This window comes from Acinonyx jubatus, chromosome C2 (genome assembly GCF_027475565.1).
Source record: "Acinonyx jubatus isolate Ajub_Pintada_27869175 chromosome C2, VMU_Ajub_asm_v1.0, whole genome shotgun sequence".
Lineage (NCBI taxonomy): Eukaryota > Metazoa > Chordata > Mammalia > Carnivora > Felidae > Acinonyx > Acinonyx jubatus.
The window spans coordinates 18642829-18883177 of NC_069384.1; the positions used below are offsets into that span (position 1 = coordinate 18642829).

Here is a 240349-nt window from a genome sequence, read left to right on the forward strand (position 1 = left end):
ATTATGTATGAGGTTAGCTGCAGGTTTTTCAGAGATATTGTGTCAGGTTAAGGAAGTTCTCTTAATTCTAGTTTGTTCAGTTTTTATCAGGAGCAGATGTGAAATTTTACTGGATACTTTTCCTGCCTCTATTGAGATGATCAGGTTTGTCCCCCTGTATTGTGTAATGTGGTGAGTTACATGGAATTATTAAATTCTTCTTGTGATTCATTTTTCAAAAAAACATTTATATTGTGGTAAAATAGACAATTTACCGTCTTGCCCACATGTATGTGTACAGTTTGGTAATGTTAAGTATATTCATTCTTGTGTAACCAATATCCAGAAATTTTTCATCTTGCGAAGCTAAAAATTTATACCCTTTAAACAATTTCCCATGTCCTCCACCCCTCTACTCATGCATCTGAGAGTTTTATGTAAGAGTTTCAGTCTCTGACACACTGGAAATAAAAGTGGTCCTTCACCAGAGGTTTTAAAATCAGTCTAAGTATTTTAAATCAGTTTGCTAGTAGTAAAAAAACCTTTTAAACAAGCGGTTGGCTTGCAAATTAAGCTTTCGAGTCGTACACACACACACAAAAAGCCAGTGTTTTGAGAGAACAAATGCACCTAATTTTCCGATTATTTTCATGACTTCAAACTTAGTAAGATTAGATTGTGTTTTTAAAGCAGTTCATTTCACCAAGCCGTAATTTTTTAAGCATGTCAGAGTTTGGCTTGACCATAAATAACATACAGCACGTTTTTCCCTGAATCCTTTGATTCCGTATACTCTGGTCCTGGCTGAAGCGTCTTGTTACACAGGCAACATAAACAGGTAATTCTTTTTAGTTTAAAAAAAAAAATGGCTTACCAAGAATCTCTACCTGAACAATCATTGGCTTGCCTTTTGACAATTACTAACACTCAGTGTCACCATTTCTTCTGTTGCTGTTCTAAACCAGTTTGGCTCTGTGGATGCGATTTCATCTATTTTTTCATAAAGACTGAACTCTAGGGGCATCTGAGTGGCTCCGTCGGTTGAGCAGCCGACTCAGGCTCAGGTCACGATCTCCGGGTTTGTGAGTTTGAGCCCGGCATCTGGCTGTGCACTGACAGCTGATGGTGTGGAGCCTGCTTGGGATTCTCTCTGCCCCTCCCCCCTCCCCCACTCCTGCTCTTTCTCTCTCTCAAAATAACTAAATAAATAAACTTAAAAAATAAAGACTAAACTGTAACATCTAACTTTAGTTGTGGAGTCAGTTCTTCCCAAATCGATAGTTAAGTACATGGGACTCATGCACAATACAGCAGATGTGGACGGTCATATTTTCCTCCAACCCAATATTCCAGGAATTTGACAACCATTTTTTTTATGCAGGGAAAAAAACTTCCAAAAACACAGAAATATACTGTATAATAGTTTTATTTTTCTCATATTACTATTTTTACATTTTATGCACAAATATTTTATCTGAGTAAAAATAGAAAATAACTGTTTTATGTAAAATTACAAAAAAAATAAAACCCACAAAGAAATACATAATTGTTATTATGACCGTATAAGTGTCTTTATTTAAAGAGTAAAAATGTAGGCAAAAATCCTCCTTCCTTTTACAAAAGACTGAGAATGTTTTTTTTTTTCTGGCGGCAAGTGAAATATCACTGAAATATCAATATTTTTACACCTTCTAGATGTGAAGACATTAAGTTAGTCACAGGTTGTTTGGTAATTATGAATCTTAAAACATTTTTGTGCTATTTCAAAGATACACTAGTTCTTTTTAAAAGGCGGTAGCATAAAACGATGAGTATGGAAAACAGCTGACCTCACCCAAAGTGATGGGAGGTACAGCCCTTGAAAGGAGTATCATACTCGAGTGTCCCCATTAATCGGGACAGAAAAACAAGTACTTAACGGACACGGATGCGCACACGAGAACGTGTCGAGCCAGTCGTTCCACGTGAAGGTCAACCACACGGCATTTCTGTTTAGTGTGTCTGACTTTCCAGTATCAACACGCATTTTCCAACTTAGGGCTACGTACATATGAAAGTTGGCTCAGGGAGAACCTCATGCGGAAAACAAGTTTTAAAACAAAAACGGGCATTTCCTTATTTTTGTACTTAGAGGGTACAAAAGATGGCCAATGATTCTTTCTTCCTTTAAGTATACTGTAAATTCTCCTATTGAAAATTTATTCATAAGAACAGCAAAGAGTGAATAACATGAATTCTATTTTCTCTTACGACACAAGTTATATCTTTCAATAAAAGAAGAGACTACCTGGCTTTCTGATGATTTGTAACCTCAACACGGACGATGGGAACAATTTAATATGTAAGTTGAGAAAAAGTCACTCGAGTTTCTTGATTCCACTGGGGAAATGAGTCTCATGACTTCACCTATGTTACAGTATACGAAGTGATGATGACAGATGAAGAAGAAAGAAATAGCACCTGATCCTGTAGGAGAATGATCCTTGTTCAAGTTATAATGGGGAATAAAAACTGCCAAAGGAAGAAAAATGGGTAGGATGTATTTAAAAAAAAAAAAAAGGAACCTGAGGACTTAGAGAAAAGAAGCAATAGTTTGCCTTTAGGATCTAAAAGAACGTGGGTGTTCCTTGCCTTAAAATACACATATACGTGTAATTGCAACATAGAGGAAGTCTGTCATCTTCGCTAAAACTTTAAAATAATGTCTCTGCAAAAGCATTTTAAATGTTAAAGTCAAAACTTTTAAGTTGCTGATAATATACCAGAGGAGTATACTTTTTTATGGTTTTACAACTATAAGCAACGTGTCAACGCTCCAGACCAGAAGATGGGGCAAAACCTTTTTAGTGATCTATTTCTTACGTGAACCTGGAGCTTCTATACAGGACTTCATGCTGTCATTCTACTCAGATACTCTTCAGTCGCCGTGCCCAAATTAAACTAATAGTTTGTCAGTCTCTTCTGTATGTGTTTATAAAAAGGTAAAAATAGAAGCTACAAGTTTTATTTTTTTCCGGCATCTACTGGGGGCCTTAAATGACCTGATAATATAAAGGGACTGACATTACGCAGTCCTCCAGCCACAGCACTTCAAGTCACGATCTGAGGTGACCACAAAAGAAGATCCTTCCTCTCCTGCTTGTTCCTCACTTCGCCTCCTGCTACGGCTCAACACAAACGACCATCTGGTTCTGGTGGCAGCGACTGCAAGCGATGCCTCCTTGACTCACTACCACCGCCTTTCCTCCGGGTTAGACAAAAGCATCAGCTGAGCTTTTATAAAGCTGTTCAGGGAGATGCTATAAAGGAAATGATGAGGGAGAAGGTGCATGAAGAAATATCTGAGAATCAATCTCCTGCTCTAAGAGGATTAAAAAGCTCTCTGCCAGTATCTCCTTTCGATTCATGTATCGCAGCCTTAAAACAAAAAACAAAAAGAAAAAAAGAAAGGAAACCAAGCAAAAAAAGAAAGACATTTCTAGTGATTTCTGTTTAGTGTTGGATTGTGATGACGTTTTCATAGATATGGGGATCATGTAATTAAAATTTTTTTTTAAATGAGGTATTGTCTTTTAAAACACATTTCCTTTTGAATATCATCATGTATTCATATATGTGTACAGTTATACATACAACAAAATGGTCAACTGGACATGTATACAGATATACGGGTACTCACACATACATAATATTCAAAAGGAAAAAGTTAAATAGATGGGAAATTTGGTTTTGAGAGAAGACTTGCCTATACTGGAGGTCAGAATTTCCTTTTAAATGTGCTGGCAACTAATTTGTTGTTGTCTGGAAAGGTAAGGTTAACTGCAGACTGATTTCAAGGCTTCCTTTGATCAGAAACACAATGACTCTATAAGCTGCTTTTGCATAATACACCTGCAGGCAGAATAGGCAATGAAAACAAAGAAAGAAACAAAGCAATCCATACCAAACCAAACTAAACCAAACTTTTATTTTCTGGCTGAGGTATACCTTTCCGTTTTTTTCAATCTCTGACAGGAAAAACAGAGATCATTTCAGGATTTTTGTAATAGTTGGTTTATTAGAATTAAATGCCTCTCTTAAAATAATTTAAATCCTGGCCTGACATTATGAATAATCTATACAGAAAATCCTTAAAATTAGCTGGAGTTAAGCCAGATTTCAACCTGGATCTCCTTCTTCGGCAGTGCTCTTCTGCCAGTCGACTTCTTATTGTCCTTTGCTTGCAAATATATAAACTATTTTAATAACTTGATACTCTCAGTTTAGTAACTTATTAATATTATAGTTTTATTTGATATGAATATTTTAGCTCTGCTTGATTAGATGAAACAGGCACACATGCTGTAGCTGTGAAAAATTCCACTTTCTGGTTCTATGTAAAGCAACATCTAAAGCAGCAGAGAGGGGAAACAGTTATATTTTCAAAAATAGTTAAGCCAGACTGTTTCCTGGAGATACTTCATTCATTCTTCATCCTCAGATGCTACTGGCTATTTTTGGTAGGGCTAGACATTAATACTGACCAGTTTAGCTTTCCTGACTGTTACCAAACTATCCCACAATGAGCCTGACTTCACGCTGAAGACATTGTGGTGATCCTTAACATACACGTATTCTAAAATATATGCTTCAAAGTAAAAAGATCCAAATTCACAAGAGTATGAAACATTTATAAAAAAATCATGCATCAGATTGTACAGTCTAGAAATAAAAGAAGATTCAAATTCAGTAATAAAGGTAAGAGCAACACTTGCTCTAACGTTTAAGAAAGACCTTGGGCTCCCAGAAGGTCGGGGCTCAATTATCCTTTTCCGTTTGCAGAGAAGCAGTGGCCAGGGCGACCGCCGTGACCGGCTGGGCAATCCCATGAAGCTGCATCTTCGCCAGTTTCTTCTGTTCACACTCCGTGACCAAGCGGTTCAACTCTGCCGCACTGTATCCGATAAGAGTCTTCAAGTCACAGACAAACTTGTACACAAATCTCTTGCCTTGGACTTTACAAATCATGTCCCCATCATAATAATACCTTTAAAAAGAGAAGGACACATTGGGACCATGTAAAAAATACAGAATTTGGACTTCTTACTTACGATATTTCACAGATTCTTCCATAAACAGGAGCCTGGTAGAGTATTGCATCTACCCCAACAGCAATTAACATTGAAGTTACGGTCCAAGCAAACTTCAAAACATGACTTACTAAAATTTCAATGCTCAACACATTTCCACAATTATGATAAAATACTACTTTAAAAATAAACAATGTTAAACAAAACAAAAAACCGTGGGAGTGGTCACAGAACCTAAGAACAAGGGCCTGGGGTCAGAATGTCAAGATTCAAAACCCAGCGTCTCTACTTAACTACCTTTGTGATTTTGTGACCACAGGAAAGCCAAATTTTCTCTAAGTTGTTTTTGTTTTTTAAAGTAGGCTCTGCACCCAATGGGGGCTTGAACTCATGACCCTGAGATCCTAGAGTCGGATGTTGTACTGACTGAGCCAGCCAGGTGCCCCGCAAAGTTTTTATTCCCCATCTATACAATGAGGTTAAAAATAGTACTTACCCTCACAGAATTGTTGAGAATTAAAAGGATTATCTTTGCAGAGTGCTTACTTAGCACACAATGACTGGCACATAGCCCTCTATAAAGTATAAGCTATGTCAATAATTAAGAACCCATATAATAAGAAGAAAATTTTAATATACATATTCAATGGGTTGTGGGAATGTCCCCTTCTTTTCTGCATTGTACAAAACCCTTTGTGATGCAGCCACACCTTCACCATCACCATTTTAATATGTAAAGGCTCAACTTGGAGAGAAGTTCTCCAAATCTAACAGGGAGCCTCAAAAGTAGAAGTAAAAGGCCAGAAGAAAGACAGGATACAGAAAACCAGGAAAGAAGACATCATAAAGAAACAAGAGTTGCCTCTGTGGGAAACCCTCTAGGAGTCTAGCTTACTGCTGGTTTGTATGGAGATGGAAATAGAGCTAGATTTATACTCCGAAAAACAGACCTGATTTACTGTCATGCGCTGCCAATTCCAGTAACAGGGAAAAGGTAAGTCAAGACTTATCTGGGCAGGTGGAATGTGAAGGCTTTGTTTTAAAACTGCACTGCCCATCTTACCAATCTGACAATGAGCAGCTATGAAAGGAATGACTATTTGCCCAAATACCAGTGGTGTAAACTACCACAGTTGGCAGGATTTCATTACAAAAGTCATTCAATTTAATCAGGAGCCCATTAGTGAAAAGGCGGATCTACATGCAGGAAATTAGGTCACTTTTCTTTAATTCCAGAAGAGCAAAAGTGTCACAGTCGGTCACGTTGACTCTCTCAGTAAGAAAGACCACACACTGGGTGGGCACAGTTCTTGTGTTTCCTTTTGTGCCAATCACGTAAATACAGAATTTAGATCTCAGCCCAAAAACCACCAACTTCCTGTCATCCAGTTTAAAACGAGATTCGTATTTCGGCTTCTCAAGAAAATTTCTACATAATACTTAAGGCTGTAACAGACACTTGAGAAAAACGTAAAAGAAGAAAGTGGCTTTACATGTCAAGGAGAAAAACGGAGTTGGTATAATCTTCTTTCTCTTGGTAAGAACGGATAAAGAATACAAACACTAAATTTAATTTTACTTAACGTGTCTTTCAATCTACTAGACGCATCATACAACCACACCTAATAGCAAGCATCACATCTGTACCCTCTCTACAATGAAGTAGAAAGGTACACAATACCTGTATTTTCCTGGATAGGATTTTTCTTAAACTTGTCTTTTTTTAACCTTTTAAATTGTGACCTATATTACATAAACAGCACACCCAAGTGAACAGCTCAGTGATTTATTTCAGTGAACTGTTAACTACGACCTAGGTCAGGAGACAGAACACTGCCAGCCCCCAGAATCCCTCCAAGGCCCTTCCCAGAAATCACCACCCCTCCTTTACTCTAAAAGGTAAACACAATCCGATCCTGTTCCATGATGATAATTCATGGCTTGTATTTACACTCTCATCACCCAAAAGTGCATCCCTAAACTCTGCAATTTAGTTTTCGTTTCTTGAACTTTACACCATAAATGTAATCATATACAGTCTTTTGGGTCTGATTCTTTGACTGAACATTACATTACACTGCATTTGTATCAGCGCTTGTAGCTTTGTTCATTTTCTTGGATACACAGTCCACTCTCGTTTACCATAATTCATTTATTTACTCTCCTGCAGACGGATACTTGGTTTCTGGATATTATAAATAATGCTGCTATGAGCATGTGTGCGGACATATGCAGACGCTTCCTATGGGTAAATATTTAGGAGAGAAACCGCTGGGTTCCAGGATCCGTCCCTACCAAAAGTGCAGAAGCACCCCCGTGCTCACAACACCTGGTACCAGCGATCTTTTTCATTTTAGCCATTCGAAGATATGTGTTGTGCCATTTTATGGTGGTTTCCAACCAAGTTTCCCTGATTACGAATGAGGTTGTGCACCACGGCATATGGTCACTGGCCATTTGTATCATCTAAATTCTGAAGTGTCTATTTAAGTCTCTTGCATATTTTTTCTAGTTTTCCTATCGATTTGCTACATGGAACCGATTTCTAGTATAGTATAAGGAAGGGCTCAAGTTTCACTTTGTCCATATGGCGGGTCAACTGTCCTGGCTCTGCTGATTGAAAAGCAAGTCTTTCCCCCACTGCCATCTTTAAATCAAATCCTCTTATATACCTGGCTCTATGTGGGCTCTCCATTGTAGTAACCTGCGGTCTGTTCGTCTCTCCTAAGCAAGCCATGCACTGCCTTACTGTCGAAGCTTTCCAGCACTTCCCGCACTGCCCTCCTTCCTCACATGCCCTGCTTACTGCGCACTTCATGTTCCCATATATGTTTTACAATCAGCAAGTCAAGTTCTACAAAGACACTTATCCAGATGGTCTCTGCATTGAAACTTAATATCAATCTGGGGAGAACTGACATCTTAATGATTAATTCTAATAATTTATGTGTAATTTTGAAGGGACTTGTATTTATACATTCATAGCAACCATCAAAAATGAAAGTTTTAATTCTAAGTATATGGAAAGGATCTTTAGATAGCTGGCAAAGTGTGTGAGACTTAGTAAGTGATAAGCACATTGAAAAGAAAGCATTTTAGTTACTTAGGAATGCTATTTTGGAAAAGTAAATAATCCTGTAACAGTACTCACATGACCATGATCCTATAACTGTGAATACTGATCTAACCACAATTTCCATGTAATTATGTAATGACAAGAGAGTGGAGAAAGTGTGTGTGTGTGTGTGTGTGTGTGTGTGTGTGTGTGTAGTGATGGGAGGTAAATCATAATCTCTCAGTGTGAAATTCACAATGTTCAAGTGAATCATGAAGTAGCAGTAAAAGCATATTATTTAGAAATACAGAGGTAAATTGCAAAGCTATTTTACACTATATTCACTCTTCCAAAAAAACAGTAATTCCATGATATTTCTATATATCCCACTTCTCAGTTACTTAAATGAACATACTGAATTTCCCACTGTAGTAAGCATAATTTCTGAGAGTAATTCTGTCAAAAAAATTCATACAAGTTATGGGATATTATAAATAATTTTATTCTATTCCAATTCAGTGGGAAGGTTGGATATTCAGAGTTAGGCAGGCTGAAGGGGAAGAAAAAATAGAGGAATGGGTCGATCTTTTGCACCTAATTGTAAAAAAGGGAAAATATCTGCATCTTTGCTAAACTTTACACTCAATTCACCTCTGCAAATGACAGCATCTTTATCTGTTAGGTAAATGACAGAAAACTCAGAGATTAAACAGTTAAACACATATATTCTTTTCAACCAGATAAAAACAAGTAAGCTTGGAATCATCTTTTAAGGAAACTGTTCCTCAAAATTATCACTAAAGATCTTTGTAAAAAGTCATTTTTAACATAAATGTAAAACCTTTAGCTTTCTGGGGTCATTTTTTAGAAAGGTTTAATGTTAAAAAGAAAAAAAAAATCATCGCCTACCTTAATGCACGACTTAGTTTCTCATAGTTCATTGTAGGCTTATTTTTACGTTGTCCCCATTTTTGTGCAACCAGTTCAGGCTGATTTAGCTTAAACTCGCCTTCGTCACCAACCCAAGAAATGCAGTCTCGAGCATCCTTGTCAGTAAGAAGTTCTAGCAAAAACTGCCATAGTTGAATTTGGCCATTGTTTCCTACATGGACAAGAAGGACAAGTGCTGACCACAGTGCTATGAATTAACAGCAGGCCAAAGACAACAAACAGAGACTCTCTTGGTCATTCATTCCCAGCCATGCTAAAAATACATTTGTTTACAAATGCTGTTTAAATACTGCCAGGGAAATAGCATATTCACATTTTCATACAATGAAATGAAATACACATTAATTTGACAAATTTTAAAATACCATTAGATAATGCAAAAATACCTGTTCTGTTCCCAGGAGAACTTCTATCTTCTCCTGAAATCCTTGGAGCTCTCTGTACTTTAGCTGCCTTTGCACTACTATTTATGACTTTAATGGTCGTTGGTGTAGCAGACTGCACGGATGCTGGGATAATTTGCACAGCTGCAAAGAAAAACAAGGAGAGATTTTCTTCTCTTCCACAACAAGCAGTGAAAAAAATTACTGAAAGACACAGAATGCAGTTAGTTTTACTAATGCCCCTCTAATTAGCTCAACAAAAGGCCTCGTTTCAAAAAAGCCTTAATCCACAACAGTTTTGAACAAAATTGCCAAAAAAGTTCAGGGGATAAGGTATGATGTTTGCTGTATGGTTTGCGAATCTTAACTTGAGGAGTAAGTGTTGATCTTATTTGGAATTAACTTAGTGGTGTGTATATGTTAGGCAAAGAATTATGAAAACGTTTGTTTTCAAAATGTTTCTTCATTAACAACAGTGTGTCAAATGTTGGAGAAAATATGGACAAACGAGAACTTCCATGCACTGCTGGCGAGAGCAAACCCCTGCCCCCACTTGGAGAAAAGCTACGGTAATCCCTCATCAGGTGGGGAGCATAGAACTCCTGGGATAGAGAATCTCACTCATTCTTACAAATACTCATTCAGTGCCAGTCACAGAGTTTTAAAAACAATATTTAACAGCAGTGAAAATGAATGAAATTACACCACCAAGTATCAATATGGGTCTCATAACTGTCAAACAAAAAAGCAAGTTACAGAAGGATATGTACAGTTTATGATCAGTTGACCGAAAAAGTTTAAATATGTGTAAAACAATACTATAAAGTGTGGTTACCTACTTGATAAAAATATAAAATATGCACAGAATAATAAACACCAAATTCAGGACAGTCATTTAACGCGATATATAAAAGTTCTAATTCTTACGGTGCACATAAATGGTTATACTTCATTTCTTGGTATGTCTGAAATATTTCATAAAAAGTTTAAAAATTAATTTTTCTTTTTATTACCTTGCAGTGAATTAAAAAAAAAAATTTCTTACTGACAAATGGGCCACATGTTATGTGCATGAATACTCACGCTGATCAATTGTAACTATCTCATTCATCTGTTGTTCTTGGCTTGCCAACACATCTGAAGAACATACATAAAAATTTCTGTTTATATTTAAATCCAGAAAATCAAACTCAAGTTAGTAAAACCCACCCGAACCAACCAACCAAACAAAAAAGCAAAGCATTCAACAAAACTCATTGGCACAATAACCTAAGAAATACTTGATAGTCACTTTGCAAGGAAAAGATATTTTTAAGACAAGCAGCAGATGGAAAGCTCTAATTCTTTGAATGGTAAGAAAAGTTATTCAGAGAATCACAGTTTTCTAAACATAAATATCTGTATCTATATCTCCTTCTGTATAAAACCATGTAAAACAGGGGACTCTTCAAGATCAGATCAAAGATGAGACTATATACACCACACTGAAATGGCTTAGATCTACATTCTTTAGATGTACGTTCTCAGTCAAGATGACAGATCTTCATAATTTATTAATCTAACAGACTGGATAAAAGTTTTGAATAAGATTGCTTTAACTTTATAAAGGCTCCTTCTTAAAGAGCTAAATTTTCAATAAAATTGTAGTGGTCCTAAAAGTCACAAGTGAATCAAATAATGTAATAATGGTTACAAATATAGCTCTCATATGAGAGTTACATTGTAAAAAAGTCCTAATATAACCCTTTAGAGAACCATTCATCACTCATCTTTTGCTACCCTTTCTTTCTTTTTTTTAAAGATTTATTTATTTTTGAGAGAAAGAGAGCATACAAGCGGGGAAGTGGAAGAGAAAGCGGGGGACAGAGGATCTGAGGGGGGCTCTGCTCTGACAGCAGTGAGCCCAATGTGGGGCTTGAGCTCACGAACGGCGAAATCATGAACTGAAATCGGACGCTCAACTGCCTGAACCACCCAGGTGCCCCCTATTCTTTATTTCTTAAACAAGAGTTCCTATTTCCCAGTCTCTAACACTTCAACCTATTTAGTGTCCATCATGGATTGGATTCTTTTCTCTTGAAATTGTTCCTACCAGCAATCACCTGTGTACTGAGTGAGTCCTAGAGCCTGGGCACCCAACACAGCGCTACTTAGGGCGCCATGCCAGGGCCCGGTTCCAGGCACACAGAACTGGGAAGCGCTGAGAAACTGAAAAGAAGTCTAAACCCTACCTGTCAGAAGGGAGCTTTCTTTGGGGGTCCTGAGTTTGGGGGATTATACAATTATATGGGACTGGCCTGGATAGATCTTCGTTCTGATCTTAGCCCTCACTTACTGGCTGTGTGACTTTGGTAAATTATTCAACCAACTTAAACATTAATTTCCTCATGTTTAAATGAGATATCCCCACCCATCACCTCACAAGGTTGTTATGAGGATTAAAGAAAAATGCTTTCAAATAGCACAATGCCGAGGGTGCCTGGATGGCCCAGTTGGTTAAGTGTCTGACTTCGGCTCAGGTCATGATCTCGCAGTTTGTGGGTTCAAGCCCTGTGTCAGGCTCCGTATAGACAATGCAGAGCCTGCCTGGGACTTTCTCTTCCTCTCAGAGCTCCTCTCTGACTTGTGCTTTCTCTCTCTCAAAATAAATTAATAAACTTAAACAAACAAAAAAGCATAATGCATGAAACAAAGCTTAACTTTCCAGAAACTGAAGATGTTACTATTTCATCCAGATTCCTAGTTCTGAGCATTCTCCTCAAGAACTGTTGTCTCTCTTGAAGAAAAATCCATGCCCACATTTGTAGATTTCCCCCCAAATTTTATAAAGGCACCTTGAAGAAGCAAAGTGCTACTGAAACAGAAATTGTTCCATTTGTGGCTTAAATGAACACAGATGCCCTAGCCTAAAAAGAGGCAAAAGAAGGGCACCCGGGTGGCTCAGTCAGTTGAGCGCCTGACTCTTGATTTCAGCTCAGGTCATGATCTCACAAGTTCATGAAACTGAGCCCCGCACTGGGCTCTGTGCTGACAGTGTGGAGCCACCTTGGGATTCCCCACCCGCCTCCTACTCCCATGCTCTCTCTCTCTCTCTCTCTCTCTCAAAGATAAATAAATAAATATTTAAAAAATATATTAAAAAAAAAAAGAGGCAACACAGGGAGTCACCATCGCAAAACCCATGTGTTACCAACTTGTAAGATCAGCTTCTAAGCTCTGAGTCTCAGAATGGAGTTTGGTCTGTCTCCTGGGAACTCTCAAGATTAAGGCACAACACAGAGGAGGTTTTGAAAACTGGGTTCAAGACCACACAGACTACTATCATATTCCTCTACTGTAGCCCTCAAATCCTGGCCACGTACAAAAGAATCATCCTAAGAGGCAGCGCTCTGGGTGAAATGAATCCATTTTATGAAGAAACTTTAGACACTAAAGATACAAGGCAATTCTTTTTCCTAAAGGAGGTCCTCTGCAAACTGAGAGCTTTGGCTTTGGTGACAGCATTTCAAGAGGCTCTTCAAAAAGCTGTCAGTAATGGAATATTCCTAATTATCCTCACCAGTACAGCAGGACTCGGATGAAGTTTCCAGATGAACTGCAGGAAGGTGGGGGTGACCCAGGTGGAGAATCTAACATAAATGAAGAAGAAGCTCTGTCTGTGCAGCACTGCTTCTTCTTGAAAGATCATGGAGGACGACTAGATGATAGATGCCGGGTTCGTAAGACATATGCTATAGACTTCACGCTACAAGACGGGCCAGGGTACCTGACTGTGCTCAGAAAAGCCTGTTCTGGGAAATGAGGCTTGTGAATTACAGAAAATCTGCCAGAAATAGCCTTTACACATCAACCTACCAATCCCCCAATTCAGAACTGGGCATTAGGATCCCAAACCAGATGGGACCTTCCTTGCCAGGACAAAGCAAAGAACCATGGCCAGATAAGCAAGGAATTTGCAAGATACTTATCTAAGCTGTGGGGCTTTGTTATTTTGAAAATAACATTCCAGGGCAGAGTTTTTCCGAGGAAGACCCACTCCACTTCAAGGAAATGAATGAACAGATAGACGAGATTCCTCTACTCCCCATACCAGGAAAAGTCGCTGAATGAGCTTTAAAGATTTTGGGAGGCACTAGGAGAACCAGACAGCCACAACAAAGTGCTGCCCTCCGGGAGAGAGAAAACCCGCCAATCTGAGAAAAATCAAAACTGCAGTCTAAGCACCGTCATTGTCCTGTCCTAATCTTTAGAGTTCGTATATGAAAACATTTCAGTAAACATGACTCATATGCTAAAAATCTGAAACAATTCAAGAGTTTTCGTTATTTATCTGAAAGGCACGAAGGAGGAAAAAAACCGTGAAATCAAGGACAAAACTTCAGCTAGAACATTTAATTTCTTTACCTATTAAGAAAAACTGGAAATAAACCCTGTAAATGTAACGAATGTAGTGAGTCAGTGTCATAGATATGTTTTCCAATATTTAAGAGATTCCATAAAAGAGACAAACTATAATCAGTGAAGGAAAAACCCTGTCTCCAGAGCTCATTTCTTACTCAGCAGTAGAGAATGCACCCCAGGCGGTCAATTACTATGTAAAATCCCTCCAACCTGAGCTGTTCTTTTACTGGGCACATAACAGAATAAACCCTACCAGGTACCTTTATACACCATTACAAAAACAAAGTCAGAGTTTGTCCTGTTCACCCATTCTGAAAAGTATGTGTGTCTGGTTAGCATTTCTGGCCTCTAAACTGGGTGTTAGGGAACAGGTTACTGCTAAAATATTTTAACAGATAGTCACTGTTGGATTAAAGTGGATTAAGAGGGATTAAAATTCAAACAAAATAATTTGCATTTACTTGAGCTTTTTGTTGGTCAGCCAAGTAGTTTCTAATTTCTCTATATAGTCACTTAATCATAATAATAATGTCTGTGGAGCCAACATGGAAACACTTATAACCAGCTGCTTTCGATTAGAGATGGAGGGATGCACACTTACACTTCTTTCTCTTAAGATCCCATTCAATTAAAAGAAATTGTAGAAGATTTAATTCCACTAATGATAAAAAGAAACAGAGACATCTGTGGACAATCTTAAATTTCTAGAAGATAAACAGTAAATGAAAGAACTGATGGATGAAATAAAAGTCAATGACTAAAATTTATGAAGAGAGCGAAGTATGCGGCACACCATCTTAAGAACTGAGATTCTAGTGTTCACCAGCCTGGTTTTGGATCCTGGCCCTGCCACTCCCTAGCCTTTTACCCTGTGGAGCTAAGCCTCACTTTCCTATGTAAAAAATAGGGAAAGTAAGGATCTGTGGCATTAGAAGGATTAAATGAGATAATGCATAGAAAGCTCCCAGCACAGCCTTATACAATTAAGTGTTAATTATTATTGCTATTATCAATGACCACAATGCACAATGAAGACAAAATTATAACGAAATAAAATTAAACTGAAGTTACAACTCAAATAGGTAATAACTTAAATTTTATACATTTTCGAAGAAGCTCCAGATGACTCCACAGAATTTCTCCCCGAGGGACTCGCTGAAAAAAATCTTCTTGGTTGAGACTGCATAATTCTCTTCCGGAAATGTTGAGTGTAGTAAGGTCTATATCAGTCATGCTGAATTCCTTCATTACCCAAACCACCCAGTGCAGGACTTGGTCTGTGGACCACTGTATAGGATCTAAAGAGAAAAATATTACCATTAGCCTAGCTCTATCTCGACACTACATGAATTCACGGTTAATTTGTCAATACGTATAAATACACACATATATATGGAGATAAAATCCAGACAGGTTTTTTTCCCCAAGTATATAAACTCAAATAAAATTAAAAAAACATTTGTTTAAAGTTTATTTACTTTGAGAGAGAGAGGGGTGGGGGCACCGAGAAGGGGCAGAGGGAGGAGAGAGAGAACCCCAAGCAGGCTCCGTGTTGTCAGTGCAGGGCCCGATGCGGGGTTCAATCTCATGAACTGTGAGATCGTGACCTGCCCAAGCTGTGATCCAGAGTCGGATGCTTAACCGACTGAGCCACCTTAGGTGCCCCTAAATAAATTTTAATGATGTATTTTCTCCTCAGCTCCTTTTGAATTTTTCAACCTAAATTTGTAATGACTTCATCTGGTTTTACATCTGTTAGTCTGGAGTTTTACTAAGAAAAACAGTATAAAATTGCTCTCCAATGGGTCAACTGGAAGAATAAAATATGTGATTACTTTAGAGAGAATGGGGTTAAGTTATTCAAGTTTCAAACATTATTTTGTAGCTGTGTACAATTTGGTGCACTGAAAAAAACCCAAAAAAATCCCTAAGGGGCTTTTGAGGAGCTAGACTTACTCTCCAAAATGTGCACAACATAATCTTTCCTCCCTTTTGCTTCTTGTAAAAAGCTAGTGCTCCTGTATCTCTACCCTTTGGTGGCACTTACAACATGCAAATTGCATGTTTACTCAGCTGTCTTTCCCTGTAACACGTTAAGGTCTTGAATATAAGGGCTGTGTCTTGTAAACCACTGTATCTTCAGCGTTTACCACAATGCCTTATGCATAATTTGTTAAATCTATAAAAAGTAAATACAAATAAATTCATTTTCCTCATCATTTGTTACTATCTAATTGAATTCACAAATGAAAAGGAAGGCCAACATGCACGAGTATTTAATTGTATCCCCGGCATCTAACAGAGTATTTTACCCATATAAATTTAATAAATACTGACTGAATTAATTTTGATACAGGTACTTCTGCATGGAGAAGATGACCTATCCAAATAGCGTTGGTTACGTGCCCTAAGCTGCAGGCTATTCAATAGGAGTAAGTGGGGAAAAAACATTTAGGTACTTATCAAGAGCCAGTTTATAGTAAAAAATGAGTCAAACATAATAGAGGATTGATAGTCACAGAACTGATTTTTTATTTGATCTTTTCACAAAGAGGTGAAGGGAGGAGGATGGCAGTGAAGTTTTTTAATGTCTCTAAATGCACATGTTAAAAAAATACCACTAAAAGCAACTAGAGAGCAAAACCAAAAATCCAGGTATATTTACAATAAAACGAGGTGACAAGATATCCCCAGGAAAGCCCAAATACACACAGGTGAAGACAAAGCTGTAACAGTCACAGACCCTCATGGTGTCAGTTATCTGCGCAGGAGACAGCAAAGCGGGGAGGAAGCAAAGGGACATGTGACCCATTCTTCATTCTGAGCACGGGAGACCGCGAACACAGCCAGGGAGTTCTTACTGAAAGCACGACAGGCCAAGCCAAAGCGGCAGCTCAACCTGTCCTGCCCAGTCCAGTAACAGGTGAGCCCAAAGGTCTGAGGTAAAGGTGAAGGGGCTGGAGGCAGTGTAGCATCTGTGAGCTCTAAAACCTGAGCCTGCGGATCACATCCAGGAGCGTGGACCACAATGAGGAGAAACCGGAGGGAATGGGATCGAAATTGAGTAGCATAGGAGCACCAAGGAAAAAGAGAGAGGAGGTCCAGATAAAAGTGGAGTAAGGGAACAGGCAGGAACTGAGCAAGCAAGTGGCTCTTTTTTAAAGTTTTATTTATTTAAGTAATCTCTACAAGCAACGTGGGGGCTTGAACACACGACCCCAAGATCAAGAGTCACATGCTCTTCTGTGTGAGCCAGCCAGGGGCCCCTACCGGCTCTATTTTTTAATATTAATTGAAAATAACAGATGAAGGAGTTCTGGGAAGTTAGAGAAGCTATCCTGAAACACAACTCCCTTTAAAAGTTCAAGTAACCTCATTTTACAAAAACATGAAGAAAGTGTCAAGATAAAAAAGTTGGGGGAAAATAGAAGTAGTCTGATTTGTTTTCTTAAATAACATTAGGACTTCTGTCCTACATTAGGACTTCTCTCCTACGTTAGGACTTCTTAACATAACTAATTGTCCATGCATATTCGCCTGCTTATTTTCTCTAAGACCCTAGTAAAATTATAGTTAAGGATTTTTTTAAAAGAAGTAAACTCATAGGACCATGAGTGGAAATGACAAATGGATGGGAGATTTTCAACTTATTTTTGAAGACCATAAGCAGAGTGAAAATCCAGTGAAGCAGGAGAAGCTATGACCTAATATATCTTTCAAGGAGAATACAGCAAGAAGAGTTTCTTGCCTGCAGAACCCCCTTATTGGCTCGGGTCATGGTGGCACCAGGCAGCAGAAGAGGTGTACATGGTAAATGAGGGGACTGATTTCTTTCTTTCTTTCTTTTTAATATGAAATTTATTGTCAAACTCGTTTCCATACAACACCCAGTGCTCATCCCAACAGGTGCCCTCCTCAATGCCCATCACCCACCCTCCCCACCCTCCTGCCCTCCATCAACCCTCAGTTTATTCTCGGTTTTAAGAGTCTCTTGTGGTTTGGCTCCCACCCTCTCTAACTTTTTATTTTTCCTTTTCCTCCCCCATGGTCTTCTATTAAGTTTCTCAGGATCCACATGAGAGTGAAAACATATGGTGTCTGTCTTTGTCCGTATGACTTATTTCACTTAGCATAACGCTCTCCAGTTCCATCCACATTGCTATAAAAGGCCATATTTCATTCTTTCTCATTGCCAAGCAGTATTCCATTGTGTACATAAACCACAATTTCTTTATCCATTCATCAGTTGATGGCCATTTGGGCTCTTTCCCTAATTTGGCTATTGGTGAAAGTGCTGCTATAAACAATGGGGTACAAGTGCCCCTATGCATCAGCATTCCTGTATCCCTTGGGTAAATTCCAAGCAGTGCTATTGCTGGGGAATTAAAAGCAAAAATGAACTATTGGGACCTCATGAAGATAAAAATCTTCTGCACTGCAAAGGACACAATCATCAAAACTAAAAGGCAACTGACGGAATGGGAAAAGATATTTGCAAATGCCATATTGAACAAAGGGCTAGTATCCAAAATCTATAAAGAACTCACCAAACTCCACACCCGAAAAACAAATAATCCAGTGAAGAAATGGGCAGAAGACATGAATAGACACTTCTCTAAAGAAGACATCCAGGGGCGCCTGGGTGGCTCAGTCAGTTAAGCATCTGATTTTGGCTCAGGTCATGATCTCACGGTTCGTGAGTTCGAGCCCCACATTGGGCTCTGTGCTGACAGCTCAGAGCCTGGGTCCTGCTTCAGACTCAGTGTCTCCCTCTCCTTCTGCCCTTCGCCCACTCATGCTCTGCCCCTCTCTGTCTCTCAAAAATAAACATTAAAAAAAACATTTTTTTAATAAAAAAAAAAAATAATAAAGAAGACATCCAGATGGCCAACAGGCACATGAAAAGATGCTCAACATCGCTCCTCATCAGGGAAATACAAATCAGGGGACTGATTTTAAGTGTATGGTGGTGTCAGAACCTTCAGGGCCTCTCCTTCATTCTCAGGAGCCAACTGAACAGAAGCATCCCTCCACACACATGTCCATAACCCTTCCCCCACTCCCAGGAACACTTTAAGATCAGTGACAGACATTAAACAGATCTTGGGAGAACAGATCCCAGTAATAAAAGTCTACAAACTGAAGAGTGAGACCCTCTGCCCTTCCTTTTCCACTTCCACAATGCAGCATTCACATACAAGTCAACCATAAATCCTCACTGCAATGTTCTACCCCTGTTAGGTATTTGGCCAATTCTCCAAGAAAAGTTAAAGAAACCCAGGAAAAAGAGCTATACATACTGGCACTTTCAAATCTTTTAATGAAATGACCAATACCCCATTTTACCTGTGTATGGTCAAGAAACCCCTTCCAGAGCTTCAAACTAATTAGCTTTAAAGTTATTCACTCTGGGGCGCCTGGGTGGCTCAGTCGGTTGAGCATCTGACTTCAGCTCAGGTCATGATCTCAGAGTTCATGAGTTCAAGCCCCACATCTGGCTCACTGTTGTCCGTGCAGAGCATGCTTTGGATACTCTGTCTCCCATTCTCTCTGCCCCTCCCCCGCTGACGCTATCTCAAAAATAAGTAAACATTAAAAAAAAGTTAGGGGTGCCTGGGTGGCTCAGTTGGTTGAGCATCCAACTTCTGCTCAGGTCATGATCTTGTGGTTCATGGGTTCAAGCCCCGCATCGGGCTCTGTGCTGACAGCTCAGAGCCTGGAGTCTGCTTCGGATTCTGTCTCCCTCTCTCTTTGCCCCTCTCCCATTCACCTCTGTCTCTCTCTCTCTCTCTCTCTCTCTCAAAATTAAACATTAAAAAAAAAGTTATTCACTCAATGAACAGATGAGCAGGAATAATCAGATATTTGAGTCTAAAAACAAACAAAAATAAACAGAAAAATAGAACCCAGAAAAGACAGAAATAATGCCATAACAAAATGGAAAACAAATTTTTACAAACCCCAACACAACGATGAAAATATTCAGAGAGGTAAGAGAAAACATGATATCCATAATACTGAGCTCAGAATACTAAAATCAACAAACAAATATCAAGAGTCCTTGTAAAGTGAAAGTAACTCTCAGGACAGGTTGTTATATAAAGACAAGAAATTTGGCAAAGTTGTACAGACAGATACAGAAATGACAAGTGGAAGAGTAAAGACACAGAGGATCAGCCCATGAGATTGAACGGGAATTTCAGAAAAAAGAAAAGAAAAACACAGAAAGTAATTATCAAAAGGCTAATACAGGAAAATTTCCCAGAACTGAAGGCTACAATTGTCTAGATCAGCAGCTGTCCAAACGAAATATAATGCAGGGTACTATGTAATTTAAAAATTTTCTAACAGCTACATTAAAAAATAAAGAAATTAGGTGAAATTTATTTTAACAATAATTTCATTCAATGAATCCAAATGTTATTTCAGCATGTAATCAACATAAACAATTTTATATTCTTCTCTTTTTGTACCAGGTATTTTACACTTGTAGTACTAAAAAAATTTTTTTTTAATGTTTATTTTTGAGGGAGAGAGAAAGAGAGAGACATGAGCAGGGGGACAGAGAGAGGAAGACACAGAATCTGAAGCAGGCTCCAAGCTGTCAGCACAGAGCCTGACATGGGGCTCGAACCTATGAACCATGAGATCATGACCTGAGCTGAAGTCGGATGCTCGACTGACTGAGCCACCCAGGTGCCCCAACACTTGTGATATTTTAAAATGTTAATATTTGACAATTTGGGGAGCCAAAAACGTGACTATCTTTCTTAATTATTCAAACAACTGAAAGAAAAAATAAAAATAAATATAGTCATCTTTTTAATATTCTTATTAAAAAAGGACAAGAATAAATACTTTTAGTCAGTTTGAACATCCCATTTGACCAGACTTCTAACTACTATAAATTCATTGAGTTTCATCTACAGCTTTTAAATGTGAAATAGTAAACAAAACAAAAACAAAACAGCAGGAAAATAGTTAGAGTCCTGGAAAAATCTAAAAGTGAAGGGATTGTACATATATGAACAGGTGGTTCTAAGCTTCTGTCAAGATATAAAACTGATACGTATAAAATGAACTTTAAGGAACTGTCCAATGTGGACCAATATTTCAAAGAGATTTAAAGTAGCTACGACCAGTCAGCCATATTTCAATTTTGCACAGAATTAACAAGCAATTGCAAAATGACTACCCTTACGTGCAGAAAGAAACCTGAAACGATAGTTTCCTAAGAAAACAGTAATTACATTCCTAAAACTTTCCAGTTGCTAATGATTTTAGGAACAAAAAAAAAACAATGATTTAAAAAAAATCTTCCTATACCTAAATAAATGTCAAGTGTTTGAAAAGAGCTTTATTCTAAGTAAATAATACCCTTGGTAGGAACTTTGAGTCAAAGTTTATAATCTTGCTCTCTACAATTCATTTTTAAATATTACTCTCCATAAAAGATTCCACTCCTCGGGGGAGAAGGCAAAATGGGTGATGGGCATTGAGGAGAGAACTTCTTGGGATGAGCACAGGGTGTTGTATGTAAGCAATGAATCACGGAATCTACCCCCAAAACCAAAAGCACACTGTATACACTGTGTGTTAGCTACCTTGACAATAAATTATATAAAAAAAAAAAAAAAAAAAAAAAAAAGGATTCTACTCCCCAAAAGGTTCTTGTTGCAAGTCTAGCAAACCATAAAATATTATTTCAAATGTTTTTATGCTCCTTCTTTCCTTCTCAGCATTTCCCCTCTCAGGGGTGACTCAGTAACAAGAAGGTCAAGTACAACATCTATGCTGGCTTCCACACGTCAAAAATAGGTAAGAATACTGTCAACTACACCGTCTCTGAGGAACAGCTTGATCTCCTCCAAACTGGACTTACCTTCTTATGTTGCCAATTAAAAGTCCCTCTCCTGGCTTTCTTCATCTACCCTTTTCCAGCTAGTGCCATATCATTTTATCTACAAATACTCAGCTTATCAACAACTCTTGAGCCTTCAAAATTATTTACTTATTCTCTCAACACTTTTCCCATTTGCCCTCCCCATCAAAGGTTAATATTCAGTTTTTTCCATTTCCATGTCTATTTATTTCCTGTAACTCATCTTTAACTCTACAGTTACTTTTTTCTAAATCTACCAATAAACCTCTGATCACCAAATTTAACAGATACTACTCAGTTGGCATTTTTTTACTTTGCTGGCAGTGTGGAGATTCTTGCCCATCTAAAACTCTTTCTCAATTTCACAGTCACTATATACATTTCTTGTTTTCCTTCTATGTCTTCAGCCATTCCGTGTCTCCCTTCTTTTCTCCTCAAGCTGAAATTCTGACAAGCTCCAGGAACCAGTCTTGCACACTGTGTTCCTTTCCATTTTCTCTCTCTCCATCAGAGACTGCACATACTCTATGGCTTCAATATAAATTCAACACAGTGGAGTCCCAGAAAACATCTTTATCTCCAGTCCAAATCTTGTATACCTGAAAATACTTTCTGGTTACCTTTAGTTAAGTAGGTATTTTCAAAAGTAGAACCACTTTCCCTTGAAAAAAATCTTCCCAATACCAGACTTCCCCAACTCTCCCACTTAAGCTCCGGAGGGCATGGACTATCTTTCTTATGCACCATCAAGAGCCCAGCATTTAACATGATGCCTGGCATATACAGTTCACTAAACATGTAATGAAGATGTCACCAATTCTCATCAGTATCAGGATTACCCTATACGCACCCAAGCCTGAGAAGCTGCATCAGTACTTGAATCTCTCCTCTCTACCCTCACACAATCCATGAGTCAGCTGCTCAGCCCCATCACTATTTTCATTCATTTCTTTCCCCAGAAATTATCAAGTTTAAGCTGACCTAGACATGATCACCTAGCCACAACTCAACTATAACATGCCTCTGTTTTCCCTTCATTCGGTCTCTATGTGCACCAACATATGCCATGCACTCCCACCACGTGGTCACGTCCATCAATCAAAACAGCTCTATACTGTTGAGAGTTAACTCCACCAAGCCTCACTACTCCTGACTACTCACTCCCATGTCTAACTTTTGCACATGTGTTTCCTGTCTGGTCTGCCCTTCTCTGTCCATCAGTTTCTTTGTCTGTAATAAACCTTTCCCAGTTTCCACACAGGCCACTGTGATCCCTTGAGACTGTGACAGCATATTCCCTTTATATATGTAAGTTACAGCTTAAAACCATGCTACCTTTTATGGCAACTATTTCCTTTCACTTAGCTTCTCTGTCTTCAACTACATTATGAACACCTTGAAGGCAGATTTTTTAAATTTCTTTGTATTCCCAACATCTGCAAAAATATTTGTCCAAAGGGGATAAAAAAAATACGGAAAACGATATTCTTCCTAAATATTCTACATTTAATAGATTATAACTTACTCACCCTAGTATCTTCTATGTCAAGCTTAATTCCTATTATACTACTAGCACATAATTAAGTATTTTATTACCATAAGGTATCCCGAGGCGTTCTTGCTCTTTCCTGTAACCTTCCAGTGCAGCAGCCCATCTTGTCACTTGTTCTGAGGTTTCATCTGAAATAGTTGTGATGTGTTTTGTGCCATCAAGAGTTATTACTTGAGCTTCTTCAACAAGATGTGCTTCTGCTTCAGCATGGTGGGCATCTGGATCAATAACTACTTCAACTGTTTCCGCAGGTTTAACAATTTCAAGGATGTTTAGCTTAGGCTCAATTCCTTAAGAATGAATAAAAAAAAAAGTAAATTCAAATGGATACATAAAAGTCACTAAAAAGTCATTAGCTTAGTTTATGCGCCCTCAAATGGTAGAGCAAATACTCTCTTGTAGACATAAATACAATTATTCAATGGAACTTTAGTAGATAACAGTATTGTGTCAAGATTAATTTCCTGATTTTGATAATTGTAATGTCATACAAAAGAACTCCTTGTTTTCAGAAAACACATACACCGATGTATTTAGGGACAGAAAAAGATCATGTATGCAACACGTATTCTTTTTTTTATGTTTGTTTATTTATTTATTTTTAAATGTTTATTTATTTTTGAGAGAGGGAAACAGAGCGTGAGCAAGGGAGGGACAGAGAGAGAGGGAGACACAGAATCCGAGGCATGCTCCAGTCTCTGAGCTGTCAGCACAGAGCCTGACGTGGGGCTCGAACTGATGAACAGTGAGATCATGACCTGAGCTGAAGTCAGACACCAAATGACTGAGCCACCCAGGCACCCCACGTTTATATATTTTTGAGACAGAGACAGAGCGTGAGCAGGCGAGGGGCACAGAGAGAGGGCAACACAGAATGTGAAGCAGCCTCCACGCTCTGAGATGTCAGCACAGAGCCTGACATGGGACTTAAACCCATGAGCTGTGAGATCAGACTTAAGCTGAAGTTGGATGCTTAACTGACTGAGCCACCCAGGTACCGCCTGCAACTTATTCTTAAACAGGGCAAAAAAGATAACAAGGGGACAGGTGGACGGAGAACAAAGCAAATGAAATAAAAGTTAACATTTGGGGAATCTAGGTAAAGGACATCCAGGAATTCTTTTACTCCTCTTGTAACATTTTTGTTTTTTATTTTTTTTAATGTTTATTTTCAAGAGAGAAAGAGAGAGAGAGAGGGGGGCAGGGAGGGAGGAGCGGGGGAGGGGCAAGAGAGAGGGACACACAGAATCCGAAAGCAGGCTCCAGGCTCTGAGCTGACAGCACAGAGCTCTACGTGGGGCTCGATCTCAGGAACCACAAGATCATGTTCTGAGCTGAAATCTAACGCTTACCTGACTGAGCCACCCAGGCACCCCTGCAACTTTTCTACTAAGTCTAAGATAATTTAACACCATCACCACCACCACTACTACCACCACACGCACAGCTACTTATAAACATTTATTAGAAAGAAAAAGTACCCATATGGATTAGAAAATAAAAACTAGACTACAGAGAATATAAAGGAGTAGCTACTCACCTGCGGAATTTGTAGAAGTCCTTCTAAGCAAATTAAGATTATTTACTGACTGATTTTCTTTTCTTTTAAATTTTTTTATGTTTATTTTTGAGAGAGAGAGACAGAGCACAAGCATGGGAGGAGCAGAGAGGGAGACACAGAATCCGAAGCAGGCTCCAGACTCTGAGCCGTCAGCAAAGAGCCCGACGCGGGGCTCGAACTCACAAACCATGAGATCATGACCTGAGCTGAAGTCAGACACTTAACTGACTGAGCCACCCAGGCGCCCCTGACTGCTCTTCAAGGGTCAAAGTACATGTCTTAAAAATGAATTGGCACTGAGTTTGCTAAATACACATTATTAACTTCTGATTTCCATTTTCAATTGAATGAAAAAAAATACCCCAAATTCTTAAGATATTCAAAACAGAATAAACTAAGCCTTTATAAAATCATCTCAGATACTTCTGTTACGATGACAGCTCTAAGAAACTATCATGTTACTTAACAGCTACTGTTTGGTCATTGCGTCTGTTACAATCTATATCAAATTTAATCAAAGTATATTTGAAAGAAAAAACAAAAGTCAACTTTAAAGTTGAAAACCTTGAAACCTCTTTGAAAACCAACTCTATAATAAACTGTATTGCTTATCATTCATTTTCTGATACAAAGATAAGTCAGTTTTCAAATATACATGAGAAAAAGAACTAGAATTTTTGAAAAAAAATTTCCTAAAATTAATCTCTAATCCTCCATTCAAATTTCATCAAGTCAACTCTCCCTACACTTGCAAGAAGTCACTAGGCTTTTAAAGAAAACAAAGAATTTTTGGGAATGCAAGCTGGTGCAGCCACTCTGGAAAACAGTATGGAGGTTCTTCAGAAAAATAAAAATAGAACTACCCTACGACCCAGCAATTGCACTACTAGGCATTGATCCAAGGGATACAGGTGTGCTGTTTCGAAGGGACACATGCACCCCCTTGTTTATAGCGGCACTATCAACAATAGCCAAAGTATGGAAAGAGCCCAAATGTCCATCGATGGATGAATGGATAAAGAAGATGTGATACACACACACACACACACACACACACACACACACACACACACAATGGAGTATTACTTGGCAATCAAAAAGAATGAATTCTTACCATTTGCAACTACATGGATGGAACCGGAGGGTATTATGCTAAGTGAAATTAGTCAGTCAGAGAAAGACAAAAATCATATGACTTCACTCATATGAAGACTTTAAGAAACAAAACAGATGAACATAAGGGAAGGGAAACAAAAATCATATAAAAACAGGGAGGGGGACAAAACAGAAGACTCATAAATATGGAGAACAAACTGAGCATTGCTGGAGGGGTTGTGGGAGGGGGGATGGGTTAAATGGGTAGGGGGCATTAAGGAATTTACTCTTGAAATCATTGCTTCACTATATGCTAACTAATTTGGATGTAAATTTTAAAAAATAAAAAATAAAACAAGTTAAAAATTAAAAAAAAGAAGAAAACAAAGAATTTCTTATTGCCAACGATGGTCATTCTGGGGGAAATTGTAGATCAGGAGATAGCTACTATTTTCATAGTTTGAGAATACTTTGATTTGTGAAATGCGATTATAAGCAATACATTATGTTCAAACATTTAAATTAGTCTAAAGCTGTGGTCAGAACTCCCAACAAGCCACATTTTTAAAAACCAAAATTCAACCTACCCAAAATGGTTTCCTAATTTTCTAACTTTTGTACTTAAACAAGATTAGTAAAATACTGTGATGGATATAGGTGACTGAGTCACTCTGTATCTTTTGCAAATTTCCTCTCTGTGCTAAACTGTAGAGACTAGATTTCCTTGGAGCTAGGGTTCCAGTTGGGATTCAGGTTGTAGAATCACTGGCATAAGCCTGCTATTAGGAAGTGAGTAAAGAAGGGACAAGCAGGCATATGACATCCACGTTTTTGGCTAATGTGGATCACTGTGGGGGCAGCATGGTTCTAAGTTGACAGCTATAGTGGTGGCTTTTAGATCTGGCATTTTCCAGATCATGGCAGGGCAACAGCTTCCTTGGCAATCCAGTTCTGCAGTGTGGCTAAACTGTTCTGAGAAAGTCAACCAGAACGTGTATTTCCACCTTACTCTATTTTATAATATATTCTTCTCCAAGTAAAGTAGTAGAATATGTTATACTATCTACCTCACCCTGACAGATATAATAATTAAACCAAAGACAGGAATATGTGACTACAACATCACATAAAGTAATTCAGACAACCACTTAAAACACCTAAAACTTGTAAAACTGAGTTCTCTCATATTTAAAAAAAACACAAACTAGACTTTAAAGTAACAACATTAAAAGCAGCTTACCTTGGTAAGAAATTACCTGTACACTAAGTTGTACAGTTCCATCTGTCTTTACTCCTTGGTCAAACAAACTTCGTTCTGGATCCAGCTAAACATGGGAAAATGATAAAGGCAAATTTTAGTTCAGTCATCTGGTTTAATATAAATGGATGTACCAAACAGGACTTAATTACTGAGGCATACTAATGGAATTATAAGAACACATCTAATTATCCAAGTTGTCATATCACTTAATTCTTTGTCGAAATTAAAAATATTTTAACCACCATGGTAGTAATTAAAGACAACATAAATTAACCAAATTTATTTGAGGTGGTACTTTTCTCTAGCTCTGGAGTTTAGGATTTTAAATAATGTCAAAAGGCATTATTACTGTTTATTCTGCATATATATTTAAAGTAGAAGATAATGCAATTTTCCTGTCATAAATAAAAAAGGGTGTTTAATTAGTGGGGAGATTTATATAAATCTATTAACATAATTTTTGCCAAGTCCCCCAAATTACCAATGCCACACATTTAAGATCAAGGTTAACTCTAAATCTCTGGCAATACAGTTAATAAAGTTAAAGGACTTATGAGCTCACACCTGACCTAGCTTTGATATCTTCTGCAATAAGTCTATATCCTTTCAGTATTAGTGCTTTTATCCTTCACCTCGCCAACAGTCCATGCATTTCACACAATGGGAAATTGATGACAAAATGTAAGGTTCTGCCTTCCAGACATTCTGTCACCATTTTAAAAGCACACTAGCACTATAATTATCTTGAATAATGTATACATCTCTGTGTCTGCATTCCACGCAGCTGGAGGCACAAAGCTCCTCCCATTCCCCTTCCCAAGAATTCAGTCAATGCTGTAGTCACGGTACAAACACATTTTCTAATATTAAAAAAGCAGTCATACAAATAAAACCTAAAATCTTAAATGACTTTAGGTCTAAATGCGAACACAGACAAAACACTCTGTATAACCCTGCAGAAAGACAGGGCAAACATGGTAGTTTCACTCCTTAAAAGAAGTCTCTCTGCTTAACGCTCTGTTAAAAACTCTCCCGATACCCAGATTCCTCCTCTCTGCGGTAGGCACGGGTATGATCCAGCAGAAGCTACAGCATGTGGAACTCTGACAGTGAACTCTCACACAGTACTGTATATCCTAGCTAGTTCACATACTCCTCAAAGGAGCACAACTCTGCCACTCCCCATCAGCGTTCAAGTCGACATTCGTCTGAAAATACAAAAGCATCACCACAAGCAGCAAGCATTCTGACTCCAGATGCATGTGGTTAATTGTTATGAAGATGAGAAGGTGCTATCCTCACATTCTTTTTAAGAGAGAAAGGGAGACAGGGAGGACTGCAAAAGGCTTTAGATACTACGGTAGCTCTGAATTCTGTGACACTACGAATGATGCATATTTCCAATATTATTCAACTAATATTTACTGAGAACTTATGATACTTTCGGTACTTTGCAGGTAATACTTTCATTTTGGTTAGGTCAGGTATGATAAAAAAAAAAAACAATAAATGTTAGAGCTGAAAGACAAGAGATCAAGTCCAGATTCCCTTTTATTTTAGAGGTAAAGCCAGTGACACTAAGTTAATACAAACTTTTTTAAAAGTCTGCCTTAGGGGCGCCTGGGTGGCTCAGTCGGCTAAGCATCCGACTTCAGCTCAGGTCACAATCTCAAGGACGGTGAGTTCGAGCCCCGCGTCGGGCTCTGGGCTGACGGCTCAGAGTCTGGAGCCTGCTTCCGGTTCTGTGTCTCCCTCTCTCTCTGCCCCTCCCCCGTTCATGCTCTGTCTCTGTCTCAAAAATAAATAAACATTAAAAAAAAAAAAGTCTGCCTTAAACAAGTAAAGAGTTTGGAGTCACACAGGCCTGTGTTCAAATTCCAATGTACCTCTTTGTAGCTATGCATTGGGCAAATTTTTAACTTCTTTAAATTTCAGTTTCTACATCTGTAGAATGTAATTAAGAATATGCTGATTTGGGGGCTACTAGATGGCTAGTTGGTTGAACATCCGATGCTTGATTTCGACTCAGGTCATGATCCTAGGGTCATGGGATCAACACCTGTGATGGGTTCTGTGTTGAGTATGGAGTTTGCTTAAGGTTCTCTCTCTCCCCAACTCTGTCCCTCTCCTTACCCCTGCTCTCTCTAAAATTAAAAAAAAAAAAAAAAATGCTGATTTCAAAAACTGATGTGAATGTTAAATGATATAATGTAGCAGTGTCCTGCAATTATTATTTTTTAAAGTTTATTTATTTTGAGAGAGACATTTTTGACATTTAAGTCTTCTCTTGGAGAGAGAATAAATTAGCACAGTCTTTTTGGAAGGTAATCTGGTATTTACTGTCTACTAATATTGAATGTGAAATACCTAGTAGCTCACCTCAACAAATTGTTATAAATTGACACAGAGACACCAAGAATAGGGGAGAGGCAGAGAGAGAAGAAGAAAAAGAGAATCCCAAGCAGGCTCCATGCTGTCAGCACAGAGCCCAAAGTGAGGTTCAATCCCATGATCTTCCACAACTGCGAGATCATGACCTGAACCAAAATCAAGAGTTGGGTGACTAACCGACTGAGCCACCCACACACCCCTGCAATTATGTTTTCATTCAAGGTAAACTGCCCATACAGTTCCATTTCACCAATTTTTAACAGCTGTCTTAAATGCCAATCTACAGAAGTTATTTATCTAAGTCCGTTTTTGGAACATTTATTTTCAGTTTCTGCACAACAATGCAATGAATATCTCAGATGTATAACTGTTCACCTAGGTGAGGATTTCTGAAAGAACAATTTATTGAGGTGAGCTACTAGGTATTTCACATTCAATATTAATAGACACTGAATGCCAGACTACCTTCCAAAAAGACTGTGCTAATTTATTCTCTCCAAGAGAAGAAAAGACTTAAATGTCAAAATTCTAATATTATTAGACCCACATACATTCTCTAATTCTAGAAGAGCAAGATCCTTGTCCCTTTCAACATTCACTAGATTTACTGAAAGGAAAAGATAAAAGTATGGTTGAGTGGCAAGTGAAATGCACAAATTTCATCTAAACATTTCAACTTATTCTACATCAAAATATTATTTAAAAATAATAGGGGCGCCTGGGTGGCTCAGATGGTGGAGCATCAGATTCTTGGTTTCGGTTCAGGTCATGATCCTACAGTTCATGAGTTTGAGCCCCACATCGGGCTCTGCACTGACAATGCAGAGCCTGTTTGGCATTCTCTCTCTCTCTTCCCCTCCCGCGCACTCTCTCTCAAAATAATAAACTTAAAAAAAAAAAAAAAATAGACATACGATGGTTTGAATTTCTAAAAAACTAAGGTAAAAGTCCTACAACACATGGAGTACCTACGTCATAAGGCAAACAAAGGGGAGAAGAGATTAAACAAACCAAATAATCCCAAAAAGGACACCATTTGTATTCATATAAATTAGCATACAAAAACAGTATAAAACTCTAATACTTACTCTTATATTCAAGGAAGGTCTGGAGAAACTATTTGAGCAATTCTATCTAAGCCACTACCTTTTATACATGAAAATACTATCTTTCTTGAAAGAATACCATAAAATACGACTATGAATATGCTGAAAACATAATATACTGTTAAAATACTACCACAGGTAAAATCCTATTGCAATAAACTAAGAAATATATACACTGGTACTTAAGTTCTTATCCGAAATGCATTGCTGGAGCAAATAAATATGGAAAGGAACATAAAAATCATTTAGGCAATTTTTTTCTTTTTGAAGATAAGGAAACTAATGCACAAAGAAGCTAAAAGTTAGTTAGAAACAGGATGTGAGGAGGGCACACTGCAGGTTCCAACGTCAATGTGCTTCTCACTACTTTATGTTTAGGCTTTGATTCACATGTATTTGAACTTATTTTATATTTATAAAGTAAAAAGCAAATGTTTCGTTTAGTACTCAATCTTTTAAATGCAATTTTGAATGGAGAGAATTTTGCTGGAATAACTTTTACTCCTAAATGCTTAAATTTTGTAAAACAGGTCAAATTTAGTTATAATGACTATAGCTGTACAGATAAAAGGCTAACAAGAAAACATTTCTGGGACGCCTGGCTGGCTCAGGTTGGGAGATCATCCAACTATTGATCTGGGGGTTCTAAGTTTGAGCCCCACCTTGGGTGTAACAATTACTTAAAAAAAAAAAAAAAATTCTAATGCAGACTTAAATGCTGAAACACAAATCTAAAAAAAAAAAACCAAAAAAAAAACACCAAAACTTTTTTTTTACCTGGATATCTTGCAGGCAAATTTCATGAGCATCCAAAGAACACTGTAGTCTTGGTTCTAGTAGTTTCTTTAAATTGCCTATTGGCTCATTGATGTCTATAGCCTGGCTTACACATTCAGCCGGAGTGTAGGTTTGTTCTACAATGCTAAATGTTAAAGGATATAATTGTTAACATTTTTACCCTGGATATTAAAGTAACAATACGCTCAAACCAAAACTCAGTATCAAAACACATTTCTGGTCTTTGAAACTCATTTCTGCATAGACACTATTCATAGTGGTAGGCTTGTCACGAACTAGTGTTGCCAAATTGAATACTGAATTGCAGAGAAATGTGAGCTTGAAATGTGAAGATACAGTCTTGCAGACATATCTCTCTAGGTATATAAATGTCCATATGTGTGTATACATATAGAAATACTACATATACAATATTTACAGGGAAATGTTTGCATTATGTTACATTTTCAAGTCATTTTGAAAAATTTTAGGCCCAGAATGGAAGGTAAAAGTCTCCCTAAAATTTGTATGCCATCTCTACTAGTCAATTTCCTTTCCCAACATAAATGTAAATAATAAGGCACGAAAATCTAAGTTACATAAAATACTTCTGATTTAACTTAATCTGAGAACTACTGGTTATAATCAGCATAATTCCACATTAAAAAAATTATATTCCTGCTTTAAAGCTTTCTGAGGCTCTTCCGTATTGTTGTTTCATACTTTGAATTTTATGAAATCGTAAGTTCCATGAGAGTAAAATCTTGGCAAACAATTCTACATACTTTTTCAAATCCTTATATGGTGTCGAATAGAAGACACACATCAAATAATATCTGCTAAATTAGTGAATCTGGAGTTCAACTAAGTTTCACAGCATGTTTAATATGATTTGAATCTTATTTGCATCATGTATTTAAAAATTTGTCAAGTTCCATTTTCACATAAATTCCAAGTATAATGTGATATATGCATGATATTCCTAAATATCACTTACTAGTGTACATAACCCGAATTTCTTCTAAAACTTTAACAAAAGTTCATAATAGAACACTCATGATTAAAAACAAAGATTATTTTTAAATACTAGTAAACTATTACTATTAGTTTTATTAAGGTAAAACAATTGGGTCTTTTGGCCACGTATTTCTAACAAATTCCTTAGCTATAGCACAATACGCTATCTTTTCCTTTTTCTGTAACAATCATCCTTTAAAAGAAGTGTCACTTTAAGACAGATTTTAAAGACCCACTTTATGTGAGCTCAACATTTGAAAATTTTTTAAATATTCTGTTGATACTACTTAAACTTTGGAAAATTTCATGCAAAACTGAGTTTCTCTTGAAAAATTGAGAATGTTCTCATATCCCTGGACCTAAATTCCTGCACAACAACAATGTACAGACGACAGCTTCATAGCAATAACTGCTCCTTTACAGCTACTCCCCTCGTCAATGTAGTAACTATCAATTTCTTACAAGAGACATCTGCAGAGATTTTCTATAAAGGGCCAAACAGTAAACACTTTAGGTTATGTGGGCCATTTGTGTGTGTTACATAAACATAAATACACGCAAGTCAAGCTCCAAGAGACCAAATGATCCTCACCTCCTAATAATCTACCTTTTAGTAGTTACCTTCCACACTGTTTGGAGGTTGGACTGTGTGACCAAAAGACTAAGACATAAGTGATATATCACCTCTTAGGTAATTTAGAAAGAGACTACAATGTGTATCTTGGAAAGCACTATGTCAGACCATTTGTGTTTTTTTTTAATTTACATCCAAGTAGTTAGCATATAGTGCAACAATGATTTCAGGAGTAGATTCCTTAATGCCCCTTACTCACTTAGCCCATCCCCCCTCCCACAACCCTCCAGTAACCCTCTGTTTGCTCTCTGTATTTAAGAGTCTCTTATGGTTTTGGCAGACCATTTATTTTAGGGGGAGCCAGCTTCCATGTCATGAGTAGCCACAGAGAAAGCCCACGTAGGTCAGGAAGTGAGTGGTACTGCCACATGCCACACGAGTGATCTTGGAAGCAAATATGCTCGCCCCAGTCAACTTTTCAGATGACAGTGGTCCAGAGTGACAGACAGCTTAACTATAAGGTCATGAAATATCCTGAGCCAGAACCATCCAGCTAAATTGCTTCCAGGTTCTTGACTCTGAGAAACTGCAATAATAAATGCTGCACGTTTCAAGTAGCTAAGTTTTGGGGTAATTTGTGACATAAACAAATGTACATACACACACACACGTATCTGATAATTAAAGGAAGAGAAAATAGCGTAATCAAACATGCTGGAAAGCTCTATTAAAAACTTCAGTTTTAAATTTCAGCACTACTCTCAATGCTCAGCATCCTTGTCAACCTTAGTAATTCTGTCCATTCAACACAGAATTGTTCTAAACCTTTTTGTTCCACAGAAGTCCTCTACTCTTCAGTTCCTTTTACTTTCAATGTATTATGTCATCTGCTTTACAGAGAAAAGTAGGGACCCATTATCAGCTATATTTATTACTAACTTTAGTTTAAAACTGTCTCTCCCTCCCAGCTACAAAGCCATTCAGTCAAAGGTAAAAAAGCAATACATTGTCTCCCCAAAATGCTGAGGTCATTTGGAAAAAAAAAGCCTCTCCCCACCAAAAACTATGGCTTGATTTTTAAGTAGGTATGCTGAGAATTATAAAAAGTAGTAAATTCAGAAAATACCAACCTTTCTTCTGTGCACTCTGGTTTCTCTGTCCCATCAATCTCAATTTCTATCAGCTCCTCTGCTTCTCTTTTAGTCATGGTTAGAGTATTTCAATAGGTCAGTCCTGCAAGAGTTAAGGCAGAAATGCTACACAAAAAGCAGAAATCCAATTTAAATAAAAGCAGAGGGTAAGCAGAAGAGGAGGAAGTAATCTTCGCACATAAAAGAAAATCCACAACGATTATTTATATTAACCTGACATGACTTCATCATTCCACTGTATTTATTGGGATGTTTTCTGGCCCAAACTCTCGGTCAATAAACTCATCCAAGTTACTTCAAAATCAAGTGAAAGGTATGTCAATTCTATTATAGCAACTCAGTCTTAATAACAGATTCAAACCTGTACCCTAAAAATTAACATGGAGATGAACCATAGTTGTTCAGCTAAAAGCTATACATTAGTAGCAGAACTTACAGCAAAGCATTATAATGACAGAGTGATGTAGATTAAAGTTCATTACAGCTAGCATTTGTGTTACAAATTACAGGTCTTATAAAGGTCAGTACAGCATTCTAAAATAGCAAAATAAAATAGCAAATCATTACAGATAGGCACATTATTGTCCTGATTATATGTTATAATCTTGAGATTTTTTTTAGATGTGCTTTTATGTATTTTAAACAAAGCACTAATTTCAATTTTTATTTCTCTCATGTAAAATTATTACCTGCTGCTTTAAACTATCATTGATACAAAACCATTATAATTTACAAAATGCTAAGTAATGCATAAGAGTGCTATATATATTGATACTTCTTCGTGGCCATTTCTTAGGTATTAATGCTGTTAAGTTCCAGATTCTGTTACCATCTCACCGGAGATCAATGAATTTGTCTTTGGACTCCATATACAGTCCAGAGTAGAGTTTTCTAAGTTTACTATCATATCTAAAAGGCACTTCTAAGTGTCTTTGACTTACAAGGAAATGGTCTTCTAAATTTGGTATTCTAATATCTGCAAAAGAGTCTCCCACTTAGAAGACTTGACAAAATGAAGAATTTAAATATTCATTCCAAATAATAACCACGATTTATGGAGCACAGGGCACAAGCATTCAAATGCTTTAGAATCTTCACAACAGGACAATGTTATTTTGAGTATATATGAGTACACACACACACACACACACACACACACACACGTCCTCACATGACAACTATCCAGAGGTCAGTGATGCTTAGCTGCTTGTGGCTCCACGAGACACTTTAGGTGTAACAACCTAAGTCCACATTCTTCCAGGTGGGACTGAACCATAGTTTGTTCAAAGACAGGCTCTGTATCGCAAATACACACGAGTATGAGAACCACCACCATCTCTAAGCTGGAATACTGCCACAACCCCTGCTAACACATTTCCCCCTTTCTGTGCCCTTGCTCTCACTACCATCCATTCTCAGTCAGTACGACAGCCAGTGTGATCCTCTTTAAACTGTACCACTCCTGGGGCGCCTGGGTGGCTCAGTCGGTTGAGCGTCCGACTTCGGCTCAGGTCATGAGCTCGTGTTTCAGGAGCTCGAGCCCCACGTCGGGCTCTGTGCTGACAGCTCAGAGCCTAGAGCCTGCTTTGGATTCTGTGTCTCCCTCTCTCTGGTCACGCTCTCTCTCTCTCAAAAATAAATAAACATTAAAGAAAAAGTTTTTTAAACTGTAGCACTCCTTTGATCAATACCAGTCACAGTAGAACCTAAACACTTCACAGTGGCCAGCAAGGCCCTACGAGATCTACCCCCAGCCCCACCCCATTACTGCTCCAATTCTTGCTGCTACAGTCTTTGCTCCTGCTGTTCTGTCTGTCTGGCACCTATTTCCCCCACATGTCGTCCGGGCTAAATCCCTCACCTCTTTATGCCTCTGCTCAAATCTCCTTTTCCCAATGAGGTATACCCTGACTACCCCCATTTAATTCTGTAATCGGCCTTCTCTATACCCCTTTCTTCTTTCTTGTTGTCTGCGGCACCTAACATACTTTATTATGAATTTCTGTATTCACTTTCTTCCTCCATTCTATTATCATCAAAGCACAAAGACCATATTGTCCAAGTGACTCCAGCAACGTAAATTGGTCTGTCTAGACCAGGGACTTTGTCTAGCTTCTTGAGGTGGGAAGAGTTTTGCCAGGTTTCAACTTCTCAAGGGACCAAAGTCTCTGTGAGAGGCACAATAACCCCAAACCTGTGACTATATGAAGTTACATGGCAAAGGGGAATTAGGGTTACTAATCAGCTGATCTTAAAAGAGAGATTATCCTGGCTTATCTAGTTGGGCCCAACAAAACCTCAAGAGTCCTTAAAAATGGAAGAGGGAATCTGAAGAGATCCAGAATGATTCAAAGGGAGAAAGACTCAGGGGTCAGTTACGACTGACTGGCTTTGATGATGGAGGCAAGGCGCCACAAGCCAAGAACACAGGCAGCCTCTAGAAGATGAAAAAAGAAACACACTGTCTCCTGAAATCTCTAGAAGAAACACAGTTCTGCCCACATCTGATTTTAGGCCAGAAACACTCGTTTCAGACTTGATTTCCAGAACAGCATATAAGTAATTGATGGTATATTTAAGCCACTACCTGTGCAGTAATTTGTCACACAGTAGAAGGAAACGGTCTTTTTTCCCAGTTGAGAAGGAGCATAACTCTCCTTCAGTCCCACCATCTCTAACAGCTGGGGCTGGTTTTCTGACAAGTTAGTCTCTAGCTAGTACCTAAATCTAGACTGACTGGTGTAAGATAATCTGATTTCCCCACATTATCAAGGTTGCTCTCACATCTGCCCTATAAGGAAGAATAAGAGGATGAGTTCTCCACTTGAATAGATACACAACATGTACACCCAGCAGACTGACTTGGCCCCAGGTGACTTTTGTTTGGGATGGTTTAAAGATTAAGGCCTTTTCTTGTTGACTTCGGACTAATTAAGTTTTCCATTCTCCCAGGAGGACACCACAAAGCCTGCCCCTTAACTGATGCTATGTATAAAATTGTGGAATTCAAACTGAGCACTATAGCAAAATAGGTGATGAGCCAGTAGGCACCCACCTGATAGGATAACTGAAGCTCCCAGGGCAAGAGTATTTGTTTACACACGTATACAAAGTACAGTACTGGGAACGGTGCCTCACCCTTAGCAGGCATTCCATTAATATGTGTTGAAAAAGCAAATGCTATAAGGACTATTACACATCATATAAAATTGACTCCAGATGTCTAAAAGGCTTAAACACGAAAGGTAAAACTATAAAGCTAATAGAAGAAAATGGTGGGGAATGTTTTGCAGTCTAAGGATAGAAAAGGATTTCTTAAATAAAATCCCAAACACATTAACCATAGGGTGAAAAACTGATGGATTTGATTGCATAAAAATTAAGATTTATGTTCAACAGTCAGGCTACAGAGTAGGAAAATATACTTCCAGTGTTCAAAAGTGGCAAGGGACTGGAGCGCCTGGATAGCTCCGTCGGTTGGACGTCCAACTTCGGCTCAGGCATGATCTCAGTTTGTGAGTTTGAGCCCCGCATCGGGCTCTGTGCTGACAGCTTGGAGTCTGGAGCCTGCTGCGGATTCTGTGATTCCCTCTCTCTCTGCCCCTCCCCCACTCACACTCTGTCTCTCTCAAAAATAAATAAAAACGTTAAAAAAATTTTTTTTTTAAAAAGTGACAAGGGACTAATAATTGGAATATTAGAAAATGAATTCCTCGAATTGATAACAAAGAAATCAGGAAAAATCAGAAGACCAAAGCATGTTAAGAAAAGGAAATTCACATGAAAAGAAAACAAACTGGTGAAGGATATGAAGAAATGCTCAAATTCAAATCATCCAAAATGCAATTTAAAATAAAGAATTATCACTTTATACCATGTGCTGGTGTATGTATGGCAAAACTTAGAATATTGACTACAGAAAATAGTAGGGACATGAGGACATGAAAATCCTCTACTTCTGTATGGACAGGTGTAGCCGTTCTGGAGAAAAATCTAGCAGCACTTGCTCAGCTGAAGTATGCTTATATTTACCACCCAGTAATATTGCCCTTAGATAAGCACTACAGATATTCTCACACGGATTGATAATAGGATGTCCAGGGCAGCTTTGTTGCTGATAGCCAGAAGCTGAAGCCAACAGGAGTATCCATTGTAAAAAAGCAGCACATGCTGGGAAACTTTATTAGCACAGAGAAACAACAAAATAATGTTTACACACACAATCACAAAGCTGTTCCATATAGGAAAAAGCAAGAATACGGTTTATAGCAGAAAGATCACTTAAAAAGATCACTTACGTTTTGTTTTCAGGGCTTACATTTATTGCTCACTTTCACCTCCATTACTTACTTATTTATTATTAGTTTTTTAATCAGGAGGCTCCACACCTAACGTGGGGGTTGAACTCAGGACCTGGAGATCAAGAGTCTCATGCTCTACCAACTGAGCCAGCCATGAGCCTCTCCATTAGCCAACTTAGCAAAAGAATTAGAAAACAAGTGAAATTTCTGGGAACTATGGAAAAATAGAAATGAAGAAGTAACCAGAGGTTGAGAAATGGCCCTACAGGCTTCACAGCAGGGATACCTGTCGTTGGACTTAAAACAAGCACTAAAACAGGGAGGTGTTTAAAAGTAATTTATCCTGTGAGCTTCCAAAAAAGTTATAGATCAGTGCCTACAAGGTGCCAAATAAAGCAAAAAATGAGCACACTTTATGTGCTTTCGGAAAAAATCACATTACTCATGAATTGATCTCAGAATTGATCTCTTTCTCTCTCACTCCAGGCTAGAGAAACAGTGGCGAGGTTTGGGAAATGATCCAAATCTTTGATATCACTGCTTGAGTTTGCCTCTTTTTCTGGAACCAATTCTCCACAATTTTATGTCAATACTTAAGAAATTGAGGAAGAGAGCATTACTTGGTGCCTCTCCCCATGAGGGCTTCCCCCCAAAACCATGGTTTCTCCTAGATTAAATCTAACCTGGAGTTCAGAACACTTCACAAAATGGATACAAACTAACTTTAAAAATTCCTAGAAAGACTAGTTTTCTTTAAAATACAGTTATGAATGGGACACCTAGGTGGCTCAATCGGTTAAGGGTCCGACTTCAGCTAGGGTCACGGTCTCTCAGTTTGTGGATTCCGGCCATTCGTCGGGCTCTGTGCTGACAGCTAGGAGCCTGGAGCCTGCTTCAGATTCTGTGTCTTCCTCTCTCTGCCCCTGCCCCGCTCGTGCTCAGTATCTCTCTCTCTCAAAAATAAACATTAAAAAAAAAAATTTTTTTAAAATACAGTTATGTTTAATATTCTCTTTTGGGGGTCACAGATAAATTTGAGGATTGTATTTCTTCATTGGAATGCATTGCTGCTTTACAGAATTTAAGAAAATTTTGCCCAATAAAGGAAAATAAATAAAGGATAAAATAAATAGAAGTATAGTGTGGCAGGACCTGCAAGGATGACAGCACATTTCCCCAAGCTAACACTTTTAAGTATCAGAGGAAATTAAAAGACATTTTGAAAAATAAAGTCAATGGTTAAGAAAAAACAAAACACATACATCTGTGTGTGTAGAGAGTAAGAAAGCCAAGTATGGAGAAAGGCTAACACTTGGTGACCACCCACCCCCACCCCTGCCTGGGGAGGTTTTCACTGCATAATTTCCAGGAATGCAGATTTGAAGTTTTACAAACAGAAGTTGGAGAGGGAGTAAACTCAACAGTTTTAATTTAGTAGTCAGCCTCCCCATAACTCAGCTCTCATAACTGATCTCAATTTAACATCTAGCTCCTTATTTTGTTACTTCGAGACTACGTATCTCTCATGACATACATACAATTCAGGTAAAATTGCCTTAAGTCCACCTAGTGCCAGACTATGTCTAAAAAAACAAACAGAAACAAAAAAAAACTTCGAAAGCCTGGGTCAAATCCTGATACACACAAGTTGTTCCCCTAAAGTTGCTGTTTACGAGTTGATCAGTTTCTCCTTAAGCTTAAAATCACACAGGACCTAGGAATGTTATCACTGCTCAGCTCTTTGCTCCCGGGAACCTTTCTAAATCTCCCCCCACGAGTCAGACCTGGAATTCCTGCTAGTGAAATTCACTAGTGGAAACTATTAAGTGGGCAGTATTTCTAAATCACTACTCATCATCTTGCAAGGCAGTATCAGGCACTGTTTGGCTGTTAACCAAAGCAAGTCAGGATTCCCTAATACACTGCAAACACAGGCGCGGCTTATCTTCTAGTACACGAAATACTAAAAATGTTGGCAAACTACATTAACCCATTGTTTTCCCCTTTTCTCACTTCCCCATTGCTAAAATAGATCCCTACGGACATCATATACAGTAATAAATGGCTTTGATGCTATTGTAGGGCAGTTCTAGAAAGATAACTGGAGTTGAAGTGTTGGCGCAACGCTGGGTCGGCGAGGAGACTGGTTGAGAACATTCCTCTGAAATCCCGGGGGCCGTCAGGGTCTCGTCCCGACCTCGGCGACTGCGGACCGCCAAGGACGGCGGACTGGCGAGGACGGGACAGCAGGGGAAGAGAGCAGCGAAAGGTGACACGGGTAGCCCGGGGCCCGGGGGCGCGCGGCTTCCCTGGGCCCCGCGCCGCGCGCCCCTCCCCTCCGCTCCCCGCACTGCCTCACCCGCCCCTCCCCACCCGGCTCCCTCAAGTCTCCACGAACGGAAATGGGAGTCACAGCGCCGGGGACCAGCGGAAACAAAACACAGAGGCGGCCGCGGGGGGGCCGCTGTGGGTGAGAAGGCCCCGGAACGAGGCCGGCCCGCGCAGGCCCGCGCTCCCTTCCTCCCCCGCGGCCGCACTCACCCGCTCTGGAATCGGCCCCGTCGCCCCCACCCGCGCTCCAGAGCCGGCAGAGAACAGGAGGGGCGCGGGCTCCACGTGCAGCGCTTCTCCCAGTAAGACCCGCCGCTCCTGCGATTCGAAGTGTAAGGCCCCTAGGCCTTTCCCGCGGAATCGGCGCTGAGAAACTCCAACCCCCCTCCCGCCTCCCAGGCACCCCCGGGTCCAGGACTACAACTCCCAGCAGGTTGCGCGAAACAAACGCCCGAGGCAACGGGGGCTCACGAGGCACAAGAATGCCCAACGCCCCAATCCGCTTTGTTTTACATTCTCACTTTCCGGGCAAAATCATACACCTCAACAACCACAAAGAACAGGATGCTGACTTGGGTCCGGGAGGACTGAACTAGGGGACAGGCCAACCAAAGTGCGCATGCGTACACTACAAGGATTCCAGGAGGGAAAAAGACAGCAGGTCAAGTTAGGCGAAGGAAAGATGGCGGAGGCTTCGCCAAGGGACCCGGAAGCACTTACCCTCCACTTCCTCCTCCTGTTTGGCTTCTGTCTCACCTAGAGCTGTCCGGTCGCAGACCGCCTCCGAGACGTTTCCTGTCCGGTGAGTGTCGACCGACTGAAACGGCGGCCCATAATGCATTGCGATGGCGGGTAGGCGGGTGGGGGTGGAGCCAGGGCCGGAAGTAGAACGGTGGCGGCAGCGGAGGCCCCGGCAGCTCGGGACTGAGTGCAAGGTGACTGGGAGGGTTGCTAGACTAGCTTGGCCTCTTGGGACTCAGATTCTGGGTTTCTTCTTGGGGCCTGGGCTGCCTATTACCTCTGTCCTTCAGGAGTATAGAGCAGCCTGGTGTCACAGGCACCTTTACCGTCTGGCCCAGGGTCACTGCTGACCTCGGCGCCCTTAGGCTTTGAAGTTTGCGGTAGATTCCGGCGTGGTCATCCCTGCTCTGAGGGTAAACCGGGGTGGTACGCGAGGCAAGGAGGCCAGGGGTTCCCGGACCCGCGGCTCAGCTGGGGCAGCTCAAGGTCATTCCCACGGGACAGGTCTGCGGCCAGGCCTGCCCTATAGGGCGCGCAGGAGGTCGTGCCCAACTATTGAAAGCAGAATGTGCACCATAGGAGGGAAAGGGGTGACGGTAATCTTAAAAGTTTGCATCCCACCTGAAAATATTGATAGTGCTGAAACGTGGCTAGGCAGCTTTGTTTTACACTCTCATTTTCCTGCACAATCCTACACTCACCCCCAAGAAACAATACGCTGACTGGGGTAGAAGGGGGTTCTTGATTTAGGGGTGAGGCCAAAGTTCGCAGGCGAACAAAACAAGGTTTCCGGGAGGGCGAAAGAGAACGTGTCAGGTTAGGCGGGTTGTGGATTGACTTTAGGAATATGCACGGAATGGGCCGCGAAAGTACTAACCTAGGCTGGTCAGTCATCTCTGTAAAGTGGAGAACCCTGCACCCTCTCACCACAAGGCCTCTTCTCATGTGTACCCTTTCTTGCTGTTGCCTTCCGCAGTCTTTCTACGTCAAATCCCAGTCACAGGTTCTGGGGGGGCGGGGGGGGGCGCGATCGTACTTGAATAGAGAACTTATCACACTTGGTATTTTACACCTATTTGTGTAATAACATGTGTCTTCTGCGGGACGGTGGACTGACAGTGGACACTCATATATTACTCAGTGAAAAAATAAAAGAGAGTAAAAGAGAACAAGTTTTGATAGTGAGATGGTGTGTTCATTTTTTAGACAGGTTGAATTTGATGGTCCCGTAGGACTTAGGAAAGGAAAAGAGCTGTTGAATGGGTAGGTTTAGGGTTCAGAAAAAACGACTAAAATTAGAGGTGTGATTTGGGAATCGTTAATACTTAGATGATAGAGGGGTCCCTGGCTGGCTCAGTTGGTGCAGCATGCAACTCTTCATCTCCAGGTCTGAGTTCAAGCCCCACATTGGGCATAGAGCTTACTTAAATAAAATACTTAGATGATAGAAATTGAAAAAATGAAAACAGACTTTACCTAATAGGAATAACACGATTTTTGCCATCGGAGTTAGAGCAAATTGACGGTGGAGATATGGGCAGTGTAATAACTTTTCTTTGACATAGTTTTATTTTCTGTAAAGGAGGGGTAAGAACACTTTCCCCTAATTGTTAATAATGTTTTCCTAAGGGTTGAAGAGGAGAATATATACGGAAATACTTTGCAAAGTATTTTGGGATGAACCAATGTTAGGTGACCTTATTGCTGAGTATTAAGCATGTCCTTAAATTGCTATAAGGGAAAATAGCACCTTGAATTGCATGATTTTCTAAAAAAAAAAAAAAAAAAAAAGTTTATTTATTTTTTGAGAGAACACAGGCTCCCTGAACCGGGGAGGGGCAGGGAGAGGGAGAGGGAGAGAGAGAAAGAGAGAGGGAGAGAGAGAATGAATCCCAAGTAGTCTCAGTGCTGATACTACGAACTGGGAGATCATGACCTGAGCTGAAGTCAAGAGTCAGACGTTCAACCGACTGAGCCACCCAGGCACCCTGAGTTGCACAATTTTTAAAATAGATCGTGTCCACTTAGATTCTACCGTGTAACCTTGGGCCAGGCACTTAATCTCTAAGCCTCAGTTTATGTGTATGTAAAATGGGAATGGTAATATGTAGCATTTTAAGGTTATTTGTTGTTTGCTTTGAGTCTTCTTCAGTATTTTTCTCTGATGGGGTATAAGGGGTGATGTATGGTGAATTTCTCCAAATAGTTTGCTTTCGGGGCAGGTGAAGGATATTTTGTTGATTATGGGAGTTCTTTTGGTAGTTTTTATGTGCGATTCCAGGGCTTCTCAGCCTTTGCATTATTGACATTTTGGACCAGATAGTTCTTTGTTGTGGGATGGCTGTTATTTTGTTTTGGTTTTTATAGGATGTTTAGCAACATCCCTGGCCTTTACCCACTGGAGGCCAGTAATACCCCGGTCAGGACAACCAAAAATGTCTTCAGACATTGCCAGTAATCCCTTTGAGGTATACTGCTGTCCCAACTCAAGAACTACTGTGTTACTCTACGGTCTTGTAGCTGAGTGCTTCTCAAACTGTCAGTAGTAGAGGACCATTTTTCCCCTAACCCTGTGGCTACCTTTGAAAACTACAATAAAAGTTACTGTAAAAGTTAGATGAAAGAACATACAGTGAAGACACCCAAAATACAAACTGATTTTTTATTATTCAACAGATATATGTGACTCTGTCAAATTGTTGTAAAAGTTTCTAAATCGTTATTAACGATTTTTGTTACGATAGACCAGTAACACAATTTGTATACTATTGCTGGCCCACAGACCACACTTTGAGCACTTTAATAGAAGTTCAGCATCAAGATGACAGTGATTATGGTTATTAATAGGTAATTTTGGAGGCTCATGGGACTCAGGTTAGCATGGCAGGTTTCATTTTATCTGTAAGATTCAGAAATTTTAACCAGGCTGTATTGAGGTGTGAATCTTGGATCCCCATTCCAATGTAGGGTTTAGTAAACTCTGTTTAATAGACATCTTCTTTCTCAATCTGAGAGAAATGTCTTCTAATTATTTATGGCTTTCTTATCTATTCTTTTTCTTTTGGAATTCTTGTTTGCATTTATTTGTTGTAATTTGGGAATTTTTTTGGCATTTGATCTTTCAAGGTACTAAATTAGGTCTCAACTGAAATCATCTTCTGTTTTACCTGCTGAAATGCTTAAAAAAAATTTTTTTAATGTTTATTTTTGAGAGAGAGTCGAGTTGAGCGGGGGAGGGGCAGAGAGACAGAGACACAGAATCTGAAGCAGGCTCCAAGCTCTGAGCTGTCAACACAGCACGATGTGGGGCTCAAACCCACGAACCCGCAAGATCATGACCTGAGGCGAAGTCGGACACTTAAGCGACAGAGCCACCCAGATGCCCTTATTTGCTGAAATGTTTTAGTTAGAAAATCATATATTTTAGTTTCAGGAGCTCTAAAGACTTGGAAATCTTTAAGTCCTTATTTTTCTTTCTTTTTATTTTTTAAAAAATGCTTATTTATTTATTTTTGAGAGCCTGATGTGGGGCTCAAACCCGCGAACTGGAAGATCATGACCTGAGCCAAAATCAAGAGCCAGACTCTCAAACGACTGAGCCACCCAGGCACCCCTTTCATTCTGTTTTATTGATTAGGTTGTACTGTTTGATTTTCTCTTTCTTACTGGTGGGCTCCCTTGGGCTGGTTCTTTTGAACTTAGATTTGGCTGTTACAGTATTCTTGAATGCCTGGAATCCTACAGTTGGAATAGGCAGAACACTTTCCCCTGCTATGGGGCCCGTGTCTCCGTGCTCAGCTCCCTTTTGGTCTTCTGAGGGGGCTCAGGGTAACCTGGCACATTAATCTGGGGGCCAGTGTTCTTTTCTGCCTGAGATGGGCGGTTATCTAACATGCTACCTTGACTATGCTTATTCTTGACCTGTGGTCCAAGACCAAGTTTATGGAGAAGAAATACCTCATCCTAGATTTTGTGCTTTCTTTCTGCATCTAACCCAGCACACAGGCCTGAGTTGTTTCTAACTGCCCCTAGGTCCCAGGGCCTTTTGGTTAAGAAGCAAAAAAACTTGCAGTGGGGAGTGGAGAGGGGGAAGGGAGCTCTGGTCAGGTGACTGTTCTTAGCATTCAGCAAGTTCTGGTGTGATTTATGATTGACTTCTGTAACAATTAGTAGAATTAGATTCCTACTATATGATATACTTAGAGGTATTTTACAATTATGTACATTTTAAAGTATGTTAATACTCTCGTGCTTGTTTTCAGTAATAGAATCACCATGATTCTCCAGAGGCTCTTCAGGCTCTCCTCTCTCATGCGGTCCATGGTCTCAGTGCATCTGAGGAGGAACATCGGTGTTACAGCAGTGGCATTTAATAAGGAACTTGATCCTGTACAGAAACTCTTCGTGGATAAGATTAGAGAATACAAAACTAAGCGACAGTAAGTGAGTAGATAACCACCTGTGGAGTAAATAAATATTCAAGATATATGTAAGTTGTGAGATGGGGAAAAGAAATTACTAGGTCTTTGAAACTGTTAAGACCTTCACTGAGCTGATTGCTGACATAGAGGTTCATTAGGTGTTCCAAAAGAAGATAAAGATCTTGATTCTTTTTTTTAAAGTCCCAAATTTTATCTTATATGAGTTCCAAGGGAGAATTCCATTATATCTATTGTCATTTTAATGTTTATTTTTGAGAGAGAGAGAGAGAGAGACAGAGCATGAGCGGTAGAGGGGCAGAGAGAGAGAGAGGGAGGGAGGGAGGGAGAGAGACACACAGACATAGAATTAGAAGCTGGCTCCAGGCTCCGAGCTGTCAGCACAGAGCCCGACGCGGGGCCCAAACTCACAAACTGCAAGATCATGACCTGAGCTGAAGTCAGACACCCAACCGACTGAGCCACCCAGGCACCCCTCTATTGTCATTTTAGATGTATTGTCATTATAATGTCATTTATTATAAACTAGAGCCAATTCTTAGAAGTCTATAGGATCTTGGAAATCATTTAGGAACTATATTTGAAAAAATTGAGTCCCTTAGACATTAATTAGCCTAAGGTCATAAAACTAATTGTAGGAAAAACATATTATCAAAATATTCTAATTATCAATTTAGTGCCCTTTCTTTGACATCATGATTTGGGGGGGAAATGTATGAACCCAGCATTTTTTTCTTTAATGCTATTTCCATAGTTCTGTATTTCTGGGAATGTCAAAGGTCAAGAGGGAAGTGGCATAAAGCAAAGTCCAGGATAAACACAGTTACGGAACCACACAGCTTTGGAGGTGAATGATGACCTTAGCCATCATCAGATTCAACCCCCAATCTTATGAAAAGCGATACAGAGCAGTTTGGTGTTCCTTTTATTTATTTAGTTGTCTACCATGTGCAAAGCACTGGGCTATTAACTGTGGTAGGCCGCAGAAGGAAGCCATACTGCACTTCCATAATATTCTTGAAATCTGATGGGGTGGAAAGCTTGTAGGAATGTATAAGGTAATCTATGAGGAAAAATGGGTTAGATACTAACATAGTGACACATTCAGTGTTTGGGGACTTCATAGAAAGGAATGTTCCTTTCTTGCTGGAGGCAGTATTTGAGATCCTTAAAAAGAAGTTTTTTTTTTAACATTGTTCATTTTTTGAGAGACAGAGACAGTACAAGTGGGGGAAGGACAGAGAGAGAGAGAGAGAGACACAGAATCGGAAGCAGGGTTCAGGCTCTGAGCTATCAGCACAGAGCCCGACGCGGGGCTCGAACCCACATACTGTGAGATCATGCCCTGAGCCGAACAACCGACTGAACCACCCAGGTGCCCCTGAGATCTTTTATCCCTTTTAAGAATATGGACAGCTATGGATCAGCCCTTCAGTTTAAAACTGTGAAGAACTTACTCACATGGTTTTGTTTATAGCTTCAAAGCGTTCTCAAAACCAAGAAAGGCTATCAGTACATATCTCTACCTCTGGTTATGAACAATTGGTGTGAAGGTTGCACAGATAAATGGGAGGGGGAGAAGGATATATTTTAGGAAGAAAGAGTGGTGTGAGCTAAAGCATGAAAACTGAAACGACCAGGTTGGTTTGAGAAATTGTGTAATGCTGCTCCCCAGGACTGTAGAGTGTATGAGGAGAGTGGGGAGCAGTAAGGATGAGAATGGGGTCGGAATGAGGGGATTATGAGAGGCCTCGATTATAGATGGGCAGGTAAAGTATTAGATGATAGGCATTTATGAGGAATTAAAGGTTTTTGAGCAGGATGGTAGGATGGAACAAGGTTACTCTGTATTAGGAAGATAATTTTAATCAGAGTATTAGGAAGATTGGAATGAGTAGAGAAGACAGACAGACATGGTAGGAAACTTGTAACAATCCAAGCATTGGATTGACAAGGTTGATGAGAACCTTGTCTTTACAGCAGTGGGAATATAAAAGTGACAGTCGAGACATTGAAGGACTGAGAACTGGGTCTTGGTTTTCTGGTGGAGAGAGAGGAGAAGGAACAGTCAAAGAGCCCTGAGACTTTGAGACTGGGCAACTAACAAAAGAGGTTTTGTTCTTACCACAGCTAAGGATGGAGAGAGCTAAAGGATTAAAATGAAGACATTGTTAAGAAATTCTCACAACAGTCTTATAGATCTTATCCCCTTATTACATGTGAGAAAAGCAAGGCTAAAAGAGAAGAATTTGTCTAAAATCACACTATTCAGTAAGCAGGTGTGCAGGATCTGTTGGGGAATTTGAGTGTCTCCTGTCCAGAGGTAGTGTGGCATCTTAGTATTGATGCTGTTTGCACTCCAATTGTCCTTAAAAAGCCTGTCCAATAAGAAGTCAATCCTTGGGGAGCCTGGGTGGCGCAGTCGGTTAAGCGTCCGACTTCAGCCAGGTCACGATCTCGTGGTCCGTGAGTTCAAGCCCCGCGTCGGGCTCTGGGCTGATGGCTCAGAGCCTGGAGCCTGTTTCCGATTCTGTGTCTCCCTCTCTCTCTGCCCCTCCCCCGTTCATGCTCTGTCTCTCTCTGTCCCAAAAAATAAATAAACGTTGAAAAAAAAAATTTAAAAAAAAAAAAAGAAGTCAATCCTGAGGTGTACTCTTTTTTTTTTTTTTTTTTTTTTTTTTTTTTAAGTAAGCTCTGCGCCCAAAGGAGGCTTGAATTCAGGACCCTCAAGAGTTACATGCTCCACCGTCTGAGCCAGCTAGGTGCCCCCGGGATGTACTCTGAATCTAAGGGGACTCTAGTTCATTCATTTATGCAAATTGTGTGGGAAAATGTTCTGCACACGGACTCTGACCTGGAATGCAGCTCTGAAACTTATTAGCACTTGGGCCTTGGGCAGGTTATTCAACTGCTATACCTTATCTGTACATAACATGGGGGTGATAATAACAGCACGTATTTCAGAGGATGTTATAAAAATGAAGTGATTCAGTAAGTTAGCATGCCTAGTATTTTTTACATGAAATAAACAAGTATCCTTTGAGTGTCTGCTTTGTCCAGGTCGCCATGCTAGATCCTGGGGATATAATAATAAGATGGGCTGGGAGACATACTCAGTTGAGGAGGTAGATGAGATCTGGCCTCTTTCTATCATAGGAATCCACATGAAAGTTCTCTAGCAGGCATCATCTGTCAGTAACCAGAATATTGGTGAGACTGGCTGGATGTACTCAAAGCACTGTCTGAAACTTGTAGCTCCCAGAGTTAGAAGACAGTTGTTAAAGTGTCGGGTTGAAGGCTCCACTGTCTATTTCATTAGCCATTGTCCACATGTGCCTATTGAAATCTAATTAATTGCAGTTAAGTATAAATACAAATTCAGGTCCTTAGTTACATTTCTAGTGCTCACTAGCCACATATGGCTAGTGGCCACCTTAATTAGCGCAGATACAATTCATTACGGAAGGTTCTATTGCATGTGCTGATGTAGAAGAAAACTGAGTCCATGAGAACAAGCATCATTAACAAGTTCTTAAATTAGAGCTGTCTCTGGAAAAACACAAAACAAAAAAACCAGAGTTGTCTCTATATTTTTGTGGAAATTCTGTAACATAAGGCCCTCTACTTTGATCATAGGCATATGTAAAAATATTATTACCCTTAATGGAGTTCTCACTTATGAAGTTTTTGTTTATTATGTTCATGATAGGCGGGCAGTAACATGACAAACACAGAATTTTTGCAAAGAATTAATTACATCTAATTGGCCCCACTGCTGGTCTTGATGCTATATTTATCTTCCCAAAGCACAACTCTAATTTTGTCATTTTATTGCTTAACACATAAAATACACACCCCCCGCCTTAACATTCCAGGCCTCTCGTGACCTGAGTCCTGCTGGCTTTTCCATCTAGATGGCTGATTCTCTACATACAGCCAGTTTTTTATTACCTCCACTCTTTGCTTTCTCAGTCTTAGAATGTCTGAAATTAAAATCTGACCCAAACGCGTCATTTGTCACAAATGCCACCTTTGTAAAATGAAACTTTTTTCCAATTAGCTCCGCAAAAATGCTCTCTCCTCAACTTGAGTAGCTGTTTGATAAGCCATGTCTTTGAAGCTTATCAATAACTCTCTTATAGCACGGATGTTTCTAAACATTTTTTTCCCCTAAATGGCAAAATCTCTGAGGGTAAGAAATATTTGCAGCTTTGTTAGGCCCATATTATAGAGACTTAAAGTTACTAAGACCTTTTAAAAGACGTTTAGTGGTGGCTGAATTAAATCGGATAATAATAATAATAGCACTTATTGGCCACTATGTCACCTCACTGTGGGCCAGGCACTGTGTTAAGTGGTACATGTACATTATCTCTGTAATTCTCGTCACACCATCATTAAGTAAGGCCTTCAGTTTTAGATGCGGAAACTAAAGTTTAGAGTGTTTCATGCCTTGCTTCAGTTTATGTAGTTTCAATAAACTGTAGAGCTGACATTGAAACAAGTAGTCATTGACTCAGGGAACCCATGGATTTAGCCATTATATCTTATCACAACTTAGACCTCAAGAGATTATGACTTGATAAACATCCTTGATACTCAAGCCTTGAATGCTAGAAGTTTGTTTGAAGTTGCCTCATTTATGTGATGCCTCATCATTATAGAAGTTTGAATTGAAATTCAAGCGGAAATGCTTTTTTTCAGAAGCTACGTTTTTCCCTATATGATGACTTTTAAAAGGTCTATTGAAACTTGATGGTAAAAAGTAATTTTGGTTTTGTAAACTAGTGCATAAGAAGAGTTTTTACTTGTTCATTTGCCCACAACAGGGCATCCGGAGGACCTGTTGATACTGGCCCAGAGTATCAGCAAGAGCTGGAGAGAGAGCTTTTTAAGCTTAAGCAGATGTATGGTAAAGCAGACATGAATACTTTCCCTAACTTCAATTTTGAAGGTAAGTGTCTTCAATCATGGATTCATTCTTGGGGGAGATTTGTTTTAAGTCGAGACTATTTATGCCTTATACTTGGGTTGTTTAGAGGATTAAATGACAATCACACGTAAATTTATTAGGACAGTGACATTTGCATGAGAAGCTCTCGTACAAATGCTTGCCATCCGTATAGGAGATTATGTAACAGGTCAAATGGTGGGGATTTGAAATCAAACTCCCTAATCTTGAATCGTGACACTATCACCTATGAAGTGTGTGATCTTGGATAGTTAACTGGTGACTGTTTCCCATCTGACATTCAGGGAGAATTCTAATACCTCTCTCGTGGTTGTTGTAATTAAATGACAAAATATGTGAAGTCAGTTAATAGCCTGGTTTATAGTAAGTGCTTAATAAATCATTATCAATTGTAATAGTTCTATGTAGGTGTTAAAAAACCATAGATACTAAAAAAAAATCAAAAAATTGATCAGTTAAATATTGAAGCCTTCTAGATAATGCATTTTATTGCAATATAGCTAAGCGTGGACCTTTTTGTTCCTTTTCTTAGATCCCAAATTTGAAGTCATCGACAAACCCCAGTCCTGAAGAAATAGTGTAAAATGTATTTGGTAATTTGTCCTAGATTAGTTGTACAACTGGTCGGAAGTATCGGGACAAACATATGTTTCTCAACTGTCAAATGTGTTCTTTTAATTCTGATTCCAAATAAATTATTTGGTGATGTTGAGTGTACATTTGAGTGTATTGAATTCTGTGTTTCAGCATTGTTTTTAAATCTGCCCAGTTGGCTCTAATGAAACAGGTGGAGATCTTGGGTCAGTTGGCCACAACTTGCCCACAACCTGCCAGGCTCCTCTCGGTGTGCAGGGCTCGCCTTTTACTAGTGGAGACTTCCCGCCTCAGGGGGCCGCCCTGACCTAAGGAATGTTTGCCACAGAGGGATGTTACATCCGTTCCCAGAATATAAAGAAAAGGCTTGTAAACCTTTTATCATAACTTTTCCAGGAAATTCAAGTTAAGCTTGAATACACACGGGAACATTCATTGTGCTTTAACTACCATCTCTTCAAACGTTAAATGCTTTTATCCCAACAGCCAGGTCCCTCCTCTTCCCTTGCAGTTTATGATCATAGATGTATTACTGTGCTACACAGATGGAGGAAGGAAAGCTGGGAGCAGGCGGGGGTTCTACAAAGGAGCCTCCTTGGAAAGAGTAAGCTGTATGGTGTTGTTTTGCCCAAGTGATGGGAGACCCAGCAAGTAGGCGGCATAACAGGCACATCAAGATTTCAGTTAGCGTAGCTGGCTCTTGAGGAAATGATTTTTTTTTTTCAAAAGGAAATCAGCTGTGCCTTTTTATATCTGACAATCTGACTTGTGTCAGTAAATATGGATCTTAATAAACCTTTAAAGGCTTTTTTTGTTTTTTGGTACCGATTTTAAATATAATTTTATTTAAGACATTGTATTTTCCACTTAAAAAATACAGTGCTTACAAAGTGCAATGTTTATTTCCTTTCCCTGGGCACATAGTCCATATTCAAGTATCAAGAATGACCGGTTTATTTACTATGGCAACTCGACTTTATAATAGCCATGGAATTTGCTACAAATTTGGGTCCTTCAAATGTTGTGTGTGGAACATGCCTTGTCTGGGCCCAGAGGAGGCAGCACCAGATGGGGGAGCTGCACCACCAGGGAAGCCTCCAGGCATTCCTCCCACGTGCCCCTTGCGCTTTGGTACAGCTTCGGAACCATGGGGTTGCAGACTTTCTCCAGCTCTTTCTGCTGATAAAGGTTTTTGTTTCTGTTTTTTTAAATATGAAGTCAAAAGTCAGCCTTCTTCATGAGGTTAGCTCACTCAAAAAGAGGAATAGATTTTTACTGTGGGTGCCATTCTAGCTGGAGTCAAACCTGCTCAGGACTACCTTTTCCAAAAGACCTGCAAACATTTCCTAGTGATACAGGTGTGATTAAACTACTAAGATGTGTGGAATCGGAATTGGGGAGGGTAAAGTATTAGGAAGAAGAGCCCCAGTTTCTTCAAATGCTGCTAAGCAGTGACAGTTCAGTTGACCTCCTTTTATTTAAATAACTGCAGACACTGAAACAATTCAATGTTTTTTTTATGGTGCTATTTAAAGGTAACTGAGGAAGCCAAGTTGCTCAGGTTCTTTCTCTAACCTCCCCTGAAGCACCTCCACCCACCTGCGGCAGGCAAGCTGCCTGACTCTGAGGTGCAAAGGCCCGTCTAGAAGGGCCTGATCCTTTTCAGCACCTCCTTCGTCTCCCTTTCCTCACTCTGCCACTCAGGTTAGTTGTATTTTACCTTTTATAATTTCACACCTACTTTCTCATACACGTTTGAGAGAGCAGAGCATGAGCAGGGAAGGGGCAGAGAGAATCCCAAGCTGGCTCTGCACTGTCAGCACAGAGCCCGATGTGGGGTTCGATCTCACAAACTGGGCGATGATCATGACCTGAGCCTAAATCAGGAGTTGTTTGCTCAACCAACTGAGCCACCCAGATAGATACCCCTCATATTTTTAAAAATCTGCCCTGCAACTATTTGGAGTTTGCTTCAACATCCCAATCTCTTCATTCATTATGTAAACATAAGGATTCAGGGCTGTAAGAATACTGCATTAAGTACCCTACTCCCGGGCCGTACATCATAGGGCGTTTATTGCTAACATTTGAACAGGGAAGTACGCTCTTTTTCCCGGCTGAATGCTACAGTGGTGCTTTGAGTCAGATGTTAAAGGCTTCATCTTCCTCAGAGCCCCTTCCTCTTTCTGGTGACGCTGCCCCAACCCTGCAAACTCCAGCCTTTATCTGTCACTTCAGTCTGCCAGTACACTCCTTATCCTGTACTTACTACCTGAGATGTTTATCACAAATGACCTCAGCCTTCTAGGTTTTCGTGTTGAAAGTAACTTTTCTTCTCCCATGCCTGGTGTCACAGGTTGAAGTGTGTTCCCCTAAGATTCATTTATGGAAGTCCTAACCCCCAGCACCTCCGGATGTGATTGTATTTGGAGATAGGACTTTTAGATGGGATTAAGTTAAAGTTAGGCCCTTTGGGTGGGCCTGAATCCACTCCTACCATCCTTATCAAAAGAGGGAATTTGAGTTGAAGAAAGGTACAAAGAACTGGAAAGGGACACATGTCTTATCTAGTGTTACCTTTTTTTTTTTTTTTTTAAAGCTTATTTATTTTGAGAGAGAATGTGAGCAGGGGAGGGGCAGTGACTGGGAGAGGGAATCCCAAGCAGGCCCCATGCTCTCAGCATGGAGCCTGATCCAGAGCTCGAACCCATGAACTGTGAGATCATGACTTGGGCCGAAACCAAGAGTCAGATGCTTAAACAACTGAGCCACCCAGGTGCCCCTCTAGTGTTACCTTTTTTTTGATTTTTTTTTTATTTAAAAAAAATTTTTTTTTTTTAACGTTTATTTATTTTTGAGACAGAGAGAGACAGAGCATGAACAGGGGAGGGGCAGAGAGAGAGGGAGACACAGAATCTGAGACAGGCTCCAGGCTCTGAGCTGTCAGCACAGAGCCCGACGCGGGGCTCGAACTCACGGACCGTGAGATCATGACCTGAGCCGAAGTCGGAAGCTTAACCGACCGAGCCACCCAGGCGCCCCCCCTCTAGTGTTACCTTTAATGATAACCAAAGAAGACTTCTGTTCTAGGCAATTTTTGCTTATTTAAATCCATTTAGTGTGGGATTTTTTTTGTCTTTGTTACTAGTTCTCTGCTGCTGCCCTTGCTTTATAAATGCTGGCTCTCTCTGGTTAGGGGCTGCATGTATAAATTCTTGGGGGGCTCTTTGGGCTAGGAGGTCTTCCTGTTGTACAGATTACCTAAGTGGGAGGTCTGTTTCAACTCCACCTCTTCCAAACTCCCCTCTGTTCCCCATCCCAGTGGGACAGTCTTATTTCAGATGTTTGACCTCAGTAAGACACTGGCAAGAAGGCACAAGGCCAATTACTTTAGATGATGCCTCTGCTTGAGTACGGGAAACTTACCATCCTTGTCCTAAGAACCTGGGGAAACAGGTCCTTCACCATCTCCTGCTGTCTCCTTTGATACCTTTTGCCAACTCTCACCCTGCTCAAAAAAGCTATTTCCTTTTTGGCAGGCACTTACAATTTGCAATTTGCAAAATTTGGGGATAGGCAAGACAGAAAAAGGTTGTGAGCTGTGAGACTGGGGAGGGGTGAACTAGCCAGAGATTACTAAGGGTGAAGAGAGGGTGTGGCATGAGAGAAGTAAGTAAGAATCTAAAAGAAAGTATGTTGGGGGCAAGAGAAAAAACATCTTGTATGAAACATCCTGAATCAGATGGACCTGTGTTTCTTAGACCATGAGCCCTTACTTCCCTTTGTGAACTTGGCAGACTGACTCTTGAGTTTGTTTCCTGGTCTGCAAATGACCACATGATCCGCTTTATAATACCGTTGAGATGAATGAGATTGTATACACCTGCACCTCCATCCACCCCCACTTCACATGTATAAAATGTTTAATAGTTCTGACTTTTTGTTTGCAAGGTATTTTCTTTTTCCCCCAGCATTTGGGAAGTTGGCAGGCACCCAGAAGAAAGATGAGATTCTAATCTTAAGCAGCTGAAGAGCTAACCTTGTAGCTATAGATGGTAAGAGGGCATAGTTTCCCCAGGTTTTATTGAACGATAGGTCGATGACTTTTCCCCTGCACCGGTTAAATGGGCCTAAAAAGTTGAACAAGTTCAGCTATTTTTATTAACATAGACTTTAATCAAACAAAACCACTCATGAGATGAAGGAAATTCTTCGCAAAGTTATACTAAAAAACAATCGTTCCAGATTTAGTTAGGTTAAACCCCTAACTAAAAATAAATTAAATCTAGTTACAATAGCAACAACGATAATTAAAACCAAGCAAAACTTGCTATTAGAGATTTTAGAGCCCTCATCCTTATAGAACACAATTTCACTGCAGGAAAAGAAAATCAAAACTCTCTATGAATTATAATATTCAATATTATAATATATTATAATTTGCCTCAATATTATAATATATAATATATTATAATATATATTATAATATAACAATATTATAATATTGTTAATATTCAAGTTCCTCAAAAGCAAATGGAAACACAAGTCCAGATATAGGTGGATATACTTTTAATAAATGGAAAACGAGTGCTCAACATTATGTCCTTTGTGTGGGAGCAAGCATCCTGTACACAATGACTTACTTAGCTACGTACAATATATTAAGATAATGTATAATACATATTTGACTCGGAGAGTGTTATATGTTAATACTTTATAAGATGAGTCTTCTAGCCAAATGGCTCAGCAGCTTTCATCTGTTAGGAAGGCACTGCATGTTTTCCCCCACCATCTGTGTCATTTAAATTGAAGAAGTTGATCTTGTGTGCTGGTAGGTATGCCCGAAGAGCCATCTTTGAGACTCACATACACTCTTGGGCCCTTGGCCGTGCAACAAGAAAGCATTCCTCATACCAAACCAAATCAAAGCATGGGCAACATTTAGCTTAATTTATATTTTATTTATTTTTTTTTTTGGCAAAAGCTTATAGATAGGTGTTTTTCTCATGCTTCAGCACCAGGCGTTGGGAAAGTATGCGTGTGGGTCCAGTCCTGTCTATGCCTGCTGTTTCTGTAAATTAAGTTTTGTTGGAACACAAACGTGCCGTTTATTATTGTCTACGGCTGCTTTTGTGCTACCAAGGTGGAGTCGAGTAGTTGTAACAGGCACCATAAAACCAGTATGGCTTAAAATATCTACTATCTGGCCCTTTTTAGGAAATATTGCAAGGGGTCTGGTGAGAAGCATCCAATGCCACAGAAGAGTGGGGGGCAAGGCACAGTCTGACAACAGACATCTTCCCAGTGACCTGGTGTGGTATCCAGGTACCATTTGTTGGCCCAGTGAATCCTGGGATTTGCTTTGTCTATTGAGGGAAAAATGGATTCCTTTAAAAGTAGCTTAACCATGTTCAAAGTTGTCAAAGTTTGTAAGCTTTTCATCCAGATTTGCCCAGAACTGGAAATGCCCTACCCATATTTTATTTTCAAGATAAACTGAATAATCACAATAAGTTATAGAAGATTATGCTTTTTAACACAGCCTAGTTACTCTTACATGGATCATTGGAATTTTCACTTTGTAACACTAGCTTGGACACCGTGGAGAAACCAGATGATTGGACTGATTTTTCATTTCATTTGTTAGACAACTCTTTCTCCTCTGTATCTCTGGCTCTTCAATAAGCAGGACTGGATTTGATTATTAATTCTGGACTTGACCCAGCCCAGAATTTCACTGCATGATTATCAGAGACAAATATGAAGTCCCCATCATGCAGAGAAGGGTGCCTGCCTGCAAGGTTATGTGTGTGGGGTCCAGTGGCGAGGTCTGATGTCAAGTTCACTGATGATCTTCAAAGCGGTCTTAGGAGAAGGAAACAGCAACAAGCAACTCAAGGGAAAGAAGACATTGGGTTTGGGTTCGACTCTCAAAGTTACATTTAATGAAGAAATCAATGACATCAGGTGAGTGAGCTCTGGTCATTAGGTATTTCTTCGTGTTGTTTTTGGTTCTCAGAAATAAAAATAAACACCAAGTGCAAATCCTTGGGAATAAGACCCACTCCTGCTACCTCCCTTCTGTGAATAGATTAGTGATAAATGAGCAGTGGAATACAGATTGTATTAGGGGAGAAAAGAGGATTCTGGTAGAAATAAGATCAGAGGTTCCCTTTGCATCTGTCAAAGTGTTTTAGAGTGCATCTGTCTTAGAGTGTTTTCTGAACCCTCTAAATCAGACTCTTGTACAGAAAGTGGATACAGTTTATATTTTCATGCTCTGTGGGTTCATTTCACAATCGAACTTCCTCCAGAAGTTAGGGCATTTAACATCTCATAAACCCCAGAATACTATAAAGTATTGTGATTCTTTTAACTTTGTCCAGACACAAGAAGCCAGACCGTATTTTATTTAGGTGCTGACAGAACTATTTGTTTAAAATAACAATTTCAAGTAATTTAGTGATCATAAAAATTAGAATGAAATACCAATTTAATCTCCTCATGTACCTCCTTGCAAATGTAAGACAAAACAGAGATTTAAATCTTTTAATAGCTTGTGTAACAACTGTGGTTTTGGTGTATCTCAAAGGTGGCATTATTTTAAATTATAAAAGATTTTGTATGCTTGAAATCCTAGGAAAAGGAAAAAAAACAAGTTTAAGTATAATGTATTCATTCATATTTAAAGAAATAAGTACATTTTATGAGTATAAAGCTACATGCACTATGAGAATCTTACAGGTACAACCCAGCATATATTTAACTCTATTTTGCGGGGAATTAAATAAATACTAGGAGACAAGATCTTTGAAACTTTGCCTAAAGAGTAAGGAAGTAAATGTGGGAGTTAGAGCAGGAGAAATCTTATTTGCTAGGGGTATACTATTGGTATCGACAGGGTGGAGGTTGGGTGCTGCTAAGCATTCTATAATGCACAGTACAGCCCCCCCAGCCAAGAATTCTACAAAATTGTAAGATTTCATTATAGAAGAATTCATAGAAGAAATTACAAATATAATGGGGCGCGTGGGTGGCTCAGTCAGCTAAGTGTCCAACTCTTGATTTTGGCTCAGGTCATGATCCCACAGTTCATGAATTCGAGCCCTGTATTGGGCTCTATGGTGACAGTGCGGAGCCTGCTTGGGATTCTCTCTCTCTCTCGATCTCTCAAAATAAATAAATAAAGCTTAAAAAAAAAAATCACAACATAAGAATTATAAGAAATTGTCAGTAATGCCAAGACCAAGAAATTCTGCTCTGGGGCAAATTGGAGGCGCGACTTCTCAGTGGATGAGGGCAACTGAGAGGAAGACAGTGAAAAAAAATAAAAGGTTTTTGCTCTTCTGACTCCACCACAAAGTATCTTTAAAAAAAAACTTTTTTTAATGTTTATTTTATTTTTGAGAGAGACAGAGCATGAGCGGGGGAGAGGCGGAGAGAGAGGGAGACACAGAATCCGAAGCAGGCTCCAGGCTCCCAGCTGTCAGCACAGAGCCTGACGTGGGCTCGAATCCATGAACCGTGATATCATGACCTGAGCCAAAATCGGACGCCCAATTGACTGAGCCACCCAGGTGCCCCACAAAGTGTCTCTTACTGTTTGGTAGGATGCGATTATTTTATTCCACATTTAAGGAGTATTTTCTAGAAATTATAGGAGTTACATATTGCTTTCTATAAATATGGAGTTTACTGCTTACCTACTAATGAAAATATGATTTTGGCGTAGTAAACCACAAATAAAGTGACTTCTATGATGGAGTTTGGAGTAGACAATTTTAGAAAATCAAATTTTGGCAGAAAACAAGAATCCATGCAGCAGTACGTGGGTCATAAAGTTCATATCCATGAGGATCACTTATCTGTTTAAAATACGTGTCCACTGCCTACCCCAAGCTCTACAAATAGGATACCTAAGAGGATCCCTGCCAGAGTGCCAAGGAATTCAGAAAACCCATGCCCTGTTTCTCAAGAAAGGGCTTAGACCTCTAAAAACATTGAAAACCTTCCTTCCTTCCTTCCCACATTCCTGAAAAATAATCCAGAAGGTTGAATATCCATGCAGAGAGCTACAAAGTCTGAGCAATGATGGTATTTACTGCTTCACTCTAGTATTGATGAATGCAAAAGGGTCCAATTTATGTTGCCTAAACCATCTGAGTTAGATAATTATTGCATCTCCTCAGGGATTTCTAGAATGTGCCTTTCAGTATTAGCAGAGGATCTTCCATATCCGTAAATTTTCCAACTTCTCTGTATAACCAAAGGAGAGTCCTGGAATCACAGATCTGTTGGAAGCCATCTGCTGAGGCAAGCTGACAAGAGTCAAGGTCCCTGAATCCAGCGCTACCACTGTAATCCTATGAGAACTTGTGTCTTAATGTTCTTATCTATGAAATGGAGCTGATAATACCAGACTTAATGATGCTAAGAAGGCTGAATAATAATAGCAAACATCATGAAAGAAAATTATGGTATGGCAAAGCCCCGACTGGTCTACAAATGCTGGGCAACTTTATCATACCGTCCCAGATGGAGGATGGAAACTAACATTTACTCAGCTCCCTCTAAAGACCAGTAATAATAAAAAAATAATAATAATAAATAAATAAATAAATACCAGTAATAGACACTAGCACAAAGTATATTAAAAGTCAAAATTCATCCTTTCTGTACAATCACTTCATTTCCCTGCCCCATTTCCCAAACACATCTGATCTATAAATATGCTTTAAACATACTCACATTTTCACTCATTGTGGTGGCTTTAGATGCAGAATTACTTCTCCTGTTTATAGAATATAAAAGACAGTATTAAAAAAAAAAAAAAAAAAGGCCAGCAATCCCAACTGAATATCTTCTGTTTGTAGACAAAATTCACAGAGAAAGCCGTGCAGCAAGGGATTGGCCCGGGAAACCCTAGGTATCTCATTGTAGCCCTAGGACTAAAGATTTCTGTGGATTATGTGAACAGAAACTTACTTTTAGCTTACCAATTTTTTAACATTTCGCATTTTGAAAGCTTGATCAATTATCATCAAAGTTCACTTTTTCCCATGGGAAGAAAGCTTTACACAGTAACTAGGGTTCTAGTCATCTGTTGTAGGCTGAACTGTATTCCCCTCAAAAATTCATGCTAAAGTCCCAGCTACCAGTACCTCAAAATGTGACTGTATTTGGAGATAGAGACTTTAAAATGGTAATTAAATTCAAATAAGGTCATTAGGGTGGGCCCTAATCCAATATGGCTGGCGGCCTTACGGGAAGAGTAAATTTAGACACAAACACAGGCAGACAGAAGACAATGTGAAGACAGAGAGAAGACTATAAGCCAAGGAGAGAGGTCTGAAAGAGATCGTCCTTGTCGTCCTTGTCGTCCTCAGAAGGAACCAACCTTGCTGTCACCTTGATCTGGATCCCTAGCCTCCAGAAGTGTAAGAAAACAAATTTCTGTTTAAGCCACTCAGTCTGTGGCACTTTGTTACGGCAGCCCTAGCAAATTGCTATAACATCCAATTCATTATCCCCAAAATTTTGAGGGTGATGGATTTGACAAACGGCAAAAACGTATCTAGGAGTAAAGATATTGTCTCCCAGATTCCTACCTGCGTTAACAAAGACATCGTGATTGAAGAAAAGAATTACCTTCTCGCCATACCAATGCCAGCCTTTCCCCTTGTATAAGGTGATGCTGTCCAAAACCTCCCATTACTTTCTACCTTATTCAATAAAAGTCCCTACAATTGCCTAGGGTGGAATGCAGAGCAGCTATATCATCAGGCAACCTGTTTTCTGAACTTTTCCCCTTTGCTACTGCTATCCCTGATAACTTGGAGGTCATCTTGGTCTTGTAGTGGGATATTTATTAGACAGAGAGACCAGGGTTGAGTAGGAAGTCTGGGAACAGGAAATCAAAGGCAGCTAAGTCTTCAAAATGACTTAGAAGATGAGCAAGTATCTGAGGCCACGCAGCTGAGAGTAGAGGGGAATGACCATAGATCTGGGTTGGGTCTGCCATTTCCACGTACACAGAACGGACCGTCACAAATCAAGTGCACGTAAACTTGGTGATCTCTGATTCCTAGATTTCTGATCCTAGTTAACATATTTCCCCCAAACTCCAGGTTTATACATTCTGTTACTTACTAATATCTCTTTTTGGAAGCTTAGTAGGCATCTCAAATATTAAAATTCCGAAACATTCAGACCTTCCCATCTAAGCCCCCCAAACCTGCTCCCCCTGAAGTCTTGCACATTTCAGTAAATGGTAACTCTATTCTTCTCAGATCCTTGGAGCTATCTTTGATTTTTCTTTTTCTCCCATATCCACATCCAACAAATCAGTAAATTGTTTAAAATATATCCAGAATCCTATCATTTCTCAACATCTCCAACACCATCGCTTTGGAACCAGCCACCATTTTCTCTCGGCTAGATTACTGGGTAGTTTCCTAACTGGTCTCCCTGCTTTCTCCACTCTATGTCACCTTATAGTTTATTCCTCACAGAACAGCTAATGTGAGCTTCTAAGAATTAAGTAACAGGATACTACTCCCTCATTCAAAACCTTCCAGCGACTTCCCATCTTACTCAGAATCAAAGTCAAACTCCTCACAACTGCCCGGAAGGGGCTCCACGTAATCTGGCCTCCATTACTTTTGTGCATCCCCTCTCTCCATTGTCCTCAATCTGTTTCAGCCACACCAATCCCCTCGATATGCCTCAGATACTCCAGGCAAGCCGGGCCTCAAGACCTTTCCATCCGTTCTTTCTCCTCTGCTTGAATGCTCTTCTCATGGGTATCAGACAGATTTCTGCTCCTTCGGGTCTTTCTCAAATATCACTTCATCAGTGAGGCCCTTCCTAACCACCCTAAAGGACAGTCTCCACTCCCACCCTGTGCATTCTCTTACCCGCTTTAGTTTTCGCCATAATACTATGACAATCTGACAAACTGCAGAGTTTACATTTGTGTGTATTGTCCATCTTTTTCAATGTAAGCTCCGTGAGGCAGAGAGTTATTTGGTCTGTTTTGTTCACTGCCGTATTGCCATTCCCTAGGACAGGGTTGGGCACAAAATAAGTATTCAATTAAATGTGAAAAGCTGTTAAGTAAAAATTTATTTGAAATTTTTCAATTTAGCAAAATACAGCAAATATATTTTCCAAAGTAGTATTACGGAAATGCCTACAGGGGCAAATTAGTGACTACATTTCTTCTCTAGGTAATTGAGCAACATTGACAGATAGGCATGAGGCATGAGGTGGGATGTATTTCTTGATAAGTATGAGTCACTTCCATAGGATACTTCACAACCAACTTTTCATGTTTGACTTGAAACAGATGATTAACAGAAAATTAGTTGAGGTGGGGGAAAGGCATGCATTTAAGAAAGTATACTTACTGGAACGAGGTCTCTTCTACAAAAGAATAAGTGTATATCATTAATGCAAGAGTTAATATGGTATGATGCAGATTAATATATTAATATATTAACATAATATATGTTAATATATTAATATAAAAGTGAGTTTAGGCTTAATTTCTTTTTCTCAATCTTGATTCTCTCTTGTTATATCTGTACTTTCTAATCAAGGTTGGCAAACATTTTCTGTAAAGGGCCATGAGGCAAATATTTAAGCTTTGTAGGCCAATAGGTAAAACTGAAGATATTATGTAGGTACTTGTATAATAAGAGAGAGCAAGTTTCCAAAAATTTTTATTAATACAACTCAACATATAAAAATAATCAAAGTCTTAAGTATAGGTCTATTAATTGGAAGACTAGAATTCTTCTTTGGGGAGGGAATAACATTTCTCTTAATTAAGATTCAAAGTTAGTGTTCCTTGTTATCAAACAGATTGCAAATGTTCATTTGTAAAAACCATTTGTAGCTTGTGGGCCACAGAAAAACAGGTGGCAGGCCGGATATGGTCCACAGGTCACAGTTTGCCAATTCTTATCGGAAATGCAAGCAAGTTTAAGAAAATGATCCTCTCGGATAGGTTGTGGAGTAATATTCTTCACTAATGAATTCGTAATACCCAAGGAGAATCTTTAATTATTTTAAGAAAAATGTGTTCACCAAGCCTCCAATAAAAACATTCAGACAGATACTTTTTACAAGGGGAGATAAAGATGGCAAGAATTCTGGAGTAATCTTATCTGTCTGTACTTTCACTGGTGGCCAGCAGGGGGACTCAGCTGGATTCCACGCAGAAAGTTACATTCACACTAGTCTAAGATTGGAGCACTAAGGAAAAGAACTATTAATTCACAGAGCAGTTATTCTTAATTATAGGGAACATTCTTGAAACAGTGCTCATGGAAACATTTTATGACATAGTATCTATTTGTAGGTTAAGTTTTGTGTTGCATAAAATGTTTTTTAAACCTAAATTCTAAAATCAATGTTCACTGTGAAACAACGGGTCTAAAACTTGCTTATGCTATAAATGTACTATTCTGTTAAAAAAAAACTCTGCTTTCTACACTATTGCCAATGGACGCGATGAAGTTCTACAGCTTTTGAGCTCTCAGATAATTTTAAAGACCGGGAGTAGAGAAATATGTTAAGAGAATAAAACATTATTTTTTTAATAATTCATATTATAATCATTCATATCAAACATATTTTATCATCAAATGGGGGTTTGGAGTTATAAAAAGTCTAAACCTGAAGAAGTAAAAACTATGTGGGTCACTTAGGTGGCTCAGTAAGTGGTTAAACGCCCAACTCTTGATTTTCACTCCGGTCATGACTTCATGGTTCCTGAGATCAATCCTGGCATCAGGCTCTGCACTGACACTGGGGAGCCTGCTAGAGAGTCTCTCTCTTTGCCCCTCCCCCACTTGTTTTTATTGACTAATTCTCTTGTATATACAGTGGTGCTAAATTTGATATTCCACATTCCACTGTTCGACGCTGATAGAATATTTCACTGAAACTTCTTATGATAAAAGTGGAAATCAATTTACATCTTGAGATATGTAATTCCTAACGTAAAGAGATCTTAAATACATGTAAATATACTGGAAATATCCATGGATGTTGACTATCCCAGTAAGTGCTGCGGCATCACGCCACTCCAGGGCGCCTCTCACATATTCTGTGGTGTTTCCTGAATGTTCCGATCAGGCAGCTCTGCCTTTCATCCCTATGTTTGCCAAAGTGCTTCATAACTCACCTACGTGTCATGTTGAACACTTTCTTCTGCAGAAAAACCAATGAAAAATAGTATCTAGGGTTTGTTAGAACTAATTGGGAGAAACAATGTCCCATAAGAAAACTATATCCACTGGAAGTTGTCTAGCAAAGAAGGGTGAAATCCACTTACTTGAAAAGTAGCCTTTCCTCTGAGCATAGCACACACCAAGGCCACAAACAGAAATCACAAAGGCCACACCTACTACAGCTGCTATGATGCCACGTATGTTGAGATCGTCTGGAATGCAAAATAAACCATGCATGAATTTGGGTCAAACAGACAGACAGATGTAGTTATTGAATTGAAAAAAAAATCACAAAAGCTCCCCTTGGCTTCTATACCATAAACATGGATAGTTTCATGCTGTTAAAGCCTGTTCAATTGACTCACTTCCAGGACAAGGTTCAAAATTGCTTGAAAATATTAACAGAATTAAGTTTTGAGGGGCACCTGGGTGACTCAGTCGGTTAAGCAGCTAACTCTTGGTTTCAGCTTAGGTCATGATCTCACTGTTCGCGGGATTGAGCCCCACCTCAGGGTCTGTGAAGGGCCCGCTTGGGATTCTCTCTCTCCCTCTCTCTCTCTGCCCCTCCCTCCCTTGCGCACACAATCTCTCTCTCAAAATAAATACACTTAAAAAAAAAAAAGAATTGGGGTGCCTGGGTGACTCAGTCGGTTGGGCATCCGACTTCAGCTCAGGTCATGATCTCACAGTTTGTGAGTTCAAGCCCTGCATTGGGCTCTGTGCTGGCAGCTTGGAGCCTGGAGCCTGCTTCAGATTCTGTCTTTCTCTCTCTCTCTCTCTCTCTCTCTGCCCCTCCTCCGCTCACACCCTGTCTCTCTCTCTCCCTCTCTCTCAAAAATAAACATTAAACAAGTTTTTTAAATAAAAAAAATTAAGTTTTGCAAGAATCTTACATTTAAAGAAATTCTAGATTCAGAAATAATACGTATGGTATATTCTCTAGCAGTCATTTGTAGAGGTAAAACTTCAAAAGATTAAATATCACACTGGAAGTGACCTTCAAAGTTCAGTGAATTCAAGTATTATACCACCACATACCCCCCAAATTCTACTTAAAATTCTTCTACATCATCATCTGTGTCAATTTCACCAATGCTGGAAAACTCAATCAAAGAAACTCCAAAGAAAGCTGTGCCACTGTTGTTCTATAAAACTAAGAATCAGTTGGGGCGCCTGGGTGGCTCAGTTCGTTAAGTGTCCGACTTCGGCTCAGGTCACGATCTCGTGGTCCGTGAGTTCAAGCCCCGCGTCGGGCTCTGTGCTGACAGCTCAGAGCCTGGAGCCTGTTTCAGGTTCTGTGTCTCCCTCTCTCTCTGACCCTCCCCCGTTCATGCTCTGTCTCTCTCTGTCTCAAAAATAAATAAACGTTAAAAAAAAAACCAAAAACTAAGAATCAGTAACATCTTTCTTGAATTTAATCAGGCTTGTGTGTGTGTCCATATACACATATATATACACACCCACCTACATATATGCCATTAAGCTGTCATCCCATTAGGTTTAAAATGAACTAAACTCCCCAAGACTTTTTCCTGTTGTTACTAAGTCATCTTCCCTCTAACCTAATACAACTGGATTTTTTGGAACTCACTTTGAAATCACTACCATTGTTACCAACCTGCGAGGCTTTTTCAGATTCTGTTGTCCAAGAATTAGATTATTAACCTTTCGAGATTAATATTTATGTAATTGGGAACTGCCTCAAAAATACCCTCATTCAAGTAATTAATAAAATGATGATTATGATTTTGTTAGGGAAATAACTATGGAAGAGGCTATTATACACCCCCCCTTCATATAATAGGATCTATTACACCCTCTGGGTATGGGATCCAACTATGTGTGAATCCGTCTAAATATTTAATTTGGATCACATTTCTCCAGCTCGTCCATAAGGATTTCATGAGCCTCACTCCTCTGTCATTTGGGTACTGCCTGTGTATTGATTAATATGTAGATTACGTATACATTTTAAAGGAACAATTCCTCAAAGGGTTCTTGTTTTTAAAAGCAAGTATTAATTAGCATGTGATTAAATAACTTGGAGAAAATTTTAGGTAGCATTTTCTCAACAGTAATTTTAGATATTTAAAAGCACCACACATTTGGGGAAAGATTTTTTTTAAAAGAAACATTATTTAAGTGAGTATGCTTATCATAAAACTCTCTGGTCTCAAGTTTTTTTTTAAATTTTTATTTATTTTTGAGAGAGAGAGAGAGAGAGAAAACGTAAGCAGGGGAGGGACAAAGAGAGAGGGAGACACAGAATCTGAAGCAGGCTCCAATCTCTGAGCTGTCCACACAGAGCCTGATGCGGGGCTCAAACTCACTAACTGTGAGATTGTGACCTGAGCCAAAGTCGGACACTTAACCAACTGAGCCACCCAGGCACCCCACAAAATTTTTTTCTAATGCCAAGTGTTATTAATTTTCTCATATGTCTCTGAAATGTTAACTGATTTTTTTTAAGAAAGAAAACTGGATACACCTTTTGAAAGGCTGAGTAATTTGACCAGAGTAGAAAACATTAATTATTGCTTGGTATAAACTCAATTCATTTTTAGGGTCAGCTGGCTGGCTCAATTGGTAGAGCATGTGACTCTTGATCTCAGGGTTGTAAGTTCGAGCCCCATGTTGGGTGTAGAGATTACTTAAAAGTAAAATCTTAAACCAACAAACAAAACAACAACTCAGGAGCACCTTGGTGGCTCAGTTGGTTAAGCATCTGACTTTGGCTTAGGTCATGATCTCACGGTTCATGAGTTCAAGCCCCACTTTGGGCTCTGTGCTGGCAGCTCAGAGCCTGGAGCCTGCTTTGGATTCTGTGTTTCCCTCCCTTTCTCTGCCCTCCCCCTCTAAAAAAATTTTAAAAAATAAACTCAGTTCAATTTTGCTTAAGTATTCAGAGGTCAATGAGATCCAGCTATTTATTAACTTAAAACAATAGAGGAGGGGTGCCTGGGTGGCTCAGTCAGTTAAGCATCCGACTCTTGATATTGGCTCAGGTCATGATCTCATGGTTCGTGGGTTCGAGCCCAAAGTCAGGCTTTGTGCTAACAGCAAGGAGCCTGGTTGGGATTTTCTCTCTCCTCTCTCGCTGCCCCTTCCTTTCAAAAATAAATAAATAAACTTTAAAAATAAAATAATCTTTATAAAAATAGCAGAGAGGGAATATCCACAGTATTCATAGTCTTTTTTTCTTTTTCTTTAAGTTTATTTATTTAGAGAGAAATAAATTTATTTAGTGAGACAGAGGGAGAGAGAGAGAATCCCAAGCAGAGCTTGACGTGGGCCTCAAACTCACAAACTGTGAGATCATGACCTGAGCTGAAGTCAGACGCTTAACTGACTGCATCACTCAGGCACCCTACAATATTCATAATCTAAGGCAAAATGAAATTAATAGGGGAAAAAATCCACAATAATCATAATCTAAGGCAAATTGGTAACTAAATGAAACTCCTTAGAACCAAACTGTATCTACTATTTTCTTTGCAGTAGTCAAAGAATGTGGTATCTGTGGAGTTTTCAACCTCAAGGTTATTATCTGACAAAAATCCATCTTACAGTTTGACAGTGAATTTGACATCTAACAACGACAAAAAAAAAATGTCTTCTCCTGTAAGACACAGTATAAATTTTATTTTATTTTTTTTTAGTGAAATGGAAGGAGTCTTGTAAGTTAGAGGTAACATGTTCTCATGCCATTTGCCATTTACTGCGAGACTGAGAGCAAGTTCTAAAGCCGCCTTATGCCTTACTAACGAGAAAATGTAACACACACAAACCTATTGTGTTCTTTCTTTGAGAAAAAAAAAAAAGTCCAGTATGAAAGGAAGGTATCATTATTCTCACTGAAAGGAAAGGAGCCAAACTGTTAAAATACTAAGTGGGAGTTAAAATACTAAGTGGGGTCTTGTGGAGTTTTACAGGGGCAGCTTGGGAATGATCACCAGACCCATGATTTACCTTCTTTCTGAACTTCAAAAAGAGCTTCTTTAAAGCAGTTAACAGATTCTGTTTGGGGTTACAAGTTACTACTGATGGTTTACCAAAAAAACCTTTGATATGTGATTTCATGAATTCTTACAGATTTCAAAAGATATACATTCCAAACCAAGGGCATGAAACACCTAGGATCAATGGATGAGCATTAAACAAACTAATTGTAACTTGTAAGCTAACTTATACCAGAAAGAGGAGATAATGGGAAAATCCTAGTCAAATTATAGTGGTGATACTAGCAAAACACCAACTACTGAATTTCATCTAGTATGTATTTATTTACTCCAGGCCAGGGAAAAACATTCACTAGTCCATTAAAACCATGCCTTCACAGATATGATTTCTTAAGGTGAGACTACATTAGGCACTGAAATTAAATGGGACCATGTAAAGAAAAAAAACTAAAACAGTAATACTGCAGGGGGAATAAGGCTACCATAAAAAACATGAGGATAGTAGGTGAATGAAGGAAGTTAGGGAAACACTGTACTAATGCATTAATTTTAAACATGTTCTGATAAATTTTTCTAATGATAACTCCAAAGCAGCACTAAGAGGGATACTTTCTTTTTTTTTCTTTTTTTTAATGTTTATTTTTATTTTTAAGAGAGAGAGAGAGAGAGAGAGAGAGACAGAGCATGAGCAGGGCAAGGGCAGAGAGAGAGAGACAGACAGAATCCAAAGCAGGCTCCAGGCTCTGAGCTGTCAGCACAGAGCCCTACTCAGGACTTGAACTCCCAAACCGCGAGACTATGACCTGGGCTGAAGTGGGACGCTTAACCGACTAAGCCACCCAGGCGCCCCAAGAGGGATGCTTTCTGATATTTTAAGCAAACACTTATGTTTGACTGTTACCATCAACACTTGGAGTGAATTTGGTGGATAACATGCATCTCTGAATTTCAAAAAGACACTTGTGGAAATTAGAATACCCTATTGAGTTTCTTATACGTTAGGGTATCCTGACCTCTAACAAGATCATATTTTCTTTAAAAGACAATGCCAAGAATTTAACCGCACATAAACAACACAAATTAGTGTGCATGTATCTGCATATCTCCGAGCACACTGAAAAAACAAATTTCTGACCTCACAAAGATGAAGACAAGCTCCTGACCCCAGGGGAGCCATGGGTATTCAGCTTCAGGGTGCAGCCCTCCTGAGTGACCTTTCACCCCGCAGGTGCAATCTCCAGCTCCCCTCCATTACACAACCATTTGCAAAACACAGGACTTTCACAAAGGAAGAACTGAACCAAATTATTAAAAATAAAATGAAAGTAAGTATCTGCTCTGGAACTAATATAATCTGAAAAGATTCCCGAGTACTAATTTTTTGAATTCTAAGAAGCTTACGTTGTGAAATACGGCAGGTATGTTTTATAGCAAATAGGGATTCATAACTACATTTAACATGTCTCATTTTTTTTTTAATTTAAATCAAAGTTAGTTAAGATACAGTATAATAATGGTTTCGGGAGTAGAATGTAGTGATTCATCACGTACATATAACACCTGTGTACATCCCGAAAGTGCCCTCCTTAATGCCCATCGCCCATACAGCCCATCCCCCACCCCCACTCCAGCAACTCTCAGTTTGTGCTTTGTAAGATCTCTTATGGTTTGCCTTGAGAGCCTACTCTGATAAGTAAAGCAATGTATTTTAGGAGATTGAAAAAAATTACCAATAATAATCTGATAACAACAACTAAAATAGCCAACAATCTGCCAGTGCTATTTCAATAACCCTTTGAGTTTTTTTTGTTTAAAAAAAATTTTTTTTAACGTTTATTTTATTTATTTTTGAGCATGAATGGGGGAGGGGCAGAGAGAGAGGGAGACACGGTATCCGAAGCAGGCTCCAGGCTGTGAGCCATCAGCCCAGAGCCCAACGCGGGGCTCGAACTCACGGACCGTGAGATCTTGACCTGAGCGGAAGTTGGACGCTTAACCGACTGAGCCACCCAGGTGCCCCTGTTTTGTTTTTGTTTTTTTTAAAGTAAGCTCTACTCCCAACATGGGACTTGAACTCACGACCCCAAGATCAAGAGTCTCATGCTGTACTGACTGAGCCAGCCAGGCACCCCCTCAAATACTGATTATTTGAATCTTCATAATAACCCTATGAAGGCAGAGTATTACTACTTCCATCTTGGGGAGGCTGAGGCTAAATAATTTGCCCAAGAATATGTAGCTAGGAAGTGATGGAGCTAGAAATCCAACACCATACCGAATCCTTGACCCTGCGCAATTTATAACAGTCACAGTGTTTGTTTGAAAAAGGCCGCCTGGACAAGCATATTTTTAAAACAATTATCTGAAAAATTAAGAAACTTCAACAGTATAATGCTAAACATTCTTGGCTTGTTTGGGAGACGAACTAAGAACAGAATGCGTGCTTTTTGCAACACATCATGTCCAAGCGAATTTTAAACACTCCGTCTGGCTTATCTTTCCAATCACTCAGCCCGATCCTACCCCTTGCTCCTTCTCCCCAAGCACTCGTGCGTTCTGGCTGCAAACCACTGCTCCTCCCACTATCTCATGCTTACCTACTTGCATTCGCTTCGCGTGACACCTGCGACGTCCCACGGAATTATGGGCTTCACAGAAATATTCTCCACTGTCTAGTTTTGAAACAGCGTTAAATTGCTATTTGCGGAAGGAAAACAAACATATATGTTAAGCAATAAATCTCTAAGTAGACTCCTAAAGTAACCGCATCCCTTAGAATTTTAGCCATCAGTAGGCCTTTCCTTTTTCACCACCTAGGCCTTTATACCTTTACCGCGAATTCAAAAATCTGCCATAACTTCCAGGCGTAATTAGCTAGGCTTCCTGTTTATTTTGACAGAGAAGGACTTAAATATATACGGGGAAGTGTCTTTGTTTTGTGATACTGAGGAGGCGGTATGGTTAAGAAGGCAGTGGGCACTTTTCAAAGTTTACAGCACGTGGTGGTATGACGTTTTGTCAGTATTTCTAAGTCCTGGGACGTACCACTCGGAAAGGCAGGCCTCCTTGGTCTGAAGGGGCTAAGGCAGTTTTCTCAGCCACGAGTGAGCTCGCTGCGGCAGCAAACAATCAACACTTCCTCTAAAGGGCCAGAACTCCTACCAGGAAGTAGCTTAGGGCCTAGGAAAATCGTAATGGGTGTAGCTTACAGGGTTACCAATCCTCTCCGTTGTAGGATTCTTGAAAATTCTGAAAGAATAAAGGGCTAACCTTTGCTCCTTCTCCTCTCTGCCACAATAACTGAAAGGTAAGACTTTGGTATTATAGGCTTCGTGGTTTTTATTAGTGGATTTATTCCCTTTGTGAATTTCTGGAAGGAAGGAAGGAAGGAAGGAAGGCAGGCAGGCAGGCAGGCAGGCAGGCAAGGAGGGAGAGAGGGAAGGGAGGGAGGGAGGGAGGGAATGCAGTGGGTCCTGAACACCTTAAAGGATGCTGCCAGTGCAGAGGGCGAGAGGGGCACTGAGAATCATTCTTTTGGTGCCCTCTTGTCACACCCTCAGTACTGCAGTGGTCACTGTGGACTGCATCCATGACAGCCATGAATCTCTAAGGAGCACCTCCTCATTGTCTTAGATCCTCATGCAATGCATGTTCCTAAAAACCAGGCTTTTGATCCATGACCTCCCTTTTCTCTCTCCCTTTCCATCACCCACCACCTACACATCGCCCTTTTGTTCTATATACTTCAACATGATAGGACAGAAAGCTTCTTCTCGTGTATTTCACGTTATGAAATCATCTATCACTGTCCCCAAAGCCGGACTATGAAAATATTCACCAGGAATGTAAGGCCAAGGGTAAGTATTAACAACAAGTTAGACTAAAACCATAAATGATTTACTGGTGCATAAGTAATAATTGAAAGGAAGTCATTATCATCCATCCACTGGAGTCTTTGTTGCTTATTTCTCAGGAAATCACCCATCCTTGTCCTGCCCTGGTGCCTCCCTTTGACATCATAAGATATTTCAAGGGTTGAGGCTAAGTGGGGAAGGTGAATCTATACCATTTCAAACTCACCTTGAGGCTTTTATCACCTGCTCTGAGAAAAAATAAATTGGAAAAGTAAATATAGCGAAGTGTGACGGCAGGTCTTCTGCCCAAGTTCTCAGTGTAAAATTCATCGGACCTGCTGACTGAGCCCGCTGACGCTGCAAGGGCTGGAGTGTGGCCCTCGTCAAGGAGCCACAGCCAACAATATGCTTTATTATTTCCCAGAGGATCTGGTATTTAAATGTTACGGTGCGCGTGTAGATTGAAGGAACGAACCTTTTGACAGTTGTTAAAATTATTATTATTAGTTCTTTGTATGGCCTTCCCTTCTCCTTTTCCATCACTTCCGTGGGCATGTGCCATCTTTCCGGCACCCCCCTCCCTCTCTCCACTTAAGCAATGGTTATCAGCCCTCTATTCTCCATCATTTTAGTTCTAATAATTTTTCTTCTCCAAATACAAGACTGCTATTAGGCCAATGCTTATCATGACCTTACCAGAGTCCCAGATTTTGTATTCATTGTATATGAGCTGTTGCTGCTTTGGGGGCCACGTCTTGGATTCTCTAACAAATTGACGCCATCTTTAAACCACGTGTACTCAGGAGCTGGATTCCCTTCTTTGTCGTGACATCGCAGCTCTACCACAGTTCCACTCAGAGCAGAGCTGGGGACGTTACACGACGGAACTGCTGGAGCCACTGAAGGATGGAAGTCAAACGGCACTGGTTATTTATAAGCTAAACAAAAATTTTAACAGCCAGGTAAAGATGGGTTTATTGGACCCCTGGGATAGAGACTGGCTACTTGTTCAAGAGATCCCTTTCCTTTCTTCATGGGGACACAGCTAGACCACGTTTGCCAGGCCCCTTGCAGCCAGATGGAGTCACATGCATGAGTTCTGGCCAATGGCGCGTGGGAAAAGTGATATATGCCATTTCTAGACCTGATTCTAGACCATAAACACTAATCTAGGTACTACTTCGAAGAGATTTTGGAGCTGTAACTAAGGTCCCAAATCCACTGTCTTTTAAAATAGGGAGATAACATAGATGGGTCTGACCTAATTGCATGACCCCTTGAAAAGTCATTTTCTCTGGTCGGTCACAGAAGGGAAAGTCAGAGATTCAAAGCACAGGAAGGATTCAACATGCTTTTGTCGGACTCTAGGTGGAGAGGGCCACGTGGCAAGAGATGTGGCGCCTCCAGGAGCCGAGTGTGGCCCTCAGCTCACAGCCAGCATGGAATGGAGACTTCAGTAGTGCAGCCACAGGAACTGAAACCTGCCAACAGTAGTGAGCTTGGCAGTGGGCATCTCTGCGGAGCCTCCAGGCAAGAACTCAGCCCAGCTGACTCCCTGATTTCATCCTTCTGATACCCTAGGCAGAGAGCACAGCCTCACCTCCTGGACTTCTCTGAGCTACAGAACTGTGAGCTCGTAAGTGGCTGGTGTTTTAAGCTGCTAGGCTTGTGATCATTTGTTCTGTAGCAACGGAAGACTGATGTACCAGCTGAATCTCCTGCAAGGTTTTCTGAATTAAATTTCTACTATACTGGTACATCGCTAGCATTTTAGGAAGACCCTGGGTTGTATAGAAAAAGGAAGAGGAGTTATTTGACTCTCTATGATCAACAGTTTATATTAATATCTATGGAGAAGAAAAGACCATGTTCCTCCACTAACTGTCAGCATGAGCTATTAGGATCTATCGATGAGTCTCAGAGTAACTAAATATATTGGCTTTGGAGTTAACTCCACCAGGGTCCGAATCCTGGTCCAGACACTTATTGGCTGTGTAGACTTGGGAAATCATTTAGCTTCTATTTTCTCATCTATAAAAATGAAGTTGTCAGTGAAGATTAAGTAAAATTACATATGTGAAAAAGCTTAACACATACTAGTTGCACGGTAAATGCTAATTTCCCCTCTTTACCAAATAACCTCTAACTCTTTCTCTGGCCTACTTTTTCGTTTTATTGCTTTTCCATCATCTCATGTGATAGGATTTTATGTGGTAAGAGATATACCACATATACTGAAAGGTACTGAAAAATAAACTCTTAGGGGAACTGCTCCTATGTACAGGATAGGGCCATTAAGATACCATAATCTTAAATGATAAGAGATTTTGTCAGAAAAAATTAGTGAGAGTAAAATTTCAGCAGCAAATGAGGTGAAGAGGAGATATAGCCAAGATTTTGCAGGAAAGGTGCTGATTTCTAGAACTTTCCTGACTGGGGCCCCAGGTTGCCTCATTGCCCCAGGGCTGGGGGATGAGGGAGGGAGGGTGGACAACAGTAATCCCACAGATACAAGCGCATCATACCTAGTACTTCCAGAGTAACCGTGTCTTCTTCCAGGTTTTGGCCTTTCTTAGATGGGGCACTAATTTCACAACGATATTTCCCAGCATCATTTCTTGTAACATTTTTGATCCGTATACTGAAATCTATCATCTCGGCTCGATATTTAAAATCACCTTTTAGAAAAAGAAGACAATGACGTTAATAAGAATGCAACTAACTTTCCCTATACTACCTTCCTCAAGTCACCTCGCTTTTATTCTATTTGTGCCTCTAAGCACTGAATTATTTTGAGGCAAATTATTTTATTTTATTTTATTTTATTTTTTGAGGCAAATTATTTTAGCATGTCATCTATTATTATCAATGCTTTAAAAGCTCATTACATATTCAACAGGAAAAACAGGAAGTGGAAAGAAGTGTATAAAAAATTAAAAATTAAAAATAAAGCCCCACTAGGGGCGCCTGGGTGGCTCAGTCAGTTAAGCGTCTAGCTTCAGCTCAAGTCATGATCTCACGGTTTGTGGGTTTGAGCCCCGCGTCAGGCTCTGTGCTGACAGCTCAGAGCCTGGAGCATGCTTCGGATTCTGTGTCTCCCTCTCTCTTTCTCTGCCCCTCTACCGCTCACACACTGTCTCTCTGTCTCTCAAAAATAAATAAACACTAAAAAACAAATAAAAAAATAAAGTGCCAGTTAAAGGTAGTTGTATTTACCCTCTACCCGCTCCCCTCCCCATAAGCCTAAGTCTTAACTCCTTAGGCTTGTTAGTGATGGCCTAGCTTTCTAGACGGTGATATGGACATAGGGTAACATGACTACAACTGAGCAATGACCCTCCACCACACTTCCACACCATCCCTTCTTCCTTTCTCTCAAGAGTCTAATCTACTGAGCCAGCAAGAACAATTGCATTTTACATCCTTTACAAATGAGCTGAGACATGAAGGGTCCAGGGTCTCCACGGACTTCGCCTTCTTCTGTTCTCTGTCCTGTTTGGGGGGTGTTGTGTTCTAGGTCTCAGTCATTGTTGGTTTCATCTCATACTTACAAAACATATGCTCTTTCACCATACACAAAAATAAACTCAAAATGGATTAAACCTAAATGTGAGACCTGAAACCATAAGAATCCTCGAAGAGAGCATAGGCAGGAATCTTTCTGACAGCAGTCATAACAACATTTTTCTAGACAGATCTCCTGAGGCAAGAGAAATAACAGCAAAAATAAACTATTGGGACTACATCAAAATAAAAAGTTTCTTCAATGAAGGAAACAATTAACAAAATTAAAAGGCAGTCTATGGAAAGGAAGAAGATATTTGCAAATTATATATTTGCTAAAGGGTTAGGATCCAAAATATATAAAGCACTGATATGACTCAATACCCCAAAACAAATAATCCAATTAAAAAATGGGCGGAAGACATGAACAGACATTTCTCCCAAGAAGACATACAGATGGCCAAAAGACACATGGAAAGATGCTCAACATCACGCCTCATCAAGGCAAATCAAACCTACAATGAGATATCACTTCATACCGGTCAAATGGCTAACATCAAAAACACAACAAACAACAGATGTTGGTGAAGTTATAGAGAAAAAGGAACCCTTGTACACTGCTGGTGGGGATGCAAACTGGTGCAACTATTGTGGAAGAGTGTATGGAAGTTCCTCAAAAATTAAAAATAGAACTACCGTATGGACCAGGAATCGTACCCCTGGGTATTTACACAAAAGATACAAAAATTCTAATTCAAAGCGGTAACACACACCCCTATGTTTATTGCAGTGCAATTTACAATAGTCAAATTATGGAAGCAGCCTAAATGTCCATCAATAGATGTACGGATAAAGAAGATGAGGTATATATACAAAATGGAATATTACTCCGCCATAAAAAGAATGAAATCTTGCCATTTGCAATAACATGGATAGAGCTGGAGGCTATTACCCTAAAAGAAATAAATCAGTCAGAGGAAGACAAACGCCGTATGATTTTCACTCATATGTGGAAATTTAAGAAACAAATGAGCAAAGGAAAAAAAAAAAACAGAGAGAGAGAGACAAACCAAGAAAAAGACTCTTAATTATAGAGAACAAACTTATAGTTACCAGAGAGGAGATGGGTAGGGGAATGGGGGAAATATGGGATAGGGATTAAAGAGTATCGTCATCATGATGAAAATAAAATAAAATAAAATAAAATAAAATAAAATAAAATGATAAAAAAACCCCACATTATCCATAATTAGCGCTGTCCTGTTTTTATTTGTAAATTAAAGAATCTGGGCTGCACTTGGTATTCTCTTGCTCTCACCTCCTCAAGTCTACAGCATCTTACCTTGAAGAGACTGTTGGTAGTAGACAAAGGAGACACTCCGGCCCAGTTTCTTCCACTCTAACCTGGAGGACATGGTCTTCTTTGCATATTTGCAGGCTAATATAACCTCTAGGAACAACAACAAAAATACTTGTTTTCTAATTGTTCCTATGAATTTATATTTTACTTAAGTAAATTGCTAAACAGCCTTCAGCTATTCCCATTCATTCATTCACTCATAAATCACTTCAACAGACTCCATGATGAACCTGAGAGCATTACAGCTCTTCTCCATAATAATTGCACGACACTATGTTACTCACCCTACTTCTTGAGCCTCGGTTACCATCTGTAAAATGAGACAGTATTTCCTAGAGTCGAAGTGAGTCCTCAAATACAATAATATATGCAAAACACACATGCCTGGACATAGTAAGTAATGTGAAAATGGCAGTCATGGTCAATGATTTATCTCACTATTCCCAGTCTCAGTCATCAAGGTTACAGTTTGGTAGAAGAGGCAAACAAGATCATGTAATTTTGATCCATTGTGATAAGTGCCATGAGTGCCATGGAGGTTAACAGAGAGGGTGCTTCACACCTAGTGCCTAAGAAAGGCTCCCAGTCCAGCCTGTGGAATCCACAAACATTCCATCAACAAGCTACAATCTCATTCGGGTTCCTTTTTTGATAACCCTCTCTATGGATGTATTAATACAAACCCAGTATGAACTTCTACTAAATCATGGATTCCTATTCTTTCTCCAGATAAATTATGAAAAGATTCAGTCCTGGCATCAAGTTTAACTGCCTCCCTGTAGTTCATTTCAGTTACTTTATTACAGGAAATTTACTGCAGTCACATCTTTAAAGAATTCCTGGAACCTTGAAGGAACCCCCACTTAACTGTCCAAACAAGATCACCAAGGTGGGGAGAAATCCTGTGTCTGCTTTGAGTTACCAAAGGAAACTCTGCTTGTAAATATTTTTAAGGCACATTTCAATCAGGCAATCTAGAGTGTCACCTTCATATTTCTGAGATTTTTTTCCCCCACGATGCATCTAGTTTGACCCCAAAACACCAATCTTTGACTAGAAGAGACATTATGTTAAAATCCTTTCCATATCTCTGATTTTGATGTAGGAGATTGAATGCCATTTTAAAAAAGAATTCAGGATATTACATGATATGGTAGATTAGAAAGCAATTCTTGTACTATCCCAGGTTTATTAATATACACACAAATATGGACAAAAAGCCTGTAGGAATATGTATGAAAATATTAACCCAGCGGTGATTTTTGTGAGATAGGATTATGACTTTTCTTTTTGTTATATGGAGCTTCTAATTTTTCTTTTAGTTTTACACATGTTGTTAGGATAAAAGGTAATGGAAAAAAGAAAACAGAACAGAGAAAAGGAAGGCAAGGGGGGGAAAAAAGTCCACAAAATTTGCTATCAAGAATGCCTGAAGTTTTTAGAACAGGTTTACATTACGAAGAGACATCGTTTTACAGGCATGTTTACAATTATGCCACAAAGACAAATGTGTGCTGAGGGACTTGTCTGAGGAAACACGGTTCTGTTCTGTTGATTAAGGAGAATGGGTGGTGACTTTCCGGAGTCTTGAGTTTTAGATAGGTTTCCTTCCCGTATTTTGTTGAGTTTCCAACAATTAAACACACACCCACACTCATTTTTAGCCCACACGCCTACATCTTAGGAATAAATTTGTATTCAGTCACACTGCTCATATATTTCATATACTTTTAACTAGACACACACACACATACAAACACACAGCTCTTTTTACCAAGAAGATTTGACTTCTCTCCTCGCTGCTCCATGGAAAACCTCTGCAGAAATTATATTCAAAAATGAAACCAATGGATTGTCTAAATACAGTGACACCACTCCAGCTTCACTCCAATGGCCATGTAAGATGTGGAGGAATGTTCTCTCCAATTGGTCCAACTATTGAGTACTTACTGTGTGTCCACCTTTGTTCCTGAGCTATATCAGTGAGCAAAACAAAGATCCCTGTTCTTTTGGGTCTTGCAATTTGCAGGGGGAGTCAGGTACGTAAGAAATATCATAAAGTGAATTAAATACCACATTAGGAGGCAATGAGCGCTATGGAAATAAAGTAGAGTAAATCAGAATAGAGACTGAGTGCTATGGAAATAAAATTGAGTAGATCAGGAATGTTGGGGTGCAGTAAAAAGAAAAAGAGAAATGGAGTAGTCAGAGTTCAACTCAATTAGAGAGTGACATTTGACCAAAGACTTAAAAAAAGAAATTAGAATTCTTTAGAATTTAAACACAAATTTCCTAGAATTCGAAACTGGAATTCATCACGTGTTTCTTTGGGAGTATTCCAAGCAAGGCAATGGCCAGTACCTAGATCTGAAGGGTCCAACACCATGACCTCCAGAACTGTGAGAAACAGTAAGTCAAATGGAACCATGGCATCAACATCTGAGGATAAAGAACCAAATGAATGGAGAAGCTAACTACCACAGACTCTCCTCTCTCTTTGCAGCTAAAATACAGCACTTATGATCAGAATAATTCTGTAGGTAGCCCTCAGGGTTACTAAACCCTAATGTAGTAGTTTAAGGCACGGACTTTGGAGTTGGAGCTCTCCCATATACAATGTGTGCGATGTTGGGCAAATTACTTAACTCTTTTTGAACGTTATATTCGCATTTGTATAAAGGAAAAAAAATGATGGTATTCATCTTACGAAGTTATTGTGAAGATTACATGAGGTAATATACTTATACACTTGGGTATGTACTTATATATATATTTATATGCTTGAGGTAATATACTTATATAGTTGGTACACAGCAGGTGCCCCATCAATGGTTATAACTGCTTTCACTCACGAAAAACTTCTTGTCATTGTAGTTGAAGTACACCTTGGCGTGATAGAAACCCACGCTTTCTACAACCCAAATTTGCCTAAAAAAATCACTCGAATTTGAACTAAAATGTTATCTCAGTTGTAGACAGCAAAAAATAGGATACAGACATAAATCATATTGTCCCAAAGCAAGGCATACTGAAGCATACAAATGTACCATGTTTTTCAAATAAGATGATTATTTCATTTCCAAAAACATGTCTCTCTTGATTCGAGGAAAGAGATTTCTTTGTTTAGAAGAACTATTAGCAATAACTATTTTCATGTAGCAAAACAGCCACTTTTAGGAATCACCTCGATAGAAAGCACTGTGGGTTTTAGTTTTTCTAGGATTCTGTACTGCCACTTATCTTTTGATTTTATTCTCTGTGCTCAAGTTAAAAAATCATCAGAATCTGATGTAACGCAAAAACAGAATCGATGCTACCAAAGCAGTTCTGAAGACTTATGAAGAAATTACTTCTGTGAGAAAAAGGCGTTCTATTAAACTGATTTATAGCTCTCAGGATTGGACACTCTGCATAAAGGCTGCTTATATAATTTATAAGCCTAGCAAAGCTGCCCTCGCTTCAGTCTTGCTCTGTTCTTGGCACCGCTATGGGAAGTGACACAAAACAGCAGTACCGAAAAGAAGGAATTAATTCATGATTTGTTGACATCGGAGAGACAAGAAACAATAAATGAATGAGGTGGAAAGTACCTACACAGAGACATAAATTACAAAATATTTTAGACTTGAACTGAAATTAAGTTACTGCGTAAGATATCCTGCAACTAAAATGTGGATGAAGATAGAAATTTATTTTTTGCCTTTAAGGAGAGCTAGGTTGGAATGACTGGAGCACATGTGAAATCGAATCAAAGTACAATTCTTAAGTAAAAGGAGCAAAGGGGAAACAAAACAATAGAAAATACTTACTTGGGAGTAAGACTAACATTTGATTGCAATACATCATAGAAGGATTTTTTATATTGAAAATAAAACACGCATTAAAAAGTAATGTAAATAGTACAAGATTTTATTTGGAGCGATGGAAATTTTTGCAACTAGACAGAAGTGGTTGTTACACAACATTGTGCATGTACTAAATGCTACTGAATCACTCATTCGAATGTGAATTTCACCTCAATACATTTTAAGTTTATTTATTTTGAAAGAGAGAGAGAGAGAGAGAGAAAGAGAGAGAGAGGAAGGGAGCAGGCAAGGGGCAGAGAGAAAGGGAGAGAGAGAATCCCAAGCAGGCTCCACACTGTCAGTGCAGAGCCCAACACAGGGCTTGAACTCACGAACTGTGAGATCATGACCTGAGCCGAGATCAAAAGTTGGATGCCTAACTGATTGAGCCACCCAGGCGCCCCTCATCTCAATACGTTTGTTGAAAAGCAATGTAAGACTGAAGAATATAATTTTGGCGACCTCACTGAGATATCATGCCATAGGGCCTGGGCAGAAGCGGGGGCAGGGACATATATTCATGGTACCCAGCTGGTTCCAACAGTAAGAACCTCCAGGAAAGCACAAAGTAGGACGGTTCACTTCCTTTGTCCCTCACAGAATCCTGGCCCATCTTCTCTTCTCACTGTGTGATCCCTCTTTTGGCCTTTCTTGTCAACTTTTTGACATCTTGTCCAGCCCGGTTTATCCTCCAAAGCCCTAAATTACCCCCAATCATTAATTTGCTCTTCCCACTTCTTTCCACTTAAAACTAATTCATGATAAAGAAGAAGTGTTTTGTTAGCTTAATCATATAAGATATTAGAACTTTTGAAAGAACTCAGTTGACTGAAATAGGTATTTAAGTGGTTTGTTATCAACTGATGTGTTACTTTTGAATGGCAGGCTGGTGGTTACGATAGCACATTTTTACTGCACAAGCTTAGGTAACACTATGTGCCAGGCACTGAGCAAGTACTAGTTAAATACTAATCTACTTAGTTCCTCCCCACCCAGTTCTCTTCTTCAATCTTTGTCTCTTTCCTTCAAACCTATCTCTCTACACTCCAGGAACCTAAGACGTGCCTGAAGAAGAGGGATCAGACACATTTGAAACTTGTTTCTTAAATGTTTACAATCTCGGGCCTAAACAAGCAGCACACTTAGGAAATAGTAATTCTTCTGTCTGCCTAGTATTATTGTGTTCTAGGTAAAAGAGCCTTCAGAAAAGTAGCAGGTAGTCAATATTTGAAGTAAACTTATAAAGCCCTTAAAAAGTTTTTCTTGGTTAATAGAGCTTTGAAATTTTTTTTTAATTGTGGTTAAATACACATAACCTCTGCCATCTTAATAACTTTTAACTTTTTGCCAGCTTAATGATTTTTAATTTTTCAGTAGTGTTAAGTACATTCACATTGTTAAGCAACCAATCTCTAGAACTTTTTATCTTGCAAAAGTGAAACTTTATACCCATTAAACACCAACTCCCTGTGATAAAAATACTTGACAGGACAAAATCATAACAAAAAATAGGCTATATTAATGTCATCTTAAATACGTTAAGTAGAGTGGGGTTTGCAGTGTTAATTTCCATTTGCCATATCCAGCTAGCTGGAAACTTTGCAAGACCTCCATCTACCAGTTTCACAAATTAGATTTGCTTTGTTGCAGATAATTTACGCAATAAGAGGCCTTCTTTGTACATCAGGTCTTTCATCAAATGTCCAAAATTTCCATTGAGGAGGTGGGGAAAGAATTCTCAAGTGGAAATAGCACAGAGTGGCATGTTGGAAGGAAGGATCAGTATGAGGCAAGGCAAAGGGTCCCAACAAATAGAAAGATAACATCATACGCATCATACTTTTGAGGTAAACAACCCAGCCCGTGAAAATCAGTAAGTTACTCTACCTTGATACTCTATTGCTGTGACTACTTGATGGCCTTTTGGGGCAGACGATCCATAGGCCTTATGATCTGAAAGATTAAAACAGATAAGACAATTAAAACAGCACCAAAGGCCACTTGCAACTATCTGAATGGAATGGAACAATAAGGAAAAATAGCCTAAAGTTTGATGACTGCTTCACACATTCGTAACACATAGGTGTTAAAGTATCAAAATAAGAAAAACGAAGCCAAACCGTGTATGTCTCTTCCATTTTTTTGTACTGTGGTTTTCTGCTTTTCTTTCACAAAGCCAAACCCATGAATCTATTAGGGCTCCATGACAGACAACACAATCTCTTAACAAAGCCTGATTGTTAAACAGGTGTTTTTGCCCTTAATTTAGCTTAATATGCAATATACTGCCTAAGATAGTGTCCCTTTAAGATAAAAGCTAACTGTTTAAGGGTTTAAGTTGCTTTACAAACTTATCCCTTGATTATACCTATATTATATAGAAATAGGTCATTTAACGTATTTTGTACTATGAAACATATATATAATATATACTGCATATAAATTTTATATACACAGTTTTGATGAAAAATGCAAGCAGAATATCTTTATTTTTTCCCCAAACATTTCAATGTTTTTCCACGATTGGTCTATAGGATTGAAATGACTGACCAGTTATGGTGGCTAATGTGCTCTAATAATAATAATAATAATAATAATAATAATATGATGATGATGATGATGATGATGGTGGTGTATCATCACTTTCATAAGCCTACACAGAAATTTTCATTTTAAAAAGAGCTTTTGCTTTTTTTTTTTATTTGATACAATTCAACATTCAAAACGACTTGGTGTGGTAGGCATGATTAAGGCTTCAACAAAGGAGTAGAACCAGGAATTAAAACTTTTTTTTAATGTTTATTTATTTTTGAGAGAGAGAGAGAGAGAGAGAGAGAGAGCGCGCACGCGCACACAGGTGGGGGAAGGGCAGAGAGCGAGAGAGACAGAATCTGAAGCAGGCTCCAGGCTCCGAGCTGTCAGCACAGAGCCCGATGCGGGGCTGGAACCCACAAACCGTGAGATCATGAGCTGAAGTTGGACGCTTAACCGACTGAGACATCCAGGCGCCCCTAGAATTTCTTAACTATGAAATAATTTATTACATTTCTGGGAAGGAAGAAAAAATGTTTCCTAAAACATGCCATCTTTGATTTATCCATATGTACATTAGCATGTAAATTAATCTTCCCTGTGTTGGGTTTCGTCACTCCTAAGGAATACATGCTATTTTGGATAACTTTCTTTCTTTTTCTCTCTCTTAGAAGCCTGGACAGCAAATATAACTGTGAAATTAAAACTCTCAGAAACCGGGGCGCCTGGGTGGCACAGTCGGTTAAGCGTCCGACTTCAGCCAGGTCACGATCTCGCGGTCCGGGAGTTCGAGCCCCGCGTCGGGCTCTGGGCTGATGGCTCAGAGCCTGGAGCCTGTTTCCAATTCTCTGTCTCTCTCTCTCTCTGCCCCTCCCCCGTTCATGCTCTGTCTCTCTCTGTCCCAAAAATAAATAAACGTTGAAAAAAAAAAAAAAAAAACTCTCAGAAACCTACAGGCCTCAAATGTCTAGCTCTCCTGTCTAACACTGTATAACTATTCAGGTTCTATACCTCTAAATTGCAAACATCTTTGTTAGGCAAGTCAGCAAAGGTGGTGTCTATGAGAAGAATGTAGAATTGAGCTGGTCCTTTTTATTGGCATTTGTAAATATATATATATATATATATATATATATATATATATATATATATACACACACACACACACACACACACATATACACAAATATATATATGTATACATATATATATATATTTTAAAAGATTTTTATATTTAAGTAAACTCGACACCCAACATAGGGCTTGAACTCACAACCCCAAGATCAAAAGTCACACACTCCATCGACTAAGCCAGCCAGGTGCCCCCTCAGTTGTAAATATATTTATATACAGCAGACTTATGTGGCTCAGTCTTAGAGAGGCATCAGGTCACCAAAGAATGATCTCATGATATCACTTTTGCTTGTATAGTAATAAAAAAAAAAATGAAGGGGTCCAAGCAATCTTTTTAAGTATCTCCCTTTTCCCTTTTCCATATATGTCTGTCACATACCAGAATATGTGCCATAGTCCTCTGAACCCCACTGTCACCCCTATTTGCCTTCCTTTTCCAGTTTCTCCTCTCCTTCCCCAACTTTGTTTTGTAGATCCCAAAGGGAGGATCCAGATCTCCAGAGATCATCGGGAGGGAAGACCCTAAGCTGGCCAAGCTCAAAGAGTCAGGATCTCATACGTTCCTGCTGCATGATCGCGGACTGTTTTTCCAGTGATTCTGATTCCAAACCATTTTTCTGTGACACTTTCAAAGCTCACTTTGAAAAAGCCTCTATTCTCCGTTAGCAATGGGTAAATTAGTGCCCTCAGAGAAGTTCTGATTGTGGCAGGCATTTCTTGTGATTTTTGAACTATTTTAGTACCTTTTTTAGACAAAACAATGAAGATTTCTATTCCCTAGAAGCCAGTTGAGGGAGAAATCTGGGCAAAAGAGAAAAAGAAAATCTTTGTTCCCTCCACATCATCACATCTTTGAACTTTTCAAACACTGCACTGCCTACTGAGAAAGTTTATTTTCTTCAGCAGGCTTAGGTCTGCTTTCATTTGAGGCGAATGTTAGTCTCATCTGAGATCGGAAGATTTAGCCCTGGGCTCAATTGTTTTCCCCTCTTCTCAATCCCAGTTTCCTATTTGCTAAAACATCCTTTGAGAAAGATTTCTTAAATTTGCAAAAATCGCTTGAAAAGTCCTATGGAAAAGTAGCAGCGGTGAACTTCAGAAACGTGATCAATTTCTTCAGAACTTGTATATGTATACATATGAATAGAAAAAAAAAAGTGTCCCAGATAGTAACAGAGGATTGACTGAATGGGAAAAGCTATGAAGGCCAAACAAATTATAAAGGGGATTAGTTTTAGTAAATTAATAAATAGATGCTACTTCTTGATACCTGAATATTTATTTCTGCGATTTTAAGTGATGTCTTCTAGCTACCTTGCTTCCTCTGGTTCTATTTACTTCTAGGCTTGTTTTTATTTAAGTAAAAATATCAAAAATGTGTGGTCATCTATGATGAACTTATTTAAACAGAAAGCTGTGAATCTTAAAAGAAATCATTTATTATAAGATTTCTGTCTTGTTTCAAGCCTTTTTGGTCTTGGAATTCAGTTGTGTTTTGTTTGTTGGTGGTGGTGGTGGTGGTGTTTAACTTGAACCCGGTAACTTTATGAAAACAAATGTTGGGTTTTATATCAACATTTTACTAACAGATTTTAGGAAGAGTCTCTGTTGGCTGTTTTCTTGAACTGATTTTTATTTTTTCTTCACTTTTCCAGAATGAGTTTAAAAAGAAAACAAACAAAAAATTGTCCTGTAGGTCTGCTGGCTGAGGTCAACAATTGTTTTAAAGTTAGCTACAAAACATCTCTAATAGTTTTTGGATGTGTTCCAAAATCACTGGCAGAAGTTCATAAAATGAGGTTAAGAGAGAATTATTTCCATAATTGTTAACAACTCCAAGTCAAGTAATCCCTAACCAAATGAAACCTTTTATGTTTCTTTTCTCCCAACTCTAAAAATAAAATTTCTTACACTATCGCTCATCTAAAATACTCTTGTGTGACTAAGAATAATCTAGTATGATTAAGAATAAATATTTATATTTATGCCACAATTTAAAAATTTACTATAGAAGTATTTTTAAAGTAACACTTTGGGGCGCCTGTGAGGCTCAGTTGTTTTAAGCATCCAACTCTCCTCCATGGCTCAGGTCATGGTCTCACAGTTCATGAGTTTGAACTTCAGGTGGGCTCCAAGCACGGAGCGTGCTTGGGATTCTCTCTCCCCCTCCCCTCATTCCCATTCTCTCTCTCTCTCTCTCTCTCTCTCACGCACACATAAATAAACTTAAGAAAAAAGAAAGTAACACTTTTAATTGGACATGGTTACGAAAAATTGATGTGTCACAGAGGTTTTTTTTGCTTTAAGAGTACACTACAGAGAGTACCAAGCAAGTTCTAAAAACTGTGGATATTGGTTATTTCATAAGTTTTCAAAAATGAAAATAAAATGTGGCTTTAACAGTCACTAATATACAATCATTGTGCTAATGAATATTGAAAAGATGCATGGGGCTAGTGGTAATAGATAAAATAATACCATCCAGTATTTATTATGGATTAGTGTATTTATAAGGTAGAAATAACCCAATGAAGTAGGAATTAGGAGTTAGATAATATACTTATCTATCTCACTATCATGCAAGGGGGGAGAGGATGAGAGGATCAGGGAGAGGGGGAGAGGGAAGGGGAGGGAGAGAGAGACACACACAAACAGACGTGTCCTAGTCTCTCAAACTGGACGTTCTGGCCCTTCCTTTTAACGAGACCTTGATATCCTATATGCAGAGAAAGGGAAATCATGCCAAAGTATAAGGAAAAATAAAAGATGTGACTTTGGACCTACCCGTGGCTGATGTCCTGATGAGTTAATGATGATCTAAAGAATTAAAGGGTGATTTTGACTATGAATAAATTTTCCCCTTAAGAACCTAGCATCTAAATAAGATGCGACTCCACTGTGTTAATATCCTCATTTGACAGATGTGACGATTGAGAGAGGTCCTTGCTCAAGGTCACAATGTTAGAAAGCAGAGAAGCAAAGATGTGCAGTTTCTTCTAGTTAGTGTGGCTGCACAGACCCTTCCCCCTCCTCATTCTCAAATCAGCACAAGGCATTGTGAGAAAGTCATATAAAACTGGATTCTGTGAGAAGCTCTGCAGATGGCTTCACATCCATTTTCTTCCCTTTTTTTTTTTTAAAGTTTATTTATTTTGAGAGAGAGTGTGAGCAGGGGAGGGGCAGAGAGAGGGAGGGAGAGAGAATCTCAAGCAGGCTCCATGTTGTCAGCACAGAGCCCGACACAGTGTTCCATCTCACAAACCGTGAGATCATGATCTGAGCCGAAATTAAGAGTCAGACGCTTAACTGACGGAGCCAGCCAGCACCCCCACATTCATTTTCAATCTTTAGGGTTGTAAAGATATTGTTCTGAAATATAACAAATTGTCATTTTAACAGAGCAAGTGTTAACGGGCAAATATTTATGATGAATGAATAATTTGAATAAACCTTGTATATTTATTATATACTGCACTAAACTTTTATGCCCTCTCCTCGTTTCTGTTTTTTTAATCACTTGAGTATAAAAAGAATGATTGGTGCTTCAGAATTGAGTATATAGTTGTTTTCATATAAATTATATGCTTTAGTATATTTAGGGAAACTTTCAGGGGATTCTGTTACCAAAACCACTGAATGATTAAAATGGGGGGGGGGGTTATATTAGATAGAGATGAAGTAAATTAACTTCTTACAGTAAAATAAATTCTCAAAAAATGTTTAAAATGTTCTTAAAGCCCATCTTGCAATGTTTAATGGTGGCCTGTGATATTGGAAAGCCATCAACTGGCTGAATTTCTCACTAGGTACTCCCCATTAGGACATGAAAGAAACCATTTTAGGATTCTGAGATCTTTCTTTAATATTCCCCAAGTGACAATCCCAGTCAAACACAGTATGTTCACCAATGGCATTAACCATAGATTTAAAAATTTTTTTAATGTTTTTTTGAGAGGGAGAGAGACAGAGGAGAGGAGGGGTGGGGGCAGAGAGAGAAGGAGACACAGAATCGAAGGAGGCTCCAGGCTCTGAGCTGTCAGCACAGAGCTCAACACAGGACTTGAACTCATAGACGGCGAGATCATGACCTGGGCTGAAGTCAGGTGCTCAACCGACTGAGCCACCCAGGCGCCCCTAACCATAGACTTTAGATAGACGACAACAGTCAACTGAACTCCAGTAGGCTCTCAAGGTAAGATGAAGAAATGCCAGGGTGCCTGGGTGGCTCAGTCAGTGAAGTGTCCGACTCCTGATTTCAGCTCAGGTCACGATCTCATGGTTTGTGGGATGGAGCCCCGCATGGGGCTCTACACTGACATCACAGCCTGCTTGGGATTCCCTCTCTCTGCATCTCTCCCTCTCTCAAAATAAATAAATAAATAAACATTAAAAAAAAAGATGGAGATGTTAATACGAATCACATACTCAATGGAAGGTATGGGTGTCGACCATTCTATGTTCTGACCGGTTCTCCCTAAGATTAAGGTGCCAGGAAGCCTAAATCTTTGTAAGAGTAAGATAAATTGTTACTAAAGATGCCAGATATGAAAATAGACACATGGTGTAAAGGCAAAGAACATTAAAATGGGAGAGGTAAAGAATAATAAACCTGAGTGTCTCTCCTCACTAATTGACTCATGTGGTCTGGATTGTGTCTCAAGCACATCCTTTTATTAGAGATGGTGCATCAAGCTTTGAGAGCTTGATGACATTTTAACTTAACATTATTCATTGACCTTTGATCTGAAATTGTAGTCACTAACTCCTAACTTGCAATATGGTTTTTCACGATTCAAAGTACAGAACCACCACCAATATCTGATCGTTATATTCCTAAGCAGAAATGGACATACTAGTGTAATTGTCAAATAAATAATTTTTGAGAGCAGGTATTGTAAATCATTTCTCCAGAGTTCGGATCAGCTCTGGGCAAAGAGAGCTAAAACCACGTTTCTGAATCTGGGTTCTGAACTCTGGTTCTGAATCACCGAAGTGTGTGAGTCTGGGAATCCCTGCCCCAAATGTCCTAACAGCTGATACACACAGATCACTCAGTGGCTGACTGGGTCAGGGGATAGTGAAATGGTTATTCTGCAGTCATTTGATATGTATAAAGCCACTTAAGCAACATATGCGAGCAGAACTCTACCATCTACTAAGCTCTTTCCACCCTGACCCTACATAGATGCTTGTTTTAAACTCGTTGGACCTCCAGAGTCTTACTTCTCTGCTTTGCTGAATGAATTTGTGGAATCACTTTGATGCATCCAATGTTTTCATGTTTTGAAAGCACAATCATGCAGTAGTGAGTACAAATTAAGTTTTACACGGATTAGCCCAGAATGTCGAAAATATTCTCTAATATTTCTAATCTGTCAAGTTTATAGCCTGCAAATAAAGTTATCTTTGCATTTCTTTTTTAATTTTTATTTAATTTTATTTTTTATTTTTTAAAATTTACATCCAAATTAGTTAGCATCTAGTGCAACAATGATTTCAGGAGTAGATTCCTTAGTGCCCTTTACCCATTTAGCCCATCCCCCCTCCTACAACCCCCTCCAGAACCCTCAGTTTGTTCTCCATATTTATGAGTCTCTTCTGTTTTGTCCCCCTCCCTGTTTTTATATTATGTTTCTTTCCCTTCCTTTATGTTCATCTGTTTTGTCTCTTAAAGTCCTCATAAGAGTGAAGTCATATGATTTTTGTCTTTCTCTAATTTCACTTAGCAGAATACCTTCAAGTTCCATCCACGTAGTTGCAAATGGCAAGATTTCATTCTTTTTGATTGCCGAGTAATAATCCATTGTATATATAAACCACATCTTCTTTATCCATTCATCCATCGACGGACATTTGGGCTCTCTCCATACTTTGGCTATTGTTGATAGTGCTGCTATAAACATGGGGTGCGTGTGTCCCTTCAAAATAGGACACCTGTATCCCGTGGATAAATGCCTAGTAGTGCAATTGCTGGGTCGTAGGGTAGTCCTATTTTTAGTTTTTTGAGCAACCTCCACACTGTTTTCCAGAGTGGCTGCACCAGCTTGCATTCCCATACATTTCTTAAATGAAGACAGAGCACTGCTAATGTTTAAATCTTTCTCTGAGTTAGGAGATTTACAAATAATGAATAAATGCATCAAGGGAGGCCAGACGTGAATTGAACAAGGCTTAAGCTTTGGGGCCCTCCATCGCAATAGCACCTCCGAGGCCCTGGGTGGAAAGGCCTAGCAATGGGTGTACATTCTGTAAAACTTGCAAGGACAAGATTTTTTTTTTTCTTGGTACAATTTTTCTTCTTCTTTTTTTTTTTTTTCCACGTTTTTATTTTTATTTTTGGGACAGAGAGAGGCAGAGCATGAACGGGGGAGGGGCAGAGAGAGAGGGAGACACAGAATAGGAAACAGGCTCCAGGCTCTGAGCCATCAGCCCAGAGCCTGACGCGGGGCTCGAACTCACGGACCGCGAGATCGTGACCTGGCTGAAGTCGGACGCTTAACCGACTGCGCCACCCAGGCGCCCCGAATTTTTCTTAGCGAGGGCTCTAATAATCCATCTTTGCACAGAATTATGGGCTTCTCCATATTGAGTTTACTTAGCTTTCTAGACTTGACTACCTATAATAAAGAAAGCGATCTCCAGAAACCATTGTCTGATAGTTCAACCTTTAAAGCACTAAGGATTTTATACGGTCAACAACTTAGTGCACCCCTGCCCTCTCCCCCTGTCTCAACTTTCATTTCTTAAAATATGGGGGTTGCATGAATCTTATTTTTCATCTCTCCTGCTGGATGATGATTCATAAAAGCTTTAGCCCTTACAGGGCATACATATGTCATTAATTAAATTCTATTACCATAAACACTTGCAGAAGAGATTTGAAAACTAAGGGAAACCCTCCCAATTTTTATTGTTGCTTCATGTTTCCTTTCATTAGTCTTCAGGAAGCCAGAGGAACCAGAACCATTTATTCTGAAATGCAGAACATGGAAACAATGGTTTGGCATTGCTTAACTGTCATATTTTACCACTGTTAGGTAAGACTCCTCAGAATTAAGTACCCTGATTTCTCAGGTGCTTTACATCCAGGGACTATAATCCCCCCCCCCTTTTTTTTTTGTTTTTTTTTTAGGTAAAGACAGTTCTCTCACTCATTATTTTAATTCTGAAACTGGTTCTACACATCCGACAGTGAGCTAACACCAAAACATACCTTTTAAGGTCAGTCAACTAGACCAGTCAACTAGGAAATGGTTTAATGAAAGTTTGTGTCATGGATTGAATGTTTGTGCCCGTCCCCCCTCACTCCCAAAATTCGTGCGTTGAAATCCTAACACCCAATATGGTGGGATCAGGAAGCAGGGCTTTGGGGATGAGTAGGTCATGAGGACGAAGACTTCACAACTGGGAATAGTGCCCTTATGAGAGAGACCCCAGAGATGCCCATCTCAGCCATGTGAGGACCCAACAGGAAGGTGGCAGTGTCTAACCAGGAAGCAGGCTCTCACCAGACACCGGATCTGCCACCACCTTGGTCATGGAATTTCTAGCCTCCAGAACCACGAGAAACAGAGGTTTGTTTCTGAGCTACCCGGTCTACGGTGTCTTCACTCTTGCAGCCTGAACTAAGACAATCTGTCGACATTCAAATCAGAGCTGCGTCCTGAGCTGCTCAGGACATGAGCAGGTACCATTCAAGATCCTATTTTTGAAACTTATTCAGATGAAGCAGTTAAAAATGGACAAAGGTATCTGTGCACAAATAGGGTGTAGAAGTCTAATTGCCACAACAATATTCAGGTGAAATGGTTGTTTGATATCTTGTGTAGCGTGGGGATGACTGGATTTGTGACAGAATCAACCAGATAGTTTCAATGTAGAGGCAATCTTAGCACTTCATTTTTTGATGAGGTACTATCAGAACTGACTTCTCATCCAATGGGATAAAGAGCGAAATACACCAGTGCCATTTTCAACAGCTTGGCTTTTTGACTAAACTGTTGATTATCTGAAATCAAACAAAGAGCAACATTCAAGCCCAGATGGCTGAGGAAAGCGTTGTCTGTTTAAAGGTGGCAGCCCAAGGCTTGATTACAGATGAGGACAGAATAAATCCTTGTCTTCAGGAAATCACAACTAATAGAGATAAAATGAGACCTAACTGGCTTTGAAACCCAGTGCTGTGAATTACTGGTCACACCGCCTTGGGCAAGCTACAGCCTTAACCTTGTAAACCTGTTTCCATTTTCGTAAAATGAAGCTAGTGGTGCCTTTCCTCATTGGTTATAAGATTAAATTAAATAAAGTATGTAATTGCTTAGCCCACCTCCTGGCACACAGTGGATGCTCTACACACGTTTGCTTCTTAGCTCGCCCCTCTCACTTGACTGCTTTGTATCCAATGTGATGATGCGAGTTCAGTGCATTACAAATGATTCCACGGATTGCATGGATGGATTGCAAAAACAGTGAATGAATTGGTAGGGTTATATTTTTTCTTCCTTTTTAAACGATTAGCATGATGTCCTCATTGCAGTGGCTCCTCAGAGTGGTGGGAAGTCCTGTGTTTAAATTCTACCTCCTCTTTATGCTTGCTGTGACCTATTTGGAGCAGCTATAGCCTCTTTGGGCTGCAAAACATGATGCATGACTTATGATGATGAAGCCTTCCCTAACTACTTTCACTGACACAAGTCACCACACCCTTCACCTTGGTAACACCTTCTACTCTTAGCATCCAGGACAACATGCTTCCCTGCTTTTCCTTCTCACAAGTCTTATTCTTGGTCCTCTCCTCTTCTCTACGCTTCTTCATTAATACTGTGATCCAGACTCATGGCATCAAAACACCCCCAGATCCTAACAATTCCCAAGTATATGTGTCCAGTCTGGATCTCTGCTGAACTCTGGACTCGGATTCAAATGCCTATTTCTCTTTGCCACTGGAAGGCTTCACAGACATTTCAGACACTATGTCCAAACCTCATCTTTCTCTCTAAACCCACCTCACTTACCTCACCTCAGATGATGGCAACTCTATTATTCCAATTGCTCTGGCCAAAAAGTTTGCACTTGTCCTTAATGAGTCCCGTTGCTATAGCCCATGTCCAATTCACCAGCAAATCCTATTAGCTCTACCTTCAACATGCATCCAGAACTATTTCTTACTACCTCCACTCCTACCACCTGCTCTGAGCACCATACTCTCGGCCTGGACCACTGCAATAGACTCCTGACTGGTCTTCTACTCTATCCTGGCCCTCTCAGATCTAATGTCAGCACATCCACTAGAGTGATCTGTTAAAATGCTAAGTCTTGCTCCAAACCTTGGACCAGTTCTCCATTTTCCCCAGACTAAAGTTAGAAGCCCTTACACCGGCCTGGAAACCCTACACAGTCTGGTCTCACTTCCTTTCAACCTCCTCTCCTCAATTCTTCCCTCCCTCTGGCCTCCCGGTTCATCCTCAAAACAGGCCAGGTTTAGGCTGCTCCCTCTGCCCCACAGGCTCTTCCTTCAGATGTCGACTGTGTTCAAAGGACACCTCCTTAATGAAGGCTACCCTGGGCATCCTATTCAATATTGCAACCCCACCTTTATCTGGCTTTTTCCTTCTGAACTTCCTGATTTCCTTTATCCTGCTTTGATGTTTCTTTTTCCCATCGTACCTATCACCTTCTAACATACTATATAATGTACTGAGGCACTGAAGGCAGGGACCTTTATTTTCCTACCTGTATCCCAAGGGTCAAGCAGTGTTTGATATGTAGTAAACACTAAGTAAATATTTGCCAAATGAATGGAAACAAAGTTAATTTATGGGGGGAATGAAAATGGAATTTAAAGAGCTATGCTTAATTTTTCTTAATTAAGAGATGTGCTGCACAAGATTGATCTGTGAAAGATTTTGGTTTTTTTTGTTTGTTTTTGTTTTTGTTAAATTTTTTTTTCAACGTTTATTTATTTTTGGGACAGAGAGAGGCAGAGCATGAACGGGGGAGGGGCAGAGAGAGAGAGGGAGACACAGAATCGGAAACAGGCTCCAGGCTCTGAGCCATCAGCCCAGAGCCTGACGCGGGGCTCGAACTCACGGACCGCAAGATCGTGACCTGGCTGAAGTCAGACGTTTAACTGACTGCACCACCCAGGTGCCCCTGATCTGTGAAAGATTTTGAAGCAGCTAATTGTGAAATTAAAAACACTTTATCACAATGGAATAATTTTCACATTATGCTGCAGCAAAAAATAATGCTGTAATGGTAGTAGTATATAGTAGGTAGTATGTAGGAATAGTTACCTAAAATGTGATTTTAAAAGGCACAAATCACCATTCTTGTTTTTAGAAATATGTCTTAAAAATGTATAATTTAGTAAAAAAAAATTCTAATTTTAATAACAAGATGAGAAGTTTTAGTTTTTTAATTTTTTTTAAAAATTTTTTTTCAACGTTTTTTATTTATTTTTGGGACAGAGAGAGACAGAGCATGAATGGGGGAGGGGCAGAGAGAGAGGGAGACACAGAATCGGAAACAGGCTCCAGGCTCCGAGCCATCGGCCCAGAGCCTGACGCGGGGCTGGAACTCACGGACCGCGAGATCGTGACCTGGCTGAAGTCGGACGCTTAACCGACTGCGCCACCCAGGCGCCCCAGTTTTTTAATTTTTTAAAAAATGTTTATTTATTTTTGGGAGAGCAAGAGACCACATGAGCAGGGGAGGGGCAGAGAGAGAGACACACACACACACACAGAGAATCCACTGGTTCCAGGCTCTGATATGGCAGCACAGAGCCTGACGTGGGGCTCAAACTCATGAACTACAAGATCATGACCTGAGCTGAAGTCGGACACTTAACAGACCTGGGTGCCCTGAGAAGTTTTATTTTTTAAAGTAAAATTATTTGCTTTAAAACTTTTGATATATAATTTAAAATAACATTGTGATGGTTAATTTTGTGTTAATTTGGGTGGGCCAGAATGTCCAGACATGTGGTCAGATTATTCTAGATGTTTCTGTGAAGGATGAAATTAACACTTCAATGGACAGTCTTCGAGTAAAGCAGCTTGCACTTCATAATGTGGGTGGGCTTCATCCAATGAGTTGGACTGACCTCCCCTGAGCAAGAGGACAGCCGGCAGACAGCCCCTGGACTTGGCTCTTCCAAGTGGCTCTTCCAGCGTTGGCTCTTCCTAAGTCTCCAGCCTGCTGGCCACTCTGCAGATTTTAGACTTGTTGGCCTCCTTTATCGCACAAGTCAAGTCCTCAAAATAAATCTTTTTATTTATATACACATCCTCTTGGTTCTGTTTCTCTGAAGAACTCTAATACCAGAATCATAATGAATTCCAGTAATATATTAATTTGGGGGTGTCTACTTTAATACAAGTGTGCTTTGTATCTTAGCAGTTCTTTTCGGAGGTTCAGCAATGTACCGTAATATTTTAAAATGTTCCATAGTCATTTATGTTCCAAGAAGAGTGACCTAGAACAAACACCCTGCTCTGAGCCATGTCTATATCCTCAAGGACAATGAGTAGTCTTCCTTATCTTTTCACACAGCCTTCACTTGGAGAGGAGGTGGGCACAGGAGTGGAAGCTCAGCCTCCTCTCCATTAAAATTCTCTCCAATCTTCAAGGCCTCTCCTAAGTCTCACCACCTCTAGCAAGTTCTCCTGTCAGAGCTGTAGGTAACATCTTGACTACCCATGGAACTTTCCTTCCCCATCCACTTAGAGAAAGTTAAATAGCATTTATAATTTGTCATAGTGGATGGCTTTTGTGACACCATTCTCTCTTGGTTCTCTTCTCTGACGCCCCTTTCCTGTCTCCTCTCCCTCACACTGGCCACTGACTTTTAACATTTTAGAGAAGGATGAAGTTTCCATGGTCATGAAAGTTTGAGAAAATTCCATTAATGAGTTAAACAGGGGGGTACTTGGCTGGCTCAGTCAGTAAAACATGCGATTCTTGATCTCGATCTTGATCTTGATGTTGATCTTGGTGGGTTCGAGCCCCATGTTGGGTGTAGAGATTACTTAAAAATAAAATCTTTTATTAGATTTTTTTTAAGTAGGTTCCACACTTGGTGGAGCCCCAACATGGGGCTTGAAATCACAATCCTGAGATCAAGACCTGAGCTAAGATCAAGAGTTGGATATTCAACCCACCGAGCCACCCAGGCACCCCAAAAATAAAATCTTAAAAAAATTAAAATTCTTCATTGTGGGAGATATTAGAGTCTTTATGCTAAGCAGCATTGTGACTCTCCAAGAGGAAGCGTAATTTAGAGCATGAACACTGGAGTAGAATAAGAGAGAAAAAAGCCCAAGAAAAACTCCTATAAAAGAGAAGAGAATCATAGAAACAAGAAAAACTAGGGCAGAATGATGTCATGGAAGTCAGGGATGGGCAGACTTTCAAGGAGGGAGAGTCAACAATGTTGGATGTTCCAGAGGGTCACGTAAGGTTTTGACTGAAAATAAGCTGTGAATTTAGAGACTAGTAAATCGTTGGCAATACAGTGATTGCAAGTTCAATGGCATGAGAAAGGAAGTCTGCAGTGGGCTGAATAGTCAGTAAAAAAACAGAGACCAATAGAGATCACTGATTCCAGAACTTTATTACAGAATCATGGTGAGTATTTTTCCCCACTGAAATTGTAGAGACTTGAACATGTGTGTAACCCATGATGAGAGAGCTGGCAATGAAAATAAGGTGAAGGTATATGAGGGAGGATGGAACAAAGGACCCAAGGAGACTCTCATGAGCAAAAGAAACTAGCTTTCAACAGGAGGGAGGGCTCTTTGGTTCAGGAGGGAAATTACTAAGGATGAGTAATGAATGTGCACAAGTTTGTAATTCATCTGCCTCCCTCCTGCATGAGGTAGTTTCTTCTTTTTTTTGTTACAAAGAATTTTGTTTATTTATTGTTTACAAAGAATATGGGGGAGGGGCAGAGAGAGAGAGGGAGACACAGAATCCAAAGCAGGCTCCAGGCTCTGAGCTGTCAGCACAGAGCCCAATACAGGGCTCGAACTCATGAACCTCAGGAACCGTGAGATCATGGCCTGAACCGAAGTGAGATGCTTAACCAACTGAGCCACCCAGGCGCCCCATGAGGTAGCTTCTTAAAATACAATCTGATCCTATGTAGCTTCCTTCAGTGGCTTCCCCTTGACTTCAGGATCAATGCCAAATTCCCTTAAATAGCCTTTCAGAACTGGCTTGTCTTTCCAGCCTCCCCCTCAATCGCTGACCCCCCCCCCCAACAAACCCCATGTTCAAGTCCCCCCATCTCCCATAGGGCTCCCACGCTCCTTGAACACCACGTTTGCAATGTCCATCCTCTCTTCCTGGAGTCCCCTCCCTCCAATGCTCCTCTGACAAATGGTGAACTTCTGTGGATAACTCAATGTCCCACTCAAATGTCATGAAAGGTAAAGCCTTCCCCAGCCCCTTCGATCCTTCAGTGCATAGTCAGCCCTCTCTCTAACTGACACAGCACTTTTTATAAGCCTTTATTACTTTTTTATTACAAACTCTCTTTTACATATCAGTTTCTTCCATTGAATAGTGTTAGGAACATGATGATGTTAGGAACTGTTGACATGTTTGTACCTACATCATACATACTTTGTATCTACATCATACAATAAGAGATAAATTAAATGTCTGTTGTAAACAAAACTGAACGTGTCTTGTCTTCAAATGAGATGTACACACTTTTTTTTACTGTATTTTATATATAGTATAACTATATTTATAAATAGCATAAAATATATTTTAAATATAGTATAGGGGCACCTGGCTGGCTCAGTTGGTGGAGCGTGTGACTCTTGATCTTGGGGTTTGGGGTTTGAGCCCCACCCTGGGTGTGTAGATTACTTAAAAATAAAATCTTAAAAAAAAATATGTGTATATATATATATGTATATATATATATATATATACATATATATATATACACACACACAGTATAAACAACATATCTTTGTAATTTAGCATACCACCTGGAATACTAGACCCACAAATATTAGTTGATTTAAAATATAGTATTAGGCTTTAGTTATATTTTAACAATTCTTTGATAATATTAAAGGTTTATAGCCTCTTTGCACAAAAATCTACAAGCAATTTTCACACTGCAGAAATCTAAACTACCCTCACCATGACTACATATAAAAGGAAAAAATGACAAACATTTTAGTGAACTGTGTGTGCTTGTACACATAGGTATTCTTCAGTGCATTCTGCAGAGTCATTTTAACATTTTTCTCCCATTTAATTTTTTTTCTCACATCAGCTAAGAATGAAACTTAGAAAGGGAAAAGCTAAAAATAGAATATATAATAAATTTCCTGTCTTCAACTGCCACAAACTGAAGAATTTACTGTAGTAATGAAATACATGTAATTTGCATCCATTTATTTTAATTGGTTGGTTTTCAGCACTACCAGAAGCTCTTTTTCTAATAAATTTTTGATGCCCTTCACTATCCTGAAACAATTTATGGGTAACATAACATTTTATATGTTCATATATATATATTATGTGTGTGTATATATATAGTTATATATATATAACTATATATATAGTTATATAGTTATATAGTTATATATATGTATATATATGTATATAACTATAAATATAGTTATATATATATAACTATATATATATAGTTATATATATATATAGTTATATACACACACACACATATATGCATACATCAAATTTGGAAAACTAAATATAATGTTCTTTTAATGTCAAAGAGAAATAAAAAGAAAATTCATAGTAAAATAATACATATTTCAACTGATAAATGTTTGTACACGAATACACTAGAACGACACAATGATGAAGAATTCAGATATCAGCCTGTACTTATAATGTTACATTGGATTTAGGAGAAAAAAAAACAGAAGCCATTCCAAATGGTACAGAAAAATGAAGAAAAGGCTTACTGTGGACACTGGAATAGAAGCATGTATATTTAGTTATGTAAGAAGGTTGTGCAAAAAACAATTTTGTTTACAGCTAAATTAGTGTTAGTTATAGGCTCAGATGGTCATAAAGTCCTCACTTATAGAGACATTCAGTGAGACTTGGGAGAGAGTCCCTGCAGGGGGAGGCACACAAGGAAATTCTTTATTTTACCACATTGTCTGGCACACAGAGATTTATCAGCTCTGGTCCCTGCCCAGCAGATGTATAGCACCCAGCCACTCTTGTGACAAATAGGTCCCCCGGAACCCCCACAACACTCCCTGGGGCAGTGAGGCCCCTCCTGTTGGTAGCTCCCCCGTTGAATTCCTTGGACACACTTTCAGCTAACAGAAACTTGGAAGCTTTGCATTACAAACTGAGTATTCTCCACTGAGCTGAGGGAACGTGGCTTATAAAGTTAATTTTTTAAGGGCCTGCGATTTCCCATGTTCCACTGGTGGTACTTGTTCGCACAGGAAAACTACGAAGGAGGTTTTGGAGAGGACACGGGATTTACTGAGGCCTTTTGGGTACAGTTTGGTGGCTTTTTAATGCTGTTATTTTCTATCCCACCTCTTGAGTTTTAATCACTCACTGCCAAATCTAAGCCCAATATAATTCTTCCTACTCACAATATGCTGGTTTCAAAGGATAGCATTTTTAGCTAAGAAACATTTAACCAATTTTGATGATTTAACTGAGATAATTGATGTCTCTTAAGTCTTCTTATCTGTCAAGAATAGTAAGCCTAAAGATATTTCTTTCCTTTTTTTTTTAGGCATGCACTCCCACGCCCTTAAATGATTTTTAGAGCTCTCTGCCCCAAATCTTTAATAAAAATCTTTGAAAAGCAAACACATCGTGCGATCATAACCCACTTTTCTTTACCTTCGAAGATGTAACACAGAGACTCATGTTAATTAAGCTGCAAGTGCCTGAAGCCTAATTAGGAATCCTGGACTCAACATTCTGAAAGAGTCCCACATATTTTCTGACTGATCCTGCTCCCATGGAAACTAAAGTTGGGAAGTAGTAAAAGCCAGAAGAAATTACAAAATGGTACCACAGAAATTAGCTAAAGGAGTTATTCTTCATTTCAAAATAAAGGGAAAAAAAAAATCCTTGTTTCCTATCATCAGGTAGCACATGGTAATTTAAAAGGTAATACATATAAGAAATTTAGGAAGGGCGTGATATATGAAAATATTTATTTTTGCTTATGACAACATTAATGTTTTTCTTTTAATATCAACTTTTAGAAAGCAAGCCAGAAAATTATGGGGACTTTTTCTATTTCCCTTGTAAATGATCTGTGTTGCCGTAGTGTGACTAAATTTGATAATAAATCCCTCAACGATATTGAATGATCCCATGTTTGAGTATTTTTTCCCATTTAGGTAAACAATATTTTTCAGATCATGAAATATGTATTACAGGCTTATGGCTTACCCTTCAGGTGAATATCGCTTTGAATTCAATTTGAGTTGAGAATGCAGAAGGCATTTGTATATGTTAAGAGACAACTAGGCTACAAATATACTAAATGTGAGAAAGCATTTTAATAACATATTATGATATTGAAGCCATTAACCATGGCCTAAATGGAGGACTCAAATTCTTTTTTTTCTTTTCTTTTTAAAAATTTTTTTTAATGTTTTTCTTTATTTTTGAGAGAGACAGAAACAGAATGCGAGTGGGTTAGGGGCAGAGAGAGAGGGAGACACAGAATCCGAAGCAGGCTCCAGGCTCTGAGCTGTCAGCACAGAGCCCCACGCGGGGCTCGAACTCAAGATCTGTGAGATCCTGACCTGAGCAGAAGTCAGATGCTCAACTGACTGAGCCACCTAGGCGCCCTTCGAATTATTTTCTTATTATGACAAAAAACATCAGCCATTTTTGCAGTGCCCCTGCAGGATACTGTATGCTGAGTCTAAATCTGTACATGGGAGAGGGCCCCCCTCTTTTGTCCTTGGGACTTTATAGTGCCAAAGTGAACACCAGAAAAGAGCGCCTTCAATGGCGCCTTCAAAGAGCGCCTTCAAAATCTCCTCAATCCTTTACCTTTCCTTAGACTTTCCAGTATCCTCATCCCCCACATGGAAAAACAAGGGATCTGGAGTCAGCAGTTCCAATTTCTTCAAGTTCTGCCTCTGTGTGTCCGTAAAAATATTCTGAGCCTCTGCTTCTCTTTTATGAAGACTTGATAAAAAATAGTTCTAGGATAGCCCGCAGGAACATTAACAGGAAAATCAAGTAATGTAATTCCTGTGAAGTGTTTTGTCAATCGTAATTCCATTCAAATGCTAATTTTTCTTTTTTAATCCTTCAGGTTAGCCAAGACTTCACTCTGATCTCCCTTCGTTCTTTCTGGCCTTCTGATAATAACCGACTTGGCAAAATTCCTCCCCGCTTCCATGACTTCCACGATGCTGGTGCTGTTGGCTGTCTATTATTATTTCCCAGGGGCACTTTTTCTTCATTGTCTCTGCTCTTTTATATTCTTTAACGGAGCGTGTTCTCAGGAGTTCAGTCCTTTGGCCCTACTCATCAGCCTCCATGTATTCTCCCAGAGAATGTCTTCTCCCTGAGTGAATTGAACTTTCTGTCTTTGTTTGCCACTTAAGTACAGGGGATAGGTACAGATGATTTACACTTTCATCCTCTTTCCAATGCTCTATAGAGGCATTTTTAGTTGCATATTTTGTTGCCTCCTGATATATACAAAATAATCATTCCTTCTTGGTTTAAATACTATGGTTTTGCTGGTTCTTCAAATTTACAAATTGAAATTACTGTTTTGATTCCTTTGATGTCTCCCTCTATTTAATCAGCCTCTAAATCTTACCAACTTCTAATTTCCAAGCCTTCTGGATTTAACTCTTCCTAAACAGCGTTGACAGTTGCTACCTTAATCCTGTACCCCATCACCTCATGCTTGGGCTATGGTCACCTCTTTCCTTCTAAGTCTATCCTATATATAAGGCTCAAAATTATTGTTTACCTTAAATGCCATTTTTTTTTTTGTATATTGCTTTAACCTTCAAAACTTCCAGCAACTTCCTAATAACTACTGCATCAAACAGAGACTTTAGGCATAATATATAATCGACTTCACATATACAAAGCTATTTCTTGCTTCTTTTCAGAACAAGCTCTGTGTTCTAACCAATATGAACTGTGAAAAAGGCAGTTTAGACGAAAACATATTCTCAATGCCATACAAAATAATTTTATCATCTAAGTATGGTCCATTTTTTTTGCATTTGAAAACAAAATACTAAATTATAAAGAACTCTAATCATCATTAAATCAAACCTCCTCATTTCACAAATAAGGAAAACAAGATGCAAATAAAATAGTTTTCTAAAGCCTTATCATAACCAAGACCAGAACTGACACCACCTTAGTTCTTTGCACCCCCAAGCTCCATTTTATTTAGACCATACTTTTTGCTTCCTTGTAAACATGTGACATTTCTGGTTTAAAGTATAAGGAGGTCCTTTGACCCTCCAGTAGAGTCTTTTCACCTGGACATTTAACTGATGAATCCAACAAGGTACCAAAGTCAAACATACTCAGAATTCTAATTTATAAAACTGAACAATTTAAAAAGTGAAGGTGATTCTGCCCACCATCCCAGTCAGGGAAAATGTGACTCATATTCTTTCAGGTAAAAGATGAGAATCCGTTGTCCTCTGAGAAAACAATGTATGTTCAACACACTCACTGGTGAGATAACTCGGCTGTCTAAAAGCAGTGTTTCTGTATCCCATTCCCAAAATTATTTGCCCTTTTATTTTCTAATAATAAGAAATAAATTTTCTCAAACATTCTAGCCCATGAAATGAAAAAGTCTTACTTTTTTTTTTTTAATGTTTGAGAGAGAGAAAGAGAGAGCGCATGCACGCGGAGGAGGGGCAGAGAGAGGAGAGCGAGAATCCCAAGCAGGCTCTGCACCGTCAGCACAGAGCCTGATGTGGGGCTCAAACTCACCAATTGTGAGATCATGACATGAGCTAAAATAAAGAGTCTGATGCGTAACCGACGGAGACACTCCCAGTAAAGGCTTGTCTTAACTGATCTCATCATTACTCGGCAGATTTCGGTATCTCACCACCTAAGACAGCAGTTGAATGTATGGGAAGGCACGAGCAAGGGAGACATGACCTGTTTGTTCACATAAGGAGGACTCTAAATAAATATAAATTCTATTAGAGGACTGGAACGCGGGCTTCCTTCCACTCTAAACCTAAGAGGTTTGGAGGGGATGGGAGGTGAAGTGAAAGTCCCGCCTCTATTTTCTCTTGCTCATGAATTCGTGGTGTATCTGGAGTAAGTGTTATCCTGCATAGAAACCGCTTCTGACATAAAGGGCTACAATGAGAGTGTGCGTACGCTGCCGACACAGGCTCTGGGCTGCCCATAATGCCTCTCCTTCTTTCATTCTTCCCCCATAACCAGAGTCTTCTCTAGAGAAATCGTTAGAGCTTTGGAGTCCTCAAGGTTACAGGAACCATGGGAAATTAAGTCCTACCAGGAACTCATTTGGAACTTGATATTAAGTTATTAATGCCACGGATTTGAACATGAAATGAATATTTTAGAAAGCGTGAGCAATTCTGAAATGCGCTTGAGTTGGTACATTAAATGCTGGATATGCCCTTACCCCATAAAAAAGACTGTTGTTCAGAAGAGCCAGAGGGTTCACAAAGGAGGCTTGATTGGACCGCCCTCCATTAAATAAATGCAAGGGAAAAATTTTACGTTTTTAGGAATTTAATCAACTCTTTTTTACATTCACCTTTCTTGCCATCAGTCTATAACTGTGACATGAATTCATCTATTGGGTACTTTTACATTTTAGGGAATAAAATATTAAAGTCCCTTTCAAAGGAAATGCACTAAAAGGTTCATGCTACATTATGAAGAAAAATGTAGCTGTTATGCAGATTTACTAATGGATTTTGCCATATAACCCAGGATCTTGGAGTTCAGTTAATGACAGGGTGTTTTGTTTGTGTTAAGGCATTTCATTTTTCTGTTTGTGTGAAATAGACTAACTAAAGAGGGGGCTATTCAGACAGAATTTGGGTTTCTTATACTGACTAGCTAAGGTATAGAGCTTAAGAGAGCATATATTTCAGATATTTCAAGTAGACTCTGGTCTATTTATTCTTTCATTAAACCAGTAGACTTTAAGGTGTATTGTCCAACAAAACCCAGGTGAAGAAAATAAATATTGGATTTTTTATATATTTATCACACTCTTTTTTCTGTTTTTATGGGTTTAGTTTTTTTAGTATGACAAATTTTCTTTTTTTTTTTAAGTTTATTTTTTTTCAGAGAGAGCACACGTGAGGGTATGAGTAGAGAGAACATACGTGAGGGGCAGAGAACGAGGGAGAGAGAGAATCCCAAGCAGGCTTTGCACTGTCAGTACAGAGCTCAACCCGGGGCTTGAACTCACGAACTATTGAGATCATGACCCGAGCTGAAATCAAGAGTCAGATGCTTAACCAACTGAGCCACCCAGGCACTCTTAAAGATTTATTTAAGTAATCTATACACCTAACATGGGGCTCGATCTCACAACCCTGAGATCAAGAATCTCACGCTTTACCAACTGAGCCACCCAGGCACCCCTACAACAAATTTGCAAATATACACAAAAGTAGAGCGAACAGAACGATAAACTCCATATATTCCTAATTTTGATTCAACAGTTGTAAAGACTGCCACATGTACTCATCTATCCTTTTAGTTGTTGAGAGTTTTAAAGCAAATCACACGTATCAATCACTTTTCTTTATTATTTTAGTAGTATCGATACAAATTAAAGACATATAGCTATGATAACATCAAATAACAAATTATAATTCATTCCTTAATATAATCTAATACCTCACCCTAGTCAAATTCCCCTAATATCTTGCTTGAATTGGGATCCGCATTTCAGTATTACACTTGCCTCCTGGGCTCTTTGTCTCATCTTGTTTTTAATCTAGAGTTAACCTGCCCTTTTCTCCCTTCTGCCTTTATTTTTTCCTTCCATGACATTGACTTGTCATGGAAAGCTGGTCAGTTATTCTATAGAACCACCCACTTTCTAAGTTTATCCATATCTTTAATTTGTGTATCTACCTTCCTATAAAGAGATGTTAGCTTGGTTAGAGGCTTGATCCAAATAAAGGTCAATTATTTTTTTTTTTTTTTGAGGGATGAGCATAAACACTACATGGGGAACGCTATGTGCCTCCTGTTGTATCATACAACGTTTGAATGTCCTACTTTTAATGATGTTAAGATTAGTCAGTAGTTTCAGGTGATAACAGACTGGTCCTTCCATAGCCTCCCAGTAGTGGGGTTGATAAGTCAAAGTAGACATGTAATTTTTGTACGTATTGCTGAATTCCTCTCCATAGTAGATTAATCACTACACAGCCCATCAGCAGCGAGAGTGCCTGTTTGCACACAGCTTCAATAGTAGAGTATGCAGATGCGTTCTGTGTTTTTGCTAATCTGGCAGCAAAGAGACGTTATCTCTGTGACAATTTAATTTGCATTTAAGTGATGTTGAGGGCAGCGTTGTATTTGCAGAACTATTACAATTTTTCTTCTGGGAACTCTCTGGGGTTTGTGTTGTATGTGCACCATTTTTCTATTTTGTTCTTTATATTTTTATTTTCTTTCCATATTTAGGGCTTGTTAGTACGTCAGTGACAATACTGTTTGGTTGAGATTTAAATTGCAGACATCTTTTTTTAATCAGTCATTTGTCTTTTGACTTGTGTATGTTATTTTTTTTTCATGCAGATGCTCTTTTGATATATATTTTATAGAAAAATATACCCATGCTTTTTGGTTTTTTTTTGGGGGGGGTGGTGAGTTTATTACTCACTTACATTTAGATCTTTGATCCATGTTTATCTTCATGCACAGTGTCAGGATCAGATCCATTTTGCCTCAAATGGCTACCCAATCATAATGATATTTGTTAAGCATTCTCTATGGTTTGAGATGCTAGTATTTTATATACATAAATAGAAAGATAGGTCTCACATCTATACTAAATTTCCAATGAACTTGGGCCAACTTATATTCTGTTCTATTAGTCTGTGAGTCTATTCAGTACCAGTCTCACAGAGTTTTAATGATAGAGGTTTTATCATATCAAGCAAGGGCTGTAATATGGGGCCATTACCACCTCATTTCTGCCCCAGGACGTTACTACTTATTTTTCATTATCTCATTTGTTTTTTTTTACTTTACATATGTTTTATAATTAGTATAACATATTGATACAGAAATACATGTATATAATCTATTACTAAAAATGTACGTTGGGGCACATGCTCTTTTTAAGAGAAGTAGGACATGGAATAAAAAAAAAGTCTGGAGGGCCAGTGTTCCAGGCAGTGCTGTTCAAACATTTCAACATGCTCATTAGATTTTATGGGGGTGAGTAGCACAAAGAGCTGAATTTCTTAGGATGCATCGAATACTAGCATTTGCAATGAGACGATACCCTTGGACCTTCTTGATGAGTCATCTGGATCCAGAAAAAAAATTTTTTCCCTGCTAATGAGCAGGTGTCAAAATCCCACAAGAAGATATGGTTACTGGAGAAGAATGCCTAGGAAAGTCATCTTTGGTTTGGAAATAAAGATAACTTTATAAGGCCCCCCCCTCTTTTATCAAACTTTTACCTGCTGTGGGACATGGTATCAATTGTGGCAGAGGGATTGGACCGTGAGGGGAAAAACTGGACCCTTATCCCAGAGAGTACTTTGACCACTCTCTAATATCCTGTATTGTGTTTTATCTCAGGCAACTTGTGAGAGAAGGTATTCTTTTATTCATCTGAGCTTTTATCAATGCTTACTAATCCAAGAGGAGCTTATATGGGGTTTTTTTTTTTTCTTCTTACAATACAAGGAGGCATCAGGCCATCAGTAAAATGTCTTAAAACTCCCTAAGGCAGACCAGTCTGTATATTACCTTGTAACTCTAAACTCTAGGGAAACCATATTAACAGGGGAGGAGGGAGTTCTCTTAGTAAAATTATGCATTCATTAGGAAATATTCATTTTACATATGTCCTGCAACTTTTGTTATTAAAATGTTATTCTAGGGGCACCTTGGTGGCTCAGTCTGCTAAGCGTCAAACTCATCGTTTCAGCTCAGATCATGATCTCATGGTCATGAGACTGAGTCCTGTGTCAGGCTCCAAGCGGAGTGTGGAGCTTGCTTAAGATTCTCTCTCTCTCTCTCTGCCTGTCTCTCCTGCTTGCACTCGCTCTCTCAAAAATTTTTTTAAAAAAATTGTTAAATGTAATTTTAGGAAGGTAAGAAACAAATAAACATTACACTTGAGGTTACTTACTTACATTCAACTAATTACTAGAGAACCATTAGGTGTCAGGCACGATTCTAGGTGCTAGAGACACAAAGATGTGTTCACTCTGGCCTTAAGAAACTCACAATCCAGAGAGCAGCACATGTAAACATGGTAAGGGTACAGCCCAGTAAGTACCATAAGAGAACCAGGAACACACTAATATCACCGGGAATGGGGAATTGAGGAGGGTTAAGAGAACCAGGAAGGGGCTTAGACCTTCAGGGAGGAGTTGCATTTGCACATGGAGAAAATTTCAACAATGACAACAGAAGAGCAGAGAAGATGGCTGGGAAGGAGAAACACTGTATCTAAAATGGCATAGTTCACTCCCTTACACACACAGGACACAAAAGCACCTGACTTGTTCTGGGACCAAAAGTATTGCACGCAGCCAAAGGGCAACAATCCATGGCTCCAATCAGCTTATGTAGAATTTTTATCCTACCTTTTAAGACATAGCCAACTGCGTGTTTAGATTATTGGACAGACACTCAAGTTACTATTCATGCTACTGTGGGAGTTCTGACTTCTGATTAGAATCCATTCCTATTTGAAAGTGCCTCTCGAGCCTTTTTTAAAACATGAGCACAATTCTGCCTTTTCAAATTTAGCACTTTCCCAGTAGTTCAACGTGTTCCCTTTTTATTTGCGGTCATTACTTCTTCTTTGGTCTCCTTTAAAAATAGCACCAGTTTGCACTTGTCTGTAAGTCTTAGCTGGTGCTGGTGTTGGTTTTCTCTGGGCGTTGGCCTTTACACTTTTCTTTGGACTTTTTCATTGCATCTGAGTTGGAATTTTTCCCTTCCTAGGTTTCCTCACTGGTCTGGGAATTTATCTCCCTCTGTTTTGTTCTATTCACTTTGTTTCACTATTTACTTTTGTTGGTTTGCTGTATTTTACCTTAAGGATTTTTTTTTTTTATATACCTTAAGGATTTTAAAGGCCTCTGAGAGATGCTGTCACGAGTCCTGTTTGTGACAAGTTGCTTTGGGTTGTGGCTTCATTACTAGTAAAAATAAAGCTTTGCAGGAAGTCACAGAATATCATACATAATATGATTTGGTTTGTTGGAAGGACAGAACAAGAAGCACAGTAAATTTTTATTTATCTTTATTTTTTTATTAAATTTTTTTAACATTTATTTATTTTTGAGAGACAGAACACAGCATGGGTGAGGGAGGCGCAGAGAGAGAGGGAGACACAGGATCCGAAGCAGGCTCCAGGCTCCGAGCTGTCAGTACAGAGCCCAACGTGGAGCACGAACCCACAAACCATGAGGCCATGACCTGTGTCAAAGTCAGAGGCTTAACTGGACTGAGCCACCCAGGTACCCCTAAATTTTGAGTCTTTATTTTTAAAGAAACTATACAGGTATGCTCATATATGCTAGAACTATATTTTTCCCCCAAGTTTTCTGAAACTATATGCCAAAAACTTGAGAGTGGGTTATCTGTGAGGAGTGGAATAGAAGGCCAGGGGTGGGGGGCTGGAGAGTTATTTTTCACCTTATAACCTTTCTGTACTGTTTGAGCTTACCATATACATACACTGTTTTTAATGAAACGTGTAAGTAAATGCATTCAACAGTGATCTATTTTTGTCTTTGATTATGGCCATAATAATGTATTTAGCAAGTTTTTAGAGTGTGAGCAAAGCTAAAACTAAAAACTAAAAACTAAAAACAAGTGACTGTTTTGACAAAATGAGAATGAGTGAACTAGAAACACCCAGAATAATGGAGTAAGCCCAGGTCAGGCTTTTTCACTCTTTGCCATTATAAAAACAACTCAGTCCCAACCGTCCCTGTAAAAAATGTTGAAAACTGAAACAGATCTAATGAAACAAATAAAACCTTGATGCCGTTGACATAAGAAAGAAAGAGAGAAAGGCAAAAGTTTTCAGTTAAGCACTAAAACTCCTATCTGGTAAGATCACAAGACTTCCTGCTCAGGGCTGTTTGACCCAAGACCATGCAGAGCTAAGAGGGTAGCTCTTGAAACACCTTCATGGGACCAGGTGCAGGAGCTCTTTGCTTCTCTGTTCAGAAAATGTAGGAAGAATTCAAACTACAGAACATTTCCCATCCACTCACCGGCCTAAAGGTCCCAAGAGTAGGATTTTGTGGTCCTGTTACCAGGCATTCATGTGAGCACACACATTCTCTCCCTCTCTCTCTCCCCACCCCTACCTCTCTCTTTCTGTGTCTCTGACTCATACGTGCACACCCTCACGTACTTACTAACACAGAAGGCTACTCCTCTCCCTATCAAACGCAATCCAGTCACCTGTCTAAGGATGGCAACATAGGAAATACGTAACACGATACTGAAGGAAGACAAACCCAGGGGTGGGAAAGAGAATAATACTGAAAAATGATAAAGAGTAGCCCCCAAAGCTACTGTTTCATGCTTAGATGTTAGGGGCTGAACAGAAACTTAGAAACATTTGCAGCACACACAATTTTTAAAAATTCCTTAAAAACCAATGAACAATTTTTTCTCAAATCCCTGATTAAATTCAATTAACTACATCTCAGATATAAAACAATTTTCTGTGGGTGTGTGGGTTGGGCTTTTGGCTTTGTCCAGCAAAGCCGAGGGCAGCAGAAAGAATTACTCAAGACTCCATGCAAGTCAAGAGAGGTGAGAGGGAGGCTAAGAGAAGTCTCCCCAAGCTGCTCTCAAGCTCCCATATTTATTAGGCATACATCAAAGGGAAGACATTGCGTAATATGTCAGTGGCTACGTGCCGGAAAGAACGTATGGGAAGCGTGTGCTTCCCAAGACGACAAAAGAGCAGATGCCGAAAGCAGGGTGGAGAACAAGATAAGATATTCCATAGATAACACAGTCTAAGGAATTCATGAGTACAGGTAAGACCTGACTTCTATATATCATTGACTAGATACTGGTCAGCTGTTTTCAGCAGGGCCAGAAAGCAGTGTAACGTGTTCCCTATAATCTCCTTAACCAGGACCTAGCTATTTGATTTCCCACGTGGGCGAATGTAAATGTCTAATTATATATGTGCACATATAGGGGTGCCTGGGTGGCTCAGTCGGTTGAGCGTCCGACTTCAGCTCAGGTCATGATCTCATGGTTCATGAGTTTGAGCCCCACATCGGGCTCTTTGCTGATGGCTCAGAGCCTGAAGCGTGTTTCGGATTCTGTGTCTCCCTCTCTCTCTGCTCCTCCCCCACTTGTCTCTGTCTCTCAAAAACAAATAAATTATATATATATATATGCATGTATAGATTTCAATAAGCCATATCAAGGAAATACTTAGGAAGTGATAGCCTGGACCACTCTACTAACATCTCACTGGGCTCCTCACTTCAACTTCCCATCCATCCACCCTGCCCATTCTCATTACTCCATCCAATATGTTCTCTTTGAAATGCAAATCTAACTGATAATTCAGTGATTAAAAACCTTCAATGGGCTTCTCCTAGTTTTGAGGATAAATTCAAACATCCTAAATCTGTCCCATAAGGCCCTCCACCACCTGGGTGCTGCCTTTTGCCCTCTCCTCTCCTCCACGTTCTGGCCATAAGGGACTTCTTCCATTCCTGCTTGCTCTTGCTCAAGTACCTCTGGGCAACATCGTTCCCTCCGTATCTGAAGTGGTCTCCACCCCCACTTTGACTTGCCTAGCATGTTCTTTTCATGGAGATAGATATACAGATATACAGTCCTATTAGACAGGACTCTCATATATACAGGAAATCCATTATAAACAATAACATGAATGTTTAACTCCACTGCCTCCAAATGTTGTCAATACTAACAGGACCATTTTTCTAACGTGTGCTATACGTGTGTACACATTTCTTTCTCCCTACGCCTCTAGGACGTAAGTCTATTACTGGGATTATCGCCAGTACAGATGGGTAAAGTGACACATACAGAAATCAAATAACTTGTACAAGGTCATACAGTTAGTTAGTAACTGAAGGTAGAGCTCAGCCTCAGAGTGCATGGTCATTACTGCTACAATACGTGATCTGAAATATGACTCAAAAAACACAATTCTATATCACGATGAATTATAATTTAAAGGTAACTGTTACAGGGGATCCTGGGTGGCTCAGTGGGTTAAGCGTCCCACTTTGGCTCTGGTCATGATCTCGAGGTCTGTGAGTTTGAGCCCCACGTCGGGCTCTGTGCTGACAGCTCAGAGCCTGGAGCCTGCTTCGGATTATTTGTCTCCCTCTCTCTCTACCCCTCCCCCACTTGCTCGCGCGCTCTCTCTCTCTCTCTCTCTCTCTCTCTCTCTCTCTCTCTCAAAAATAAATAAACATTAGAACCATTTAAAAAATAATAAAGGTAAAAGTTATAGTTGTCCCATGGGATCTAGAACATTCTTGGCTACAGCGCTGATTGCACTGCTTCTGTGCACTTCGTAATTTTTGTTGGTGTGATGGTCTCCCAGAGATGTCTACATCCTAATCTCAGGAACCTATACATGTGTTATTTTACATGGTAAATAGGATTTAAGATTGTAGATGGAATTAAAGTTGCTAACCAGCTAACTTTGGGATGGATAGATTATCCTGGATTACCTAGGTGGGCCCAGCGTAATTATGAGGGTCCTTTTAAGAGGAAGAGGGAGGCTAAGAGACAGAACCAGATTGGTGGCAGCCTGGCACCGCTGGCTTTGAGGCTGAAGGAATGGGACGATGAGGCGGTGGCCTCTAGAAGCTGGAAAAACACCTTGGAAGCGGATTCTCCCCTAGAACCTCCAGAAGATAGCTGCCCTTTGCGTACTTTGATTTTACTTTTTTTTTTCTTTTTTTAGTGTTTGTTTATTTTTGAGAGAGAGAGAGAGAGAGAAACGGAGTGTGACTAGGGAGGGGGTGGGGGGAGAGAGGGAGACACAGAATCCGAAGCAGGCTTCAGGCTCCGAGCCGTCAGCACAGAGCCCGACGCGGGGCTCGAACTCATGACCTGTGCGGTCATAACCTGAGCTGCAGTTGGACTGATGCTTAACCGACTGAGCCACCTAGGCACCCCAAGCGTAATGTGATTTTCACCAAGTGACACCTATTTCAGACTTCTGGCGTCCAGAAGTTTAAGGTAATAAGTCCGTGTTGTATTAAATCTGTGGTAATTTGTTTCTGCAGCAATAGGAAACTAACACAGTTGGGTTGTTTTTCTGAGTCCCAGTCATGTTAAGAGTAACCCCTCCCAAGAAAACAGTACCTGGTTTTAAGTTTTCTTTCTCTGCTTTTGCCAAAGTAAGCACTTGACCTACATCCTGGCCCCCTTTTCCCCTCCTCGACTTTATCTTCCTCAAAGCATCAATCCGGCAACACAGGAGTACTGAGTCAGCAGTGCTATGGGATGAAAAGGTTATTTTAAATAATGGCCTTTACAGAGATCTTCTGGTCCAACTTCGACAAACAGAGCAGCGCTAGCTTGCGTAGTTCAAAACATCTCTACCAGCAGGGCCAGCAGGAGGAAACCAAAGTGATAGAAAATGGGTAGAGCAAACATACGTAAATTCACAGACTCCTCTCATTAAACTGCTCCGGGGGAAAGATAAAGTAGTGTTCTCAGCCAAGGGGAACTCACTGTTCTCCTTATGCTAACTTTTTGTTTTAGACTTATTTTTGAATGCCATTTGTGTCTGAGTCTTAAACCGGTCATCAGGTCTACCAGCAAGCCCAGTTTGACCTTTACGTTCATCAAATAATTAAGACCATGCCTGGATGGAGCCAGTTCTCCCCCCACAAATGGATTGTGCTTTGTTCTTAACAATGTTTACAGAGGGCAGGATTTTCCTGGCACTGGATCCCTGGTGTGCTGTTTTGGGTAAGTCCCACCCCTGGGGCAGAACCTTGTGATTTTGCAGAAGATCCAGATTTCTCTCTGCTCCACAGTCCTCATCAGTTGATGAGAGATTACAGACTCACAGGCCAAGTGGCCTGGCTTTGGTTCCAGTCCAGATTTGAGGACCGACTGCTACCAGCCATGTAGTGTTAAGAACAGCACATTGCTCTCATTCACATCTGACTCCTTGGCTTAGATGTCGCCTCAGAGAAATCTGAGACGTCACCTACTTAGAATTAGGGCTTCATGATGTGTATCAGAATCATTAATTCCACCCATACATTTCTTTCATTTATTCCACCTCATTCTCTTCAGAGCTGGTCAACAGGTATCTATTTAACACTTACTATTAGCCAGGCACTGTGCTCAGCATTGCACATACACAGTGGTCAAACATGAAGAAATTCTTCCCCTCGTGGAGTTCCCATTTTAATGGTAAAGAAAAATACAGTTCCACTAAACACACAAATAAATGTCCATATATCAACAGGTACACTGAAATCATAGTTTAAATAACAGCAGCAACCACAAAAATCTTCTAGACTACTAAGAAAGAGATGAAAATACGGGCAAGTAGAAATGAAAGAATGGAATAAGTGTGATATTATATATATAATAGGATCAAGGATAAAAGGGTGGTACAGTTATATTTGGGGTGGATATTAAGAAGATGAGTATATAATTAGAGCATAAGAAATCCACAAAGTCTTTTCCTGAACGAAGACAGCGGAAAGGGTTCAGTGCTTGGATTCAAAAAGAAAGAGAGAAGTCCAATAATCTATGGAACAAATCCTCAGATCCTCAAATCCCAGCTTCATTTCTTTTCAGCCTCCGTAAGTAAGCTTTCCTGAGCCTTGGGGGTCATTATCTGTAAGTTGAAGATATGTTCAGTCTTGTGCATTTTTGAGAACTTAAAAAAAGAATATTCAAGAAAGTCCCTAGAACAGTGGCTGATATATACATAGTCTGTAATCCCCAGTTTTGGGATCTGGACATGAAACCTGAATGGATAAACCACAAACAGGATTGTGGAGTGAAACCTGGCCCTGAAGAAGACTCTTGTTTTTCAAGAACACTGACAGCACGTTGGTTTCTAACCGTTCTCCGCTAAAAGGAACCAGGGCTCCTGAGAGAAATGGCTCATCCTAGGACTAGAGCAGGAAATACACACGATCAGCATGAAGCATTTTGTGTTGCCAGAAAGTGAGGAGGCACCAAAAACAAACAAAAATGCACATATACATTTATACAACGAGAGGGTTATGTCCAAGGATACAGAAACCACTGGAAGAACTCCCAATGGCCAAAGCTGGAAGAATGTTAGCACTAAAATAAATACAATCATATTAGACTGTAATCCAAAGTATAAAATAAATATTCACAAGCCCATACTGGTATAGAAATCATGAGAAAACATCAGAAAAATACCCACTAAGGGCCATCCTACAAAGTACTTCACCAGTACTCCTCCCACGTGACAAGGTTAAAAAAAGGTAAGTCTGAGGAATTATCACAGCCAAGAGCCTAAGGAGACATGACTACTAAGTGTAATATGGTATCCTGCATGAGATCCTGCAATAAAAAAGGACATTAGATAAGAATGAAAGAAATGTGAATAAAGTGTGGACTTTAGTTAATAATAATGTGTCAAAATTGTTTCATTAATTATGACAAACGTAACAGACTAATGTAAAATATTAATAAAAGGAGAAAGTGGGTGTGGTATGTATGGGAAATCTCCATACTATCTTCACAATATTTGTTTAAATCTACTGTTATAAAATAACAAAGTTAATTTAAAAAAAAAGACAAAGAAATGAAAACATTCTTTCAATGCCAGACTTTTAGGCATCCTAGGAACGATATGGAAAAGATCCCCCCACACACCCAAATTATTCCTCCACTGGAGTCGGGGTTAGAAGAGCCAATGGTTAGATTTAATCAAAGCCTGAAGAAGAGGTTATTCCGCCCATTTGATCACTGAATAAGAAGGAGCAGAGTAAAACCATTTGGTCTGTTTTCAATTAGTGACAATTCTTAAAGTCAGTCTTGTTTTAATTTGAAATTTAGGACCATCAACAAAATATGTATCTTTCCCAGCAGTTTTGTTACAGTTGCCCCACTGTGTGTCTTTGCTCCCTTTCTTCATCACTGCATTTCTTTTGTGTGTTCAACCTGATTCCAATTGATATTTCAAAATTGCATAATGGTTTTATTGTGAAGCCTTGCCTCCCCGGTTTGATTTTCTATAATATAGGTCAGCGCACCCCGTTCCCTGAGACAACTTGTGCCTTCCTCCCCCAGGAACAAAGCTCACGTCACGTCGAGTTCAGGAATACTCACTTTGGCAGTAAGAGCGTGAGAAAAAAGTCACTGTATTATGGTATTAGACACTTATCTGGCGGGTTATTTTAAATATTATATTACCAGAACTTGAATAGCAACAATAACCCATTCTGTTAAAAAAAAAAAAAAGAGGAAAAAAATAAAACAAAGTAAAAGGAGGATTGCTTATAAGTGCTTCAGATCTATTGCAATTTCGTCCATTTTCCTAAAAAGTTAAGGCGAAGAAAACAAAATAATAGGAAACGTTCCCAGGATTTTAAATCTCATGAGCTCAGAATCCGTGCAAATCCTGTTTAGAACCACCCCGTGAAATTGGCTTTGGGACGTCCCCCCGCTACTCGTTCATTCAGCTTCTGAATCTTTCTAACAATCATTCCGCTGGAAGTCCCCTGAGGACACAGCAGCTGGCTGGAATCCCCAGACCAGACTTCCCTAACCGAATGTCGAAGTGCAGGTGGAGAGGATAAAAGGAATTCTGGCTCAGCAGTCACGAATTCCCCTCATCCGCTGCCCCACAAGTGCACTGCGTCGCACCCGTGCGGTCGGGAGCCTCGGAAACCCGAGAAAAACTCTGACCCTACCCCCTTCTCTGGTCCTGAGGAGTGTGGCCAGCGCCTGCCTCCCTGTGATGCCATCTTGAGATCTTAGCATCTTAGAAGTAGTGCTTGAGTTGTACGTTCTGTTCGCGTCCCTGGGTCTCTGAAAACTTACCCCAACTTTGCAAGAAGCCTGCTGGTGTGGGCTCTTAATGTTCTTGAACCAGAACTGACAAAATCGGAGGCTATCGACCGCGGATGCCCGACCTCCCCCCGCCGCCGCCGCGCCGGCCCGCACCCCGATTCCCGCTCGCCCGGGTGCCAAGCCAGACGGCCCCCGCGGCACACGCGCGCAGCCCGGGGCGCCAGAGACAGCCGTCGGCGCGCGCCGCGTCCCGGGGCTGGAGGTCCGGGTGGGGGGAACGGTCCCAGCACGCGCGGGCGGAAGGGTGGAGGTACCCCAGCAACTTACAGCCCAGGGCGACCACCAGGTAGCGCAGCAGCAGCAGGAGGAGGCGGTGGCGGCTCCTCCTCGCCATCTTCTCGGGGTCCGAGCTGGCTGCGCCTCGGAAGCCGAGGGTCCCAGCGGCCGGAGCGCGGGAGGGCCCGGGCTGGGGGGTGGGGGGCCCGGGCGGGGGCTGAACTTCTGGGGCAGGAGGGGAGAGGCCGGCTCCGGGGAGACCAGGGGAGCGGTGGGCGGACCCCAATGGATGTCAGTTTCCCCCTGCCGGGGGCGCCTTCTCAGCCGGCCGCCTAGGGGCAGGTCTGGCTTGGCGGGGGACTTGGGGGTGGGGGGGTCTGGGCTGTTCCTTTTGTGGGGTGGAGGGTGGGAGCGGGAGGGCAGTGGATGCCGGGCGAGGTGTGGGCTGGGTCCTAATGAGGGGGCAGGAGGAGGCGAGGAGCGGAAGGGAAGCCCCGGCGGGCGTCCCCCCGCCCCCGCGCCGCCGGGATTGATCGGCTTTGTGTCTGGTCCGGCGCGGGGGCTGCCAGCTGTCCCCGGGGTGAGGAGCCAGGGGGGGGCGGGAGGCGCGGGCGGCGGGCGCTCGGGCGCGGTGGGGGGGGAGGCGGCGGTGGAGGGCAACTCCGCCCGCCTCGCTCCAACTCCTTTCTTCCCTCTCCTCGGCACAAAACTTTTCGGGTTTTCAGCCTAGGGGTGGAGATTTTTGGAAAATTTCTGTCCAACGGGCGAAGCTGTGGGGGGGCGGGGGCGCTGCCGGGAGATGGGATCCGCCGGCTCCGCCTTGGACACGAGAGGGGAAAAAAAAGAAGAAAAAAAAAAAAAGCAATGAGGACTCACGCTGCAAGGCAGGGCTCCGATTTTAGTAAGAGCCTTGGCCCCTTCTCAGCGTAAGCTTTGTGCTCTTTGGAGAGTTAAGGTGTGTTTTGTGTTCTTTGCTTTTCACGTGTCAGAGTTGGAAGTTCATCTAACGGTGTGAAATATTTATTATGTTTCTTTTCTTTCCAGTTACATAACTGCTGCCTGTGGAGTTTTCCACATGTTAAAACTCTACAGCTGCCCTTTGTCAGGTTTATTTTTGGTCTACTGTGCTTTTAAAAGGGAAACCCATTATGAATGCTCTGTTGCCTGCTTTAAAATTGACCTGCACTTATACTGCACACACTCCAAGGGCTAAACAGACAATTTTTCTATTTGCTCCCAGGGACCAAAAATGTCTGGTGCATTCAAGAATAGTGACAGGTCTGGAAAAAGGCCATTCCCAAGAGAAGAAATTGTGATACATCAGTTTTTCAAAGGTAGAATAATGGATAAAGTTCTGAATAGAAGACAGTTGATTTAGTGGTGTGCACATGAAGAATTTAGCTCACTGGACAAAGGCGACCAGAGTTTAGATATGCGGAGCTGTGAGGAATGAGACCTCCCTGCTGTTTCCTTGGTGACAGGGATGGAAGCTTGATACTCAAGGCAGGAGACGGGCAGAGGACCCAGAAAGTCAAAATGGCAAAAACGTAAGAGCTACACTCCAGTCAAGCAAGGGGAGAGGACAGAGATTTAACAACACATTTTTATGCCAGTTTTCTGGGCAGTGACCAGAAAAATATAATGCTTTACAAGAGTTGTTGGCATTCTCTTTTCTTGTTCTTGCCACTATGGATCTCTTTTGCTCCTCCCTAAAGACACACACAAAAAGGCATACTTTTTTTTTTTTTTTCTGCGACATCCTAGGTGAATAAGTGATTCACTCAGTTGTCATCAGTTAAAGCATTTGTCAAATAGCTACAGTGTGTTGGATGCTGGGGTACAATGATGAACAAGACTGAGTCTTTGCTACTAACGAGCTCACGGTCTTGAGAGAGAAAGTCCCATCTGGAAAGATTTCTAATATCACCTAAGTGTTGTGGGAGAACAGAAAATAATAACAGCACTTTTTACTGAGTGCTTTCTCAGTGGGGGAGTCTGGCTAGTGCCACACTGAATTCCCCAACAACTCTGTAAGGGAGAAAATGTTATCATTCCCACTTTGCAGATGAAAACTGGACTGCTAGATGCCAGTGGCTTGTTCAAGGTCAAGAATAAGGGGGATGTTTCTCTATTGAAGGGTGTGTGCAGGGCTTTATAAGGCATGAAAAATTGTAGTTGTTGAAGGGAAGAAAATAAGCAAATGGCATTCTAGGTAGAGAAAAGAGCAAGATGGAAAGCTGGAAAATTCTGGCTTGTTTAGGTAAAGCAATGTTCTACAGTGCCAGCGGAAGTGGCGAGAACCGAAGAGGCGGTTGGATTATGAGAGTCATTCAGTGCCATACTACAGACTCTGGACCTTATCCTGCAGTTAAAGAGCTTTTTGAAAGCACTAGAGTAGGATATGAAAAGAAGAAAAAAAAATCATGTTTTAAAACTGTGCTATCCCATATGGCAGCCTCCAGATCCATGTAGCTGTGTCGATTTGGATTCAGTCAAATTTAAAATTCAAGTCTCCAGTCACGCTAGCCATGTTTGATGTTCTCAATAGGAACATAGGGGGTAATGGTTAATCTATTGGCCAGTGCAGATATAGAGCATTTCCATCAGTGCAGGAAGAATGATGACTGGTATGGAAATGTAAAGTGGATTAGAGATCAGAGAATCAGGAGGTTAGATAATTCTGAAAACTATTGCAATATTCTGAGAAAGAGCTGAGGCATGAGGTAAATGATCACAGTGGGAGAAGTAAAGAAGCAAGTAGCTTCAAATGATATTTCACAAACCTGGTTAGCAGGATTGTCATGGATTAGGTATGGGGGTGACAAGGGGGAGAGGGTAACTGAGATTTTTAGCCTGGGTTGGTGTATGCATTTGTTATAAATAGCACATTAACTGAATAAGAAACAGAGGGAATATACATAGTTCCAGCAGATTTGGAATGAGTTGACTGATTTGCTAGAATTGCTCACAGAATTCAAGGAAACTTACTGACTTACTGTCCCCTGTTTATTAAGAAGGATGCAACCAAACAGCCAGATGAAGAGATACATAGGGTGAGGTGTGGAAGGGTCCTGAGCACAGGAGCTTTTACCTCATGGAGTTGGGGGACACCGTCCTTCTTTATATGGATACATTCGCTAACCTGGAAGATCTCTGATCCCTGTAGTTTAGGGGTTTTTATGGAGGTTTTGTTAGGTAGGTATGACTAAAGAAATCATTGGCCATTGATGATTAACTCAATCTCCAGCCCCTCACCCCTCTGGAGGTGTGAGGTGGGGCTGAAAGTTCTAACCCTCTAATCATGCCCAGGTCCTTCTGGTGACCAGCCCCCAATCTGAAGCTATCTAGGAGCCCCCAGCCACTAGACATCTCATTAGCATTCAAAAGACACTCATCGTTCCAGAGATCCCAAGGGTCTTAGAAGCTTTTGCGTTAGGAAACTGGGACTAAGATCAGATACTATAACAAAAGATGCTATCAGCCCATCACTCGGGAAATTACAAGGATTTTAGGAGCTCTGTACAGGAATCAGGGATGGAGACCAAATCTATATGTCTTATTATATCACAATATCACACTATACAGTCTAGTAATTATGCTTCTTGGAATTTATCCAAAGGAGCCGAAAAACTTATGTCCACACAAAAACCTGCTCATGGATGGTTGGAACAGCTTTATCCATAATTGTCAAAACTTGGAACCAATCAAGATGTTCTTCAGTAGGTGAATGGATAAATAACCTATAGTACATGCAGACAGTGGAATACTATTCAGAGCTAAAAAAGAAATGAATCCATGAAAAGAACTGGAGGAACCTTAAATGCAGATCACAAAGTGAAAGAAGCCAATATCCCCAATGGCCACATCTGGTATGATTCTGACTATATGACATTCTGGAAAAGTCAAAAGTATGGAGGCAGTAAAAATCAGTGGTTTTCAGGGATTAGGGGAGACAGAGGGATGGATAGGTGGAATACAGAGGATTTTGTAGGGTAGTGAAGCTACCTACCCTACGGCGGTGAATACATATCAACATATATTTGTCCAAACCCACCCATAGAATATACAACACCAAGAGTGAACCGTAATGCAAACTGTGGACTCTGGGTGATCGTGAGGTGTCAGTGTAGGTTTATGAATTTGACCAATGTATCATTCTGGTGGGGGGTGCTGATAATGGGGGAGGGTATGTGGGAAATCTCTGTGACCTTCTGCTTAATTTTGCTGTGAACCTAAAATTGCCCTAAGAAAAACCCCCAAGATCTAGCAACAAAATTAAAACAAACCAAAGGAAGACCTAGAGAAAGATCACAGAAAAGAGCAGCCAAAAAAGAGTGAGAGGAAATGGGAGAGAATTAGGAGCAAAGGTGTTTACAGCGTCACATGCCAAGAGAAGAGGACTGAGAATTTCTCCTGCAGTCAGCAATTATGAGGGCACTGGCCCCTTGGACAACAGAGAAAGCGAGCCTCCACCCAACTTTTAGAAAAAATGTAGACACTTGTGTTCCATACTTAACAGGGTATAAAAGTAGGGCATGGGATAGAAACAAATACTGACGTGATTACAAACATCAGCAGCCGGATGCTGGAAGGAATAGCAGTGGTTAATACTGCACAGTGAGTGCTTGGGAGCTGGTTTCATTATCTCCCTGATGGCAAGAATCCCTGCCCTGAGGCAGCATGGGGCGGTTTGTCTGGAGGCCTGGAGGGGAAACACAGGAGTCCCTCAACCTCCCTTCTATTCTCCGTGCTCCTACTGGGCTCCCCCTCTCCCCACGTGTCATAATCCCTCTTACTATGACACTATACACAGTTTTGTCAGGCCAGCATCCATGGGGACTTGGTGCTTTGGGACATCTTACCATTGTTTCTTTCCACCCACCCTCATTCTGAATTCAAGGGAAGGTTGAGGAGGTGTGGAGGCACACTTCCTGAAGCGAGCAGTGGAGAGAAGGCTGGGTTTAAATTGAGTGACTTCTCACAACATCTCAGATTTGGTATTTCTGTGTTGGATGGGTTATTTTTCTTCCTGGGTGTGGAGAAGATGCTGGAAAGTGTGCCCACACTCTGCAATATAGAGAAAAGAAGGGGGAAAAAAAGTCTTTCGTTTCCTGAACCACATAGATTCCCAAGTGTCTCTCCTATAAATTTTAAACTGTGGGTAGAATTTAAGGTCTTTAACTAATGGGATTCTTATGACTTGTCCCTCAATTATTATCTCCTCAGATCACTTTCTGGAATAAGCCTCATTTCGACATTCCATTCTGATATGTATATAAGCACACTCATGGCTTGTGTTCAAACCACATCCGTTTCCAGCCAGATAAACCTATTCAGAGAAACCCACAGTGTTTCCCCAGCATGCAGCCTTCATTACTGTCCCAAAGTGACATCTTTCTTCAGGTACATTATAACAAAACTTTCTTCCAAGAAAAACAAACAAAAAACCTCTCACTAGCCTCACCTGGTTCTAATTACTACAAGCAGGAATATCTTTCACATTCTTTACTCTCATATGATTTAACAGCACTAAGGTGGTTCTACATATCAATTAAATGAAGTTCATCGGCAATCAGTAAATTATTAATACTTTCATTTTTAAAAGCACATTTATTATCAACTCAATGGTTGGCTTCTTTATTGAATGACAATTAGCAATTTTATAAAGAATTGGATAATATAAAAATGGTATTTTTTTTGTACATGAAATTTCCTTGGGGGAGGAGCTAGCATCTAACAAACATTTGCTAGGATCAGTGAAGAAGGGACAGGCACCAGTTAGTCTATAAGCATGGAATCATAACACCTACAACTTGGGGAGAACTTAGAGATAATTCGCAGCTCTGTTCCTCCCTCCGTTCTCCCCTTTCTCATGTCACAGTTAAAGATGATAGATAATGAGACCCAAACAGTGAAATGACTTACTCAAGGTCACATGGCTAGATAAGAAAAGAGCCAGGCCTGGAAGGGACACTAGTGATATTTTGGGGTGGAGTCCCCAAAATGGATCCTCTGCATTGGCTGGGAATAGGTTTGCCTTTCTGTATACATCTTGACCCAAACTATTACCTGATTTTCCCCCATGGATCCCTTGCCTGGGATGACGACACTTAACATGTCCTAATTAAAGAGAGAGTGGGAAAGGTAAGAACTCTCCATTGTGTTGCAGGGAACTCTGCCATCTCATTCAACATCTGGGATCTGGGGCAATACAGCCCAGAAGTGAGGATACTGAAAGAATTTAGGCAAGATTCAATGATTTCTCCATTTGGTCACTGCTCTCCAGGACACTCCTAACGATAATGATACTGTATTAATTGTTCACATTTATTAAGCACTACTTATGCCTGGCACTGTGCAAAGCCCATCATAGGTGTCACCTAATAAACAACTTTGGGAAGCGGGGCTATTATTATCTTACAGATTGGAAGAAAGACTTAAGAAAACGAAGTCCCCGATTCAGGACTAGGCCACTACGAAATAATTGAGCCAGGTTTACACCCAAGTTATTTGGACTTCCGAGACCCATGTTCTTAACTGCTAAGGTATCTGAAAAGATGGACTCCAGTGGAATGTGTTTCTCTCTTTTCATAGGATGGAAAAAAAAAAAGAGATATTATCATGGGTATTATCACTTAATCTCTATCATGATAATGGCATCTTCATGTGTTTGATTTCTGTTTGAGATTTTGCATGTTCTCCACAACAACCCAGTGACGGAGCTGGGGAGAGGTAAAATTATGCATATCTCTAACTGACAGATATCAGTCTGAACTTGAGAAACTCCAGATGCCAAGTCAATGGAAATATCTCATTTTTCTGTATGGTTAACATTCAGGGTAACCTGGGTGACCAGCTGGGTAGGTGTAAGCAGCCTGACTACATGGGAAGCACGTTGTTGAAAGCGTGACTGGCTATGATAGGGTCCTACCTATGTCTTGTTCTTAAAGGAGACCTAGAGACTTAGCAACCTGCCCACACAGGTAGTGACCCCAAAAGATCTGTCTCCAAAGGCCCTGCTATTCCCCATTCCCTTGCTTCAGCCATTTTGCATAATGTTTTTATTTATTTTTGAGAGAGTGAGAGTGAGAGTAAAAGAGAGAGAGAGAGGAGAGGACAGAGAGAGAATCCCAAGCAGGCTCCACACTGTCAGTGCAAAGCCCAACGCAGGTTCAAACCCACAAAACGCGAGATCATGACCTGAGCCGAAACTAAGAGTCAGACCCTAGGTGCCCCACTATTGTTCATGTTCTAATGACCCTAAACATGTCTCCAGCTTAGATCTCTCAAAGTCCAGATCAGTTTTCTCTATTTTTAGAACATCTGTACATAGATGGGCCACACAAAATCAATTTCAGTTGATTTTAAAAATGTGAAATTAAAATTGAGTCTAATATTGAGCCGATTTCATTGATTCTTCACCCCATCTCATTTTTCTCCTTTTTAAAAAAAAATTTTTTTTAATGTTTATTTATTCTTGAGAGCGTGAACAGGGGAGGGGCAGAGAGAGAGGGAGACACAGAATCCGAAACAGGCTCCAGGCTCTGACTCAGCACGGAGTCCGATGCGGGGCTCGAACCTACAAACTGTGAGATCATGACCTGAGCCGAAGTCGGATGCTTAACCGACTGAGCCACCCAGGCGTCCCCCCCCCAACTTTTTTTTTTTGTTACCTTCCTCCTTCTCTTCCAACCTTTCTGTCTTCCCATTACCTACTATGAAATCAACATCTACTAGAGGCCAACCGCTGTGCTAATGGTAGGGGACACAATGAGGCACAGTAACTGACAGTGCCTCGTCTCTGGAGATGTAGGTAGGGGAGACAGACCTCAATCAGGCAAAGCGAGCTTGCACTCTAGGGGAGCTATTAACAAGGGTTTGGCTGGTTGGGGTCAGGCTTCTCTGAAGAAGTGGCACTTAGCCTGAAATCTGAAGCAAGTAGGAGAAGACAAGTGGAAAGAACAGTCTATGACGAGGAACCAGCATGTGCAAAGGTGGGCAGGTGGGGCTGTATGTAGCACTATGCTTGAGAGGGAAAATGATGGAGACCCTGGAGTGCCCACTGCTTAAATCCTTCAATGGTTTCCAGCAGCTTTCAGAATAAAAGGATTTCCAACAGGGAACGAAGCCCTGTGTTTGTCATCATGCTGCCCCAGGGACTTTGCATACCCTATTCCCTCTTTGTACTTGGGTCTTCATTCTTTGTCCTCCCCGCCCCCCCCCCCCCCCCGTCAACTTTGGTATTCTCTAGCATTTATTAAATATATTCCGAACATTGGGCACCATGCTAAGCTCTTTTCATTTTGTCTATTTTGACTCTCATAACAATCATATTAAATAAGGAAATCTGTTACGTCCATTTTACAGGTGAGGTCACTGCTATGGAGAAATTGAGTGGCAGGTCCCGAATCATGACTGGGATTCTGTGGGTGGTAAGGTGAGCTTTGGGACAGCACCTGGCTCACTCCAGCCTCAATTTGCTTAACCATTATGTGCACTGCTTCCCATATGCTTCCCTCTCACACGGTCAAAGCCTACTTATTTTTCTGTCTCTGCTAAAATGCAGTTTCCTTAGGAAACTTCCCTGCCCTTCCTGATTGGATCAAATCCTACCATTGCAAGCTCTCATTACCCCCTTCCTCTCCGGCATCCCAGTTGGGATATTAAACTCAATTAGTCATAACCAGTCACCAGTAGTAGACTGTGGACCCCATGAAGGCAGAAGTTTGTCTAATTTTTAGTTCACTATTATAGTCTCTTTTACCAAAAAAGGGCTTGTCAGTTATTAAATGCTCAATAAATATTTGGCTACTAGATGAACATACAGATCGATAAATGTTTGACGAGAATGTGATTGTACTGTAAGTTTTTTTTTAACCTAATAACTTAGTTTCTTTAGGCTGCTATAACGAAGTACCAGATACCAGGTGGCTTACAAACAACAGAAATCTATTTCTCACATTCTGGGGGCCAGAAGTCTAAGATCGGGGTGTCGGCATGATCAGCTTTCAGTAAGGGTCCTCCTCTGGGTTGCAGACAGCCAACTTTTCATGGTATCCTCACGTGGCAGAATGAGAGCTGGTTGCTTCTCTGGCCTCTTTTTATATATATGTACATAGATGGGCCACACAAAATCAATTTCAGTTGATTTAAAAAATGTGAAATTAAAATCGAGTCTAAAATTGAGCTGATTTCATTGATTCTTCACCCCATCTCATTTTTCTCCTTTTTTAAAAAAATTCTTTTTAATGTTTATTTACTCTTGAGACGGAGACAGAGCATGAACAGGGGAGGGGCAGAGAGAGAGGGAGACACAGAATCCGAAACAGGCTCCAGGCTCTGACTCAGCACGGAGTCCGATGCGGGGCTCGAACCTACAAACTGTGAGATCATGACCTGAGCCGAAGTCGGATGCTTAACCGACTGAGCCACCCAGGCGTACCCCCCCCCACTTTTTTTTTGTTACCTTCCTCCTTCTCTTCCGACCTTTCTGTCTTCCCATTACCTATTAATGGTATTAATCCCCTTCATGAGGGTTCTGCCCTTATGACATAATCCCCTTCCAAAGGCTCCACCTCCAAAATGCCATCACATTCGGATTAGGGCTTCAACATATAAATTTGTGGCAACACAAACATTCAGTCCATAGCACCTAATAGTATCTTTTTCAAGTCACTGGTACTTTCAAGCTTCAGTATCTCCATATGCCCATCTCATTGCCCAGTGCTCTATTTTCATTATCTCCTTCGATTGCACACTGGAGGAAGTGAGGGTAGGAGTGAGGTCCAAAACATTGACACAGGCTACCCAGTTGGTCAGTGGCAGAACAAAAGACGGTTCCATGTCTGCCTGCGTCTAAAGCCATTACAACACTGCCATGTGACCTCCGCTCTTGTGACCATCTTTGCGAGTAACCAGTCTATTGCGGCAGCATTACTTATGGCGCCTTTGCATTTATTGTAGGGATTTCATAATTATTTGATGGATTCATATTTCGTTTACTTTGAGGTGGGTTTGATTTTTTTAACAGCACAAAGTATGATACACATTCTTTTTTTTATTAAAAAGATTTTTTTAATGTTTATTTTTGAGAGCGAGAGAGACTGAGCGTGAGCGGGGGAGGGGCAGAGAGCGAGGGAGACACAGAATCCGAAGCAGGCTCCGGGCTCCGAGCTGCCAGCCCAGAGCCTGACACGGGGCTTGAACTCATGAACCGTGAGATCATGATCTGAGCCGAAGTCGGACGCTCAACCACCCAGGTGCCCCTATGATACACATTTTTATGTACCTGTCTCCAAAGGTCCCGCTATTATTATTGTCTGTTACCTCAACGTAGTTGTGCGTAAAAAATTCGGAAGTTTTTGGCTCATGGCCAAACTGACAATGGCAATATTTGAGTTTTTAGTAGTAGAGTCTCTTACCTGCTTATTTGCCAAGAGAGTATTTCTGCCATTGAACCAAAAAAGAAAAACATGACTTAAAAGTATTCTTTGGGGGCTCCTGGGTGGCTCAGTCGGTTGAGTGTCCACCTCTTGATTTTGGCTCGGGTCATAATCCCAGGGTCATGGGATCAAACCCTGTGTTGGGCTCCACACTGAGCATGGAGCCTGCTTGAGAGTTGCTCTCTCTCTCTCTCTCTGTGCTCCTCTACCCTGCTTATGTTCATGCTCTCTCTCTCTCTCTCTCTCTCAAATAAATTTAAAAAATTAAAGAAAGCATTCTTTGCATTTCGGTTAATTTTTCTTGAATTACAGATAGAAAAAGATAGAAGCCACTGCAGCTCTTTGTCTTTAGCCCTAGTCCTCAAACCCTCTTTTGAATTTTTTTTAATGTTTATTTACTTTTGAGGGAGAGAGAGAGACAGAGAGAGAGGGAGAGCACGCTCGCGCACACAAGTTGGGGAGGGACAGAGAGAGAAGGAGATGCGGAATCCCAAGCAGGCTCCAGGCTCCGAGCTGTCAGCGCAGAGCCCGCCGTGGGGCTAGAACTCTCAGAGAGCAAGATCATGACCTGGGCCGAAGTTGGACGCTCAACCGACTGAGCCACCCAGGCGCCCCTCAAGGCCCTCCTCTGAAGTACGGAGTTCAGTATGTCCTCCAACATAAGGCAGATAAATAGAAGTGCGTGTAGCAAACGGACTGTTTATTATTTATTTGGTGTTTATATCCCGAACATATTTTAATGTTTTGCATAATCAAGTTCTTAATGCTATACTTAGCATTTGATACTCAAAACAACTTTTCCTACCAGCATCTCAGCTGTGTTCTTTCATCTTTAACATCTTTGGGAGAGGGTTGGAGAACACAAATGAACTTGATGTACCTTGCTCTGGCAAAAACTGGATGAGGTGGACAAGGAACAGAATGATGGCTTTTTGCTCCCAAAGATTTAAGAATTCCACTGTGTTCTTGGATCCATCCTCTTTAAACCAGGTGGATAGTGTTAGTCTTTCCAGAATGCTTTTTTTTTTTTTTTTTTTGGCCCTGATGAAAAGTAGCTCAAATTAACCTTTAGTTCTGCCACTAAAAACACTGTAAGTGACAACATTCTGTCCACCATGTAAGCCAAGGTTTATGTTTCTTTGGAAAAGTCAAGAGAGGGCATATTTTCTCATATGATAGGCTTTAAAACTCTGTCATCTCACCAAATTTTTAAGGCTTGCCGTGTGCCTTATAGATGTAAATACTCCTGCGAATTAGAACACTCTGTGAAAATATTTTTTTTCCTGGAAGTGTAATACTATAAAGAAAGCCAGGCTGTTGGTTCCCTGAAGGGCTAGGAATCATCTCAGGTGCAGAAGTTCAAATGCTTGTCTGCTGGCTTGGAGCCAGTGAACACAATGGCTGGCAACAGTGGAGACTTTGAAAATGCCCCGTGGGGAGAGATGCTGTTTAGCAAGCAGCACGCAGGATTAGAGTCCTGGTGGTGGGAGTGGCCATCCTCATCAGTCCTTCCTAGGATAGGGACTAAACATCCTGGAGTACTGAAAATCAGAAGTGAGGATATACTGGTCATTCCAGAAGTAACATCTCTGTTTCCTAGAGACACTCTTAGATGAGCCACCCAATGCCTCTGGAACCTCAGTTCCTAATATATAGAAAATGGGTCTGAGGCAGGTGATTTTATTTTATTTTTTTTTATTAAAAAAAAATTTTTTTAACATTTATTCATTTTTGAGAGGTAGAGAGAGACAGAGCATGAGCAGGGAACGGGCAGAGAGAGGGAGATACAGAATCCAAAGCAGGCTCCAGGCCCTGAGCTGTCAGCACAGAGCTGAGGTAGGTGATTTTAAAGGCACTTTCCCGGCACCTGGGTGGCTCATGGTTCCTGAGTTCAAGCCCCGCCTCAGGCTCTCTGCTGTCATCCCAGAGCCTGCTTTGGATCCTCTGACCTCCTCTCTCTGCCCCTCCCCTTCTTGCCCCCAGCCACTAAACACACACACACACACGCACACACACACACACACCACACCTCTCATGAACTGTCTAAAATATATTTAATTTTATCCTGGTAAGTCAAGATGTAGAAAGGGATATTGGGAGATAGAAGAAAGAGATGCCTTTTGAGGGGCATTTGAGTTGGGGTTTTGAGTTGAGTGGCATTTGAGTTGAGTTGAAGTTGTTTCTTCTCTCTTCTGATCTTCCTCTTACCTCTTTTCTATACTCTCTTCTCTTTCTTCTGCATTTAAAAGCTCCAACTTGTTAGCTGAGTTTCTTGATTAAGAACAAGTGGCTGGTATTTAGCCTAATCTTCCACAGCATTTTTCAACGAGGAGCACTTTGGCTTTTGGCCTAACTTGACCTCGGTCTTTGTCAATAGTGGAGAATTAAAGAGAACTTGGCTTTCTGCTGTCAAGGCTCCTCTGGAAACATAAAAAAATAAAGACTCAGCTGGTACTTGGACCAAGTCTGACAGGTCCAGGGTTTTTTTCTCATCCCCTGTAGTCGGAGAAAACGCGATGGAAATAACAATGGAAGATTCGTGGTAGTGGAACTCTCTCTAGTGTTAACCTCAAAAGTCTTAGTTAAGTAAAACTCATGAATAAATATTAAAATGTTTCAGAAAAATATGGAAGCAGCTACACGTGGCAGATTGTTCACCTGGGTAGTAGGTATATGGTTATTTGCTAGCCTATGTCTTCTGTATGACTGAGATGTTTCACATTTATTTCACACGCGTTTCAAAATTTCATTCTTAGACCCCCCCAAAATTAACGAAAAACTTAACTCTATCTTTATAAATAAGGAGCCAAAGTGAATTAACTCGGTATCCTCTCATCCTCATGTTAACTTGCAGGCTCTTTAAAACAGTCAAGTAGATAAAAATCTCTTTGCTTTATTACTGGCTCCTTCTGTCACCTGATCCAAGTGAAATTATTATTATCGAAACAGGCTTCATTTTATGGACAGCGAGGTGAGGCTTCATAGGGATTTTTCACTTGCTTAGAAGGACATAAAATTAACCTTTCTCAAACAAACAAAACACACCCATTTCTGTGTTTAAGAAAATAATATCGATGGGGGGGCCTGGGTGGCTCGGTTGTTAAGCATCTGACTTTGGCTCAGGTCATGATCTCACGGTACGTGAGTTCGAGTCCCATATCTGGTGAACTCGAGCCCTGCCTCGGGTGAGCCACGCTTCTCTCTCTCTCTCTCTCTCTCTCTCTCTCTCTCTCTTTCTCTCTCTCTCTGCCCTTCCTGGGATTCTCTCTCTTTCTCTGCCCCTCACTCACTTGCACACCTCTCTCTCTCTAAAAAAGAAAAAAAGAATACTGATGACCAAAAAAATTTGGTGTATTAGTCAGAACTTGCGAGGAAGGGGTGCGTTACCTAAAACCTGGTTTTAGGGCCCAGGCATATTCTTTGCATTCACACATTAACTTAATGTTTCCTAACTGAGTAGAGGACTGTAGTCTAAACCAGTGCTTCTCAGACTAATGGACATCTGAATTAACAGAAGATCATGTTCAAATGAGATTCTGATGGAGGAGGTCTGAGGTGGGGCTGAAAGTCTGCATTTCTAACAAGCTACTGGGTGATGATGATGCTGTTGATCCATGGACCACACTGAATTAGCATGGCAATATTTGAGTGTTTTTCGAATGTATTTCTTTTTTAATTAATTAAAAATGTTTATTTATTTTGAGGGGGGGATGAGGGAGGGGAGGGGCAGAGAGAGAGGATCTCAAGCAGGCTCTGCACTGTCAGCGTGGGGCCAGATGTGGGGCTCGATCTCACAATTGTGAGTCCTAAGGTGACATCAAGGGTTGGATGCTTCATTGACTGAGCCACCCAGGTGCCCCTCAAGTGTATTTTTGCTACTGAAATAACAAATGGCAGGAGGAGGAAGTTTACCATGTAAACTTTGAATACTAGAATTAGGCCATGAATTCTCAATGGGTGCAATATTGCCCCCAAGGGGGGACAATTCTTTTGTTGGTGGTAAAAAAGCTTAAACAGATATATAGTCTAGCTGACCTGGAACAGCAGGGCTTTGAACTGCATGAGTTCACTTATACATGGATTTTTTTCCCCAGTAAATACAGTACTGTAAGTGTATTTTCTCTTCCTTATGATTTCTCAATAACATTTTCTTTGCTCTAGCTTACTGCTTTGTAAGAATACAGTATATAATACACACAGCATACAAAATATGTGTTAATATACTGTTTGTGTTATCCATAGGCTTCTGGTCAAAAGCATGAGGCACCTGGATGGCTCAGCTGGTTAAGTGGCCGACTTCCGCTCAGGTCGTGATCTCGTGGTCTGTGAGTTTGAGCCCCGCGTCGGGCTCTGTGCTGGTAGCTAGGAACTTGGAGCCTGCTTCTGTTTCTGTGTCTCCCTCTCTCTCTGCCCCTCCCTATTCGCACCCTGTCTCTCTCTGCCTTTCAAAAATGAATAAATGTTAAAAAGGGGCGTCTGGGTGGCTCAGTCGGTTAAGCGTCTGACTTCAGCTCAGGTCACGATCTCACGGTCCGTGGGTTCGAGCCCCGCATCGGGCTCTGTGCTGACCACTCAGAGCCTGGAGCCTGCTTCCGATTCTGTGTCTCCCTCTCTGTCTATGTCCCTACCACCTTCTCTCTCTCTCTCTCTCTCTCACGTGAGATCTGTATCAGTGACACTAAAACGTCATGGAGGGGGCCACCTGGCTGGCTCAGTTTGTAGAGCAGTTTTTAGAGCAACTCTTGATCTCAGGGTTGTGAATTTGAGCCCCACATTGGGTGTGGAAATTACTTAAAAATAAAATCTTAAAAATAAAATGTCATGGTGGTGGGTACTAGGAAAAAGTCTAAAAAAGCTACTCAGGGAAGATATAGAACCACTGCTCTAAACTATTATAAAAGCTCATGAAAGTGTCACAAGTAAAAAACAAAAAAAGTCAGCCAGCCTGTCTGTTTATAAATACTCAGTTACCAACATTTGAGATATCTGTTATATATTACTACCTGGATTCTCAAATTCTCATTGACAAACATGATGGAAATTTTTTATTGAAGAGAACACTGAATTGAATTTTCCAGCTTGTCAAAGCATCTAAATACTGTAGATTGCAAAGGAAAGGGATGAGAATAAATACACGATGATTATCAGAGATGACTTATACCAACAGGAAAATTAACCTAAGTTGAATAAAAAAACACAATCAGGTTACAAATAAGTCAAAAGTTTAAAACTAGAATTGCAAATACACTCCCTTCTTTCAACGTTTTAAAGGTGCACTACATTCTATTTTTTTAAAAACAATGTTTATTTTTGAGAGAGAGAGAGAGAGAGAGAGGATGTGCACGTGTGAGCAAGCAAGGGAGGGGCAGAGAGATTGGGAGACAGAGGATCCGAAGCAGGCTCTGAGCTCAGCACAGAGCCTGATGCTGGGCTCAAACCCATGAACCTTGAGATCATGACCTGAACTGAAGTCGGTCGCTTAAATGACTGAGCCACCCAGGCGCCCTTTCAATGTTCACTATCTTCTAAGTGCATTTCTTTATACTCCTAATCTATTTTATGTGTAATTATTTTTCTAAGAATGAGATAATATGTGTCCCTTTAGTTGTTACACACTTGATGCAGAAAATGTTCTAATTAAAAACACATAATTCCCCTTAACTATGGATTTGCACTAAACTACCTCCCATGCCCAAATGGCTATGCTGCCCACCCACAGCGTAGCAAAGAGGCCTGGTGCCTTCTGCTATGTAACAGAGCCCAGTGAAGGCAACTGATGTTATCTCCATGTGAAGTAAAGTGAGAAATCATCCAAATGTGGCTGGAACTAGACCCACAAGGGTCAGAGTATGAACAGGCAACTCCCAGTAACAAAAACTGATCTCATTGAGTATACCCATTAGTGTGCTAAATGCCTATGTATTAACTGCTTTAATTGCCCCCAGATGCTACAAGGTATTATAATGGCTCCAATTTTTTATGATTAATTAGAAGGATGAGGTGCAAATAAACTAATAAAAGTCAAGGGCTAAAAAGTGGAGAGGACGGATTTGAACAAAGGCAGCTTATCTCTGGAGCTGTGCTATCTCACCGGCATTTCATGTTGGTTGTATCCAACTAATCTGGGGTGGCTTTACGTGGTCAGGACCCAGCTTGCCTTCTCTCTGGGGCATGTCAAGTTTGCTGGGAAGAGGCAGGCAAGTGTCATGACCAAGGGAGTAGGAATAAGGTATCCTTTCAAAAGGCCAGCCAGACTGGTCAGAATTTTTTTTACAAACAGCTTTGTTAAGGTATAAGTCCCATGCTATACAATCTACCCATTTAAAGTGTAAATTCAGTGTTGTTCAGTATATTTATAGGGATGTGAAACCATAGCCATATTTAATTTTAGAACATCTTACTTTGACTGTCACAACTGTTACCCACAGATACATCTATATAAAACAGAAAACAAATTTTCAATAAACAATACTTGTCTTCAAAAAAAATTTTTAAAAAGAACATTTTGGTCTTTTCCTAAAAGAAACCTAGTACCCATTGCATTCACCCTCAGTCTCAACCCCTTTCCTCCAGTCCTAATCAACCACTAACCTACTGTCTGTCTCTATAGAGTTTCCTGTTCTGAACACTCAATATAAATTGAACCCTACACTATGTCATCTTTTCTGATGGGCTTCTTTTACTTCACATGTTTTCTAGACTCATCCATGTTGTGGCATGTATCAGTACTTTATTCCTTTTCACTGATGAATAATATTCTGTCATATGGATTCACTACATTTTGGTTTTCATCCATTAGTTGTTGGACTTTTGGGCTGTTTCCACTTTTTGGCTATTATGGCTAATGCTGCTATGAATATTCAGGTACAGCTTTTTGTTTGGATGTATGTTTTCATTTCTCTTGGTATATGCCTACGAGTTGAATTGCTAGGTTACACGATAACTGTACATTCAACATTTCAAGGAACTGCCAGACTGTTTTTCAAAGCAGCTGTACCACTTTCCATTCACACCAGCAGTGCCTGAAGGTTCCAGTATCTCCATATCCTCATCAGCACTTGTTAACAACTGCCTTTTTAATTATCGCCAACCTAATGGGTGTGAAGTAGTAACTCACTTGGTTTAGATGTGCTTTCCCTGATGGTTAGTGATGTCGCTTTCACGCCTGCTGGCTATTTGCATATCTTCTTTGATAAATGTCTATTCAAATGTTTTGCCCACTTTTAATTTAGATTGGTTGCCCCTTTTTTGTTATTGAGTTGTGTTTTTTATATGTTCTGGATACAAGTTTCTTGTCGGATATATGATTTGCAATTTTTTTTCTCATTCTGTGGAAATCTGTTCACTTCCTTGATGCTTTGTGCAGAAAGTTTGGTGTAGTGCAATTTATTTTTTTTCTATTTTTACTTATGCTTTTTTTTTTAATCTAAGAAACCACTGCCTAACTCAAGGTCAAAATGGTTTACTCTTAAATTTTTTTCTAAGAGTTTTGTAGTTTTCGCACTTTCATTTAGGTTTATAATCCATTGAATTAACTTTGTGTATATGTTGTGAAGAAGTCATATAACTTTTGTGTATGTTGTCTGATATGGGAAATATATCTCAGAAATAAACTCTGTTCTTTTCATGTGGATATCTGGTTGTCCCAGAAATATATACTGAAGATATTGTTCTCTCCCTATTATGTCTTGGTACATTTGTCAAAAATCAATTGACCATAAATGTAAGGGTTTATTTGTGGACTCTCAATTTTTCCATCATTCTATGTTTATCTGTAAGCCAGTGACACATCATCTTAAATACTGTAGCTTTATAGTTAAAATTTGAAAGCAGGAAGCATGCTTCTTCAGACTTTATTCTTCATTTTTTTAAGATTTTTTTTTGTTTTTCTGGGTTCTTTGCAATTTTATATGAATTTTACGATCAGCTTGTCCATTTTTTCAAAAGCCAACTGGGATTTTGATAGGAATTATATTGCATCTTTTAATCAGTTTGGGGAGTATTACCATCTTGACAATATTAAGTTTTCTTGAATATAGAATATCTTTCCATTTTTTTAGGTCTTTATTTTCAATGATGTTTTATAGTTTTCAGTGTACAAGTCTTGCACTTCCTTTGCTAAATTTATACCTAAATAATTTACTCTTTTTGATGCTGTTGTAAATGGTATTATTTTCTTAATTTTATTTTCAGAACTTTCAATGCCAGTCTATAGAAATACCATAGATTTTTGTATATTGATCTTGTATCCTGCAACCTTCTTGTACTCTTATTAGTTCTAATACATTTTTAATGGATTCCTTAGGATTTTCTATGTACAAAATCATGTCATCTTCAAATAGAGATAGTTTTGCTTCTTTTTTTTTTTTTTTTCAATCCGGATACTTATTTGCTCTTTTTTTAATGGAATGCTTCATGAATTTGTGTCTAATCCTGGTTCAGGGGCCATGCTAATCTTCATTGTATTGTTCCAATTTTAGTATATGTGCTGCTGAAGTGAGCACTTTTATTTCCTTTTCATGCCTAATTGTCCGGATATGACATTCAGTACAATGTTAAATAGAAGTGAAAGAGTGGACATCCTTTTCTTTCTTGTTCCTCACTTAAGGGCAAGTATTCAGTCTTTTAGCATCATGTATGATGTTATCTGTGGATGGTTGAGCAAGTTCCCTTCCATTCCTGATTTGTTGAGCGTATTGATGAAGAAAGCATGTTGGATTTCATCAAATGCTTTTTCTGCATCTGTTGAGATTATCATGTGTTTTTTTTTTGTCATTTATTCTATATATAGTGTATTACATTAATATTCATATATTACACCACCCTTGAATTTCTGGGATAAATTTGGTCCTGGCATACAATCTTTTTATATTGCTGGATTCAGTTTGCTAGTATTTTGTTGAAGATTTTTTACACCTATATTCATAAGGGATTTTGGTCTACAGTTTGTTTTTTTTCCTTGTGATATATTTTTCTGGTTTTGGTATCAGATTATTCTGGGCTCATAACATGAATTAAAAGTGTTCCTGCCTCTCCAATATTTTGGAAGAGTTTGTAAAGAAAATTTTAAATTACTAATTTTATCTATTTACTTATTATTGGCCTATTCAGATTTTTAATTTTTTTCTTGAGTTAGTTTGGGCAGTTTGTGTCTTTCTAGGAACTTGTACATTTCATCTAAGTTATCTGATTTGTTGGCATACAGTTGTTCATAGCTTTCCTTAAAATCTAACTTATTACTAGAAGGTTGGGAGTAACGTGCCCTCTTTTATTCCTGATTTTAGTAATTTGTGTTTTCTCTCTTTTTTCTTGGTCAGCTTAGCTAAAGATTTGTTGACTTTTGGATTCAGTTTCTCTGTTGTTTTTTCTGTTCACTATTTCATTGATCTCTGTTCTAATTTCCTCATTTCCCTCCTTTTGCTGCCTTTGGGTTTCGTTTGCTCTTTCTTATTCTAGTTCCTTAAGGCATAATGGTAGCTATTGCTTTGAAATCTTTTTAAATGTAGGCATTTACAGATATACATTTAGGAATGAATGTGGACTTTTACTTGGTATAAAGAAAGTCTAATAGTTGACCCAAAACCTACCAGTGGGATTGAGTTACAATTGTACTTGGGTGCCTTTGCTTAGATTCTGATTCTGTGGCACAGAAGCAACCAAAATACACAAGTTTAAATATATCAACTCCAGTAGGCTTGTGTTTCAGTGGTGACAATTATTCAGAGTTCGTATACTTTTTTTAATTTTGAAGGGCCATTTATTTGATGACAATTGTGAAACGTTCCCAAACCTGTCACATGTAGTAAGTATGCGGTCTGAGAAAGCGTTACTGGCATTTGCAAGCATTGCAGAAATTTAATAAACTGTCGCCAAACCATTTGCTTGTTCAAATGCCAAGGTCTCCTTCCCCACATCACATGCAGTGTCCTGCTGCCAACACTTATCAAAATACTCCCACAGTTGTCACAGAGAACTGTTCAGGGAGTTTCTATTTCTTTCTCTAGTTGTCCCTGTATTTCACTGCCTTTGCCACTTCTACTTGGGGATTCATTTGAATAACCTGAATACTGTCAGTACGCGGAGCAGTTGAGTATCAAATCATGGACTGAAAACCTAAGCATGGCTGAGATATAGCGACAGATATTGACATATAGGGTGCAGCGAGACTGGGAAGGACAACTCATGCTTTGCTCTCTATGGGTTTGAATTTTTATAGAGATGTTATGTTGTTTGTGTAATGTAAAACAGCAATAAAAGCATTAAAACCATTTGAGAGGGAATCTAGAGGAAAACACTAAGAAAAGTCTGGATAGAACAACTCATTCTAATTGCAGATATACAATTAGGTAGTACAAGCATCTGTAATAGGATTGAGAGATATAATCCAGCGCTTTGAAACAGAGATTGACAAATTACTGGCTCTGAGTTTGCATTTCCTCTGAGTACTCCAACAGATAAGTGCCAGACTCAAACAGGTAAATGCCAGGCCACATTTAAAAAGCTCTTGCATATGAAGCAGGAAAGGAGGAAGATGAGAGGGTGTGACTTTGGACCCCATTCACCAATTCAAAGATGCATGAAAGTGTAGCCTTTTACCACTATGATAATATCTGCAACTGTCATCTGGAACAAACACATCTCTGGCTTTGATGGACATTTTGGCAGAGTACCTATCAAAATTTCAAACACATATACCCTGGACCAAACAATTCCACTGCTAGGAACCTCTTCTGAAGAAATATACCAGTGCACAGATTTTAGATAGCAGATGCTCACTGCAGCAAAATAGTTCAAATATCCTGAGTGTACTTCAGAGAGAGTATGTTTAAGTAAATTATGGTCCAACTGTCCCAAGGTCATAGGGCTAAGAAGTAGAGATCTGGGATCTAATACATGCTTTTACTTCCTCACGTAACTACATTTCATGAGTCAGTCAGTGGGTGTGGGTGGTTTTGGGGCATTCAGGACTCAGCTTGTGTGTTCTTCCCAGGGCAGGTCAAGATTGGATGGTAGGGAGAGGAGGAGGGACAGGCAAGTGTCATGGCCAAGGAATAAGGAATAAGACAGGGGAAAGTCAAAAGTTTAAAACAACAATAAAAAGTGGGAAAAAAAGAAGTTATGCATAATTAGGGAGAGGAATTCTGGAGGAAAGTATTTCACTTCACCAAAGAGCATCACGTTAGCTAATTTTCACCCTCAGGAGCCATCCTGAAAGACGCTAAGTGAACTGGAAGGTACTCACTCTGAAACCGGATGGAGGAAGGAAGGAGGAGCTTAATTCTGGAGAATATATCTGTCCCTTTTCATCAAAGAAAATCCATATTAACATGTGTTTGAGGGATTAGTACATCTTTGAAGTCCTAAGCAAATGGGAAGAGAATTCTTGCAGTGTTCCCAGAACTGTGAAATGAAGGGTTTGGTGTGGCTGTTGCAGGGTGGGATGATTCAGAGCATTTTAAGGAGCACATGCCAATTTCAGAAGTCCTGGCATTTTCCACATGCCCTGGTGTTTCCAGTTTTCCCAGATGCTACCCTAGCATTCTGTATGACCTTGAGCCAAATACCAATCTTTCTGTGAATCATCTTCTCCATCTAGTAAATGAGGTGGGTGGAATAAATGATCCATACACTCCCTTCAACTTGTGATTCAATGTCTCATCCTCAAGACTTACTGAATCATTAACATTTTAAATCAGCATTACTTGGTATTTATTAATGAAGGTTAGAAGCAAAAAATGTACTTTCCTAACACAATTCTTACATGCATGCACGCACACACACACACACACACACACACACACATTTGTAAAATGAAATAGAAAATATTACCTAAAGAAAACCTTTCACTTTGGTGATTTGTATCTCTGGTCCTCTCTTGTTTACTAGTAACAAAGAACGGATTTTCTTGTGGTGTGAGGAAGAAAGGAATGGTTTAAAGGAGGAATGCTAGCAGAAGGAGTGGGCGATACGTATATTTTTATATTCAACTGCATTTCATTTCTCCAGAAGCCCATGGATACTCTCTCTCTCTCTCTCTCCCTCCCTCCCCTGCTGCCTCAAAGTGAAGGTACCAATTTGCCCCATGGTATCACACTAACAGAAAGAAAAGCCTTGAGTTGCACCTGATTTTTCCTGTGTTCTTATAATCTCAGGAGTTGTGTGTTTGTCTGTACCTTTCAGGCCACGTGGATGTGGAGGGTGTTGAGCCCTGCTATGAGATCATTGACAGAAATGTTTGTGTGTGATTATTATGTAGCAAGTGTAAAATGCATGGCAAGTGCTTCTTAATTATTTGATTTCTTAAATACAGCTCGTTTTGAGTGCTTCATAGATGTCTAATTACAGGGGGGGGTCATGACTGAGAGCCCCAGACACTGAACTCTGAAATCCACCACGTTTGCTCTGAGGGCACACCTCCCACTGGCTGCTCCCAGCCGGGAGGCTGAGTGTGGCCGGCCTGCCCCTGGGAGACTGGGAGCCCTCTAGTGGTAGGCTTGGGCTTAAGGAGTCCCCCTTCCTTTCTTGGTCTTGACCAGGCTTCCTTATCCTGCTTGGCGTGGGGGAGGGGGGGGGTGGTGTCAGGAATGCCTCCATTGTCTCTTCCTTTCCCTTCGATTTCACGTGGAGCCAGTCTTCCCCTCTTCTCTCACTGGTATGGAGCCCAAATGAAATCTTTGCATATTTAACTCTGTCTTGGTACCCATCCCCAAGAGAACCGTACGCACAGATTGACGTTGATTCAAAGCACAGCTTTGCAAGGCAAAGAACTGTGTTTGGTATGTTACATTTTAGGTCGTAAAGGGGGAGGAAATAAGTTTATACATTTGGGTTAGCTGATAGAGGCACCCAGAACTCTCAAGGATACACAAAAAATTAGTAACAGTGATAGCCTGTGTGAGGTTTTGGGGATGAATGGGGATAAGAACTGGGAGAGAAACTTTTCAAGGTATACCTTATATATTTTCTTGAGTTTTCAAGCAAACAAATGTATAACAATTTGAAAATGTAAAATCAAATGTTTTCATTAAAAAAACACATGAATTCGAGAGAAAAACAAAGCATGACTTTTGGAGATGGATCTGAGCTGGAGTCCCTTATCAGCTAGTGATCTTGGGAAAATAACCAGTCTTGGGTGGGTAACCGAGCTATTGGATTCTAAATGTCAGTGAGTTATCTTTCTCCTTGAATTCGATAACCTCATTCGCCAGATCCCAAGAAGGCATACACTGCCCACTGGATTGCCACTGGGCTTGGCCATTGAAATTGCTGGGGCTAGGGGACCATGAGGCCGAGAGCTAGTGAGCCTGAGAATATTTCAAGAACCAGTGCACTGAGCAGACCAAACTCTCCCTTCCCTCCGCCAGGTAACCAGGCTGGTCCCAGGCTGGTGGGGGGTGGCCAGGGGGCCGTTTGGATTCCGGAATGAAATTGCTGAACCACAGCTGGCCTGTAGCATTGCAATGTGAGCAAACTACTGTGGTTGAAAACTGTGGTTTATTCCCCCAACTTTTCATTTTGAAAAATTTCAGAATACACTCGAAAGAGTAATATATGATCAGCACCTCACTTAGCCTCATCAGGTGTTGACATTTTGCCACATTTGCTGAATTTCTCTTGCTTCCTCTCCAGATATAAAGCCCTCCATTTTTACTGAGCCATTAGAGAATTAGTTATAGGCAGGAGGATACTTACTCCTAAATATTCCCCCATCCTACGAACATGGATTTCCTCCTTCATGACCATAATTCTGTTATCAAATCCAAGAAATACAACATTGATACAATAATATTTACTATACAGTTCATATTCAAATTTGTCATACTAATGTCCTCGGAATTTTTTTCTTTCAAATCCCAAACCCGAGCAAGGATCATACATGGCCATTCATTGCCTATCTCTTTAGGCTCCCTTAATTTAGAACAGCTCCCGAACTTTTTTGGTTCATCTGTCGTGGAACCGATATTTTTGAAGAGCTTAGGCCAGTTGTTTTGTAGAATGTGTCATTTTCTGGATATATCTGATTTCTTTTCCTCGCGGTTCTTTAGAATCAGGTTAGACATTTATACTACATGGGTGATGTTTATATCACAACCAGGAGGCATAAATAGTGTCCGAGATGGTCCCATTTTGGGTGATGATAATTTTGACCACTTTGGTAAGGTGGTGTGCAGTAGATTTCTCCATTGAAATTTCCTTTATCCCTTTGGGGGATAACCTCTGGGGTGATAGACACCAGGAGAATATCTTGATCTTGGAAAAATGTTCCCCAATGCTGTTAGCATCCACAGGTGACTCATTTCTGAAACAATTATTACACTGGTAGATGCAGAGTGGTGATTTTTCCCCATTCTGTTGTTCCACCCTCTGGATTTTGTAAAGAAAACTTCCTCTCTGCTCCCATTTATTTTTTAGTATCGCTATGAACTGGATTTTTAACATATACAATAATGTTAGGCTCCTTTATCAGTATTCTTTTAAACGGTCCTAAATTTGTACAATGAAAACCCTTGTCAAGCTGGATCCTGTGCCCTTTGAGCATGTTTCTGCCTGTCTTTGAGTATTTTCTTGCTTTCTGACACAACAAGATGTTCTATCTAGGCCGACCTTTGATAGTTACTGCCGCAGACCTGATGACTCTTTTTGTTTGGGAGAGAGACCAAGAGAGTGAGGCTAAGACTTGGGGAGAAAGTTGGTAAAGAAGGAGGTGAGAAAGGAGATTTAGTGTAAGGAAATATTTTGGGGGAGTTCTTGATCTACTGTGGGTAGCTCTCCCAGGTTCTCCAAACCTGCATTTCCTCTTCTGGAAAATAAAGATTATTATGTGCCTATTGAAGGAGTAGGTTGCAAGAATTAATAAACCTGATTGATTGGCATATGTTCAACACCTGTTGGACATTACCGTTACTAACATCCTTCCAAGTTAATTTCTGTGATACTTGTGACTTCCAATTATCCTCCCAATGTGACATATATAGGATTCAACTTGCTTAAATTTATGTTCTGAGGTTTTGTTCAAATATGGCTCTAAAATGTTCTGAAGGCAACTAGATGGGGTTCAAGTCTAAAGGGACTGATAAAACAAAGATCTTTCAAGAGAGTAATTGCATGCAAGTTTAAGGAGAAAGCAAAAGACACACACATCATACATACATGTGTATCTATATTTCATAGTTTGAAATTGTATCTTAAGTGAGAAGTGGCCTAGTAAAATTTGACTGGCATTATCAAAGCTCTACCGCTTACTTACATTTCTTCCCCTCTCCACCCCTCCCATTTCTTATTTTAATTTTTTTTTATGTTTATTTTTGAGAGAGAGAGAGAGAGAGAGAGAGACAGAGTGAGCAGGGGAGGGGCAAAGAGAGGGCCACGCAGAATGGGAAGCAGGCTCCAGGCTCTGGGCTGTCAGCACAGAGCCCAGTGGGGGGCTCGAACCCACAAACCTTGAGATCATGACTTGAGCTGAAGTTGGATGCTCAACCGACTGAGCCACCCAGGTGCCCCTGCATTTCTTATTTTAAAACCAAAGATAATTACACTCCCTGAGCCGTTGGGAATATAAAATTCAGGCCACGGAGACACATCTATGGAGGCAGGGAGTCTCTGTTGTTGTCTTCCAGTTTTATAAGTGACATACAACACTTTCAGTTTAAGGCGTACAGCACAAAGACTTAAAATACATGCATACAGCACGAGGATTAGCACAATAAGTTAACACGAGTCGCTTCACTGTGTTTGTGATGAGAACTTTCAAGATTTACTTTTTTTAAGCAACTTTCAAATACACCATACAGTACTGTTAATTATAGTCGTCATGCTGTACATTAGCTCCCAAGTGCTGATTTGTCTTACAACTGGGAGTTTGTGATTCGTGACCACATTCACCCAGTTTCCCAAGGGAAGGCACGGAGCCCTGCCTGGTATTTGTTCCTTAGCAAGTACCGCCCCCTGGTGGTGATATGTTCCCATGGCAAGTCAGAACCCAGCGTCGGGGGGCGGGGAGAGGGGGCTGGGGGTGGGGGGGGGGGGAAAAGGACATGGGTTGAATTTGTGAACTTAACAAGCCTTAAGTAAAGCCACAACATTCGACAACTTTAAATAAAAAGCATTATCATACTTACCATCTACGGAATGCTTCCTTCAATAACAATAACATCCTGGGGTATAACAACGGTATTAGACGCTGCTCTGGAAATGCCCGCAAAGACCGTCAATCATTCAACACGTACCTACTGAGCTCGTACTGTGTGCCATGCATCGTTCCGGGCCCTTGGGATGAGACAAAAATTCCACCCCAGTGAGATAGGGAAACTGAAGGGCTCCATGGATCTCTTTTTCTTCCTTTTCCTGCTTCTATTTCCCCCTCTGCTATTCTTGCTAGGACCTGCACCCCCATTTTACACATGCCTTATAATGCAAATAGTGGATGTCGTCCTTGTAAGGGACTTCTTAAGAATAGATAACTTTTTTTTTTATCCTATTCTATCCTAGTCTGGTGAGAATGACCAGAGGAAGCTATCATACAGTATTCAGACCACCTGCGCTAGACATCTGGACACCAAGATACCCTGGCTTGAAGGAGTAAGACCTGGACCTTTGTTCTCACTGGTTCCTGGATGCCTAAGAGGACACCTACACCCGACCACCGACTGTCCTCAGTGAAAAACCCCAGACCCCAAGCAAAGACGAGGCTCTCTCTTTTCCTTTGAATCCCCCCGACACTGTCTGTGATCGTACTCTCTCTGTACCTTCAATAAACTCTGTTTTCGCCTCCTGCACGCCTCCTGCACGCATCCAGGGACCCTCTTAAGTACCCCCTTAAGACTCTGGGTCCGCAGAACGGCCTGCCAGCATCACCGGGATGCCTTTTTACATGCTCTTTATATTCTCTGTACACTACACAAACGAATCTAACTTGTAAAGAGCTATACGAATTATAGAGTTCCCTTCAATGGCTCAATAAATGGAGAACCCTGGCGCAGATCACCCTTACAAAACCGAGAGTTAAGATGCCATTAGCTTGACCGGCCGGGCAGACCACGAAAGCAAATCCACAGAAGCTGTCTTTGCCCAGTTTTTCTCCCCAGAAATATTCTTTGCGGGGAGCAAGGGTTTCTCCCAGCCTTTCGGGCTCGAACTCGCGGAGGGAGGAGGGTGATGGCGCGGGTCGGACTCTGCGACCCCAAAGAGGACGCCCGTCTCCCTGCACAGCCCCCGGGGGTGGCGGACCCATCGCCCTGCGGTCCAGCACCTCTTGGTCACCCTCTGCGCCCCTGGAACGTACCCCAGCTCCAGACCTCCTGACCTGCCGCCACTAATCCTCAGCGAGACGCAAACGCGCCCCCTGGTGGAGGCGTGCAGCGCGGCCGACGGCACCGGAACAAAAGTGTTCTACGGAACGCGGTGCGGGCTCAGAGTTTCCGGGGAGGAGGGCAGAGGAGGACCTGCGCGAGGCGGTTTCTTCGGCAGCGGAGGAGGCAATGGCTTTGGGGGTCCGGGGGCTGCGCTTCTGGCGGGCCGCCCCTGCTGGCGGGGCTGGCTGGAGTGAGTTTCAGCGGCCGTGGGGACGGAGAGAGAGGATTAAAGGATTGTCGGCTCGGATTGGGCCTGAGGCGGGTCCTGGGAGGTCTCACGGGGCTGCGGGCGCAGGAGGGTCTTTACGTCCTGGCTGTAGCGGCCACCCCTTCCCGGCCCGGGGGCACAGATCTCGGGGCGCCGGCTGGGTAGGGGGCCGTGGGAGGAGCTTGGGGCGCCTCTGAGAAGGACCCCGCGTCGTGGTGCAAACGTGTCCTTATTTTCCCATTGGAATAGTCGTACGGGCTTTGTCAAATCCTCTGATTGAGGGTTTGGAAAATAAGCTCAGCATTTCTCGCTCCAGATATCGATAGTTTTGGCGAGGGATCCCCAGTCTCCTGGAGCTTTCTTGTCCCCAAAACGTTTCAAGGCGGCAACTTTGCTCACCTTCCCAGTGACTAGTGTGACTTTGACTACTTCCTGGTTACTTTTTGCCTCTTATTGTAAAGCACAGATTGGAATACGACAGAGGAAATTGATGGGCAATGGGGATCTGATGGTGAGAGAGCCAAGTTGAAGGAAAGGTGTGGATCTGGGCTAGCTGCGGGTTTCTTCCCTTGGCATTTTAGTTATTAATATTAGAAAGTGGTTTAAGTTAATCTCTGAGCGCATTTTGGCGAACGGCGTTTTAAAATCGTGTTGCCCCGCATTCATTCTTGTAGGACGGTGGTGCGGGGTGGGGTATCATCGGTGTGTTACTCATTCACTGTTTATGTTTATCGTGACTGCTACACAGGATTGATAGCAACATCGCCAGCTTCGCACCTGTCACCGACAGAACTGATAGAAATGCAGAATGACCTCTTTAATAAAGAGAAAAACAGGCAGTTATCATTAACTCCTCGAACTGAGAAGATTGAAGTTAAACACGTTGGGAAAACGGACCCTGGCACTATCTTCGTGATGAATAAAAACGTTTCAACTCCTTATAGTTGTGCTATGCGTAAGTAGTGAATCAGGATACAGTTTTGACTTTCCCGTAAGCTGTGCAGAAGGACTGGTTCGGAAGAGACAAGACTCGGTAATTGCTCCCTGACCTTATAGAAGTTCTTTATCCAGCATCTTCCTCTCTGTTCACTGTCACTTTAGCTCTGGAGGGTCCTGTGGGTCTTGAAAGGTTGGTACTGTGATGCACAGGTTTCCTGGCACTCACTTGAATCTGGCTAGGTTTGGGGTGCTGTAATTGTTTCTGGCAGAAGAAGACGGAGGTGAAAGCCTTGTTAGTATATTAGTGTGCTTGCCTTTTTTAGACAGCACCCATGGGGGGCTCGTTAAAGGAATTTGGGATAGAGGGACCGCCCAGGCCTCCGAGGACCAGCTTTATAGGCCTTCTTTTCCTTTCTAGCTCTTTATGGCCTAACTTAAACCTTAGGTGCTTCCCGCTTGTCTGATTGTGTGTTATGTGTTTCTTTATACTTCCGTGTACATGTAGTAAATGTGTAAGTGGAAGTGTGCATGGGGTGAATGCGGTTAGGGTAAAAGTGTGTGTTGGGATTCATATCTTAAAGGAGAGGACTGTGCCCTGTGTGTGATTTGGTGTGTAAATGAAGGGAACAGAGCCTCTGTATGGATTATTTTTGATCAAAATGCTTTCAAAGCAGCTTTGATAGAACTGGTAATATTTAAATTTAGAAAGCTCTCCAAATAGGTATATACACCAGGATGCTCATTTAAACCACATTGTTTAAATTTTTGGAAAACTGAGTAGTGATTCCATTCAAGTAATTAACAATTTTAGTTAAAAGCTTAAGATAGTCTACATTCTCAGTCTTTTTTTCACTCTGGCACTTGGATGAGTCCTTATGACCGTTGTTTGGTTGTTCTGTGAACATTTATTTGAAACTTTGCTGTGTGATAGGCATTAGGATTACAGAGGAGGGTTAGGACGAAGCACAGGCCCTTGAGGAGTTTTGTGGGTTTTGACGGGTGGAAATGAAGCCTTTGTGTCCCCCCTCAGCATGACATCTGCACTGACAAGTGCTTCTCATTCATACTTTCGATCGTTCAGTACACTTTTGAGTATTTACTGTATTACAGGCCTGGGGCTAGGTTCTGGATATACTAATGAGTGAACAAAAACAGACATGATCCTCTCTCTGTGGGACTTATTTAGACTCTAACCCTGTAGTTTGAGCACTTCTGTGACTAGCTGTGTACTTGAAGAACATCTAATCAGGCTTAGAGTTAGAGTTGCATTCCGGTCAAAGAACAGACCAGGGCTGATGGGCTTATATGTGAATTCATACCCATAATTAAAAACTGTTAAGGTATTTGACTTGGACAGTCCATGTTAGGGAAGGACGAGGTGGTGTAGGAGCAAGACACCCAACCCGTTTTGACCAGATTTACTACGGATGTATATTTATATATACAAGTGTAACTCTTGGCAAATTGTTTTATTAGTTAATAATAGATTAACTTCAAATTAGACTTAGCCTCAATGGTTTTCGTAAATGGTTTTGGCAGTTTTGTTAATAATAACACATTGGGTGTGTTGGGTATTATTTTTTTTATTGGTACAGAGGTACTATGTAATGCTTTTTTTTCTCCCAGAGGAAGTCAGCTTGCAGAATCTCGCCTTTCTGTTGGTTTTATTTCTTAATGTAGCACTTAAACACGTAACTTTTCAATTTGAGTTTTGTTAGATTCAGACCTTCAATCTATTTTAAATTCCTAGATTTAAGTGAGTGGTACTGCGGGAAGTCCATTCTGGCTCTTGTGGACGGACAGCCTTGGGACATGTATAAACCTTTGACCAAATCCTGTGAAATTGAATTTCTTACTTTCAAAGATCGTGATCCTGGAGAAGTGAATAAGGTATTTCTACTTCTGTGTTCTTTTTTTTTTTCTCCTAGTGTTCTTCTTCTTCTTTTTATTAACATCTGTTTTGCTTTGGAGTATGAGATGTGCAAACGTGGCCAAGGTCAAATGTAGTAATGCCCGTGATAATCAGCGTTTTGATTTTTTTGCATTTTCACAAGCTCACAAAGTACCAGTGGCATCCTTTCTTTGTATTTTGGTTTGAGAAAACTGTGTGACTTGTATTTTACTTTCATGACTTTGTTCCACAGACATTTGTTGATTATCCTCTATATTTCATTCTCTCTACTGCTTGAATTCAGCCGTTGACCATCGTTGGATTATTTCAGTAGCTTTTTAACTCTCTGTCCCAACCTCCCTCTTTAATACTAAAGTCTTCCTTAGTAGGCCTGTAAGACTTTCGTTAAGCGACATGACTGAGTGTTGTGTCATTTCTTCCTCATGACTTTTCAGGCCCTGTGGGATCTGACCCCAGCGTGGCTTTCAAGCTTCACCTTCGCTGCATCTTTCCACTTCCTCTCTGCTGTGGCCACATTTGAGGACGTGGTCACTAGTGGTTTTTACTGTGTGAGCCTCCTGGCTTTTATAGGTGTCCTTCTTCAACTTGGGGTATTTTCTTTCCTCCCTGTTAAAATCCTGTTTATCGTTTATAGTTCTATTAAAATGCTGTCTGCTCTGTGGAATCTTCCCAGTTCTTCTTGTCAGGATGAATCCCTCTGTTTAGGGCCTCACACTTGGCTAACTTCTTCAGATACAGTATTTTAATCATGCCTTGTGATGTGAACTGTTGAATGCATTGGATTCTTGGCTCTGTGAAGACAGGGATCACATCCTCTGTTGGACCCAGTCCTTGACTTACATACAATGGGTATTTAATAAATACATGTTGAAATAAAACACTTAAGCAAGAAAACGATAGATATGATAATAGTAGCTTATATCAAGTATTAATTATGTATCAGGCACTGTCTTAGGTGATTTACAGGTATTAACTCATTTAATCTTCATAAAAACCACATAAAAATAGATGCTGTCGTTCCCATTTCCCAGAAGAATAAACTGAGGCAAAGAGAGGTTCGGTAGCTTGACCAAGGTTACCAGTTTAGGAAATACTAGAGCCTGGATTTTAGTCCAGGCATTCTGATTCTGGAGTTCAACAGACATTAAACACATTTAAGTAGGATAGACGAGGAAGTACGTTTTGCTACTTGCCTTCAAGACCTGAGTTTGTCCTCCTTTTTAGTGTATGTTGTGTGGTTCTGTAGGATACGTTCTGGAGCGGTCTCTGCTGCACACAGCCAAGTGGGCCCACTCTTGTCCGCAGATGTGAAGAGCTTGTGAAAGTCACGTGCCCAGTTGTAGTAGTGCCAGTGTGGGGCACAAGATAGGCGGGTATGATAGGACTTGAGTTTCTCTTTACGACTCTGATAAGGTCATTGCATGGATACCCACATTAGGCGTGTCCATGGGTCAAACCGTGCGAGTAAAACGAAAGCCCAGTTAGTAGTGAGTTTGCTCTGCCGTAAATATGAGTAACTTGGGTGATGTGCTCTGTGGTGTTAGGCATAGGAGAGGAGTCACAAGTTCTGAAGAGTTCAGTGTTCCCTATTATATATGGCGTAAACAGGTGTATATTAATATGTATACATTTTTTACTTTAGTACAGGTTTGTTAACAAGTTCTCTTTATCCTGGGTTAAAGAGAAAAGTTGCTACCGGATAGTAAAACTATCTTGTGTTTGATAAACATCATAGTGTGTGATATCTTGTACAGAAACACTGCTAACAACAGAAGTTGGTACTTCATTCTTCACTGCTTTTTGCTTGGTAGAGGTGATGTCGTGGCCTGATGTTAACTATTGCTACGTGCCAAGGATGGATAGAAAAATAGTTCCTAAGTCAAAAGTTAACCAAAAATTTCTTTTTATTTACTTATTTATTTTTCAATTTACATCCAAGTTAGTTAGCGTGTAGTGCTACTATAATGATTTCAGGAGTAGATTCCAGTGATTCATTCCCAATGGGTAACACCCAGTACTCATCCCAACAGGTGTCCTCCCTAATGCCTCTTACCCATTTAGCCCATTCCCCCTTCCCCCACAGCCCCTCCAGCAACCCTCAGTTTGTTCTCTGTGTCTAAGAGTCTCTTATGTTTTGTCTCCCTCTTTGTTTTAATACTATTTTTGCTTCCCTTCCCTTATGTACATCTGTTTTGTATCTTAAATTCTTCATATGAGTGAAGTCCTATGATATTTGTCTTTCTTTGACTGGTTAATTTTGCTTAGCGTAATACCCTTCAGTTCCATCCATGTAGTTGAAAGTTAACCTAAATTTTAATATTGAAGAAACAGTGAATCTTAGTGTGTATTATGTTTGTGTATGTTTTATTTTTCTAGGCTTATTGGCGTTCCTGTGCCATGATGATGGGCTGTGTGATAGAGAGGGCATTCAAAGATGAATATGTGGTCAGTTTGGTCAGAGCTCCAGAAGTTCCTGGTAATGTACATATGCGTGCACACACGGATTTTGTAATCATTGAATATTTTGGTACCTATTTTTGATATTTTATAGAGCTTCTATTTTTTCTTTTTTAATTTTTTTTTAATGTTTTTATTTATTATTGAAGGAGAGAGAGAGACAGAACATGGGCAGGGGAGGAGCAGAGAGAGAGAGGGAGACATAGAATCCAAAGCAGGCTCCAGGCTCTGAGCTGTCAACACAGAGCCCGATGAGGGGCTCGAACTCACGAACCGTGAGATCATGTCCTGAGCCGAAGTCGGACACTTAACTGACTGAGCCACCCAGGCGCCCCGAGCTTCTTTTTTTTTTTTTTTTTTTTTTTGGCTCATTTCTAATTTTATGTGATAGAAATTACTGTCGTACATACATTCCATTTATAACCAGTAACAAAATCCATCTTATTTAATTACTGGGGGTCAATAATTAACATAATACAATTTGAGGATAATGTTTCTCTTGAATATGAATTCTGTGTAATTACCCTGTTTCAGTGTTTGTTTCCTACCACTTTAGGCACTTACTTCTAAATCGAATGTGTGGAGGAGGAGGAAATAGGAATATAAATAGAATTCTGGAAAAAGCTATGTTTAGGAGGTACCGTTTCAGCAGAAATGACATGACTCTGGGGCGGGGCGGGGGGGGAACACTTTTGAGAAGATGGAAGAGTTCACAGCCTTTGCAATTTTGCCAAGATTCTGCATCAGTATGTGCAATAGGATCGCATTTGTAAATTTTCAAAAAAAGATAGAAGTATATACGCCAAAAAACTTAAAAAAGCTCAATAAGTGATTCTAAGAACAAAACAACAAAAACAAAGCTTAGAAGACATTAAAAAATTCAACATTTCATGCCCACGTAGTCATTTGTCTACATATTAAATATCTGATTCTTTTGAAGTTTTATGTCTAGTAACTATGAAGTCTCTATAGTGATAATATTCTGGACGAAAATGTGAATGTTTAAGAAGTACTAGGGATTTTGGTTCAACAAAAAGAGAGTGAGTGAGGGAAAGCTGGTAGAGAGAACTCTGGCAAGAGCTGGGATAATGGTAACTTTTATAATTTGTAGAGTTGGCAGAGATTGCTGGCCTTCCCTTTTATGGTCTAAATATTCAGTTGTTGCAAATTAGTAACTAGTAGATTTGACTTTGCCTCTCATTTTGGTTGGATTTACAGTAATCTCTGGAGCCTTCTGCTATGATGTAGTTCTGGATAAGAGACTTGATGAGTGGATGCCAACAAAAGTAAGTATAGTGTTTAGAATATGAATTTTAGAGTATGTACCTTCTTTGGTTAGAACGATTCTTGTGTCAGTGTTGTTGAGTGATACTGCATGTTGAGGATATTTGAAAGACCTTACCTGCCTACCTGTGTTGCATTTTCAGTGTATTCAAGACAGAGCATAGGAATGGGGGTTTTCCTCATGTGGTCAGCTTTATGTCCTGCTTGACCTTTTCTGGAAGTGCTTTCTTCCTTGTACTGTTCATTCCTTTTCTTAAGATAGTGGTTTTCAAGATGCCCAAGCTATCAAATTTACAAGTTTAATTGTCTTGGTTGATGTGGTGGTGAGGGCCCTGGAGCCTTACTAACTTCCTGGGTCCTCAGAGCACAATGTAAAACTCATTGCCCTAACCGTTTTAACCTGTTGCAGACTGTGAGGTCTCGCTGTATACCAGGGTTACGTTGAGAGGAGGGGTGGAGGGGGTAGACGGTTAGTGAATTAAGAATCAGACTTTGACAAAGCTAAGCTAACTCAAATAGCAACAGACTAGACTCTTGGTGAATGGTCTGATTGCACGATGAGCGTTCTCCTGTTTGATCTGGGAGTTGGGTAGCACCAGGGACCTGGCTGACAAAGACGATCTGGATCAGATTCTCTGTGGGTAGGATGTGCCGGTGGCTTTCAGATGTCCAGCCCAGAGATTTTAGTTATGATTGGGGAGACAAGGCAGATGCCTGATTCTTAATTAAGCAAAACCGTATGTTCTACAGGTTGAAAGTCTGGAGGTCAGAAAAGGAAAGGCAGTGTAGCATAGCATTTTATCAATTCCACAGTGTACGTTTTTTTCACATTTTAGTATCTCTGGAAATGTCTTTAAAAAAATTTTTTTTAATGTTTATTTGTGAGAGAGACAGAGAGAGAGCTGAGAGCGAGCAGGGGAGGGACAGAGAGACGGAGGTACAGAATCTGAAGCAGGCTCCAGGCTCTGAGCTCTCAGCACAGAGCCTGACGCAGGGCTTGAACTCACGAACCACGAGATCATGACCTGAGCTGAAGTTGGATGCTTAACTGACTGAGCCTCCCAGGCGCCCTCAAAATGTGTCTTATGATAGATGGCATCTTATGATTATAATTGCTAGTGTTTTTTTCCTTAGTGGTACATTTTAGTGAAATATTATAGTTCCTAAAAGCAAAATTTTGGAGTCAAAGCAGATTCAGGTTTAAATTCTGACTTTGGAAGTTATTTCTTATATAATCCTGCTCATGTTGTTTAGTGTCAAGAGGGAGAGAGGAGGGAAACAGGAAAGAACAAAGAAAGGGAGGGAAGAGAGGTAGAAAGAGAGATGGGGAAGGGGGCAGGGAAGGGATTGAAACTTTTTCTTCGTGATCTCTGAACTGTGTCAATATAATTTATTTTTCAGATATGCCCTCAAGTTGAAGAAGGGATTCTTACTTTATATATTTGCATTATTTATGTCATAAAAATGAATGCAATCAAGATTCACTTCTGAGCTGTAAAACTTGCTGCGTCTTTTTCCTGTTTTAAATATAAAACTTAAAAGGGCACCCGGGTGGCTCCCTTGGTTGAGCCTCTGACTCTTGATTTCAGCTCAGGTCATTATCTCACGGTTCTTTAAGTTCGAGACCCACCTAGGGCTCTGTGCTGACAGTGCAGAGCCTGCTTGGGATTCTCTCTCCCTACCTCTTTGCCCTTCCGCCACTGTGTCTTTCAAGATAGGTAAATAAACTTACAAAAACAAGTTTTAAATATAAAACTTAAAAGGCACTGGCTAATTGCAGGCATCATGCTATTGGGTGGACTACTTAGAAGAAGTGGTAGAGAGTTATGCAAGGAACAGCTGTATAAACTGTGAATGTGGATTTGTTATACAGTCAATTATCCCTTTAAGAATGGAGAAGAGTCATTCGTGCAAAAAAAGTCTCATAGTTTATGGAAATAATTTTATTACAAAAGTTGTGTAATAGTGCCTGGTTTTTCTGTATCAGTAATGAAGGATCTATAGTATGAAAACTCAATTATGGTTTTAATAAAAATCTCAGATATTGTTAATGTGTATTAATGATTTTAATTGCGTAAAACCTCTTCATTAAACAGGTTTTTAATATTAGATATATGCCATATTTGGGGCAGGGCCAATGATGACATTACGTTTCCTGGTGAAACTTTCTGAATCACATAAACAGTGTTTTCCCTGTGCATTTATAAAAGCTTAGTTTTGCTTACAATGTAAACAGATTTTTATATCTTTTATTTCTTAGCGTTTCTACCTGCATCGTTGTTTTAATGAACATTTGTTTAATTATGTAATTCGAATAAAAACTTAAAATTTCTTTGTAGGATTATCTTTAATAATTATTAATATAGACTGATATCTTAATTACAAGTAAATTACAAGTTTATAGTTCATAGAGTTGAGATAAATTGTTGACCTTACATTTTACGGTCTAAAAATGGTCTAAATAATTGTTGCAAATTAGTAACTTTCTTTCCGAATAAGTTTGCTTTTGCTTTTTCTTTTAGTTGGATTTATAATATTTAGCATATGATTTTATCTTACCTTCCTTATGGAGAAATGCTTTTAAGTAAATTGTTACAAAAGGTTAATACTTTCCTTTCGAAGGAGAACCTGCGTTCCTTCACAAAAGATGCCCGTGCTTTAATTTATAAAGATCTTCCATTTGAAACTCTGGAAGTGGAAGCAAAAGTGGCATTGGAAATATTTCAGCACAACAAGTAAGTGTTGGCTTCCTTGAAAGCAAGGCTAAACCCCCCAAAGTTACATGTAATGAAGGAAATTCAGCTCTTAAGAATCTTTATATCTGATGTGGGTAGGACACTGTTCTATTTTTAGCTCTAAGATCTCTTTTTCTGTACCAACCTATTTACTTTCATTCATCCCACTTCCCAGCCTCTTTACTTATTTACTTACTCATCCCATTATTTATTTCCCTGAGAAAAAAAACTTCGCTCACCTTTGGTAATTTTCTCACTTGGTCTCACTTCTCTGGTTCTCTGGCTGGTCCGTCCTCATATCAGCTTGGTGGTGTGTTTCCCTCTTTTCCTTCCATCGTGAGGTGATAGCATACATGAAGCTGTATCATTTTGCACGTTCGGCAGCCTTTCCTTCTCATCCTCTACTCTTTAAATGCCAAGGGTGAGAGAGAGAATGCCCGTGGTCTGGAGGGAGCTAAGGGGAGAAGTGAAACGTTTACACAGCCGGGTGGGTCTTCGTCTTCTGCACCAAATTATCCATTAGGGGGATTTTCTTTGCCAGCATTTTATTTATTTATTTATTTATTTATTTATTTATTTATTTATTTATTTATTTATTTTTTAAATTTTTGGGACAGAGAGACAGAGCATGAACAGGGGAGGGGCAGAGAGAGAGGGAGACACAGAATCGGAACCAGGCTCCAGGCTCTGAGCCATCAGCCCAGAGCGCGACGTGGGGCTCGAACTCTCGGACCGCGAGATCGTGACCTGGCTGAAGTCGGACGCTTGACCGACTGCGCCACCCAGGCGCCCCCTTTGCCAGCATTTTAAATCCTCCCTGGGTTCTTAATTCCCTTTCTCACTCGGAAAACTTCCAGTTTACCTTTTACTAATTGTAACAACATAAACTATGTTTTAGTATTAATCTAATTGAAGCTAGAACTAGTTAGGGAAATCTACATTGCAAAGAAAATAACATAGATGCTAGATTCTGAAGACAGAATATGTTCTTGCAAATTGTTCAAGGTTCTGGATTGGAAAATCTTTAGGTATTTGTGAATTGAGACATACGTTCTCGTAATGGTAGTTTATAATATTTTGCATAGCCTGGAACCAGTGAATTAGAAAGCAATAGGAATGTACTATTTTAACAGAACTAGAGTGCAGGTAGTTCTGTAGAACCAAACCACCGTTGATTCTATAAGAAAATTCCTTGGATTGTTAGAACATAACAAGACACTTCCAGTGCCCCAATTCTAGGGTCATGCTGTCCAATAGAGATATAATGTGAGACATCTAGAGAAGTAAGTTTTCTGGTAGCTACAGTAAAAAAGTCAAAAGGTGAAGTAAATTTTAATAATACATTTTATTTAAAGTGTATGTAAATGTTATTTCAACATGTGATCAATACTTAGAAATTAATGATATTTTGTATTCTCTTTTTCATACTAAGTCCTCAGAATCTGGTGTGTTTTACTCTTGAGGCACATTTCAGTTAGGACTAATTACATTTAAGTGCTCCATAGCTTCCATAGTTTATTTACTCTAGCTGTTCATTCCATGTGATTTCCCATCCCCTCCACTGGACTTTCGAAGTCCAGGAGAGGCTTATAGGACTTTGGTAAGTTAGTTGAATGTGTGGAAGGACGTAGGGATGGCTTGGGGCAAGTTTGAAGGGACAGAGTTTTGGATGGTTGAAGGTAGATCTGTGTTTGGGCTTTTCTGCTGCAGGGGGAGTTTTAAGTGGCTTCAGCTCTCTGGGGACAGGTGCATGTCTTCAAGTTGGGTCAAGAGAGACAGATAGTAAAGGTAACTGGCATCCTTAGTAATGCATGGGGGCTTTGGCAGAAGGGGTGTGGGCAGTAGGTAGACGTTTGCACGTGAACTAATGCTTCCTGAGTTTGCCATATACAAACGTAATACTTTTTAGCACTCTGGCATGAAGAGAGAAGGCTCTTAGTAGTGAGTGGTCAAGTTATGGTTTGTACCTGGGCTGTGCAGTTCCGTCTGTGCTATTAGCTGTAGTGACAGAACTGGGTAGGTTTGAGAGACATTTAGGCAGTAGCATTGACGTGATTTGGCAATGTGTTGGATGGAGGCGGTGTGGTAGGTGAAGCAGGAATCGAGGAGATCCCTGCAGTTTTTCTCTCAGACACGTGGGTGGTTGGTGGTGCCATTTGCTAAGTGAGGAAATTCAGCAATGAGGGTAAGTGTGGTGGGAAAAGAAGGAGCAAGTTTTCACTCTGTTTGAGAATTCAGGAGTGTAAGATGCTTGTGGAACAGCCTAGTGCGTGTCCAGAAGGGTCTTAGATACATAGTTTGGGGCTCAGAAGAAGGATGTGGATTAGACGCTGAGATATGGAAGATAAGGACACAGAAGTGGTAATTAGAGCTGTGCGCATCAAGGAGCCAGCCCAGGGAGGATGCTTGCTTGAAAGGAGGCTTTAGGACAGGTCCCCTGAAGGGGAGAGAGGAGGAAGAGTGGCCAGAGAGTTGAAATAACAAGCAGTAGGGAGTGCCACAGAAACCAGTGGAAATGAGCACTTTGACAGATGGAGGTGAACAGTGGAAATAAGGACAGAAAGGTGTCCGTTAGGGTGAGGCCAGGGAGGTACCTATGGTTTTGGCGGAGCCGTGAGCTTGTGGCCAGACTGAAGGAGGTGAGGTGTGAAGAGGAGACTCCAAGTGTAAACCCGTCTGAAAAACCCTGGCCAACGAGGAAGAGAGGGGAGATGTCCTTAAATCCCTTTTTGTGCATTTAGGAGTAAGTCGCTTTTTCTTTGTTCCTCTTTAGGTACAAAACGGATTTCATAGAAGAGAAGGCATCTCAGAACCCTGAGAGGATAGTCAAGCTGCACAGGTAAGTAAAAATAAAGTTGCTGTCCTGCTAATTTATGGGAAGACTTAGGCAGTGGAATTGACCTGACTGAACGTACAGTTATGACTGAAAAAGATGAATCTGTGCCATAATTTGTTATTCTTGTTACCTTATTTTCTGTTGCTTTGTGCATTGTTTTGGTACGGCGGTAATTGGAAGGTTTAAATTCTCTTCAGGAGCCATTGTGGTTTCTGTTCCTCGTTTTATTGTTTCTTATTTCTATTTCCGCATTTCAAGAGTTGAAAACCATTGTTTAAAAATGTGATTTTTAAAACTTAACTTTGAAATTGGGCAAAATATTCATTGTTGTGAATTGAGCATAATTCACGTGTATGTGCAAACATGGATACTGACTGGTAACTACTTATGTTACGTGTAAGTGAAATAGGAATGTGCTGATACTGGGATGAGGGAGGTAAGACTGTGCATAATGGATTTGCAGAAATGACTTCATGGCCTGTATCTGTGTTCTCAGCTTCATGTTTTCATGACTCAGTTAATTTTTTTCTTTTAGAAAGCTGCTCTTTGGACAATCTGTCCTGTATAGTGAGTTCTAAACTCTATTACAGTGAGTTGTTATGAGGTCGTAGATGATTGGTTTTAGACATTGGATTCACTTGAGAGCATGATGTGTTCAATGATCTTAAAAATCTCTAAAGTTATATCAATGCTAGTAAGGAACAAGGTTCACTTGACTTTAATTTTCATAGTTTTAGCCGCTTCACTTGAGATTATTACGTCAGGGGCAATTAGAGATTGAATTGAGCCATATAGAATGTTCTTGATTGTGGACATTGCCTCAAAGAGAATGAATAGATTCTTTTTTCCCCCAAACTACTCTAAACGATTTGATTTTGAGGTTTTATTTGTTTATTTTTAAAATCAATCAGATTTGGTGACTTCATTGATGTGAGTGAGGGTCCTCTTATTCCAAGAACAAGTATTTGTTTCCAGTATGAAGTATCAGCAGTTCACAATCTTCAAGCCACGCAGTTGAGTCTTGTACGAAGATTCCAGGGTCTGTCTTTACCGGTACACTTAAGAGTAAGTAAAGCTGAAAGTTTCAGGTCGTCCAATTTGGGAGCGGATGTCATTCTGGTTCTTGATTTTATACTAATTTGAAGGATGTACATTTTAATTTTCATTAAATTTTGTGACACTAATGTTTTGTAAGTTCATGTTTATGCTAAGAACAATTTTGCTCAGAATGTAAACGGATAATTCACGAAAGAGATATTAGTTGAAAAAGTTGAATCAAACTGAGGTAGTTATTTTAATTTTTCAAATTAATATAGGGGAGGGTGCATTGAGATTATTGGAGTGCATGTTGGTAAGACCCTCTAGAATGCCTTTTGGTCTTAGGTTTGGCATGATCTATTCATGACTCAGAGTCTTTTATTTTCCATATTGCTCCCACCCGTCACTAATTTTTTTTTTTTTTTTTTACTTTAAATCCAAGTCAGTTAACACATAGTATAATAATGCTTTCAGGGGTAGAATTTAGTGATTCTTCACTTACATATAACACCCAGTGCTCATCCCGACACTGGCCATCCTCCTTAATGCCCCTTGCCTGTTTAGCCCATCCCCCCACCCAACACCCATCCAGCACCCCTCAGTTTGTTCTCTGTATTTAAGAGCCTCTTAGGGATTGTCTCCCTCTCTGTTTGTATCTTATTTTTGCTTCCCTTTCCCTATGTTAATCTGTTTTGTTTCTTAAAATTCCACATATGAGTGAAATGATATGATATTTGTCTTTCTCTGACTGACTTACTTCACTTAGCATAATACACTCTAGTTCCATCCACGTTGTTGCAAATGACAAGATTTCATTCTTTTTCTTCGCCGAGTAGTATTCCATGGTGTGTGCGTGCGTGTGTGTGTGTGTGTGTGTGTGTGTGTGTGTGTGTGTACACACATATATATTCACACCACATCTTTATCCATTCATCAGTGGATGGACATTTGGGCTCTTTCCATACTTTGGCTATTGTCGATAGTGCTGCTTTAAACATTGGGGTGCATGTGCCCCTTCTAATCAGCATTTTTTAATCTTTTGGATAAATACCTGGTAGTGCAATTGCTGGCTTGTAGGGTAGTTCTATTAATCAACTTTGGATTCTGAGATAGTTCAAAATCTTTGTAGGTCCACATGCAGTTACAAGAAGTAATAGAGAGATCCTTGATCCCTTTACCTAGTTTCCCCAATGCTGACACCTTGCAAACTTTCGCAACCAAAGTATGGACTGTGACACAGTGAAGATGTAGTACAGTGTCTTCACACGGCTCTCTCCTATTGGCTATCGATAGCCACGCCCACTCTCCTCTGCCCCACCCCCACCTCCTTGCCCCTGGCAAATACTCATCTGTTCTCTGTTCCTATGCATTTTCATTTCAAGAGTCTCATATGAATAGGATCATGCATTGTGCAGTCTTTTGGGATTGGGTTTTTTTCACTCAGTAGTAATTCTCTGAGGATTCATCCAAGTTGTATGTATCGGTAGCTTGCTTTCTCTTTCTTTCTTTCTTTCTTTCTTTCTTTCTTTCTTTCTTTCTTTCTTTCTTTCTAATTGCTGAGTAGTATTCTGTGGTGTGGATCTACTGTGGTTGGTTGAACCATTCACCCATTAAAGGACATTTGGGTTGTTTCTAGTTCTTTGGCTATTACGAATAAGGCTGCTGTGAACATTGGTGTACCAGTTTTTGTGAATATATGTTTTCATCTTTCTGGGATAAATGCCCAGGAGTAAAGTTGCTCGGTTAGAAGGCACATATTTAGTTTTTAGGAAACTATCACACTGAGTTCCACAGTGACTGCCATTTTGCCATTCCTGGTATTTGACATTGTCACTATTTTTTATCTGAGCCATTATGGTAAGTTTGTATGATTTCTCATTGTGGTTTTAATTTGTGTTTTCCTATTGGCTAATTGTGTTGACATCTTTTCATGTGTTTATATGCCATCTGTATATCTTTTTTGGTGGGAAATTTATGTTTTTTGCTTATGTTCTAACTGGATTGTTTGCTTTTTATTGTTGAATTTTGAGAGTTTTTTCCTAGTATGTTCTAGATATCGGTCCTTTGTTAGATACATAGTTCGCAAATATTTTCTCTCTGTGGTTTGTCTTTTTATCTTCTTAACAAAAGATCAGAAGTTTTGCAGATCATAAGTTTTAAATTAAAAAAAAAATTTTTTTAATGTTTATTTTTGAGAGAGAGAGCATGAGCAGGAGAGTGGAAGAGAGAGAAGGAGACACAGAATCCAAAGCAGGCTCTGAGCTGTCAACACAGAGCCCAGTGTGGGGCTTGAGCCCATGAACTGTGAGATCATGACCTGAGGCAAAGTTGGACGCTTAACCGACTGAGCCCCCCAGGCTCCCCAGAAGTTTTTAATCTTGATGAAGTCCAGTTTATTAGTTTTTGTTTATGGATCATGCTTTTGGTGTTAATTCCAGGAATTCTTGGTCTGGATCTGGATCCCAAAGATTTGTCTTCCTCTTTTTCTCCCTAAAAGTTTTATAGTTTTATATAGGTTTGTGGTCCACTTTGTGTTAAGTTTTGTACACGGCGTGAGAAGGAGGTGGAGGTGCACTTTTCCTGCCTGTACATGTCAAGGTTCTCCAGCACCATTTTGTTGGAAAGGCTGTCCTTCCTCCAGTAAATTGCTTTCACCCTTATTAAAAATCAGTTGGGCATATTTAATGGGTCTATTTCTGGGTTCCCTGTTCTGTTCCATTGATGTGTGTCTCTGTCCTGCCAGTGTCACAGTCTTGATTACTGTAGCTGTAAATAGTTCTTCAAATCAGGTGGAATAATTCATCCCATGTTGTTATTATTTACAAAAATTGTTTTAACTATTTTCGGTTCTTTGCCTTTTCATTTAATTTTAGGATAATCTTTCTGATTTGACAAATCTTGCTGAGATTTTGATAGGAATTGAGTTAAACCCGTATAATTTAGGGAGAATTGACATCATTACTAAATTGAGTCTTCTAGTCTATGAACACAGTATATCTTTTGTTTAAGTCCTCATCTCTTTCATCAACATTTTGTAATTTTTAGCATATGTTCTGTTTTTCGCCACATACCTGCTTCCTGTCCTAGCTTTCTGCATTTCAGCAAATGGCATCATCATCTGCTTAGCTGTGAAGTGATCCTTGGCTTTTCTCTCTCCCTCCCAGCCATGCTCTGTCCCATCCAGCAGCAAGACCTTTCAGCTCAACTCTGAAACATGCCCTGAATACCTTCCATCACGTAGCGTCTCATCTGTGCTCACCACTCTTTCCATCACCGAGGATGCTCCCCCTCCAAAGCACATTCCCTGCTTAGTAGCCAGAATGGCCCTTTTCATACTCAAATCAGATCACGTGATCCCTTTGCCCCAAACACTCCAGTGGCTTCTTGTAAACAGATCCCAACCCTGTAGCCTGTCTCACAAAGGCCTGCATTACCTGGCCCCTGCCTGCCTCTCTGATCTCTCATAGCACTTTCTCTGTCATCTGCTGTCTTCCAGCCACACACTCCGGGGTCTGCACCAGCAGCCCCTTCGGCTGGCTTCCCTTTAAACATGCGATGCTGCTCTTTTCTCCAGAAGGGCTTATGTGTACATATAGTAACTTTACCTTTTATCATGGATTCTGCCAGGTCATTCATGTGACTTAGTAAAATTGATGTGGTCCTTATGCATTTGGCACAGTTTGCATCTGCATTCTGATGATCCCTTGCTATATAAGATTGTTAAGGATTAAGTAAATTGGTTTTACAATTTTATTATTGTCTGCGTTAGTTTTTACTTGTTCTTAGGGTAATTAGGTAAAACCTCTGGGGCTCCCATTTCAGTGTGAAGATATCAGTCGGTTTCTGATGAACCTCTCCTTGTGACTGCTGGTGGTGTGGAGAATGACCTCTAGCTGGTTGCAAATGGCTATTTAAGGAAAGAACTACAACCTATGGGAAGATGGGGCACAGTTTTGCTTCCTGTTAGAAGAAACACTGTCTATGATGGTGATGATTAAGGACAAAAGAGGAAGAATGGCATGTTCTTTAAAAAGTCTTAAAAAAGACTTAGTCTTTTTTGCTTAAATGCCAAACAAAGTGGCTGTCCCATTAAATACCTTTTCCCCTACTCTAATCCACTTCTGTAACCACTTAACCTCATTAGTACTGCCTTCTTTTTTATGTGTTTGCTTGCTTAAAACCTATATAAGACTCAGCTACTTTTAACTTCATTGCTTGATTTAATTCATCGTGACTCTTTTCTTTTCAAGGCACATTTTACTATATGGAATAAGCTATTGGAGAGATCTCGGAAAATGGTAAGTATTTTTGACAGCTAATGCGTACTGTTCCATGAAGAAAGTTGTTTTGAAATTAAGCAACAACAACACAACAGTAAATAAATAAAAGAACACAGAAGAAAAAAGTTAATTGGTTGTCTCTGTAGCTAAAGCGGTGTTGTAGCTGTTGACCCCAGTAGTATCTTGGCAAGAGAAGAGCTGTAATTTGGCAATTCTCTTGTTTTTATTTGTGAATATTGTGGAAATGATGTTGTGGAACCTGAAGAAGAATAAGGGGACTGCTGTATAATAGCGATAGTTCTTACGGGGGTCCAGTGGTGTTAATTGGGTCTTCAAGAGATGGTATTTTTTGTAAGCTTAATGAACGTTTAAAGAGTGAGATTTGTCACATGTATTTTGAAGCTGCCTTGACTGTTGGTTGACAGATGTGCAAATTTCCTGGGTACTTGGGTTTGTAGCTCATTCTGTGTCATTAATATTTACATTTCACAAGTAGGAATGATTATGTTTCTTGACCAGTTCTATCCCTGTTTACTCTTTCATAGACTAAGTACTTAGTCTTTAGTTACATTATCTGAGAGCTATTCTGTGTAGTCTGGCCTCCTTGAAATCATCCTGGTTATTGTAATTTTCCACTCTAGTCAAGCTTGCAAATACACTCAAACTTTTTTTTTTTTTTAGTTTACATTCTTATATCACTTTATTTCTTCCCAGCTTTACTGAGATGTATGACACCTAACATTGTTTAAGTGTAAGACGTACCCTGCAATGATTTGATGTGTGTATGGATTGCAGACCGATTACACAACAAGGTTAGCTAGCATATCCATCACCTCACAGAGTGACATATCCTGTGTGTGTGTGTGTGTGTGATGAGAACTTTTAAAATCTACTTTCAGCAACCTTCAAATATACAACACTAGTATTCTTAACTCAGACTTGTTTTCTGGTTTGTTTATTCATGGCAGTTTTTCTGTCTGGACTCTGTTTCCCTTTCTCCTCCTGTATATAAATGAAACATCCGACTCATTCTTCAGTACTTCGTCCAAGTCTTACTGTTTCCATGAAACCTTCTCAGAGCAATCACTGAACAAATATCTATTCCTACAGTTTCTGCTGGATTATATGCCTCCTCGTATAGTTTTCTAATTGTTTCTGCTAGTACTTTTACATTCAGTCTGTGAACCCAGTCAGTGCTTGTTATGTATGTGTCATGCCAGGTTTTGAGCTCACCCTTTGGTATGTGGGGTTGCTTGGGGCTGGGTTGGGGGGCTGACTTGGTAGTTATCTCAGAGGAAACTGCTTGCCTAAAAGCACGGAGAAATGGAGAGCATGGTGACTAGAACATAAACCTGGGTGTACAGTCGTATGGAGTGTGGGCGATGAGTCCAACAAAGTGAGCTTCTTGGAAATAGCATCTGAGGGGCTTGTCTTCCATGGTAGGGAATTTGCATGCCCCTCCTGAAGGTGATTGGAGGCAACTGGGAATTTGAGAAAGGAAGTGACCTGTTGGTCGGCTATTCCTGTTCCAGAGCTCACTCTGGGGCAGCACGGGAGAAAGCTGTGACGTAAGCCCACAGTCTGTTAGAGGGATGGAAGAGATGAGAGCCTCAAGTTCAGGTGTTGCGGTGAGAGCCCCGGGTAGAGTTCGTTGAATTCTTTTTGATTGAAATGTGCACAGAAGAGAACCTGGATTCTGCAGCGGCAGGCTCGGGTAGCTGGGCAGAGCCCCTCAGCGAGATAAGTAATGCACAACGTGGGGCAGGTTTTGGGGTGATGAGTATAGTTTAGCTGTTTGATGGATGTGTTTGAGTGACACAGACTAGAAATAGGGACACACAGGTCCCTATTTCTACTAAACCTGTAATATTCTATGTTTAAAATAGAATTATGTCTCTCAAGAAACTCTGTTGATTAAAAATACTCTGTTACAGCATTACTGGGCTTTTTCTCACACTAAGGATTTCATTTTGTAATTGAAAAATAAAACGACAAACTTGGGAAGCCTAGGTGGATGCCTCATTATATTTTGAGTGGAATTGTTGTACTTTACTTGATAATTTCTGTTGTGACCCTGGCCTTATAAGGTTTCTTCTTTTTCTACTTACCTTTCTTTAATAATTACTAACGAAGGAGAAAGACCGGGGGTCATTATAGGAGAAGGACTGTGGAATGATCTAAAATGGTGGGGGGAGGGTGGAACTAAAAGTTGTTTTTATTAGAAAAGTAAAGCTATTCATGTTTTTACAGGTAACTGAAGATCAAACTAAACCTACAGAGGAAAGTGCATCGACCCAGTAATTTCCTAAAAATTAAATATATATAGTAAATTAAAATAAAAGTTTTCTACAAAATGTTTGTGTGGGCTTATAAAGATAAACTGTCTTTTTCTCCCTAAGATGTATACTAATTTATACTTTTTCCTTTGTTTAAAGGATAAGACAACTTATGCTGTTCACAATAAAAATTTTACGCAGAAACAACCCTGCGCCCTCCAGCTCCCCAGATATAACACCTTGACATGTTTTCTCCACTCAGTTCTTTTTTCTACATGTACAAATACAAGTGGAATCTTTTGAAAACAAAGGATCATACTAGTTTCCGTTTTTGCTGTCTTATTTTATTTTTTTATTTTTGAGAGAGAGAGAGTGAGTGGGAGAGGTGCAGAGAGAGAGGGGGATAGAGGGCCGCTCTGACTGCAGTGAGCCCGATGTGGGGCTCGAACTCATGAACCACAAGATCACAACCTGAGCCGCGGTCAGACACTGAACTGACTGGGCTACCTGGGCGCCCCCATTTTTGCTATTTTAAACAATGGCACGGTAAACATTTTTGTACAAAATGTTTAAGTGCTTTGCGGTTAGATTAGTTGAGTATTGACCAAGTTAACAGTATTTCCTATGTTCTGGCCATGGTGCTAAGCCTTTCACATGGAATCTCTTATTTAATCCTCAAAATGTGTTGACAAGGCGTTTCCATTTTGTAAGGGAGGAAACCAGCAGACTGTAGAACTGGCCAGTAGCAAAGCTGGAATGTGGACCCACGTAACTTCACCCGCATGCTCTACACCGCCTCACGTATAAGTGACGTCAGAGGAATAGACTCTGGTAGTAGAATTATTGACAGATGCTACCAGAGCTTAGCCTCCACAAGGTTTTGCCAAATGGCAGTCCCAACCACAGTCTGGGAGTGCCTGCTTCCCGTGTCTGGGGCAAATCTTGATTATCAGCCCTTTTAAAACTGTTTGGCCAAAAGATTTCTTTCTGTTCCAGGTTGAACACTTTGCTTTCTGGGCTTAGTACACAGGTTTCTTCTGAAGATTTGGTTTCTTCCCTGGGTGGGATCTACTTCCTAGAGTCCATATCTTCCTGTTCCTTTGGGAACTTTCTCATTGTGTTGGAATCTCTAGTGAGTTCCATCTTAAGAAAAAGTGTCTAAGAGGTGAGCCCTTGCATGTCTAAAGGAGCTTTGTTTTGCAACTTACATGTGGTCAACTGGCTAGAGTTGTAGACTGAAATGTAATTTTCTTTTTACGCTTCTTTATTATTGAGAGAGAGAGAGAGAGAGACAGAGCATAAGTGCAGGAGGGGCAGAGAGAGAGGGAGACAGAATCTGAAGTAGGCTCCAGGCTCTGAGCTGTCAGCACAGAGCCCAATGTGGGCTCAAACTCACAGACCGCAAGATCGTGATCTGAGCCGAAGTCAGACACTTAACCGACTGGGCTACCCTGGTGCCCCTGAAAGGTAATTTTCTGTCAAGATTTTGAAAGCAACTCAGGTTAACTTCTGGCATCTGATGTTGCTAATGAAAAGTCTGATACCCTGTCTGATTTTGTTCCTTTTTATATAAACTGTTCTCTTAAACCTGCCTTCCTCCATATTACCTGCCCTACCGCACCCCTACATGCATACACACTTGGGGTACTTTTAGGACCTTGATGTTCTAGATGACCTAGATGTTTCATATCTATCTAGGTTTTTAATCATTCTGGTGCTTTCAATTTTGATAACTCTTTTGAGCCCTAGGGAATTTTTCTTTTTAAATATTCCTTTTTCTGTTTCTCTAATACCATTTAGTTAGGTTTTAGATCTGTATTTTACCCCTCTCTCTTTTCTTTCTTTCTTTCTTTCTTTCTTTCTTTCTTTCTTTCTTTCTTTCTTTCTTTCTTTCTTTCTTTCTCTTTCTCTTTTTAATTGAAATTCATGTTTAACAGACACAGTGTATCTTTCTGAACCTTTTTTTTTTTTTAAGTAGGCTCCATGCCGAATGTGGGACTTGAACTCATGATCCTGAGATCAAGAGTGGCGTCCTCTATCAGAGAGCCAGCCCTCTGTGTGACTCTAAAGAACAGATAGAATTATATTCATTTATTTCCTGGTCCCTGAATTCTATCTTTCCTCAAGTGATAGATTTTTTTGCTTATCTCAATTTTTCATGTTTCAGGGTTTTCCCCCCAGCCTCCAAAATCTAGTGATTGTTGGTTATTAGTTTTAGTTGGAAAGGTGGTTATGGGGAGATTGGATGGCAGCTCTGTGGTCCAGGCAAGGTTTAGCTTCTGTGAGGATGAGTACTGATGCTGGCTGTCACGATGGGGATTTTCGAAATGCTAAAATGATGGGGTCTTCGGTTTCGGTGACCAATGCCTACAGTGACTGCTCTTGTTCCTCCCAGACAGTTCTTTCACTTAAGAGATCCCTCCAATATTTTGCCTGGGGGGAGATAACCTGGACTCAGGCCTTTCTGTATTTGGAGATCGGGGATATGGGGTTGAGGTCAACTGGTTTGTATATAGACCTCTAATCCCCCTTTTAGCTCCTCTTCTGTCTTTTACCACCTCTGGGCTTCTCCAGGCCCATCGGCTCTCTCTTCTGATGGGCTCCCTCCACATCCAGTCTAGGTGGTGACATCCTCTACTGTTGTATTAGTCACATCTTTTGGAGATTGCTGGAAACTTCTTGTCTGCTCCTGCTTTCCTCTCCCATCCCCTTTGTGGATTTATACTTTGATTTTTTTTTTTTTTGAATTATGAGCTATTTTAAACAAAATAGTTGTGTATTTTTATACAGAGACATGCAGAACTTCACCCTTATGTGAGTGGACATCTGTCATGCTTTTCGGGGACCTAGCACTGTGTGAACATCCACTCTGGTGACTTCCCCCTTTATGGATCTTAGCAAGTGCAAGAGTGGAACTTACTTTCCAAAATTACCTGGCAGCTGGGGCCCAGCCAGCCTTCACGCCCAACATGGGACTTGAACTCACGATTCTGAGATCAGGAGTCGCATGCTTTACCAACTGAGCCAGCCTAGCTCAGCAAGAGTCACCAGCAGACGCACTTGTGTGACATTTGGGAGTGACACCAGGAAGACAGAGTGGCACATGGGATGCACTTTGTCGAGGGGAGCAGTGACTTGTGGCTTCCAAGGCAGCAGTGCTCCAAGGGTGCCAGCAGGTCCCCCTCTGCAGCCACTCTGGTGTAAGGGCATTTCTTCGAGCTGCGTAACCCGATTTCCAAGCCTGGGCCTGTCCGTGAGCCATTTGTTTCCCGCGTAAACTAGCTAGAGCGGATCCCGTCGTTCGCAACCGGGCTTGTTGACGTGTGGCCACTACCCAAGTGTAACCATTGTTAACCTTTTCCCTTAGTGACTTCAGATCCTTGTGTTTTTAAATAAAAAGCTACCTCTTCATTGAAAATCTTCCTCTTCTCATTTCCTTCCCAAAACTGCTCTCCTTTTGGTGCAGAGCTGGACCCTTCATGCTTTGCAGTGTGTCGTATCCTCCGTGTTTTAAACTAAACGCAGTTGGTTTCGTGATACATGTCCCTTTGAAACGTCTTACTCAGCATTATGTTTTCACGTTTAACATGTTGATACGTGCATAGCTGGTCGATACGTGTAGTATTCGTTGTATGATTAATCCCATGATTAATTCATTTCTCCTATCGGTGGCCATTGAGGGTGGTCTTTTTAGTGTTACAAAAAGAACATCCTTGTGTAGGTTTCTTCGTGTACACATTTGAAGGGGAACATGCATCTTCAACTCCACTACATGTTATTAGTCACGCCAATAGTTGTACCGGCTTACTCCCTATCAGCGGTGAGAGTCCTGTCTCCCCTCCCCCTCACACACACTTGCCATCGTCAGACATTCAGGTTGATTGGCTCTGCCTGATCCTGTCTTTTGATTTAGTTTGTTTAATACCGAACAGAACAGAGACCATGAGCATCTTTTCATTTGTTTTTTATCCAACACGGTTTCCTCCTCTCTGTGTTACCAGTTTATAGCCTTTGCCTCCCCAACTGGATCTTTTGTCCTTTTAACAGGAGTTCTTTATATATTCAGAAACTTAAACCTTTGCCACTGTACATATCTTCTCTAGGCTGGCTTACCTTTTAACTTTGTTGTGCTGGCTTTAATTTTACTGGGGTCAAAATTACCCATTTTTTCCTTTATGATTTATATGTGTTTAAGAAATTTAAGAAAGCCCTTTCTGACTTGAAGTAGCTCGGGGTGTTGTGTGGAAATGACGAATCACTAAATTGTACACCTGAAACTAATATTAACACTGTGTGTTAACCCACTGGGATTTAAATAAAAACTTGGAGAAAAATAAAAGGCATTGTTCTGTGCTTTGTAATATTTTCAAGTCTCGTTTTTCACATTTTTTAGTTGTGTACTTGACGTATAATTTTGCATATAGAGGGAGGGAAGGGATTGATCTGATTTTGAATTCCTGCCTACCCCACGCGGAGAGTCACTTATTCTCTGCCATGTTCTTTCTCTCCACCCCATGCTCCTGCCTTGCTGTCCTGTGTCCGATTCCTTCACATTCCCTGGGGGTTTTCACCGGCCCATGTGTCTGCCCTGTGCTACTGCCTTGCAGTTTTCATTAGTACAGCTGTCTAGCATGTTCCGAGTTCTTGCTTATTCTCCTTTTTCAAAATTGTGGTTATTGTAGGACCAACTTATCAGCTTCTGAGCGACTTGTCTTAAAATCTGTTCTTCTGATTCTGAAATTTCTCCACCAGCTTTCTTTAGGTGATGGCAAATATTATTTTACTCCTTTTGGCCTTTCGTGTCGCAATGCGTTAGGTTTTCTCTTTAAAAAAAGCATGGGGGTGGCACCTGGGTGGCTCAGTTGGCTGAGCATCTGACTCCGGCTCAGGTCATGATCTCACGGTTCGTGGGATCGAGGGCCGCGTTAGGCTCTGTGCTGACAAAGCCTGTGTCTCCCTCTCTCTCTGCCCCTCCCCTTCGTGTGCTCTGTCTCTCTCTCTCTCTCTCAAAAATAAACGTTAAAAAATAATTAAAAAAAAAGCATAGAGGAATCGTTTTTCCCCTTAAATCCATATTCCTGCAAAGATTGTAGATCTGACAGTTTCTGCTGTAATTAAATTAGTATTTGCTCAATATTTTGAGACTATTTTGTTAGCACCATGTATTCTGGTTTGCGGTTTTTATAACTTGCTGGCAAATTTTTTTTTTTGTCATTAAATAAGGGTCTTCTGTGTCCCTTATAATGATTTTATCCCCTTTAATTTGGTTTCTTTAATCTATTTTTTGTTTAATCTGGTTCTATTATTACCTTGGTTTTTTTGTTGTTATTGTTGTTTTTCTTTTTCTTTTCTTGTCTTTTTTTTTTGAGAGAGAGAGTGAGAGTATGAGCAGGGGAAACAGGCAGGGGGAGAGAGAGAGGGAAAGAGAGAGGGAGAATCTTAAGCAGGCTCCACACTCAGCACAGAGCCCGGCGAGGGGCTTGATCCCACGACCCTGGGATCATGACGTGAGCTGAAATCAAGAGCCGGATGCTCAATGACTGAGCCACCCAGGCTCCCCTTACTTTTCTTGGTATATGTTTTTTCTGTCCCTTTACTATTAACTTCTCAACTCTTTTTTTCTTTTTTTTTTGGTCATGAAGTTTCAAGTCTTTTGCAAACAGCATAAAACTGTTGTTTTCTTTTAAAATCCAGTCTTGGAATTACTGTCCTTTACTAGGTAAGTTTTAGTGCATGTACATTTTACTGTGATTATCTATTTCTTACCTTTTTTTTTTTTGTTTCTTGCCAACTATTAGATTGATCTGATTTTCCTTATTTTCTCTTCCTTTTTCTCTTCTATTTCAGAATTTACACATTTTGTTCCTATTCTTTCAGTAGATAGTATTGCATTTATAGGTGTACCATTATTTAATCAGTCCCTGTTGATGGTTGATTTTTAATTTTTGCTATTCAAGTAATGCTTCAAGTAACCCAGTACATACGATTCTACACATGTGCTTGTAGGTCTAGAATATAAATTCTTATAGGTGATCCTGTGGATCAAAGAGTATGTGTATTTTAAGTTTCGATAATGTAGACAAAGATAAATTTATTCAAATGAGTAGATTTTAGGTTTCCTACATGATTAAATATGTTGAAAGAAAGGGGAAATATTTAGGGGAAATTTTTAGGAGAGGCTACTACTGCAATGTTATTTTGTTGCATTTATTAAAACAAATTTTAGTGTTTATTTTTGAGTGAGAGAGAGAATGAGTGGGGGAGGGGCAGAGAGCGAGGGAGACACAGAACCTGAAGCAGGTTCCAGGCTCTGAAGTGTCAGGACAGATCCTGATGCAGGATCTTATGAACTGCGAGATCATAACCTGAGCCGAAGTTGGATGCTTAACCAACCGAGCCACCCAGGTGCCCGGAAAATTTATTTACTTTTAAGTAGGTTCCATGCTCAGCATTGAGCCCAATGCAGGGCTTGAACTCACGACCCTGAGATGAAGACCTGAACTGAGATCAAGAGTTGGATGCTAAACCGACTGAACCACCCACCCCTGTAATTTATTTCCAAGGGATCTTGAAGTTGGGTGTTATTGTGAAGCCTGCCTGTAGAGATTAAAAGGACAAGTTTTCATATATATTTTTTCAATAATGGAATTTCTTAAAATGAATCTGGAGACGGCCTCCTTTATGTGCAGAATTCAGGAAAAGCCAAATTGATGCATGAGCTGTCTGCGATAAGTCCATACAGGTCAACTTGAAAAACAGTTCTTCTAGTCGGGACATATACATATGCCAGGTACAGATAGTCTCCAACATCGGAACAAGCTGTATTTCCAAAGTCGGTGGAGACTTGGATACAGTTTCCCATTCTACTTAAGCAACTGTGAGCAAGGTCCTGAGCTGAGTGGGATACAGAAAAGTATAAAACAGTGTTTCTTCCTACAGGAGCTCATGATCTAGAAGAGAGGACAGCCTGTAAGCAAGTAACAAATGTGGGGGCACCGTGAGAAGCACTTGTTTATAGGGGAGCTACAAGCTGTACTTTGGGAGAACAGAGGAAAAAGAAAAAGATCATGCTGGATGGAACCCTTTGCAGAGTTCTTTTCCTATGTGCCGGGCATGGGCTAAAGGACCAGAAATTGTTGAATGTCAGCATTTGGGAAAGGGTTGTATTTTCCTAAGGGGAGACCGGATATCTCGATTGGTGAAGCTTTGACAGCACGAGGTGAGCCAGGATGGCGGTGACGTTTTGTGATTGTTCCATCAGGTCAGCCCGCTCTTTCCGAGGCAGGAACCGGCACCCAGTCCCTTTTCCCTGACCTTCCCTAACAGCTGCCCTAAGCAGCAGCCGATAGCTTGGGCATGGATAGTTCAAGGTCATTGATTAGTTGCAGCTGGGGACAGAACGCAGGGCATCTGATTTCAGTGGGCAACTTTCAAGTCAGGTGGATTTTATGGAGATGGTTAGGACGTTTTTGGTGGGGAGGGCTAATGGGACCTGAAGTTGCTCCTCATCCCGCAAAGAGACCAAGGACAGGGCACCTCCCCATGCCACCTGTGTCACAGAGCCTCTCATTGCACAGAATAAATGCCGTGTAAACAGTAAACAGAAGCACATCTGTATGTTGCAGGATTTCTGCTGAGCATTCCCAACTGTCACATGGACAGTAGTGCTGGGTATAAGCCACTGTGTCTCAGTTGGTTTATGAACCACTTGCCTCTAGGTCACTTGGTGAGCCTGGTAAAAAGGCAGTTTCCTCAGCTCCACTGCAGGATTGGGAGCTCTGGGGTGGGATCCAGGAGACAGATTCTCAAAGTGAGAATCACTGCCCCAGCTCTTCAGTTATAGGTAGAATTTTTCAGTCATTTGTTTGCTGCGATGAGCTTCTTTTTCCCAAAAATCGCCTCCTTGAGCCTATGGGTATAAAGTGAAATGTTCATGGTATTTAAATCTACTTGTTTTTACAATTGGACTTGGAATAATCAAAGATATAAATCTGCAAGATGGTGGAGACTGTCGCTTCTCACAGTGTGGTCATTTACACACCACAACCAGTTATGATGCATTGTGTTCAGTGCTAGTGACCTGGGAAATCCCTGAGTTCTGCAAAGAAGTGAGGAAGAGTTATATTTGAGCAATCTATCTAAAAAAAAATCCATTACCTGAGTGGTTAGGAATATAATATATGTGTTAACCAGCTGGAGATGAATACTGGAAGACTTAGATCTGTTATAATAGCAACAGAAAAAAACCCAACCCCTTTATGTGTATGTTAGTTCCTTATCGTTATTGCTCTGGGAGAATTTGAAGTCCAAAGTGGAAAGCTGAACTCTCATGTGTAAGTTTAATCTGTTGGTTTCACTGTTTCCTACTAGAAAACCACCTAATGGGTCAACTTTTCTTGAGTGCTTCCCATTTATAGACTTCTTATTTTCTTCAAGCTCTTTTTCCTCTTTGACCAAAGTACTGGGGTCGTCTTTTTATTTTTGGAAAAATTCTAATACTCCATGTTTTCTATATATTCTTCAAGCTCCTGACTTCGTCCCTCCCCTCCCCCCATCCTTGTTCTATTTTTTAGCTACTGGGTCTTACTGCTGACACTGAATAGGAAAAGCCTGGTCTCTAATTCAGCAAATTTCTGGGGAAGTGGGTCAGATCCTAGGCAACCCTCTTGACATTCTTCAAGTTTTTTTTTTTTTTTTTTAAAGAGACCATATCCTGCATAATGTAGTGTTTCCTTCGATTCATTATTCTGGGTTCCTTTTACCTTCTCCATGTAACACAGAACACACTATTACTTCAAGCACCCTTAGTTTGTTGCTTCAACACACACACACACACACACACACATACACACACACACACACACTTCTTTGCTACTTACGCCTTCCTCCAACCTAAACACACACCCAGTCTTATGCATGTTCCAAGAGTTTTTGGCATGACTGAACATATTGGTCAAGAGGACTCCATCTAAGATGAAGAGAACAGGAACCAACAGCCTAACGAGATGAAAGCCAGGCATCAGAGAAAACCCAGCCACCCTGGCTCATCTAGGTTCTCTGGGTTGTCACCACGGGATTATGGTTAGGTTGGAGCTAATGCATCACCAGGGAGGTGTGCTACAGTAGATCATTTATTTGATTTAATGACTGAAATTTAGAACTTTTAAAGCTAGTGTTCATTTAACACGTATTGCGTAATAGACATCGTGCACTTTATACGCGCTATCTCACTTAAGCCCACTGTCCTTCTGAAACAGTCGTGAGAAACAGTCTTTACTGGTGAGAAAATTGAGGCCTACAGAGATTAAGGAACTCACCCAAGTTTCATGTAGTCTAGTGCTCTTCAAATAAAGCATTTCACAGCACAGTTTTTCTCAAGCTGCCTTTTTGGTGTTCATAGCTTTTCATTAGAACAGCAGGAAAAGGATACCTGATCAGGCTATAACATGCCTAACATTCTGGCTGTAGGCAGCAAGCAGGGTTTTGGAGAATTGGTACTCAAAACAAGGACTCCTTTTACGAGATTAGCAGTGTAAATAAGATGCACAGTCTGAAAAAACACCCTTGAATGTGACGTGCCTACTTCGGAGCTCCATGGAACCAGAGGTTCGTTCCAAGGGCTAAGAGGAGAAATTGATCTTGGCAGGACAAGAGCTTGACCACAAATGTGGGCTAGGCTGAGGGGATGCCCTCAGAGGACAATACCATGTCCCAGGGGTCATGGCTGTTCCTTTGGTATTCTCATAATTTTTTCCCATTGTCTTTTTTTTTTTTTTTTTTTTTTTTGGTGTGAATGACTTCTGAAGTTACAGCTTGTACTTTGCAAAAGAAAAAAGGCCATAAATGAAACATGATTTTAAATCAACTAAGGGCTAAAAGAGATTTATTTGGTTACAGTGCATAACTGACAAAATGTTGAGAAGTCGCTAATACCAGTATACATTCAATAGGCTCACAATTACAATTAACTATTTATTTGTAAATGATATAGTCAATTATGGGGAAAAAAAAAAACTGCATGGAAATCCAAACCTGAAAAAAATCTGTAAATTAAATCATTAGCTTTTCTCTAACAAAGTCAGGAAGGTGGGGGACTAGTTCTTGGATTAATTTTATTGTAACATTAATGTAATGCTTCGTCTTTTTCAAAATAGTTCTCTATTCCGTGTAAGACTCACACCAACCTTGTGAAGTGTCAGCTGCATTCTGTGGGTAAAAAAAACAGGCTTAGAGAGGAAAAGTGGATTCTCTGACCCCACGACATTATTATGTGGCCAAACTATTATGCTTGAACCTAGATTTGAGACTTAATTTCAAATACGAAATTTTTAAAATTAAGTCTTTGTATCTTGTAGGGAAAAGACAGGGGTTGTCTCTCAGACATCATTTACCATGCGAATTGGGAAAATATTTCATTTTTTAAAAATATTTCATTTTTAAAAAACAAATTCATGGTCACAGCCTTTCCATTCTCTCTTAATTTTCAAATAAAAGTCCTAACTTTATTTAAAAATTTTTTTTGAAGTGCTAACTTTAGAGTTGTGAATAGAAAATTGTCGGGGCACCTGGGTGGCTTAGTAGGTTAAGCGTCTGACTTCGGCTCAGGTCACGATCTCATGGTTCGTGAGTTCGAGCCCCGAGTTGGGCTCTGTGCTGACGGCTCAGAGCCTAGAGACTGCTTCACATTCTGTGTCTCCGTCTCTCTCTGCTCCTCCCCAACTCCTGCTCTCTCTCTCTCTCTCTCACACACACAAATAAATATGAAAAAAAAATAAAAAAGAAAATTGTTAAAGGGGGAAAATAATACCAACTTTTCTGTTTAAAAATGTTGCCAGACCATCCATGATGTAACTGGAGAGGAGCAGTCCTTCTAAGTTTTAACTACAAAGATATTCTAGAAATTTCTTGCAGAATGGGTTTAGTCCATATTTCTTCCAGGGCAGTTATGAAAAGTACTTATGGACAGTTACGATGAATAAACCATAACTCTGAATTAAAAAATGACACGAATACGTTTTCCACTAAAAGATACAAAAATGGGGACTTGAGGATTGAAGTATAAATGCTTGCGTTCAGAATGCTGCTGATCAATCTTTTAAATGACATTACTCTCTTAAAACTTAATTTAAGGTGGAAGGAACGTCCTGGTGACCAGATCATGATTAACAGAAAATAAGACAGCTCGAAGTCTTAAGTTTATCCAGCAGGGTGACTCATGCTTCTTTGTCGTCCTCCCACGGCAGCAATTTGTTCCATGCGAATGCTAGTAACAGGCATCATACCCTGTTAATGCTAACATGTAGGAGTCAGTCGGAGGTAAAAACCCCTATCACGATTAGCATTAACAGCATACAGCCTACAGCAAGCCTCGAGCATTCAGGGGATGAGGCATAAAGAATTTAAACCACAGATTTCCCCTTCCTGGTCTGCGCCACCTGCAAGAGAGAGAGAAATGGTTGTGTGTGCACATGCAGTTCTAAAGCTGGAGTGAGGGAATATAAGTCTGAGAGCAAAAATGGCCTTTATTTTCTTTTTAAGGGAGAGAGTTAGCTCATGAAATCCTCGCAAGTAATTTGTTGGAAAGGCTAGAGAAATTGGCAATCACAAGACATGTTTACCTATTTGTAAGACTACTGTCTGAAGACTATTTGTAAATTTATGGTTTGGGGTGCCTGGGTAGCTTAGTTGGTTGAGCATCTGACTCTTGATTTTGGCTCAGGTCATGAATCCAGGGCGGTGGGTTCCACACTGAGTATGGAGCCTGCTTAGGATTCTCTCTCTCTCTGTGTCTCTCTCTCTCTCTCTCCCTTTGCCGGCCCCCTGCTTTCTCTCTCTCTCTCTCTCTCTCTCTATCTCTGTCTAAAAAAATATGTTTTAAATTCTATTCTGTAGTTGTGAATTGTTTATGCACAGGTATCATCTTCTTTTGAAACAAAACAAAACAACTCTTCAAAAGTTGCCAAATGCTAAAATGCAAACAGGGGATTCTGAATTCTGATAGTACTATCTTTTTTGATTTATGTTTTACCTGGGAACTAGATGATTTAAGTAAAGGGCCAAAATATTCAACATAGTACTTTCTGATTTGTAAGAATTAAAACCGAATTAGCCTAATTTGTAAAGGTTGAGTTCAGGCTAGAATTTTATTCGTGGTAAACACTTGAGGCTTTACCTTTATTTTTTCCAAGAGATATGGTGCACGCAGTGGGGATCTCTCCTATAAATGAATCCATCATAAAATGGCCCCATCTGCTATTTAGAGATTCCTGTGGCCAAAGCGCTACCCGGCGGCTTTGGTTTTTGATCTACGTAAAGGAAGTATGACTTAAAAGTGCTGTTTCTCAAACTTCTTGTCTTCAGCAAGGAGTGGATTAAAAAAAGACAAAGATGAATTTGCTACTTCCTGTTGGAGTCTGATTTTACTCTCTCAGATAAAGTGACATTTCTCCCACAAGCTTCTGGTTTCAGTGTTACTATAGCAGAACCTAGAAGTTAGAGTACCATTCAAGCATGTGGTCTCTTCTGTGCAAGAGGGGAATCACCTTCTCCTTTATTTCATCATGAAACCAGCTAGATGTAAAACTGTGATTAAGTTCAAAAGAAATGTATAAAGTTAAAAATTCCCCAATGAATGTATTTTGACAGAGCAGAATACCGTGGTTTGGAAATTTCCAAACCAAGGAAATATATCATTCTTACTGATAGTAATTTTTTTTCTTAACTTTGCTGTTTTTTGAGATGAATTAACTTAAGGATGAAGAGCTCTAAACAATGATGCCAATTCAGGATTTTAATTCATTTTTACAGATTTTCGGTCAATAAAGATTATAAAAATAACCTTTTCCCCCTATCCACAGTGCCTTAGATACAGTAAATACTCAATACATGTTAATATCCCAATGTTGGTTCCTCTCCAACCAATATAATTCAACCGTTTCTTAAAGAGTTATGTCTAATTCAAATTTAAGGTAAATTGTTTGCATCTTGTTCTACCCATAAATTTTTCTCCTGTTCTCTAAAGGTGACATCTGATCACAGGTATTAAAATACATGTAGTATAATAATTGGATTTTTTTCTCTTTCATCTTTTTTTTTAAACAGATTGCCTGATTACAGTGCTCAGAAAAGTGACCAGTTGTTCACAATGTGCTATACTATAGTAAACATTCTAACATCTTTTTTTTTTTATTGGTTCAAACTTGAAAAGTATGCCGAAGTGAAAAGGGTCACATAGGTCTTTTGTTCTCAGTGCTCAAACACAAACTGTGCTATTGTGTATCTAGACAGACTTCTCAGGCACAGTTTGTCTAATTACACTACACAGTCTGAAATCTCACTTAAAACACAAGGAGAGGTGAAAAACATTAACCCCAGTATACAGAATAAAGGAGAAAATATCTTAGAATGGCCTAAGAAGTATATTCAATAGACTTTGAGATGTTCGATTGGCCAGAAGGCCCATTAGTGTGGAAGTGATGCTCACTTCCAGTGTTTTTGACCAGGCTTCTTAACCAAATTAACCAACAACTGAAGTTTTCTGCCTTCCACCGTTTTCCAGAATTGCTCCGTGTCTGAGTGGAAACTAGTGACCACAGACAACAAAGGTTAGTCTAATAGCCAAGACACTGGGCAGAAGATGCTGTCATGAGGCAATGAGGAGTGAAGTGGCCCTTTCTGGCACCAGTATAGTCACCCCACTGGCAGGAGAAGAATTAGACACAGTGATAGACCCAGCCATCGACAGCCCCCAGCCACTAAGCATTTGATAAGAATGTGACAAGCATGATTTCCAATGTATAGCGATACAAGAGCAATTTATATGGCTCACTCAAAATAGAGTCTTCACTAGGGTCATTCTGAAAACCTACCTCAAACTCCCTCACTCCACAATACTTTCAGGCCCACATCCATTGTCAAGATAAGCTTTAGCACTGAACATCTTTTGAATAATGATATAGGTTCCAGGCTAAATCTAGTACTTTGGAGAATTTGTTACTCAGTCATTGTCAAAACCATCCCTTCTCACCTTGGATAAAAAATATACCAAGATGAAGTCCTGGATATGTACTAGATAAATAATACTGGATACCTTTTATCATATGGCAGGCCTATTTTTCCTCTCTGGTAAGGCATTACCAGAGGTGTCTCTGAAGGGTGCATTCTGGGAAATTTTTCCTTAAATTACGCTTTTTCTGAGAATGACTTTTTTCTTTTTTTTTCTGGAGGAGGGCCATGTCATTTCAGTATATACTTTTTTATTTTTAAAGTAAACTCTGCACCCAAGTTGGGGCTCAAACTCACGACTCTGAGATCAAGAGTCGCATGCTCTACCAACTGAGCCAGCCAGGCACGCCCTGATCCTTTCATTCTTACCTTACTCATTTGCCAGGAAAGATGTTATCAGCTATGTATTCAGAGCAGAATATATCCTAAGTTTGTCACTAAGGATCTCTTCTCATAATGAATCATGACATATCCTTCTATAATTTTATATATCTCTATATTTCCCCATTTTTCTTATTCCCAGTACCAACTACTTAATTTTTGCATACCAGAAGAACTGCATGCCATAAAGTTTTCTTTTAAAAGAGTCACGTGGTTGAATTTCATAACTAAGCCATCATGAGTTGATTCATCCTGAAATGTGCAAATACTTGGAAACTATTCATTTGTTGTCAAAAAGTGAATATACACGAATTTCTACTGAAAGGCAGGATCCTGTATTGATGTAGCAGTAAGGGCAAATTCTAGTCCAAAGCCATCTTAATGGGTGAAAAGTAATTAGGCGTTCGAAAATTAAAATGATTAAATCTAGATACGTTAAGTATTTCCCATTTTCTTATACACCAGGGAAAAACATAATCATTAAGATGGCATTCAATGTGGATCCATATTGGCATCCGATCACTAGAAGTGACTAGTATACAACTGCGTAAGAGAGCGTTGTCTGGCTTTCCCACCGGAACTCACGCTGATTCTCTATATTCTGAAATTGCTGTTTTGGCTCAGGTCATGAAAGTAAGCAGTGAAGATGAATGCAGGTATGTAAGGATCAAGGACCTGAGAAAATTTGGACCTGTCGTAGTTAATCTTTACAGTGACAATTTCTTGATTACCCTTTTGACCTAAGGTCAGAAGATGAAGGTGGTTGAAAACACGGGTCCTCAAAGACCTTCCCCTCTAAAAATGCCACATCTGTCATAGTGCCTCGCGTTCCTTCCACTCCGCCTGCATTTCTTACCATTCGAACCATGTCCTTTGGGTGGGAGAAGCAAGGTGCCAGGTAGGGTTTCAGGTAAGCTGTTCTTGAAATGGAAAGGAGGTATCTGGAGAGGGAGAAGCCCCTCTCATTGGCACTGGAACTTGGACTTATTTAGTGGGCTGGTTAGCTAGTCATCTTTGAAAGCAGAGATCAAGGACTGAGAAGAGAGGACTCAGGGTGGGTAAGTTTTAATGGGGATGAAGAATGATTTAGAGGAAAGATGATGATGTACTCCCACCAGTTCAAGAGCTCATCCTTTTCCCATCCGGCATGAAACAGTCACCAATTGAGTACCTGAAGCAGTACTGCTTGAGTTTTAGTTCAGTCCTCTGTGTCTGGATTTCCTACATGGTCTAAAATTTCCTAGAAAAGTGTACCATCTCAGTAATTCCTCATACAGACCTTTAATATTGTGAAAAAAGAAATATTCACAGGAATGGTTTTCTAAACTGTGTGTTTTTTTTACGTGTGTGCAATGTTTTAATCGTATGTGTTCTGTAGCATATGATCATTCTGTGTTACATCTCAGCAAATGAGAAGCGAAGGCAACTTCTGTGCTGTCAGGAAACGGGCCAAAGAATATTATGTTTCCTCTCGAATTCACATGAGTTCCCTCAGCAAAAAGGGGTTGACCGTGTGGCTTGCTACTGATGGAGATGGTCAGTGATGGGGGTCCATGTCTTCAAAAGCACACAAATGCATCTTCTAAAAGTAAAATGCGTGGTCTGTAAGTGTCATCCATATCCTGACCTCCGGGTGAATGGTAAAATTACTCTTCATATTATTAACTTTTTTCTTACATTTAAGAAAAACTCCCTATAGAAGTCATTGCTGGGGAAAAAATGATCATCAACTCTCTAGGTCATGATATTTTCTTTCACCTATTTTCACAAAAATCTAGCATCCCTTGGTAGTTCTAATTATGAATCCTTTAAGGCAAATACCTGCTATTTGCCAAATAAGGGCTCCTTCTTGAAAAGGCGGGTTTGCATGTGAAACAGCTGTAATACAACATACCTTTCTGTATTTTGAAATCCAGAAAGTGAATGTTTTTAAAGATATATGCCAGTAATGATATTAACACATAAAACTAAGCCTGACATACTTTTGCACTGTCTCAGAAGACAGCCAGTGTGGAATTCACAGGATCACTATGGAAACATCATATTGAGTGGCCGTTTTAACTGTGAATGTACAAATGAGAAAGAATCTGGACCTTAGAGGATTACTCTGCTTTTCCCAATTTTAAAACCAGAAAATTTCACTGAAACCACTTGTGGATCTTATGTACAAGCTAAGCAGGCTTCCCAATAGATTTTTATTATAGACAGTGATTAATACCTTCACTTTTTCAGATAAGGATGTGGGGAAAAAAACAGGTTAGAAGTATCTGCCCCCAGAGCCATTCTGTAGCGTAAGCAGAAGTGGGTCCAGAGCCAGCATGAGTCCCCTCCCCTCCTGTCCTGAACCAGCGTCTCAACACCGGACCTCACACTGGCTCAGCTGCCAGCCCCAAACTTGGGGAATATGTTACTAAGCAAACATGGATGAAAACAAGGAGCAGGAAGGAGAGAGCTTGGGATGGGGGGAGACGCATTCTTTCTCTTTAAATCACGGCCATTCATTCTTACTTCATAAGTACTCAAAGGTTTTTCCACGTGCCTAACCACTTAAACTTTTTAATATCATACTTCCATAAGAGAATCTTGATAATCATTTTCTTTGTTTGTAATTTATTTTCAATATCCTTGCTCCCCTCTCTATCCCCATCTCCCCCCAGAGAAAGGAAACGTGATGGCAGTTGTCAAGTCTGGCATGCTCTGTCATCCTCGGAAGAGTCTCCTCCTCCAGAGACCGTCTCTGTGCCCTTGAATTCACTGTATTTATTCCCAACGTGGAACGTCAATAAAATGCCTCCTTTGGAACTTACTATGTGCAACCTGTTTGTCACTTACGTGGACTTCCTCGCAGGAAAAGTCCTCTTTTCTATTTCTACACACAGCGATGGCCCCACACAAGGAAGAATTTGTGTCCTGGGAAGGATGTGAGACAAACTGATGGAGTTTGTGGGGAACAAGAGGCTTGGTTTTTGCCTGCTTAAAAATCAGTTTTCTCATGATGTATGGCAAGACCCTGTTACACAGCAAACACCATCCCATCCCCTACTTACAGCCCCGCGGTGTTTTACGCAACGTCTTCACGTACCAAATGAGGGTCGTATTTGATGCTCCCCAAGATGTCCTCTGCAGATGTCATGTCGCACGTACACTTAGGCACTAGGACACCTACTTCCAATTGCTCCTAGGATACGGACTCGCCCGCCTTGCCTTCTTCTTCTTAGTTCTTCTCTCACAGAGCAAATTCTTGGAGGCTGGGCCCTCTTCCGTGCCCGGTGCGACCCTTCCTCACTGCCTCCCCCAAGACGGTTAGTCCTGGTTCTGACCTCCATCAAAGCTGTTTTCACACTACGCTGGGATGATTTCTTCTTGTCTCTTCTGAGGTATACTTGAGGGCAGAGACTGGGTCCTATCTCAGTGCTTGATACATGACTGACAGTACATGCTGTTGGGTAAACCCCTGAGATGCTCCAGAGGTATTTCTGTCTGCACACTCGCTTTGGCTTTGGCCCTGGGGCATGACTGAACTAACGCAGATTCTTGGAGAACTGGCGTAGTGGCAGTTTATGAATGCGGAAATGTATTAAGGAGGTCTGTTGCTTTTCCGCATTAGTAACTCACATTTAGCGGATTTGAGGCTTGGAACTGAGTCCACAAAGTATAATCATTATAGGATAAAGCTGGAGAATGCTACCAGAAATAATCTGAAGTTGTGGGTAGAAACTAGGTTCCATTCCTGTGTTTTAAAACCACACTTGGATGTCATTAATACGTGTTTTCATTGTTGGTAGGGGTGTGCCCTTATTAGGAGATAAGTGCCCAAGCATCTAGAGGTGAGATGCCAGGTCTTCGTAGAGACACAGAGAGATAGGCAGACAGACAGGCACAGAGAGAAAGAAGGCAAATGTGGCAAATGTTAACAATTAATGTCTCAAAGTGAAAGGTCGAGGCGTGTTATTGGTCTGTTGTTTTCAACCTGCCTGCGTTCCGTTCCTGACCACAGCAATGGTCCTAGCTGTGCGGTGTTCGGCAATTTAACTAAACTCTGTGTTAGCTGCTTCTTTAAAAATGGAGATAATGATAGAACCTGTTCAGAAGGTCGTTGTGAAGATGAAGTGACACAATGGCCATACAGCATTGAGGGTGGGCGCTAGGCTCACACTCAGGGCTCAATGGATGTTAGCTGCGGTACTAAGGACATCGGTCACGAATACCTGCTGAGTCCCTGGAATTACCTGGCTATGTGCCGCCTGCTGCCCTGGCCGTTTGAAAAGTACAAGATACATTTACAACTGCATGGTTGAGTCATCCCCTAAATTAGAGGCTAGCAACAAACACATACAAGTCAGAGGAAAATCATCCTTTGGTATTCTAATCTTTGAATCATAAAGGTACGCCAAAATGTTTCCGTGGAAGCAATTTTCCAAAGTGTTTTATGAGTTTCTTGGGGCTACGGAGGGAAAAAAATGTATTATGAAACTGTTAAAAACCCATCAAAACCGAACAACCTTGTCAAGAACTTCTAGAGGCCATTTTGTACCTACATACCTCACTCTTTCGGACTGTTTTTGTATCTCACTTTCCAAATCGGTTTCTTGAAATATGCAAGATCATACACGTATGCACGCTAAGTGCAAACACTTCTATGGGTCTCTGGGCCATGCACTCGTTTGACTTCTTCTTCCTCATAGCAGCCTTAGGAATGACTTTTATCATCCTCTCCATTTATCCCTGGTGGCACTGGGGCTCAGGCAAGTGAAGTCATTTGCCCAAGGCTAAAGGGTGGGTAAGCAGGGGTGCCGCTAGAATACAAACTCGAGCAATCCGCCACCAGTGTCCATGCTCTGAACCACTATGCTGGCCCCATGGTGGCTGAACAACATAAAGGAGCACAGCACTTCGTTAGGACAGCCAGGAACTTACACCGTGTGTACAGCATTCTCATCATGGAGAATTGTGTAAATGCCGCTGAATGTCATTCACTTCTGCAAACATCAGCTTCACAACTTGATCACACGAGCTGTGTGATATTCTTCACTAACCTTTCTGCCTTTGCCTTAACCCCATCTGCCCGCATGTGGGTATTGTTTTCCAGAACTGATTCCGAGTTGGCACAACGCGTCAAGCCATGCCACTTGACCGATGTGAAGTCTCTTTTTCTGGCTAGTATGTCATCGGCGTCTACGGGTGGGAATTGTGCCTTTTGGTTCACTCTTCTTCCACGCTGCCGAGAGAGAGCCTTGGAGCCGTGAATGAAGATGCTGAACTGCTCAGATGTGTGATGTGTTAATTTGAGGATAAATGTGCTTTTGGTCCTGACCCTTGTAAGCCCCAAGACAAGACTGATGGACACAGCTTCAGTGTTTTATGGCGGGTGAGTCTTATGCAGCAATGAACAAATTAACATTGTTGTTTTCTTTAAGAGTCTGAGATAAAGGGAATATATACATATAAGAAAGATGTAGTCAGAGAAAAGGTGGGATAAAGAGCGGCCTTTCAAATTTTAGCATTTTTCCTTGAGACAAAGTGTGTCATGATTTTCTTATTCTGGCCAACTCAGCAAACGTGTGACAGCTTTGAAGCCAGTAAGATGGATGAAAGACAAACATACGTTCTCCAGTCAATTGTACTGGTGCTTACTCACTCTGACTCTTCGGACAGAGGGGATATGGATTCACTGAGTCTGGCTCTGTCTTAGAAGATGTATGAAAGTGAAGTGAAGTGGTAAGTTATCATGCTGGAATCACAGAATTTCTTCATCAGTTTGAGGGACTCTAGAGATGACTCAGTCCCCACCACCCATGTTAGAGATGAGAAGAATGAGGCACAGGAATTTGCACAGGGGTGGGACTAGAGTCCTACCATGGTTCTCAGGCTGGTACCTCTTCCAAAATACCAGGCTTTTGCTCTGTGGGCGGCAGGCCCATCACCAAAGCAGTAAAGCTATTAAAATCAATAGCTTGAGCTATGATTCACAGCTAGTGACTCACAAAAATGTAGAGACACCAACGAGTCAAGGACCAAGATGTCCTGTCTAGGTGCAAGGTGGAGTCCACACATCACTCTCTATCTTTCAAGCTATTCAAGCTCTACCAGGTTAGAATAGGGATGGATGAGGAAAGTCCACCCCAGGAGGGTTGTGCCTGAGCTTCAAGGAAGGCTGGAGCCCACTGACACGAATACAAAATTGTGTGTGAGGATGCATATTTTCGCTTCTTAACATTTCTGAGAAAAGCACACATGGCTTCCATTAGATTTAAGGTAGGAAAAGAGGGGCTTAAGAACTAATGCTCTAAAATGAAAAACCTCCTTTAGACTGAATGGTAGATCTTAGTCATGACATAAAATAGCTGATGAAAAAACTCTTCAGAAGTTGAAACCTAGGGGGCTTTTTAGGGGTGGATTTTTTGATTCACCGAAGACTGATCTGATGAGCTATGAAGAAAGATGAAGGCTATTAATTTTCCATGTATGCCACTGGAAAGTAGAGAATGACAAAATTCACAGCACATCCTAAGTAGTTTAACTACTTATGTTACATGCCGTTGACCCAGCAATGTACTGTTAGCCCTTCCTCCAACTTTTAAGATTCCTGAGGGTAGGGCTGTGCTGTTTGTTCACTGCTGACTGCTCTCCAGCGTCCAGCACAGTGTCTGGCCCAGACAGAACGTGATGATGGCCTTCCCATTTAGGGAACGTGGCATTTACGGATTTTTTTTTTCTTTTAAAAACCAGTAAGTTATACTTTTTACATATGAATAGTTAGGTAAAAACAGAGTAGGAGTTTGTGCAAACGCCACTGTTCGGTCTTGAAACAGTGTAGGTCTCAGCCAGCACTCACGTTACTCTTTCTTAATACGTGTGGTGATGAAACTCTGTCCTGTGGCCAAGGTGAGCTGCCCCCGCCATGTGAGAGAACCCAGTTATTACAGGCCATTACGGAGTAGCCTGTGCAGCAGAAGTAATGACTAAAAGCGCTGTGGTTCTAAGGAAGGAATCAGGGAGGCAGCAAAATATGATGGGAAGGAGCCTGAGCTGAGAGGTTTCATGTCCCAAGTCCCCCACCCACCACCGGCCAACCCCCAACATCCCACATCTCACATCTGCCCCTAACAGTAGGCTTTACACTAAGAACCTAATGACTTTACCAGAGAAAACACAAATTCTCTGAGCCACAAGTCCCCACGGACAAAATGGGGATAACACCACCTAACCCTGCAGTTTCTTATCATTATGACTATTAGAGTAGACAATATGCAGGAAATTGCTTTGTCACCTTCGTAGCTTATATCACTGTTCGCATAGATAAGCAATTAAATGTACATGCCCATTTTAAAAGATCAGTCCTGTGATTATTAAAAGTTTGGCTGTCCTAGTTCATTTAGATTCTACATTATGTTAAAGCCATATAAAAGAGGCACTTCTTCAGGGAGATGAACGGAGATAACGAGCGACTTTGACTTTGAAACATCTACATAACATTAGGGGAAAAGTCTATCTCCATTGAACCTCAACTATTTGGCGCAAAATATAAATTAAATTACAAGCATCGTTAGGTACTGTCGGCCTCTTGAAATCATAGGGAAATCCTAGATTTGCTGTGTGGCACCAGAGAAGTAACTTCACCTCTCTCGGCCTCAGCCCCCTCATTTTTAAAGACTGGCTTCTCATTTATATCTCTGTCAGCCGTCAGCTTCAGTAATTCTAGCTTAAATTTTATTCATAACCGTCCCAATATGCCTGCTTAGGACGATATAAAATTCGAAAGACCGGGCCCTGGGGTTTTACGAGAATAAAGAAAGATATCCAACGTGCTCCGCAAAACCAAAACAAAACAAATACAGAAACTAACCCCCACCCCCCCCCCCCGCACCCTGGCACCACGGGGGCAAATCAATCCCGAAGTTCAATGGCCTTACGTCCATTATACAGACATTGGGATCTGATAAGTTAGGACTCGGACTTTTGTAAAATTAAGCTATATGATTATGAGTTGCGTTTCCAAAGAAAATAGAAAGGACACGTGTTTTGAAGGCGGTCCCTTCAGATCGACCCTGTCCCTCCAAGTGTGTTTTGCACACACTTGGCCACCCCGCTGGTTAAGCTCGTCCAAGGCCAGGTCACGGGGACCTACCGCCTCCGCCAGCCAAGGGAACCTGGCGCAGAAGCTGCGTGCGGGTCCTTCCACCCTCCCTTCCCCGCGCTCCCCCCCCTCGCCCTCCGGGCGCCCTCCCCCCTCCCCCAGCGGCCTCCTGTCCCGGGCGCGGCCCCGCGCACTGCGCCCCTCCGACGGGCGCTCGGCGGCCACGTGCGCGCGGGGCGGGGGCCGCGGCTCCGGGGGGCTCGGAAGGGCGGGCGGGGGCGCGGGGTCGGCGTACCTGGCTGCCCGGGCGGCCTGCGCTGCGCCCGCGCTCGCGTCTGCTCTGGTCCCGAGGCTGCAGGCGGCCCGACGTGGCCGGCCGCGCACAGGAAGCCCGCGCCAGCGAACGTGCGACCCTTTTATAACCCACTTGTGACTCATAACCGAACGGCCGCCTTTTCTGTAAAACCCCCCGCCTCGGCCCCCTCCTGCCTGTTCTTGGAACCTACAGCTTGAAAACTTTTTTTTCTTTTTAAAGGAAAAGTCGAAAAAGCCCAGCGCCCCGAGGATTGGTGTTTTCCCCTCTCCCTTTCTCGTGGGTCAGTGTGTGTGTGTGGGGTGTGTGTGTGTGTGTGTGTGTGTGTGTGTTCTCTCTCGACACACGCCGCGAACTTTCCTGCCCGCGCGCAGCCGAGCTCGGACTCCAACCTTTGTTCTTCATGAAAAGGAAACGCATTCAAATGAGCGCTCAGTTGGCCGGAGGGGAAGTTGCTACTTTTTGCAACTGGGTGGCAGGGGTGTCTTAACAAAATCCTCGCGCAGGAGAGAGAAGAGGGAGCCGCAGGGAAGCAGATGGGAGACTTTTCCTCCCCCACGGAGTCCGCGGAGGCAAGAGGGTCCCTCACAGAGGAAGCAGTGGTCAAGCGGCCCCTCCATGGGACTCCTCCCGTCTCTACCCTTCGAGAGTCAGCGTTTGGTTGGGGAAGTATCCGTGGGGTTTGATACAGCCCGTATCACCCACATTTGTACTTGGGGATGCGAGGATACAGGGCTCGAATCTTCTTTCATTTTGACCTCAGCAACATTCTTTCCCTGATCCCTTCCCACTTCCAGAACATATTCCTGGAGCATGTGAGACTTCAGTCTTTCAGAGTGTGGACTTCATTGCCTCCCTCTGGACTTCCTCCAACCTACCAAAGGGTGGGGGGGGGGGGGCGCATTTTCCTGGAGCAGGTCATTTGACACCCTGGATTGAAATGAATAAAATAGATCTAAGACATGGCACATGCATACCGCAAGACTGGTTGGGTAACTCGTTCTTGAGCCTTGGTGTAATAAACTTTCAGACCTTGAGGAAGAAGAGAGGCATGTGAGGGAGAGAGACGAGGTGGTCTGGTGTGGATTTAGCCTCACCGACACGTGATTTGTGCCTCTTTGTAGATAAGACAGACTCACTGCTGGATCCCAGAGCGACTCTTTCATACTTGAATCTGCAGCCCAAGTGCAGAAGACATCTTAGAAGAGTTTGGGTTAAGCTGATGTCAAAAATTCGTTTCTGGGGCCTCTGAACGCAGAGAGCACATAGTCCTTAACTTACAGATAGCCCCAGTTGGTTAAGGAACTTGGGAGCATTCAAAAATTCTTCATTCTTAAGGCTTATATGGCTTTAATGATAGCAAGTAATATTTCTAAAGCATCTATAAATTTACCATGTGCCGGGCCATATTCCGAAACTCCTTGCACAAGGGACCCTGAGGCACAGAGACATCAAACATTTAGGTCCTAGTAAGGTCACAGAGCTGAGATTCAACCCAGCTCTGCCCCGTGTGCATCGCTGGGCAGTACAGCCTCCCAGCCCCCTGGATCCACCATGCCTCCGGGATCTGGAGCAGAGTAGGGCGGTTGGCAGTGGGGAAAGGAATCATGGTCCTCACCCGGGTGCGTCGTACCTCTCTGCTGGTTAGAGACACCTGCAAAGCGCTTCTAAATTTCCCTTTTTTCATATTAAGTCATATGGTGTGGGACACCCAATAATGGTAGACAAATAAATGGCTTTTGGGAGTCCAACTTGCAGCTCATTCTAGTTCTAGCTGTGGGACTGGGCTTAAGTTTCTTGTGCCTCGTTTCCTCATGTGTAAAATGAGGATGGTAGTCTCTTCCACTGGGGATTGTGATGGAGTGAATTGTGTGTCACTGCCTCCCCGCCTCCCCCCTGCCCTTCATATGTTGAAGCCCTAACCTGTAATGTGAGTGTATCAGGAAATGGGGCCTATGAGAGGGAGACTAGGGTTAAATGAGGTCATAAGAGTGGGGCTCTAACCTTTTTTTTTTTTATTTTTTTTAACGTTTATTTATTTTTGAGACAGAGAGAGACAGAGCATGAACAGGGGAGGAGCAGAGAGAGAGGGAGACACAGAATCCGAAACAGGCTCTAGGCTCTGAGCCATCAGCACAGAGCCCGACGCGGGGCTCGAACTCACAGACTGTGAGATCATGACCTGAGCCGAAGTCAGCCGCTTAACCGACCAAGCCACCCAGGCGCCCCATTTAAATGAGGTCATAAGAGTGGGGCTCTAACCTTTATAAGAAGAGGAAGAGACCTAAGCACCCTCTCCGTATTTGCATAGAGAGATCATGTGAGTACACAGTGGGATTTGCTGGGGCACGCGTGTTGTTCCCTGGATGTTGTTATGGGTTGAATTGTATCTGCCCCCAAATGAAATATTAAGTAAGTCCTAATCCCCCGTATCTTAGGTGGTGACCTTAGTTGGGAATAGGGTCATTGTGGATATAGTTAGTTAAGGTGAAGTCTTGGGGTGGGCTCCTAATCGATTGGACTGGTGTCCTTATTGTTAAAAGTGCTGTGTACAGAGAAAGAGACACACGTGAGGGAAGATGATGTGAGGAGGCACAGAGAGAAGTTGGCCACCTACAAGGCCTGGACCCGAACCTGAACCTTCCCTCACAAAGCTTGGGAGGAACCATCCTGCGGAAAAGACGCCTTTTCCCCCCAATACATTTCTGCTAAGACACCCAGTTGGCGTTACTTTGTTGCGACAGCCCTAGCAAATGAATCCAGATGTTGCCGCTGACTTGGCTGGTGTCCTTAGCCCTGCTCAGGTGCACCAGAGGCTGACCAGGTCAACCCAGTGACTTCCCAGGTAAGGGCCGCACGTATTGCTATTACTTTTTGCAGAGAATGATGAGTAGATTGTGGCAGCTGGCATCATTACCTACTATTGAGGAAATCTTGCTAAAAGCACCATAAGTTCATGAAATTCTGCAGAAAACTCAGTAATCACAGGGAATGGTTAGGAACCAGCCTACAGTCTCACTCCTTAAAAAATTAATCACGGAGAAAAAATTAATTCCTGGGGGCTTTGTTCTAAACTCATCTTGAAGAATATGAGAGACGTTTCTGAGAGTGGATAATACTTTTTAGATGGTGGGTGAAGAAATAGACACTTCAGGCTTGGCCAGCGTATTTAATGTAGCACAAGGTTTCAGCTCATTCTTTACTCTGTCGGACAATAAAATGGAGATAATGCATGACTCTGTGAACTTGTGGATGCTCTCTCCCTGGGGATGAAGCGGGTTGAATCTGCTTCCTCTAGACCCCATTAGTGGCGCAACCATAATTAATGCCCGAGGTTAAAAATGTTTCCTCCATAAGATGTTCAGATTTAATAAATAGTGTTTGTTTTTATTTTTCAGACACAAAGCATCAGAAGTCTTTTTTTTTTCTGTCATAATTTAATTTTTATGCCTGTCACTGTTTATAACATCTTGGAAGCTCAAATCTGAACTCTTAGGTTTTTCTCAGCCACATTTCCTCTGTAAATGTGTTACTGGTTGAGAGTGTTATGTGACACTCTCACATGCTGGGGTGCCTTTCCCTTCAGAGGATAAAGCAGTGGTCTCTCTCTCTCTCTCTCTCTCTCTCTCTCTCTTTTAAAATCTCTTTTGGTTGGGGAGCCTGGGTGGCTCAGTTGGTTAAGCATCTGACTTCGGTCGGCTCAGGTCATGATCTCAGGGCATGATCGCCAAGTTCCAGCCCACAGAGGTCTCTCTGCTCTCAGTGCAGAGCCCATTTCAAATCCTCTGTCTCCCTCTCTCTCTCTGCCCTGCCTCCCCTCTCTCTCTCAAAAATAAATAAACATTAAAAAATCATTAAAAAAATCTCTGTCAAAGAGATGGGGTTTACAAATTACAGGGAATTAACCTTTCAACTTTATTTTTCCCATTCACCCCCTCCCAAAGCACAGTGAAATGAAGACAGATCTCTGAATAGGACAGTAGTAGTTATTGCAATGAGTTACAGGCTCTGATTAGCTGGGCCCTAATTGTGTAATCATTTGTATGTACCAATTGTCTGATGAGAGTCCTTTGTTTGCATATGTGCTGCCTTCTATAGATAACTTCTTTCATAATCTGAATGTTTAAACTTCTTAGTAGTGAAGATCGTTTGCTCCAGGCTCATTTCTTCTCCTCCCCCACCTCCTTTTTCTCTTCTTCTTCCTCTTCCTCCTCCTCCTCCGCCTCCTCCTCCTCCTTTTCTTCTTCTTCTTCTTCTTCTTCTTCTTCTTCTTCTTCTTCTTCTTCTTCTTCTTCCTCTTATGTTTTGGGAAGCCAGGTTGTCATTGTCTGTTGGAAGTATTTTATATGGGAAGTGTTAGGGTCTTGGGACTGAACTGAGATTCTGAAAGTATTTTGGTTCATGAATAACATTGGCAGAGACCATTCTGCTTCCCTGTCTCCCATCATCATATAGAGAGAAAGTTCCTCTGCCCACCCCCATCACTCACTTCATCCATATCTGACCTCAGCCTCATTCTTACCTCCCCCGGCCCGGCTCAGTGTTCTCAACTTCAGTTGGTGAATTGATGAGTCACTCTTAGTAAATCACTCTCCACTGTCTTTTTTTTTCCCCCTTCCTCCCTGAAATGACCAAGGAGACTTCTCTGAGTGCCAGCACTGTCTGTTCTTCTGTTCTGTTTCTTCTGGAAGATCAATGCGTATAAATAGGCACTTGGAACCAGCTGTCAACTCAGTACTACTCTGATGTTGTTCACTGTTTTGGCTCTGGCTGCCAGAACAAAATACCACAGAGTGGGAACCTTAAACATAGACATTTATTCCTCATAGTTCTGGAAGCTTGGAAGTACAGATCAAGATGCCAGCCAATTTAATTCCTGGTGATGACTCTCTTCCTGGCTTACAGATGACCACCTTCTTGCCATGTGCTCACCTCGCCTTTTCTCGGAACATACATATGGAATGTTCTCTCTCCTTTTCTTATAAGGCTATTCATCCTTGGATTAGGATCCTGCTCTTCTGACCCTCATTTAACCTTAATTTCCTCTGAAAAGCCTCATCTCCAAATAGAATCACACTGGGGGCTAGTTAGGGCTTCAATAAATGTGTTTGGTTTTCTCTTCGTATTCTTTTATGTGAATAGAATAATCCTAGTTGTCCTTTTACAGAAATTTGTTTTTAATATTATAGTTATATTTTAATTATTTTTTAAATATTATTTAAATGTTCCCAGTGGCTCTTTTATCCTCTTATGCATCTCCAGGCCTGGTTTAAGAACAGTATTCTAATGTTTATTCTGTTGACTATAATTTAATCAGGACTCCAGTGTTGGGCTTAGGAAATGGGAAAAAGTGGACTCAAGGGAGTAGCATTCACAAATTATCCTAACTGTGAAATGATATAAAAGAATTCAAGAAGGTTTACTCCCATTGGGTCAGTTGGTAGAGAACAGAAGATCCAATATCATATGGAGAAAAGGTATAGACAGATTACTAATCTACAAATAATTTTGGCCTCCCGGGGGGAATAAATTGTGTGTAAATACTAATATAATCTTTCAGGGAGTTAAATATCTTGGGACCACGCACTTACTGGGCAAGTGTTCAAGGATGAATAAAAGAATCTAGACAAGTTGCATATTCTTTTTTTAAGAACTTTATTTACTTATTTTTTAAGTTTACTTATTCATTTTGAGAGATAGAGAGCCTGAGCAGGGCCGAGAGAGAGAGGGAAAGAGAATCCCAAGCAGGCTCTTTGCTGACAGCTCAGAGCCCAGTGCCAGGTTTGTCCTGGCAACAGTGAGATCATGACCAGAGCTGAAATCAAGATTTGGATGCTTAACCAGCTGAGCCACCCAGGTGCCCCAGTGAGTTCATCTTTTGTCTCCTCCCTCTCAGAGAAGCTGCAAGTGACCCTTCTTGCTAAAGCTAGTTGCCCATTCGATTTTACTGCTCCTGTCACATTCAGTTTGTGTGAATATGAGTTCTGAATATATTGTGGGTTTTTCTGTTGTTATTCTTCTCTTCTCCATTACAGCATTACTATCTTCTATAATAAAATTTTGCTTGAGTTTACTGAGTGTGAAGCGCTTTCACTTGCTCTTATGAAAACTATCTATCGGAACTAGGCCCAACACTGTGGTTGACCACGATTGATAGCTTTAAGCAGGAGGATACAGTTGGTTTCCATGGATCAAAGAGCTTAAGAGCACTCAGGCTGCTGACTTGGTGTTCGCTGGGGAAAAATCATGGGCATAAGGGCAGTAGCAGACGTGAAATTTCCTTGTTTCCATTTATTCCCACTCTGAAGCAAGTTGCAGCAACGGGATGGGGCAAGATGCTAGCTTCTGGGAGACTGACCTTGATCCCTAGGCTGTAAGGCTTTAAGCATGACGATTAAGGAAGTGCTTGCCATTTTGATGTGATCAGGGCCAGGGTCCCAACTTTATGAAGCTGTACAATAGAACAAGCTAGTGACAAAACTCGCCACTTTCCTTTTCGTAGTTGGGAAAGCATAAGCCTCTTTCCTGGCATGTTCTGAGTGGGATGCTAGGCAGAATAATGACCCTCTCAAAACTGTCCTTGCTCTAATTCCTGGGACCTGTGAATATGTTATGTTACATGGTGAGTGAGAATTTAAGTTGTAGATGGAATTAAGTTTGCTAATCAGCTGACCTTAAAATAGAGAGATTATTCTGGATTCTTCAGGTGGGCCCAATGTGATCATAAGCGTCATATAAATGTAGAAGCGGGAGAGAAGAAAACCACTGTGGCTCCCAACAGCATCAACATTACCACATTTGCTTTAGCCTACTACACATACACATGCACACTCACACACAGACACACAAACACCTCCATACTACTGAAAACAGCTTAATAATTTATAATTTTTTTCGGTTCTCTTTGTCCCACAAAGAATATAGTCCACATTGGGACATGTGATCTATCTTGTTTTAAAGTCACTTGAAATAATTTCTCTCAGTTGGCTACTAACTTCATACATGATTAAGGTCATTTGTTTAATTTACTTTCAATTTTTAGGTATTGCTTTTTTAGGTTGAGTTGTTTTCATTTTATCTCTTTCCACAACGCATTTGCATGGTTTCAGGCTCAAGTTTATAAAACAAGGTATATTTTGAGACTATCGTCTTTCTTTTCCTTAAAATATATTTTTATACTTTATCCTTCAATTTTTTGAATCCATGCAAATATGTATCTCATTTTCCTTTTCTCTGACGAGTGTCAGTGTGCTGTCTACACCTTCCTCTTTTTTTTAAGTTTATTTATTTAAATTCAACTTAGTTAGCATACAGTGTAGCATTGGTTTCAGGAGTAGAACCCAGTGACTCATCACTTACCTATGACACCCAGTGCTCATCCCGAGAAATGCCCTCCTTAGCGACCATCACCCATTTAGCCCATCCCCCCTCCCCAGACCACTCTAGCAATCTTCAGCTTGTTCTCTATACTTAAGAGTCTCTTATGATTTGCCTCCCTCTCTGTTTGTATCTCATTTTCCTTTTCCTTCCCATATTCATCTGTTTTGTTTCTTAAATTCCACATATGAGTGAAATCATATGGTATTTCTTTCTCTGACTGACTTATTTCATTTAGTATAATACATTCTAGTTCCATCCATGTTGCTGTAGATGGCAAGATTTCATTCTTTTTGATCACTGAGTAATATTATATTATATATATATACCACATCTTTTCCCATTCATCAGTCGATGGACATTTGGGCTCTTCATAATTTGGCTAATGTTGATAGTGCTGCTATAAACATTGGGGTGCCTGTGTCCCTTTGAATCAGCATTTTTATATCGTTTGAATAAATACCTAGTAGTGCAATTGCTGGGTCGTAAGGTAGCTCTATTTTTAATTTTTTGGGAATATCCATACTGTTCTGTAGAGTAGTTGCACGAGTTTGCATTCCCACCAACAAAGCAGAAATGTTCACCTTTCTCTGCATCCTCGCCAACATGTGTTGTTTCCTGAGTTGTTAATTTTAGCCACTCTGACCGGTGTGAGGTAGTATCTCAGCATAAGGTTTTGATTTGTATATCCCTGATAATGAGTGATGTTGAGCATCTTTTCATGTGTCTGTTAGCCATCTGGATGTCTTCTTTGGAAAAGTGTCTGTTCATGTCTTCTTCCCATTTCTCCACTGGATTATTTGATTTTTAGGTTTTGAGTTTGATAAGTATTTTGGATACTAATCTTTTATCTGATATATCATTTCCCAGTATCTTCTCTTATTCCATCAGTTGCCTTTTAGTTTTGTTGATTGTTTCTTTTTCGGTGCAGAAGCCTTTTATCTTGATGAAGTCCCAATAGTTCATTTTTGCTTTTGTTTCCCTTGCCTCCGGAGAAGTGTTGAGTAAGAAGTTGTTGCAGCTGAGGTGAAAGAGGTTGTTGCCTATTTTCATCTCTAGGATTTTGATGTTTTCCTGTCTTACGTTTAGGTCTTTCATCCATTTTGAGTTTATTTTTGTGTCTGGTGTAAGAAAGTGGTCCAGGTTCATTCTTCTGCATGTCACTGTTCAGTTTCCTCAACACCATTTACTGAAGAGACTATCTTTTTTTCCATTGGATATTCTTTCCTGCTTTGTTGAAGATTAGCTGGCCATACGTTTGGGGCCATACTATTCTATTCCATTGATTTATGTGTCTGTTTTTGTGCCAGTCCCACTACTGTCTTGATGATTACAGCATTGTAATACAGTGTGAAGTCTGGAACTGTGATGCCTCCAGTTTTGGTTTTCTTTCTCATCATGACTTGGGCTATTCAGGGTCTTTTCTGGTTCCATACAAATTTTAGAATTGTTTGTTCTAGCTCCATGAAGAATGCTGGTGTTATTTTGACAGGGATTTCACTGAATGTGTAGATTGCTTTGGGTAGTATAGACATTTTAACAATATTTTTTCCTTCAATCCATGAGCATGGAATGTTTTTCCATTTCTTTGTGTCGTCTTCACTTTCACTCATAACCTTTCTATAGCTTTTAGTGTTCAGATCTTTTACCTCTTTGGTTAGGTTTATTCCTAGATATTTTATGGTGCAATTGTTTTTGAGTGCAATTTTTTGGGTTTTTGGTGTGATTATAAATGGGATCAATTCCTTGATTTCTCTTTCTGCTGCTTTATTATTGATATAAAGAAATGCAACTGATTTCTGTACGTTGATTTTATATCCTATGACTTTTCTGAATTCATGTAACAGTTCTAGTAGTTTTTTGGTGGAGTGTTTTGGGTTTTCCACATAGGGTATCATGTCATTTTAAAAGTGAAAGTTTGGCTTCTTCCTTACTGATTTGGATGCCTTTTATTTCTTTTTGTTGTCTGATTGCTGAAGCTAGGACTTCCAGTACTGTGTTGAACAGCACTGGTGAGTGTGGACATCCCTGTCATGTTCTGATCTTAGGGGTAAAGCTCTCAGTGTTTTCCCATTAAGGATGATATTAGCTGTGGGTATTTTGTACATGGCCTTTATGATGTTGAGGTATGTTCCTTCTATCCCTACTTTCTTGAGGGTTTTTATCAAGAAAGGATGCTATATTTTGTCAAACGCTTTTTCTGTACCTATTGAGAGGATCATGTGGTTCTTGTCCTTTCTTTTATTAATGTGATGTATCACAATTGATTTGCAGATATTGAACCAACCCTGCAGGCCAGGAATAAATCCCACTTGATCTTGGTGAATAATTCTTCCAGTGTAGTGTTGGATTCGATTTGCTAGTATCTTGTTGAGAATTTTTGCATCCATGTTCATCATGGAAATTGATCTGTAATTTTCCTTTTTAGTGGGGTCTTTGTCTGGTTTTGGAATCAAGATAAAACTGGTCTTATAGAATGAATTTGGAAATTGTCCTTCCATTTCTACTTTTTGGAACAGCTTTAAAACTTAGGTATTAACTCTTATTTAAATGCTTGGTAGGATTACCCTGGGAAGTCATCCAGTCCTGGACTCTTGTTTGTTGGGAGATTTTTGATTCCTAATTCAATTTCTTTACAGGTTATGGGTCTGTTTAAATTTTTATTTCTGCTTTTGGTAGTTTTGGTAGTTTATAATTTTCTAGAAATTTATCAATTCCTTCCAGATTTCCAAATTTATTGACATTAATTGCTCATAATATTATCTTATTATTGTTTATATATCTGAGGTGTTGGTTGTGATGTCTCCTCCTTCATTTGTTATTTTATTTATCTGGGAACTTTCCTTTCTGTTTTTGATAAATCTGGGTAGGGGTTTATCAATTTTGTTAATTCTTTCAAAGAGCCACCTCCTAGTTTTGTCAATATGTTCTATTTTTTATGATTTTTATTTCGCTATCATTGATTTCTATGCAAATCTTTATTATTTCTCTTCCTCTGTTAGTTTTGGGCCTTATTTGCTGTTCTTTTTCAGGCTCCTTTAAGTGTAACATTCGGTCATGTATTTGAGACATTTCTTCCTTCTCTAGAACGGCCTGGATTGCTATATACTTCCCTCTTATGACCACCTTTGCTGCATCCCAGAGGCTTTGGATTGTCATGTTTTCATTTTCATTGGCTTTCATGTACTTTTTAATTTCCTCTTTAATTTTTTTGGTCAACCCATTCATTCTTTAGTGGATGTTGTTTAATCTCCAAGTATTTGTGGCATTTCCAAATTTTTTTCTTGTGGTTGATTTCAAGTTTCATACCATTGTGGTCTGCAAATATGCATGGTGAAATCTCAATCTTTCTGTACTTGTTGAGAGCTGATTTGTGAAACAGTATGTGTTTCACACATACTGGAAGATGGAGAATGTTCCATGTGCATGTGAGAAGAATGTGTATTCTTCTGCTTTAGGATGAGATGAATACACCTGTTAAGTCTATCGGTCTAGTGTGTCATTCAAAGCCATTGTTTCCTTGTTGATTTTCTACTCAGATGATCTGTCCACTGTTGTAAGTGGTGTGTTAAAGTCCTAATGTTATTGTATTATTCTCAGTGAATTCCTTTATGTTTGTGATGCACTGATTTATGTATTTGGGTTCTTTCAAGTTAGAAGCATAAATATTTACAATGGTTAGATCTTCTTGGTGAATAGATTCCTTAATTATGATATAACACCCTTCTTCATCTCTTGTTACAGTCTTTGTTTTAAAATTCAGTTTGTCTGGGGGAGCTTGGGTGGCTCAATCGGTGAAGCATCCTACTCTTGATTTCAGCTCAGGTTGTGATATTAGGTTGAAGACTTGAATCGGGCTCTGTGATGACAATGTGGAGCCTCCTTGGGGTTCTCTCTCTCCTTGTCTCTCTACCCTTCCCCGTGTTTTCTCGCTCTCTCTCTGTCTCAAAATAATAAATAAATAAAGTTAAAAAATAAAATTCAGTTTGTCTGATATAAGATGGCTACTCTGTCTTTCTTGTGACAACTATTAGCATGATAGATGGTTCTCCATCCCTTTACTTTTGATCTGCAGGTGTCTTTAGGTTGAAAATGAGTCTCTTGTAGGCAGCATGTAGATGGGTCTTCTTATTATTAGTTTTTTTATCCATTCTGATACCCTATGTCTTTTGTTTGGAGCATTTAGTCCATTTGCATTTAGAGTGGTTATTGAAAGATATGAATTTAGTGCCACTCTGTTGCCTGTAGAGTTGATGTTTCTGGTGATGTTCTCTGGTCTTTTTTAGTCTGTGTTGCTTTTGGTCTTTTTGATTTTGTTTTGTTTTTTCTCCACTCAAAGAGTCCCCCTTCAAATTTCTTGCAGGGCTAGTTTAGTGGCCATGAACTCCTTTAGTTTTTGTTTATGTGAGAAACTCTTTATCTCTCCTTTTATTCTGAATGACAGCCTTGCTGGATAAATAATTCTTGGATGTACATTTTTCTGATTTAGCAAGTTGAATATATCCTGCCACTCTCTTCTGACCTGCCAAGTTTCTGTGGACAGGTCTGTTGTGAACCTGATCTATCTTCCTTTGTAAATTAAGGATTAAAAAAAATGTTTATTTATTTTTGAGAGAGAGAGAGAGAGAGAGAGAGAGAGCAGGGGAAGGGCAGAGAGAGAGGGGGCAGCAGAGAGCCTGATGTGGGACTTGCACTCACCAACTGTGAGATCATGACCTGAGCCAAAGTCAGACGCTTAACTGACTGAGCTACCCAGGCGTCCCAGGACTTTTTTTCCCTTGATGTTTTCATGATTCTTTCCTTGTATGTGTATTTTGTGAATCTGACTATGATATGCCTTGGTGATGGTCAGTTTTTGTTAAATCTAATGGGAATTATCTGTGCTTCTTGGATTTTGATATCTGTGTTCTTCCCCAGATTAGGAACGTTTTCAGCTATAATTTGCTCACAGAAACCTTATGCCCCTTTTCTCTCTTTTCATGTTCCAGGACTCCTATGATATGAATGTTATTCCTCCTTAATAAGTCGCTGAGTTCTCTAAGTGACCTTTTGCCTTTGTTTCCCTCTTTGTTTGCATTCCTACCAACAGTGCAAGAGGGTTCCTGTTTTCCACATCCTTGCCAGCATCTTTTGTTTTCTGAGTTGTTAATTTTAGCCACTCTGGTGTGAGGTGGTATCTCAGTGTGGGTTTGATTTGTATCTCCCTAATGATGAGTGACATTGAACATCTTTTCATGTGTCTGTTGGCCATCTGGATGTCTTCTTTGGAAAAGTGTCTATTCACGTCTTCTGCCCATTTTTTCACTGGATTATTTGTCAGCTGTTGACTTTGGTAAGTTCTTTATAGATTTTGGATACTCACCCTTTATCTGATATGTCATTTGCAAAAATCTTTTCCCATTCCGTTGGTTGCCTTTCAGTTTTGTTGATTGTTTCCCTTGCAGTGCAGAAGATTTTTTATCTTGATGAGGTCCCAATAGTTCATTTTTGCTTTTAATTCCCTTGCCTTTGGAGATGTGTTGAGCAAAAAATTGCTGCAGCTGAGGTCAAAGAGGTTGTTGCCTGTTTCCTCCTCTAGGCTTTTGATGGTTTTCTGTCTTACATTTAGGTCTTTTGTCCATTTTGAGTTTATTTTTTGTGAATGGTGTAAGAAAGTGGTCCAGCTTCATTCTTCTGCATGTTGCTGTCCATTTCTCCTAGCACCATTTGTTAAAGAGACTGTCTTATTTCCATTGAATCCTCTTTCCTGCTTTGTCAAAGATTAGTTGGCCATACATTTGTGGGTCCAATTCTGGATTCTCTGTTCTATTCCCTGGGTCTATGTGTCTTTTTTTGTGCTAATACCATACTGTGTTGATGATGACATCTTTGTAGTAGAGGCTAAAGTCTGGGATTGTGATGCCTCCCTCTTTGGTTTTCTTCTTCAACATTACTTTGGCTATTTGGGGTCTTTTTGTGATTCCATACAAATTTTAGGATTGTTTGTTCTAGCTTTGAGAAGAATGCCAGTGCAATTTTGATTGGGATTGTTTTGAATGTGTAGATTGCTTTGGGTAGTATTGAGATTTTAACAATATTTATTCTTTTAATCCACGAGCATGGAATGTTTTCCCATTTCTTTGTGTCTTCTTCAATTTCCTTCATAAGTTTTCTATAGTTTTCAGCATACAGATCTTTTGCATCTTTGGTTAGGTTTATTCCTAGGTATTTTATGGCTATTGGTGCAATTGTCAATGGGATCAGTTCCTTGATTTCTTTTTCTGTTGTTTCATTATTGGTGTATAGAAATGCAACCGATTTCTGTGCATTGATTTTGTACCCCGCGACTTTGCTGAATTCATGTGTCAGTTCTAATGGTCTTTTGGTAGAGTCTTTTGGGTTTTCCATGTAGAGAATCACATCATCTGTGAAAAGTGAAAGTTTGACTTCTTCTTTGCCAATTTTGATGCCTTTTATTTCAATTTGTCATTTGACTGCTGATGCTAGGACTTCCAACACTATGTCAAATAACAGTGGTGAGAGTGGATATCCCTGTCATGTTCCTGATCTCAGGGGGAAAGCTCTCAGTTTTTCCCCATTGAGGATGATATTAGCTGTGGGCTTTTCATATATGTCTTTTATGATGTTTAAGTATGTTCCTTCTATCACGATTTTCTTGAGGGTTTTTATTAAGAAAGGATGTTGCATTTTGTCAAGGGCTTTTTCTGCATCTATTGATAGGATCATATGGTTATTATCCTTTCTTTTATTAATGTGATGTATCACATTGATTGATTTGTGAATATTGAACCAGCCCTGCAGCCCAGGAATGAATCCCACTTGATCATGCTGAATAGTTCTTTTTATATGCTGTTGAATTCGATTTGCTAGTATCTTGTTGAGAATATTTGCATCCATGTTCATCAGGGATATTGGCCTGTAATTCTCCTTTTTTTGTGGGGTCTCTGTCTGGTTTGGGAATCAAGGTAATGCTGGCATCATAGAATGAGTCCAGAAGTTTTCCTGCCATTTCTATTTTTTTGGAACAGCTTGAGAAGGGTAAGTATTAACTCTGCTTTAAATGTCTGGTAGAATTCCCCTGAGAAGCCATCTGCTCAGGACTCTTATTTGTTGGGAGATTTTTGATAACTGATTCAATTTCTTCACTAGTTAGGAGTCTGTGCAAATTTTCTATTTCTTCCCATTTGAGTTTTGGTAACATGTAGGTGTCTAGGAATTTGTCCATCTCTTCCAGGTTATCCAGTTTTTGGCATATAATTTTTTATAGTAATCTCTGATAATTGCTTGTATTTCTGAGGGATTGGTTGTGATAAATCCATTTTCATTTATGATTTTATCTATTTGGGTCATCTTTCTTTTTGAGAAGTCTGGTTAGGGGTTTATCAATTTTATTTATTTTTTCAAAAAAATAGCCCTTAGTTTCATTGATCTGTTCTACTGATTTTGTTTTATTATTTTTTTTATTCTATATTGTTTATTTTGGCTCTGATCTCTATTATTTCTCTTCTTCTGCTGGCCTTGGGGTTTCTTTGTTGTTCTGCTTCTAGTTCCTTTAGGTGTGCTGTTAGATTTTGTATTTGGGATTTTTCTTGTTTCTTGAGATAGACCTGGATTTCAATGTATTTTCCTCTTAGGACTGTCTTTGCTGCATCCCAAAGGGTGTGGACTGTTGTGTTTTCATTTTCATTTTCATTTGTTTCCATATATTTTTAAAATTTCTTCTTTAGTTGCCTAGCTGATCCATTCATTCTTTTTTTTTTTTTCCATTCATTCTTTAGTAGGATGTTTTTTTAACCTCCATGTATTTGGAGGTTTTCCAAACCTTTTCCAAACCTTCAAGTTTCATAGCATTGTGATCTGAAAGTGTGCATCGTATGATCTCAATATTGAAGGCTGTTTTATGACCCAATATATGATCTATCTTGGAGAATGTTCCATGTGTGCTCCAGGAGAATGTGTCTTCTGCTGCTTTAGGATGAAAAGTTCTGAATGTGTCTGTTGAGTCCATCTGGTCCAGTGTGTCATTTAGGGCCATTGTTTCTTTATTTTCTGTCTAGATGATCTGTCCATTGTTGTTAAGTGGAGTATTAAAGTCCCCTGCAATTACCATATTCTTACCAATAAGATTGCTTATCTTTGTGACTAACTGGTTTATATATTTGTGTACTATCAAATATGGTGCATAAACATTTATAATTGTTAGCTCTTCTTGATGGATAGACCCCATAATTATGACATAATGTCCTTCTTCATCTCTTGTTACAGCCTTTAGTTTAATAATCTAGTTTGTCTTATATAATTATGGCTACTCCAGCTTTCTTTTGACTTCCAGTAGCATGGTAGATAGTTCTCCATTCCCTCACTTTCAATCTGAAGGTGTCCTCAGGTCTAAAATGGGTCTCTCATAGACAGCAAATAGATGGGTCTTGTTTTTTTCTTTTTTTAATCCATTCTGATACCTTATGTCTTTTGATTGGAGCATTTAGTCCATTTATATTCAGTGTTATTATTGAAAGATATGGATTTAGAATCATTGTGTTATCTGCAGGTTTCATGCTTGTAGTGATGTCTCTGGTCCTTTGTGGTCTTTGCAACATTTCACTCAGAGTCCCCCTTAGGACCTCTTATAGGGATGGTTTAGTGGTGATTAATTCCTTCAGTTTTTATTTGTCTTGGAAACCTTGATCTCTCCTATTTTGAATGAGAGTCTTGCTGGGTAAAGGATTCTTGGCTGCATATTTTTCATATTCAGCACATTGAAAATTTCCTGCCACTCCTTTCTGGCCTGCCAAGTTTCAGTAGATAGATCTGCTACTACCCTTATGTGTCTAGCCTTGTCGTTTAAGGCCCATTTGTCCCTAGCTGCTTTCAGAATTCTCTATCTTTGTATTTTGCCAGTTTTCCTATGATACGTTGTGCAGAAGATCAATTCAAGTTATGTCTGAAGGGAGTTCTCTGTGCCTCCGGGATTTCAATGTCTGTTTCCTTCCCTAGACTGGGAAAGTTCTCAGCTATGATTTGTTCAAGTACACCTTCCTCCCCCTTCTCTCTCTTCTTCTTCTTCTGGAACTCCTATGATACGGATATTATTCCATTCCATTGAGCCCCTTAGTTCTCTAATTCTCCCGTCATGGTCCAGAATTTTTTTTTAATCTCTCTTTTTCTCATCATCTTTTTCCATAATTTATCTTTTATTTCACTTATTCTTCCCTTTGCCTCTTCAATCTTTGCTGCCATCACCTCTAGTTTATTTTGCACCCCATTTACAGCATTTTAAAATTCATCATGACTATTTTTTAGTTCCTTGATCTCTCCAGCAATAGATCTTCTGCTGTCTTCTATAGTTTTTTCAAGCCCAATGAGTAATCTTATGACTATTATTCTAAATTCTTGTTGAGTTACATTGTTTATATCTGTTTTGATCATTTCTTTAGCTGTCATTTCTTTGTCGAATTTCTTTTGAGGAGAATTCTTCCGTTTTGTCATTTTGGCTAGTTTTCTATCCCTTATGTGTTTTAAAAGCTTGTTATGTGTCCTGCACCTGTGAGCACCACCATATTAAAGAGGAGTCATACACAGTCCAGGGCCTGGCCCTTCAGGAGGTATTTTTTGGAGTGTGGTACTTGCTTTCCGTTGTGACTTTGATTACTTTATCTCCCTACTCCTAGTGATGTTTTGGACCCTCCACCAGGTGTGCTTTTATTTGTTCGTTGAAGTAGCCCTGGAAAGGAAAACAAACAAATAAACAAAAAACAAACAGAAAATAAAAACAAACACAGAAGCAAACAAACAAAAACACCCCAAAACAAAAAAAACCAGAAACACCAACTACAAGTAAACAACGGGGTGGAGGTGGTGCTGATGGAAGAGGCCTTATCCCACGCAAAGAGAAGTGATAGGGGCGGGGAAAAATTAAATAAAACAAAATTCACCAGACAGAGCAACTATACGGCTTAATCCGGAGAGAGAGAAAGGAAAGGAAAGCAAGAGGTGTAGAACATGTGTAAAGAGAATAGATTAAATGCGTTTGCCTAAATAAATCAACAACCAGAATAATCAGACTAGAGGAGGGAAGAAGTAAGAAGGAGAAAATGAAGGAAGAACATAAAGAGTTGTCTGTGAATTAAATCAGGTAAGGCAGCAGCGCTGGTCTGGACGAGGGACTGGCTGGCTGGTCAGCGTCAATCCGGCTCCTGGCTCCCGTAGATCCGCACTTAGCGGGGCGGAGGGGCGTGGCTTGGTGTAGGTGGGTCCCGCCTCCACTGGGGGTCGGCTCTCTGTTCCCTGAGCCCCTACCTTGTTGGTGATGGCGAGGAAAAAGGTGAGGCCCCAGTCTCTCCTCCGCGGACCTGGTGTCCCAAACGGCTCTGTTCAAGCCATTCTCACTGTGCTACGGACGCGAACGAGGCGGTTTGTCCTGCTCCGCCGACTCCTGTGCCTCCCTGGTGCTCAGCTGGGTCTTAAACCCGGAAGTCTTAAAGGTTCCGGTCCTGCGCACGCCAGTTCCGGGGGAGTGCAGCTCCGCATCGCGGATATATGACCTCTGGCTGGCGGGCACAGGCAGTCTTTGTCCTTTGAACGGGTATATACTTTCTTGCCACAGCACTCCAGGGAGGGGACTGCTTTCTCCCACTGTGGACTGTGCCTCTGAACTAGCTACCGGCCCTGGACTGGCTCCCCTCCTCCCAAGGTGCACAAACAGGGCAGCCAGCCCCAGTCTGGAGAAAGCCCCACAGTTCGAGATTGGATCTTTCTCCATCCCGGCCCATGGTTTTTCTCTTGTCCAGGTACAGTCCTACGCTTCCTCAGCCTCTCTTTCTCTTCCTTTTGTCTCTCCCTAGAAGGGGATCCCTCCCCTCCATTCCTCTGCCACCCGTTTTCTCTCTCCCGGTTCACAATCAGGCACCCATGGCCCGACGGGTTGTCCCTGTGGGTCCCTGAGGTATCTCTGTCACTTTGCTGCCCAGACTCTTAGAGTGCAGAGTCCTTTGGCCTCAACACTGCTGTTTTGAGAGACGAGGGCACTTCGGATCCCCCTACTTCTTGGCCATGTTAGTTTCCAACTTTCTCAAATCTCTTTGAAGGAAGGTATTTCTAGTTATGGAGCCATGAAGAGATTGGGCATTGGAGACCAACCAAAGGCAGATAACAAATTGAGGAGCCTTTATTCTTGGAAAGCTGCTAGAACTTCAGGTAAGAATAGTAGGAATACGTCTTCTCCACCCCCCCGCCCCCCAACTTAACGTGGCTGCCAAGAATAATAGTTTCATCAGCATGGGGGAGGAACTTGAAAACCAACAGCTTTGTTGCCAGAGGGGATGAACTCAATCTGGGTGTGTGTGTGTGGGGGGGGGTGGGGTGGGGGGGTGGTGGTGAAAATATTTGGCTTTATTGTTTAAAAGGGGTGGACATGGCTGGGGACAAAAAAGGAAAGGTGCAGCTTTGCAAGCCTGACCGTATGGTTCTGGTTGGGGTGAATGGTGAGTGGTGGACCAGCCAGAAATATAATGGGGAAATCCTGGAGATGAGAGACCCACAGAAAGGCTGAGATAATCTCACCATATGTTCTTGACTGACTAGAAAACTCTCCATGCTTGGAGGAGACCTGAGGGAGGCTGGTGAACATTGAAAGCTGAGGGAGACTTGAGGATTGGCTGTAACTTGAAATACATTTTGCCAGCAACATAGAAATTAATCGACAGAGGTGAAAGCTTTGTGGGAATGAGGCATTTGACCTGACGCTCTGCTCAAATCACTGGCTTACCACTAAGCTATGCACATAAAAGAGAGATCTTTAGGAAAATAGTCTAAAAACAAAAATAAGAATTAAAACACTGAGCAGAGACATCAGTGATCCCACACTTTAAGTACAAGTAAGTTACTAAAAAAATTATTTAAAAATAATGACCCCATAACCTTAAGAAAAATAAAGCAGAATCAAGAAGTAATGTCTTCTCACTCTATTTATTAAAGAAACAGTAAGAAAAGATACAATGCAGGAAAAACACCAACCATCCTTTCACGTCAGGCTGAAAGAAGCACAATGATTTTTTCTTTCATTCCCCAATTCCCATATTCCCACCCACGTCAGTAGAAAAAAAAAAAAGAATTGCTACAATATTTATCTAGAAATGTTGATTTTTAAAACGAAATTGGCTAGGCATACAAGAAAGAGGAAAATATAATCTACACTCAATTAAAAAAAAAGACAGTCAATAGAAGTTGCTCAGGGTGAGCCCAGATGTTGCTTTATAGACCAAGACTTCAAAGCAGCTATTGTAAATATGTTCAAAGAATTAGAGGGAATTATGGGGTGCCCAGGTGGCTCAGTCGGTTAAGCGTCAGACTTCAGCTCAGGTTATAATCTCATGGTGTGTGAGTTCGAGCCTCGTGTCAGGCTCTGTGCTGACAGCTCAGAGCCTGGAGCCTGCTTCGGATTCTGTGTCTCTCTCTCTCTCTGTCCCTCCCCCACTCATGCTGTCTCTCTCTGTCTCTCAAAAGTGAATAAACATTTAAAAATATAAAAAAAAAAGAATTACAGGAAATTATGTTCAAATAATGAAAGGAAAATTTAATGACACTGACTTAACATACAAGAAATAGAAGTAGAGAACTAGAAAGTATAAGAAAAGAACCAAATGTAAATTCTAGAGTTGAAAAATGCAATACGGTAGTGTTTCCTTATCCATGGGGATTATGGTCTAAGAACCCCAGTGGGGGCCTGAAACCTTGGGTAGTACCAAACCCTAAATACACTATATTTTTATCTATATAGACATACCTATGGTAACATTTGCTTTATAAATTAACACAGTAAGAAATTAACAGCCATAACTAATAACAAAATAGAACAATTATAACAATATATTGTAATAAAAGTTATGTCTCTCAAAATATCTTTTTTTTAAAGTTTATTTATTTGTGTTGAGAGAGAGAGAAGCAGAGAGTGAAGGAGAGAGAGAATTCCAACCAGGCTTTGCTGACAGTGCAGATGTGGGGCTCAATCCCATAAACCATGAGATCATGACCTGAGCTGAAATCAAGAGTTGGATGCTTGACTGACTAAGTCGCCCACGTGCCCCTCAAAAGATATTATTGCACTGCATTCTTGTGATAAAGTGAGATGATCAAATGCCTGCATGATGAGATGAAGTGAGGTCAATGACATAGGCATTGTCACATAGTATTGGGCTACTATTGAGCGTGTGACAATACATCAGGAAAAGAATCATCTGCTTGTCCACTAGGGTTGACTGTGTGTAATTGAAACCATGGCAAGAAAACTGTGGATGATGGGGGACTACTGAACTGAAATAAAAATTTACTACATAGGCCCAGTAACATATTTGAGATGGCAGAAATAAAAATGAGACTTACAGAAAGATCAATAGAAATACTCCAGTCAGAAAAATGAAGAGAAAAAAGATGGAAGAAAAAGGAAACTTTTGAATCACATAAAGTGTGTAACATACATGTAATGGCAGTCAATGAAGGAGAGGCAAGACAGAGAGAGAAGGTGTAGAAAAAAAATATTTGAAGAAGTAATGACCCAAAAATCCCTAGATTTGATGAAAAACTTTTACCTAGATATCTAAGATTCTCAGCGAATCCTATTAGAAACATTAAGAGAACCACAGTTAGACATATCCTAGGCCAACTACCAAAAGCCAAAAATAAAGGGCAATCTTAGAATCAGCAAGAGAAAAGCGACTTCCCACACACAGAGCATTAACAATACGGTAGTAAACAGCTAGCTTCTCATCAGAAACAACAGAGACCCAAAAGCAGTGAAATGACAAAGTGCTGAAGAAAAACAAACCTGCCGATGGCCAACAAAAATACTCTTCAAAAATGAAGGTAACGCTAGGACATTCCCAGATAAACAAAAGCTGGCAGAATTCATTTCTAGCCATCTTTTACTGCAAGAAATGCTAAAGGGAGCCCACCAGAGAGGAAGGAACTGACATGAGATCGTAACTGAGATCCACAGGAAAGATGAAGGCCATAGGAAATATTAAGTATATGGGCATACGTAAAAGACCACATATATATTTTTTCCTCTCTTCTCAGTTTCCTTAAAAAAACCCACACAGGAATGTTTAAAACAACGATTAACTAATTATAGCTCCATGTTGTTGAATATATATTACCTATATAAAATATACATTTGAAAAAATATATATTTGACAACATGCAACATAGGTGATAATAATAGCACAGAAGGAGGTAATGAAGCAACATCGGGGCAAATTTGCTTTACTTACCTCGGAGGTAATTACAGCAGCCAGCTGCCACAAGGGTGGCGGTGGTGACCCTATTCTGGATGCAGTTCAGTTCATTTCGTATCATTCATTTTATTTCATTTCAGTACGGACGTTAATAACAACTTGGCTACTCATTTAAAGTAAACATTTACCAAGCCCATTGTTTACAAAATCAAATACAGAGACTGAAGTTTAAAAACCATAGTTCTGCCCCATCCCTCCCACTCCGGCTTCTGCTTCCCAGAGAGCAATTTTAAACACTTTCCCCTGCTTTTCCAGGTGATTTCAACCATATTTCTAAATGAAATATTTATATCACTCACTGTTCTGTACTTTTTCAGATTTAGACATTTCGCTCATTTACACCATACATTCCCTTCTTCCTGTCTTCTCAATGTGATTCCATCATCCCCTTTGATTTCTGTATTGGTTACCTTCCGCTTCTTTATTACTTGTTACATCAGAACCGTGCCTCATTTTGTAGGAAGAAGATATTATAAGGAGTGGGAGTTTTCCCTTAAGTCTCCTCTCCCTTTAATCTTTCAAATTCTTTGATCTGTATTTTTACTTTTACACGGTAGTGATTGGTGATCTTTACTTTCTGTTCTGCAGCCTTGGTTAAATCTTTCACGTTTGCTTACAGATGGATGCTACAAGTTGAAAGTCAATATTCAGTGTTTATATTACTTATTAGTGTAGAATATTGGAGGTAATAGAGTTCGCTCCTTGAAACTTCTGAAAGGGCCCAGATAGTAACTATTTTAGACTCTGTGGGTCACAGGGCTTATGTTGCAACTACTCAGCTCTGCCTTTGTAGCATAAAAGAAGCTATAGACAAGAGGTAAATGAATGAGTCTGGCTGTGTTCCAGTAAAACTTCATTTTCAAAAGAAGCAGCAGGCTGGATTTGTCCCACGGGATGGAGTTTGTCAATCCTTGCTTTAGAACTTTGAAGACATGTTTTCATTGTATTTCTAATGATGCTCAACTGACCCTTGTTCCTTTGTATGTGGCTTCCTTTTTTCTTTTTTCCTTTTTTTTCTAGCTGGGAATAGTTTCAATTCTTGCATGCTACAATTTCACGATAATATGTACAGGAGAGGGCATTTACTCATTATTATTTTTTGACTATTGTCTCTGTCTTTTTTTAATGGAAACTTTCTTGGTCTGATTATGGGCCACCTGGATTAATCCTCTTTTGTGTCTAATCTTTTCTGTCTTTTTGGGAAGGGGCGTTCTGTGTCTTATTTTTTGAAATATATTCAACTATGTCTCTTAGAACTTTTACTGATGCTTTGTGGCAGCAATTTAGAACAAATTTTTTTTTTTAATTTAGAGAGAGAGAGCGGAGAGAGGGGCAGAGGTGGGGGGAGAGAGAGAGAGAGAGAGAGAGAGAGAGAGAGAGAATATCTCAGGCAGGCTCCATACTCAAAATGGAGCCCAGCGTGGGACTTGGATCATGACCTCAGCTGAAATCAACAGTCAGATGCTCAACCAACTGAGCCACCCACGTGCCCTATCAGCAGTAACTTTTAAAAATACTTCTTTCTTGTTCTCTAACCTTCTCCACCTCCTCCTTTTTTTGTGTCTGTGCTAGAGTAGATTTGCCATGAAGCTGATTTCCCCACACTCAGGTCCTGGAAGTTTCTGGGACTTATGGAGTGTTCTCAGTGGGAAGGTACAGCTAGATTACAATCAGGAAGAATTTCTGTGAAAGTGTTTTGGCTAAATAGGTTTCAGAAGAAAGGGATTGGAACCTCTAAGATTCTGTAACTTAAATTGTGGCATATTTTCCACATATAAATATTTATTTTTTGTACCTAATTTTACATTCTAATTTCGTACTTTTAAAAAGGCCCTAAATATTGATTAAGCTTTAGGGTTACACAAAATCTAGATTTTCATTTTAGTTTAATTTCTCTAAGAGTACAAATTAGCATTTTTCTAGATTCTTTTCTGTGTTTTGTTTTGTTTTGAATTTTATGTTTCCTTGAGGTAATTTTGTGGTTAGTATACTATTGTTCCCCACCCCGCCCATCCCCCCAAATGTCTGGTGATTCTTGGTTTTCCATTCTTATTTAAAAGTGAGAAAATAGACAAGCTGACTCTGGGGTCTGTGAACACGGATGGGACATGTCAGCTGGCACATTTTCCTTTAGGAAAGCTGGAAGGAGATCTCTGAAGTGCTAATCCCCAGCTGCCTTTGTTCTCCCAAAGAGTTCATTCGGTTTTTTCTTTTTTAAGAATTCATTCAATTTTTTACGAGAAGAATTCCCCATGTTCTCTTCCTTAGGAAGAAACACCTGGCTGTTAGGGAAGGATTGACTGTTTCCTCTATAGCCTCTTGCTTTTGGGCCCATGCTTCACTTCCGCCAGCAGACAGGTAGCTCCTTCTGCCGTACAGCCTCTGTCTGTGTGTTTTACGCGGCACCTTCCTGTGTTCTACAGCATTAGTAACTATTCCTCCTCATGCGTTGTGTCTTCCAGGAATTTATTGAGATTTCTTATTAACTGATAGTCACCCCCTGTTCTCTCAGCGGAGGGCCTTGGAAGAAAGAGATTAACGTGTACCCACTGCACCTTCAATCTGGAGTCTGTGGGCCTTTAATCTCACCAACCAACTCCTAGCCTACTAGATGGCTCAGGTTTTGCTGCTTATGCTTTTAGGGGTTTTTCAGGGTTTCTCCTGAGAACACATACAAAAACCCTACCAAACTCACTTTTTTGAGCAAAACTCTCATTTGTGGATATTTGATATCTTCTTTGGGAGGACATCTGGCTCTCAAGTTTCAGCATCCATCTTTTTTTTTTTTTATAATTTTTTTTAACGTTTATTTATTTTTGAGAGACGGAGAGAGAGACAGAGCACAAGTTGGGGAGGGGCCGAGAGAGAGAGAGGGAGACAGAATCAGAAGCAGGCTCCAGGCTCTGAGCTGTCAGCACAGAGACCAACGTGGGGCTCGAACTCACGGAGTGTGAGATCATGACCTGAGATGAAGTTGGACGCTTAACCGACTGAGCCACACAGGAGCCTCCAGCATCCATCTTAACTCCTTTATATCTTCAAGAAATTCCTCACTGTTTCTGTCCAAGCCTTCGTGGCTTTCCTGCATTGTCATATTTGTTCATTTTTTAATATTTTGTCATTTTAAAGGGATTTGCAGTGGGGAGAAAAGTAAATGTGTGTGCTAAGTCAACCGTCTTCATCTGGAAGCTGGAACCTTCATATTTCTAAATGGTGTAATTAAATGGTCTTTTCTTTCTTAATAAAATCCTCATAGTCTATAAATCAGAAAGCTTTTAGAAAAAGCACTCTAAAAATATAATTATGCACATCCACTTATAGAAGCTTTTCATTAACTTCTCTTTAAATGTATTTGATCCTAAAGACATAATCTCAAACTTCTTATCACTTACATTCCATTTTTGACTTATTTTCTTCTCACAAGATATTCTTATCTGTCCCTTCCTCTTTTGGTTGGATATTTAACGCCTTGATACTGTATGATTTAAAATCTCCCCGTCTTTCTTTGAAATTGTACTGCGCTCTTAATTCTTATGTGACTCTTCTGCCAAATATTATTGATATTTTAGATGAATGAGAATCTGTTGAAAATTATAGGAAATACTGTGTGTTATGTTATTTAAACTCAAAGGAGAAGACAGTGTTTTTCTGAGTATTCTTAGATCTGTATATAATCTATTAATTAATCCAGTAAGAGGATTTTTGAACGCATACAACGCACCAGGCATCTTTCAGGCTCTAAAAGTAACTGAGTGATCACTGACCAAGACAGAAAAATCTTTGACCTCATGTTGTTTACTTTCTAGTGGGAAACAGATGGTAAACAGGATAACTAGGTGAGGATATGTGTATTAGGGTTCTCCAGAGAAACAGAACTAATAGAAGTATATATGTAAAGATTTATTATAAAGATTATGTGATTATGGAAGCTGGCAAGTCCCAAGATCTTCTAGATGAGTCAGCAAGCTGGAGACCCAGAAGATATGATAGTTTAGTTCTAATCTGGGTCCTAAGGCCTGAGAACCAGGAAAATCAAATGTATAGTCTCAGTCCAAAAGCTGGCAGGCTCAAGACCCAGGAAGAGCCTAGGTTTCAGTTTGAGCTTGAAGGCAGGAAAAACCAATGTCCCAGCTCACAGGCAGTCAGGTAGGAGTTCCCTCTTTAGGGGAGGATCAGATTTTTATTCTGTTCAGACCTTCAACTGATTGGATGAAGGCATATCAGGGAAGATGATCTACTTTACTCAGTCTACCTATTAAAATGTTAATCTTGAAAATTAAAGAAATTTAGAGATGAAACTGACCATGAGGCTTAGAACATATTCTACTCATTCAGTTGTAACATATGTTTGGGGAACCGACTATAACACCTTGGAGATGCACAGTGGAAGACTACAACACAGAGCTGACAGTGGAAGTGGCCCTGGAATTATCTCTGTTCTAAGCATTCAAGTCAATAATGGGCTGTGACAAGTAGTGTCTCTCAACGTGAATGGAAACTATACTAGATTGGTTCTAGATCTAGATGCAGTCCACACTGCATCAGGCACAGTCCTGGGGATTCCACTGCTGCCCCAAACGTGCCTCCTCCTCCTTCAAACTCCTTCTAACAGCAACTCAATCTAGAAGCCCAGGATCAGTGGATCCTGATCTCTGCCTCTGCAAGAAACCTCCAGAGGAAAGACCTTCTCATCTATACAGTGCCCAAAGCAGCCTGTCTGAAGTGCAGTTCCTAGCTCCTTTTAGGGTAAAGTGTGTGATGACAATGGGTATCACTGAGATATTTCAGATTCGATGTCAAGTGTTCCTCTGCCAGATATACAAGAATTCCCCAATTACAAGGTTATTGACGTGTAGACACCCCTGTACTCAGCAGATCCAAATACCATCGATACAGACTATTACCCTGGAGGTTATGACATTGAAAGTGACTTTCTACCACCAGCAGAAGAATTTCCTGTGCCTGATGAGTTACCATCACTGCCTCTAGAATTCAGTGATCAGTTTCAATCAATGGACCCTCCTGGAGACATACTTTCTGCAGGTAGTTTGGGTTTTTCGTTGGGAAACTGGCAGGAGTTCAGCTTAAATCAGTTTATCTGCCCAATTTCTAACCTGTCAATGTGTCTGAACTTCCTCGAACAGGCACTGGTGAGAACAGTGCTTGTAGAGAACTACTCACAGCATCAAAGAAACTTTGAAGCCTCTTCTGTAGAAAACATACCCATGTCTGTGTGTACTTTCACAGCTTCTTGCTCTGATGTGTCGGCATGCTGTTGGAGTCCAAGGTCATGATGAGTGACCACGAGAGAGGAGACAGTGGGTGCTTCGAAGAGGTGACAATTCCTCCACCAGATATGCAACAATTTAGGGAAGTCTGAGGCTTAAAACCCCCACAGTACCTGCACTTTAGTGAAGTTATAGAGATTATGTAAATAATCTGCATTGTTCTGTTTTTTTTTTTTTTTCATGTTTTAAAATTTGTTTGAGAGAGAGAGAGAGTGTGAATGAGTGGGGGAGAGAGAGGGAGACGCAGAATCCGAAGCAGGCTCCAGGCTCTTGGCTGTCAGCACAGAGCCTGACACAAGGCTTGAACTCACACACTGAGAGATTATAACCTGAGCTGAAGTCTGACGCTTAACTGACTGAACCCCTTCTGCATTGTTCTTTGTAGCAGTGCTTAAGCACTTTTCTCAGTGAGCTAAAATGGGCCTGCCTACACTGATCCATATGCGTCTAGACATGTTAGCCATTTTCCGTGTCCTAACCCACTTTAACTGGATGAGATTTATGTTGGCTATGCCATTTTTGAACATCTTTTTGTATTAATGTTTGTGTTGAAATAATGAAATAAAAATCAGTCCTACTATCTTGTTAGCATGATCATAGATTTATATAAAATTGATTATTTTAATTTTCCTGTCTTTTGGGGGGTAAATTTTATGTACAGATTTAACTTTTCATAGTTTCAACTGGACTTTCAAGATATTTTGTGCATTTGTTTTGGACTGAATTTTGGTGGTGTTAGTATCATTACCTAGCACCCTGATTTTTAAATATAATCAGGATTTCATTAAATCTTTTTTTCCACTAAAGTACGATTATTTCATTAACACATTTCTATACACTCATTCATTTCTAGCTGTACATATGATAAGGAAAGATCTGATATATCAACATGTCTTAAATGGATTGTTTAGAAGTGTAAACATTTTTCATTATTGGAAAGAGTAATTGTACCTTCTGTATATCTGTTAATAAACCAAAATCATCATGACAGACTTTTAATGGTATCTGTATGTTTTGATGCAATGGTCTTGTAAAGGTTTTTATTGAAAATGACCATTAGCCAGTCTTTCTTACTGACAATAAATTATAAATAAAATAAAATAAAATAAAATGTTAATCTCATCCAGAAACACCCTCACAGACATGTTCAGAATAATTTTGAACAAATATCTGGGCACCCCAAGGCCCTGTCAAGTTAACACATAAATTAACCATCACAATGAGGTATATTAGGTAGAGTGTGTCTGTCATGTTAAGAAACAGCAATGTATCTGCAGTGGAATGAACATGGGGCAAAGAAGGAGGAGATGAAACCAGAGAGGTAACGAGGGTGCCAGATATACTGGAGCTTGGTAGGCTCTTAAGAGTGGGAACCAATAAAAGGGATTTGAACAGAGAAGTTTTTTGTTATTGTTGTTTGTTTGTCTGTTTTTAAGTAAGCAGTATGCCCAACATGGGGCTTGGAGTCAAGACTTTGAGATCAAGGGTCACACCCGAACAGGGATGTCTTGATCTGATTTAAATGTTGAGTCCTGCCGGCTGCAGTATTGATAGCTGACTGAAGAAAGCAATGGCAAAATCAGAAAGTTTATTTAGGATGCCTGTAGTGGGTTGAATGGTGCCCTTTTCCCCCAGTAAGTCCATATCCTAATCCCCAGAACCTGTGAATGTTACATTATTTGGAAAATGGATCTTTGTAGACATAATTAAACAAAATATCTTGAGATGAGAGATAATTCTGGATTATCCAGGTGGCCCTGATATCCAGTGACAAGTGTACTTACAAGAGAAACACACAGGACGATTTGAGATGGACAGAAGAGGAGGACAGAATGGAGGCAGAGAGGAAGTGACGTGGTCACAAATGAAAGAATATTGACAGCCTCCAGAAGCTGGATGAGGCAAGGAAGGATTCTCCTTTAGAACCTCCAGAGGGAGCGCAGCGCTACCCATACCTTGATTTTGGACTCCTGGTCTTCAGAGCTATGAGAGAATACATTTCTATTGTTTTAAGCCATCCACGTTGTGGTAATTTGTTGCAGCAGCTACAGGAAATGAATGCAAGGCCTTTGTGATAGTCTCGGTGCAAGAGGTCTCTCTGTTAACAATTTTCCATGAGCTCTGGATCCTGATTGCCTAATGGCTGTCACCTAGATTAGCCAACATGCCAGTCAATCACAACTTCAAAATAGAAAATATTATTTCTTCTTTTCTCAGATTCTGTTCCATGTCTTGAATTCCCTATATCAGTTGATGGGACCTCATTCTTCTCGGAGTTTTACTGTGACTAGTTTTATATATTACTCATTTCCAAATAAAGTTCAGCACCGTCTTTCGTTTTTCCCCCCATTGGACCTTGCCTATAGATCTCTAATAATATTTATTATGTTTTATTACATTTTTGTCTCTTTCACTACACACTCTGGAGAGCAGGGACTGTGTTTTGTTTATTTATCTCATGGTCTTATCACCTGGCGTATGGCCTGGTTAGAGGATAAGCTTAAAATGATTTGATGATTTTCAGAATAAATGATCCATCTTCCTAGCCACACAAGCCAGGAGTCTTAGAGGTGCTCTTGGTTCTTAATGCCTCATTAACCCCCTATACTTAGTTGGCCATTTACTTCAATTTACTTTACTTTCCAAGTTTTTTTTGTATCGGCTTTCCATCCGCCATCCTTGCTGTCGTCGACTTGTTTTTCATAATTGTTCACTGGTACCATGTCAATGTCTCTTGCTTCCTCCAGTTCTATCCTTCTATGGTCTCTTCACCACATGACCACGAGGCTGAGGTTTCAAACATGCACGTTTGATCATATAATTTCCTGTTAAAATGACTTTGATAACTTTCAAAGACCTTATCTGGCATACAAGATTTTTCATGTTCAAGCCATTTTCCTGTATGTCCTTAAAATACTTCCGTCCTGAACTGCTTGCTCTTCATGCATGTAAATTTGTGTATCTGTAAATTGATCTGTAAATTGATAGACCCTCAGGGCAGGGAGATTTAGAACCATGATCCCTGTCCTCACTGAATCCCTGTTGCATATTGGAGACAGTGATTTTAAATAGTATAACTGCTCCAATAAAATTGATTACAACAGTGATATAAATATTTGAAAATAATATGAAACCTACAGAGAGGGATGGACTTGTCAGACACAGACTTCTGATAAGATGAGTGGGAATTGAGTCAGGTCAAGAAGGAAAGGTAAGGTTTTAACTTTTTTTCCAGTTAGAACTATGTATGCAAAGAGAGAAGGTGTGTTGGTAGGGAAAATGGTTGCATAAGCCTGTGTATATGAGTTGGGTAGAAATAAGACTGCAATTAATGGAAGGGATTAGATCAGGAATGATCTTGTATACCAGGTTAAGGGGTCTGCATGTTATATTCAAGGCAGTGAAGAGTTATTGAAAGAAGTAAGTGTGTAAGTGGCATGATCATATTTGTGTTTTAGGGAAATAATTCGGTGAGGAATCTAATGAATGGATTGGAGTAGAGCAAAAATGGAGACAATGGAAGACCTTGGCAATGATCCCCCTGGTAAATTATGAGCATCTGAATTCAGTCAGTAGCAGGGAGCCAGAGAAGAAGGTATGAATTTGAAAGGTACAAATAGTAGTAATTGATGCCTGACGATATAGGTCAGGGAGAAGAATGAGTCAAGCAAGATGATCCTTAGGTTTCTAGTTTGGGAGAAGAGAAAAACAAGTATATGAAGAAGGTGTTGGAAAGAAGATGATCAGAGCGAACGAAGATGCTCATTGGACAACCAAGGGGAGATGTGCACGCACAATTAGAAACGATGGTTTGGAACACAAAACATTCATTTTGGTTTCAGAGGTATATATTTTGGAGTTATTGGCATATAGGCATTAGTTGATGCCATGGAGATTATATAATGGCAATTAGGAAAAGTACTTGTGTAAGTGGAGGAATTAGGAGGAGAAGTTTGTTTGAAAGTCTGAGAACCTTAGTATTTAAGAGTTGATTGAAGAGGAGAAAGTAGAGGGACAAGAAAGGAGAAAAACCAGGAAAGAGTCTTAAAGCCAACTGAGGAGCCAGCTGAGGAGGATGGAATGACACAGGGAGATGACGTCCAGAGTTAGGTGTGGCAGGGACGTCCAGTAACATAAAAATTTAAAATTTTTCTTTCACTCTGGCAGCAAGAAGTTCTTTCATGATGTTAGTGTAGCAGTATCGGGAAAGAGTGAGGCTAGAAACTGGCTTGCAGCCATGGTTTGAAGAGCAGATAAGTGTTTACAACTTGGGGACATAAGATTGGAGACAACTTTTTCAAATAGGAAGTAGTTTGGCATTAGAGAGAAGGATGTAGAGTTGTGGTCAAGGAGCAAGACTTTTCAAACAGGGAAAGTAGGAAGAATATTTCTATGCTGAAGGAAAAGAGCTGGAAAGAGAGAGATAGAGATATAGTCAAGAAGGGATAATTAGTTTAGTGATGTCCCTAAAGACATGGAGGAAGAATTAAATACAGAGCTCAGGGGAAAATACTTAACGAGAATTTTTCAGGGAAAATAATAACTAAGGAATAGGGAGGTAACAACTTAAAAGGCCTGGATGTGAACACTAGAGCTAGTTGAAATGAAGGTTCATCTAACTTACTTTATTAGAATCTGAGAAAAAAACCCATTTTCTCCTGAAAGTGAAAATATAGGATGCAATACTATTAAACTAGTGGCAAATGTTTAAATATAAAATGTAAGATATTATTAATAACAACTGACAAATAATGGCAGTAGGGCTGGGGATTAAACCTGTTCTAAATGAAATAAGACAGCTGGAAAGATTTGACTAACTCCCACTCGGTCTTACAGTCTCCACTTAGATGTTGCTTCCTCCATAAAATGTAGTCAAGATGGGTCTCTTCTATGTGCATCTGTAGCATCTTTTGCTTTCCCTTAATTGTCTTAAAATGCTCAGTTGTAAACACCTTTTCATTCGCTTATATTTCAACTAGATTTTAAGCTGCGTACAGACAAGGACTAGGTTTATCTTTTTTGGCATTTGATTTTCAAATTTATTTATTTATTTATTTATTTATTTAATTTTATTTTTCATTTTTAAAAATTTACATCCAAATTAGTTAGCATATAGTGAAACAATGATTTCAGGAGTAGATTCCTTAGTGCCCCTTACCCATTTAGGCCATCCCCCCCTCCCACAACCCCTCCAGCTACCCTTAGTTTGTTCCCCATATTTAGGAGTCTCTTCTGTTTTGTCTTCCTCCCTGTTTTTATATTATTTTTGCTTCCCTTCCCTTATGTTCATCTGTTTTGTCTCTTAAAGTCCTCATATGAGTGAAGTCATATGATTTTTGTCTTTCTCTGACTAATTTCGCTTAGCATAATATCCTCCAGTTCCATCCACGTAGTTGCAAATGGCAAGATTTCATTCTTTTATATATACAATGGAGTATTACTTGGCAATCAGAAAGATTGATTTTCAAATTTTATCACAGTGGTTGCACAGAGTAAGGGCTCAATATGTATTTGTTCAATGAATATATGAGTTTCATTTTTGATTCTGAAGTTTGGATTTGTAGATTAAAAATTATTTAAAAACAGGGGCGACCTGGATAGCTGATCCAACTTTGGCTCAGGTCATGAACTCCTGGTTCATGAGTTTGAGCCCTGTGTAGGGCTCTGTGCTGACAGCTCAGAGCCTGGAGCCTGCTTCGGATTCTGTCTGTCTGTCTGTCTCTCTCTCTGCCCCTTCCCCATTCACACTTTTTCTCTCTCTCAACAATAAATACACATTAAAAATTATTTAACATATACATAACTATAGAATTTCTACAAATAGGACATATTTTCCTATATATTAAGACTAGCATAGATAGCTGGCTCATGTGGTAAAAAATGATTAAAAACAGCATTAAAAGAGAGAATTAATATGACATATATACATTATAACAATATTTATAAATCAGTTGAACTCCTCTATTAAAAGAACAAGTTCATGTAGGATTTTAAAAAGTCAACAAGTTAATGGTGAAAAAAGATACCATTCAAGAAAAATCACCTAAAAAATTAAAAGTTAAAGAATAAGCACAGGTCAATGCAAACAAAAAGAAAACTGACATCCAAAGCAAAATTCATATTGATAAAAGGTAAAATTCACATTTTGTCATCACTTTTTCATCTATCTCTATCCCTTTATGTTTGTGTCTATTTAGTTAATGAGTTATTACTGTTGTGTTTTAAAGCATATTCTAGGTTATCTTAGTTTTTCACTAATAACCCTTAAACAATGTAGATATTAGGAATTATTGTATTCTATAAACAGAGAATATATTCTTAAGACATTAAAGCATGACCACACATCAGAACATATAAAGCTCCATATGTTACTTTAAAAAGCAGAAATCTACAGGACACAACCCTTGAACATAAGTAGGAAAACAGAAATATAAACGATATAATTTTGACTTAAAGACTCAATCACTTGGAAATTAAAAAAAATTACCCGTAGTAGCTTCCAGGTCTGGAGGAAAATAAAATTGCAATTACAAAATATTGAGACTAGTGTGACAGTCAGAATAGTAATAGTGTGCTTGAGAATTTTAAATATGTTATTTATTAAAGAAGAAAAATAGATTTTAAAGAGGCTAAGCATTAATATAAGAAGCTAAGAAAGGGCAGTATAAGGAGTCTAAGAACATCAGAAGGATAGAACAAAAAAAATTAAAGCAGAAAATTAGGAAATAAAAAAAATTCTAGATATTCTTTCAAAACAGTTCATTTAGAGGCTTAATTACTAGACAAATTGTAACCAAACAAAGAAAACGATAACAGCAACAGAAGAGAGATACACATTATAAATGAAAATGGTAACCACCACTAATATGAAATTTCATTGTTATAGGGATAATAATTTTTCCCAAATCATTCATAAATATCATGCATTTCAGTTAAAGTTGTAAAAATTTTTCAATGGCAGATTTGATAAAATGATACTAAAGTCATCTGTAAAACTAATGTTTTCTAAAGTGAAGAAACAAGTAAAATGGACAATGTTTGGTTAAACATGTAAAAATTATTTTAAAAAGTGGGAAAATGATAAACACAAAGTTGAGGATAGTGGTTATGTCCAGGTATGTGTGTGGGGGGAAGAGAGACAGGAGAATAGAATGGGAAGAATATGGGAAATGGAAGTTACTGTTAATGTTATCTTGGCCTGGGTGATGCATTTTTTTTTAAGTAGGCTCTACACTCGACTTGCGGCTCAAACTCACAACCCTTAGATCAAGAGTCACATGCTCTACAGACTGAGCCAGCCAGGCGCCCTATGGGTGATGGATTAATGGGTATCCATCTCATTATTAAACAATCACTGAATAAATGCTAAATAAATAAAACAGTAAAATAGGTCTGTTTCAAGAACTAAGATTGACCAAGAATTATGATTAATCCAATTTCATGCACCCAAAACTCACTGTGAAAACTTAATAAGAGAATAGCTAAAGAAAACTTTAAATAGAATAATTGTGTGTATGATGGGCAGGGGGCATTAAGAACTAGGACTTAAACTTCTTGGTATTAAAATATACTGCATTTTATATTATTATATTTTTATATAATATATACTATATATATAATATCAAATATATAACATATTTTTATTAAAATATACTGTAAAGCTACCATAATAAAAATAGTGTGTTTCTGGTCCAGGAATTACACAATCTGATGAAACACATTTGAAGTCCAGAAATAGATGTGTGTGTGTGTGTGTGTGTGTGTGTGTGTGTGTGTGTGTATTAATTATGATATATGATGTATTGAAGAGAATTTAGCATAGTGATCCTGGCTCATCTACTTCTCCATAGGTATTTTTATTATCTTCATTATGTTGGTATTTTAAGTCAAATGTAAGCAAGAATAAACATTTAAACATTATTTTGAGATGATCATTACAAAGAAAAAGATTAAATTCCATCCCTTGCTTCCCTAATAACTAAAATAAATTCCAGTTGGATTAACCTTAAGTAGAAAAGAGAAACATAGAGATTTTGGAAAACAATATGAACAAATATTTATATAATCAAAAAGAATGTGAAAATCTTTCTGGGTGTAACATCAAAGAGATAAACAAAAAGGCTTTTGAGTCTTACTTCTTCCATTAAACAGTATCTCAGAGTGTGCCTTCCCTCCCTCCCTTAGGATTTTGTGGATAGTTGCCTTCAGGAAGTCTTGGCCAGCCTGATTTCTGTGTCCTCTTCTAAGAAATTTGCTTTTTCTGGGTAGATATATGAATAATAATTGATTTTTCCTGACATTCCATCAATTAAAAAGGATAGTTATGAGGAAGCTATAGTTTGCAACAGACATACCTGACACACACACTTTTGTGCTTGGCATATTGAAGTCATTTCTTCATTTTAGAAAGATTTTTCTGTATTACATCTTTGAATATTTTTAATAGAAGGTATTTTGCTGGACTTTGGAGGACCCATTTCTTTCTCTGCCAAATTTGAAAGCAAGCAAGCAAGCAAACCCAGGAGACAGGTTAATGGAGTTTAACGAAAGCTGGAAAATATGACTTGAGAGCTGAGGTCAAGTTTATGATATCAAGATTTATGATATTCCTCCTGAATTAGGAGACAGTTGTACTCACCTGTGTCCCTCCGAAGCCTGTACCTCTCCACAAATAGGCAGACCAGAAGCAAGAGCCTAAGTGTACCCATCCACCCCAGTTTCAGTCTTTTATTCTAATTTCACCCATCAGACAAATCACTCTGTCCCTGGGGAAAAGGGAATAAAGCACAGAGTAAAGATGAAAATTTTGTTCCACAGGTTTTCTTCTTGGAGAATTGAGTAGAGCTTCCCTCTTCTCTATAGAAGGATGAGGCAAGGAGGAGTTTGACAAAGGCTCTGTCCTTGACCAGACTTCAGACAGGCTCCTGAACCTTCTCCTAGACCCATGTATGTCCCTCCTTGTAAAATCCAGTTTTAGAAGAACTGTGCTGAATTAGTTTAATTAGATTCCACACTCTCAGTATCTGATCACCTTCAGTATCTGAACTGGATCCCTCCCCTCCACACCCCCTAAGGATGTCTGATCACCCTGGCCTGTCTTCAGCAAAGAATCCTGTCATGTCCATTTAGCCAGAATCTCTCCTCACTCCAGATATTTCTTCTTAGTAATTTTCTATCCATTGACCCCCACCCTGCTCCTGTAAATTCCTACTTGTCATGCTGTATTCGAATCTATATCTGGCACTGTAAAATCCCAGTGCAGGGGTCCCTATACCTGTCACGATGAATGGTCCTGAATAAAGTCTGCCTTACCATCTTTCACAAGGGCCAATGGATATTTTTTTTCATTAACAGGGTTACTCCAACATTTTTGGGGGGTTTTCTGCTTCAGACATTAATTATGCCATACTATGTTTACCTGGCTTTCATCATTCTCAGTTTCTCTCTGATTTAATCTCTTTTTCATCTGCCTTCAGCATGACTGTCTCCATCTTTCCTCCATGTCAATTATTTTGTCTGTATCCATGTGTAATAGTTTCCTGTTTTAAAATCCATCCATCAGGTCTTTGATAATAGCGTTTAGGTCCTTAAATAGTTTCATTAAACCTGTAGTTTTCTCATGTTATCCTTCCTTTAAAAATTTTTTTTAAATGTTTATTTATTTTTGAGAGAGACAGAGAGAGAGCGAGGAAGGGAGAGAGAAAGAGGGAGACACAGAATCTGAATCAGGCTCCAGGCTCTGAGCTGTCAACATAGAGCCTGATGTGGGGCTCGAACTCACAAATCGTGAGATCATGACCTGAGCCGAAGTCAGATGCTTAACTGACTGAGCCACCCAGGCGCCCCTCATGTTATCCTTCTTTTAAAAAAAATCTATCTTTGAGCAAATTTGTTAATGTTCTAAGTAATTTGAAGCCCTTGTGCGGAATTCTTCACCCTTAGATTATACATATATCTCTTTTATGCTAGTTTCTTCCCCTTTCTTCCTTCCTTTCTTCCCTCCCTTCCTTCCTTGCTTTCTTTTTCCTTCCTCTGTGTAGCTTCCATGCTTGCTATGCCATTTTTTTTTCTAGCTTATGCATGGTTAGGTGGCTCTGCCACGAAATTTTATTAAATCTGGGAGAGTGTGAGAAGATTCTTACTTCTCTCTTCACCATACATACCTTTGACATATATACTTCCTATACTGCTCCACAGTTTGCGTGCTGGATTCTTGGTGATCCTTCTATTTTTTGTAGCACCATTTTTTGTGGCCAGGAGGATGCGCTCAGCTAAGCTCTCACCATTATTGGAACACCTGAGCTCTGCTGTCACTTCCAAGATTATGTAAATTAGTGGAACCACTGTAGGATCCCCTCGACCTTGTTGGGGCTAGTATTCCATTCCCAGGGAAGAATATCTTTGCATTTCAGGTGGGATCCTCAATTTGGTTATATGTAGCTCTGGATCTTGTTTTCTGACAACTTTTCGCCAATTTCTCTCTATAAATCATTTGTAGTATTTTTGATTTAGAAGAGGGGAAAGATGATATCTCTAGCCCTTCGCATTTAGCAGCTTTTAGCTGTGGGTATGGCCAACAGAATGTCTCTCTCTACCCCAGAGATGTCTATGCCCGAATCTCTGGAACCTGTGAATATGTTGTGTTACCTTGCAAAGAAGACTTTGCAGATGACCATAAAATAGGGAGGTTATCCTGGATTATCCAAGATAGCCCAGTCTAATTACGTGAGCATTTAAAGGCAGAGCACTTTCTCTAACTGGAGGCAGAGGAGATGTGGCATTTTAAAAGAGAAGTCAAAGAGAGTCCAAGCATGAGGAGGACTCCACAAGAAGTTGCTGGTTTGAAGGTAGGGGGCAACATGATGAGGAATTCAGGTGGCCTTAGAAAGCTGAGAGAGGCTCCTGGCTGACAGCCAACAGGGAAACAGGGACCTCACCTCTGCAGCCTGAATAACTGAGTTCTGTCAACAGTCTGAATGAGCTTGGAAACAGATTCCCCCTCAGAGCCTCCAGATAAGTGTCCAGCTTGCCAACTAGTTGATCTCAGCCTGTGCAACTCAGGCCAGAGGAACGAGCTGAGCTCACCAGACTCCTGACCTACAGAACTGGGAGGTAAAAATTTGTGTTGTTTTGAGCTGCTAAATTTGTGGTAATTTATTATGGCAGCTATAGACAATGAACATGTGGAGATATTAGTAAGAAATGCCATGGTTTTGATTACTGACTAGCCTGTGATCAGGATGTGAGGAGGTATGGGTGGGACTCACCATGCTTTGCTACCTGATTCTGCTTTAAGTTCTTCTTCCTGGGTACTTTTTCTTTGGGAATTGATATATTTAGACTCTGCCATGCCACCCCCCTCCCCACCCCAACTTTTCCAAGTACTATTGGTGAACTTATTTTGTTAATTTTGAAGTATTTGTGCTTTAATTCATACGGCATTGTAAGAAAGAGGATCAATATAGCTTCATTCAGTTATCTGAATCCAGAAATGTCTTGCTCATAAAATTGTCAGAAATGAGAGTGAAGGAACATTTCATAACTCTAGAATCAAAATATGTTAGTAAAAATAAAGGCTATTTTAAAATAAAATGAATTATATATATGTATGTGTGTGTGATAGTTACTTTAAAAAATGTATTTATTGTTGAGGGAGAGAGACAGAATATGAATGGGGAAGGGGCAGAGAGAGAGAGAGAGAGAGAGAGAGAGAGAGAGAAAGACAGGGAGACACAATCCAAAGCAGGCTCCAGGCTCTGAGCTGTCACCACAGAGCCCAATGCAGGGCTCAAATTCACGAACTGTGAGATCATGACCTGAGCTGAAGTTAGATGCTTAACTGACTGAGCCACCCAGGTGCACCAAATTTTATGTGTCATCTTTCCTGGGCCATAGGATGCTCAGATATTTGCTTAAACATTATTTATGGGTGTGTCTCTATCTGTCTATCTGTCTGTCCATCCATCCATCCATCCATCCATCCATCTATCCATCATCTATCATCTCCAATTGGTTCTATTTCTCTGGAGAACCTTGACTGTTACACTATATGTATATATTTATATGTACACAGACTTATGATGTGATATAGTTTCAGATTATTCATATATTGAAGCTGAAAATACCAGTTCTAAAATATTTTTAATCTTCCTGCTGGAAAGGAAAAGTATAAAAGCCAGTATTACCTTATCTTTGAAGAGAATATCAATAGTATATTGATCTATTGGTGACAGAAATGAAAACATTCATCTTGGTGACAGGAGTGAAAATTGGAATACAAGAAAAAATGAAGAGACCTAGATTTTATTGTTTGGTCTTTTAGTTTTCGCATCCCTCAAAAATCTGCTGGGCACCCATCTTATGTCAGGTACAATAATAAATGTTGAGGAGTCAATGGTGGGCAAGCTGGATATTATGTCTGTCTTTTTAGAGCATTTGTGGCAGCCCAAGAGAGCTGGTTTGGCCCATGAAATCAGCAAAGGTGGATTTTTACGGATATGAGTATGGTTGACACAGGTGCCCTTCTGGATCCTTGGACTGTGCCAGTGTTCCTGCTTTAGGGTGTACTGGGAAATACCAGTTGCTAAACAAATGTCATGGAGTATACGAGTCTATGGGAGTATGCAGTTGGGGACCACACCCAGTCAGTAGCCAAACGAATAAATTTCTTTAAGGAAACCTGTAAGAGATGGTGTTTAGAAGTTAATGAGTAGAGGTGGTTCAGTCAGTTGAGCTTCTGACTCTTGATTTTGGCTCAGGTCATGGTCCCAGGGTCGTGGGACTGAGCCCCGTGTGGGGTTCTGTGCTGAGCGTGGAGCCTGCTTGGGGTTCTCTCCCTCTCTCTCTCTCTCTCTCTCTCTCTCTCTCTCTTTCCTGCTCATGCATGCTGTCTTTCTCTCTCACTTACTTTCTTTCTCAAACAAGAAGTTAGTGAGTAGACAAGGGAGGCCTGGTGAACCTGCCAGGCTGAGGCAGCAGCGAGCTCAAAGACCTGTTGTTTTCAGTCTTGACCAATTGCCACAATCACTTGAGGAATTGGGGAATAAGCCTGATTTTTATTTTTATAGCTTCTTTGACGTATAATTGGCATATCACATTGTATAAGTTTAAGGTGTACAACATAGTAATTCCATACATATATTGCAAAATGATTACCACAATAAGATGCCTAGACACATCTGTCACCTCATTAGTTACATTTTTTGTGCATGTATGTGATGAGAACTTTTAAAACATGCTCTGTTAGCAAGTCTCAAATATACAGTATAGCATTTTTCATTTTGTCATTGTGCTGTACATCTCCAAAACGTATTTATCTTATAACTGGAAATTTGTACCCTTTGACCACTTTCACCCATTTTCTCTACCCCACACCCTCCACCTCTGGCAACCACTTGTTTCTAGGTGTTTGGTTTTTTTAAGTTCCACATATAAGTGAGGTCATACAGTATTGGTCTTCTCTGTTTGACTTATTTCACTCAGTATAATGCCCTCACGTTTCATCCATGTTGTTACAAATGACAGGATTTCTTTTTTTATGGTTGAATAACATTCTATATATATGTTATATATATGTATATATAATAAGTGTGGTATATATGTTATATATAAATATATATATATAATAAATGTGGTATATGTATCTCTATTTTCTCTATCTTTCTATCATCTATTTTCTATCTATCTATCTATCTATCTATCTATCTATCTATCATCATCATCTATCTGTCTCACATTTTCTTTATCCATTTTGATAGATACTTAGTTTGTTTCCATATCTTGGCTACTATAGATAATGTTGCAATGAACATGGAGATGCAGATATCTCTTTAAGATAGTAACTTAATTTTCTTCAGACACATACCCAGAAATGGAATTGACAGATCACATGGTTGGTCTATTTTTTAGTTTTGGAGGAAACTCCACAATGTTTTTCATAGTGGCTGCACTGATTTACATTCTCACCAACAGTGCACCAGGCTTCCCTTCTCTCTACATCTCACCAGCACTATTGCCTCTTTCTTATCTTTTTGGTAATAGTCATTCTAACAGGTGTGAGGGGATATCTCATTGTGGTATTGATTTGCATTGCCCTGATGATGAGTGATGTTGAGCACCTCTTCATATATTTAAGTCTGGTTTTATTCCTTTCTTCCTTTCTTCCTTTCTTTCTTTCTTTCTTTCTTTCTTTCTTTCTTTCTTTCTTTCTTTCTTTCTTTCTTTCTTCCTTCCTCCCTCCTTCTTTCTTTCTTTCTTTCTTTCTTTCTTTCTTCTTTCTTTCTTTCTTTCTCCCTCTCTCCCTCTTTCTTTCTTCCTTCCTTCCTTTCTTTCCTCCCTTCCTTCCTTCCTTCCTTTCTTTCTTTCTTTCTTTCTTTCTTTCTTTCTTTCTTTCTTTCTTTCTTTCTTTCTTTCTTTCTTTCTTTCTTTCTTTCTTCACATAATCTCTACCAGACAGGTTTTATCCACACTCAATAGAATGGAAAGGTTCAGGGAAGATGATGAGCCTCTGGGTCACTTGTTTGTCAACATATTATGTGTCTGGTGACGATTCTCTTATGTTTCAGGGACCCCAGAATGGGATTGCTAACTGCCCTATCTTTCTTTATTCACTAATTTTTTCATTCTTTCAACAAAAATTCATTGAATACTCTATTCTTTTATTTGTTCTTAATTCTTGGGTACAGATCTGTATTGGTTTTCAATCACTGTCTAGCAAAATGCCACAAACTTAATGGCTTAAAACAACAGAAAATTATGATTTCATAGTTCCATAGGTCAGAAGTTGAATACTGACCTCACTGGGCTAAAATCAAGGTGTTGGTAAGGCTATAATCCTTCCTTGAGGTTCTAGGGGAGAATCTGTTTCTTTGCTTTGTCCAGCTTCTAGGGGCTCATATTCCTTGGCTTGGGGGCCTCCTTTCCATCTTCAAAGCCGACAACATAGTGTCTCTCTGACTCCCCTCCTCTGTCGCATCTCTTTCCCTGATTCCCTTCTTTTTGTTTCTTTTTTTCCACTTCTAAAGACCCATATGAAGACATTGAGACTACCCAGATAAATCAGAAAATCTCTCTAGTTTAAGGTCATCTGAACAGTAACCGTAATTCCATCTTCAGCCTTAATTATTTTTGTTATGTAAAATATTCACAGGTTGTAGGGATTAGAACATGGACATCTTTGGGAGGCCATATTCTGTCAACCACATGATCCTTGGTAATCTACTTCTTGCCTTTTCTTATTGGATGACACATAACTGATTTCTTGGCTTTTTTCCTGTAGACATTTCTCTAGAGTAGTTGGTCTCTTGCCTGTTGTCCCCTCGCTCCATGCTTTATCACTTCTGCGCCTCATACATTCCCATACCCATCAGCTGGGTTGACTCCCAGTCCTGACATTTTCTGGCCTATTTTTCCCATCATCTAGTATCAACCACAGTTTTGCATTTAGGCACATCTTATCCTTTGTGTTTGGGGAGCTACCCTATTAACTTCTTCCCAATGCTGAGAGTTGCATGGTTAAAATGTAGAGAGTTAATCATGCTGAGTGATTCTAATGATCCCTCCTATGGTTTTTGCTATGGGAAAAGACAGATATCGCCCTTCTGTGTTGTGTTATGCAGTCATAGCTGCTGTTCTTAAAATTTCAGTGCCAGCTCATTCGTCACTTTATTTTTCGATTAGCTTTACCATAGTAAGAACACTGTTAGAGATGGATTATGAAGAAGGACTTACAGAACTAGAGAGTATGTGAAACAGTCCAATTATTGCTTTAAATTTTTACATGGTGTGGAAAGTTCTTAGAATCAGGGAGATTATCTCTATTTGTATTTAGAGGACAGGTTAGTAGAGAAAACATTTTTAAACATTTTTTTTAGTTAGTTTATTTATTTATTCAGAGAGCAAGAGGGGGGCAGAGAGAGAGAGAGAGAGAATCCCAAGCATGCTCTGTATAGTCAGAGCTGAGCCTGATGTGGGGTTCGAACTCACGCATCCTGAAATCATGACCTGAGCTGAAATCAAGAGTTGGACGCTTAACTGACTGTGCCACCCACGTGCTTCAGAGAAAACATTTTTAAAGAGAACATGCCAGCCAAACAAACTATTACTCATGTAAAAACACTGAAGAAGCTTTTAACTTGCACTTACAAACATAACAAATTAGGTGAAAATTTCCCAACAAATCACAAAAACCTATTAAGTTCTTGGCTGAAGAGGCTTTCAGTGGTATGACAATAGTTTGTTATGCAATTTAGGTATTTTATTTAATTCTATTAGAAATCTAAATTTACTATCAATGGGAAAAATGACTTAAAGGCACAATGATGATACTAACTTTCTGACATAGCAACTCGCACAATTTGGTTATATTCTATTTTAATTACAGGTAATACTCATTTTCCTTTAATTTTTGATTGAAAGGAAAAGCAATATTCATTCTTATAAATTAAGTTCTTACATCTTAAATTTCTTGTGGACAAAAATTAAACCCACCTGGAAATATTTACATTTTCTTTCTAGAAGAAACCAGTTTCAAGTTTCTTGAAATATACAATATTTCAGTGAAAAGTGATAAAATAATATGTCCTTTCGTGGTTTTTGAAAACTTTCCTTTTTAAAAAACATGTCAGGATATCAGCAGGAATGTTGCACATACCATAGCAAGTAGTTCATGAAAAAAGAACTGGTTTTGTTTCTTTGATGACTTTCAGGCTGAATTATCTCCCTCGGAGATTAAAGCCGGGGTTCATAGCCAGATAAAGTGGAAGAATAGAGTCTTTAACAGACTTTCAGGCCATTTTACCTGCAAACAGCCATTCAGAAAAGAGTGAAGTTAAACCCTGAAAATGTCTGAACATGACCTCTCAGAAACCTACCCACCTGCCCTTGTCCCTTCAGCAAACAAATTGGTAGCAGGTGGTGGGTGTTTGACACTATAGACATTTGACATCCTGAGAGAGCTAGAGAAACGTTGGGCCAGTCTGTGTTCTTAGTTTGGGTTTTTCTCCTAAGGAGCAAAACTGAACAGCAGGTTTATGCGCAGCTATCTTAGGCATTCAGGTGAATTTCTGTTTGCTTGGCTCGTTCAGTGGAGCAGACGACTTACGACGTGGCAACACAGTACATTTAAAAGCTTTGAGCAAATAAGGTACTTCAGCAAATTTTAGCGCCCCTGAAGTTCTAGATCAGCCATTTGAAAAGTAATTTGCTTGTAACATTGGCAACAAATTCGATTAGTAAATGTTAACTTATCTGACAGATCTAATGTGCTTCTTTACAAGTGTACTATATTAGGAGGAGAGACTTCTATTCAGAATCTTCTGTAGCCAGTATGAATCACGCTCAGATTTTCTGAGCCCTGTGTTGGAAATGCTTCAAGAGGTCATTGCCAGATCCTGTAGTTATCAGAAATCTGGGGGCAGAGAACAAATAAGACACGATGTGAGAGATACATAAAAAAGAATGGAAAATATAGTCCTTTATTTTTTAAGATATTGACAAAGTCAACTTAAAGAGCCGGTATGTGAGACGGAACATGAGCAGTATGGAGGGGGGCTTTTTTTTTCTTTTTAATGTGTGTGTGTGTTATGTTGCAGAAATGAGAAGAATCTAAATCATATTTCCTGTAATGTCCCGAGATTGAATGTTACATATTTGACTTTTAAAAAAGCACATGTTGAGAAAAAGAAACCAACACGTATTCTATACTAAGGAATAAGAAGGTTAGGACTTTGAGACATGCTTCAGAGAACAATGTGGGTGGGGAGTTTTTAAAATGAATTATCCACTTGCAACGTATTCAGAAAATTTTGATCAAGACAGTCCTTTGATTTTAGTAGCACATGGGATTTCACACTTTCTCTGAGCAATTCAAGTTTCCTTCTCAGAATCTTTTGACTGCTTAGCTTGAATTGTATCATATCATAAACTGAAGATTTTATGAGCTCGAATCTAAAATGATTCTCAAAAATAAAGTAGAAAAACAATTTTAGTAACAAACCTTTTTGGTTTGAGATTTGAAAATTCTTATTCAATGTCGTACTCAGTGGAAGAGTACTTCCCAGTGGAAGAGAGTGACTTCCCAGATAGAAAAAATAAATGCTAGGGACTCACCCTTCCATCCATACTTAAAGTCCTTATGCAGGAGAAGGTGGACAGTCAGAGATTGAATTTTAAAATTAATTAATAAAAAATGCCTCCCATTTATATAATTAAAAATTCAAGTGTGGGAAATTGTGTTAGGTATTTGGAGAAGAGTATAGGACACAAAAGTAATTAGTGAAAAATGAATTAGCATCAATACAAAATAAAAATCATAGACAAAAATAAGTAACAAAAAAGAAAAATCGTAAGATTTAATGGATCTTATTCTGGGAGACCTACTATTATCTGTCAATATAAAGAACTTAAAGCACAGGATTATATATTGGTTCTCTTCTGATTAACACTTTAAAATGTACTTAGTGTCCCAGGTGCCTGGGTGGCTCAGTTGGTTAAGTGTCTGACTCTTGGTTTTGGCTCACGTCATGATCTCACGGTTTGTGAGTTCAAGCTCCGTGTCGGGCTCTGTGCTGACACTGTGGAGCCTGCTCAGGATTCTCTCTTTCCCTTTCTCTCCACCCCCCCCCCCATGCCCCCGCCCTGCGTGTGGCACTCTCTCTCAAAATACATAAACTTTATAAAAAAAAATAAAATGGACTTAGTATAAACGAGAGTTTTGTTAGATAAAAACCAAGGTTGGTGGAAAACATGATAGTTTGAGATAATTGGACATTTTGGGTGATTTTGTTTCTGTGTACCTCTTTCTTCCTAAAATTCTACTGAAAGAAAAATGCTTCTGGAAGCAGTAGGCAGTTATGCTCTTACCTTAAATATTTACTTGGGAAAAGATGATTTGAATTTTATTCATAAATGAATTTTGAAAGTGCTTGATTTTACAACGGTTGGGCATGAGTCAACATGGAGTTTTGACAAATAAATCCCATCAAATAAATCGACTTTTCAAAAGCTGAAATAATCGTGGTCATAGATACATACCTCCTCCACACTTAAAAAAAAAAAACCTGTCTAGACAGTTTTTATATAGTTACAGTTTGGTTTTAGGATTCCTGGAATATAGTAATAACACCTACCATTTGCTGGGCAACTACTTTATGCCAGATACTTTTCCAGGAACTTTTCATGGTTTCTCATTAAATTCTCAAAAAGTTATGGGGCAATTATCTTCATATTACAGGTAAAGAAAATGATGTCTCAGAGGTTAAATGACTTGTCCCAGATTGTACTGTAAATGGCAGAGGCAGAATTGGAATAGAAGCCTGTTTTCCTGAACACCCTACCCTGTTCTTTGCCTCACCCTTCAGCTGCCTTGCCCAAGATCAAAGATAGCACTGGCTCTAGGATGGCCAACTGTCTTAGGCTTCTCAGGAAAGAGGGCTTCCAAGAATATGAGACTTCTAGGGCTAAGCTTGAGAAGGTCTTGGGCAAACCCAGGGGCATTGGTCTCTTTATGAGTAGTTTGTTCTTACGGCTACTGCATGGTTAGCAAGGCCGTGCTGTTCTATGAGAAGCTTCCTATCCCTATTAAATTATCTGCACTGGTGAGGCTATTTCTCTAACCAGGAAGATAAACCTCAGAGAGCTGCCTCCTGGAATAGCTGGAAAACTGTGCTGGCCCGCTCTTGAGACATAGGAAGAATTAAGCCTGCGTTTTATAAGTCCATCCTAATTTTTAGCATAACTGTAGAACTCTTAGATACAATTTGGAAACCTTCTCTCACTCCACGACTCTATAAAGTTAAAGAGAATATTAATCAAAGATAGATTTGTTTATTTTGTCTCTAACGAAAGCAGAATTGGGGTGTTCTCTGCTTTTTAAAATGCTTTTCTTATAAATCTGGTGTACCACTTAACGGTCCTTTACTTTTCAATCTAATCCCTTACCCAGTGAGTATTCTCACATCTTTTTCATCGGATATATGTTTTTTTTTTCCCAATAGGATTGTAAATTTCTTGATGTGGAATGCATACCATTAGGTCAGCATAATAGGTAAGATCACAGACTCTGGGGACAGACTGCTGATTTCTAGCCATTGACCATGAGCAAGATCACTTAACTTCCCTGTTCCTGGTTCCTTCATCTTTAAAATAGGGACAATAGGGGTTCCTGGGTGGCTCAGTCAGTGAAGCGTCCAACTTCGGCTCAGGTCATGATCTCACGGCTTGTGAGTTCGAGCCCCGCATCAGGCTCTGTGCTGACAGCTCGGATCCTGGAGCCTGCTTCAGATTCTGTGTCTCCCTCTCTCTGCTCCTCCCCTGCTCACGCTCTGTCTCTCTCTCTTAAAAATAAACATTAAAAAAATTTTAAATAGGGTCAATAATAGTTCTTACCATATAGGTTATTGTGGAGATTGAGTTATTTACATTAAGCACTTAAAATAAAACCTGGCACAAATGAAGTGCTATGTAGGTGCCAGCTGTATTAATCATGTTTACTTTTACTGGTTTTAGATGATGCTGTGGTGTTCTTTGTATTGGGTGCACTCACGGTCACGGCTGACAAGTTGGCTACAGTTGGGGAGTGTTTGGCATGTAGCTTGTGTGCTGAAAACTTCACAGCCAATTTTTCCAAGAAATCGGGACTTGTTATTTTTCTCTGTTTTTAATGTACTCATTGATCCTATGTTGGAAGGAAGAGTACAATGATTCTTATCAGGATTCAGAGAGATAGCCATCTGAAATTTGAGGCTAGAATGTTCTCTGTGTATAAGCTGAAAACAATCTCTCTGGTCATTCTTGTTGCTCACTTTTTTTTTTCCCTGTGTAAATCGCAAACGATTCATAAATGTTGAGAATAGTTTTGTTAAGGAGAAAATGCTCCCTGATTATTTATTATTATTTAAAAAATTTTTTTAATGTTTTAATTTATTTTTGAAGGAGAGAGACAGAGCATGAGCGGGGGAGAAGCAGAAAGAGAGGGAGACATAGAATTTGAAGCAGGCTCCAGGCTCTGAGTTGTCAGCACAGAGCCTGATGCGGGGCTCGAACTCACGAACCATGAGATCGTGACCTGAGCCGAAGTTGGACGCTTAACCGACTGAGCCACCCAGGCACCCCTCCCTGGTTATTTAAAATACACCTAAGGCATATTATTTATGCACACTATCAACTCTTTTTAGCTAGTTGGCTAGGGTCGTCTTTAAGACACTAAAAGATTGCCAAGCAGTGACACTTGGCAGTGGCCTGTAAAGATTTACCTACTGTTACACCGAAGTGCTTCCGTTAAAATGTAAATATCAAGTGAGAGAAATTACACCTTTGTAATTTTGCCGTCCGGAGACTGACACACACTTTAGGATATATGCCTTTTAAATACCAAATGACTGCACTGACATTTGCCATACCGACTTCATTGTGTCAGTGATTCAGAACACTTACTGACATAGTGAGTCACTCTACTCTTGGTTAATCAAGAGAAGTTGCAATTGCTTGAAGGAGCCATGGCATGAGAGTCTGTAAGGAAAGCAGCTGGCTTTTAGCAACAACCCACATGTGTACATGAAAAAACAGTAAACAGAGGTACAGCGTTGAAGGAATCTGGATTCTCATTGCATGCTTTCTCTGTTTCATGTATAATGCCAAATTATCTAACATAACAATATTAACAATTGTTTATTAAATTTTAATAAGTGCCAAGAATTATGCTGAGGAGATTAGTAATAATTATTGTTTGGAATTAAAGATGGTGATCAACTTTGTGAAACATGACTGCAAATGTGAAATAGTGACAGAAGCTATTAAAGGTATTTATTTTGGTTGAATATTTATTTAATATGTTCTATTACAATAGAATAATAATTCTGGAAAACGCCAAGGCACTTCTATCTGAAGGTGTTATATTGGGAAGAATCAGCATATCTTTACTGAAATTAGGGCTTCACCTTTTCTAAGAGGCTTCTGATCCTCTAATTTCCAAATATCTCCTTGGCCGTTATATTAGAAGTGATGTAGTAATCTTTGAAATGCAGGAAGTCTTTCCAGAGTATTGACCTTAGAATATTTCAGACCAGTATTGCTGGACTATCCATCATTGGCATCTAAGTGTTGGGGTCCCCCCAGTGAGGAATACTTAAGTATAGCTGAGATGTTTAGAAACAGCCAGGAGCCAGGAGCTGATTCAGTGACAAAGGTCCAGCTTCTTTTCTTGCTTGTCTTATATTACTCTGTCCTGAATACTGGTTTTTTGTGCTTGGGTACTCCTTTATTTTTTGAGAGACAGGGAGCAACGGCCCAGAGAGCTGATTATAAAGGCCACTAAAGGGCCAGGGGAGTAAATTAGAAGTTTGCCGCCAGTTAACTCAGCTTTCTACAAACCACACTCTAGATAATTGTTAATATATAATAATAAGTAAATATATAAACTTGCATCTCTGTCTGGGGACTGAGGGAGGGCTTTTCCTGTTCAGTAAAACCTGTCTGGAACATAGATGTGATGCTTGGGGTTGAGGCAGCTATTTTGTGAACATAATGACATTAGAAATCTTGAGAGAAAAAAAATGACATATGTGAATTTAGTGCTTGCAAGTGTAGATTATACACTATAATTACGGGTAGTATCACGGTCTCTAAGACCAGCCAGTCGATAGTCAGCTGAAGCTGATAGTTATCAGCAACTCAAATTCTGAAGTGAAATATGGCATACACATTATTTCATGTATGAATGTTTCCAGACTTTCATTTTTCTCTGCCTGCCAAGAGGATTCTAGTTTCTGTGGGTCAATGATGTTCCTCTTTGCACCCTTTGCGGGTAGCTGCGTTGACAGAAGGATTCTTTTTGTCTCTTACAATGCAGAATCAAAACACAAGGGTGATGACAGAAAGGGCAATAGTCTTGCAGGCAGGTCAGGAGGAAAAGTTCTTTTCTCTACTCTTTTAGGGGCTGTGTATAAAAAAGATACAAGAGCAGCTGTGGCATGTGAGGAAACTGGTGATGAGGTTCAAGACACCCACATCTGGCAGGTGCTGAGGGTTTAGAAATTTCATGCCGTCTAGCCCCTGTATCTCTTGCCTTTCTCTAACGTAGAGCCTAGAAAGCAATGTGCTCAGTGTCTCGAGCGCCCTTGCAGGTTGGAGGGCCATAAAGGTGATTCTAGCTGGGAAGGCATGGGATAAAATGTACGGAGAGGCAAAAACTACATTTCGGAATAAAGCCTTACTGGGAGAAAGCTCTTGATACATTTCCTGTTGTCCCTCTAGAACACGGAATATCTTGGAAACATGACAATGAAAGTCCCTTGCCAAGGGTGGCAGCTTACGAGAAGGAAGGAGTGAAAGGCGGATCTCCCACCCTGAAACGGAATTGCCTACCTCTGGACATGGGGAAGTGAGGAAAGAAGAAAAAGGAAAACCTTATGTATCAGATACGGGCCTGGAAGGCACAAGATGTAGACCCAATCGGCTTTAAAAATAATTTCATGAAGAGACTCTTTACAGAGATGTGAGGGAGGATACAGGAAATGTGTTGCAGTTCTACAGAGAAATAAACCCAGTAGGTTCTTTCCTTTCTTTTCTCCTTTCTTCCTCCCCTTCCTCCCTCCTCCTTTCTTTTTTTCCCTTTCTTCCCTTCCTTCTTTCTTTCTTGGAAGCGGTTCATGTCATTATGGAGGCTGGCAAGTCTGAAGTCTGCAGGACTGATGTCTCAGTCTCGGTCCGCAGCCCAGCAGGGTGCTACAGAGCTAAGAAGAGCTGGTGGCTTAGCCCGAAGGCCGTCAGGCAGGAGGATTCTGCCTTATCTGGGGAAGAGTCAGCTTTTCTGTTCTATCCAGGTCGTCAACTGATTGGATCAGGCCCACCCACATCGGGGAGGACAATCCACTTTACTTGGTCTACCAATCCAACTGTTAAATCTCATCCCAAAACACCTCCACAGACACACTCAGAATAATGTCTGACAAAATATCTGGGCACCCCATGGCCCATGCAAATTGGCACACCAAACTGACCCATCACAGGAACTAAGAAGAGAGGATGCAACACCCAGGGACTAGAAGCAGTGGGGATTCTGACAGGTTAAGGGGAGGAACAGTATTCAGTGGAGCCAGAGCCTGAGTCAGAGAACAGATGCTACCTCATATGACCTGTGACTACAAAGGAAAGTAACTCTGCCAGAACCATAGCTGTGTAAGTAAGGGGGTGGGAGTGGAGATTATGGGAAATAATTATGTGATCCTTTCTCTTTCCACCTAAGCCAAAGGGCACTACAGCTTGGATGATGCTGCCTATGCAGGTCGGAGCAGCTCAGAGATTGGAGAACGTGAGGGAAATTAGGATTAACCAGAACACTTTAATAATTTAAGCCGTTCTGTAAATAATGACTTCATTATTTACAGAACTAACTTCATTAAGTTCCTTTAAAAAAGCCAGTGTAGGGTGATTCAGCCACTCAGTCAAGTGTAATCCTTGCTGACACAGAATGTGACAGATGAGTTTTTTGGTTGCCGGCCTTTGTGCCCTTGAAATACTATTCAGATTGGACCGTATGGATGGTGATTTATATGTCTTGGCCCACCAAGGCATGTTTTAGTCCAGTTTTCCTGGAACAACTTGGACTATAGTGGTTTACTTTATTATTTACATGTTAAAGTGTGTGTGTATGTTTCTTAAATTTTCCTCACTGGAATAAATACAAATAACAAATATAAATTAAATAGCTGCATACAATTTTTGAGAATCATAAAATTAGCTCCAGATTCTTGCTAAACGAATGTTGGATAAATATTTAAATAATATTTATTTACAGGGGACCTGAAGTACTTAGTCTCCCTTGTTCTCACGTTGGATCTCAGGTTCTAGCTAATTCCTACTTTATGGACCGAGGCGTCTTTAACGTCGGAAGAGACACTTTGGGCGTGTGGTTGGGTAAATACGATCTGGCTATTGCTGGGGCTTTCTTGGTGACTAAGGTAGAGATTCATTTCAGTTGTGGGAATCAGCACATGGGACAATATCTGTGTCTTCCAGGATTCCAGCCTATTCCCATGGGCCTTGGAGTTTGGCTGAGGAAGTAGAAGGTTGTAGCTCTAGATTACATGATGCAGACCTTCTGGGGTTGGGAATGCTGGCCTTTCTGCTCATGGAGAAGACAGACGGTTTTCAGTAATACTACCAAGTGGTTTATCTGGAGGGTGGGCAAATATTTACGTCAAATCGGCCATTAACTCATAATTCCTACTTGAAAGCGGACATGGCCAAGTGCTTATCTGACTCTGCTCTGATTTTAAAGCTAAATATCTTTAAACATATGGGTGTGGCAGTCCAGGATGCAAACAAGCCAACGATCTGAACTGCTC

General features: G+C 40.1%; 4 protein-coding genes and 1 non-coding gene across 10 annotated transcripts; 2 read left to right on the forward strand and 3 right to left on the reverse strand.

Annotated features, from left to right (window-relative positions):
- Positions 1-1389: 1389 nt before the first annotated feature.
- GABPA (GA binding protein transcription factor subunit alpha) lies at positions 1390-41713 on the reverse strand. 2 transcript variants are annotated; one of them, XM_015081663.3, is made up of 10 exons: positions 41558-41713; positions 34185-34287; positions 31464-31608; positions 27169-27253; positions 23317-23562; positions 14942-15136; positions 10521-10574; positions 9441-9581; positions 9013-9205; positions 1390-5005 (listed from the first exon to the last, which is right to left on the reverse strand). In XM_015081663.3, exons 2-10 carry the CDS (start codon positions 34259-34261, stop codon positions 4777-4779), a joined length of 1365 nt encoding a protein of 454 aa, XP_014937149.1. In that variant the 5' UTR covers positions 34262-34287; positions 41558-41713; the 3' UTR covers positions 1390-4776. The 2 variants fall into 2 exon arrangements, with proteins under 2 accessions (XP_014937149.1, XP_026897577.1); XM_027041776.2 differs by lacking the exon at positions 41558-41713 and adding an exon at positions 41048-41251.
- ATP5PF (ATP synthase peripheral stalk subunit F6) lies at positions 41503-51706 on the forward strand. Of its 2 annotated transcripts, none has more exons than XM_015081665.3 (4): positions 41503-41639; positions 45841-46017; positions 50847-50971; positions 51522-51706. In XM_015081665.3, exons 2-4 carry the CDS (start codon positions 45854-45856, stop codon positions 51557-51559), a joined length of 327 nt encoding a protein of 108 aa, XP_014937151.1. In that variant the 5' UTR covers positions 41503-41639; positions 45841-45853; the 3' UTR covers positions 51560-51706. The 2 variants fall into 2 exon arrangements, with proteins under 2 accessions (XP_014937151.1, XP_014937150.1); XM_015081664.3 differs by lacking the exon at positions 41503-41639 and adding an exon at positions 41641-41772.
- A 4429-nt stretch (positions 51707-56135) lies between these two features.
- On the reverse strand, positions 56136-118131 carry JAM2 (junctional adhesion molecule 2). 4 transcript variants are annotated; one of them, XR_003414808.2, is made up of 11 exons: positions 117572-118128; positions 83231-83296; positions 77481-77588; positions 75160-75312; positions 73331-73533; positions 71378-71477; positions 64926-65033; positions 62992-63007; positions 62500-62643; positions 60332-60374; positions 56136-58219 (listed from the first exon to the last, which is right to left on the reverse strand). XR_003414808.2 is itself a non-coding variant. In XM_027041777.2 (10 exons), the coding sequence occupies exons 1-9, from the start codon at positions 117636-117638 to the stop codon at positions 60340-60342; spliced, it is 984 nt and encodes a 327-aa protein (XP_026897578.1). In that variant the 5' UTR covers positions 117639-118131; the 3' UTR covers positions 56136-58219; positions 60332-60339. The 4 variants fall into 4 exon arrangements, 3 of the variants coding, with proteins under 3 accessions (XP_026897578.1, XP_026897580.1, XP_053076632.1); XM_027041777.2 differs by lacking the exon at positions 62992-63007 and having other exon boundaries at positions 117572-118131; XM_027041779.2 differs by lacking the exon at positions 62500-62643 and having other exon boundaries at positions 117572-118126.
- Positions 118132-136359: 18228 nt separating this feature from the next.
- On the reverse strand, positions 136360-136466 carry LOC113594445 (U6 spliceosomal RNA). Its single transcript, XR_003414834.1, has one exon. It is a non-coding gene; the product is annotated as a U6 spliceosomal RNA (small nuclear RNA).
- An 8650-nt stretch (positions 136467-145116) lies between these two features.
- Positions 145117-165356, forward strand: MRPL39 (mitochondrial ribosomal protein L39). The gene is made up of 11 exons (XM_027041781.2): positions 145117-145201; positions 145285-145503; positions 146270-146476; positions 148211-148350; positions 150749-150848; positions 152048-152115; positions 154736-154848; positions 157622-157687; positions 158596-158749; positions 162973-163020; positions 165253-165356. Exons 1-11 carry the CDS (start codon positions 145117-145119, stop codon positions 165301-165303), a joined length of 1251 nt encoding a protein of 416 aa, XP_026897582.2. The 3' UTR covers positions 165304-165356.
- The last annotated feature ends 74993 nt before the right edge of the window (positions 165357-240349 follow it).

Coding starts and splice junctions, on each gene's coding strand:
- GABPA (XM_015081663.3), bottom strand. CDS start 34,261: ATGACTAAAAGAGAAGCAGAGGAGCTGATAGAAATTGAGATTGATGGG. Junction 15,137..23,316: donor ACGCCTCGGGATACCTTATG/GTAATAAAATAC, acceptor TTTTCTCTTTAG/ATCCTATACAGTGGTCCACA. Junction 5,006..9,012: donor AAACTAAGTCGTGCATTAAG/GTAGGCGATGAT, acceptor CTCTTTTTAAAG/GTATTATTATGATGGGGACA.
- ATP5PF (XM_015081665.3), top strand. CDS start 45,854: ATGATTCTCCAGAGGCTCTTCAGGCTCTCCTCTCTCATGCGGTCCATG. Junction 46,018..50,846: donor GAATACAAAACTAAGCGACA/GTAAGTGAGTAG, acceptor TGCCCACAACAG/GGCATCCGGAGGACCTGTTG. Junction 50,972..51,521: donor CCCTAACTTCAATTTTGAAG/GTAAGTGTCTTC, acceptor TCCTTTTCTTAG/ATCCCAAATTTGAAGTCATC.
- JAM2 (XM_027041777.2), bottom strand. CDS start 117,638: ATGGCGAGGAGGAGCCGCCACCGCCTCCTCCTGCTGCTGCTGCGCTAC. Junction 73,534..75,159: donor GGTTACTCTGGAAGTACTAG/GTATGATGCGCT, acceptor TCCATCCTTCAG/TGGCTCCAGCAGTTCCGTCG. Junction 65,034..71,377: donor CGCGAAGCGAATGCAAGTAG/GTAAGCATGAGA, acceptor TTTGCATTCCAG/ACGATCTCAACATACGTGGC.
- MRPL39 (XM_027041781.2), top strand. CDS start 145,117: ATGGCGCGGGTCGGACTCTGCGACCCCAAAGAGGACGCCCGTCTCCCT. Junction 157,688..158,595: donor AGGATAGTCAAGCTGCACAG/GTAAGTAAAAAT, acceptor AAAATCAATCAG/ATTTGGTGACTTCATTGATG. Junction 158,750..162,972: donor CTTTACCGGTACACTTAAGA/GTAAGTAAAGCT, acceptor TTTCTTTTCAAG/GCACATTTTACTATATGGAA.